At 47.2% G+C, this 233,287-nt stretch overlaps 1 long non-coding RNA gene across 6 annotated transcripts; it reads right to left on the bottom strand.

Moving 5' to 3' along the window:
* Positions 1-81,659: 81,659 nt before the first annotated feature.
* On the bottom strand, positions 81,660-189,705 carry LOC133255668 (uncharacterized). Of its 6 annotated transcripts, XR_009739001.1 has the most exons (13): positions 187,121-189,705; positions 179,390-179,583; positions 174,834-174,956; positions 167,846-168,000; positions 152,679-152,773; positions 151,855-152,080; positions 150,807-150,996; positions 113,994-114,085; positions 112,572-112,658; positions 111,752-111,818; positions 87,074-87,207; positions 86,271-86,431; positions 81,660-86,170 (listed from the first exon to the last, which is right to left on the bottom strand). It is a non-coding gene; the product is annotated as an uncharacterized LOC133255668 (long non-coding RNA). The 6 variants fall into 6 exon arrangements; XR_009739000.1 differs by lacking the exon at positions 187,121-189,705 and having other exon boundaries at positions 179,390-180,100; XR_009739002.1 differs by lacking the exon at positions 187,121-189,705 and having other exon boundaries at positions 86,271-86,397; positions 179,390-180,100.
* Between the last annotated feature and the right edge of the window lie 43,582 nt (positions 189,706-233,287).

Genomic DNA, 233,287 nt, shown 5'->3' with positions numbered 1-233,287 from the left:
CTTCCAAGGGGGAGGGGAGGCGGGAGGGAAGTTGGGAGTTTGGGGTTAGCAGATGCAAACTATTATATATGTGCTGTATAAACAACAAGGTCCTACCGTATAGCACAGGGAACTATATTCAACATTCTATGATAAACCATCATGGAATGGAAAAGGATACATGAGATAGATAGATATATATCTGAATCACTCTGCTATACAACAGAAATTAAACATAACATTGTAAATAAAATCCACTTGCGAGCTTTAAATGCTTTTAATATATATGTTAAAAGCAAAAAAAAAAAAAAAGTCATCCCAGACAGTTGAACAATGCGAGTGTGCTTAATGCCATAGAACTGTACACTTAAAATTCATTGAAATGCTAATTAAGACTTTAAAAAAATAAAAATGTACAATTTTCTTAAAAGTCACAACTTCAGTGATATATGTATTTTCTGTGACCATTCAGAAGATAGAGATCATCAAGCAAAAATATAAAATAATTTGTTGTTCCCCTATTCAGATATGTCATTTTAATGCATATCTCTCTGGGGTTGTTTTCATACATATGTTCTGATGGTTATTTACTAAAGATTGGAACCTACTGTATTTCTATACATGTAGATTTGTAACTTACTCTTTTCACTCACTAAATTATAAAACTTCCACATCATTAAAAATAAAAACAGAGCAAGAGAAAGTCATTGTAAGTAGGAGGACTGGCATGAACAGAGGCATGGAGGAACGACAGCGTGAAAAGCAAGCCTGAAAAAAGTGAGGAGTCCAGAGTAGCAGGAGCACAAATTACAAAGAAGAATGTAATGAGAAGAAAACCTGGATAGGTCACTTGGACCTGGAGACTAGAGGGCCTTAAAGGAAAAAAAAAAAAATTATGCAGGAAACTCTGGCCTAAAGCAGATACTACACTTTATCACAAAACTTAGCTGAGGCTCCTGGTAGCCAACGCAACAAGAGAAATACAGTGAAAACCCCTGGTGGTCCAGTGGTTAAGAATCAGGCTTGCAAGGCAGGGGACACAGGTTCCCTTAGATCCCTGGTCAGGGAACTAAGATCCCACAAGCTGCGGAGCAACTAAGCCTACCCTAACTAGAGAGGCCCTGCGTCACAATGAAAGATCCCATACAACGCAACTAAGACCCATCAGAGCCAAATGAGTATTTTTTAGAGAGAGAGAGAGAAATGCAAAAAGGAAAAGAGGTTTCCATATACAAAGGAGTGAGGAGCACAAGGTCTGGTAGTAATAGTTGTGTTGCTTTGGCAAATTAGTTCACTTCTTTGTGAGTCATCCCTCTCCTTACAAAACAGGCCAAATAGCAGTGCCTACCTCATATGATCGTTGTGAGAAATTAAATGGACTAATTTACACCTGTGAAGGGCTCAGAGCCTTCCACGTTGTCAACTCCCAATACAAGTTAGAAATCATTTTCATCAATACTTTTTCCTGGCTGAATTCTAAGATGAATGTATCTTGAGATTTCCTCATGCAAAGAGCTACAAGCGACCTAAGGGCTAGTATTTGCAGTGAAAATGGGACAGTAACCCTGGCTGCCTTCTCAGTGAGCCTGTGTCTGACATCTCCTGGAAAGATGCCAAGGGCTCTGAGCGAGCCGGTGCTCCCATCCAGGCACAAGCTTCCTGACCGCCTGACCTGAGCCAGGAAAGGAAGGATTTTCACTCCCTTCCCGCCTGCCCTCTCTCCCCCTGTTGAGGTCATCCTCTTAGCCTGGCTTTCTGCCCAAGTCGTTTCCTGTTTCCTAAACATTTATCTCCTGCACATTCATGGTTTTTTCTCGTATCATCCCTCTGCCTGGAATACTTCTTCCTTCCAGAATCCTCCTGGCAAATGCCTGCCTGTCCTTTAAAACTCACTTCCTGTCTCTGGCATTCCCTGACTCTGCGAGTCTCCCTCTGCTCCTGGAGGACTCTGCACCACACTCTCTTCAGAGATGAGTGATGGTGACAAAGACGGTGGTGATGGCGGTGACGAAGATGGCAATAGCTTACCGTTATCACCCTCTTCTTATGGTCTAGGCACTATGTTAAGTGCTTTCCAAGCATTGTTTCAGTTTAATTTTTACAACCCTATACAGGAGTTGCTATTTGCACCCCCATTTGATAGAAAAGGGCTTCCCTGGTGGCTCAGATGGTAAAGCGTCTGCCTGCAGTGCGGGAGACCCGGGTTCGATCTCTGGATTGGGAAGATCCCCTGGAGAAGGAAATGACAACCCACTCCAGTACTCTTGCCTGGAAAATCCCATGGACTGAGGAGCCTGGTGGGCTACAGTCCATGGGGTCACAAAGAGTCGGACACGACTGAGCGACTTCACTTTCACTTTGATAGAAAAGGAAACTGAGGCAGAGAATAACTTGCTCGAGCCACACAACTGGAAGCGAAAGAGCTGGGATATGTACACAGGGAACCTGTTTTCAGAACCCACACCCACAATTGTTATGCCAAACCACTTCCCTGTATTATTATTTCCATTTTTATTGCATTTAATTTATTGTTACAGTTATTAAAAATTGATGATCGATGTGTTCCTTTGTCCTTGTACCCTCAGGGCCTGGCACCAGGGTGGACACCCAGGAGCACTGAAGGAAAAAACCTGCCACTGTTCACTCTGGCAGTTCAGTTCAGTTTGAACGAATCAAAGCTCAGTTCAAAGGCCTCGTCCTCACTGCTGGACCCCCTGACCAACCCCAACCAGATTTGAGAGCTCCTTTCATTGAGCCCCTTTTATGTCTTTATGCTTCTCCAGTGGCAGACACTTTTAGTACTGCAATGCACACATGTGTATACACACACACACACACACACACACACACACACACTGAGGATTCTTCCAGAGGGTGCAAGAGCAGCTGCCATATGATGAAGCCCTACTGCTCATCAGCACGCTGGTGACTTACATACCTCAACTCATTGATGCCTCTCTCAATTTAATGAGGCTGTATCCCACTTCAAAGACAAGGAAAGCAAGGTTTGGAGCTGGTAAGGGACCAAGGAACCATGCCAGGGTTTGACTCCATCACCCTCTGGCTCCAAAACCCATTTATTCCTCCTTTACATTCTCCTCATCCAGTCTCCCACATCCCTGAATTTCCCACCCCTACAACCTTGGGCAGGCTTCCCTGGTGGCTCAGAGGTTAAAGCGTCTGCCTGCAACGTGGGAGACCTGGGTTCAGTCTCTGGGTTGGGAAGATTCCCTGGAGAAGGAAATGGCAACCCACTCCAGTATTCTTGCCTGGAGAGTCCCATGGACGGAGGAGCCTGGTGGGTACAGTCCATGGGGTTCCAAAGAGTCGGACACGACTGAGCAACTTTACTTACAACCTTTGGCACACAGTAGGCCTGCAATAAATATTTGCTCAATTGAACTGGATTATGGTGTGGGTGGTCCAAGAAAAATGTGCCACAACTCAGGCATTTCAAGTGAAATGCATAGTTTCCAAACCCAAGCTTGGAGGAGCCCGCTATTTTTGGATGGCCTTGCACAAATGTTGTGTGGGCTTCCTTTCTGCTACTAAATGTCACTGCATTAGTCTCCTAGTTTCATTCTCCTGCCTGGGCTGGGGAGGATTATGCAACCAGAGTCTAGGAATGAGTCATTGCTGGCTCAGCTGCCAAAGTGTCCACAATTGCCATGATATGCTACAGTCGTTCTTTTTTTCTTTCCAGGCTATTTGTGGGTGGTTTTGTTTAACTTTTACAGTCTTTTCTTTCTTTCTTTTCTTCTGATTTTGCATCTCTATGTCTTTTGCTTTGAGGGTATGAGTGACGGGATACTGAAGGTCTTCAAAACGATGACCACCCTGTGTCGGCCATTATAAGTTCATCTACTTTCTGTAAAATCTACATGGGGAAGAAAAATCCCTCTGGGGATGATATTATGAGGAGCTGACCTGTGAGAAAGACGGGCACTCTTTTCCGGGTTCACAGGGCTTTCCTTCCACTGGGTCAGCTGCCACCACCACCCCTCCCCTGCAAGCCTGCTGGGAAACAAGCAGAATCAGAGATGAGCCTCCCAAACTACAACTGTGCCCTTCACATTCCTTACACAAGCCTGTTTCCTGGATGTGTTGAGGCTGGTTGTTTACTTACGGTAAGGACCCAGTGGCCTTGAGCCAGGGAAGGCCTGGGGGCAGCCCCCAGCCCTCATTGGATGTACAGGGCAGACCCAGATGCAGTGGGATACGCAGGAGGGCAAGGCCCAATGGTCAAGATGACTGGGTCATCTTGGGTCAAGATGGGTATGTGGCACCTTCTGTGTGCCAGACACAGTGCTGGGATATCTGATAGCATGGGTGATCTGATACCCAGTTGTATCAGTTCAGTCCAGTCGCTCAGTCGTGTCCGACTCCTTGCAACCCCATGAACCTCAGCACGCCAGGCCTCCCCGTCCATCACCAACTCCTGGAGTCCACCCAAACTCACGTCCATCGAGTTGGTGATGCCATCCAACCATCTCATCCTCTGTCATCCCCTTCTCCTCCTGCCTCAATCTTTCCCAGCATCAGGGTTTTTCAAATGAGTCAGCTCTTCTCATCAAGTGGCCGAAGTATTGGAGTTTCAGCTTCAACATCAGTCCTTCCGAAGAACACCCAGGACTGATCTCCTTTAGGATGGACTGGTTGGATCTCCTTGCAGTCCAAGGGACTCTCAGGAGTCTTCTCCAACACCATAGTTCAAAAGCATCAATTCTTCAGTGCTCAACTTTCTTTATAGTCCAACTCTCACATCCATACATAACCACTGGAAAAACCATAGCCTTGACTAGACGGACCTTTGCTGACAAAATAAGGTCTCTGCTTTTGAATATGCTATCTAGGTTAGTCATAACCTTCCTTCCAAGGAGTGTGCTTCCTTATATAGGCTGATGGATCTGCGAACCAAGGCAAGGTTGAACCTGGAGGTGAAACCAGCAGATCCACATATGAGTGGTGGGGAAGATGGAAACAGGAGCTGGAACTTGCCTAGGTGAATAACAGCTAGCAGCAGTGCTCAGCCCAATGCTGAAATGAAGACCATCCGGCATGAGGAACATAGGATCAAGAAGACTCATCAGGAACTTCTTAGTTACTACAGTGCTCGCCATATGTGCAATACTTGATTGTTTCCAGAGCACTCTCTGTACATGCTCTCAAATGATGCCATAGAGCAGGTCCAGATCCCCCCAGCAATCCACATGCAGGAAGAGTCAGCCCTGTCTGCCCCTTTCCCAGCTCTCAGGCAGGAGCAAAGGTTTACACACTAGAGAGGAAAGAGCCCTGGCTGAGAAGGAAGAGTTCACCCAGACTTAGAGAATGAATTTATGGTTGTTAGCAGGGAAGAATGGAGAGAGTTAGGGATTAACATGTACACAGTGAAATATTTAAAATGAAAAACCAATGAGGTCCTCCAGTATAGCACAGGGAACTCTGCTGAACGTTATGTGGCAACCTGGATGGGAGGGGAGTATGGGGGGGCGGGCTGGATACATGGTATGTAGTCAAGGCTATGGTTTTTCCAGTAGTCATGTATGGATACGAGAGTTGGACCATAAAGAAGGCTGAGTGCCGAAGAACTGATGCTTTCAAATTGTGGTGTTGGAGAAGACTCTTGACAGTCCCTTGGACAGCAAGAAGATCAAACCAGTCAATCCTAAAGGAAATCAACCCTGAGTATTCATTGGAAGGACTGATGCTGAAGCTGTAATACTTTGGTCACCTGATGTGAAGAGCCAACTCATTGGAAAAGACCCTGATGTTGGCAAAGATTGAAGGCAAGAGGAGAAGGGGGTGACAGAGGATGAGATGGTTGGATGGCATCACTGAATCAATGGACATGAGTTTGAGAAAACTCTGGGAGGTAGTAAGGGACAGGAAAGCCTGGCGTGCTGCAGTCCATGAGGTACAAAGAGGCGGGCATGACTTAGCGCCTGACCAACAGCAGCAATATGTATGACCGAGTCCTTTTGCTGTCCACCTGAAACTACCATAACTCTTAATCAGCTATGCTCCAGTATAAAATAAGTTAAAAATAAAAAAAGAAGGAAGAAGAATCCAGCTTAGAATCCTGGCTGCTCATGCTATGCACATGTGGGCAATTTTCTTAACCTTTCAGTCTCCTCTTATTTTCTTAACCTTTCAGTCTCCTCACCTTTAAGATGAGACTTAATATGGCAACCCACTCCAGTATTCCTGCCTGGAAAATTCCATGGACAGAGGAGCCTGGCAGGCTACAATCCATGGGGTCGCAAGGAGTCAGCCACCACTGAGTGACTGAGAACATCAGCATATTCTGTGATCTAAAATGGTTGCTTCCTTTTGTATTCCTACCAGAAGAGTTTGGGACTTTCAGTTCTTCTATATCCTTGCCAATATGTTTAGTCTTCTTAAACTTTTGACCTTTCAAATACATGTGTAGCATTAAGAAGAAAAGATGGGACTAATAACACAACTGAGAAAAGATCACCCAATGAGGCGGCTCATAAAGTGGGTGGTGTCATGCCTCTCCTTGACACTCTCCACGGGCTTCTCGTCTCAGTCGGAGAAAAATCCCAAGGGCTCACACTGCCCAGGAGGTCCTGTGTGGTCTGCCCCACCCTCCCACTGCTCCTTGGCCCTGACCTTCCACCCTGCCCTGCTCCACCCTTGGTTTTCCAAACACATCTGGCTTCACTCCCCATCCCCACCTCAGGGGGGCTTCCCTGATAGCTCAGTTGGTAAAGAATCTGCCTGAATACAGGAGACCCTGGTTCGATTCCTGGATCAGGAAGATCCCCTGGAGAAGGGATAGGCTACCCACTTCAGTATTCTTGGGTTTCCCTTGTGGCTCAGCTGGTAAAAAAAATCCGCCTTTAATGTGGGAGACCTGCGTTGGGAAGATCCCCTGGAGAAGGGACAGGCTACCCACTCCAGTATTCTTGCCTGGAGAATTCCATGGACTGTGTATAGCCCATGGGGTCGCAAAGCCCACGGACATGACTGAGCGACTTTCACTTTTCCAGCTCAGAGCCTTTGCACTGGCTGTTTGTATTGCCTGGAGCACTCTTTGCCCAGTTATCTATCTGTAGAGAATCCTCTCACCAATCAGGTCTTTGTTCAAACATCAGCATCTCAGTGAGGCCTTTCAAGATCTCCCCAAAAGGTATCATCTCTTCCCAACATACTCTGTCTCCTCTCTCCACTAAAATATTAGCTCCACGAGGGTAGGACTTCTTCTATTTTATTCTCTGTTGTAACCCCAGTGCCTGTAGAATGCTTAGGAGCACAGAGAAGATGCACCATAAATATTCTCTGAATGAATGAAGTAGTAAATGAATAAAGCGGTCTTTAGTACTGTTATCCTACAGTTTAAAGAGCCAGCCTAAGTTCTAGCATCCTGACCCCACTAAGGCCAATGTCTTGGGACCTTCAAAACCATGATCTCATGGAGGAAACTGAAACCACTTCTCTCTCCCAGCTAGTCTGAAACCCCAGTCTGATAAAACAGAGCATCAGTTTATCATGTAGCGGATGACTGCATCTTTAACATCACACTAATGGTTTGCTTGTGAGAAAATGGGCACTTAGCCTGTTATCAGAATCAAATGAGGTGAGAGAAGCTTCTTCAAATGCCCATTTCCCTAAAAAGAAGAAGAATCAGTTTGCAAGAAAAACACCAGTTTTTTTATGATCAGTCCTGCGCCCTCCTGTCTGTCTGTCCAATAGAGGAGCAGGTTTGGAGAAGGACTATGTGTCAGTCCCTAAACTTGACTGGCAAGCATTTGAGAGCTGCAGCCAGCGGGGAGAATGCTGGCTGACCCTCCGACCATGAGCGTCCCAGGAGTTGGTTCCTCTGGGGATCCTTTTTAAAGCTGATTGTTCCCAAAGCAATAGCGCATTTTAATCTCTTCCTTTTGAAGACAGATCCTTTTCCTTAAAAGGAAAGTCTAGCTAATCTTTCCATGAAAGTATTGGTTTGCCTTTTATATAAATTCTAGATTTTTTAAATATTCTTTTTTTCTCCTTGCCTCCACTACCAACCCTTATCCTTGAATACTTAAGGCCTGTTGTGTGGGGGAGGGAGAGAATTATATTTAACCAATATATTTCACAATTTTATATACATAAAAATAAGCTGGATGTATTTCTAATTCACAGATTTGGGAATCTCTTTTCATTCTCACAATCTTCCACCACTGCTACCATTGTTTTTTCAGTGTTTAGAAGATTCCAGGAATAGGTCAGGTATACCTGCAAACTAGTATGACAGGAAGGTACTACTCCCCAGTGTCTGCTAGTGCCTCGCTGGACAGAAAGTCACCTGAGGCCCCTCAGACAGCCAGCAGCAATCCTGGGGTGAGCAGAGGCCACAGTGCCAGCCAGAGAGTGGGCAGGGAGCCCAGATCTGGGCCCCCAGCAAAGGCGGAGTCAGAGCAGCCTGGGACTCTGCCAGGTGGGGACCGGCAGCTTTGGGATCTGAGTCTGCAGAGGCTGACAGGGAAGCAAGCCCCGGAAGGTGAGGCGCTAAGTCCATCAGGTGGATGACCAGGCTCCTTGCCCCTCCAAGTCTCAGAGACATGTCTCAGCAAGCTGACCCTAGGAAGGGCACTGTGCCTTTGTCAAAGGCCAAGGTGACATGGAAATTCCTGATTCCATCACATGTGATAACAAGATGCAAATGTTACTATATCTGAATGGACTAGCATCCACACTGGTTTGAAAAGCTACGAAATTAAGGCCCAGATCATCCCCCCAAATATCAACAGTAAAAATCAACCTTTCCTGAATGTTTTACTGTACAACAAGCATGGTTCTAAGTGCTTTATGCAAGTTAGATCATTTAGTTTTTACAACAACCCTATTGGTAAATATGGATATTATACCCATTTTATTTTTATTCTTTTGGCTGCCCTTCACAGCTTGCAGGATCTTAGTTCCCAGACCAAAGGTTGAACCGGGGCCATGGCAGCCGAAGTGCCAAGTCCTAACCCCTGGACCGCCAGTGAGCTCCCTATTATACTCATTTTAAAGTTGAGGAAACTGAGACAGCCGGAAGGCAGATAGGTTGCTCCAGGTGGAGCCGGCAGTTGAGCCAAGCAGTCTGACTTGAAGCTTTCTCAGCCTTGGCACCATTGACATGTTGCGACAGAGACTTCTGGTAATTTTCTGTCAAGGGGGGCTGTCCTGTGCATTGGAGAGGTTTAGCAGCAACCCAGGCCCCTCGATATCAGGGGCACCTCCACCCTCACCCAAGGTGTGACCAACCTAAGTGTCTTCAGGCATTGTGAGACTTCCCTCCCTGTTAAGAACCACTGCTCCATAGCCAGGGCTGTTCACTGCAAAGCACCGCCTACCAGAGCAAACTGGATGGCTCCGGATGTGGAATTGGAGATTCATCTAGGAGGGATGCTGGAGGTGGTTACTCACACCAGGGCTCCCAGGGGAATCCTCACAAGGGTCCTTGGCTTTCGGTTTAAAAAGTCGCATTTATCAGGTCATCTAGAATCGGTTGGTCTCAGGGAAACAATCCCTGAGCAGCTTGCAAGCCAGCTGGACAAACCAATTCTTACTCGTGTATCACGGGGGAGGGGGCAGATGGGGACGCTGGCTGGCAGATCACACAGGACAGTCACTTGGGCAGGGGACTGAATTCTAGAGCAGCAGGGGAGCTTGCAGGAGGGGCTGGGTTTCCTCGCTGTGCTGTTTCTTCACGCTGTTTCTTTGCTCTGTGGAATGCATCATGGAGGGCTTACCTGCTTCCTGCCTTGTGAGGCAGGTGAGTCTCCTGGCCAGGCTGGCCCAAGGCAGAGCAGGACTGTCTGTCCCTACTCCTAGTCTGTTCCTCCACCACACACTGCCCTGTGAGCTCCCTGCAGGCCTCCCCTCATAGATGGAACAACACAGGTAATTAGTGACAGACAGAGCAAGGACAGACATCCCGGGTCTCTGCATCGCTCTTTCCCATGCCCACTGCTGGGTCCTCCCAGAATGTTGGAGAAAGGGGTCTCCAGAAGCTGGGCTTCACCTCCCTTCAGGGTCTAATCATACACATTGTTTGTTTGTTTGTTTTTGTTTTGATGTGGACCATGTTTAAAGTCTTGATTGAATTTGTTACAATATTGCTTCTGTTTTATGACTTGGTTTTTTGACCACGAGGCATGTGGGATCTTAGCTCCCTGATCAGGGATTGTACCCACTCTGCCTGCTTTGGAAGAAGCCTTAACTGCTGAGGAAGTTTCAGATCACACATATTTATTGAGGTCCTACAGTGGACCCAACTCTGCCCCGCCCTGTGACAGATGCCAAGGGGTACAATTAGCAAACCCTGGCCTCAAGGAGGTGAATGTGGTTATGAGCTGAACAGAAGCCAAGCAGTTCATCTACAGATAAAATGAGAAAAGGAAGGGAGAGAAGGAGGTACCATGGGTAGCCCCCCAGGTGGTTTTGGAGCTTGGAACACAGGTGGAAGGACAGGGTGCGGGAGGAGGTGATGACTCCATTTGAGACCTGCTGATGTGCAGGCCCCAGGGGATACCTGGGGGATACCCAGGTGGCCAGGTCAGAAGCTTCAGAAGAATTCCGGACCTGAGATGAAGAGTTTAGAGATGGAGAAGGACTGAGCTGCAGGAGTAGGTGAGGAGGCACAGGGAGGGTGTATAGAAGAAGGCAGGCTCTGAGAGAGACGATGCTGCAGGGATGATGGAGAAGGGGTAGCTGGAGACGAAGGGAAAAAGCCCAGGGCGGGCAGTGACCCCAAAGCTGGAGTGTCCTGCCAGGAGGCTGGTGAGGTGAGGATGGAAGAGGGCAAACTGTCATTAGCGACCAGGAGGCACTCAGGACCTCATCAAGAGCAAGTGTAGGTGGGGCTGGGGCAGAAGCCAGAGAAGGGAGTGGGAGGTGAGTGCAGAGTCCCCCTTCAGGAAGCTTCACTGTGTGGATCTATTCAATATACAGTCGTATGCATCTGTTAATCTCAAACTCCACATTTATCCCTCTACAATCATTTTCCCTTCAGTAACCGTAAGTCTGCTTTTCAGGTCTGTTTTCTATTTCTGTTTTGTAAATAAGTTCACTTCTATCATTTTTTTAGATTCCACATATAAGTGATGGCATGTGGTATTTGTCTTTCTGTACCTGACTTATTTCACTTAGTATGATAAACTTTAGGCCCACGCATGTTGCTGCAAATGGCATTATTTCATTCTTTTTAATGGCTAAGTGATATCCCATTGTATATATACCATATCTTCTTTAGCCATTCATCTGTTGATGGACATTTAGGTTGCTTCCATGTCTTGGCTACTGTAGATAGTGCTGCCATGAACACTGGGGGGTGTATGTATCTTTTTGAATTAGAGTTTTCATCTTTTTCAGATATATGCCCGGGAGTGGGCCTGCTGGATCATATGGTAGCTCTATCTTTAGGAGTTCAAGATTAACAGATACACACTACTATACATAAAATAGATAAACAAAGGAACTACTACCTAGCACAGGGAATTAGAATCAATATCTTATAATAACCTATAATGGAAAAGAATCTGAAAAATTATATGTATATATTTTTATATATATAACTGAATCACTTTACTGTATACCAGAAACAAATACAACATTGTAAATCAACTAAACCTCAATTTTTAAAAATAAAAAAAAATTTTTTTAAAGAAGCTTTGCTGTACAAGAGAGTTGAGAGGGCGAAGCTTGAGGGAAAGGTGGACTCTCACTTTCAAATTCCTGCCACTTGACCATCAGAGGAACTTGAAGACGGGGAAGCCCCGAGATAGTTCCCCACACAGCTGCCAGAGGCTGCTTCCTCCAGCGGTTAATTCCACTTCCTCTGCTACCAGATCCACTGCTACTGCAGCTCTCCTTCCAGCCATGGCTTTTCTGACTTGGCATAGACCTCTCACCCTGGCCTGGCCTTCAAGCGCACAGTGGAGAGGCAGCTCAAACTAGGCCATGAACGAAAGATGCCCTGGGGTTCTCAGCGTGCTCGCATGACTTCAGACCCCAAAACACATGGACTCTAAGTTGGAACATTTTTGCCAACACCTTGTGCAAAGAATCTCAAATTTTTCCCATGAAGGACCCCTATTGGCACATGGAAAGAGGTCCTACCCCAGGTGTTAGGGGTCAAAGTGGAACACAGAAAAACAGCCACAAGCCAAGAGTTTCTCTAGTTTTTCTAAAGCCTTATAGTTAAAAATCCACATGGCTTCGCATGCTCCTCTGTGATACACTTGTGTGTTCTGGAGTTTTAAAGTCCCAGTCTATGTTAAACTGCCACTCAAGGAAGACGTGCCAGCTTTGTCCCACTGCAGCCCCAGTTACAATGGTATCCCATAGCTAAGTCGGGCTTCCCTGGTGGCTCAGATGGTAAAGCATCTGTCCGCAATGCGGGAGACCTGGGTTTGATCCCTGGGTTGGGAAGATCCCCTGGAGAAGGAAATGGCAACCCACTCCAGTATTCTTGCCTGGGAAATCCCATGGACAGAGGAGCCTGGTGGGCTACAGTCCATGGGGCCCCAGAGAGCAACTTCACTTTCACTTAGTCCCGTTCACAGTCGCAGTCTGACCCCTCTGCCTCCAGCTACCTATATCTGCATGAATACACACACAATTTCACAGCTGAGGAGAGTGGGGCTCAGAGAGGGGAGGTCACATGCCCAAGGTCACATTGCAAGCACATAAACTAGAATCGAGGTCCATCGACTCCCTAGTCAGTGTTCCTTTTACCCAACTCTGTTGCCAAGGGAAGTGAGGATGGCAGAGCTTTCTTGGGCGAATCTTGGATTCCACACTGAATTTTGACAGATGAAATTAGAAATGGAGAGCAGGAAGTTTAGAGTAGAAAATAAGTAACTTAATCATCTGGGCTCCACAACGAGGTTCTGATGCTATTAAGGCTTGACACTACTAGAATTAATAGCCATGTCCCAGGGAGGGTTTGACAGACTTCAAAAAGATCTTTCTGCTCCAAATTCTCTCATCCCTTCTGGTGTGGAAAGATATGAAAACCACCTTTCAGTTAAGCATCATGTTTTCCCCCTAGGTCATTCTTTGGGGTTGAACTGTACACCCCCAAAATCCATATGCTGAAGTCCAAATCCCCAGTACCTCAGAATGTGACCCTATCCAGAGATGGAGACCTTGCAGAGGTAATCATTAAAATGAGGTCTTTGAGGGTGGGCAGTAGTCTGATATGACTGGTGTCCTAATAAAAGGAGATCTGGACATAGATACACACAGAGAGAAGACTAGGTGAAGAGATACAGAGGAAAGACAGCCAACCACACACCAAGCAAAGAGGCCTGGGACAATCCTTCCCTCCCAGCCCCCAGAACCAACTCTGCTGATACTTGGGTTTCGGACTTCTAGCCTCTAGAACTATGGGACAATTCACTTTTGTTGTGAAAATTAATGCAGTCACCTTTGCAGAGGCTTGAGATCCTGGGAAGGAATGCACAGCTGGATTCACACAGCAGAAAAGTGTGCTGCTCTTTTAGCAAAGGGAGCCTCTGTTTTTGAACTGGCCCCTTTACTAGGTGCCCCCACATGGCATCTCCTTTCCTCTCCACTGGAGAGAGAATAATAATAAAAATTGTTGCTCGTCTTTACTGAGCATTTATTATGTACCAGGAAGTTTTAAATGCTTTACATTTAATACCCACTACCAGGGGGTCTTCCCTGGTGGCTCAGATGATAACGTGTCTGCCTACAATGCAGGAGACCTGGGTTCGATTCCTGTGTCCGGAAGATCCTCTGGAGAAGGAAATGGCAACCCACTCCAGTACTCTTGCCTGGAAAGTCCCATGGACAGAGGAGCTTGGTAAGCTACAGTCCATGGGGTCGCAGAGCTGGACACAACTGAGTGATTTTCTTCTTTCTTCTTTACCAGGGGGGTCTGAGGGAGTATTATTCCCATTTTATAGATGAGGCAGTTGAGTACCAATGAAGTCAAGTGTCTAGTCCAAGGCACTGAGCTAGCAGTAAGCAGTTGGACCAGAAATAGAATCTACTGTTCACCCACCTTTCTATCTACTCTCAGGGTGAATGAGTTTTCCTGGGCTTTCCTCCTGAGTGATGGATGGGGAGCCGACCCCAGTCAATGCTTCTGAAGAGAGGAGGGAGGCCTCCTGGTGCCTGAAGCTCTGCACCTTCTGACCTGCCCACGGCCCCTCCTCAGGCCCCCTGCAGGTCTGAGGGGCTTGGCCAGAGTCTGGGCTGACGTCAGCCGGCTGGAAATTCCTCTGCCCAACGATCAAGGCTAGTAGAACAAAAGCTCCCACAGCAGGAAAAAAACTTCCTGCTCAGCTCCTAGTGAGAGGGCTCGGGTTTCAGCCACACAGCCGGTGAAGTCATCCGTCATGGGCCAGAGGCTGAGGTGCTCCTGAGGGCACAGAGCAGCTGGGCGGAAGGCCTCTCCAATCTTCCCTTCCAGGCTGGCCTCAGGGAAGCCATTTCTCATCTTCAACCTCAGCCAGTCCTTACATCCCCAACCATACATTTTGCTCCTGGGGAAACTGAGGCCCAATGAGAGGTGAAGTCAGTAACAAGAGGTAATGCTTTCAGTAACGAGAGGTGAAGTCAGGGGTTCCATGTAATTCCACAAATTAGACTTCGGGGGGAAGACCTGAACCCAGCCCTTGATCCCTCCTAGAATTCCTAAGAGGAGCTGAACTCCTGGTCCTAAGGATACCACTAAGCACAGGGAGAAAGAAAGGTCCTCCAACAAAGACCGGGTGGAAAGGAGACAAATTCCAAAGACACCTCCCCCAACCCCGCACCGCCCGCTTGCCTCAGCCATCCATCTGGCCCTCCTGGATCACTGAGGGCTGGGTGGGAGAACATTCACTTACTCACTCATTCATTCATTTAGCATCTCAGGTACCCACCAGGTGTGTGGGCCAAATGTTGAGCTGTGGGTAGGGTCAGCCTGGGCCCCATGCGTGACCAGCTAACTTACGAGCCAGCTCAGTCAGGTGGGGTCTGAGATCAAAGCAAAGGGAAGCAGTCACCGAGAAAATGAACACAAAGCAGCCAGAGACATGAAAGATATTATCATTATCAGTAATTCCTCGCAGTTAAGCACCAGCTATGACCAGGGCCAGGTGTCACAGCGCTGCGTCCATGCCCTGGCTGTACACAGGCCACTTTCTGTGGAATTTCATTTAATTTCACAACCACCCTATGAGGCTGTGGAGTAGACTCCAGGATCCACAGGCCCCTCTTTCTTTGGGACTTGGACCCCTTCCCCAGCCGTATGAGCGAGTCCCTGAGGCTATGTTTGTATTGATTGGCCCAGGCCCACTGTCACAGAAGATCGGACTGAGAGTGGACACATGACCCAAGCTGTGATGATCAGATTCTTCGAGAGGTTTGGAATTAGAATGTCACATTAACCAAGGCTTACAGGAATCAGGTCTTGGAGGAGAGAGAACCAACAATGCAGCAGGTATGCTGGGAGCTATAGTGTGGTTGGTGGTGCTTCCTACCCTCTGGTCCCCAGATTCTCCTACATCCTTATAACATATTCTGGCTTTGCATAAGCTGGCTTGAGTTGGTTTCTGTCACTTGCATCCAAGGAGTCTTAAGCAGACAGTGAGTTTCATGATGGCAAAGACCAGGTCTTGTTCACCAGAGTGTCCTCACAATGGGGCACAGAAAAAGTGCTCATTAAATACTGGTTGAATTAATGAAAAGTGAAGGTTCAGAAAATTTCATTGATTTGGACCCAGGTCACATAGTAAGTAACAGCTGGGATTTGAACTGGGTTTTTCAGCCTCAGAGCATCCGTTTTTCTCTATTATACCACGGCCTTTTACAAATTGGTTTTGAAATCAAGGCCATCAGAGGGGAGTGGATCAGAAAGGTTAGAAAGTCTGACTTTGAGACTTTCCTCGTGGTCCAGAGGTTCAGAATCCACCTTCCAAAGCTGGAGATGTGGATTCAATCCTTGGGTGGGGAACTAAGATCCCATTTGCCTCAGGGCAACTAAGCCCGCGCTCTGCAAGTACTGAGCCCACGTGCTCTAGAGCCCACAAGCTGCAAGGAAAGATCATTCATGCCACAGTGAAGATCCCAAGTGCCACAGCTAGGACCCAATGCAGCCAAATAAATAAATGTGACAAAAAGTCTGACTTTTCTTTTATAGATGGGAAACTGGGGTCCACGGAAGTGGGTGGCTGAAGTCTCTTGATTACTATACAGCCTTCTAACTGAGCCTGGGTTCTATCCATGTGTGTGTGATACAGCGTGTTGGTTGTTGGGACACTGAAGCACTTTTATTTGCTGTTTAATCGCTAAGTTGTGTCCTACTCTTTTGCAAACCCATGGACTATCGCCCACCAGGCTCTTCTGTCCATGGGACTTTCCAGGCAAGAATACTGAAGTGGGTTACCATTTCATCCACCAGGGGATCCTCCCAACCTAGGGAATGAACCCATGTCTCCTGCACTGGCGGGTGGATTCTGTACCACTGAGCCACCTGGGGAGCCCAAAGTACTTTTATACCTGTCGGTGAATACAAGCTGCTGGAGGCCCTAGACCTCCCACCCTCTCCTCAGCCCTTGCCTTTGGAAGCCCGGGGCCTCTAGTAGCCCACGTGATGCTTAACCCCAGCAGGGGTCTGCCGGTGCACTGTCGGTACTTATGCTGGTCTGTGTGTTAAACATTTTCAGTATCGACCCTCTACCCACATAGGGCAATCTGAGGAATTCTGGTCACTGTCTCTGCATTAAAGACAGCCCTCTCTCCCGTCTCCCATCACAGCTGAAATTCTATCATGCAGAGTTTTCATGTATCCATTCATTCTTGCATTCCACAAATATTTACTGAGTGCTGTTTCGGTGCCAGCTTTCAGTCTCCAGGAGTTCTTGCTCCCCAAGTGGGAAGGGGGGGAATGCAAATAGTCCTGAGGAGGGAGAAATCTGAAGTCTTTATGGCCCCTGTGTCATGGGGAAGGTTTGGCAGTGGTCTGAGATCACCCACCAGGCTGGCTAAACTACTGGAAAAAGGCCAGTAGTAAACGGGGGAACCAAAAAAGCAAGCAAGAATGGGAGAGTAAACACAGAAACAACCAATTGCATTTGCAGCATACAAGGAGGCTTTGTGGCACATCAAAACACCAAATTTTATGGCTTGGTGCTGTTATTCTGATTCATGTATTTGGGGCCATCTGAAATCTTAATCTAGTCTAACTGGCAGGTAGCTGAGAGCAAACTCCATGACCATAGATAGGGGCTGGACTGAAGTTCTAGGGGGAGAAGTGAGGAATTAAGGATGGATTAAGGATTTCTGCATGCCAAGCCCCATCTTATCTACTTTCTTATGCAATATGTCATTCCCCTAAAGCCAGACTAAGCAGATTTTGTTACTCCATTTTACAGATGGAAGAAACTGAGATTCAATATTCCTAAGTGATTTTCACAATGTGACATCACTAATAATTAATGGAGGACTTGCCTAGTGGTCTAGTGGTTAAGAATCTGCCTGCCAATTCAGGGGCCACTGGTTTGATCCTGATCCAGGAACCAAGGTTCCGCATGCCGTGGGGGCAATTAAGGCCATATACCACAATGACCAAGCCCGCGTTCCTCTGTAAGAGAAACTGCTGCAACTAGAGAGCAGCCCGTTTGCTTCAACTAGAGAAAGCTGGCGTACAACAACAAAGAGCCTGTGTGCCACAGTGAAGACCCGGTAAAGCCAAAATTAATCCATCAATACTCATAATTAACGGAACTGAGATTTGCACCTGGATCTGGCATTTAGTAAATAGCTGTTGAATGAATGATCTTTTTGGCTCCAGAGTCCATGCCCTTTCTACCACAACTGAGAGAACTCGCTGGGAAAGGCACCCCATCTATAGATAATAACTGTAACCTGTATACAATTTTTACCATGTGCCAGGCACTGTTCCAAGCTCCTTATACATACATTGGCTTCTCTGGTGGCTCAGTGTTAAAGAATCCACTTGCCAATGCAGAAGACTTGGGTTCGATCCCTGGGTGGGGAAGATCCCCTAGAGAAGGAAATGGCAACCTACTGCAGTATTCTTGCCTGGGAAATCCCATGGACAGAGGAGCCTGGTGGGCTACTGTCCATGGGGTCACAAAAGAGTCAGACATGACTTAGTGACTAAACAACAACAAAACCTCATTTGACAGATGAGGAAACCAAGGCACAGAGAGGTGAAGTCACTCGTGGAAGGTTTCAGAAGTGGCCCATGGATGAGTTGGTGTTACAGCAACGTGGCTGCAGAGTCCCTGCCCTGAAGGTCTCTATACTATCTGGCCTGTTTCCTGGCTCTACCAACACAGGGTTTTGCCACTGTATTTTGATTAGTTTGATAAGCATGTGCTGATAGCTCATAGCTGATTGTTTGCATTTCTCTCATTTCTGGTAGAGTTATGTACTTTTTCATGTTTTGATTTACCATCTGTACTTCCTGTGTAAACTGTGTGCTCATCTCTTTTGTTGCTTACTGACTGGAATCTGGGCACTGATTTAACTTTTTGTGAAAAAGCAAAAATTAATATATTTTAGATGTATCAGTGGTTTATCTTTTCCAGGCTATTTTCCTCTTGCAATTAATTGTCTATATTTTCTTTAATAAAACATTCCTATTTTTTAACTTGAAAATCTTTGTTGTCATCAGTGATGGGTTCTCTTCCAATATGATAAATGTGGGATTATACCTTCTTGTCTTTATGGATTGTTTTTCAGATGTGCACAAAATGTAGTCTGCACTTTATTTCAGAAAATAGTATAAGGTATAACTTTACTCTGTATTAATTATAGTTCTTTCCCACACATTTATTATATGGCAAATATTTTCTTCACTGTTGGATTATTTCTAGTTTTACTATATACTGAATTAATTTTGGATCGTTTAATTCCTTCCACTGATATTTTTTTCCCATTGTTACCATATGGTTCGGATTATTGTCTCTTTGTAATATGTTATGAAATCTGGTAAGTTAAATTTACTATCATACCCTTTAAAAAGAGGCTTCAGTCCTTTTAACCATTTAATGTCGGTAACTGAACATCACTATTCATTTCTCAGTTCAGTTGCTCAGTCATGTCCGATTCTTTGTGACCCCATGGACTGCAGCATACCAGGCCTCCCTGTCCATCACCAACTCCCAGAGTTTACCCAAACTCATGTCCATTGAGTCGGTGATGCCATCCAACAATCTCATCCTCTGTCGTCCCCTTCTCCTCCCACCTTCAATCTTTCCCAGCATCAGGGTCTTTTCCAATGAGTTGGCTCTTAGCATCAGGTGGCCAAAGTATTGGAGTTTCAACTTCAACTCCTTCCAGTGAACACTCAGGACTGACCTCCTTTAGGATGGACTGGTTGGATATCCTTGCAGTCCAAGGGACTCTCAAGGGTCTTCTCCAACACCACAGGTCAAAAGCATCAATTTTTTGGCACTCAGCTTTCTTCACAGTCCAACTCTCACATCCATACATGACTACTGGAAAAACCATAGCCTTGACTAGACACACCTTTGTTGGCAAAGTAATGTCTCTTCTTTTTAATATGTTGTCTAGGTCTCAAGCTCTTGTAAATTACCCTTTGGGAGTGTTAATAGGTAGTGCACTAAATCTATATAGAAATTCAAGGAAAAGTGTCGCCTTCCTATTTTTAATCTTCTAGCCTGGTATGGGTGGGCTTACCATTGATCTTGCTCTATTTCTCCCAACAAAGTTCTACAACTTTCTTTGAAAAAAATCATATGACTTGAAGTAAATTCATGTTCAAGTACTGAATAAATGAATGGAACACCCTTTCCTGTGTAGGCCTGATATATGGGCCAGAATGGGAGCTCTCAGCTCAGGGGAAGCTGTCAGTGACTAGGAAACTGGGCACACACGCTGGAGTGTGACAAGGGCCTGGGCAGCTGCTGGCAGTTCGAGGAAGGCTCCCTGGGGCTGGGGCTGGGGCTGGGGGAGATCCTGTGGGAGTCCTCAAAGTGGGAAGCATCCACAGGAGAGTATGACCACGTGAGCAGGCATGGCCTGTCACAGAGGACCCATGCAGGAGGCAGGAGTGGGGAACCGGAGGGCTTTTGATCCAGGCCTCAGATGTAGACTTCCTTAATTAAAAATTTCTTTTTTCAAAGCTACTTATTTATTTCGGGTTGTACTGGGTCTCTTGCTGTGGACGGGTTTTCTCTAGCTACAGCAGCAGGGGCTGCTCTGTGCTGTGGTGCCCAGGCTTCTCCCTGTGGTGGCTTCTCTTGTGGAGCATGGGTGTGAAGTAGTTACGGCGCATGGGCTTAGGATCTTCCCAGACCAGGGATTGAACCTGTGTCCCCTGCCCTGGCAGGCGAATTCTTAACCACTGTACCACCAGAAAAGTCCAGTTGTAGGCTCCTAACATTAGCTCCAAATGAGATTATTTTTGAGACATCACTGGCTAAGGGAATGACATCCTCGGAATTTCTGTTAGGTGGGCTGCCGTCTATGGGGTCGCACAGGGTCGGACACGACTGAAGTGACCTAGCAGCAGCGGCAGCAGAATGGTCTTTGGTATTTCAAAGCTTCCTTTGGGGGAGGCAGGAGTCTGAGACCTCTGTTGAGTGCCAACTATATGTACCAAAACCTGTGCCTGAAGCCCTAATCTTGCTGTCTTATTTAATCCTCTCGACAGCCTGATGAGGTAATAATCATTATACCCATTTTGAGATGAAGAAACTAAAGCTATAAGAGGTTAAGGATGAAGCCCAAAGGCACACAACTAGTAAGTTTCAATCTGCCATTAAACTTGGTGTTGCCTTCAAAGCCCACGTTCTTTCCATTCACCATTTTGCTTTTCCAGTGCAAGGTCTCTGCGAGTTACTCTGTCACCTGGAAAGGAGTGAAACATGAGTAGATCCCAAGACACAGCCAGCTCATTCATTTCTCCAACAAATGTTTGTCAAGCATCAGTTATGCACTCCACTTCTCCCAGGGTGAAATCACCCTCTCCATGGTTTGAACCACCAACATGCTGAAGTACCTCACTCAGACTTCTAAACTTTACACTTAAACAGCCAGCTTCCTGTTGGTAAACCCAGCAGGATGTCTCACATCTCAGCAAGTCATTTCTGACCATTTCTCCTTCATCTCCCCAAACTATGTTCTCCTATGTTCTGGCTCAGTGACTGATGCTACCATCTGTCTAACTTCTTGTTCGTTCCTGATACCCAATTTTTCACCAACACTTATTTATTTTCTTCCAAATTATGTCTGAATCTGTGTCTTCCTTTCTGTCTCAGCAACTACCCTCTTGGGTTAAATCCTGACCATTTGGTGTGAGTCCTTCCCTGGCTACATCTCCCAGAGCCAGAATGCTCTGGAGTCCCTAGTATGTTTCAGGTGGACCTTCCCATTCCATGACTCCAAAACCTTCCAAAGTGGAGAATTGCAAATTCAACTTAAGTGTGAAATCTCTGAATTGGACTTCATGCCAGCCATATCAATCATTAAACCTGCTCTTTAAGCCCTTTTCAAGGGGAACTGGCCTACTATTGCTACCTGCTCAAAGAGCAATTGTGTTTTGGGCCATGCCAGCTGATTGAACCAGTGTTAGCCATCTGGCCCAAAGGCAGCTGGTTGGTGGGCTGGCCAGCAATGCATGACATGGTCTGGTGTAAAAGAAGCATGAAGTTAATCAGATTCTCTCTAGAAACTGTGAGCAAAGAAATATTGAGAGGACAAGGCAGTGAGCAGTGGAGACTGAAGCAGAGTTGGGGCTGGAAAAGCCATGATGAGCGCCTGTGGGATGCAGGGTACACACAAGAGGAGGCAGCCAGTGAGTGCAGAGAAATGGATAGAGTAGCAGAGTACAAGAGCCACAAAAAGGATGCTGAGCAGCATACATAGGGTTCTGCAACTTGACGACTTCTAGCTTTAGGAAAAATTCTCCATATTGTCCTGACTTTTTTATTTTGCTCTAGGTCAGTAAGGATCACAATGGAATGTGGAGGGGTCTCCCAGCCTGGCTTACATCAAACAAGCCCTCTTTCTGACTGGGGTCTCTAGAGAGGCAGCAGAAGTCTTGCAGAGCTAGAGAAACAGCTTCAGATCTTCCCCCTGGGGAATCCAAGACAATAGGAACTGCCGACTTTTTTCCACTAAAAGATCACCACACGTGGCAAGGCACGGATGCTCCACTTCAATATTTAGACTTTGATGCTGTGGAAGTCAGCCGTGTTTGTTATTCTGGGGGTTGGTGTTTGGAGAAGCACATTGTCTCCACGGTGATGCCTGGTGCTGAAAGTTGTTCCATTGTCTCAAAACCCTGCCGGCATGAGATCACAAGGCTGGGCCAACATGTGCTTTTTCTGAATAGGCCCCAGGAGGTTGGGCTGATTTAATTCCCCAAGGGAAGCTGGTTTCCTAACTCCAGGGGGTCAGGGTAGGGCCCAGGTGCCCGACCAGTGCCCTGAGACTGTGGGCACATTCATATTGGTGTCTGGAAAAGGGGTTCACAGCATGGGCTCTGAAATCAGGCCTCCTGAAATTATAAACTGGCTCCATCACTTACCAGCTGTGTGACCTTGGATAAGTCAATCTCTCTGCGCCTCTGTCTCATCTATAAAATCAGGCTAATAATAGTATACACTTTATAGTGTTTTATCATAATTAAATAATGTATTAGGTTGATCTATATGAAACTGTAAAAATTTTTCTTGGTCAAAAATGGTTTCTCCTCATGCAGTTGTGATTAGCATGTAGCAAGTGTTTAATAGATGCTAGTTAAAAGTGTAAAAAAATAGAATTAACATTTATTTTTGTTTCAGCCCTTATCTTACAATGAGTACCAGTCATTTCTGACTAGGCCCTGCCCAGACTGGTACAGAGAGGGTGGTGGTACTGATGCCCACTCTGTATTGGAGGCACCAGGAAACTGTGGGTTTCTCAGCGCTGGGTCGAATTCTGCCACGAGTAGCTGTGTGGCTTCCTCTCCGAGCTTCTTCCTCTGACAAAATCTATACTATTGGACAAATTCATAAAGCTCTCTTCTAGCTCTGATTCCCCGATGCTAAGTGTTCTTAGACCATAGCAAATCTCTCTCTCCTTTCCACTTTTCACCTCTTTGTGTCACTGGTTTGGCACTTGCAAATTAACAGCTCAAGGACCCACTCTCACATTGGCCCCTGGGTCTTTGCTATGTCTAAACACCTTGGGAGAGCCTCTATAGCCTCTGACAATATATTAAGGCTATAGTTTTCTTTTGTCACCCAAATTATAATTTAGGCCACATTCAGCTTTGCTGTAAAAAGTACAGCTTTTTCACTTCTCCTTCCCTAAATATTGGGGAGGCCAAAAAGTTCAGGTTTTTCCATTACATCTTATAATAACTCACTTACTTGTCACAGTCTCTATGGACAGAGGAGCCTAGGGGACTATAGCCATAGGGTCACAAAGAGTCAGACCTGCCTGAAGTGACTTAGCCTGCACTCCCACATATATCAGGCATGCATCTTGGTGGCTACATGTGTTAAGCCAATTAAACCCCACAGCAAGTCTCTGCTGGATGTACCATGATCCCCATCTTACTGCTGAGGAAAATCAAGGGGCAAAGACAAATATCATGTCCCAGTGTCAGGTAGCCAGTAAGTGGCAGAACTAGGATTTAAACCATGTTCTCAGCCACAAACTCTACTCTCTTGGCAGTTCCTGTAAATTCTTAGCATTCCATACATCCCTCTTGGCGTCACCTGTCACCTCGTCCAGAATCTTGTCCCACTCGTGACATTTCTGGTGAGTCACACATTTCTGGTGAGTCTTTAGAGGTACAGTGTGACAGAATAGTACTTTCAGGCACCACCTTTGACCTTCCTGAAGGGTTAACAGAGGGTTTCATGGTCATATCTCCCTTCAGCTTCAGATTTTAAAATTTATTTTTTATTTTATTTTTATTTAGCTGTACCAGGTCTTAGTTGCAGTATGTAGGATCTAATTCCCTGACCAGGGTTTAAACCCAGGCATCCTGCACAGGGAGTGTGGAGTCTTGACTGTTGGGCCACCAGGGAAATCCCTCAGCTTCATCTTTAGACCATGATTTCCCGAGAGATTCCTGGATCTTTGCTCAGAATTTATTTCTTAAAAAATTTTAACATAATTTCCTATCTGGAGAGGTGGGGATCTTCATAAACAGCAAGTCCTATCTCTCCTGTTTAAAAAGTCTTTCCTTTAGCTTATCTCTCTCCTCTAGCATTTTGCTAAAAGCAGCAAGAAACCAGGCGGCACCTTCAACAATCTGGGTGGAAATCTCCTTAGCCCAAATACCCAGTTCACTATGATCATTTTCTACTTTCCAAATAAACTTCAGGTGAAAGTGTTGCTACGCTTTCTCCAACTAGATGTCAAGAATCTACCCTTCCTGATCCCTCTACACTGTTGGTGGGAATGTAAGCTGGTATAGCCACTATGGAAAACAGTATGGAGTTTGTTCAGAAAACTAAAAATAGAATTACACTATGAGCCAGCAATCTTACTCCTGGGCATATATCCAAACTAAACTATAACTCAAAAAGATACATGCAGCCCAATGTTCATAGCAGCGCTATTCACAATAGCCAAGACACGGAAGCGATCTAAATGTCCATCAACAGATGAATGGATAAAGACGTAAGATATACACACAGTGGAATACTACTCAGCCGTAAGAAAGAACAAAACAATGCTATATGCAGCCACATTGATGCAACTAGAGATTATCATACTATACTAAGTGAAGTAAGTCAGAAAAACAAATACCGTATCACCTATGTGTGGAATCTAAAATATAACAAAAATGAACCTATTTATGAAACAGCAACAGACTCACGGACATAGCGAACAGACTTGTGGTTGCCAAGAGGGAGGGGTGGAGTGGGAGGTTGGGGTTAGCAGATGTAAGCTATTACATATAGGATGGATAAACAGCAAGGTGCCGCTGTATAGTACAGAGATCTATATTCACTATCCCATGATAAACCATAATATAAAAGAACATATTAAAAGAATGTGTATATACACATATATGTGTATATATGTGTGTCTGTATGTATAATTGAATCACTTTGCTGTACATCAGAAATTAATACAACATTGTAAATTCAACTATACTTCAATAAAAAAATTGGTCAATTATAAAGTATTAGTCAACTATAAAAGTATCAGTCAAAATAATGAAAGGAAGCACATATTTGTGCTGAGCCGTTTTATCAGCCTGCTCCCTACCAGCAGAATTCTAGGAGTGCAAAAACTTCTTTTCATTTTTTTACTGTCTCTGTCCCTTTCAGCCTGAACTGGCAGTATTTTTGCTGATATAATTCTTTAAAAATGGTGTGTTATCCAAAATAAGAAATACTTAGGGATACATTTGACAAAAGCTGTGCAAGACTTAATGCCAAAAACTGAGAGAAATTAAAGACAACTAAAATAAGTGGAGATACATACAGCTCCTCAGAGATCAGAAGACTCAGCATCATTAGGTGTGAATTTCCTGAAGCTGATCTACAGGTTCAATGCCATTCTAGTTAAAACCTCAGTCGGACAATGGAGAAACAGACATAGAGAATAGACTGATGGACATGAGGAGAGGGGAGGAGAGGGTGAGATGTATGGAGAGACTAACGTGGACACTTACATTACCATATGCAAAATGGATAGCCAGAGAGCCAATGGGAATTTGCTGTATGGCTCAGGAAACTCAAACAGGGGCTCTGTATCAACCTAGAGGGGTGGGATGGGGAGGGAGATGGGAGGGAGCTGTAAAAGGGAGGGGATATATGTATACCTATGTGATTCATGTTGAGGCTTGACAGAAAACAGCAAAATTCTGTAAAGCAATTATCCTTCAATAAAAAATAAATAAATTTTTTAAAATTACTAATCAATTAAGACAGAAAATGAGAAAGAAGGAAAACTCTACTATAAAAAGATACAAACCTTCAATTAATCACACTAGAAAATATGGTTTAAATAGAAATAACTTCTGCTTTCAGGTATTAAATGTTGTTAGACCAATATTTGAAAACTGTATTTAAAATTTACTCTCTCTTAATGAGAATTCCACTATTGGAAATGAATTCAATGAAAATAAGCCAAAAAAGGGAAACATTTTCTATTCAAAGTTGCTCAGAGAATGGGAATTTATAATTTAAAGTGGAAATTTTAAATGTGTTCATGTAGCATAATGGGAAAAATTATAAGAAAGCTACTGTGCATTTATTAAGAATATAAAAATGTATTTCTGTGGCATATTTATTAATATATAGACAATAAATAATATTTGTTCCATTTATGTATTAAGGGAGGAAAATGGCAGGATGAGAAACTTCAAAACACTGAAAGTGAAAGTCATGTCCAACTCTTTGCAACCCCATGGACTATACAGTCCTTGGAATTCTCCAGGCCAGAAAACTGGAGTGGGTAGCCTTTCCCTTCTCTAGGGGATCTTCCCACCCCAAGGATCAAACCCAGGTCTCCTGCATTGCAGGCAGATTAGTTACCAGCTGAGCTATGGGGCAAGCCCAGAACACTCACACCTCACTAAATCAATGACAAAGCTGGCAAAACTTTTCCAGCTCAATTTCTTTCAGAACTCTGGAATCTAATAAAATACAAGAAGTAGGGAACTGTTTCATGAAGAAATAAGTGGCTAAATTTTGGTAAGAAACATTTGTTTCATTCAAAGTGAGCAGAAATAGGATGCAAAAATTTTTTTTTATTTTATTGAAGTATAGTTGATTTACAATGTGTTAGTTTCAGGCATACAGCACAGTGATTTGTTTTGGGTTTTTTATTTTTTTGCAGTTTATATTCCATCATAGGTTATTACAAGATATTAGGTATAATTCCCTATGCTATGCAGTGAATTCTTGTTGCTTATTTATTTTATATAGTTTGTATCTGTTAACTACACACTCTTAAATTGTTCTTCCTCACCTCCCTTTCCCCTTTGGTAACCAAAATTTGTTTGTCTATGAATCTGTTTTTGTTTTGTATATAGATTCATTTGTATTATTTTTTTAGAATCCACATATAAGAAATATCATACAGCAAAAAAAAAAAAAAAAAAAAACTCAGTTGGCTTTTTTGTAGGAAATGATAAACTGATTCTAAGACATACCTATGATAGCCTGAACAAGTTCATAAAAGAAAAAGTTGTTGAAATTATATTAGTTAATTTCCAAATATATAAAGTTATAGTACTCAAGACAGTATGGTATTGGTGTCAAGACAAATAGCTCATTGCAACAGAACAGAGAACCCAAAAATAGACTCACACGTATATGTGGTACATTGATTTTTCAAACAGTCCTATGAAGACATAATTCACACATCATATAATGTACCCACTTAAAGTATATAATTCAGTAGTTTTCAGTGTATTCACAGTTGTGTAACCATCACCGCAATCTATTTAGAGAGTATTTTCATTCCCCCCTAGAAGAAATTCCATACCCATTAGCTGTCATTCCCTATTCTCCTCCACAAACACTCAATGCCACTAAGCAACCACGAATCTATTTCCCAGCTCCATAGATTTGCCTGTTCGGCATCTGATATACGCAAAGTCATATAATATGTGATCTTTTGTGACTGACTTCTTTCATTTAATGCTTTCAAGGTTCATCCATATTGCTGCATGTATCAGCACTTCATTCCTTTTTATTGCCCAATAACATTACATTGCATGGATATACCCATTTTACTTATCTCTTCATCACTGGTGGACATGTGGACGGTTTCCACTTTGAAGGATATTATGAATAATGCTATTAACATTCATGTACGACATTTTATGCTTTCATTTCTCTTGGGTCTAAACCTAGGAATAGAATTACTGAGTCATATGATAACTCTGTGTTTAACCTGTTGAGAAACTGCCAAACCGTTTTTGAAAGCAGTTGCCTCATTTGACACTTCCACTAGGAGTGCACGAGAGCTCTTTCTCCACTTCACCTGCGCTTGTTATTGTCCATCTTTTTATACTGTGGTCATTCTAGTGGGTGTGAAGCGGTATCTTATTGCATCTTGACTTTCATTTCCTTAATGACTAATGATACTATTGCCTAGCCAAAAGTAATGAGGATTTATTGCTATGTTGTCTTCTAGGAGATTTAAAAGTTTTTGTTTTTCCATATAAGTGTATGTTCCAATTTCAGTTGTTGTATATGTATGAAGTAGAGTTCCAACTTTATTCTTTTGCTCCTGGATATTTACTTGTCCCAGTACCATATTTAAAAAAAACACCCAACCCTATTCTTTCCCCAGGTCAATTGATTTTTGACAACAATGTCAAAGCAATTCAGTGAGGAAAGGATATTTTCAACAAGTAGTGCTGGAACAACTGAATATCCATAAAAAAAAAAAAAAAAAAAGGATCCTTGACCCTTACTTCATACCAAATACAAAACCTGACTCTAAATGGGTCATAAACCTAAATGTAAGAGCTAGAACTATAGAACTTCTATAAAACAGAGGAAAAAAATCTTGGTGACTGACCGTGGGCTAAAAAAGCACAGATGATAAAAGTAAAAATTGATCAATCTCATTAAAAATTTTAAAATTTCTCTCCAAATGATCATGTTATAAAGTTATAAAAGGTAAACTATAGACTGGGAGAAAATATTTGCAAAATATACCTGATAAAGGACTATTCAGAATATATAAATATCTCTTATAATTCAATATTAAAAATAGCTCAATTTTTAAAGTGGCAAAAATCTGAACAGACACATAGTTACACAGAGATATCAAATAAGTATCATTAATCAGTAGAGAAATGTATATCCAAATTACAGTGAGATACTACTACAAATCCTTTCAGTTCAGTTCAGTTGCTCAGTTGTGTCTGACTCTTTTCAACCCCATGGACTACAGCACGCCAGGCCTCCCTGTCCATTACCAACTTCCAGAGTTTACTCAAACTCATGTCCATTGAGTTGGTGATGCCATCCAACCATCTCATCTTCTGTTGTCCCCTTCTCTACCCGCCCTCAATCTTTCCCAGCATCAGGGTCTTTTCCAATGAGTCAGCTCTTCGCATCAGGTGGCCTAAGTATTGGAGTTTCAGCTTCAGCATCAGTCCTTCCAATGAATATTCAGGACTGATCTCCTTTAGGATGGACTGGTTTGATCTCCTTGCAGTCCAAGGGACTCTCAAGAGTCTTCTCCAACACCACAGTTCAAAAGCATCAATTCTTTGGCGCTCAGCTTTCTTCACAGTCCAACTCTCACATCCATGCATGACTACTGGAAAAACCATAGCCTTGACTAGATGGACCTTTGTTGGCAAAGTAATGTCTCTGCTTTTGAATATGCTGTTTAGGTTGGTCATAACTTTTCTTCCAAGGAGTAAGCGTCTTTTAATTTCATGGCTGAAGTCACCATCTGCAGTGATTTTGGAGCCCAGAAAAATAAAGTCTGACACTGTTTCCCCATCTATTTGCCATGAAGCAATGGGAACAGATGCCATGATCTTCATTTTCTGAATGTTGAACTTTAAGGCAACTTTTTCACTCTCCACTTTCACTTTCATCAAGAGGCTTTTTAGTTCTTCTTCACTTTCTGCCATAAGGGTGGTGTCATCTGCATATCTGAGGTTATTGATATTTCTCCCAGCAATCTTGATTCCAGCTTGTGCTTCTTCCAGCCCAGCGTTTCTCATGATGTACTCTGCATAGAAGTTAAATAAGCAGGGTGACAGTATACAGCCTTGACGTACTCCTTTTCCTATTTGGAACCAGTCTGTTGTTCCATGTCCAGTTCTGACTGTTGCTTCCTGACCTGCATATAGGTTTCTCAAGAGGCAGGTCAGGTGGTCTGGTATTCCCATCTCTTTCAGAATTTTCCACAGTTTATTGTGATCCACACAGTCAAAGGCTTTGGCATAGTCAATAAAGCACACCCTTTAGATTGGCTAAAATTAAAAGACTGACCACACCACATGTTGGCAAAAATGTGGAACATCTATATTCCACTAACACTCATACACTGTTGGTAGGAAGGTAATATGGTAAAGCACTCTAGAAGTTTAACAGTTCCTCAAAGAGTAAATACAACTATAAACATTTATACACCAATAATTTACATAACCTAGAAGAAATGGATAAATTCCTAGAAACATACAACCTACCATGACTGAATCATGAAGAAACAGAAAATTTGAACAGACCAATAATGAGTAAGGAGGTTGAATCAGCAGTCAAAAACCTCCCAACAGAGAAAAATTTAGGACCAGACAACTTTTTTGGTGAATTCTACCAAACATTTAAAGAAGAGTTAATGCCAATTTCCAAACTGTCAAAAAATTTAAAATGTGGAAGAACTTTCTTTTTATGAGATCATTACTATTACACCCAAACCAGACAAGGACACTATAAGGAAAGAAAATTACAGGCTGATATCCCTTATGAACATAGATGGAAAAATACTCAACAAAATACTAACAAAAGAAACTAAATATTACATTAAAAAAATAATATACCATGATCAAATGGGATTTATCCCTGAGATGCAGGGATGGTTCAACAGATACAAATCAATAGATGTGATAAATCACATTAATAGAATAAAGAATAAAAATCAAGATCATTGCAATAGATGGAGAAAAAGCATTTGACAAATTCAACATTCTTTTATAAAAAAAATTCTCAAGAAATTAGGTATAGAAGGAATGTACCTCAACATATTAAATGACATAATATGACATAAATGACATAATATGACAAGCCCATGATGAACATCATAGTGGTGAAAAGCTAAAAGCTTTTCTTATAAGATCAGGAACAAGACAAGGAAGGTCATTCTCGCCACTTCTATTTAACACAATGTTGGAAGTCCTAGTCAGAGCAATTTGGCAAGAGAAAGAAAGAAAAGACATTCAAACTGGAAAGGAAGAAGTAAATTTTTCTCTTTTTGCAGATGACATATTATATATATATGGAAAACCCTGAAGACTCCACCAAGAAAAATGTTGTGCTTAGTCACTTAGCCGTTCTCGACTCTTTGCAACCCCATGGACTGTAGCCCGCCAGGCTCCTCTGTTCATGGGACTCTCCAGGCAAGAATACTGGAATGGGTTGCCATGCCCTCCTCCAGGGAATCTTCCCGACCCAGGGATCGAACCCAAGTCTCCTGCATTGCAGGTGGATTCTTTACCATCTGAGCCTCCAGGGAAGCCCAATAATTTAATAATGAAATCAGTAAAGTTACAATAAGTGAATTCAGTAAAGTTACAGGATATAAACTTATTGCCAAACTCAGACATAAATTGAAGAAAGTAGGGAAAAGCGCTAGACCACTCAGGTATGACCTAAATTAAATCCCTTATGCTTATACAGTGGAAGTGACAAACAGATTCAGGGGATTAGATCTGATAGACACGTGCATGAAGAACTACGGACAGATGTTCGTGACACTGTACAGGAGGCGGTGATCAAGATCATCCCCAAGAAAAAGAAATGCAGTAAGGCAAAATGGTTGTCTGAGGAGGCCTTACAAATAGTTGAGAAAAGAAGAGAAGTGAAAGGCAAAGGAGAAAAGGAAAGATATACCCATTTCAATGCAGAGTTCCAAAGAATAGAAAGGAGAGATAAGAAAGCCTTCCTCAGTGATCAATTCAAAAAAATAGAGGAAGACAGTAAAATGGGAAAGACTAGAGATCTCTTCAAGAAAATTAGAGATACCAAGGGAACATTTCATGCAAAGATGGGCACACTAAAGGACAGAAAAGGTATGGACCTAACAGAAGCAGAAGACATTAAGAAGAGGTGGCAAGAATACACAGAAGAACTATACAAAAAAGATCATAATGACCCAGATAACCATGATGGTGTGATCACTCACCTAGAGACAGACATCCTGGAATGTGAAGTCAAGTGGGCCTTAGGAAGCAAACAAAGCTAGTGGAGGTGATGGAATTCCAGTTGAGCTATTTCAAATCCTAAAAGATGATGCTGAGAAAGTGCTGCACTCAATATGCCAGCAAATTTGGAAAACTCAGCAGTGGCCACAGGACTAGAAAAGGTCAGTTTTCATTCCAATCCCAAAGAAAGGCAATGCCAAAGAATGTTCAAACTACCACACAATTGCACTCATCTCACATGCTAGCAAAGTAATGCTCAAAATTCTCCAAGTGAGGCTCCAACATGAGGCTTCGTACATGAACCGAGAAATTCCACATGTCCAAGCTGGATTTAGAAAATCCAGAGGAACCAGAGATCAAATTGCCAACATCTGCTGGATCACTGAAAAAACAAGAGTTCCAGAAAAACATCTATTTCTGCTTTATTGACTACACCAAAGCCTTTGACTGTGTGGATCACAATAAACTGTGGAAAATTCTGAAAGAGATGGGAATACCAGACCACCTGACCTGCCTCTTGAGAAACCTATATGCAGGTCAGGAAGCAACAGTCAGAACTGGACATGGAACAACAGACTGGTTCCAAATAGGAAAAGGAGTACGTCAAGGCTGTATATTGTCACCCTGCTTATTCAACTTCTATGCAGAGTACATCATGAGAAACGCTGGGCTGAAAGAAGCACAAGCTGGAATCAAGATTGCTGGGAGAAATATCAATAACCTCAGATATGCAGATGACACCACCCTTATGGCAGAAAGTGAAGAAGAACTAAAAAGCCTCTTGATGAAAGTGAAAGTGGAGAGTGAAAAAGTTGGCTTAAAGCTCAACATTCAGAAAATGAAGATCATGGCATCCAGTCCCACCACTTCATGGGAAATAGATGGGGAAACAGTGGAAACAGTGTCAGACTTTATTTTTCTGGGCTCCAAAATCACTGCAGATGGTCATTGCAGCCATAAAATTAAAAGATGCTTACTCCTTGGAAGGAAAGTTATGACCAACCTAGACAGCATATTGAAAAGCAGAGACATTACTTTGCCAACAAAGGTCCATCTAGTCAAGGCTATGGTTTTTCCAGTGGTCATGTAAGGATGTGAGAGTTGGACTGTGAAGAAAGCTGAGCGCTGAAGAATTGATGCTTTTGAACTGTGATGTTGGAGAAGACTCTTGAGAGTCCCTCGGACTGCAAGGAGATCCAACTAGTCCATCCTAAAGGAGATCAGTCCTGGATGTTCATTGGAAGGACGGATGTTGAAGTTGAAACTCCAATACTTAGGCCACCTGATGCGAAGAGCTGACTCATTGGAAAAGACCCTGATGCTGGGAAAGGTTGATGTCAGGAGAAGGGGACTACAGAGGATGAGATGGTTGGATGGCATCACCGACTCGATGGACGTGAGTTTGGGTGGACTCCAGGAGTTGGTGATGGACAGGGAGGCCTGGCGTGCTGCAGTTCATGGAGTCACAAAGAGTCAGACACAACTGAGTGACTGAACTGAACTGAATAGGGAAGTTTATAGCAATACAATCCTACCTCAAGAAACAAGAAAAGCATCAAATAGCCTAACTTTACACCTAAAGCAACTGGAAAAAGAAGAACAACAACAACAAAAAAATCCCAAAATTAGTAGAAGGAAATAAATCATAAAGATCTGAGTAGAAATAAATGAAAAAGAAATGAAAGAAACAATAGTAAACAGTAATAAAACTAAAAGCTGCTTCTTTGAGAAGATAAACAAAATTGACAAACATTTGGCCTGACTCATCAAGAAAATACAATGGGGCAAAGACAGCCTCTTCAATAAATGGTGCTGGGAAAACTAGACAGCTACATGTAAAAGATGAAACTAGAACACTTCCTAACACCATACACAAAGATAAACTCAAAATGGATTAAAGACCTGAATGTAAGTCCAGAAACTATAAAACTCTTAGAGAAAAACATAGGCAGAACACTCAATGACATAAACCAAAGCAAGGTCCTCTATGATCCACCTCGTAGAATAATGGAAATAAAAACAAAAGTAAACAAGTGGGACCTGATTAAACTCAAAAGCTTTTGCACAGCAAAGGAAACTATAGGCAAGGTGAAAAGACAACCCTCGGAATGCGAGAAATTAATAGGAAATGAAACAACTGACAAAGGATTAATTTCCAAAATATACAAGCAGCTCATACAACTCAATATCAGAAAAACAACCCAATCAAAAAGTGGGGAAAGACCTAAACAGACATTTCTCCAAAGAAGACATACAGATGGCTAACAAACACATGAAAAGATGCTCAACATCACTCATTGTTAGAGAAATGCAAATCAAAACTACAATGAGCTATCACCTCACATCTGTCAGAATGGCCCTCATCAAAAAGTCTACAAACAATAAATGCTGGAGAGGGTGTGGAGAAAAGGGAATACTCTTGCACTGTTGGTGAGAATGTAAATTGATACAGCCACTATGGAAGACGGTATGGAGATTCCTTAAAAAACTAGGAATAAAACCACCATATGACCCAACAACCCCACTCCTAGGCATATACCCTGAGGAAACCAAAATTGAAAAAGACACATGTATCCCATTGTTCACTGCAGCACTATTTACAATAGCTAGAACATGGAAGCAACCTAGGTGCTCATCAACAGATGAATGGATAGAGAAGTTGTGGTACATATACACAATGGAGTATTACTCAGCCATAAAAAGGAACACCTTTGAGTCAGTTATAATAAGATGGATTAACCTAGAACCTATTATACAGAGTGAAGTGAGTCAGAAAGAGAATGATAAATATCGTATTCTAACGCATATATACAGGATCTGGAAAAATGACACTAAAGAATTTACTTACAAGGCAGCAATGGAGAAACAGACATAGAGAATAGACTGATGGACATGGGAAGAGAGGAGGAGAGGGTGAGATGTATGGAGTGACTAACATGGAAACTTACATTACCATATGTAAAATAGATAGCCGATGGGAATTTGCTGTATGGCTCAGGAAACTCAAACAGGGGCTCTGTATCAACCTAGGAGACTAGGGTGGGGAGGGAGATTCGAGGGAAGTTCAAAAGGGAGCTGATATATGTATACTTATGGCTGATTCAGGTTGAGGTTTGACAGAAAACAACAAAATTCTGTAAAGCAATTATCCTTCAATAAAAAAATAAATTAAAAAAGAAATACTGGAAAAAAAAAAAAAAAAAGCAGAGACATTACTTTGCCAGCAAAGGTCTGTCTAGTCAAAGCTATGGTTTTTCCAGAAGTCATGTATGGATGTGAGAGTTGGACCATAAGGAAAGCTGAGCATAAGGAAAATCGATGCTCTTGAACTGTGGTGTTGGAGAAGACTCTTGAGAATCCCTTGGAGTGCAAGGAGATCAAACCCGTCAATCCTCAAGGAAATCAGTCCTGAATATTCATTGGAAGGACTGATGCTGAAGCTGAAACTCCAATACTTTGGCCACCTGATGCGAAGAGCTGACTCATTGGAAAAGACACTAATGCTGGCAAAGATTGAAGGCAGGAGGAGAAGGGGACTACAGAGGATGAGATGGTTGGATGGCATCACTGACTCAATGACATGAGTTTGAGCAAGCTCCAGGAGTTGGTGATGGACAGGGAAGCCTGGCATGCTGCAGTCCATGGGGTCACAAAGAGTTGAACATGACTGAGCGACTGAACTGAACTAACAGGATATAAAATCAAAATTCATTTTTATATACTAATTAAAGTGAAAGTGAAATTCACTCAGTCGTGTCTGATTCTTTGCGACTCCATGAACTAAACAGTCCATGCAGTTCTCCAGGCCAGAATACTGGAGTGGTTAGCCTTTTTCTTCTCTAGAGGATCTTCCCAACCCAGGGATCAAACCCCAGTCTCCTGCATTGCAGGCAGATTCTTGACCAGCTGAGCCACAAGGGAAGGCCATATACTAATTAAGGAACAATACAAAAAAGAAATTAAGAAAATAGAAACAGAAAACAATCCTGTTGACAATAGCATCAACAATACTTTACAATAAATTTAACCAAGGAGGTAAGGTATCTATACCTGAAAACCATAGAACTTTTAAAAAAGAAACTAAAGACAAAAATAAATTATAAGATTCCCATGTTCATGGATTAGAAAAATGAATATAGTTAGAATGTTCATATTACCCAAAGCAATCTATAGAATCAATGTAATACAAACATAATTCTAATGGCATTTTCCCACAAAAAAATATAAAAAAAAATCTTAAAATTGATATGGAACCACCAAAGATTGTGAATAGCCATAGCAATCTTGAGCAAAAAGAACAAAGTTGAAGGCATCATACTACCTGATTTCAAAATATAACACAACACGATAGTAATCAAAACACATGAAAAGAGATACATAGACCAGTGGAACATACTACAGACCCCAGAAATAAATCTGTGGTCAGCTGGCATTGACAAAGATGCCAAGAGCACACAATGAGGAAAGGACAGTTCTTTAAGAAAGAACTGTAGGGTGTTGGGAAAGCCGGCCATCCATGTGCAAAAGAATGAAATTGTTCCCTATTTTATCCCATCTCACTCCATATACAAAAATCAACTCAAAATGTAATACATACTTAAATGTAAGTCCTGAAATATTAAAACTACTAGAAGGAAACATAGGGAAAGCTTTTTGATGTTGGCCTGGGCAGATTTTTGGGGGGATATGACCCAAAAACAGAGGCAACAAAAGCAAAAATAGAGAAGTGGGATCTCATCAAACTAATAACCTGCAGTACAGAAAATGAAAGAACCAATAAAGTGAAAAGACAACCTACAGAAGGGGAGAAAACATTTGTAAACCATATGTCAGATAAGAGGTTAATATTTAAGATATATAAGGAACTCAATCAACTCAACAGCAAGAAATAAATGTCCTGGTTTTAAAATGGGCAAAGAACCTGAATACACATTTCTCAAAAGAAGGTATCCAAATATCCAGCAGGTATATGAAAAGATGTTCAACATCACTAATCATTAGGGAAATGAAAACCAAAACTATAGTGAGGTATCACCTCTCTACTATTAGAATGGCCATTATCAAAAAATAAATGTTTGTGAGGGTGTGGAGAAAAGGGAACGCTCATACATTGTTGATGGGAATCTAAATGATGAAAAACACTATGGGAGGTCTCCCCCCAAAAAAATTAAAAATAGAACTAATATTATGATCCAGCAATCCCACCTCTGAGTACATACCAAAAGAAAGTGAAGCCAGAAACTTGAAGCGCTATGCATTCTCATATTCATTGTAGCATCACTCACAATATCCAAGATAGGGAATCAATCTAAGTGTGAACCAACAGATGAATGGATAAAGATTACACACACACACACGCTCACACACACTCACACACAGGGATATCATTCAGCTTTTTCGGTCATTTGTGACAACATGGATGAACCTGGGAGACATTATATTAAGTGAAACATTAGCATAGAAAGACAAACACTGCAAGATCTCACTTATATACTGAATTTAAGAGTCAAACTCATAGACACAGATGGTAGAACAGTGGGCAGGGAAGTAGGGGAAATGGGGATATGTTGGTCAAAGTATACAAAGTTACAGTTATGTCATGAAAAATTCAAGAGAGCTAATGTACAGCATGATGATGACTATAGTTAATAATAATGTCTTAAATACTGGAAATTTGCCCAAAAAGTAGGTTTTAGGTACTCTGCTGCTGCTAAGTCGCTTCAGTCGTATCCGACTCTGTGCGACCCCACAGACGGCAGCCCACCAGGCTCCCCCATCCCTGGGATTCTCAAGGCAAGAACACTGGAGTGGGTTGCCATTTCCTTCTCCAATGCATGAAAGTGAAAAGTGAAAGGGAAGTCGCTCAGTCGTGTCCAACTCTGTGCGACCCCATGGACTGCAGCCCACCAGGCTCCTCCGTCCATGGGATTTTCCAGGCAAGAGTACTGGAGTGGGGTGCCATTGCCTTCTCCAATGCATGAAAGTGAAAAGTGAAAGTGAAGTCGCTCAGTCGTGTCCGACTCTTAGCGACCCCATGGACCGCAGCCTACCAGGCTCCTCTGTCCATGGGATTTTCTAGGCAAAAGTACTGGAGTGGGGTGCCATTGCTTTCTCCGTTAGGTACTCTAGTCACAACAAAAAAAAGGTAATTATGTAATGAGATGATATGTTAACTAGCTTGACTGCAGAGCCAGCCGTCGGCAGGGCCCCCGAGCCAGGCGCCCCGACCGGACCCAGCGCGCGGGATGGCGAGGAGGTGGACATGGACTGAGGGCGCTCAGCCGGGGAGGCGCTCAGCCGGCCGGCGCCCGCTCGCTTAGGCTCTGGCTCACACAGCAAAATCAGGTGATCGGCTTTGAAACACTGCTCTTTCCTCTTTCTTCCGTTTCCTTCCTTTTATTTTTATTATTATTATTTTTTTTTTTTAAGAAAAACGCTGTTATCAGTTCGGACGTAGGCAGCAACCCAGGACTGGGGGGTTGAGACCCTCCTCCTCTCAAGGGAGCACAAAAAAAGAAAAAAAAAAAAAAAAAAAAGCCCCTCCCCTACAGAACCCACAACGAGAATCCTCAGCCTCGTAAAATGCAAAAATGTCTAAGAATATTTATATATGTACCATTTTTTATAAATAAAGCTGGTCAAACGCAAAAAAAAAAATAATAATCGTTTTGGTATGTACATATATACCATCCTGTGTTCACAGCAGCACTGCTCACATGGAAGTAACCTAAATGTCTACAGACAGATGAATGGATAAAAAAGATGAGGTATATATGCACAAGGGAATAGTACTAAGCCATAAAAAAGAACAAAATAATGTCATTTGCAGCAACATGGATTTAGAGATTATCATACTAAGGGAAGTAAGTCAGAAAGAGAAAGACAAATATCATATAATATCACTTATATGTGCTGGAGGAGGGCATGGCAATCCACTCCAGTATTCTGGCCTGGAGAATCCCATGGGCAGAGGAGGCTGGCAGGCTACAGTCCATTGGTCACACAGAGTTGGTCATGGCTGAAACAACTTAGCATGCCTGCACGCACTTATATGTGGAATCTAGAATACGGCACAGATGAATTTATCTACAAAACAAAAGCAGACTCACAGACATAAAGAACAGACTTGTGGTTGCCCAGGGGGAGAGGATTGGGGTGGGAGAAAGACTGGGAGCTTGGGATTAGCAGATGCAAGCTATTATCCATAGGATGGATAGATAACAAGGTCCTACTGTATAGCATAGGCAACTGTATTCTATATCTTGTGATAAACCATAATGGAAAAGAACACGAAAAGAATATATATATATACATATGTGTGTATAACGAAGAAGGCAATGGCACCCCACTCCAGTACTTTTGCCTAGAAAATCCTATGGATGGAGGGGCCTGGTGGGCTGCAGTCCATGGGGTCGCCAGAGTTGGACACGACTGAGCGACTTCACTTTCACTTTTCACTTTCATGCATTGGAGGAGGAAATGGCAACCCACTCCAGTGTTCTTGCCTGGAGAATCCCAGGGACGAGGAAGCCTGGTGGGCCGAAGTCCATGGGGTCGCACAGAGTCGGACACGACTGAATCGACTTAGCAGCAGCAGCAGCAGCATGTGTGTATAACCGAATCACTTTGCTGTACAGCAAAAATTAACACAGCATTGGAAATCAGCTATAATTCAATAGTTTTAAAAATATGTATATGTTTATCAAGTCATCATGCTATACACGTTAAATATATACAATTGTTATTTTTAAATAAAATAACAACTGGTTCACAGTAAACTGGGGAAAATAAACATTAAACACACATCCAGGCTTCCCTGGTGGCTCAGCGGTAAAGAATCCACCTGCCAATGCAGGAGATACGGGTTTGATCCTTGGTTCAGGAAGATCCCACATGCCACGGAGCAATTAAGCCAATGCGCCAAAACCGTTGAGCCTGCTAAAGCCAGGGAGCCGCAGCTAACTGAGCCCTTGTGCCGTGCCAGCGTGTTGCAACTAGTGAAAACCTGCATGCCCTACAGGCCATGCTCCCCAACAAGAGAAGCCCGAGAACTGCAACCAGAGGGTAGCCCCCTGCTCACCACAACTAGAGAAACCCCAAGCAGCAGCAAAGACCCAGCGGAGCCAGAAATAAACAGGTAACATTAAGAGTTAGACACACACCTGCCATACAGTACATCTCACCTACTCCTATGTACTTACCCGAGGGAAACAGAACACATGTCCACACACAAAATATTACGAACATTAGGTATAATCATGGGATCTATTTTAATAGTAGTTAATAGGCTGTTCTAAAGCAACGCTATTTATTAGGCTTTTGTGCTTTGATGGAGCCTCAGCTTAACATGGCCATTTCATTCAGCCTGTGATTGTAGATGAAACTCACAGAATACATTAAAGTATTATTTGAGCAAAAACAATATAACTACACTAAGAGGAATCAAAATGAAATGGAAAATTCAATCATGATCCACTTTTTCTGACAAATCAACTCATTTATTTTCCCTTGTTCCCATCTGGTACTTGTCTGCATGCATAAAACATTTTTACATAGTTGTAAAACTGCAATTTTGCATTCAGCTTTTGAAAAGCAATTGTAATATTGAAAACTGTTTTCCATATTGCTACTTAGTCTTCACAATTGTTTTCAAATGACCGTGTTGTTTATTTTGTGGGTCTACTATTCTATGACATTTCTCATACAGATGGACATCTACATGTCTTTTAAAAATGTTCTACTAAGAAAAAATGTGGTAATATCTTCATGTATAAAAAGTGTTCTCTCTGTTTGATTACTTCTTTGGGATAAATTCCTACAAGTGACATTATTGGATCAAAACATGAACATTTCCATAGTTCTTAAAATATATTGTTAAATGGATTTCCATTCATTCATTCACCAAATATTTATTGAGCACTTTCTTCTGATCAGACACTGATTAATCACTGGGGATGCAATAGTGAAGAAGAACATACAATCTACACTCATGAGTCCTACCCTCTAGTTAGGGAGACAGACTTGATCAGGTTATCACACAGATGAATAAAATTATAACCATGCTAAGCATTACTAAAGAGAGAGACATGAAGCTATAAAAGTATTTTATGGTAGAGTCCTACTTTGCTTGGTGGTTAATGGAAGGATTTCCTAAGGGAAAAATGATTGATTTGGGGAGTAAGGATGACTAGGAGCTAATTTGAATGAAAGAGAAGAAAGAACATTCTAGACAGAGAGAGTAGCATGTACAAATGCCTTTTGGCAGACCTAAGGAAACCACAAAGGCTTGAGCTCAAATAACTGGGAGAGCCTGAGGCAAGACCAGGCAGGGCCTGTGAGCCATCAGAAAGGTGTTGGTATTTATCCTGAGAGCCTGGGACCCCTGAACTGGGTGTGGACTCTGAAACACTCACGTTGGGTGTAGTACATAGGGGGAAGGACTTTGAGAAGGGATGGTGGTACCAACAAGCAGCTGTTGTGGTGGTCAAGCTGAAGGATGACAATTGCTTAGATAATGTGAATAGGGAGAGTAATGGAGTTTAAGTGGACACATTTAGGGAATATTGTGGAGGTAGGATTGACAAGACTTGATAGTTGATTTAAGATGTGCGGGGAAGAGGAAGGAGAAGGGTATCTGAGGGGCAACTGCTCGATTTCTGGTGTTAGGAATAGGATGAATGGCAGTGTGGTGCCCTTCACAGATCCAAAAAAAAATGAAAGAGGACCAGTATTAGGTGACATTATACATAAGGAGTTCAAGGTGTTTTTGAGAGAAGTAAGAGGATCTGTCAAGTGAGCAGCTGGACCGTGGGTCTGAGACTCAGAACAGAGTTTGGTTTACAGCCATGAACTTATGAGTCATCCACACACAGATGGTGACTAAAGCCACAGGTATGGATGAGCTTGCCCAAAGAGAAAGGTTGAGGGTGAGCAAAGTCTAGACCAGGTAAGTGGGGAACTTTCACTTTCAGATGGAGGGAGACAGCTGGCTAAGGAGACTGAAGGGAACATGGGCGGAAAGCCAGGAGGACATGATGTCACGGAAGCCAAGGGAAGAGGGGTAGAAGAAGGGGAGAGTGGTCACCAGTGTCAAACGATGCCAAAAGGTCCTAGCAAATGACTCGCAATCAATGGCAACCTTGGCAAGACCTGTAATGATGGAGGGAAAAACAGCCTGGATAAATGAATGGGAAATAAGGACACAGAGAGAGCATGTCCACGCAGACCTTTCTAGAAGCAAGGCTGAGACAAGGGCCTGGGAGAGTAGCTGGAGGAAGTGGGGTGGAAGCCTGAGGTACGGTTTTTATTTATGTGTTTTATTTTCATAAGGAGGGCTTGTGTGTATGTTGAACACTGGTCAGAAAACTTGGTCACTAGCAAGAGAATGAATTTCAAGGCAGAAGTGACAAGGGACAATAAGGTCCCTGAGCAGATCGGAGAGGATGAGGTTGGAAACACAGGTGAGGGCACTGACACTGGGCAGGAGAAGGGACAGCTCTTCTCCTGTAAGAGGGCTGTACTCATTCATACAACATCCAACAAAGACTTGGTAGGGTCCAGCATTTGGTTTAATGCTCTGCTGCTGCTGTCTTAAAATTATTAATAATTTTTGAACCAGAGACCGTGCATTTTCAGTTTGTACTGAGCCCTGAAGATCTTGCAGCTGGTCACGCCTCCCACCATGTGGGAGGCACTCCTTTCCCCCAGAACTCACCAGGATGAAGCAGAACCATCTGAACCTTTTGGCCATGACTGTTCATTTAATCAGTGGAAATGTGCACCTCAGTGGTTTCAATTTGCATTTCTTTGATTACTGGCCAGGTTGACTGTGTTTCCTCATGTTTGTTTACTAACCATACTTCCTTTTGTGTGAACTGCCTGTGTCCTTGGCCCATTTATGACGTTTTTAAATGCCAAAACCCAGTTTCCTCTGTGGGAATAAATCTCCAATTTATCAAAATGCATGGAGAGAGTTTCCTGCAGAAGCAGTATGGGCTTTCAAGAAGGCAGGCCCAGGTCAGGAATAAAGCTCCTTCGTATTGTTAGAATCCCACTGGTTTATGTACACAGTGGTCTTTCAACCAAGTACTTTCCCATCTAGGGTCTCCCTTCACCTTCTGAGGCAGGAACTCACCATCCTGTGTTTTGCCTAGGCTCTTCCTCCTGCCTGGAAGGCGCCTTTCCCCTTGACTTCCCATGACCAGAGCCATAGCGTTCTATCCATGCTGATCCAGTCAAGTATGTATATATCACATTTTATTGTAATTGTTGATTTCACATCTGTTTCCCATTCTAGGCCATGAGCTCCTTCCTGCTGTAGACCGTATCTTCTTTCTCACTTTCCCTCTCTCTTTTTTCACTCTTTCTGTCCTCATCCTCCATGCCTCACAGAGTGTGTACACACACCAGGCACTCAGCTTCTGTTGACAAGTGAATGGAAGCAACCAATGAATGGTTTGTATATGAAGCTCTCTGGACTACTTGCATCTCCTCCTCTGCAACTCTTTCACCCTTGACCACATCTGAGCAGCGTGTTCTGCCTGGGATACCAGCTTTCAGGAGTGAGAGTCCCTGAAAACAAGGCCCTAAGAGAACAAGGGAACTGCGACTCTGTCATCAAGTATGTGAAAGGCTGCAGGTTCCTCATCCTCATGGAGGGGCAGGTGGGTGGGACACCAGGGCTAAGTTTCCTCTGGGCACACCAGGGCTAAGGTGTGATCAAATACAGCTAGGCCACTAGCTGTGTGATCAGGGCAAGGGGCTTAATTTGCAAGTTTCTGTATCCATCAGAAAGGACTAGCTTTCCAGGGTGTTGGGAGAATGAAATAAGATGAAATGTGAAAGCTCACAGCCAAGTGCATGGTGCATACTAGGTACTCATTCATTCCAAGTTGGTTTAGAAAATTGCCCTGTAGGGCTTCCCTGGTGGTTCAGTGGTAAATAATCTGCCTGTTAATGCAGGAGACGTGGGGTCGATCCATGGTTCAGAAAGATCTCATATGCTGCAGAGCAACTAGTCCCTGAGCCACAACTATTGAGCCTGTCCTCTAGGGCCAAGGAACCGTAACTACTGAGCCCATGTGCTGCAAGTACTGAAGCCCACGCACCCAAGAGCCCATGCTCCCCAACAACAGAAGCCCCTGCAATGAGAAGCCTGAGTGCTGCAATGAAGAGTAGCTTGTGGTCTCGGCAAGAGAAAAGCCTGCAAAGCAATGAAGACCCAGCACAGCCAAAAGAAAGAAAATCATCCTGTAAATACCTTTAGTTAGCACTGAAATCAATGAATGGAATATGCAAGAAAAGAAAGATTTCAGCTAGAACTTTCCAACAGGCAAGGCTGTTGATGGAAGGAGCTCCATGGAGGAAAGTGAGTTCCCTGTCAATAGAGATATGAACATAAAGACTAGAATATTATGGGAGGAGGGGCGGGTTCAGGCATCACAACACAGGTTGGACTAAGTGACCCGTAGGCTCCCATCCAAAGTTGAGGAGTTTGGATTCTGTGACTGATAACTGGAAAGTCCAATGTAGCAGACATCTGTTGGGTGCCACCAAAACATCTGTTTTCCTCTTTTCCTTTCCCAAAAGATCTCCGGCCTCCTCACTAAGCCCATCAGTTTATCTTATTCCCCAGCCACAGAAAAGAAACTGGTTCAGAAACAGGCATTTCAGGCCAAGAAGATACAAGGAGGTGTTTGCTTAAGGCTCTGGAAAAGAACGGTCCCCTCTTATTTATAGGAGCTACCAAACAAAGCTGGGGCGGGGGGTGGGAGACAGAGAGACAAGGCTTAGGATAGGGTTGTCTGATAAAATATAAGACACCCTGAGGAATTTGAATTTCAGATAAACAACAAATAATTTTTAGTATAAATAGGTCCCAAATGTTGCATGAGACATATTTATACTAAAAAAAAAATTCATTGTTAATCTGAAATTCAAATTTCAGTAGACAGCCTGTAGTTCTTTCTTGCTAATTCAGACAACCCAATGATTCCATGGAAGGCAGAGAAGAGAGACAGAAAGAAACTGGATTCTTAGTGCCATATTTGAACCACTGGATGAAGCTTTGTCTGAACCTCACACTTCTAAAATTTCCAGGTACAAAAATCAATATGTTCTTTCTGTTGTTTAACTAGATTTGCATCTAGTTGTTGGTTCCTCAGAACCTTCCTTAACCTCATAGATTGATCAGAAGCTGAAAGCTTTGATCTTATTGGCAAGCAGATCTCCTTAGGAGAAGGCTTGCTTTGCACCCTATGGTTAGTCTGGTTAACCCTAGTCAGGAACCTCTGTGTGGTTCCATCCCTTCTTATGATGTTAATTTTATGTCTCAGCTTGACCAGGCCACGGGGTGCCAGATATTTGGTTAAACATTATTCTGTTGAGGGTATTTCCAGATGCGATTACCATTTGAATGAGTACAACTTGTAAAGCCCTCCTCAACGTGTGTGGACCTCATCCAATCCCTGGGAGACCCGAATAGAACAAAAAGGCAGACTAAGGGAGAATTCGCTCTCTCTGCCTGTATTTAAGTAGGACTATACAATGGAATGTTACTTAGCCATAAAAAGGAATGCATTTGAGTCTGTTCTATTAAGATGGATGAACCTAGAGCATGTTATACAGAGTGAAGTAAGTCAAAAAGAGAAAAACAAATACCATATATTAATGCATACATATGCAATCTAGAAAAATGGTACTGATGAACCTACCTGCAGGGCAGCAATGGAGATGCAGACACAGAGAACAAACTTGTAGACACAGTGAGGGAAGGAGAGGCTGGGACGAATGGAGAGAGTAGCATGGAAACAGAAGGGGCCGACAGAGGATGAGATGGTTGGCTGGCATCACCGACTCTATGGACATGAGTCTGAGTAAGCTCCAGGAGTCGGTGATGGACAGGGAAACCTGGCGGGCTGCAGTCCACGGGGTTGCAAAGACGGAGCGGCTGAACTGAATGTAGAATAGACAGCCAGTGGGAATTGGCTGTATGACTCAGGCAACTCAAACTGGTGCTCTTTCATACAGATGGCTAACAAACACATGAAAAGATGCTCAACATCACTCATTATCAGAGAAATGCAACTCAAAACCACAATGAGGTACCATCTCACGCTGATCAGAATGGCTGCTATCAAAAAGTCTGTTGCTGCTACTGCTGCTAAGTCGCTTCAGTCGTGTCCAACTCTGTGCGACCCCATAGACGGCAGCCCACCAGGCTCCCCCATCCCTGGGATTCTCCAGCCAAGAACACTGGAGTGGGTTGCCATTTCCTTCTCCAATACATGAAGGTGAAAAGTGAAAGTGAAGTTGCTCAGTCGTGTCCAACTCTTCTCGACCCCATGGACTGCAGCCTACCAGGCTCCTCCATCCATGGGATTTTCCAGGCAAGAGTACTGGAGTGGGGTGCCACTGCCTTCTCCGATCAAAAAGTCTACAAACAATAAATGCTGGAGAGGGTGTGGAGAAAAGGGAACCCTCTCCACTTTTACACTGTTGGTGCAAACGAAAACTACTACAGCCGCTATGGAGAACAGTGTGGAGATTCCTTAAAAAACTGGAAACAGAACTGCCATACGACCCAGTAATCCCACTGGTGGGCATATATACTGAGGAAACCAGAATTGAAAGAGACACCAATGTTCATCACAGCACTGTTTACAATAGTCAGGACATGGAAGCAACCTAGATGTTCATCAGCAGATGAATAGATAAAAAAGCTGTGGTACATATACACAATGGAATATTGCTCAGCTATTAAAAAGAACACATTTAAATCAGTTCTAATGAGGTGGATGAAACTGGAGCCTATTATACAGAGTGAAGTAAGCCAGAAAGAAAAGTACCAATATAGTATATTAACGCATACATATGGAATTTAGAAAGATGGTAATGATGACCCTATATGTGAGACAGCAAAAGAAACACAGATATAAAGAACAGACTTTTGGACTCCGTGGGAGAAGGCAAGGGTGGGATAATTTGAGAGAACAGCATTGAAACATGTATATTACCATATGTGAAATAGATCACCAGTCCAAGTTTGATGCATGAACCAGGACACTCAAAGCCAGTGCGCTGGACAAACCAGAGGGATGGGATGGGGAGGGAGGTGGAAGGGGGGTTTGGGATGGGGGACACATGTACACCCATGGCTGATTCATGTCAATGTGTGGCAAAAACCACCACAATATTGTAAAGTAATTAGCCTCCAATTAAAATAAATAAGTTCATTTAAAAAAACAAAACTGGTGCTCTGTGATAACCTAGAGGGGCGAGATGGGGTGAGAGGTAGGAGGAAGGTTCAAGTGGTGGGGTACATAGGCTCATTCATATAGATGTATGGCAGGAACCAACATAATATCGTAAAGCAATTATCTTCTTAAAAATTTATTTTTAATCCTCTTAAAAATGTATTTTTAATTGGAGGATAATTGCTTTACAATATTGTGATTGGTTTCTACTATATATACATATATATATTTTTTTTTTTTTAAGTGTGACATTGATCTTCTCCTGCCTTTGAACTCAAACTCATGCTTATACCACTGGCTCTCTCTCAGTTCTCAAACCTTTTAGACTGGAAGTATACCATGGGATTTCCAGGGTCTCCAGCTTGCTGACTGCAGATCATGGGATTTCTCAGCTTCCATACCGCATGAACCAATTCCTTATTATACATATGTATAGTTGTATATGTATATCAGTGTGTATATATCTATGTAAGCTATATGTTTATGAAGTGAGTGAAGTGAAAGTGAAAGTTGCTCAGTTGTGTCTGACTCTTTGTGACCCCCATGGACTATACAGTCCATGGAATTCTCCAGTCCAGAATACTGGAGTGGGTAGCTGTTCCCTTCTCTAGGGGATCTTCCCAACCCAGGGATCCAACCCAGGTCTCCCACACTGCAGGCGGATTCTTTACCAGCTAAGCCACCAGGGAAGCCCAAGAATACTGGAGTGGGTAGCCTATCCCTTTTCCAGCGGATCTTCCCAACTCAGAATCAAACCAGGGTCTCCTTCACTGCAGGCAGATCCTTTACCAGCTAGCTACCAGGCATACACATGGATGTTCTGTATCTACATGTAATGACATAGTGCTAAGTTGCTTCAGTCGTGTCCGACTCTTTATGATCCCATGGACTATAGCTCGCCAGGCTCCTCTGTCCACGGGATTCCCCAGGCAAGAATACTGGAGTGGGTTGCCATTTCCTTCTCCAGGGGATGTTCCCAACCCAGGAACCTGCGTCTCCTACATTGGCAGGCAGGTTCTTTACCACTAGCGCCACCTGGGAAGCCCAGGTATATCACATAGTCAAAGTATACGTTATATATATCTACATGAATATGTTGTATAAACATATGTATGTAGGGACTTCCCCGGGGTTACAGTGGCTAAGACTCTAAGCTCCCAATGCAGGAAGCCCCAGGTTTGATCCCTGGTTAGGGAACTAGATCCCGGGTGCTTCAACTATAAGATTCCACATGCCACACCAAAGATTAGAGATCCCAGGTGTTGCAACTAAGACCCATAACAGCCAAAGAAATAAGAAACAAGAAGACCATCTGCATATAGATATCTATAACATGTATATTCTATTAGCTCTGTTTAACTGGAGAATTCAGATTAATCCACTTCTCTATTCAGACCAACATCCCTGCAGACCCTCGCTAGGTTAACTCTGTCTTTATTTTTAGGACAGACCTTTACGAGAAGCACAGTTCTGTCTTCAGCGTCCTCTCCTCCCTCCCGAGCGGTCTGAGTGGATGCCAGCTCCCTCCGAGAAGTTGCGAAGCCGTTACAAGCCGGTGGGTGCTGCAGCCTCGGCCCTGCACACAGACTGCCCAGTGTCTGCCTGGCTCCAGGGCAGGAGAGAGCTGCCTTGGGACCGACAGAAAACTGACCAGCTTGTTTATCTTTGGGACCAGAAGAAACCAGCTCCTTTTCATTCTCAATGGCCAGGCTTGGAAATCCAGCTTGCCAGAAGCCGTCCTTTGGGGAGACTCTGGCCAGGGCATTAAAGAGGCAGGACTTTGCTGGAAATTGTGCTCGCTGGCCAAGGCCAGGTGGAAAGATCAATCTGGGTTTTATGAATTAGTCCCTTCATTTTTCTGGGTCTGCTTTTCCTCATCTGGAAAACAGATTGGACCATGAGGCTGCACACTGGGTACCAGTCAGGGCCCAGGGGGATAACAGGGGATCCCAGTGACCAAGCCCTGGGCTTGAGGCAGGGGTTGGGGCCAGGGCAGGAGGTATAAGCCAGGGGTGAGGCAGACCCAACTACAAGAGCAATGGCTGCAACCTTCAAATCATCTCAACTCATGGGAACAAGCTAGGCTCAACCACACTGCTTTCAATAGCCCCTGTGACCCACCCCCCTTTATGTCTGACCTTACTTTGCCTGACTCCTAACCCTCAACTCCATTTACACCCCACAGAGGTTGCACTTCATATGCAGGCACCACGGTCACAACATCCTGCCTTCTTCAAGGACGTCGATGGAGAGCTACTCCTTCAGCCCTTCCTGCTTTGGTCCTCCTCAGGTAGGAGAGACCCTACGCTGGTGTATTAGTAAGACACTGCTGCTGTAGAAAATAGGCCCCAACATATAATAGTTAAACACAAAGGAAGTTTATTTCATGTCTCATCTAACAGTTCAGGGCGGTTCTAATTGGAGTTCAAGGGTGGTGAGTGGGGACGGGGCCATCCTCCAGGCAGTCAGAGACTTCGGCTGGTGGCAGCTATGTCATCTTTAAAGCAGCTTCCAAATTCATGCTGGGGGATCACCATCAGACAACCCAGGGAAAGAGTATAGAAGAGTTTTATTGGTCAGATCTGGAAAGAAGACACACGTATCACTTGGCATTGATTACAGCTATGCTGCATGGCCTCACCCAGCTACAAGGATGGAGTCTGCTGTGAGCCCAGGAAGACGAGGAAACAGGTTGGGTGAAGAGCCGGCTGGTCTCTGCCATGCCCGACTTCAGCCCTTTAGGATCTTTGCAACCTGGGCTCGTGGCTCAAGCTGGCTTGGATGCTGGGCCCAGCCCAGAGTTCCTGAAAGGCCTCCCTCTGGGAATGGGAGTGGATTGGGATTTCGGGAAGAGTTGTTTCTATCTCAGGTGGATTAAGTGGCAGGATGTGGCACCACTGCCATCACCTTCTCCAAACATCATCATTTACCACATGCCTTCCAGGCCCAAGGAATTGAGTGTCCCCTGCAGGGAGGAGAGCAGTGAGGACGAGCTCACTGGTGAACTCATCGGAACCTCAGGAGGTGTTTCTCAGCCCCATGACTCTGACCTCTCTACGGAAACCAGTGTGTGGGTGTATGTGAAGATGATCACACAAAACAATCACAATAATGTGGAAGTATTATCCCCATTTCACAGATGAGAAAACTGAGGGTCAGGGAAACCAACTTTTGTAGGTGCAAATTGTAAGCCAGGGTTTGAAAACAGGTCATCTGACTTCACGTTCTGTATTTCTCTCCCTGTATCATGCTTCTTCCTTCCTTCTCTCACTCATGTGTCTTTAAGTCTATTCAAATGCCACCTCCCCATGAAGCCTATTGCTTCTGTCTGAATCTCCATTGGCCTTCCTCTCTGTCTCTTCTAAGTCAACCTTGTGTTAGGATATTTTGTGCATATCATGTTCCTCTGTAAGCCTCTTGAGGGCAAAGACTACATCAATTTCACCTCTGAATCTCTCCCTCCTGAATTTATATACATAGGTACACACACACACAAATATCCATTCAGTGAATGAATACTTTAGTCACAGAATTCTTTAATCCGGTTAAATGGAAAATCTAAGCCAACTATGAAAGAAAGATCAAAGGACGATTTATAGTAAACCACACACTCGCTCCTGTATTTTTTCTTCACACCCTGTTCCCTTCTCTCATATCCTGGTTTTCCCAGGCGGGCTTCCATGGGGCTTGGCTCATTCACTCTGGCTAGAGAATTTCCTAACATTCTGTTTATTAGTAGTAATAGCAGTAGAACTATTACTATGAATAGCTGAGATTTACAGAACCTCTAAATGTCATCTTCCTTGAGTGCAGAGACTGTGGAGCCCCTTGGCCCTGGCTCAGGTCTGGCCCACTCAATATTTTCTTTTGTTTTAATTGAAGTATAGTTGATTTACAATGTTTCAGTTACATAGAAAAGTAATTCAGTTTCATATACATATATATATTCTTTTTCAGATTCTTGTCTATTATTACAAGATATTGAATACAGTCCCCTGTGCTATACAGTAGGCCCTTGCTGTCTACCTATTTATATATACATATACTTCCAATAGGGCTGCCCAGGTGGCTCAGTAGGTAAAGAATCTGCCTGCAAATGCAGGTGATTCCAGTTCAGTCCCTGGGTGGGGAAAATCCCCTGGAAGAGGGCATGGCAAACCACTCCACTATTCTTGCCTAGAAAATCCCATGGAGAGAGGAGCCTGGCAGGCCACAGTCCATAGGATCACAAAGAGTCGGACACAACTGAAGTGACTGAGCATGCACGCACACATACTTTCAATATGTGGGGTCTTTTGGATAAATAGGCCTGTTTATTGCCAGGCATTTGCATCAGACTCTCTAAATACATTAACTTTCAAAACTACCCAGCAAAGCAACTATATGCAAATAAAATGGACAACTTGGAAGAAATGGACAAATTCTTAGAAAAGTACAACTTTCCAAAATTGAACCAGGAAGAAATAGAAAATCTTAACAGACCCATCACAAGCACAGAAATTGAAACTGTAATCAGAACTCTTCCAACAAACAAAAGCCCAGGACCAGACGCTTCACAGCTGAATTCTACCAAAAATTTAGATAAGAGCTAACACCTATCCTACTCAAACTCTTCCAGAAAATTGCAGAGGAAGATAAACTTCCAAACTCATTTTATGAGGCCACCATCACCCTAATACCAAAACCTGACAAAGATGCCACAAAAAAAGAAAACTACAGGCCAATATCACTGATGAACATAGATGCAAAAATCCTTAACAAAATTCTAGCAAACAGAATCCAACAACATATTAAAAAGATCATACATCATGACCAAGTGGGCTTTATCTCAGGGATGCAAGGATTCTTCAATATTCACAAATCAATCAACGTAATACACCACATTAACAAATTGAAATATAAAAATCATATGATCATCTCAGTCGATGCAGAGAAAGCCTTTGACAAAATTCAATATCTATTTATGATAAAACCCTCCAGAAAGCAGGAATAGAGGAACATACCTCAACATAATAAAAGCTATATATGACAAACACTCGGCAAACATTATCCTCAATGGTGAAAAATTGAAAGCATTTCCCCTAAAGTCAGGAACAAGACAAGGGTGCCCACTTTCACCAGTACTATTCAACATAGTTTTGGAGGTTTTGGACACAGCAATCAGAGCAGAAAAAGAAATAAAAGGAATCCAGATTGGAAAAAAAGAAGTAAAACTCTCACTCTTTGCAGATGACATGATCCTCTACATAGAAAACCCTAAAGACTTCACCAGAAAATTACTAGAGCTAATCAATGAATATAGTAAAGTTGCAGGATATAAAATTAACACACAGAAATCCCTTGCATTCCTATACACTAACAATGAGAAATCAGAAAGAGAAATTAAGGAAACAATTCCATTCACCATTGCAACGAAAAGAATAAAATATTTAGGAATATATCTACCTAAAGAAACAAAAGACCTATATATAGAAAACTATAAAACACTGGTGAAAGAAATCAAAGAGGACACAAATAGATGGAGAAATATACCATGTTCATGGATCGGAAGAATCAATATAGTGAAAATGAGGATACTACCCAAAGCAATAGATTCAATGAAATCCCTATCAAGCTACCAATGGTACTTTTCAGAGAACTAGAACAAATAATTTCACAATTTATATGGAAATACAAAAAACCTCAAATAGCCAAAGCAATCTTGAGAAAAGAATGGAACTGGAGGAATCAACCTGCCTGACTTCAGGCTCTACTACAAAGCCACAGTCATCAAGACAGTATGGTACTGGCACAAAGACAGAAATATAGATCAATGCAATAAAATAGAAAGCCCAGAGATAAATCCACACACCTATGGACACCTTATCTTTGACAAAGGAGGCAAGAATATACAAGGAGAAAAGACAATCTCTTTAACAAGTGGTGCTGGGAAAACTGGTCAACCACTAGTAAAAGAATGAAACTGGAACAGTTGCTAAAACCATACACAAAAATAAACTCAAAATGGATTAAAGATCTAAATGTAAGACCAGAAACTATTAAACTCCTAGAGGAAAACATAGGCAAAACACTCTCCAACATACATCACAGCAGGATCCTCTATGACCCACCTCCCAGAATATTGGAAATAAAAGCAAAAATAAACAAATGGGACCTAGTTAAAATTAAAAGCTTCTGCACAACAAAGGAAACTATAAGCAAGGTGAAAAGACAGCCTTCAGAATGGGAGAAAATAATAGCAAATGAAGCAACTGACAAACAACTAATCTCAAAAATATACAATCAACTCCTACAGCTCAATTCCAGAAAAATAAAAGACCCAATCAAAAAGTGGGCCAAAGAACTAAACAGACATTTCTCCAAAGAAGACATACAGATGGCTAACAAACACATGAAAAGATATCATTATTTGAGAAATGCAAATCAGAACCACAATGAGGTACCATCTCACGCTGGTCAGAATGGCTGCTATCCAAAAGTCTACAAGCAATAAGTTTTGTGCTGGAGAGGGTGTGGAGAAAAGGGAACCCCCTGACACTGTTGGTGGGAATGCAAACTAGTACAGCCACTACAAATAACAGTGTGGAGAGTCCTTAAAAAACTGGAAAATAGAACTGCCATACAACCCAGCAATCCCACTGCTGGGCATACACACTGAGGAAACCAGAATCGAAAGAGACACGTGTACCCCAATGTTCATCACAGCACTGTTTATAATAGACAGAACATGGAAGCAACCTAGATGTCCATCAGCAGATGAATGGATGAGAAAGCTGTGGTACATATACACAATGGAATATTACTCAACCATTAAGAAGAATACATTTGAATCCATCCTAATGAGGTGGATGAAACTGGAGCCTATTATACAGAGTGAAGTAAGCCAGAAAGAAAAACACCAATACAGTATACTAATGCATATATATGGAATTTAGAAAGACGGTAATGATAACCCTGTATGCGAGACAGCAGTAGAGACACAGATGTATTGAACAGTCTTTTGGACTCTGTGGGAGAGGGCGAGGGCAGGATGATATGGGAGAATGGCACTGAAACATGTAAAATATCATATGTGAAATGAATTGCCAGTCCAGGTTTGATGCAGGATACAGGATGCTCGGGGCTGGTGCACTGGGATGACCCAAAAGGATGGGATGGGGAAGGAGGTGGGAGAGGGCTTCAGGATGGGGAACACATGTACACTCATGGCGGATTCAAGTCAATGTATGGCAAAACCAATATCATAAAGTAAAATAAATTAATTAATTTTTTAAAAAACCTACACAGCAAGGAAATGATTATAATCATTATTTTACAGATGAGGAAACTGAGGTTCAGTGAGGTTAAGTCCTTTTTGCCCCACATCACATAGTTAGGACGCCAGTCAAGGATCATCTGACTCCAGGGACACCCTTTGCCTCCTGGGCCCCTTTGCTGACTACATCCCAGTCTCTCTCTTTCCTTTACCTACTCACTCACTCAGGAAATATTTCTGAGCGTCTATTACACGGGAGATACCAGACCGGGATGCATAGTGCAGACATACTTTTTGCCCTAAAGGAACACATGGTGCAGTGGCCAAGGTAGACATTCAGCAAGTGAAGGCACACAGACCCACCGTCAAGGACAGCAAGTGCCACAGGGGAAGAGGAGAATGCCGTGAGGGGCTTCATCGGCTCGGATGGTCAGAGAAAGTCTCTCTAAGATCTAGACTTGATGAAAGAGCCTAGTGAGGAGAAGGTGTTCCAGGCAGTGAGAACAGTGCCGGGGTAGCCGCGAAACAGGAAAGTTGTGGGTTCAGAGAGAAGGCCAGTGCGGCACACCATGGCACAGAGGACTCTGGGTAAAGATGAGCTGTGAGCAAGGACAGAGGTCAGGGTCATTGGCTGGGGATCCTGGGTGGTTTTCTGAGGAGCCGGAGTGCAGGGGAGGACCAGGGAAGAGCTTTAAGCCAGGGAACTCTGTGTGTGCAGTGAGGAGGCTGGATGAGACCAGAGTGGAAAGAGGAAGGAGGCTATCGTAGTAATCCAGTAGAGAGAAAGGTGATTTGACCAGGGAGAGGTAATGAAGGTGGAGAGGAAGTGGCAGACAGACAATGGAATCAAGAGGGCTCCAGGACTGGAGTCTTGGCAGAGGAGTCAGAATTTCCATATAAGCCTGGGGGTGGGGGTGGGGTGGCTGAATCCAGTCTATACAACCAGGGAAGCCCTGTACTAGATTTTCCAAAAACTCCTGATGAGGTGGCTCAAGTTTATACAATCAAACCAAGGCAGCTGAGCCCTCAGTTCGAGCCTCTGTGATAGAAGCGTACTCGAGTGAGTGCTGGTCCTCCCTGTAAAGGTGTGATTGTTACCGAGTAAAGGCCTGACTCTGAGATGGGTAGGGTCTCCATGTCTCATCAGAGGAAAAGGCAGATCAGTGGCTCTGCCCCACAGACTGCCTGCTGGCTCAGGATGAGCTGGACCAGGATGAAGGGTTGGAAGGAGGTATTTTTATCCTGGCCCCAGGGAGGGGTTCAGATATACAGGCAAAGTGACCCTGGGTCAGGAAGCAGGCTGTGCCTGTGATGTGGAGATAAGCAGTGAGTTAGGGGAGAGAAAGCCCAGCCCAGGGGTCACTGGCTAAACAGAGTTAAGAGTTTGCTCAACAGAACCCAAGGAGTTGAGACTGTTTTCCTGATTCATTTTTCAGCTTGAGAAATGTTTAAGTGTTTTCTCTCTACCTTCTTTTCCATAAATTCCCCACTGGATACCCCAAATGCCGGTCATATTTGGGGGAAGACTCGTTAGGAATGTCTTCATTTAGTTTCTGAGTTTAGCCAAGCCCATTGCGTTTGCCCAGCTGCTGGGTGAGATTGACTTTCTGTGGCTGGGTCGTGCCTGGGTTCCAGCTCAGTGAACATGATGGGAGGTCTTCAGCTAACGTCTGTCTTCAATCTCCCTCTCATCTCCTGACCACTACACAGCCCCCCGACTCTGGCTGCACCCATGGCCCAGCTCTGGGTGGGACACATTCCCTGCCAGACCCCTCCCCAGCCCTGCCCTGTCCTGCCCTAGCCTCCTGCCAGGGAAGGGGCTTGGACACCCATCACCCTCTCTGAGTCCTCCCCGGTCAAGAAGGCAGGTCCTGCCAGCCCACGCCCTCGCTCCTGAGGAAGCCAGGCCCTCTGAGCAAACCTGTGATGGGCCACATGGTTCCCTCTCCTTTAAAAATAAGCATTCCCTGTGGCTCGAGTTGGCCTTCACCCTAGCAAGGTGAGTCCCTTCCAAAAACCTATGTCAGAGCATCCTTTGTAACACTTGGGGAAGAGTGAAGGTGGAAAAAAAGGCTTCTATTTATCCGGATGTTTGACATCCAGAGAAGGAATATTATTGTTTCTCCCGTCAAATACTGGGGCTCCATTGAAAAATATTTTCAAGCTGCCAGACTGAAGTCCTGCGCCTTTGTGAACCTCAGCCAATACACGCAGTCCAGTGCTGGATCCAGGCCTGTTTCTCCCAGGCAGCCACATTCCTGTCTGGTGTCCTGAACAGGGCACATCTGGTCTTGGTCCCAGAGGCAACTGCTGTGAACTTCTCCTATCCTATCAGTGGACAGAGTTAAGAAAAATCTCTCCCAGTCACTATGGGGAGCCAGGGGCTGCCAGAGAAAGGATGGAGTCATGCCAAAGCAGGGCTGTGCCCTGGAGGTTACAGAAATGATGTGGCTGAAGTCTCCTTCCGACCAGTCAGCCAGCATCCTCTCAGATGTAGGAGAAGCCTGTCTAGGATGGAGCACACAAAGTTCACCTGGTCTCTTCCTCTGCTGTTCTACATTCAGAACACTGGTTTTTTTGGGGGGTGGGAGGGTTCTTTTTTCTATACTATAAATGCAATGCACAGTCCCAAAAACAAGTTTAGAAAATATAGACAAGAAAAAGGGGGAAATGAAATTCAACCAACTTTCCATTTCCTTGAGATAATAATAAATAAATCTATTGTACTTTATATAATTCAAGCATTACTTTTATGCATGATATATAGCTTTTAAAAAATACTCAAATGAAATCATCCAGCATATATTATTTTATAACTTGCCTTTTTCACTTAATAGTGTATCATGAATATCTATTTAATAAGTACACCTCTAACCATGCGGGTTCGATCCCTGGATCAGGAAAATCCCCTAGAGAAGGAAAGGGCAACCCACTCCAATATTCTTGTCTGAGAAATCCCATGGACAGAGGAGCCTGGTGGGCCACAGTCCAGGGGGGTTGCAAAGTGTCGGACACAACTTAGTGACTAAACAACAGCAACAGAAGATTAATAGCTATAGAGTATTTTATTCAACTGATATATAGTAATTTTGTAAACAATTCTCAACAGATATTTAGGTAGTCTCTAATTTCTTATTACTATGCGCTTACTCCTTGGAAGGAAAGTTATGACCAACCTAGATAGCATATTCAAAAGCAGAGACATTACTTTGCCAACAAAGGTCCATCTAGTCAAAGCTATGGTTTTTCCTGTGGTCATGTATGGATGTGAGAGTTGGACTGTGAAGAAGGCTGAGCGCTGAAGAATTGATGCTTTTGAACTATGGTGTTGGAGAAGGCTCTTGAGAGTCCCTTGGACTGCAAGGAGATCCAACCAGTCCATTCTGAAGGAGATCAGCCCTGGGATTTCTTTGGAGGGAATGATGCTGAAGCTGAAACTCCAGTACTTTGGCCACCTCATGCGCAGAGCTGACTCATTGGAAAAGACTCTGATGCTGGGAGGGATTGGGGGCAGGAGGAGAAGGGGACAACAGAGGATGAGATGGCTGGATGGCATCACTGACTCGATGGACTTGAGTCTGGGTGAACTCCGGTAGTTGGTGATGGACAGGGAGGCCTGGCGTGCTGCGATTCATGGGGTTGCAAAAAGTCGGACACGACTGAGCAACTGAACTGAACTGAACTGATGAGCATCACTATGATGAACATCCACACAGCTGAATCTTTGGGAGGACCTATAGCTATTTGTTAAGAGTGATGACAATATACTATAGCAGTGAGAACAAGCCAAGAAGAGAGTGATAATCATAGCTACCATATTTTTAGTGTTCACTCTACTTTATCTGAAAACAGACATGTAGCTTACCCAATCTACACAACTGTACATGTCAAAGGCAAAATGAGTACCCAGGTTTGTCTGACTCCAGGTCCAGATTTCCAAATAGTATCCCCCCTGTCTTGCCAGTTTGATGCTTTAGAATGATGGAGAACATGGTAAGACCAGCTACTTCTCTGAGCAAAAGCCTATGGATGCACTTCATTAGCTGTGAAATGAGTTTCCTGGTCAGAAGCAGTGCTCTGTGAAATACCATGATAGTAAATAAGATATTTGGTAAGTCTGCGGATAGGGGCAGAAACATTGCGGGCAGGGAAGACAAACCCATATCCAGAATATTCATATCTCCCGAGAAGAAGAAAAAGAAGTACTCCCAAGATGGAAGCATTTCAGCATAACTGATCTGCCACCGGGCGTTTGGCTGGTCTCTCCAAGTAGTGGTACCATATTCAGAGCTGTGTTGGCCTCTGCTCTTGTAGGTAGTGTGGGTATTCAGAAGTGACTACAACCAGATTGGTCTTGGCGAGTGAAAGCCCATTTGCTAGGTCAATGCAAAATCTCCATCCATGCTGTCATGGCTATTTTGTTTATGAGCCGTTGACATACACAGAATGGGTCAACCTGATAATTAAGATTATTCTGTGCTGAGATTGCTTTTTGATGAGCACTCACTTGGCTTTCAGATATCTTCACTTCTGAGCCCACTTGGAGAGGCCCACTCAAATATCTCTTTCTCAGACATTCTTGTCATCAAATTTCCAACTGTATTCTTTCCAAGTCCCTGACCAAACCATTAGCCATATCCATGAATGAACATAGATCCAAATCCCTAGCCATCTTTCCCTCCAGGCAAGATAAACATCCAGGTGTCCTGCTCAAGGGGCTTTCCTGATGGCTTGCTGCTGCTGCTGCTGCTGCTGCTAAGTCACTTCAGTCGTGTCCGACTCTGTGCGACCCCATAGACGGCAGCCCACCAGGCTCCCCGTCCCTGGGATTCTCCAGGCAAGAATACTGGAGTGAGTTGCCATTTCCTTCTGCAATGCATGAAAGTGAAAAGTGAAAGTGAAGTCGCTCAGTCATGTCCGACTCTTAGCGACCCCATGGACTGAAGCCTACCAGGCTCCTCCATCCATGGGATATTCCAGGCAAGAGTACTGGAGTGGGGTGCCATTGCCTTCTCCGTCTGATGGCTTAGTGGTAAAGAATTCACCTGCCAATAAAGGAGATGTGGGTTTGATCCCTGGGTTGGGAAGATCCCCTGGAGAAGGGAATGGCAACCCACTCCTGTATTCTTGCCTGGAGACTCTCAGGGACAGAGGACAGAGGATGTCCCTTCACCACTGTCCTTCAGGGAATCCCTGTGTGGAGCTATAGTGCTAGAGAGCTGCCACCAGGAAGCTGAGAACAGCTCTTCCATCTCTTACCCATGGACCTCTCTCCACATGCCCTCACATCGGAATTCCTAATGAGCTCCCTAATGGCAATTATAATACAAGAGTAGAATGTGTCCAAACCCTTCAGATTTGTACCTGGGAACAGCCGCTCAATGACCCAGACCTTGGGCTGCTCTCTCAGCTTCATCTTGGTGGACTTAAGGCAGAGACCCTGTCTACTGACCTCTTTTATCTAAGAGTGAGCTCTTTTTTCATTACGGATGTTCCCCGAGGGTGGCAGGGACAAATCTAGCTCCCAGTCCTGATAGGATCGAGTTTCCAGCAGCCAGAGCACTCAGCAGAAAGCCCAGGTCCCTTTTCACATATTTTTGTCACTAGGTCACAGAGCTTTATGCAAATCAAGCTAATCAAGAGGAAGAGTCACAACTAAGATGTCCCTAAGTTCCAGGGTAGAGTTGTTTTGGTTAGTGTAGCTTAGGAAGTTGTTAGAATATTTCTTATTCTCTCAGTTCTATGCACAAATCCCACCCATCCGCCTCTTTATCAATTCTGGAACTGAGGTATGTCTTAGTGCTTGCATTTATTGTAGGTTCCCTGAATCCCCGAGGGAAAAAACAAGGCTATTATATCAAAGCTGACTATTTTCAGTCAAATTAGTTCTTGGCATTGAGGTATTAGGGAACATGATAGACAAAGCCATGGGAATGGGTGACATTACATAAGGTTAAGATGTGGCAGTAGGAAAGAAACAGAACTAGTAGATAAGATAAAATAAAAAATTAGTGGTATTCTTATATCAGTTAACAATTACATGCTTACTGTGTGCTTGGTATTGTTTTAAAGGCTTTGCAAACATTAAGTACTTTAATTCTGATTATAACCTTGTGAGCTAGACTTTGCTATCAGCAGCAGCATCCCATTTTACGGATGATGGAATTGAGGAAACCTGCTCAGATCATAGAGACAGGACCTCAACTCTGACAGTTCTGGCTCCAAAGTCCTCTCCCAGCTTCCCACCTCAGGGTTAGGCACTTAATCAGGCATTTTCCAGCACCAAACTGGGTACTTTGGACTTATCTATCAGAGTTTTGGTTGCAAGTAATAGAAACTGACCTCTTTCTTTAAGAAGCAAAGGGATGTATGTAGAGGCTATTTAGCAGCTCTAAGCCCATGAGGAGAAATGTTGACAACACGCCAACCCCTGATCACTCTCACTCCAAGAAAAGAGGGATATCTGGACATTTATGTGTCCTGGTCAGATGCACCACCTCTGATATGTTCTTGCCAAAATAATGAGCCCAAATCTGATCAAACTTCTGACATAACGACAGATTTCCCAGAAGTGCAGAGGCCAGAGGACATGTCAAATAAAACTATGAAACAGCAATCAGCCAAGACCAGAACGTAGAAAATTCTCTAGGAAAACTGACCCTAACTCTTCAGGAAATAAGAGGCACAACCCCCACCCCCAACATACACACACCCAAAAAAAGGAGGGAAAACCTTTACAGATGGAAATCCATTAAACAGCATGTTAGCCAAATACGATGGGTGAATATTGTTTGGATCCTGACTTGAATAAACCAACCATAGAGATATTTTTTAGACAATTAGGGAAGATGAAATATGGCCCAGGTATTAAATGATACTGAAGAATCACTATCAGTGGTGTAGGTTGGCATAGTGGTAATATAGCTATTTGTGTGATTTTCAAGGCTGTATCTGTTAGAGACATGTACTGAAGTATTTATGATTGAAATGATAGGATGTCTGGAAGTTGCTTTAAAATAAATTACGTAGATCCTCCGCTCTAAAGAAGAGGGCTCACAGCTCCCCACTGTTTATGTGTGCGCTGCACATATAGACTTTCTTCCAAAGAGTACACTGTGGAAGGGGTGGGTGGGGAAATGAATGACTCTCCAGTGGAGAAACCTCCCTAGCACTGCCTCAGCCAGGTGGTCAAGGCCAACATCAACTACAGTAAATCACGTTGATGGTATGGAGCAACGAAAACAGCACTTTACCTATGCCACCTTCCTGAAACCCATCACCCCAGTCTAATCGTGAGAAAAACAGTAGACAAATCCCAGCAAGGGGACCTCCTGCAGTCTGCCTGACCAGTACCCCTCAAAACTGTCACGGTCATCACAAACAAGGGCACTCTGTGAAAGAAAAATAGTTTCTCTACTCACAATACTCTTGACACAAAGTGCGGATTTTCCACACGGAGAAATTCTCCAATTTTCTGTGGACACCGACTGTGTGGACTACAATTTAACTCAATTCTGACATTAACTACCTGGAGTTAATGCAGGCCCTGCATTTTAAGGGCTCAGTCCCACAAGACTGCCCCTACTTCCAACGTTAACCACAAGTGATGGGTGTCCAGGTGACCTGCAGTTCTGTCTGACTTGGCTACAAATCAGGGATTCCCATGATCCTCTCCCCATCATCAATAATTTGCTATAATGGCTCACAGAATTGGAGGAACACTTAAATTTACTGGTGCCCTTTCAAGGAACAGCAGGAACATAGGATAAAGTCCAGAAGGGTCCCCAAAGCAGGTATTTCTATCCTTCCCCGTGCAGACATCCAAGTCCAGAGATGTGTTTACCAACCTGGAAGCTCTTTGAACACCAAGCCTGGCTCTTGGGAGGCATTCATTCAAGACTGAAGGGATGAGAGGCTGTGACTGTAAATGATCTTGCCTCTTAGGGTGAAGGTGATGAAATCCTGGAGTTGTAAAGCCAGGGTTCCAGCACTGACTCTCCCACTGGCTGTGTGCCTTTCAGGAAATCATTGTCCTTCTCTGAGCCTGCCCTCCCCTCCTGTTGCAATAAAGGAGGTGGCGGCCCAAATGGGTTCTTATCTTACCATTCCTCAGTCAAGGTCAACATCACTGCCTGGACAAAGAGTCCAGTGAAGCAGGTCATGCTGCCAGGAAGACTGGCTCACAGCTGGCCTGGTGACTCCCCACGCCAACCCTGCCCTCGCCACCGCTAGAAGGCAGGCAGGTGCCTGCCACACACACTGGCGATGGGACCTTCGGAAGGGCCTTGAGGGAAGATGGAAAGGTTGTTCACCTATCCCCCAAGGACTTTCCCTGCTCTGGAGTCTTTGGTCATAACTGAGGCCACCTGTGAAGGTCTCAGTCACAGATGTCCTGGGTCGGGGACCCCTAGAGAGAAAGTCCAGAAGGAAGCGCCAGGTCACAGCACTGCTCACTCAGGACCTAGGGTCTGCCCCAGCCTGGCCCCTCCTGGCCCAGGCGCTGGCTCTGTGGGAGCGCAGGAGAGCCAGGTTGGATGACATACACTTCCTTCCAGGGGGAGGGAGCCTCAGAGAGGAGCGAATCCCAGAACATAAATCAAATGGGGTGTAAAATTGTTCTGAGCCATGCTTCGTAAAGCTGCTGCAACATGTCTTTAGTAGCAGCCCCAGAGCCAGGGAGACACACAGGCAGGCACCTGGTGGGCGGGTAGGGTGGCAATTAGTCCAGAAGTGATGATGCAGGGGCTCACAGCTCGTCTTGGGGGGCACTGTTGACCCACTCCTGACCCCCTCTGGTGGGACAGGAGGAAGGGAGCTGAGGGGCAGGTGCTGAAGGTTGGCTTGTCCTTACCAGCCCTTCCTCTTTAAATTCTCTGAGAATTTCATTGTGGGCACACCCACCTACAGCTTAATCTACAGAGGGGCCAAGGGCCCAGGAAGGGCCATCAGCAAGCCATCAGCTATTTCAGACATGGCCAGGGCCCAGGGAGCCCAGTATGCTGCTAGGCTGAGGTCAGCAGTCAGCTAATTCCCCCGTGATCTGGCATCTTGGCCAGAGGCACAGGCAGGAGCATGCTTGAGTGATTTGGGACCTGTCGGTGACCCCAGACTTTGATTTTGAAGATGCGTAGCTTCTTTTGTTTGCTCTTTTGCCAAGTTAATATACTTTTTTAAACCCTACAATCTGATATCAGTACTATGTAGTCATGTTAATAGCAAGGAAAAAAATTACAATCAGCATAATCACTTTCCTAAATTTGCTATATCATCTCAATTTTTCTCATTTGAGTAGCAGAGGTCAGTGTTATGCAAGATGTTATGAAGACCATTAACAAAATGAAAGATGGCCTACTGAATGGGAGAAAATATTTGCAAATGATATGACCAATAAGGGGTTAATATTCAAAATATGTACATAGTTCATACAACCCATCATCAAAAAAAAACAAACAACTTCATTGAGAAAATGGGCAGAAGACCTGAACATTTTTCCAAAGAGAACATGCGGAAGGCAAATAGGCACATGAGAAGATGCTCAACATTGATAATCATCAGCGAAATGCAAATCAAAACCACAGTGAGTTATCATCTCACCTCTGTCAGAATGCTGACCATCAAAAAGAACACAAACAACAAACCGTGAGGCTGTGGGGAAGAGGGAACCCTTGCACACCGTTGGTGGGAATGAAAACTGGTGCAGCCACTGCGGAACACAGTATGGAGGTTCCTCAAAGAACTAAAAAGAGAACTACCATATAGCCCAGCAATTCCACTCCTGGGTATATATTTAAAAAAAACAAACAAACCCTGAAAACACTAATTTGAAAAGATACATGCACCCCAATGTCCATAGCAGTATTGCTTAAAATTGCCAAGATACTGAAACAACCCGTGTTCATCAACAGATGAATGAATAAAGATGTGACATATATATATATGTAATATATATATATACACACACACAATGGAATACTACTCAACCATAAAAATGAAAAAAATGTTGCCATTTGCAACAACATAGGTAGACTTGGGGGGTATTATGCTATTACTATGAATAAATTGGACAAAAATAAACACTTATATATCACTTATGTGTGGAATTTAAAAAATACGACAAACTAGTGAATATAACAAAAGAGAAAGACTTAGATATAGAGAAAAAACTAGGGGTTACCAGTGAGTGGAAGAAAGAAGGGAGGGAAAAATAAAAGGGTAGGGGACTAAGAAACAAAATATTTTGTATAGAGGAAGCTACAAGAATATACTGCACAACATAGGGAATATACCCAGTATTTTAGAATAACTATAAATGGAGTATAACTTAAAAATTGTGAATTACTATGTTGTACACCTGTAACTTCTATTGTATATCAGCTACATTTCAGATTAAAAAAAAAAGATGTTATGAAGGCTCAACATGTGTGAAAGAAAACGGAAGGAGAGCAGGCAGAGAGCAGGCAACCGCAGTGCAGGTCTGATGATGAAGGCTCGGCCAGTACCCATCAGACTGTCCCAGGTGGACCCATATGGCTGGTCTTTATGCCCCCAGCTTGCTCCGCTCCTGGCTGCAACCTGCCCCTGAGGAGGATGTGACCTTGAACCGGGCAAGTCTCTGCAGCTGAGACCAGTTGAAGGCGCTGACAGTTGGAGACCATCTGACCACTGGCCCTACTCCTGGCAGCAACCTGGACGGGGAAGTGGATGGTCACCTCTGAGTCTACCAGAATAGTTAGTTTTCAGCACTTAGACATCTCTTGAATTCTGCAACTACCTTGGAAACACAGGCAGAGTGGAAGTACTTACCTGACTTCACAGATGGGTAAACTGAGGCCACACATGGAGTGAGACAGTGCTGAGCAGGTCCTCTAAGCCAGGCCTTCAGAGTCCTCCTCCAGTGCCTCTGTGACCAAGAGCAAGGACTCAATGAAAAGAATAACTGTTACTGAAAATGCTAACAATTGTATTACCAATCTACCACTGGGTGAATGGCCAGGCGCTGTGCCATAAATTTTGTGTATTAGTTTGTTTAAACTTCCCCACCCCATGAGCTGACTTCTAGTATTATCCTCATTTTGTAGACCGTAAACTGAGTCTCAGAGAGGTGAGGACTCTTGCCCAAGGTCACTCAGCTAGTAAAGCAGGGTCAGAGACTCAGATCCAGGTCCATCAGCTTCCAGAGCCTACAGAGACTGTGCTCCCAAACCAGGGTGATATGATCCCATTGCCCACCAGGTAAGGGTTGAGAGCTGCATGTTCATGCTCCAGGTGTGGGCAGGCCGGATGGAAGAGCCCTAGAGACAGATATCACTTAATGCGGGAGGCCTGCTCCGACTGGGGGATGGAGCAGCCTCTGGTCCCAGTGATGTGGCCTGATGCAAGTTCCTCCTACTTAAGGCCTCTGGGGAAAATAAGGGTCTAGCCCATGTGCGTTCTTTTTTTTTTTTTTTTTTAAGGAATAAACTCTTTTTTTTAAACTTTATTTTGTATTTGAGTATAGCTGATTAATAAACAATGTTGTGACGGTTTCAGATGAACAGCAAAGGGACTCATCTGTACATATAAATGTATCCATTCTCCCCCAAGCTCCACTCCCATCCAGGCTGCCACACAACACTAAGCAGAGTTCCATGTACTACACAGTAGGTCTTTGTTGGTTATCCATTTTAAATACAGCAGTGTGTACATGTCCATCCCAAACTCCCTCACTACCCCTTCCCACTATCCTTCCCCTCGACAACTATAAGCTCATTCTCAAAGTCTGTGAATCTGTTTCTGATAATCTTTCCTTAAGAAATAATCTTATTTATTTATGGTTTGCATCTTCACTACTGTGTGGGCTTTTCCCTATTTGTGGTGCACAGGCTTCCCACTGTGGTGGTGTCTCTCGTTGGGGAGCACAGGCTCTATAGTGCGTGGGCTCAGTGGCTGCGGCTCTGCTCGAGTGCACAGGCTCAATATCAATTGTCGTGGCGCACAGACTTAGTTACTCTGCAGCATGCGGGATCTTCCCGGGCCAGGGATCAAACTCATGTCTCCTGCATTGGCAGGCAGATTCTTCACCACTGAGCCACCAGGGAAGCCCCCGGCCCCCATGTGCATTCTGGAAGATCTTCCCTAGATCTCCTGACCATCTGGGTTTCTACATGGGACTCATTTCTGGAGCCGCCCATGGCTTTGTAGGCTTCTTAGGAAAACCCTTGTATGGCCCAGCCCCTCCCTGTCCTTAGGCTGACCTGGACTATGAGCATCATGTCTGGTTTGGGGCAGCAAGTGAGGCTCTCAGCTCTACCATCTCCATCACACTTGTTTACAAAGCACAACTGGTCCTGGGCCTTGTGAACCCTGCCTCCCCCAGACCCCCTTACTCTTGGGCTCTGATGAACCCTTAGGTCTGGGAAGATACAAGGAGAGGGTGGGGGAGAGGAAGCAGGGAGCCGGATGTGCGCGTGTTAAGGGGGAAGGGAGGGCCCTAAAGGGACTCCGCGTTCCTCAGGGAACCTCCTCCAAGAAATTCCATGCTCCAGCAAGAACCCATAAAAATCAAAGATGTGCTTCCATATGCAATAATTTATCCACAACAAGTGATGAAAACTTCCCTCCCATTAATCACTGGGCAAGAGGCTAATTGATTTACAGGCGTGTGGTCTGTGCAGTGCTCTGGAGGGTTACGTGTGGCGTGACTGTGGATGTGACATCATCCACTCTCCAGCTCGGCCTTCCAGGCCCTCCCACCTCCACCTGCCTACCCATGTCCCCACAACTCCTCCCACTGCACATCAACCTCTAATATGTTCCTAAAGCTGCTTGCGTTGTTGAAAATCCAGGGCCAGAGGTTATGACCATGACAGACAGTCATGGTCTGCTACTTCAGACCTGTCACAACAGACTTAAACCACCTCTAACCAATCCAAGCAGGTTCCAGCTAATTCTGACTCTGACATGATCAGGATGAAAACTGGTTCTAATATGATCTGATGGGATCACACCAATGGAGACCTTTTAAAGTAGGTACTGGCTAAAGCTGGGGCTTCCCAGGTGGCGCTAGTGGTAAAGAACCCACCTGCCAATGCAGGAAATGTAAGAGACTTGGGTTCAATTCCTGGGTCAGAAAGATCCCCTGGAGGAGGGCATAGCGACCCACTCCAGTATTCTTGCCTGGAGAATCCCATGGACAGAGGAACTTGGCTGGCTATAGTCCATACGGTTGCAAAGAGCACCCACTGGCTAAATCTAACTAGATCAAATCACTGCTGTCCAGATCAAAGCAACGCTGACTGGTCTCACTGAGTCCAGACAGGGTTCAGCTCCGCCTGCTTCTTCTGCTTTAAAGCTGTTCTCAATGCAACAGCCTCTCCCTTGGCCTCCTCTAGGAAGGTGTGACCCTGCTCACTGTCCTTGAATGAAAAGAGGTTGGCTTTGTCTTCTGAGATCATTTAGCAAGGGAGGCTGTTATTTTATTAATAACCCTATTTAGGGACTTCCCTGGTGGTCCAGTGGTTGAGAATTCACCTTGCCAGGCAGGGGATGTGGGTACAATCCTTGGACAGGGAACTAAGATCCCAAATGCCATGCCACGGGGTCACTAAGCCCAGGCACCACAGTTTGCTGAGCCCATTCACCAAAACTAGCAAGTCCATGCACCACAACAAAAGATTCTGCATGCTGCAACTAAGACCCGAAGCAACCAGATAAATAATATTTTTTTAAAAGAACACTGTTTATAGTTTGCTGGGTGCCTTTGCACACATTGGTTACATGATCCCCACGAGCAGTGTCCCAGCCAGAGGGTCATATTCTGTGCCCACTGGGTCTGTAGAAGGGCTGAGATGTAGACTTGAATCTCAACCTCCCCCCACTTGGCTTTGTGGCTTCAGTTTCCCTTCTTTGAACCTTAGTCTCGCCCTCTATAAAATGGCATAATTACAATGCCTACTATTGTGATGGTAAAGATTGAGAAAGGTAATCAAGGTCAAAGCACTTTAAACAATGTTGCAACCCACAACAAGTGCACAGTAATTATTAGCTCTTTTTAAAAATTATGATGATTCTTGTTGTTTCTGTATAATTACTATGGTCATCATGCAAACAGAAAACCATCTGGATTCCTCCCACCTTCAGTCTCACTGGAACCCTAACCCCGTCGGGGCCACGGCCTCCGGCCTCCTCTCTTGGAGGGCTCACATGAAGTTAAGAGAATTGATTTCCACGATGTTCTTCCCTCTGCCCTGCCAGGTGAAACCCCAGGCTGTCCTGGGATGTGTTTTCCAATACTGCTCCCAGGAATTCATCACTTCTAAATTGCCTGCTGACAACTGGCGAGGTTTCCTCTTTACTGAGCACTTCTACGGTTGGGTGAACTCCCCTAGAGCCTGGGAAATGGAGTGAGCTGGAAGAGTGCACAGAGACAAAGACCCCGCATGGGGAATAGGCTTTGAGGGGCCTCTCCTTGGGCTGAGGGCCCTGAGCTGAAGACCCGGGTCCTGGGTGCCCCTGCCTCTTTCCAGACCTCTGTGTGGGGACAGAGGACTGGCTGAGGGCATAGGGTCCTTTGGGGACCCCGGAGAGCTGGTCTTTGGGCCTCTTGACCCTGCTTTGATGGTGGTGGTGGGTGGGGGTGTAGGGGTAAGAGCAGTAGAGTGCAGAAGGCACCTCAGCCCAGGAAGACGGCATCAGGGCACCCCCCGCCTTTATGCACAGTTACTAAACACTCAAAAACTAACAATTTATATAAATTAGTGTTTGTTGAGGCTTCACTATGTTCCAAGCACTTTCATGCATCTGCCACTTACTCTCACCCTGACCCCACGGAAGAGGTGCTGTTCTCATAGCCTCTCACACAGCAAGACAGGGCTCAGGAAAGGGAGGTCTAACCCGCCCCCATCCTGGGACTTCAGGCCCATTGTAAAATGATAAAGGCAGCAGCTGGTTGCTCTGTTGCTCACCTGAACCCACCTGACACTCCTGCGGGGCGGGGGCCTTGCCCAGGGAGGCCCGTGGCCTGTGCTCCGGACCTGGTCTGGACAGGATGTAGCTGTCAGGGCAGAGTGACCAGGATGTGAGCACAGCCACTGAAGATGGTGGTGGGACACGGCTCAGACTCCGTTCAAATCCCTGGTAGAGAAGGAGCTCAGAGACCACCCCCACAGCAGCACTGGGGCGCTGACGTCACTCGCATGCCGCCTCTGCTGGAAAGCTCACCACTTCCCATCGCAGCCCTGACCCCATGGGCAGTTCCAGCCCCTAGAGCTGCATCTAATAGTCACTGCAGCTGCAGGCCCAAAGCCCGGGCCTCTCAGGAAAAGGGATAGGAAGGAGGAGCAGGATTTATTAAGCGTCCTTTTCACTTCACACATGGTGCACAGCAATGGGGGCGACCATCTCATTTAATTCTCACAGCAACCCCATGAAGTAAGAGCTCTTGCTGGCCCCGTTTTGTTTTTTTTTTTCCTAGATTAAAAAAACACTTTAGGTACACTAGTTTACCATCTTCAACATTTTAAAATGTACAATTCTGTGGTGTCCAGAGCATTCACATTGCTGTGCATCAGATCTCTAAAATTCTTTAATCTCGCAAAACTGAAATTCTGTGGCTGTTAAACACCCACCCCCTGTCCCCTCCCCCAGCCCCTGGAAACCACGGCTGTACTCTGTCTCTGCACGTGCCACCTCCAGGCACCTCATGTAAGTGGAATCATACTTTGTCTTCTGTGATTCCCTGCTACGTCACTTCAGTCGTGTCCGACTCTGTGCGACCCCATAGACAGCACAGCCCACCAGGCTCCCCCGTCCCTGGGATTCTCCAGGCAAGAACACTGGAGTGGGTTGCCATTTCCTTCTCCAATGCACGAAAGTGAAAAGTGAAAGTGAAGTTGCTCAGTCGTGTCCGACTCTTAGCGACCCCATGGACTGAAGCCTACCAGGCTCCTCCATCCATGGGATATTCCAGGCAAGAGTACTGGAGTGGGGTGCCATTGCCTTCTCCATGTGATTCCCTAGCACCATTTTAATACAGAGATGGAAGCCAGGGAGACTAAGCCACTTACCTACAGTCAGCAGCTTCTCCGAGACACAGCCAGGGCCTGAGCGCAGGCCACCTCTGTCCGTCCACACAGGCCCATGCCGCCCTTCTGACTGAACCAGGCCTCTTGAGCCACCCCTGCTCAGGTGGAGCAGCCTCACAGGTGAGGCCAATTGTGGGGAAGCCTGGGTCCAGGCCTAGGCACACCTCAAGGAGAGTTTGATTTTTATTATCACTCCCTTGGATTTGGCATGCAGGTATTGAGTCCGTGGAGGCTGGGGGAGGGTCCTAACCTTCGTCAGCTGTGCCTTGAGGCCTGACCTGCTCTCCAGGCCCTTTTCCTCAGGAGACGGCGCCAGGGTTAGACAGCCTCTCAGAAAAGAGCATCCAGACACTTATACTCCTGAATCTCCACTAACTGCCGGACGCTTGTTGTTCATTCTGAGGGACAGATCTTTGTGAGTACCTATCCGTCAGCATGTCTAGGTCCAGAACAGTCAGATTCAGAAAGATATCCTGGCTTCAAAGACCTCCCTGAACTAGGAGGGGCGGGTGTCACCTGAGCAGGCAAGGTGAGGGGGCTGGATGAACACTCCAGGAGAGGCATGGTTATAAAGGACTAAGGGAGTCTGTGGACAGAGATCATTTCCAAGGGGGGGCAGGAGGCAATCAGGGAGGCCTTCCTGGAGGAGGTGGTACTGCACTGAGAGAATCCAGACAGGGGCATGGGGAGGGAATGGAAGGGTAGTCCAAATGGTGAAATAGCCTGAGCATAAGCACAGAGGCCTGTGAGTGTCTCGTCCCCTCAATTAGGGCAGAGATGAGGTCCACGATGTGTGCCAGGAAGTGTTCAGTGAGTAAGCACAGAGAATGAGTTCCTGGAGAGGGGGAAGAAGAGGGGAGACCCTTATCCCTGCTTGGCCTGTCTTCCTCTTCTCCCTGCCTACCCCATCAGGGTGCAAAGGCAATCTCCCTTCAGAGCCAAAGCTGCCCCTCACATGCCGGTAGCCCTCCCTAGGGGGAAAGAACCGCCAAGGACACCGAGCGCCCCAGTGGCCCCCTAGCACTCTGCACATAACAGGTCTCAGAAAACATCTGCTGGGACTTCCCTGGTGGTGCAGTGGACAGGAATCCACCTGCTAAAGCAGCGGACACAGGTTCAATCCCTGGTTTAGGAAGATCCCACATGACACGGGGCGAAAAACCCCTGCACCCACACTACTGAGCCTGCACTCTAGAGCCCGTGACCCCCCTCCAGTGAGAAGCCCACGCACTGCAACTCCTGAGCTCACGTGCCACGTCTCCCGAAGCCCGCATGCCTAGAGCCCATGTTCTGCAACGAGAAGCCACCACGATGAGAAGCCCCTGCACCGCATTGAAGAGGAGCCCCCACTTGCCCCAACTGGAGAAAGTTCATGAGCACCAATGATGGCCCAGCACAGCCATAAATAAATAAATAAGTTTTTTAAAAAAAGAAAGAAAATGCCTTCCGCATGACTTCTGTTTGGACGGAAGGGGGACAGACCAGGTGCTACTCCTGTTTGTTGCAGAGTGCTGGCTGTGAGTCACCTGGAATTTCCTACGTGAGTCAGAAGGTGGAGGCAGGGGCAGGGATAGGCCTGTGGAAAGAGAATAAGGGAAAAAAACAAACAAACGATGCACTAGAGTATAGAGGAGGCAGAGAGCACCCCCTATTGTGGGGAATCATGATGTCAGCAAAGAGGCGGAAGCATTAACTAAGGTGACCTTAGTTAATGACAGAAAAGGCTTTGAGAAGTTGATATGGAGAGAAGGGGAAGGCAGGCACACCAGGTGGAGGGAGCCACATGGGCAAAGGCTCAGGTGGGATAGTGTGGGCCACGTGGGGAAAACATATGTTCACCTTGGCTGAGACCTAAGGGGAGTGCAGAGGAGTTTGGAAATCGAGTTTGGAGATGATTAGAAGGGCAAGATCATGGACACTCTGGAGGGGACTGTCTTGGGAAGGTTGCAGAAGACTTTCAGAAGTCCTCGAGCTGAGAAATTCAGGAAGAGCATGCTGGCAAGTTGCCACAACATACTGGAGCCCGGAGAGAAGACCTGTAAAGGGAGTCCTTTCAGAGGCAACAAGAGACAGAGCTCCCTCGTGTTGCAGGAAGCAGAGAAGGAAGAGAGATCAATGAACAGAAACACAGGACTTCTAGTCTATCTTCCTGCTCTTCAGATGGGAAAACTGACAAGAATTGCCCCAGGTCACCCAGCTGTGTAGGTAATTGACCTGCCTCCACTGCATCAGGAGTGGCGATCATCAATTGATTGGTAGCGACTACTTGAAGAGCTGTGTAGAGAAAGACTCTGAACTGCAAAGAGTGATGTGATTGATTAATGATGTCTGCCATGAGCAAGGGACTAGCGGAGTGAGGCCTAAGAGCAGGGGGTCTGTTATCTATGTACTCTTTAAGTCCCAGAGTGAATAGTTCTGCCCTCCCAGCAGCAGGCATCAGCAAGATCATGTGTACAAAAACATTCTGAAGATTGTTGAGACCGAATAAGTGGGAGGGGTTGTTCCTATGGTTATGCATGCCTCTCTTAGTCACCCTGATGCTGGTGCCAGAAAAAACACACAGCCCCCCGATATCCTCGACAGCTTTCACCCACCAAATGTCCCCAGCATGTTGACTTGCTTGTTGACTAAGGCAGGCTTAGTCACAGGTGGCTGCACAGGGGCTGAGTTTGGGGAGCATATGGAGAGATGACATATTCAATAACCACAGGCCAAGGGCACCATGAGTCACCCAGCTCCCTGGCACATGGAACTGAGGGCAGAGTCCCTTTTGTGATCGGCAAGGGCCTGACCCTGTTAGGATGTGCAGCCAAGTTAACTATTTATGCCACACCTTGTCAGATTCCAGCTTCAGCTCATTATGGGCTTCACTCTGTCCCTAAATTCCAGTGTCAGGATGATTAGAGGCTCATCCTCCTGTTTGTTCGTCTGATAAGGTGTGATGTCAGATTACCTGCTCATTTGCTCCCAGAACAGTGGACCCTGAGGCCTAGAGAAGTCTGTTCCTGTTGGGTGGACTCCAGAGGGATTTTCTCTTCATGGGGGTTTTGTAGAGAAAGCCTGGTGAAGCATAGACTAGATTCAGACTCACAGGATTGTGACCCTGGCTCTGCCACTCACTGCTTGTGGCACTGTGGGTACATCACTTAATCTCCCTGTGACTCAGTTTCCTCATCTATGAAATGGGGATAAAATCATCTGCTCTGCCTAGTTCCCTTGGAAGAGCAAGATTTAACTCTGAAATAAACTTATGTTCTTAAAGGATTGCCACATTTGGAAAGGACTTTCATATTTCAGCTTTCTAGGGCTCCTGTGGGGTAGGCAGGGTGAGTGCTTGTACGACCCCCATTTTACAGATGAAGAAACTGAGGCCCAAAGTCACATGGCCAGTTAGTGGTGAAGCCTGCACCTAACTCCAGGTCCTATTCTCTGTTCATGATGATACCAGAAGGAGGAGAGACATCAAGGTGTTTGAAAGGGGCACTGCAGAAAAAAACAGGGCCACAAGAATGAGATATAGAACAAAATGCAAGCTCCTGGCCACGGCCCTGGCTGGGGGAGAAGTGGGGAGGCCCTATCTGAGCCCTCCGGGCCAGATGCTAGGACTGCTGCACGCTCTGGCCTCTGCAGCCACCACCGTCCTGCTGGGGGCCCTGCCCATCTTCCACCACCCAGCGATTCCTGCAATCTGCCCTGTGTCCTCACATGCCCTCTCTTGTCCACACGTGGCCCATCTCTGTGCTCTCACTTCTGGTTCTCCAGCCACAAACACTTTCCCTTGGCCCATCTTTGATTCCGTGGGAGCCTCCCTTCCTCCCAGAGGGACTACTGTGGGGGGTTCGGGGCTGGAAGCAGGAACCCTCTCATCCCTAGCTCCACACTCATCCCTCTTATCAATTTACCACGTACATGTCTGGTCTGGTGATGCTCAGACACCTGGCGCCTGCCACAGGGCTAGTCAGGAAAGGTTTGTCCAACTGAACTGAATTGAGTATATCGCTCCCCTCCCTGGGCCTCGGCCTCTACCCCTGTGGAGTGGGGTTCTTGGCAGTTGCTGTGCCAACTCCCCAGCCAGCATCTAACTGAGCGTATGGAGACTCGAGAGCTTTCAGACTGACAAGTAAGTAAAGTCGGGGATGCTTCCCCATGCACTGGCCCCGCTTAGTTCTCACCTTTCAGTTCAGTTCAGTCGCTCAGTCGTGTCTGACTCTTTGAGATCCCATGAATCGCAGCACGCCAGGCCTCCCTGTCCATCACCAACTCCCGGAGTTCACTCAGACTCAAGTCCATCGAGTCAGCGATGCCATCCAGCCATCTCATCCTCTGTTGTCCCCTTCTCCTCCTGCCCCCATTCCCTCCCAGCATTAGAGTCTTTTCCAATGAGTCAGCTCTTCGCATGAGGTGGCCAAAGTACTGGAGTTTCAGCTTCAGCATCATTCCTTCCAAAGAACACTCAGGACTGATCTCCTTTAGAAGGGACTGGTTGGATCTCCTTGCAGTCCAAGGGACTCTCAAGAGTCTTCTCCAACACCACAATTCAAAAGCATCAATTCTTTGGTGCTCAGCTTTCTTCACAGTCCGACTCTCACATCCATACATGACCACAGGAAAAACCATAGCCTTGACTAGATGAACCTTTGTTGGCAAAGTAATGTCCCTGCTTTTGAATATGCTGTCTAGGTTGGTCATAACTTTCCTTCCAAGGAGTAAGCGTCTTTTAATTTCATGGCTGCGGTCACCATCTGTAGGGATTTTGGAGCCCAGAAAAATAAAGTCTGACACTGTTTCCACTGTTTCCCCATCTATTTCCCATGAAGTGATGGGACCGGATGCCATGATCTTCATTTTCTGAATGTTGAGCTTTAAGCCAACTTTTTCACTCTCCACTTTCACTTTCATCAAGAGGCTCTTTAGTTCCTCTTCACTTTCTGCCATAAGGGTGGTGTCATCTGCATATCTGAGGTTATTGATATTTCTCCTGGCAATCTTGATTCCAGCTTGTGCTTCTTCCAGCCCAGCCTTTCTCATGATGTACTCTGCATGTAAGTTAAATAAGCAGGGTGACAATATACAGCCTTGACGTACTCCTTTTCCTATTTGGAACCAGTCTGTTGTTCCATGTCCAGTTCTAACTGTTGCTTCCTGACCTGTATACAGGTTTCTCAAGAGGCAGGTCAGGTGGTCTGGTATTCCCATCTCTTTCAGAATTTTCCACAGTTTATTGTGATCCACACAGTCAAAGGCTTTGGTGTAGTCAATAAAGCAGAAATAGATGTTTTTCTGGAACTCTTGCTTTTTCCATGATCCAGCGGATGTTGGCAATTTGATTTCTGGTTCCTCTGTCTTTCCTGAAACCAGCTTGAACATCTGGAAGTTCACGGTTCACATATTGCTGAAGCCTGGCTTGGGGAATTTTGAGCATTACTTTCCTAGCGTGTGAGATGAGTGCAATTGTGCAGTAGTTTGAGCATTCTTTGGCATTGCCCTTCTTTGGGATTGGAATGAAAACTGACCTTTTCCAGTCCTCTCACCTTTTAATTCTCCCCAAAACCCAATGTCCCCAGGGGGCACCACTCTTTAACTGGGTGGTAGGTTTTCTCCCCCATGGCTAGTCAGAGAGTTTCTGGGGACAGAGACCTGGGGTGTTAGCCTCAGTGGCTCCTGCATAAAGAGCCTTCCCGAGGTCACACGTGGCCAGATGCCCATTAGCTACAGAAGCCTCTGGGCTTCCCTGTATAGGCATTTTGACCTGGGCCTGGAACCCTTCAGAAAGTATATGCAAAATGTGGGGTAGAGGTGTACAGAGGCTCATGACTTCCCAGAAAGGAGGCCCACAGAACTCGCTGGAGTATCCAAGGGGGCCAGCACCCTCAAAGTGCCAGAACTACTTCTATGACCTCATGTCACTGTCACATGAGCTGGTTCCCTGTGTCTAAGACCCCAACCAGACTCCCTGTCTTCATATGAGCACTGGCCCCAGGCCTGCCCCACAGTACTGGCTCAATACACTGAATTGGCATACTTTGCTTCTTGTAGCTGGATATGGAATAGGCTGCCTGAATCATATGCTCCCCCTTAGCTCTCCTTGAGTCAGCAAGGAGATCACATTTTTGAGTACTTGCTGAGTGCCAGGCAGAGCCTGTGCACACTCACATACATTGCTAAATAATCCTCATAACACTGCGAGGTGTATCAGTCAGGGAAGCTAGGTTATGCGGCAGTAACAAGGAGCCCCTAGCCTGTCCGCGGCCTATACCAGGTTTGTTGCTCACTTTCGACTCTGCAGTTTGGCAGGTTGCTCCAGTTCACTCTTGCTCTCACTCCGTGACTCAGACCGATACAGCAACCACTACTGGAAATACTACCAACCGTGGCAGCAGAGGCAGAAGGCTCTGGAAGGCCTTGTATCAGTGATCGTACAATCAAGCTCAGAAGGCACACACATCATTTTAGCTGACAAATCATCAAGGAGGCGGAGAGACGTCAAAGCGGTTGAAAGGGGCACGGCAGAAAAAACAGGGCCACAAGAATGAGACTCTTACATTAGATACATGGCCCCACTCAAGCTCACAGGTGCTGAAAAACATCTGGAAGCAGGAGAAAAGCTCTCATCACCCCCATCTTACATTTGTAGGCATGGCCATTAGAAGTCTCAAGGGTATGCGAGGGAGCCTCGGGGCTGGAAGCTAATGCACTCAGGCCACTGCAAAGCCGGGCCTGTTCTTTGGCATCATCCTGCCCTTGAGAGGGGTTGCCCAGGGTTCAGGAACAGTCTGAAACTGGTTGAAGAATCTTTAGGGCATAGGATGGGATCAACAGGTCCTTGGGGTTGACACCCTCGTACGGGTACTCTAATTTGTGGAGTGCTGAATGAATGATGGGTGGCAAGATGTCACAGGCGCCCTCTTGGCCAAATCCTTTGCAGGAAGGACAAATCTGTCTATCAGAGGTGTACTGAGCTTCTCCTGGGTGTCCAGCTAAAGTCTCACAGAACAGTGGGGGAGCTGAGGTGGAAACAGATGATGACCTAAATGTCAGTCCGTTGTAGGGGCGAGGAAGGGGAGTGAGTCATCATGGCAGGTTAGACACTCATGTCTCTTTCTGCTGCCCTTTCAGTCCTCACCACAAAAACCAGAAAGGATGACTTTAAAAAAAAAATATACAAAGATTAGAAGGACAGGAGGAAAAAAAACAGTGGCCACAAAACACTGGAAGATAGAAATCCAAGAAAATGGAACGGTAACAGAAGTGGGGAAAGCCAGGCGCCAACACAGCTTGCACGGCAGAATCTCTAGGAGGCTTAGGATCTGGAGGCTCTGGAAGCCCTGGAGAAACAGAGAAAAGAGGGCCAACATAGGAGAACTGATGGCAAGTCTGAGAAAAAGACGGACCCAGCTTCTCTGTCTCCACATCGGAACAGCTGGGTTATTTTCTTGAAGAGGTAACATCAGAGGGTCTCTTAATAGTGCATGCTAAGTTGCTTCAGTTGTGGATGACTGTTTGTGACCCCGTGGACGGTAGCCTGCCAGGCTTCTCTGCCCATGGGATTCTCCAGGCAAGAATATTAGAGTGGGTTGCCATTTCCTGCTCCAGGGGATCTTCCCCACCCAGGGATCCAACCCACCGCTCTTATTTCCTGCATGGCAGGTGGGTTCTTTACCTCTAGCGCCACCTGGTGAGCACCAGCAAGAGGGGAGGGCAGGGTACTCACCACGTGCTGTAGAACTGAGAGAGTGTATCCTGTGATGCCAACATCCCCCACCCTAGCCCTCAGCTCCCCTTAGCCCTGGAGCCCTGGCAGCCAGGCTTCCCCTTCCAGGAAGAGACTGGAAAAGTCTTTTCTGCAGAATCTAAGCTGCTGAAGAAGAGTGGCTTAAAGGTCCAGACATCAGGAGTTCCCCAACCAAATGACCCAGTGGCTCACCCACAGGGATTCTCATATTTGATGAGCTCTCAGAGCCTCCAGTAAGCTGGTCAATTCCTTACCATGACACGTGAGTCTGTGGCCGGGGATTCTCAGACACTAAAGAGAGTCCCTGACTTGAAAGACCTCTCTCTACTAAACAAACAAAAATTGAAGGAATCAGACTCTGAGGTTAGAAGAAACTGCAAAACAAGCAAAAGCTATCATTACTACCCTCTGAAATAAAATATACAAGATGAGATTATAATCATGAAACAAAAACAGGATATTGTAAAAGAGAACAGTCAATTAGATATCAAAGTAGCTCTTCCTCCTTACCCCTCTCCTCTGCCCCTCCTCAGTAGTTCAAAGGCCATCAGGTGGAGCTGCGGAACAGGTGTCTCCTTGGGGTCGGGGACAGGGGTAGCCCAGAGAGAGAGGTGAGCCTGAGTGGTGTGAGGGTGGTGGCTGCACAGAGTGCCAAAGACCACGTGAGGTGAGAGGGGTGCCCCCATGGAGGGGCAGCCTGGTGAGCAGGGGAGGACAGCATTCTGTGGAGGAAGGTGGCTGCAGGGGCCTGCAGAGGGGTGCCAAGGCCTGGGTGGGATGAGGGGTCACTGGTGGCAGGAGGTGGCAGAGGGGGGAGACTGGTTACATAGAGAAGAATATTAAAGATAATGGGAGTAGTTTCCTCACCATCAGAAAAGGGAGTTACAACTATGAAAAGGGAGAGCACTAGATGAAATTGTGCTGGTGAGTAGAATGGGAAGTTTCAGATTAAACTCACAGACGGATGGGTGGATGGATAGATAGATGGATGAATGTACGCAGGTGTATATTGACATAACATGTAGAAATACACACATATTCCCTACCGTGGTACAGGACAGCTGTTCCCTACCATAGCTCCAGCCATGGAAAGGGCCTGGGAGCAGCAGCATTCCAATGGCCACAAGTACACCCAGCACCCAGGTCTTGGCTTCTGAATACCATTCTCCACTTTGGGACCCAGTGCTCCTTGGAGAGATGAACTGGGTCTGAGAAAGTACCAGATGAGCCTGAACCATCTTGTGGTGCTAGAGAGCAAGGAAGCGCCTGAGAATGATGGGGACCTGCCGGAAGGACACACGGGCCACCCTGCAGGGACTCCCACTAGGCCAATCTGTGACAATTTCAGTACCAATTTATATAATGTTGGCAACAGATTATAACCCACTGAGTAGAATAACAAACACTGACTCCATACTCATGTAAATAAATGAATAGGGCTTCCCCAGTGGCTCAGTGGTGGAGGGTTCCCTGCCAAAGCAGGAGACTTGGGTTTGATCCCTGATCTGGGAGGAAGCCACATGCTGTGGAGCAACTAAGCCCCTGCACCACAACTGCAGAGCCTGCGCTCTAGAGTCTGGGAGCTGCAGCTATGGAAGCCCGTGCACCCTAGAGCCCGTGAGCCCTTGTCTGCAACCAGAGAAGCCTCTGCAAGGAGAAGCCCTCTCACTGCAACTAGGGAGTAGCCCCCAGTTTCCACAACTGGAGAAAAGCTTGCACAGTAACGAAGACCCAGCACAGCCAAAATAAATAAATAAAATTATTTAAAATAATAATAGAATTGAACAGTCCAGTTACAAGATATCAAAGTATCTCCCCCAAAATACTTGCCAATTACAGATGGCAAAAGAATAATACTGCAGTGGAGAAGTCTTGCAGACACCATCCTAATCAAGGAATCAAAGTGAATGTCATCATGAATTAGACAAATTGAATCCTATCCCATCCTCCTACCTGGTAGGAGGCAATGAGAAGATAGCATCGTAGACGAGTGCTATGGAATTCCTGCCAAAGACGCAGGACCTGAATCTAGTCATGGGAAACATTAGACAACCCCTGATGGAGGGACATCCTCTAGAAGCCTGGCGGTCCTAAAAGTCAAAGAAATAGGAGAGACTTGACAACTAATTGCAAGCATGCTCCTGTTCTGAATATTTTGCTACGAAGAATGCCATGGCAAGACATGAAAGGCGGCTGCAGATTAGGTGGTAGCAATGTTTCTGTGTTAATTTTCTGATTTTGATGGCTATAGTGTGGTTAGAGTATGTCTTTGTTTGTAGGAAATACACACTCAGACTTCGCTGGCAGTCCTGTGGTTAAGACTTCACCTTCCAATGCAGGGGGTGCATGTTCGATCCCTGGCTCGGGAACTAAGATCCCACATGCCTCAGCAGCCAAAAACTCAAAACATAAAACAGAAGCGGTATTGTAACGAATTCAATAGACTTTAAAATGCAGCCCACATAAAAAAAAAAAGTCTTTAAAAAGAATTTGATGGACTTAGGGAATCATTTCAGCAACTTATTCTTAATGGTTCAGGGGGAAAATGACTTTTTAAAAAATATTTGCAACTTTGGTTTATATAGGACATTGCTTCAAAATGAAAAATATTAAAAGCGAAAACAAACAAGTAACAAAAAGTGATAGGCCTTTCTTGGCTCAGTAGCTGTGGGAGAACGGTTTAAGGCAGCTCTTCGTTGGTGCGAGGGCGCCCTCTTGTGGTTTTTGTAGTACAATGCGGCACCTGAGCACCAGGTTGGGTCTGGGATTTTGCTACTGTTTCCCAGATTTAGATGTCCTCAAAGGTCGTCTTATTCGGTCCCCTGTCTCAGGCCATTGTTTCTCTTTATCTAAACCATAAAAATACCTGTGTCCTCTGTCTTCAAAGTTCCAGAAGTGTCCTTTTCTGGCCCTAATGCTGGAAACTGCCCTTAGGATTGGACTCCTTGAAGGTTCTCTGGACAGATAGGGAGCGGAAAACCGGTATGATGAGGTGCTGGACCTGTGACAAAGGCTGTAGAGGCTGGAGCCTAGATGGAAGGCCCGAAGCTGCCCCTAACGGTCTGCTTGGCCTTGGGGTCATCACTTCCCTACTCCCAAGTTCATTTTGTTTCTGCGTTGGAGACCAGAAACTTGCCCAGATTTTCACAGGAGCTAATGAGATAAAAAAAATAGATCCCAGTTTCCACTTAATGGGTGACCCACATGTCCAAGGCTGTCTAGAAAAAGCCTGATTTACACCTGATGCCTGGCATTGTCACTAATGACCTTTCTTTCTCCTTCTCTCTCTCACACACACACACCACACACTCAAGCATCTCAGTTTGAATGATAAATCATTTGGTCACTACCAAGTATAGATAATCTATCAAGTGGATGATAAATTTTATGGCCACAAGACACCTGTGGGCTCACTTTTAGTGGGTTTTCCAAAGCCTTCAGGTTTCTGAACCTTTGTGGTTTCTTCTCACCCCTTCCCCTGGGTGTGATGTTTATAGGAACAACAGGTACACACTCACTCTTACCATCACAGAAAGCAAATCCTGGTCTGAGCTAAGCCCATCTTAAGTGGCTGGGCACCGGCTAGCCGGGAACTGGCTCCTTTGCCAGAAAGCAGGAGTCCGGGCAGGTAGGTGGGCCCCAGGGGCCTTGGAAGTTTAGGTTACATGTCATCTATTGAAAAAAGTTAGTATCGTACTTTTGTGATGGAAGAAAGTGATAGCATCTCTCACCATCTCCCCAGGAAGGAGAGTTCACGACTTTGAGTCCCAGGGTCGGGAAAAGGAAGGCAGAGTTACAGCCTCTGTATGTTTCAGGGGCTGTCTTCAGGTTTGGTCCATCCAAGGGGTGGACCTGGCTTTTCCCAGGGGGAGCAGGGAAAGAGCCTTGGGGCTACACTGCCTTGAGGATCAGAGAGGCAGTAACCCAGTACATTTGTAAGGCCTCCTCAGACAACCATTTTGCCTTTTTGCATTTCTTTTTCTTCGGGACGGTCTTGGTCACTGCCTAGTGTATAATGTCACAAACCTCAATCTATAGTTCTTCAGGCACTCTGTCCCATCACTTCTGGTCCCATCACTTCACAGCAAAGAGATGGGGAAACAATGGAGACAGTGAGGGACTTTATTTTGGGGGCTCCAAAATCACTGCAGATGGTGACTGCAGCCATGAAATTAAAAGATGCTTGCTCCTTGGAAGAAAAGCTATGACCAACCTAGACAGCATATTAAAAGAACAGAGACATTATTTTGCCAACAAAGGTCCATCTGGTCAAAGCTATGGTTTTTACAATAGTCATGTATGAATGTGAGTTGGACCATAAAGAAAGCTGAGCATTGAAGAATTGATGCTTTTGAACGGTGATGTTGAAGAAGACTCTTGAGAGTCCCTTGATCAGAGAAACACAGATCAAAACCACAATGAGGTAGCATCTCACGCTGGTCAGAATGGCTGCTATCCAAAAGTCTATAAGCAATAAATGCTGGAGAGGGTGTGGAGAAAAGGGAACCCTCTTACACTGTTGGTGGGAATGCAAACTAGTACAGCCACTATGGAGAACAGTGTGGAGATTCCTTAAAAAACTGGAAATAGAATGGCCATACGACCCAGCGATCCCACTGCTGGGCATACACACCGAGGAAACCAGAATTGAAAGAGACACGTGTACCCCAATGTTCATTGCAGCACTGTTTATAATAGCCAGGACATGGAAGCAACCTGGATGACTGTCAGCAGATGAATGGATAAGAAAGCTGTGGTACATTTACACAATGGAGTATTACTCAGCCATTAAAAAGAATACATTTGAATCAGTTCTAATGAGGTGGATGAAACTGGAGCCTATTATACAGAATGAAGTAAGCCAGAAAGAAAAACACCAATACAGTATGCTGCTGCTGCTGCTAAGTCGCTTCAGTCGTGTCCGACTCTGTGCGACCCCATAGACGGCAGCCCACCATGCTCCCCCGTCCCTGGGATTCTCCAGGCAAGAACATGGAGTGGGTTGCCATTTCCTTCTCCAATGCATGAAAGTAAAAATTGAAAGGGAAGTCACTCAGTCATGTCTGATTCTTAGCGACCCCATGGACTGCAGCCTACCAGGCTCCTCCGTCCATGGGATTTTCCAAGCAAGAGTACTGGAGTGGGGTGCCATCGCCTTCTCTGCCAATACAGTATACTAATGAATATATATGGAATTTAAAAAGATGGTAATGATAACTCTGTATGCAAGACAGCAAAAGAGACACAGATGTTTAGAACAGTCTTTTGGACTCTGTGGGAGAGGGCGAGGGTGGGATGATATGGGAGAATGGCATTGAAACGTGTATAATATCATATGTGAAACAGATCGCCAGTCCAGGTTCGATGCATGATACAGGATGCTTGGGGCTGGTGCACTGGGATGACCCAGAGGGATGGGATGAGGAGGGGGGTTCAGGATGGGGAGCACGTGTACACCTGTGGTGGATTCATGTTGATGTATGGCAAAACCAATACAATATTGTAAAGTAATTAGCCTCCAATTAAAATAAATAAATTTATATTAAAAAATAAAATAAAAATAAAATTCTATAATTTTCTGAAACAGAAAAAAAAAAATAAAAGGTCCCTTGGACTGCAAGGAAACCAAACCAGTCCATCCTAAAGGAAATCAGTCCTGAATATTCATTGGAAGGACTGATGCTGAAGAGGAAGCTCCAATACTTTGGCCACCTGATGTGAAGAGCCGACTCATTGGAAAAGACGCTGATGCTGGGAAAGATTGAAGGAGAAGGGGACGACAGAGGATGAGATGGTTGGATGGCATCACCGACTTGATAGACAGGAGTTTGAGCAAGCTCCAGGAGTTGGTGATGAACAGGGAGGCCTGGCGTGCTGCAGTCCATGGGGTCGCAGAGTCAGACATGACTGAGCGACTGAATTGAACTGAACCCAGTACATAGAGAATGGGGGGTGCCTCTCCATGGAAGAGGTGGGTGCCTCTTCCACTGGGAAAGGAGAGGAGGGATTTGTAAAAGGTGGTGTCCTATGCCTGCTCCGCATGTGGGCAGGGCCTTGATGGGCTGGTAGTGGGAGTCAGGGGGCTGGACAGGGTCTTCAGCAGCTGTGAGTGCCGCCAGCCCCATGCAGCAGGGGACAGAGAAGAAAGACCGCAGGGTCATCTGCAGAGCAGGGGGCAGAGACAAAGTCAACAGCCAGAGCCCAGACGACAGGCCAGACCCTACTCTCCTTCCCCACACACCATATGATCAGACGTCCTATAGCATCTACGAAAGGGGTGGAAAATAGGGCGCTACAGAAATACACAAAATTGGCCTTTATAAACAGGTTTAGGAGGCATGTAGATTCAGGTTGAGCTTCATTTAGGAAAACAAAGAACTGAGAGGTTTCTGGACCCCAAGTGTAGAGGAGGCCTCAGAGCAGCCACAGACACCAAATGGGCTCCTCTGAAAGGGGCCAGGCCCTAGGAGCTGGGGGTGGGGTACAGCAGATATTTGAAGTTAAAGCTTCATTTTTCTTTATTTTTTTTAAATGTACATTCAGGATGTAGATTTTTAAAATGTACATTCGAATGTACATTCAGGTGAAAAGGGCATACGTTTTAGAAAAACAAGTAATATGAATGTTCACACGAGGGGTAATCTCACTGATCATTTAAGGGGCACCTTCCACAACCAGGAGCTTTAGAACGCGCTCTCAAACCCTCACAGACACCCTGTAGAGAATCACCACCATCCGAAACATCAACGCGGCAACAGTGGCACGGGATGGAGGACTCGGCTGAGCTCCCACAGGCGGGTCAGTGACGGGCTGTGATAGCCTGTTTGCATTCTGGCCACTACACCCCACGGTCTCTCTGGGAGGAGCCACAGGTCAGCTCTGCCCCTCAGTCTCCCTGTACATCCTTAACACTTGGGTTCAAGCCTGCGGGGAGACTGGCGAAGTGGGGCCATGGAGAGAGAGCACGGGGAGAGGTCTGAGGAGGCTGCTGCCCTGCCACGGTGCTGGGTGGTGGCCTGGGGACAGCTGGAGGTTGCAGCGATCAGGAAGACAGGCTGGACGTGGGACAGGAGGGGAGTCAGGACACGCTGGGGCCAGTGGCAGACTTCCACATGTCTGGCACAACCCCCAACTCTGGACTTCACTTCCATCTTGCAAATCTTACTATTCAAATCCGGCAGGGAAGCATCTTCTGGGAAGGGCAGTTCTGAGCTTTAGAGGGGAGCGGGGGTGCCAGGTTGACACCCCAACCCCAAGCAGTGACTTGAGGGCCTCGCCTCAGGGGTTGCTGACGTGGGGAAGTTGGTCTGGCAGCTGCGGGTCTTTGGGAACCATCTCTCGCTGCCCAGCCCTCACACATGAGACATGGATGCGTGGGCAGCCTGCAGGCCCGTCCTGCCCAGGGTCTGGGGCCAAAGCAGATGGCCCAGGGTGAGTGGTGATGGTGGCTGGGCCTCTGGCTCTAACATCCAGAGGGAAGAGAGGCTGGGGTGGGGCTCCAGAAAAGGTCCTTCTCCCACCGGTTCCCTGTCTTCTCTGCTGTTGGCCTTCCTGAAGGGCCCTCCATGCTGCACAGGAGGCCACAGAGCCTTCCCTCCTGGGTGGGGCTGCGGGACACAGCAGGGGAGGTCCCGGGAGAGCTGGCCGTGCCTGGGGACAGGCTCCGGGGGCCTGATTGTTGTTCAGTCGCTCAGTCATGTCAGACTCTTTGCAACCCCATGGAATGCAGCACGCCAGGCCTCCCTGTTTATCACCAGCTCCCAGAGCCTGCTCAAACTCATTTCCATTGAGTCAGTGATGACATCCAACCATCTTGTCCTCTGTCATCCCCTTCTCCTCCTGCCTTCAATCTTTCCCAGCATCAGGGACTTTTCCAATGAGTCGGCTCTTTGTACCAGGTGGCCAAAGTATCAAAGCTTCATCTACAGCATCAGTCAGTCCTTCCAATGAATAATCAGGGTTGATTCCTTTTAGGATTCACTGGGTGTCTGCTTCCTCAGAGCTGGGTCTGCTCCCTCGGCCTCCTTCATTCTCTTCCTGGGAAGAAAACAAAGTCCATCACCCCTCTCCCCTGTCAATCCCTCCCTGCCCCAAACATGAGACTTTTCCCTTGAAAATAACCAACTGGGAAACATACCTTTATCAGAAGGCCCAAGTGGGCAGCCCTGAGCAGAAAGTGCTGGGGCAAGAGTCAGGATCGAAGGTGAGCCCAGCCCCCACTGCTGGGTGGTCAGGAACCTGCAGGCTCCGACTTGGGTTTCCACCTGTGATGAGTGAGAGGGCGGCTGCCTCGTCCGGCTGCGGGCAGAACGGGGGCAACAGGGAGAGCCCAGCTCCCAGCAGTGATGAGCATGTGGTACACACACCATAGAGCACCAGGGAGCATTACAGAGAGAAAACACACGCAGGGCTGGGGGCCTGGCGGAGACGGTGAGGATGGAAAGGCCTCCCGTGGGAAGAGTGCGGCCGGGTCTCTGTGCAGGCCCTGCAGGGGTGAAGACACAGAGCCATGGGAAGGTGCTCTGGGCGGGTGGAGGTGCGGGTCTGGGGGCCTTGGAGTTGTGAGTGAAGGGAAGGCAGCTGTTAGCAGTTAGCACACCGTAATTGTTCAAGAGAGAGCAAAGTGCTTGGCTCTGGAGCGGGGAGAGGGCGCCTAAAGACAAGGAAAGGTCTCAAGAGAGAAGCAGGATGACAAAGGACAGTGGGAGTGGCTCACCAGTATCGCGCAAGCCATCAATTTCACACACTCATGGTTTGCTTCCCGGTCTTCCTTACAGCCCGGTGAAGCAAATCTTAACAGCTCCTCCCCTTCATTTTCAAGCCCATACATTGCAAAGCCCTCTTTTTTCAGAGGAGGAAACCGAGGTTCTGAGGGGCAGTGATTTCCCCAAGGCTCCCCAAGACAGCATCAAAACTCCACCCCACATCTGTGGCTCATACCTTGTGACCCAGGGAACCCAGCTGGACAAAGGCCGGGAGCTGCAGCGAGCCCTGCAGGCTTGGGCGACAAGGTGTCCAAGTGGCCTGGAGTGGAGGTCTGCCCCAGAGAGCCCCCTGGGGGCCCAGTGGTGACCCTGGAGGAAGATGGAGAGGTGGGCTGGGAGGCGAGGCAGACCCACGGCAGAATGAAACTGCCAAAGCCACCCTGCCTGACTTACTGCCCCAAAGTGCTCAGTGTATATAGCCTTCTGGAGTCGGGGTGGCGACAGAGGTCCATGGGGCCTGGTGGACAGGGCTCAGCTCAGACGTGCCTCTGACACTGGGTGAGGCTTCTCTGCACCAGACCTTTTCACACACCTCCATTTCCCCAAGAGGACATTCTATTCTCTACTTAATAGTTCAGAACACAGAGGCCCTGAGAAGTGAAGTCACTTGCCCAGGACCTCAAAAGAAAATGGTAGAACTATTCCACAAGCCAGGATCTTCTGTCTCTAATGCCAGTTTCTTTCAGAAATATGATCCACTGTTAATGAGAACTGCTGATGACGGAGCAGGAACCAAGAATACTGCAGGCGCTTACCTGGACTACCTTTAATCTATATGGCCCTCCCTCACCTTATGGAGTAGGAATCTCTGGCTCAGACACAGCATTCAACCCAGATCTTCCTCAACTCCAAAGCCCAAATCATTTTCTCTATAGCTTGTTTCCCGAAGTGTATTCCATGGGGCGTTCATTGGTGTCGCAGAAAGGGTGGGGACAGGGGATGTTGGTGAACAGATATTTTGGGAAGCACTGAGTTAGACAACCACCTTTAAGGCTTCTTGGAGGTTTAATAATCTATTGTTTTTAATCTCTGAAAGTGGAAACTGGTGTGCTCACACTTAATTGGCCCACAGTCTCCTTTTACCGTAAAACAATGCATTAGTTAAGAATGTGCAGAACTGCAGGCAGAGAAACGGCCCCTCAGTAGCAGCCAGGAACCAGCAGAGATGGGCAGTCCAGAGCTGATGTAGTGGCTCAGACGTGGCCCTGGGACCCAGGCTCCTTCTAGCCTCCCGCTCTGCCATCCCCCACAGGTATCTTCCACCTCCATGGTGGCAAAACGACTGCAGCCCTTTCAGACAGCACAGTTACGTTCCAGGCAGGAAGAGGCAAAGACAAGAGGGGAGCAGAACCTTTATATCCCAGAAGCTCCCTCAGCAGACTTCTGCTACATCTCATCTGCCAGAAGCATGTCACACGAGCACCCTAGCTGCAAGACAGCCTGGAAGGCTGAGTAATTTTAAGAGCCAATTATCACCCAGAAAGAATTGTAGGTCTCTGGGTAAGGAGGAATGGAAGAGCGGATACAATAAAACTCCTGGAGTTGGTGTCCCACAGAAATGCTTTGGAAAATGATGCTCTCCCTTCATGCCATCACCTCTTATTTTTCTGCCCGATGACAGGCAACTCATTCTTCAAAGCCTACAATGGCCCCTCTGCAACCAAGGCTCTCAGATTCCTCCATCTCCCACCCCTGCCCCTCGCTCCCTGGCAGATGAGGTGGCCCTGATCAGTCCGCTGTGGGCTGTGCTAGGGTGAGGAGCAGGAATGTCCTCTGGATGGACTGCCTACCCATCCGCTGCTAGAGGGCAAGGACATGACCCATTCCTATCTGTGTCTACCAAGGCCTGGCACAAATGTCCAAAACGAGCCTGAGTGGCTTTCAAAAGGAGAAAGTGGTTCAGGATGCTTTGCTTGGTTAGGAGAAGCAGGTACCGATCTAAGCTGCCAAACTCAGAAAGGCAGGCATCATGATAAGGATCCTGGGGGGCTGCTGGGAACTGAGGGCAGGGGTGTGGTCAGGGCTCAGGAAGGCATGCTGTCCATCCGGAAGGGCAGCGGCACCCCAGGCAGCCTGCTCCACGTGCGCTGCTTCATCCACATGCCCGGAGCCCAGCCTTTTCTGCTTTTCCGTCCAGGGAACAGACATGAGATGCTACACTTCCGCTCCAGTGAGATCAGCTCCAGAGGCAAGCTGATCCTGTCAGCCTCATTGCTAAATTGGGGGAGAGACTCTGATTGGTCCAGCTTGGGTCAGGTGTCACTCTGGTCCAATCAATTGTGCCCCTCAGCAGCTGGGGGGAGGGAGGTGAGCCTCATGTAATGCATGGATGGAAGGGACAATAAAGGCAGATATCTCAAGATGTGATTACCTGACTTTAGGGTATAACAGGGGTCAGCAAATTATGACCCAGGCACTAAATCCAGCCTGCCAGCATTTGTATAAATCAAATGTTATTAGAACATAGCTATGCTCATTCACAGGGCTTCCCAGGTGGCACTAGTGGTAAAGAAACCGCCTGCCAATGCAGGAGATGTAAGAGACTCAGGTTCGATCCCTGGGTGGGGAAGATCCCCTGGAGGAGGGCACGGCAACCCACTCCAGTATTCTTGCCTGGAGAATCCCATGGATAGAGGAGCCTGGCGGGCTACAGTCCATGGGATCACAAAGAGTCGGACACGACTGCAGCGACTTAGCACGCATGTATGCATGCTCGTTCACTGATGTACTGTCCGTGGCTGTTTTTGTGATAGACCGCAGAGTAGAAGAGTTGTGCCATGGACTGTGTGGCCTGCAAAGCCAAATATTGACTATGTGGTCCGCGCAAAACAAGTTTGTCAACAACAACCCAGCACCCCGATTACAGGGAGGAGCTTGTCTGTCTAGGAGCTTGAGGGCAAATTGAGGGCAAGGATGTGCCATTCGGATCTGCATCCCCAAAGGCCACAGCACAGGTAGCTGGTTGAGCTAAAGAAGTAAGGAAGGGAAGGAGGAAGGAAAGGAGGGAGGGAGAGGGGGAAGAGCGAAGGCAGAGGCGGTGCCCTTGCTGGTTCCCAGGCCTCTCCCCGGAGCAGAGCGGCGGGATGCTGGGGAAGGGGTTTCTCCCTCTCCGTTCGCTCAGCCCGCATCTGCTCCTAATTGAGGCGCAGTGGTACAAGCCTGATTGGGAATAGCAGGTGCCAGGACGTGGTGAACATTAGGGAATAGTCACTTGGCGGGCTCTGGAGCTGCCAAAACGAAAGTGTGCCGATGGGCCAGATGTGCGCTCATTACCATCCGCTCTTCCTCAGCAGCGTTTTAAGGGAACATTTGTTTGTGGAGGGAACACAGCTGTTCCCTGGGAAATGGGTTTCCCTCTTTGGGCAGAGGAGTCGGGGAGGGGCTGCGGGGGTGGGGGGACACTGGAGCCGTCTAGGGGACCTGGCAGCTGCAGACTCTCCGTCTGGTCAAGGGCAGGGGTTCGAGAGGACAGTGCCCACTGTGACCTCCACGCTCGTGTGAAAGGGAATGTTAGCCCCATTTCTCAGAGGAGGAAGCAGAGGCCGAGGGAGGCCACGTGACCTCCGCCAAGGCCAAAGAGCCCATAAATGATGATCCCCGAAAGCAGGCTGTCTCCAGCAGGACCACTGCCCTCACACAGGCCCGGCTCCAGCTTCTCAGTAACATTTGCAGCAAAGCATCTCTAGTCTCAGTCTCAGAATCTCCATTTCCCAGCCTGTGTGTGTTTCTGCCCCAGCAACACGTTGCCAATCTCCTGTCTCTCTGTCTCCAACTCCCCGTCCCTGGACCTCTGTGTTTTCCACTTGATTTCACCTGTCTCTTTCTCCGCCCTTCCCTGGCGTCTGCGGGTGAGTGACTCTTGTCTGCTTGGTTCTTCCCGTCCATCTCTCTCCCTGCTTCTCCCTCTCCATCGCCTTCCTGATGCCCGAGCTACCTTGATAACATCTGCAACATCTCGGGCCTGAGGCCAGGTCTGTGTGATGTGGCCTCCCTGGGGTTGTTTGACTATAACTCTGTCTCTCTCTTTCTGGCACCTATTTCTGTGTGTTTTCAGAGTAGCGGTTTTCAAGTTGTGTATCATGACTGTTGGTCACAAAATCAATGAATTAGACTGTGACCAGCAATTAAATAAGCAGACAAAAAAAAAAAAAAAGAATAGCTGAATGTGTTCACATAGTATCCTATGAACTGTTTCAGTTTTCTACATGACTGGGGTCCAATGTAAAATGTTTTTACTATGAGATTTGACAAAACATTTGAAAACTGTTTGTACTGAGTGGAGATACTTTGGCTGCAAGTGCAAAAATCTCTGACTCAAACAAGCTCAACAAGATTTATTAGCACCACTCCAAGAAGTCCAAGGGCAAGACCAGGCCCAGTTAATCACTGCCAGACAACAGCATCAGGAGTCAGGTCCTTTCCTTTCTCCCTTTGCCCTAGGCCATCCTCAGCGAGCCAGCTCACTGTCATCGTGGTCACAAGGTGGCTACTTGGCCCCCGTCCACTCCTGACAGATTCATAAGAGAATGAGGGACTGTCCGCTCCCATTGTTGTTGTTTGGTCGCTAAGTCACGTCCAACTCTTTGCAACCCTATGGACTGTAGCCCTCCAGGGTCCTCTGTCCATGGGGTTTCTCAGGTGAGAATACCGGAGTGGGTTGCCATTCCCTGCTCCAGGGGATCTTCCCGGATCAGGCAGGGAACCTGCATCTCCCGCAGTGGCAGGCAGATTCTTTACTGCCGAGCCCACCAGGGAAGCCCTGGCTAGTCCCATACATCTCTTTTATAGAAGTCAAGAAACCTTTCACATCTCATTGGTCAGGACCGGGTCACATGCCCACCTCTTAACCAATCACAGGCAAAAGAGACAAGGCTCACAGTGAGTGGCTTAGATGACTCAAGAGGGAGTCTCTTCCCTTTACAGAGGAGGGTAGACACCAGAGGCCTTGGGTCTTCTCCCACCAGCAAGAAGTGGGAGAAGCCTATGGGCTGGGCTGTCATGAACATCTGCCTCAGCCTCTCCCTGTCCCCTCTGCCTGGGTGCCAGCCTCAGTTTCCCTCCTGGTCCTGAGGGGAGGCCATGGGAAGTGCAGGGTACCATTCAGAATCTCTGTGTTTGTTTTCTAGGCCTGCTAAAACAAACCTGCTGGCTTAACACAACAGAAATGGATTCTCCCACAGTTCTGGAGGCCAGAAGCCCAAAGCCAAGGTGTCTCCCAGGGCACACTCCCCCTGAGCAATCTAGGGGAGAAGCTTTCTTCACTCTCCCTCCATCCAGTGGCTCCAGCTGTTCCTTGACTTGCAGCCACATCCCTCCTGTCTCTGTCCGCACATGCCCTTCTCCTCTCCATCCCCTTCCCCCAACCTCACCGTCTCTGTGTGTCTCTTACAAGGACACTTGGCTTGTATTTAGGATCCACCTGGGTAGTCCGGGATGACCTCAGCTTACTCCAGGATGATCCTTAATTACATCTGCAAAGATCATTTTTCTCTAATCAGGTCCATTGACAGTTCCTGGATGTGGGCATATCTTTGGGGGGCCACTCTTCAGGCCACTACAGGGGCTCTGCTCACCTCACCCCAGCCCAGCCCCAGGTTCAGGACCCAGAGTCGTGGACACCCTCCCACAGATCCCTATGGGGCCTGACTTCTGAACTGCAGCATCCTTATCTGCCAAACAGAGACCTGAAGGGGTAAGTAACGGCACACACACACACACACACACAAAAACAAAAAACCTAGCAAATATCAGGAAATAACACGATTTCCTAATCCTTCTTGTCCCTTAAGAGAAAAAGCAGGTTGACATTCCCACGCATTTTCCAGGGAACTAAGGCCTTTTCAGAAGAGGGGCTGAGGCAGAGGGGCCTGGTGAGCTATTAAAAAAACACCCCCATGTCCCCTGTGAAGGTTACAGGACCCTATTCCCTCCCTTGCACTTCCTTTAGTCAATCTCAAAAATGAGATTTCTAGAAAGCCCCTCTGATAAGACTGCACCTGTTACCTAGGACGGGCTATTCTGGCCCCCCCATAGCTATGGTAATTTAAGAGTAACTGCCCCTCAACCTTGCCTGAGGCCTCACAGCTCCCCAAAGACCCTCCTACATTGGACTCTGGCAACAGTCCTCATGGTTCAAGTAAAGTGACTGAAGTATGTTCATTTGTTCCTTCAACCGACATTGACTGAGCACTAACTTTGTACCCATCAGACTCTGTTGCAGGCAGGCCTGGGGATTCATCAGTGAACAAGACAAACACCTCTGCCCTCACAGAGCTGACGTGTTGCAGAGAGATTAAGTAATTCACCCAAGGCCACGTGGAGCTAAACGACTAGACTGGACCCAGAACTGGGTCCCCAGGCTGTTCACACTGAACCCATCGGCCAGCGGTCTTCTGGGAAAACCTCTGGGAGCCATGGGATAAAAACAGCAATGTTGAGATGATGTGTCACAAAGAATTTGGCTGCCCTCTGACCCCTGTCCCTGGGAGGTAATCCTAACCCCCTTGGAGTTTCCAGTGACGGGGTCTCTCCTCCCCAGTGATGGGATGTCTCCATTATTCACAGAGGGACCCTCAGACCACACCTGCTTAGTTTATGCTAATGAGATGATTCACGATTGTTCTCCCTGTATTTATGCCAATGAAATGGCTCAGGGTTGGGGCTGACTAGATCAGAACAACCAAGCCTGTGATTGGAGGATTGAGGCTTTGCGTCTGTGATGTCAGCCTGATCTAGTGGGGTGGTGCGGCATGGAGATGGAGCTCAATCACATAGCCAGTGGTTTGACCAATAGTGACGCCTGGATAAAAACTCTGGACACGAAGCTCAGTGAACTGCCCTGCTTGGCAGTACGCTCTGAGTTTGTGGCCCTTCCACGCACAGGGTAACGCATCCCAGAGGAGCACAGCAGTTCTGCCTCTGGAACCCTCCCAGACCTCACCTGTGTGTCTCTCCCTTTGGCTTGCTCAGATTTGTAAACTTTTGCTATAATAAAATTAAAATTATCAAAAAAAAAAAAGAAAAGAAAACCACTTAACAACTCCATGAGGTATCTAGGGTAATCAAATGCATAGAGGCAGAGCTGACCAGGGCCTGGGTCAAAGGGAGGAATGAGGAGTTAGTTTTTAATAGGTACAGAGTTTGAGTCTTGCAACATGAAAAGAATTCTAGAGATGGACTGCATAACAATGCAAATGTACTTTACTACACTGTACATTTAAAAACAGTTACAGGGACTTCCCTGGTGGTACAGTAGTTAAGAATATGCCTTCCCATGCAGGGGACTTTTGTTCGATCTCTGGTCAAGGAACTAAGCTCCCACATGCCACAGTGCTCCAACTACCGCGTGACAACTAGAGAAAAGCCTGTGCATCACAACGGCAAGACCCAGCACGCTGCAACTGAGACCTGACGCATCCAAAAATAATAATTAATTAATTTTAAAAATCTGGTTATGATGCTAACTTCTAGGGTATGTATGTTAGTCGCTCAGTTGTGTTCAATTCTTTGTGACCCCATGGACTATAGCTCACCAGGCTCCTCTGTCCATGGAATTCTCCAGGCAAGGATACTGGAGTGGGTTGCCATGCCCTTCTCCAGGGGATCTATCCAACCCAGGGATGGAACCCAGGTCTCCCGCATTGCAGGCAGATTCTTTATCATTCTTTACCATTCTTATCATTCTTTACCAGGGAAGCTCCTGGGTATGTGTATCTTACCACAAAAAAAAAAAAAAAACCTGTAATCATAAATACAGCACTTTTCTGAGCTCTTTCTATGTGAGTCTTCCTATCAAATTATCAACCTGAGGGTGGTCATAGGAACTCCTGAATTTGTAGCCAGCTGGTCGGAGTAAGGGGGGCCCTGGGAACCCTTGAACTTCCGCTGGTGTCTGGAGTGAGAGCCTTGTCAAGGACTGTGCTCTCATCTGTGAACTGTGGCCCAACTCCAGGCGCATGGCGAAGGGAGGTAGAGAGCGGGAGCCGGCTGGTGGATCAAGCGGCTTTTGGAGTCCTGTCCAGCCCCGAGTCTCTGCGATTCCTCCATAAAGACCCCCAGCCCCCAAGCACCTTCCCCCTATACTGCCTGTTCCATTCACTCATCCCTTGACTCTCTCCTCTTTGTGTCCTTTTCAGAGTGTGTTTGTGTGTCCGTCCATTCCCCATCAAAGCTGTGAGCTCCTCTGGGCCTGGATCTATCTACTCTTCTGTCGGTTCCAACACCAAACGGTTTCTCTGTGGGTGAACTGAATAGCCTTCCTCTTTCCGGTCTGAAGCTCTGGTTCACGGGGCCCCTGTGGTGGGGGTGGGGCACTCACTGCTGCAGTTCCATCTTAAGCGTTTGCTTCCTTGACTTGGTGCTGGATTGTTTTTCGAGGCACCTCTAGTGGTCGAGCTTCTCTGTTCGCTCAGACGGTAAAGAATCCGCCTGCAATGCAGGAGACCCCAGTTTGATCCCTGGATCGGGAAGATCCACTGGAGAAGGGAATGACTACCCACTCTAGTATTCTTGCCTGGAGAATCCCATGCACAGAGGACGCTGGTGGGCTACAGTCTATGGGGGTTACAAAGAGTCAGCCACGACTAAGCAACTAACACTTTCACTTCACCGCTAGTGGTCGAGCACAGGAAGAGGAGGGGAGTTTTTGGCTGTAACACACTTGCACCCCAAGCTCACCACCCCTACCTCCAGTCCTGAGGTCACTGGAAGAGAGCAGATCCTTCTTCCAGAGGATGACCTCGTTCCCCTGGGGACATGGACTGTTTAATCAGAACACCTTCAGTCGAAACGCTCATTCGTTTATGGGGAATACAGGCACAGGCTTTTAAAGACATGCCATAAGTTTAACAGTTATTGGATTTTTCAACTTGTTTACAAAAGCAATATTGTTAAATAGCCAACGGCCAGGCCCAGTTGTTTTTCCTCCTGTGCCTTCTGACAACAGGAAAGTGTATTATCCCCCCCAGCTGGCTCCCGGGAGGGATGGGGAACAGCATTCCATTTTGCTGTCTGTTTAATTATCCATTCAGCCAGGCTTACACTAAAGCACTTCCTCATTTGTTCACAGCCAGATCCGCTCTGGAATCAACAAAGAGCTCCTTCCCCATTCCACAGCCCCTGCAGCAGCTCCTGCAAGCAGCTTCACTCAGAGAAAATGCCAGCCTCCTAAGAACCTGTCCCTTTGGAACAATGGATCCAAAAGGGCATGCAGGTAGTCTGGGTGACCTTGACACTTGACTTCACATCCCTGGGTCAAAGGCTCCTCCTTGCTCAGAGAAAGAATATTGCTTTGGAAAAGAATTTTTAAAGCAGGCTGCTGGAGAGGTTTTAAAAATAAAGCTTGCCATGACGTGCCTTTTCAAATTCTGATTTAGAGGGCCTGGGTCTTCAAATTTTGGATTTTAAAGCCTCTCAGATGATTCTGGTAAACTAAGCCAGATTTAGAGGCTTTTGGACTGGAAAATCTCAGCCTGCCTTTGACCCTGAGGTTCTGTGATGTTCTGTCCCAGTGGAGGGGAGGGTGGGAGACTGGGCCTTCCTTCTGCTCTTCACATCAGACCAAGTAGGAGCTCCACGGTCATTTAGCTGGCTGAGCTGGACGAAGCTCACACCTGCTGAAAAGTCATCTTGGGGAAACAGCCAGGTAGACGGGGCTCCACAAGCCTCAAGTAGCTAGAAGTAAACTGAGTAGTGCCTGTAAGCTGATGCGAGAGTTCTGTGAATGATCTTATAGTGGAACACCTGCACTAGCCCAACAGGTGTCTGAAGGGCCTGGGAAAATGTATCCCTGTCCAACTTGCATTGGGAAAGTGCCTCCTGATAGGTGCACTCCACACCCAAGGCTGACTTTGGCTACAGATGCAGAGAGGAGTTTAAGGGGCAGAGAGCTGGAGGTGGGGGCCCGCCCCCACTCCAAGTCCCCATCCTCCCACTCCCCTCCTCCTAGCAGTGCCAATTTGTCCCCAGAGAAGTCTCAGATTCAAACTTCCCCATCCATCCCATCTAGAGTGGTCAGAGTGCAAACAACCTCAATGGCAGTCACACTCAAACTAAGGCTCAACCTCTCTATGGCACTTAATGTATAACACACTTGCCATCCATCATCTCCCTCCATCCTCGCAACACCTCTGTAAGGGCAGGACCATTTGACAGTCCAGGGGCTGGATGGTCAAAGACAGGACTGAATGACTTGAAAAAGGTCAGAGGGCTGCCAAGTGGAGGAGCCAGAATCTACCTACCCTCAGACCTTCTAATTCGAAGTCCAGAGCCCACAGGCCTCCTTAGTAGCATACACTTTCTTGGCTTTCGTCTTTCTCAGGGTGCTTCCATACATGTGACTCTGTTTGACTAATTATAGTAAGCTTCGAAAGTTTTAGATCCTCAGCTGCCAATGGAGGAAACTGAAGGTCCAAGAAGTTAAAGGGACCACACAGCTGTACCTTATAACCCAGGAGCCGTAAGAAGGAAAGGTGGGGGATTTACCTGACAGTCCAGTGATTATGACTCCATGTTCTCAGTGAAGAGGGTCCAGCTTTGATCCCTGGTCAGGTAACTAGATCTCGCCTGCCGCAACTAAAGATCTGAGTGCCCACCTGAGACCCAGTGCAGCCAAATAATTTTTTTAAAAAAGAAGAAGAGGTGTAAAGCTGGCTATGGGAGGTAGGTAGCAAAAGTAAAGTTTTGAATTGCACTGTAGCTCTTACAAGCTGTGACCCTGGGCAAGTTACTTACATTTTGTCATCAGTGTTCAGGGATAATTCTTAAAACATAAAATAACCACTTTAATACAAATGTAAACATGGACAAACGTCAAAAAGATTTTATTTACCTAATTAATGAGGGAAGCAGAAAGGTGTTAAATACTGGTTCAAAGGAGAATTCAAAGACCTTACAAACCTAAAGCAATCTGAAATGAATTTATAAGCAGTTGCAAAACTGGTCAATATCCTCGGGGCAATAGTCATTTGCATTCCAACAGGCAAAATTTATTTGCATCTCTGGACAAGAATTATTTGCAGTATTATCAGTTTGCTACAACTTCTAGAGTTGTAAAAAATGCCCAAAGACGATAAAATGAACAGATCACCCAGAAAGGAGCCTTGCAAGGCATCAAGCAATCTTTCTTGGCTCATTACAAAGACTTTCACAATTTCTTCCTAACCTCGTTAAATGCAGATGATCCATAGGGCTGTTGGGAGGATTACGTGAGGTGGTGTGTTTCCTGCCTGAGGCATGGTAGGTTTCCCTTCCCCGCCTATGGCAAGGATCTTCCTTCTAGGGTGGCTTCTTCCTGATTACCCAAGTCTAGGGGCTTTCTCGCTCTACTGAGTCTGGCAGAGGAAAGGGACTGGGACTTAATGTCACCTCGACTCAGGATCTGGTCCTGGCCCTACCACATCCTCGGGCAAGTCATTTCTTTGCTCCTTCCATCTCAGTTAACCAGCAGTAAGAGCAAGGAGTTGGACAAGATGACCTCAAAATTTAGTTCAATAAATCTTGGTTTCACACTGACTCATACAGCACAGCCAGAAATGTAGATTTCCTGAGACCAATTCACGGGATAGTTGCTAGACACAGACTTTGGAAGCACACAGATAGATGTCTGAGTCCCAGTTCAGCTCCTACTACCTGTGTGACCTTGAGTAAGCAGCGTCACATCTCTGAGCCTACATTGCTCATCTGTCAGGTGAGGCTATAACAAAGGCTCCAGAGTTTACCCTGAAGATGAAGATGGATAACATGTTACGTGCTCCCACATAGTCAATGCTAGATGTCAGTTTCCATTCTCCACTTCCCTATACCAAGTGGGCTCTGCTTTGGGTCACAGAGTCAGAGATCCCTTGTCTCTGCCCGTGGTCACTCAGTAGGTCCGTGAACAAGCCCTCACTGGGTTTGCTTCTAGCCAAGCATTGCAAGATCGATTACACTTGACTCCTGTACTCAGGCATTTTTCTCTTGCCATGGATCTGGGCTGAGGACATGGCTAACAACAGAAAACTCAGTCCCTAAATGGGGTGGGCAATGGGCTGGGAGAGGTCCCAGGAGGTAGAGCTCACTTTGGCAGTGGTAGGCTTCCAGGAGGAGGTGAACCTTGAGTGGGCACTGCAAGATTCAGACGCAAGAAGGAGCTTCAAGGCACAGGGGCCACTCAAAGACTCTTTGGCCATCACCTCCCCAGGGACCTGCCTCTCCTGCTGCACCATGAACTGCATGAGAAGCACTGTAAAGAACGCACTTTTTACCCACAGTGCCTGGCACACGGGAGCTGCTGCACAGTATCTGAAAAATGAATGAGGCAGTACCTAGAGCCCACATCCATGTATAGATTGGTGGTTCTCAACAGGGTGATACTGCCCCAGGGCCACCAGGCAATGTCTGGAGACATTTTTGGTTGTCACATCTGGGGTAGAAGGCTAAGAAGAGGCTACTGGCATCTGAAAGCCAGGGATGCTGCTAATTTACCTCTGGTTCACAGGACAGCCCCCACGCAAAGGTTTGTTCAGCCCCAAATGCTAAGAGTGTCAAGGCTGAGAAACCTTGGTACAGAGGAACAGTAAGTAGATAGGATCACAATACTCCCAGGGGATGTTTGGGGCCAGGGAGCACTGACAGTGTTTACTAAAGAAATCGAGACCCAACGGGGATGAAGTGTCTTTCTGTGGATGACACCACAAGTTAGCAATAGCCTGAAAATATGAGGGGAACCACTGACTGAAACCGCCCTCCCTGGCCAGACTCTACAGTAGCCACCTGCATGAGTTATCTTACAACAGGAGCTCCTGGTAAGAAACATAGAACTAACAAGCCACCACCGAGCAGAAGAAATCGGGAAAAGTCAAAAGGAGAGAGGAGACTCCAGTCCATATGTCCTACCAACCTCCCAGAATCCTCCTCTCTGGAAGCCATCTTGGCTGAGTGACGCTCTTGCCACCGGGAAGGACCCTGAGTCAGAGCGCTTGGCCAGAGACAACCTGGAAACTAACTCCATTACCGTGAAACACAAGACTATGACCACATGGCAAAGCTGCTCTGCTGGGTCCCCTTACTCTGCGGCTCTTCACCCAGGTGCCCCTTCCCAATAGAGTCCCTTGCTTTATCAGCATGTGTGTCTCCTCAGATAATTCATGTCCAAGTGTTAGACAAGAGCCACACTTGGGCCCTGGAAGGGGTCCCTCTTCCTGCAGCAAAAAGAGAGGCCAATCTTTGGACGCATCACCTGGGGCTCTCTGTCAGCACACCCCTCACAGCCCCTTCACCCCTTTGTCATGTCTCAAAGTCCTCTTTGCCCCACCTCTCCTACACAGCTTAATAAGACTGCTTCAGTAGCAGTGTCTTGAAATACACCAAATGGTTCGGGTCTTGGAGGCTTTGAACATGTCACTAACAGCACAACTCTGAATCCTTGTCCCAGGCCTGCGTTCATGGCATCATTCCCACACAAGAATTAACTTTATAAAAATTTAAATGTTAATAAATGTTGAGTCATGTATGAATCTGAGAGTTGGACTATAAAGAAAGCTGATCACAGAAGAATTGATGCTTTTGAACTGTGGTGTTGGAGAAGACCCCTGAGAGTCCCTTGGACTGCAAGGAGATCAAACCAGTCAATCCTAAAGAAGATCAGTCCTGAATATTCATTGGAAGGACTGATGCTGAAGCTGAAACTCCAATCCTTTGGCCACCTGATGTGAAGAACTGACTCATTTGAAAAGATCCTGATGCTGGGAAAGATTGAAGGTGGGAGGAGAAGGGGACGACAGAGGATGAGATGGTTGGATGGCATCACCGACTCAATGGACATGAGTTTGAGCAAGCTCCAGGAGTTGGTGATAGACAGGGAAGCCTGGCACGCTGCAGTCCATGGGGTTGCAAAGAGTTGGACATGACTGAGTGACTGAACTGAACTGAAAGTGAGCCACAGTGAGCTGGTAATAAGATACCTTGGGATGTCCATCATGCTGGATTTCCAGACAGTTAAACTGGTTAACGCGTTTCCCTTTGACCTGTGGGTCAATCTTGGTGACTATCGGGGACAGGGCGGCCACACTGTTATACGTTACAGCTTAAATGCCTCACTGAATGCCACTGAGGTCCTGCTCTCCAGGTGAGAGCCTGATTCATAGACGGTGGAGTGAAGGAAACAGATGACTCTGTACCCACCGTCTGAGCTGCCTGGCAGGTGTCACTCTCTCTTACACCCTCTCCCTCGCACGCAGAGCCCCCCAAACAAGTAGTTACAGACATGCAAGTGAAAGTAATTTACATAAATATCTTCTACTGTCGTTGTTTAGTCCCTCAGTTGTTTCCAACTCTTTGCAACCCCATGAAATGTAGCCCTCCAGGCTCCTCTGTCCATGGGATTTCCCAGGCAAGAATACTGGAGTGGGTTGCCATTTCCTTCTCCAGTACCTCCTATTATTAATGCATATTAATGCATTAATTCCCATAATCAATTATTTCCTGTAATTTGTGGGCATGAGGAAAATCCTTGCCTCCTCTCTCCATGGGGAGTTTCATTTGAGAAGCCACAAGCAGTTGGCCTGGCCCAGTGAGGGAGTGCTCAGAGTGGGAGAGTGGGATGGTCACTGTGCAGGACGTGTGCAGCAGATAACTGACGCAGGTGGTCCCTCCCTCAGGGGCAGGGATGAGGGGCAGAGCTCACGAGCATCATGAAAACCTGGCCTGGGCAGCACCTCTGTGAAATGAGATCCAGCTCCCCTTTCAGTGTCCTTGTCTGTTCAGTGGGGCTAATAACTAGCCTTTCACCCATCATCTCTTCCTTCCTGGTGTGTACAGACTCCAGACAGGGCCTAGGGACTATCACTGCAGAAGAGGAATGGAGAGGGAACAAGGACAGCCAGGCCGCAGAGAACGGCTGTGAGCTGGGTAAAGTCAGGTGGGAATATCATTCAACGGGGACAGAAGCCCAGGTCCAGGCCCCACTGGGGAATCCACGGCCTTCCCCTCTGGCCCCCGACACCCACGACTGGCCATCCCCCGACCCGGCAGTAACCGAGGCCAGACTTCCCCCTGAGGTCCCTGCCTCCTGGATGTCCTGTCCTCCTGGATCTGAAGCATCCTTCACACCTCACATACTCCTCTGCCATCTGCACGTTCCCTGCTTCCTCCTTACGGCTGTTCATGGAAAACGAAAAGATTTCCCACAATGCTGCAACTAAAGATCCTGTATGCCACAACTAAAACCCAGAGCAGCCAAGTACATGAAATAAGTTTAAAGAAAAAGAAGTGAAAGCAGGAGCTCAGATATTTACGCACCCACACTCACTGCAGCATTACTCACATTAGCCAAAGGGTGGAAATGAATGGATACACAAAATGTAGTATATATATATACACACAACAGAATATCGTTCCGCCTTGTATGTGCTACAACATGAATGGAACTTGAAGACATAAGTGAAATAAGACACAAAAAGGCAAATACCTATAGATATGAGGTATATAGAATAGTCAAATACATAAAGACAAAAGTATAATACGGGCTTCGCTGGTGGTCCAGTGGTTAAGAATCTGCCTGCCAACGCCGAGAACATGCGTTCAGTCCCTGGTCTGGAGACATCCCACTTGCCGAGAGGCCGCTAAGTCCACGCGCCACGACTACTGAGCCGGCTCACCTAGACCCCGGGCTCCGCAGCAAGAGAAGCCACCGCGATGAGAAGCCTGTGGGTGGCAACCAGGGAGCAGCCGCTACCCACTGCAACTAAAGGAACACCCTGTGCAGCAACAAAGACCAAAAAGAAAAGTGTAATGTAGGATGCCAGGGGCTAGAAGGGGACAGGGATGGGAGTCACTGTTTGGTGGGCACAGAGCTTCAATCTGGGAAGATGAATTCTGAAGACAGATGGTGGTTATGGTTGCGCAATGGGGCTATACGTCACTGAACTGTATACTTAAAAGCGGTTAAAACAATAAATTGTATGTTATGCACATTTTACCACAGTTAAAAAAAAAAAACTGAAGAAAAAAAAACAAACCTAAGCTTTGAACTCCTTGTGGTCAGGGCCTCCCTTTTTTCCTTCTTTGGACTCTGTTCAGTTATAACAACAAAGGCCATGCCTGTGTGGAGAAAAGGGGAAGAGAAGAGAAGGGCCTCTCTGGGTCAGCGGCCCACCAGGCTTGGAGACAGGAGCTGTGGGTCCATTTGGTTCCCTGCCCCCACAGCACGCATCTCCCACAGACCCTTTTTCCAGACCTGCAGCCCTGGCTCCACCCTCTCCTGGCCTGAAGCAGGTGCTGTAGCCACACACCCCATGCCTCCAGGTACCCTACCAGACCTTGCCCGCTCCATTCCTGCTGACCTGGAAGGCCACATCACTCACCATTCCCCTTTGTCCCCTTGCGTTCAAATCACATCCAAAAACATTGTTCCCATTAAATCACATCCAAAAATATTGTTCCCAGTTGTGCCATATTCTCCCCATTTCCATGTGCCTTTGCAAGGACCGTAACTTTTGTCTGGAAAGTTCTGTCTTACTTGCTACCTGATAAAGCCCACCTCATCCTTCATGTCTCAGTTCATACCCCACCTGCTGTCTGAGGCCCAGCACCCTGCTCAGCACCTAACATCCAAACCTGTGATTGCCAGCATCGCCCACTGGATGGTGGGATGATGGAGCAGTCCGTGCTGATTGTACCCATCTTCCCCTTCCCCCACTCTCCATTTTCTTTCTTGCTTAGAGCCCAACTTTTGTTCAGCTGCTCCTTTTCTGCCTGGCCATCTCAGTGAGAGCAACTGGCATCGCAGTGCAGCTCCAGGGAGATGAAGCCTGATTGGCTTACACCAATCACAGTATTCTATTCCTCTCTCTGGTATTGGCTGAGATGGGGTCATGTGATATAATTCTGGCCAAGGAAATATGAGGGGAAGTTTGCCTCTGCTTAAAAACACATGGGAAGGGGACAAAAGGAAAAAGGTACTCTTCTGCCTCTGGGAATGCTCATCAGTACTTGTCAACTGGCATTGCTTCAGCCACCCTGTCACCCTGAGGAGTGATATCACCTACATATTGGGGGTGGGAAGGCAGAAAGATTTGTTATCAGGCAGGGTCCTGGCAGGAGGTGGGAATCATACCAGTTATGTTAGGGAGAATTTATGGTGAATAATTGCTCACTAGGTGTAGAAGATGTTAATCAGGTAACAGAAAGGGTAAAAAGAAAGGTAGCCAGATACTAGTTTTAGGGTTGAGAGAACATAGGAAAGAGGCTGGAATCAGTAACACTTAGAGGAGGGGTGCGTGGCGCTGAAATGCCGACCTCTGGGAAGGGGCTGCTGCATGGCTGGTGCAGGTGTCTCTGAGCTCAAAGGACAAGTCCACTGGGGCCTGGACCCAGCTTCTGAAGAGAAGATGCAATGATGCTGTGTCTGTGAGAGTGGGAAGAACAGCAATTCATTCAGCCTTCCAAGGAATGGCCTCTGTGTGGTGAAGAGACCAAGACGGAGGGAAGCTGGCAGGAGCAGGAAGCCCTCGGGAAGGTATTAACAGCCCCAAGGGCTCCCTCTAGTGTCCCCTATTGACCGACACTGGCAGGGAGCAGCTGGCAAAGCAGAAGTGGGGCTGGTGGCCTTCAACTTGTGTCATAAAGCAGAAGGTGGGTTAGGACCTGAGACAACAGCCTAAGAACGGATACAAATGGAGAGTGCCTGCATCCTGGACAACAGCTCTACAACACTGCCATGAAAAACCAGGGTGCTGCCCTTCCTCAGATTTCCTGTCATGAGAGAAAATAACATCCTCTCCAGGTCCTATAACTGACCCGACATCTGTACAGCCACAGTCCTGTCTTAGCTGTGTTCCCCCACGGGGCCTAGCGTGGGGCCCCACTGTTTGGAGACTGATGAGGTTGATCTAAAGCACCCTCCTGTCCCTGGACCCTCTGTGGCCTCCATGAGATGGGTCGGGGTGCTGACTTCCATGGAGTTGCTCTTCAGCGGTGTATTGATTTCCTAGGGTTGTTGTAAGAAATGAACTCAAACCTAGTGGCCTAAGACACCAGACACTTACTCTCTCACAGTTGCGGAGGCCAGTCTGAGATCAAGGTGTCAGCAGGGCCACGGTCCCTCTGAAGGTCCTAGGGGAGAACCTGCCTTGTCTCTTCCAGCCCTGGTGGCCCAGTGGTTTCTTGGCTTGTGGCAGTATGCCTCCAGTCTCTGCCATGTCTTCTCCTGGCCTTCTCTTCTGTGTCTCTGATGTCTGTTCTGTCTCTCTTTGGATCTAGGGCCCACCTCCATCTCAACCCCCACCTTAATCACACTTCTGAAGGTATTCTAGTAGCTAAGTCTTCCGACTCTTTGCGACCCCATGGCCTCTAGCCCCCCAGGCTCCTCTGTCCTTGACATTTCCCAGGCAAGGATACTAGAGTAGTTGCCATTTCCTCCTCCAGGGGATCTTCCTGATCCAGGGATCAAATCCCTGTCTCCTGCATGGTAGGTGGATTCTTTATCACTAAGTCACCTGGAAAGCCCAATTACACTTCTACAAAGACCCTATTTCTGAAGAGGTCACATTCTGGGTCCTAGGTGGACACGAATTTGGGGAGGACACCATTTAACACTCTAAGTGGCAACATCCAGATCCAGAGAGGAAAGCTGGAGTTGGAATAGTGGGTGCCTTGCCCGGCACAAGGAGCCCTTGTGACACCAACTGTCACCTGTGGGGCAATCTCAACACTTCAGCCCCTGGAACCACCCAGGCCCTGAAGGTCAGCAGTCACTGATAGACCCTCTCAGGAGGTTACATGATGGCCCCTTGCATTCCACCTACGGGTTGCTGGTAAGGTCTGTCTGTCAAAGCACACGCTGTAAATAAAGCCTTTTCCATCTGGGGACTGGTGGTAAAGCAAAGGGGAAAGGAAAAAAAAAATTAAACAAATAAAGGCAAATTCTTCATCATCCACAAAACAATACGCAAAAACCAGGGCATTCCTCTGGACCATCGATAAATAATCCAGACCACAAAAATAATACATTAGATGGCTTGTGTAATGGTAGCATGTGAAAGACTGTGGAACTTTCTAAAATTAATTTTCTTCATTTTGGTTTATTAAAATTGCACTCATCTATCTCCCCTGTTAAATATTTTATTTTTTCATATTAATGGCTGCAATTTCAGCTTGTGCCTGTTTCTGTCATTAACACTGTACAAACTTAATATCATTAGTAGTTTTTCCCTTAATTATGTGACTAGAGAAGAAAAACATCAAAGTTTCCGTGAAATTGGAATAGTATATCTAAATTGCCTCATGTTTATTTTAACATTAACAGTAAATGAAGCTAATGGGCTTTTATATTATTAAAAGCACTCATTTGTGTCCTGCCTGTTCTAATATATAACAAAGCTTTAAAAGATGTTAAATAATTAGTTATTTAATAGGGACGGGTGGAATAGATCAAGCGAAAGGAAAAGTTGAGGGTAACCGACGCACACAGTTGAGGGGTCTCTCCCTCTTAGGTCTTTCGGATGGGATTCCCTCACCACAGGTTCCCTGTCCCCACTGTTACTGTGAGAGCTCTAATTTATATCGACCCTAGAGAGTTGAAGCAACAAAATCTATTGTTGCAGCCTTGCAGAGGACACATGTGTGGGGGGCAATAATGTTCTCAATTACTTCTGGGCAACTTCCATTCATAATTCAATACCTGCAAAGGCCCACGTTAGGCTGGGGCACGGGAGGCCCTCTGCAGGAGGGAGCACGTAGCTGCTGCTGCAGGCCAGCTCCTCTCTCACTGCCTCCTGGAAGCAGGGTCCTTGGCTTTAGAGGACACTGATGGATGGACGCACTGCTCTGCATCAAGAGCCCAGTGAGACCTGGCCTGTGGGTCTAAAAGAGGGGACAGACTGTTGTCACTCTCCTGCTCAAAAACCTGCAAGGACTGCCTTGGCCTGCTCAGTCAAGGCCAAGCTCCTCGCTTGGCGCTTGAGGCCCCACCTGCCCGACCCAAGCTCCTGCTCTTTCCAACATCTGTTCTCTGTTCTGTCCAGCTCTTCCCCCGACCCCAGGCCCAGAACGTCCCAAGTTGTCCCATCTCCTTGCCTTTGGTCATGCCATTTGTCCTTGCCTGAACCCACGTTTGTCCTTCCACCTCTATTCAAATACTAATCATTCCTAAGGATTCAACTTCAGATCTGGGCTTTCCTGGTGGTCCAGTGATTCAGAATCCACCTTGCCATGTAGGGTACACCACTCGGATCCCTGGTCCGGGAAGATCCCACGTGCCTCAGGGGAACTAAACGCATATGCCTAGAGCCCACGCTCTAGAGAAGCCACGGCAATGAGAAGCCCACCACAGCTACAGAGTAGGCCCCACCCCCACAACTAGAGACAGGCTGCAAGCAACCATGAAGACCCAGCACAGCCAGTAAACAAAGAAATGAATGAATAAAATTCAAATTCCAGATCCTCCATTAGTCCTCTCCTAGTCCCTCTGTCTCACGAACCCCTAGAGCAGGGGTTTTCAAACTTGAGTATGTATCAGAATAACCAAGGGGGCTTGTTACAACACAGATTGACAGATCGCTGGGCCCCACCCCTAGGGTGTTTGATTCCATAGGTCTGAGTGTGGTCTGAGAATCTGAATTTCTAATAAGTTCCCAGGTGATGCTGACAGTCTGGGGACCACACTTTGAGAACTACTAGAACATATGCAGCCATTCCAGACCGTCAGTCACTGTGCTTGCACTGGCTTGGAAGGTTCTCTCATAGTAGCTCGTGGCCAAGACTTCTCTCCTCAAGTAGACAGCAGGTTCTTTGAAGGCAGGGACTCTGAGCTGCTCCTCTATATCCCTGGAGACAGCACTAGCTCAAGGATGGGCTCATGGTGTGTGAGCCAATGACTCAGATGAACAGATTGACTAGCTGCCATAAATTTCATTCAATCCTTGATAAAATCTCCATTTTATAGGTGAGGAAGCTGGGGCTTAGAGAGATGAATTAAGTCACTAAAGGTCATATAACTGTTAAGTGACAGATAAGATTTGATCTCAGGTTCATTTCCAGAGTCCTGGCCAGTGCTTCTTACTCAAGTGATTTCAGACACAGGACTTGGGAGGATAGGAAACTGGCTGCTTTCGTCACTTCGACACTAAGGATTGTAGGTTTGAGAGATCCTTTAGTCTAGGGCGGAGTACACATGGCAAACCAGCTGCTACTCTCCTCCAGCCAACTAATGTACTCAGTCACCCTGACATAAATGCGAGTCTCAGCATCCTTCACACTGCACCAACTGATTGACATTTCTATGGCAGGATGAAATATATTTGCCATTCATAACCTAGTCCAATTTCTCCACCATGCTGGTGAGACCCAGAGAGGAAATGCAGCTTGGCTACCCTGCATATCAGTGGTGTGTGTTAGTTATCTCTTGTTGTGTAACAAATCATCCTCAAACTCAACAGCAGACATTTATTGACGCGTAGTTTCTGTGTGACATGAATTTGAGAACAACTCAGATGGTTAGTTCTGGCTCAGGGTCTCCTATGTGCTTGCAATCAGGATATTGGCAAAACATGAGGTTTGGAATGAAAAGATCTGTGCTTACTTCTGTCAGGTACCATAAAGGCAGTACTGATCCAAGACAGTGAATTAAGTTCATGGCTATAGTTATTCTGACAGGAGAAGGCAATGGCAACCCACAGAGTCGGACACGACTGAAGCGACTTAGCAGCAGCAGCAGCATAGTTATTCTGACCATTCAGGTAATACAAACTTGGGCTGCAAATCTACTTTTCAAGAATGGCTCTTTCCGCTCCTGCCCTGCCCAGAATCAAGGCAACTTTTCTTACTGTCCCTGGGTGTGCAAGGGGTGAGGCAGTCTTCCTCTGGTTCACACTTCCCCTGAGGGTTTCCCGTTGGAGTCCAATCTTTATGAGGAAGGACATCCTATCAGATTCACCACCTTTGCTGGCCCTGGGCTTTACCTTCTTTCCCCAAATACCCTCGGTCATGTCAAGACTGAAACTCAAGTTTGCTTGTTGGGCAAATACCCACAGGGTACAAGGAGCTTCGGTGCTCTCACAGTTTTTGGCCTTGTAGCTTCTTACCATCTTGTCAGCCTTTAATGCTGTTAAGAAAATAGTTTTCATTTTATTCAACATTTCTAGTTGTTTCTACCATGAACATTGGTCTAAATAACCCAGCCTGCCACATTACTAGCAATAGAATCTGCTATGTGCTTTTCCCACAACTCTAGATTAGTTTGTTTTCTCAATTAAAGTGACCAAAACAAGAAGTGGAATGGTTCAGTCCAGTGGGTGGTGAGGTGATGGGGTGGTGGCTGTTGTGCAAAAAATCCTCCTAAAGATGGTGAGGGTTCCTTACCCACTGAACATGAGCCTGGTCCATGCACCTGAGTAATTGGTCTGTGTTCCCAAGGTAGGACGGTCTTGATCATCCAAACCTCCCAAGGTCTTTGGAAGCTTTTAAGCAGGATGATGACACAATCGCATGTCACTCCAGGAAAGATGGCTGTGTCTGTTCTTTGCTGACAAAGGTCCATATAGTCGAAGCTATGATTTTTCCAGTAGTCACGTACAGATGTAAGAGTTGGACCATAAAGAAGGCTGAGCGCTGAAGAATTGATACTTTGGAGTTGTGGGGCTAAAGAAGACTCTTGAGAGTCCCTTGGACAGCAAAGAGACCAAACCAGTAAATCATAAAGGAGATCAACCCTGAATATTCTTTGGAAGGACTGATGCTGAAGTTGAAGCTCCAATACTTTGGCCACCTGATGCAAAGAGCTGACTCATTTGAAAAGCCCCTGATGCTGGGAAAGATTGAGGGTGGGAGGAGAAGGGGGCGATAGAGGATGAGATGGTTGGATGGCATCACCAGTTCAATGAACATGAGTCTAAGCAAACTCTGGTGAGATACTAAAGGACAGGGAAGACTGGCGTGCTGCAATCTATGGGGTCACAAAGAGTCAGACATGACTTGGTGACTAAACAACAACAATAATTGTTTGAAGAAGGGTTAGAGACAAAATAGCATTGGATGGAGAGGTCTTGAGGCTGTTATGGTGGTCAAGGTGAAATATAGTGACAGGTTGGACTGGGGTCAAGAAGGGAGAAAGAAGTAAAAGACTGACTGATATCAGGAGGTACCATCGACAAGCATCACACTGTTGACATGTGATCCTGGACTCGACATAACTGAAAATCGCAGGTGTAAGAGGCACAGCTCTTCTTAAGGCTCAGCGGACGTGAATGGCGACTTGATTCCAATGAACCAGCCCTGTCACCACATTGAGAACTGTGGCCTGGGGAGAGTTGATTGTGAGACTCCCTGGATAAAGGATCTGAAGTGTCTTCCTTAAGTGGCCATGCCAGATGGACAACCACAAAGACAGTGGCGGGGTGGGGGGTTGGGGGGTGCTGGTGCAAGGCATCCAACCATCTCTAAGTGTGGGTTGGACCCTTCAAACTCATCATCTATTCATCTTGCTTCCTGGTGTAAACACCTATCCTCAGGCAAAGAGGATTGCAAAAAGGGAGTATGAGGAGCGAAAATGAAGAATAAAGTCACATAATAAAGGAAGGATAAGAGAATCACCAAAGGTCAAAGTTGAGAATAAGATGACGAATATTCTTAAAAACAAATAAGAGAAATCAGGATCTGAAAATATTGAGTTTATGCATAATAAAATCAACTGGATTAAAAAACAATACTAGAACCTCAGATATAAAATGCCAAAAATCTAAAAGTGAGAGTGATTCACTAGAACAACTGAAAGAGTGGCTCCAACTCAAAAAGTTAAAAGCGATAATAAATTAATTGCTTAAAGTGCAGGAAATGGGAGGATTGATAAATGGGGTCCAAATGGGAATGCGGGATAAGGAAAAATGAGATAATAAAATAGGAAAATCCCGTTAATGTCGGGCCTTCGAGCTCCTGGGGACAGTGAGTGTGCCTGGTCAGGAGGGCGCCTGCTCCTCTGCCCTCAAACCCTCCCAGTGCAGCAGGCAGAGGGGCACAGGGGGTGCTGTGAGCTGGCGGAAGGAGCCCCAGTCTGGGAGTCAGGGGACTGGGTCCCAGTGGGGTCTGATGGCGTCCCTGCAGGGCCCGAGCTAATTTCCCGACCAGTCCTCAGTCTCCGCAGCTACAGGAGAAGAGCACTGACTTGATAGGCATGGGGTTCCTTCTGTTGCGCTGTCTGGGCTGGCAAATGGGTGCAGCAGCAAGAAGGAGACCGAGGAGCTTGGTTTCCTGGCTTCTTAGGGGAAGCACTGATCTGGAGGCTGAAGACCTGGGTGTGAGTCTCTAGGGTTCTAGAGCACAGCAGAAAGCAGAAAACAAGGGCTGGGGACTTCCCTGGTGAACCAGTGGCTAAGACTCCTCACTCCCAGTGGAGGGTGCCAGGTCCAACCCCTGGTCAGGAAACTAGATCCCACAGGCCACAACTAAGAGTTCTCAGGGCACAGCCAGAAGATTTCCCACAATGCTGCAGCTAAAATTCCGCGTGCCGCAACTAAGACCCAGTGAGCCAAATGAAGAAATAAATAACATATTTTAGAAGAAAGCAAGCAAGCACTGTTCAACAGGCAGCAAGGGGAGGTGGGGGTTGCCACCTCCCAAGTCCCCAGACCACAACCATCCATGTAAGTCACCCCGCCCATGAGGAAACCCAGCCACACCCTGCAGCCACGTCAGTATCCCAGAGCAGGGCTTCTTCAGCTTTTCACCATCTCTCTGGTTCCCTGGCACTCAGCTGCTTGAAGGCAGGAGCTTGCCTTATGTAGGACTTTATCTCAGCCCCAACTCCAGGCCCCAGCATGAATCTTACTGAGACCCTCATCACTGTACATGTGAGGGATGAAGAAAATAAAAATGGGAATTCTACCTCTTGTCAGTGCTTGGTAGGTGCCATTGCTTCATCTGCACGGGGTCATTTAATCCTCACAACAGCCCTGTAGGGTAAGTTCAGTTCAGTCACTCAGTCGTGTCCGACTTTGCGACCCCATGAATCGCAGCACGCCAGGCCTCACTGTCCATCACCAACTCCCGGAGTTCACTCAGACTCACATCCATCGAGTCAGTGATGCCATCCAGCCATCTCATCCTCTGTCATCCCCTTCTCCTCCTGCCCCCAATCCCTCCCAGCATCAGAGTTTTTTCCAATGAGTCAGCTCTTCGCATGAGGTGGCCAAAGTACTGGAGTTTCAGCTTTAGCATCATTCCTTCAAAAGGAAGGTAAGGACTATTATTATCCCAAGGTGGATAAACTAAGGTTCAGAGGCTGAAATCATTCGCCCAATGTTGCCCAACCAGGAAAGAGCTGAGGTGGGATTTAGATTCAGGTATTCTGACTTCAAAATGGCGAGATTCATCATTCTGCTATGAGGCGAATGAAAGGAAACGACCCTGGACCCCAAAGTCCACTGGTATAGGTTTGTTTCAGGTGGCTCAGTGGTTAAGAATCCACCAGCCAATGCAGGAGACTCAGGTTCGATCCCTGGGTCAGGAAGATCCCCTGGAGAAGGAAATGGCAGCCCACTCCAGTATTCTTGCCTGGAGGATCCCCATGGACAGAGGAGCCTGGTGGGCTACAGTCCATGGGGTCACAAAGAGTCAGACATGACTGAGCATGCAGCATAGGTATGTTTGAGGCCTCAGAATGAGGCAGCCATGGTGTGGTGAGGGGACAGATGGGGTGCTCTTACCTTATTGTTGGGGTGGGAACCCAGCTCTCCAATGCTCTGGCTTATCCTTCTGGGTCTCCTCTGCTTTGGTGCTGGGGCAAAGGGAATCTGCAACAGAACAGAACAGCCTCTTCAGGATAAAACCCAAGGAAGAAACAGCCAAGGGACTAGTGTCCCTGGCAAAGGGAGGTGGAAATTTCCCTGTGGGGAAGGAGCCTAGGGCCCGGAGGCCTGGATAGCCCCTTAGGAGGCCTTGTCCACTCGCAGTTCATTCTTCTCTCCGTCTTCTTCCCAGGGGCTGTGAGACACGGCTCTGATGCGTCTGCCCCCCGCCTGTAGCTGACTCCCAGCACTTAGGACACACTTCTGCCGCCCACTCCCCACTCCACCCCCTCCCCTGGGCCTCCACCAGACCCAGACAATGTCTGCATCTTTACGATTCTGTGGTTCAGTCTCAATCCTGGCCGGTGGAGTCAATGGGCAGACCAAGTTCCCTCAGTGTTTAAGGGCAAACATCCAGTGGAGGCTGCTGCTCCTGCCTTGGAACTGTCCCCTCAGAAGCGGATGAGGCCTCTTCAGCCTCCATCCTATAACGATGTGGACCTGACCCCTCCTCCCCACGGGCTCCTGGAGACAACTGAGTTCTCTGCTCTTCCATGAACTTTCCTGTCTGCCTCCTCTGAAGGGTCACACCTTGCTCCTCCACTAGGGAGGCTCCCACCACTCCTCACGGGCCCCCAGGTGGTGGGCTGCAACAGCCCCCTGTGAGGGCCCAGCTCTCTTCTCTCCCTCAAAGTGTTTCCAGTTCTCTCAGCTGCAACCTCTGACCTGGAGAGGCCTCTGAGGTCAAGCCAGTTCTGCTTCTGGGGAGACACAGGAAGCCCCTTCTCAAGGAGGGAGGCTGAGCCCCCAAGGGAAATGGTGCCCTGGCCCCACTACCCATCCATTTATGCAATGAACAGTCACTGGGGGCTGCTCGGTGTCAGGTGCCGGGTGGACTCTCGGAGGGAGCCAGGAGACAGGGCTCTTCCCCTGTGGACGTGTGGTATGGGGGTAGCCAACACACAGAGCAATCACAGGCTGCGTGGTCAGGGCTGGGGCTAAATCACCCCTCCTTCCTCAGCCTCAGGTCCTCATCTATAAAATGGGCACACCACCATTCACTCCCGGAGTGGGTGGGATGGTTGAATGAGACAACACGTAGAAAATCTCCCCCATGGTAACGCGTGTGTGCAGCATTTTCTGCGCTGCAGGTTGAGTTGTAAATGTGGGCTGCCAAGAATTTAGTGTCATGAACAATTTCTTTTACAAAGGAAATAGAATAAAAACATTACGTGCATCCTCTGAATTAAGAGTATTATTTTGTAAAAATTCTACTTTAGTTATTAGTGTGTGTATATATACTGGGTCATTTTTTTTCAAAGAAGGTTGAAGGCCACTGACCTGGTAATCAGAGCAGGGCTTTGGGGTCATCTCATTCCACCACTTATGACACCATGTGACACAGCTGCATATCTCTTCACCTCCAAGCCTCCCTGCAATTGAGAAGAACGATGAGACAGCACACGTGAACACGCTGCTCAGAACAGGCACCCAGGACATCACAGGGCCTCCAAATGTGGTTGCCTCTTCTGTATGTTAGCATTGTGTAGATCGCATATCAAGACCCCCAGGTCAGGGGCTGATTATCTCTGACTAAAAACATGACAAGTAAAAAGGAAGCTGTGGTGAGGTGGTGGTGGTTTAGTTGCTAAGTCATATCTGACTCTTGCAATCCCATGAACTGTAGCCCACCAGGCTCCTCTGTCCATGGGATTCTCCAGGCAAAAATACTGGAGTTGGTTGCCATGCCCTCCTCCAGGGGATCCTCCCAACCCAGGAATTGAACCCAGGTCTCCTGAATTACAGGTAGATTCTTTACCATCTGAGCCACTAGGGAAGTTGGAGTGGTTTGCCATTTCCTTCTCCAGGGTATCTTCCTGACCAGGGATCAAACCCAGGTCTCCTGCACTGCAGACAGATTCTTTACAGACTGAGCTACCAGGGAAGCCCTAAAAAGGAAGCTACTATTGTTATTGTTGTTTTTTCTATATCAACAACTAACATTTTCAGGCATTTGTGTGCCAGGTACCAACCTCATTTAACCCTCACGGCAGCTGGGCAAGGTAAATTGTATCATTATCCCCATTTTACAGCTGACAAAACTGAGGTAATGGGAGGTTGAGACTTATAGAGCTTGTCTAGCCGACTCTCACTCCTGCCCCCACACCAGCCACGCTCCCTACCTTGATTCAGAGTCTCCTCTGCCCCCAAGGTCCCCAGTGGCTCCAGTTTTGAGCCTCCTGGGCCCCAGCTGCCCTGTCTGCAGGTGCCCTGCCTGGCCTCCCTGGCCCGGTAATTTCACGCATTTGCCCGACCTCATGCTACCACACTCCAGCTGTTTCTTGTTTCAAAGCCCCACTCCTCAGCACCTTCTGCACTTGCTAGCACCCAGGCAGCTGGTTACAGGAGTGGGGAGTGGGGAGCAGGATGCAACCCGATCTTCAGGGCCAGAGCCAGGCCTGGAGGCTATGACCCTGCAGCTCTCAGCTCCAGTCCGGAGTGGCCAGGAGAACAGGACTCTACCAAGGTCTAAGAAAGCACCTGCAAAGGAAGTCCTCCCCACGGGAGCCCCAGCTCAGGAGCTGAGCCCTGAGCCGGAAGTGGAGAACCAGCACCCAGCCTGAGGGTGGGCCCGAGGTGCCACTGTCGCTGAAGCAGGCAGCACGGGCTGGGTACCAGCGTGGTGTCAGCCGCCAGCTCTTACCACATCGATCATCCAGTCCTTAAGACATATTAAAATGGATTTAAAAAGACATTTTGCATTTTCTCTCCTTAACACCCACATTATTGCCACACATCGGCTTTTGTTTTAATTAAAATCGGTTTTGAAATCCTCCATGAAACTTCAGTGGGATTGTTAAAGGCAGCAATTTCCTTATCGGCAGCGCGTCCCCACAACATACTGTAATAGTTATTTTGCAACAAAGCACAAGTCTTATTAATTTAGCTCAATCAAATCAGCACCACGTTAATTTATGGGGCTGTAAAAATCTGGCAGTGCCGCTCTAGATCAAGGAACTTAGGGCAGGCAACACACCAAGTGGGATGTTTATTTTGTACAATGGTCCCTAACTGCATTTCTGTGATTTAAAAGCTTTCTGAGGCGTGCGATGATAATATTACATGCATATAGAATTGTGTGTTTGCTACGCCTCATTACTCCCCGCAGAGACCCAAAATCATTTGGTATTCAACTCCTACCTAAAATATTTCCTTTTACATACAAATATTTTTTCTGCTTTAAATGGCATCTCTATGTTAAAAAAATTTTTTTCCGGGGCTGTGAAGCAGGATCGTTTCCTACGTGGGATTCTATTTTGGTCCAGTGTTGATCTTTAGTGGTGATTACTAAGTGGGGAGCTGGTTTTTCCTCCTCCTTCCCCTCTGGCCATGCCCTCCAAATTTGAAGCAGGTGAAGGTCTCCCTGGGATTGATTTTGCATTTTCTGCCCGCCCCCGCCCCGTCTTGTTTCCTGGTTTACTTTTATTGATGTCTACTTCAGCAACTAGGAATGTTTCTTTCTAACTCACATCTTAATAGCAAAGCCCACAGTAACAATTATGATTTGCCAGGAGATGCAGTGTAGCAGCCAGTGGGGGATTTGCAAGGCTGTGTGGGATGGGGAATTGCAGCAGTTGTGGGCTAGAAATGGGGCGATGGAGGCTCAGAGAGGGCAAGTGACCTGCCCAAAGTCACACAGCAAGTAAGGATGAGCACTGGCCTCTGGGACTCAACCCCAAACCTCTGAGTTTCAATTTTCCCATTAGAATAAAGACGTACGAATTGGAAGGAGGTCACTCATTTGAAGGGCGTAGCACAGGGCCTGGGAACAGAGTGGGGCCTTAGCAATGTTAGGGTATAACTGTATTGTCCTTCCTCCACAAGGGCTGGTCCTGTCTTTCAAGTGCCCGACTCTGGATTGCAGAGCTGGGTGATGCTCAGATGCAAGCTAAGGGCAACTGACATCTCATATACTTATGTCTACAGAGCTTCTCCTGTGTACAAAGATGCTTCCACCTGCTCCAGGGGGAGCACACACCTGCTCTGAGGATACAGACTAAGTGCTAAAATACAATGTTAGCTGATGGACTCAGGACAACCTGTCAACTTGACAGACAGCTGTGAAACCTTATTTAATGGAGGAGAAAACCAAGACTGGCAGAGTTTGGATGACCACTCTCAGGTAAGGCAACTGATGGCCAAGAAGAGAGTCCAACCCAGGGCTGCTGACTCCAAGGTCAGTGCCCTTTCTTGCACACTGACTGCCTTGGGCTCCTTGGCTGGTCCATAGGTGGCTGAGGCTTGGGCAGGAAACATGCTTTCTATCTGTGGTATAAACAGCTGCTGATATGACAGCATTTGAAAGGCACCCCTGGTTCCCCTTCTGACTGTGGCCAAGGCTTAGAGAGAATCATCCTCTAGGTTAAGTCTGGCCTTTTCACCACATAGGTATTTATGTACTTGAACTGTATGGGCCACGTCATCCACCAAGTTTCTTTCTCTGTCCGTTAGTGAGCATGAGTTTCTGGTTAGTCTAGACAGCAGGGGAGCTCCTAGTCCCTGGCAGGGGCCTTTGTGTTGGGGGCGGAGACTCTGTCATGTGACTCCCAGATGCAATCGTATCTTTAGTGACAATGACATGGGGAACTCACTGCCTTCAGTGACAGTCCACACATTGACTGGACAAAGCTCTGGTTTGAAACTGACCTTTCCTGGTAGAACCCAAACCAACATTGTCAGTAAAGCATCAACAAAGTGAAAAAAGTGAATGTGTTAGTCGCTCAGTCGTATCTGATCCTATGCAGCCCTATGCCAGGCTCCTCTGTCCATGGAATTCTCCAGGCAAGAACACTGGGGTGGGTTGCCAGTTGCCTTCTTCAGGGGATCTTCCCAACCCAGAGACTGAATCCAAGTCTCCCACGTTGCAGGCAGATTCTTTACCATCTGAGCCACCAGAAGAGCCCAAGAATACTGGAGTGGGTTGCCATTGCCATCTTCAGGGGATCTTCCTGACTCAGGGATCGAACCCAGGTCTCCCGCATCACAGGCAGATTACCATCTGAGCCACCAGGGAAGCTCCCACTTACAAGTGGCCAGGCATGCTCTCTGATCTGCCCAATTCTAAGAGCTTCCAGGGTCACCTGGAGAGGGAGGATGTGATAGCCATGCCAAGTGCCAACCTATTAATACGTAAGCTGGTGAAGGCCAAGAGAGCTATCTCTGTGGACCTGGGCAGGCAAGGCCCCAGGTCCCAGAGGGCCAGACAGCGGAGGTGAAGTTACAGGACAGGAAAAGATGGGGCGGGGCTTCCAGGCCCAGGGTAGATGCATGTGCTGTGTGCGTGGCCCCACAGCCTCCGGGGAGTAATGAAGCCAGAAAAGTCACAGCCAAGGGGCGGGGTTCTGGGCTAATCCAAACCCTTTGGTTACGTTCCAGGAAAAGACCATTAAGAAGGCGAGATGTGAGCTGAGAGGGCCTGTGGGATGAAGCTTCAGAGCACGCATCATGACTGGGCGGTGACGTCAAGACAGATAGCCTCACTGTCAGCTTAACTCAACAAGTACTTCGGAAAACCTGCTACATGCCCAGCTCCAGGCGGGCTCAGGAGAGCAGCGGAAGGTGTTCTCCATTCAGACCCTGTCCTCCCGGGGCAGCCGCTGGTTGAGAGTCTGCGGACTCCGGGGCCCACTTCATCCTGCTGAGCGAGTCGGTTCCCATTTCCTGCCCAGTTTGGTTTCTCTGTCTGTGCTGCTCTGTTGGGGGTGGGCCCTGGACGAAATGTAAATGCTCATAGAGTAGGCTGCTCTTTGGACATCCTAGCTCAACCTCTGCAAACAAGTGCTAAGCAGGTCCTGTGCTTGAACCAGTCTGCGAGGCACCGCACAAAAGAGGCAGCAACTTGGTTGCTTTCAAAATGGCTTCTCTTGGGACTTCCCTGGTGACCCAGTGGTTAAGACGCTACCCTTCCAATTAAGGGGGCACGGGTTCAATCCCTGGTCAGGGAACTAAGATCCCACATGCTACATAGCCAAAATAAATAAATTTAAATTAAAAATAAATGTTAAAAAAAATGGCTTCTCTCAGATGAAGCACAGTGAGATCATAGTGTCTTTGTGTGAATTTGAAGAAGGCACCCCCTTGGCATATACATGGCTCCATAGGTCCCCAGATTGGCACAGGGACCACAGGAGGACGTCAGCCTTTACAGCCTCATGGGCTGAGCACACTTGTGCAATAAACAACTTGAACAACTATAGTTAGTGGCTTTGCCCCAGACCCCAGTCAAGTGGCCAAAACCTCCAGACCTTAGGACTTTCCAGGTGGTCCAGTGATTAGGACTCTGTGCTTCCAAAGCAGGGGCCACAGATGTGATCCCTGGCTGGGGAACTAAGATCCCACATACTGTACGGCTTAGCCAAAAAAAAAAAAAAAAAAAAAACCCAGATCTTTGCAGTCATTATTGGTGAAAAGTTCCAGGCTTAGGCTCCCCCTAGACATATGAATTGCCCCAGATCTAAGCCAGGACTCCCCCCAAAAGAGGAAGAAAGCTGTGCTCTAGTAGAGTCCCACCACCCAGACCAACTCGCTCAGAAACTCAGCATCACTACACTACCTCCCCCGTCATTCCTTCATTCCTTTCACGGAGGGACAGGTGGACACGGCCAGGAGGAGAGGACAAACCCCCAAAGCCCCTTCCTGCAGTCAGGGCCAAACCTTCACCTTCTTCTTGCTGCTCTTTAAGAAGCTTTCTAAAGAAGAGGAACCTCCCGCGGTAGCAGATGGCGGATAAGTAGGAATGGTAAATAGTTTTAATTACTGCATAATGTAAGTGAGACAATAAAGGGGAGACAGTGGAAGCAAGCTGCTGCCGCCGAGGCCCTGAAACTGTTGTGGGGCCCAATTTGTCTGGCATGTGCTGTTCCTAGTCTTGGGAGGGCTTTAAAGAGAACGCCGAAAATATTAATTGCCCGCCTCACTGGCCCATCCATCTTCACAACCGAGTAACACGCTTTTTTAATTTCAGGGGAATCGTTTTCAAATGGGAATCATGCAAATGAGTATTTTAGCTATTCATTTGTTTTACTGCGAGCGCTTTGTGAGCAAATGGCCTACAGCTTGCAATGAATTAAAGACATGGGCACTGGAGACCGATTTTTAATACAAAGTCTTGACTCGGAGACGACCCCGACCAGCAGCACAGAAAATGTTGGCATAGCAACTTTGGGCATTTTCATGCAAATTGGCTTCTATATAGATGATACGAATGCAATGTTTTCCTTCAACTAATCATCATAAAATTAGTTTCACTATATTTAAATGCCTCCACTTAATGCATTATATCCATATGCATGAAATTGCCTCTGCTAATGCAGTACATAAAATGCCAAAGATACAATGAATAGCCAAATTGCAAGCAGTTATGTTATCTCCCATAAAAACAACTCCCCTCCCCCTTCTTTTTTTTTTTGTGAGTGTGGGTGTTATTGAGTATGTGGGTGCCAAAGGCATCTATCACAAACTGCTATTAACCCACAGACTCATACACACACACATCCCAAAGTCCTCTACAGTTAAGTAATGTTAAGGCTGTAACAAAATTTAACAAAAGCCAGACAAGGTCGGGACTGGGCAACCTCCCCTCATTCAGAGCCGGTCGTCAGATGAGATAGTGACGAGCACTTGCCCTGTTTTGGCATTAGCTCCAGGACGGGGCAGTGCCCCTCCCGCTCCTTCCCCATATGTATTGAATTGGGGGACTGAGAGGTATGTGTCTGAGCTCATCTGGAGAAGACCAGTTGGACCAAGAATTCAACTGGAAATAATCAAAGATGGAGCCCTTTTTGGTGAGAACAGTCCCAGAAGGCTGGCCATGGTAGGTTAGAGAGATGAAAACTCAGGAGGAACATGATCAAAGTCAGTAACTGAGACAAGATTGGTGCGGAAGGCAGGTAGGGAATGTCCGGGGAACCCTTACACTCTGGGTGCTGTGCTTGGCACTCGACACGCGCCATGCCATGCCATCTTAACTACAGTGAAGGGACTGAAGATACCAGTGTGCTCATCGCTGGCCTTGGCAACTCTGAAATGTGTCTCACTAAAACTGAGGAACACATCTGAGGTTATATGACCGGTAAGCGCCAGAAGGATTCAAACTCAGGTTTCTCCAATCCCAAGGCTGCCTTTCCTCTATGTCAGGCTGCCCTCTGCACGACACGTGGAGTAACGGCGGGACTGGGCTCTCTTGTTTGCTTTTTTTTTGCTCCAAGGGGAGCTGTCCTCAGAGACAGGGCAGGCTCTGGGAGGGAAGATGATAGTCTTGTGAGTCTTCTCTTCAACACTGAGGCTTGATTCTCCTTCTGTTTCTGATGAGACCTCAGCCTGGACCCCAAATTCCCCAAGGTCAAGAGGATAAGGCTGCACATGGACAGTGGGCATCACCCTCCAACTCACTAACTGGGCCCCTACCCCTTTCAATCCACTGAGAAAGTCAGGGTTCTTCTCCATTCCAGCCTTGGTGGATTTGAAATTTGGCTTAAATATGTGGGTGCTAGGCGAGTCCAGGGTAGGGGTTACCAGGGAAGGAAGCAAGAGGTGAATTTGGAAAAACACAAGCCCTTCCTTCCCACCTGGTGATAAAGTTCCACCTCAGGAATTCTCCAATTCTCATTTGTTGGGGGACTCTGTGTTTGGCTTAAGTTGGGGTGGCATTTCCTCACACACAAAAAAACATGAGGTGTGGTAGAAACAGTATGATGGTTTCTCAAAAATTTGAAAACAGAACTGCCACGTGATGCAGCAGTTTCACTTCTGGTTATATTAATATCTGAAAGAACTGAACGCAGATACTTGCATGCCCGTGTTCACAGCTCACTGCTCACAATGGCCAAAAGGCGGAAACAACCCGAGTGTCCATCAAGGGATGAGTGGGCAAACAAGATGGGGTGTATCCATACAGTGGAATATTATTCAGCCTCAAAAAGGGAGGAAACTCTGGCACAAATTATAACATAAATGCACCTTGGAGACTTTGTGACTGTAAGCCAGTCACACAAACACACACACACACACACACACTGTATGATTCCACTTATATGATGTACCTAGAACAGTCAAAATCATGGAGATGTAAAGTAGAATGGCGGTCACCAGGGGTGGGGAAGAAGGGGGAATGGGGAGTTAGCATTTAATAGTTACTGAAGTTCACTCTGGGAAGATGAGTAAAGTTCTGAAGTGATAATGGTTGCACACAATGTGAATGTGCTTAAAATTACTGACTATACACTCAAAAATGGTTAAAGGAGTAAATCTTATGTCGTATGTGTTTTACTCAATTAAGAAAAAAAATTTTTTTAATGTATGAAGCAGGAAGACATCTTCCCCCAAACCCTAAGCATGTCACAGAATTCAGGGGCTAAACTCTTTTGAGCCGCTTGAGAAAGAAGTGAGGACAGCTCTTCCTGATCACTCAGGATTGCCCACATCTTGTGAAGCACTTCTGTGTTCAATACAGGCTTGTTGAATTAAATTAAGTTAAATTAAATTAAATGGTAAAGTGAGGGAGATCCTTAAGAGTAACAGGATTAACTGAGGTCTAAGGCACGTCAGGAACTCCTCCAATCTCATTAAGTTGGTCCACTTTCCTTTCCTTCTAATTCTCTCCCTCTTGTCTTCTGTCTTGTCTGGACAACCCCCTCCATCTATCCCCAACACACATAAATATGCCTATTATGTGTCTTTCCATTGGTCTTTTCTGTTTCCCCTCCACAAGCGATTTCTCACCACCTGGAATTGTTCATAACAACTGTGACTTTACAAACACTAAAGTAAGTTGGCACGCTTGCTTGTAAATGGAATCTTTTATCCTTTGCATTTATCCTTACCAACGCTTACCCAAAACACTGGTCCTAACCCGAAACACGGGTCTTGTGATTCCAATAGCAGCCACCAGGTGGCATGTTTTGGAAAAACCCAGTTCAGTTCAGCTCAGTTCAGTCGCTCAGTCGTGTCCGACTCTTTGCGACCCCATGAATCGCAGCACGCCAGGGCTCCCGGAGTTCACTCAGACTCATGTCCATTAAGTCAGTGATGCCATCCAGCCGTCTCATCCTCTATCGTCCCCTCCCAACCGCTTATCAATAAGGCAAATACCGCCTCTGGTGGCTGTAGTGAGATTTGCAAGCAAGGTGGCTAGGTGGCAATCAACCAGAACTTGAGGAGGCACGTCTGTACTTGAAAGCCAGCTCCTCTCCGTGACTGCAAAGGGAACTGCTCCCGAAGATGACCCCACATCGGGTTGCTATCACGTTCCCTCTGGTACCATTAGCTCCCAGGTAACGGGAGCTCCAGCTCAACAGGGCTGCATGAGGTCTTCTTGTGTGTACCCTGCACACAAGAGTTCTAGCAGTCCTGGATGGGCGGGATTCCGAGTTGAGATCAAATGTTCCAGCTCATTCTGTTTCTACTATCTTTTCCCAGTTTCGGTTTTTAAATCCTGCTCCCATGGAAAACCTCTTGTGGTTTTGTTCTTTGGAAATTTCACCTTGATGTAGCTTCCTTGTCTTCCATGTCTTCACTTCCTCCTGCTGCCCATGGGGGAAGCTGGGTTTCAGCTGCACTAGAAATCCTGTCATCCCTGATCTGCAAAGCTGTTGCTTCCCTTTGTAGAACTTCCTTTTACAACTGATAGCATTCCTCTAGTTTACAAGCAGTTAGGAAAAAAAAAGAAAAAGAATTGGCGACCACTAGAAATTAATGGACATTCACTAGGAAAAGCCCTGCCAAGCTCACCGGATTTCCCTTCTGATGGGATGCTTTGCAAATAACGTATTTTGATTTCTACAAAACATTTTGTAAGTCTCTCTTGTTAGGCTTTGAACAAAATGGAAAGAGGGAGCAAGATGAAGATTTAGATATGCAGATTCACAGCTGGTTAATCAACCCCACACAAAGAATATGGAGCAACTGATTGGAAGGAGGTCTCTAGTGAAATCTTTATCTCTGCTCTATTCTGCATTTTACTGCCTTGAATGAAGACTCTTCAAAGCAGACTTTCCACATTTCCAAGGCATTGCAGAAGCGGTGACAAATATAGTTTGGAAAAAATATTTAATAGGCTATGAAAAATAGACTGGATGCATTACAGTGACATTTAACAGACAAAAATATATAAAGTCTTCCATTTAAATTTAACCTGTCAGTTGGAGAAGCATAAGATGGGAAATACTTAGTTTGACAACAGGGGCTTTCCTGGTGGCTCAGTTGGTAAAGAATCCACCTGCAATGCGGGAGACCTGGGTTCCATCCCTGGGTTGAGAAGATGCCCTGGAGGAGAGCATGGCAACCCACACCAGTATTCTTGCCTGGAGAATCCCCATGGACAGAGGAGCCTGGCAGGTTACAGTCCATGGGGTCTCAAAGAGTCGGACACAACAGAGTGACTTTCACTTTCACTTCACATTTCCTGTTGATGTTCTCCGTGGTTTCAATAATACACAGATTCTTTACTAAAGATGGGGTGTAGCTGCTAAGAGAACTAGTGCCAACTTAGGTGGGATCCATGCAAGTGTGGTAAACACGGTGATGGTGCCAGGCCCACTACGGACTCGGGTGAGTGACCAGGACGGTCGGGATGCTCCAGTCATTTGACATGAGTAAGCTTCTAGACTGAGCTTCAGAAGGAAACCAGGACAGAGCTAGTCCCTGATGGGCAACTGTGAGGGGAAAGACCACATTCGTTTTACGTTCACACCTGCAGTATCTGGGCTTCCCAGGTGGCACAGAGGTAAAGAATCCGCCTGCCAATGCAGGAGAAGCAAGAGACGTGGATTCCATCCCTGGGCTGGGAAGCCACTCCGGTACTCCAGCCTGGGGAATCCCATGGACAGAGGAGCCTGGTGGGCTACAGTCTACGGGGTCGCAACGAGTCAGACACGACTGAGCACATAACCTAATAACTAACGATATCCACTACTGCCTCCTTCACAAGGTCATTGTGAGGATTTAAAAAAATGGAAAAGTAAAAAACCTGGCACATAATAAAGGCTCCCCGCAAACTGTGCAGAAAGAATGAATTTTCCCTGAACACCTGTCATACACCCACTGCTTTCCATGGATAATGAACACACCTCTGTCCATAAATTCTGCTCTTTCTTCACAGGCAGAGCCTCCCCTCCTCTTTGAGAAAACCTCCCTGACTACACCAAGCCATCATTGTCCTTGCTTCTTCTGGTTCCCCCACTCACTGTTCCATACCCTGTTCCCTGACTCCCCTAGGAACTGGGGGGCACCCACAGGGACGGCCATCTGGTCTGACCCTCACTGATTGATACCCTGGTGCCATGAGCTGGCAGAGAAGGCAACGGCAACCCACTCCAGTGTTCTTGCCTCGAGAATCCCAGGGACGGGGAGCCTGGTGGGCTGCCGTCTATGGGGTCACACAGGGTCGGACACGACTGAAGCGACTTAGCAGCAGCTATGAGCTGGACTGGGCAGAGTCGGGTCAGGAACAGGATCCTGACTGGGGACTCGGGAGACCAGGACTCCAGCCCGGGCAGCTAGAGAATTGGGCAATTCCAGTCTCCTCTCCAGGGCTCATGGAAGGTTCTCCAGATTGTCCTTCACACACGGGGATTCTCTGTAAAACTTTGACTCCATGGTGTTCTCAGTAACTAGAGGTAAAGACGAATCCTTGACGGAAGAGGGTGCCTATGTGGATCCATTTTACCTTCCAAGGAAGACTCGGGTGCTTGGAGAGAGTGACATGCTTCCCCCTTCCACCATATTTGTCCACGGGCTTCCTTAACCAATGAAGAGATTCAGCTCTTCACATCCCTTCAGGGTGCACTGATGGTCCGTGTCAGAAGCACTTCCTCTGACACTCCTTGAATCTCCTGCTGGTTTTCTCAGAAGCACCGAGCCATTAAGTCTCTAATCTCTGGGGACCTTGGGGAGCTCCTTCCCCCCTCATTTTCTTCATTTATAAAATGAAAGGAGGTGCTCCAAGGCTCCGATCAAAAACAATGTCAGAACTACTCTTTCAGAGCAGGCCTACCCCCAGTAACTGAGGCAAGGATATCAAAACAGGATCTGAGGGTTAGTAAACAAAGCTTATTAATGAACCCTCAAACAATTATTCTTCCAATCTCAATCAAGAGACCCAAATAATCTGGTGTCTCAATTTGCTCTAGCAATTTCCTTGAATTTCTGTCGTTGATTAGTTCAGGCAGCCAGTTAATGGGGTCTGGCACACCAAACCCATTATTTTGTTTTCTTTGAGGCAGGCTCCATCTTGGAAATCTGAACCAGAAGGCAATGGCTTTTGATGTACTGTCAACAGGAAAGCCAGTCCTCACACAATGTCGTCACTGCCTGGGACCCCTCAAGGACAATGACATGGAGAGTGAGGATGAAGAAGGACGCGAGAGAGGGTGCCCAGCCACCACTGGGTATGGATGGGGTGGGTATCCCATGAGGCAGGTCTGGCAGCTGCAGAGTCCAGGAGCAAGATGGTTGGGATCCAGGGTGTCCAGCAGTCGATAATAGGAATTCACACTGGGTTCTAAGAGGCTGAGCCTGAGAAGAAGCGGAAATCCTAATTCCAGAGACCAAGTTGACTTGCTTTCACAGGAGCTGGTACAAGGTCACAGCCTGACTGGCTCAGAGTAGGTCCATTCACTCAACAATGTTTTTTAAATATTTATTTACTTTATTTATTTGGCTGCACCAGGTCTTGGTTGCCACATATGGGATCTAGTTCCCCGACCAGAGATCGAACCCCAGGCTCCCTGCATTGGGAGTGTGGCGTCTTAGCAGCTGGATCACCGAGGAAGGCCCCATTCAACAATATTGATTGAGGACCTACTATGTACCAATCACTGTTCTAGGCACTGGGGATAGTGCCATGACACAAGGCAGAAGAACCTGGCCTGCACAGAACTAATGCCAATGGGGGAGGCAAAAACAAATAATTACATAATATAATGTCAGGTAATGATTGATAAGGGCCATTAAAAAATAGTGCAGGACAAAGGAAAAGAGAGTGATGGGAGATCGGGTGGTCGGGGAAGGCTTCTCTGAGGAGGCTACAGGAAGCAAGGACCTAAATGAAGCAGGGAGTGAGCCACGTGAATATCAAATGAATTTCACCAAAAGCTTCTCTTGTCGCTGTGGGTGATGGAGCTGCATTCAAGACTGAGCATCGGGTTTCCCTGGTGTCTCAGTGGTAAAGAATCTGCCTGCCAATGCAGAGAACATGAGTTCGATCCCTGGTCTGGGAAGATCCCACATGCCATGGAGCAACGAAGCCTGTGAATCACAACTACTCAGGCTGTGCTCCAGAGCCTGGGAACTGCAACTACTGAAGCCTGCATGCCCTGGAGCCCATATTCTGCAAAACAGAAGTCACCGCAATGAGAAGTCCACACACTACAGCTAGAGAGTAGCCCCCGCTCATCGCAATTGGAGAAAAGCCCATGCAGCAATGAAGACCCAGCACAGCCAAAAATTTAAGAAGAAAAAGAGTGACTGTCAGGAAGTCTCACTAATCCTGGCTTGGGCAGAGAGCATTAATTTCAACTCATCAGAAAAGGGATGTAGCAGGCAGCCCAGGAGTGGAACGGAGGGTTAAGGTGGCCTAGGGATCCAGACTCCTCTTGTCTTTCTGCTCTGCCATTGTTAGCACACGGCTCTTGTCCTCAAGGTCATGGAGCAGCTGTTCACCTCCAGACACAGAAAGCCAGTTCAAGACATGAAAGGGGAAGGGAAACAGGCAAAGAAAAGGCCAAAGGGCCATCAGCTGGGCCTGTCCCCTTTAGCCCCACCCAATGACTTCTGGGTCTTGATGGCCAGAACTGGGTCACGTGGTCACCTCTGCACTAGTCGCTGGGGGAGGGAAGGGGTTGTGTGTGGGGACTGGGTCAGCCAGTCAACACCATCCACCCTGGGTCACGTTATTCAGTTCAGTTCAGTTCAGTCGCTCAGTCCTGTCCAACTCTTCGCGACCCCATGAATCGCAGCACGCCAGGCCTCCCTGTCCATCACCAACTCCCGGAGTTCACCCAGACTCAAGTCCATCGAGTCAGTGATGCCATCCAGCCATCTCATCCTCTGTCATCCCCTTCTCCTCCTGCCCCCAATCCCTCCCAGTATCAAAGTCTTTTCCAATGAGTCAACTCTTCACATGAGGTGGCCAAAGTACTGGAGTTTCAGCTTTAGCATCTTTTCTTCCAAAGAAATCCCAGGGCTGATCTCCTTCAGAATGGACTGGTTGGATCTCCTTGCAGTCCAAGGGACTCTCCAGAGTCTTCTCCAACACCACAATTCAAAAGCATCAATTTTCAGCGCTCAGCCTTCTTCACAGTCCAACTCTCACATCCATACATGACCACAGGAAAAACCATAGCCTTGACTAGATGAACCTTTGTTGGCAAAGTAACGTCTCTGCTTTTGAATATGCTATCTAGGTTGGTCATAACTTTCCTTCCAAGGAGTAAGCGTCTTTTAATTCCATGGCTGCAGTCACCATCTGTAGTGATTTTGGAGCCCAGAAAATAAAGTCTGACACTGTTTCCACTGTTTCCCCATCTATTTCCCATGAAGTGGTGAGACCGGATGCCATGATCTTCGTTTTCTGAATGTTGAGCTTTAAGCCAACTTTTTTACTCTCCTCTTTCACTTTCATCAAGAGGCTCTTTAGTTCCTCTTCACTTTCTGCCATAAGGGTGGTGTCATCTGCATATCTGAGGTTATTGATATTTCTCCCGGCAATCTTGATTCCAGCTTGTGTTTCTTCCAGTCCAGGCTTTCTCATGATGTACTCTGCATATAAGTTAAATAAGCAGGGTGACAATATACAGCCTTGACGTACTCCTTTTCCAATTTGGAACCAGTCTGTTGTTCCATGTCCAGTTCTAACTGTTGCTTCCTGACCTGCATACAAATTTCTCAAGAGGCAGATCCGGTGGTCTGGTATTCCCATGTCATTCAGAATTTTCCACAGTTTATTGTGATCCACACAGTCAAAGGCTTTGGCATAGTCAATAAAACAGAAATAGATGTTTTTCTGGAACTCTCTTGCTTTTTCCATGATCCAGCAGATGTTGGCAGTTTGATCTCTGGTTCCTCTGCCTTTTCTAAAACCAGCTTGAATATCAGGACGTTCACGGTTCACATATTGCTGAAGCCTGGCTTGGAGAATTTTGAGCATTACTTTACTAGCGTGTGAGATGAGTGCAATTGTGCAGTAGTTTGAGCATTCTTTGGCATTGCCTTTCTTTGGGATTGGAATGAAAACCGACCTTTTCCAGTCCTGTGGCCACTGCTGAGTTTTCCAAATTTGCTGGCATATTGAGTGCAGCACTTTCACAGCATCATCTTTCAGGATTTGAAAGAACTCAACTGGAATTCCATCACCTCCACTAGCTTTGTTCATAGTGATGCTTTCTAAGGCCCACTTGACTTCACATTCCAGGATGTCTGGCTCTAGGTCAGTGATCACACCATCGTGATTATCTTGGTCGTGAAGATTTTTTTGTACAGTTCTTCTGTGTATTCTTGCCATCTCTTCTTAATATCTTCTGCTTCTGTTAGGTCCATACCATTTCTGTCCTTTATCAAGCCCACCTTTGCATGAAATGTTCCCTTGGTATCTCTGATTTTCTTGAAGAGATCTCTAGTCTTTCCCATTCTGTTGTTTTCCTCTATTTCTTTGCATTGATCGCTGAAGAAAGCTTTCTTATCTTTCCTTGATATTCTTTGGAACTCTGCATTCAGATGCTTATATCTTTCCTTTTCTCCTTTGCTTTTCGCTTCTCTTCTTTTCACAGCTATTTGTAAGGCCTCCCCAGACAGCCATTTTGCTTTGGGGCCTCCCATTGTAGAGGATGGCTTTGCAATGGCTTTCACCCTGGATCATCCTTTTTTTTTTTTTTTTTAATGTGGACCATTTGCAAAGTCTTTATTCAATTTGTTACCATATTGCTTCTGTTTTACATTTTGACTTTCTGGCCATGAGGCATGTGGTATCTTAGCTCCCTGACCAGGAATCAAACCCATAACCCCCTGCATTGGAAGGCAAAGTCCTAACCACTGGACTGCCAGGGAAGTCCCAACCTGGGTCATCTTAAAGGCTCTCCTCTCCTCTGATGAGTAGAAAAGCCCTGGAGGGAATCAGGAAACTGAGTTCCAGCTCTGCCACTAAGCGGCTGGGTGACATCAGGCCAGTTGCTTCTGGTCTCTGGGTTTTACTGTAGCCATCATGAGGCTGCTCTTGGCTTTAATGGTCTAGGGTGCCAAGTGATACCCGTGTCTCAGACACCTATAAAGTCTGCCACTTAGAGGTCCTAAGAACCCAGCTGAGACCTGGAATAGCACACAGAATGACCATTTTACCAAATAAAACTCAAACTCTGAGGAACAACCCAGCTGACAGGGCTGGGACTAGGGTCAGGAGACTGAGGCCCTAGCCTCTGGGAATACAATTTAAGGAGGCATCGAAAACCATAATAAACGTGATATATAATATTTTAAGGCAATATTTTAAAAAGTCAAAATCAATGCAAAAAAAGTCCATTAATGAACAAAATCTCAACTTTTCTTTTTTTTTTTTTGCTGTCCCATGTGGCATACAGGATCTTAGTTCCCTAGCCAGGGATCGAACACATGCCCCCGCTGCAGTGCAAACACGGAATCTTAACCACTGACCCACCAGGAAAGTCCCCCAAATCTCAAAATTTTAATGAAAGACAACAGTATTATTGATTGTCTCCTTGGCTCCAGACTCTGAAATGGCTCAAGATGGCACAACATTGATATTAACCCCATCTTTATTTAAACTGTGTAATTTCATTTATCCTTTTTTTTTTGCATTCTTTTTGATTATTTAAAAGATATACTGCATTAAAATGATTGAATATTTGGACACCCATTTAAATTTTCTACCCAATGAAAAGGCCTCACCCACCCTACCCTGGTCCCAGCCCTGCCCCTGGAGGCCTTAAGCAAGACTTGCTGGACAACAGCCAGCCTGTCCAGCCAGGCATTTACCACGTCTGGGGACTTGGGGGTCATACGGCACACATGTGTAATTTTTAGCCTTTTGCCATGAGGTGTTTGGATTAAAGGCCCTGGTATTTCTTTAATAAGAAAACCCGGCTGTAGCCATTAAAAATTTAGTCCCACAAATTAGTAGCTCCTCTCTGAGGTGCTGTATTTATTTAATCATAGTAAATTTGGGCCAAATCCTCTCCTGGGGCTTCCAACACCTGCCTCCATACCCCTAAGGAGTTTGTCTCTAGGACCACGCTATTCGCGCAAAATCCCCCTGCCTTCTAGCTCCCCTGGCCCACTGGCGCACAGGGAGATAAAACACCTTAGCCTCATTACTCAGATGGCTAATTGCAAACTGATTTAATTAAAGTATACAGATATTTCCCCAAGTTAGTTACATTTCATATAACTCCATTAGGAGTAATTGGCTGGAATGAGGCGCTGCAGAGATGGAGGCTGGCCAGGTGGGTGGGGAACCAGAACCCCCTTGGTTAGTGGGAGTCTTGCTGCTGCGTCATTTCAATCACACACATTGAACTGCTCACGGTCAGGGTCAGGAACCTGATATTCAAGCCCACTCCAACACTTGGGAATTCTGGGACCTGGAGCAGTCACCTCACTTAGCTGAGCCTCAGGTTCTTCCTCTGTAAAATGGGAATAACAGAAATTCCCACCTCAACGATTGATAGCAGACTTCATGGAACCAGCCTGGAAAGCCTTCAGCATAGTGCATTGCACATAGTTAATGCTCGATAAATAATAATAACCTTAGTATTCATGAACAGGTGTGGCTACAGAGTGAAGCAGCAGAAACAGTGGAAGAAGCATCTGTTGCCAAGTCAGAAACTTTGGGGTCTGGTTTCAGGCATGCCCCTAGCTTTCTGCACAATATTGGGCAACTTCCTTCCATCCCTGGGCCTTAGTTTACTCCGATGGCAAATAGGGGAAGGAGGCAAAGACTGAGGTTTACCACCGTAAATCCATTCTCCCCTTCTTCCTGGCTAGCACAGCCCTGATTGGAGCAGCAAAGTACTATATCCACCCTTTCCCTTATAGCTAGGGCTAGTCCGTGACAAATTCTGGTTAATGAGATGAAAGCCAAAGTTGCTTTCTTCTTGGATGGCAGTCTTCCTCTCCCAGGATATCTCCTTTAAAAAGGAGTTGACTCAGCTGGCAAGCACCCTTTCCACCCCTCTCCTCCCCACCTCGAATGTGCCCTGGATGGCTGGAACTCCAGCAGCCATCTTGCAACCATGAGGTAACCTTAAGAGGAGAAGCCACTTGCAGAGCAGAAAGAAAGATGCGACTTCTAGATAATGCAACTAAAGATAAAGCAAGTCCATTGTGGAGTTGCTGCCCCAGCCCTAACCACCCTGGTGGTTCATAGCACATGAGAAAAAAAAAACAAGGCTTATCTTTTGTTTTGCTTTTATTTTTGCTAACTCTTAGCTTTGAGGGATCATGGTTACTTGCTGCCAAAGTCTATTCCTCACCTAACACAGGGTTTCTTTCTCTCTCAGAATGTTAAAAGCTTGATCTTAGCAGGTGAGAACTGCCTGCTCACCCCCTTTCTGCACCAAGAGGGGCCCCTCAGACTGAAACAATGACTCCAGTCCCAGTCTGCTTACCCAGTTCAGGATCTCCACTACAGAGCCAAGAACCCCATATTTCTAGCCTGTAAGTCTCAAAATCTGAGGAGATAAGTAATAACCCCTTCTCACAGAGAGATAGGCCCTAGTCTACACACTTCTCAAGCTCCTGTGCAGCCAGTCCATTTGCTGATTGTAGCCTGGGGAAGAGGTTTATTTATGACAGCTCTGGCGTAGTGGAAAATGCAAGGATTTGCTGCCAAAATACCTGGTTTAAATCCCTGTTCTTGTCCCTCACTTGTTTGACTGTTATAGACTGAATCTTTGAGTCTCCCCAAAATTCATATGTTAAAGCCTAACGGTCAATGTTTTGGTGTTAGAAGGTGGGGCCTTTGGGAGGTATTTAGGGCAGAGTTCTCATAAATGAGATGAGTGGCCTTAGGCAAGAGGCCTCCAGCCCCTTCTGCCGTGTGAGGTTACAGTGAAAAGACAGCCTCCTGTGAGGAAGTGGGCTCTTATCAAACGCCTAATTTGCACCTTGACCTTGAACTTTCCATCCTCCAGAACTGTGAGATATGAATTTCTGTTGTTTATAAGCCACCCAGTCTATGGCATTTTGTTATGGCATCCCAAATGGACCTTTGGAAAGTCTCTAAGTCTCTCTAGACACTGGTTTTTTTCATCTGTAAAGTGAGTATAACAATACTACTACTACTATATCCATTCTATAGGAGGGGAGGGGAGGAAATGAGACGGACGTGAAATGCACTGTGAGTCAAAAGTGCAGTACAGTAAATCCCCTATATACGAATGAGTTCCATTCCGAGAGTGCGTTCATAAGTCGAAAAAGTTAGCCTAGATACCCAACACAAATGGCTATATAGTACTGTACTATAATAGATTTATAATGCTTTGCACACAAATAATACATACAAAACACAAAAAATAAAGGAAACATTTTTAATCTTATAGTACAGTACCCTAAAAAGTATAGTAGTACAGTAATAACAGCTGGTGCTTCTTAGCAATACCAGCTATATCACTGCTGCTTTTATTCCTGTTTCTGGACGTTCTGGGCTTGAAAAACGGATGCTGTACTCTATACAGTGCACGCACGCACGCTACGTCGCTTCAGTCGTGTCTGACGCTTTGCGACCCCATGGACTGTAGCCCACCAGACTCCTCTATCCATGGGATTCTCCAGGCAAGAATGCTGCAGTGGGTTGCCATGCCCACCTTCAGGGGATCTTCTCAACCCAGGGATCAAACCCAAGTCTCTTGTGTCTCCTGCATTGGCAGGTGGGTTCTTTGCCACTAGCAAAGAACTCTATTCAGTACTATAGAGTAAAGTACACAAAAGCACAAACACTTGTTAAGGATGCACTCACAGGCCAAATGTATGCCAGACATGTGAACTAATTTACCCGATTGGACATGCAAATGCACATTTGCATCTTTGAAACTTTGCAACTTGAAGCTTTGTATGTAGGGGACTTACTATACACTTATCAGGAGTTGTGATGATTTTCAGAGACCATTTTTTTAGCCATCCTGCAAGTCTTTCTTGAGCTCCTTCTCTGAGGCCAGCCCTAGTAGGCACACTGAGGGGAATGCCGAAAAAGCACAAGCCAGTGTCCTCCATTTCACAGAGGAAACGGAGGCTCAGAGAGGGTAAGTCGCTTGCCTAAGGCCACACAGCTAAAGAGTGGAGGTGCCGGGAATTGAGCCCAACTGAGTCCAAAGACCATGGCCTCACAACACAGAGGTCAAGACTGTGGCCAAATCCAGCCACCACCTGACTTTATAAGTAAAGTCTTATTGGACTACAGACACACTCATTTGTTTACACCTTGTATAATGCTGCTTTTGCATCATAGAGACAGAGTCGGGTAGTTGCAATAGGACTTGCATGACTTGCAAACCTTAAAATATTTACTACCTGGCCCTTTATGGAAAGTTTTCTGGAACCTGATTTTAGCATCCAGTCTATTTGCCCATCATCTCGTCATCACTGAACAACTCTTGCATGCCTGACATCGCCGGGTGCTGGTGATTCAGAGACAAATTACTTGTGGACTCAGCTGCTTCCCAGGTTAGCAGTGAGGCTGGCCCCATTTCACAGATGAGGAGACTGAGGTCTAGAACCACTGAGCTTCCCCAGAGAGCCAGGAGATTTGAGGCTGAAATGGATCAAACTCTAGTCTGGCTCTTCATGCTGACCCACTCCACCATGTGGGCACTCCACGGGCCTCATGGGAAGGGCTCACACACACACATTAGAACCCAACAAGAGGAAAGGGGTGGGGAGTGTGGGGAAAATTGATCTCACTCTCCCTATCTCTTTCAATCCCCTCCACCAATCCTCACATGTTGGAAGGCCACAGGAGGTGACAGCACCTCGTTTGGGAAGGAAAATAATGATACTAATGCCCACTAGTTCATTGACAGTTACCAAGTACTGTGTGCTAAGCACAGCGGACACTTTTCTTCATTTAATCTTACAGCGACACTGACAAGTGAGTGTTATAATCCCCCTGCCCCATTTTCTAGCTGGGGAAATGGAGACCACAGGGATCAAAGGACTCATCCAAGGTCACAATGGTCACAGAACTAGGAAGAGGTAGGACCAGAATTAGAAGCCAGGTCTGTCTGCTTCTGAGGTCCAGACAGGACATCCTGCCTCTGCCCTCTTTATGTTCAGGGTTTAGGGTCGGGGGACAGAGAGAATGGCTTTGCTTACTTGGAAAATTTTTATGTAAGTGGGAAAGTTTGTTCCTGGGGCTCTCAGTCATACTGTTTGGGGGCTCTGGGCCTCAACCATGCACCCTCCTGTCTCCCTCTGTCTCTCCTAGGTCACTTCTGTACCCCGGGAGGCAATGACCAATAACAAGACCCCTCCCCACCCCAGGAACAACTGCTCTTTAAAGTGATTTAAACTGCAAAGGTAGCTGGTTTCCAGGGTGGAAATTGAGGCCTCTGCTGGCCAGGCACAGAGGACAAAGCTTTCCTAGGTCCATGAAGAAACACCCCAGAGAATACACTCTCTGCGCCATCTTACAAGACAGGGATCAGGCTTAAAGGCACAGGAAGGCAGCAGTGGTGTTGGGAGTGAGGCTCCTGGTTTCGCTCTGCCTCTAAGGCCTTGGCCAAGTCCTTCCAGTTCTCTGAAACAAGAGGGGGGACTTCCATAGTGGCCCAGAGGTTAAGATTCTGTGCTTCCAATGCAGGGGACGCAGGTTCAACTCCTGGCCAGGGAACTAAGACCCCACATGCCCAGGTGGTGTGGCCAAAAACAACAAATAAAACAAGAGGGTTTTGGAGTTACTGAGTGCTTGCATCTCAGATTGTTTGGACTACCAGCAACGAGGGGTGGGGACAGAAGTTGGGATTCAAAGCTGTCACAGGTGGATGTGTTTGGAGGGGAGCAGACTCCCAGGAGATAACTTGGCCTCTTGGGACCTATCGTCACTCACCTGGGTCTTCATCATCCTAGCCAAGCATACTCTCTCCCCTCCCTGAGTCCCCACACTTGGGCCTTCCTTCTCACTCCTGCATCAAGACAATCAGGGGTAGCTCAGGATTTCCCTGGTGGCCCAGTGGTTAAGAATCTGCCTGCCAATGCAGGGGACACAGGTTAGGTCCCTGCTCAGGAAGATCCCACATGCCACAGGGCAACGAAGCCCATGCGCCACAGCTACTGAGCCTGTGCCCTAGAGACTGTGCTCTGCAGCAAGAGAAGCCACCACCATGAGAAGCCACCACCATGAGAAGCCAATTAGAGAGTGGCCCTCGCTCTCCACGACTAGAGAAACCCTGCAGACAGCAATGAAGACCCAGTGCAGCCAAAACTAAATAAAAATACAATTTTTTTTTTAAAAAGAGGTAGCTCAGGAGAATCCCCAGGAATTCTCACGATCCTGGTCCTCTGCCTCTCTCCTCCTTCTCCATCCTCAGAAATCACCCCTACTGGGCAGCCAGGCTGGGTGCCAGCCCTGTGCACCACACAGGATACTTGAACCCACTGCCCCCCATCCCTCGAGTACCAGATGCTCCACCATGCTCACCGCCCAAACCCCCAAAGCCCTCCGCAGTCCTCTGCCTCCACCCACCCCGCTGGTGTGTTTACTTAAGGCTGAATTCTATATCTGGAAGTTCATTAATTTTTTTGTGGGTGCCAAAATGTGGATCATTTGTGCTTATCCTCAACTAAATAAGTCAGGTCATAAGAGGTAATGCCATGGGTAGTGGAATGTAAACAAACACATTCTACCTCAATAAACATGCTAATTTCCAGCTATAATATTCACAAGTAAAAGATCCATCACGCCGACCCTATTTGGCAAAGGCAGCGGGCCTCATCCGTCAACGAGGGAGGCCCCCGCCAGTTCTCTGCGGGAGGGAAATAGTACAACTTAACTTGCTTGATGACGCCCTCGGGGAGAAACATGAGCCTCATAAATGAGCCTGGAAATGTGATAAAAGGATAATCTTGCATAAATGAGCCTATATCATCATTACCTGCACCGACCAAGGCCAGACGCGGGCTTTGAGGGATGGAGTCAGATGGCACATAAATGAAGGCCGAGGAGGCTGCACGCCAGGCCAGCGGGGACGCCCCATCCTCACCATGTCCCACGGGCCACCCTCGCCCAAGGCTGCCACCCAGCACGCGGGCGAGGCCGAGCGGAGGCTGCAGCCCTGTCTGGGGCTCAGGGTGCAGCCGTGGGAAGAACAAGGATAGCCCAGGCCTCTCGCCTGAATACGAGAGCATCCTTGGCCAAAATGCCATCGGAAGGGGTCCAGGCCCTTTCACTGCCTTATAGAAACACCAAGGCATCAACCTAGGTTATTTACTCAATAATACTGATTGGTCACCTAGTAAATGCCAGGGCACTGAGACAGACACTTGGAAAATCAAAATAAGATGAAGCCTTTGCTTTGAAGAATTCACACCAACTTCCCTGGTGTGAATTGCAAAGTGGCTAAGAATCCACTTTGCAACGCAGGGGACTCCCTGGTTGGGGGAAATAAAATCCCATATGTGGGCAACTAAGCCCATGCAGTACAACTACTGAGCTTGTGCGCCTTCTGGACCACGCACCGCAGCTAGAGAGTCCGTGCATCGCCGCTAAGACCTGACGCAGCCAATAAATAAATACTTTTTTTAAAAAAGAATTTACAGTGGGCTCAGGGAGACAAAGCAATTCCTCACAGCCTGCTTGGTCTGCAGTCAAGTGCAGAGGGTACACTGAGGATGGGAAGACCCCGTGGGCCTGGGTCTGCAGGGGAAGGTCAGGGCCACCGGTGCATAAAGGGCAGTGGGGCACCAGGCGAGGTGAGTGGTCATGAGCCAGGATCCATCGTCTCCCTGCGGCCCCCCTCAGGCCCCTCCCCATGCCCAGAGCTCCCAGGGATGCTGGCCCTGCCCCCACCCAGGGGTGTGCATCTCTTTCCTTGCCTGTGAGTCCTTTTAACAAATGACAAAGATGGGGGACAGGTGCACAGAACCTGTACATTGTTTTGGAAAGCTCTGGTGGAGATCTTGATGCTCCCTCCTGATCCTTTCCCTCCCTTCCCCCACCCAGAACCCTGCGGGTGCCCCCCCCCTCCTCCACAGAGAATTGCCTTTGGCCAAAGAGGAGCCACCTCACTTGGGAGGTCACCCCCACCTGCCCCTCTGACATCAGACTACATGACTCAGGGGTAGAGACTGGCCCCCTTGACCGAAAGGGTTGAGTGTCACACTCTGAGGTGCAGTTCCCACTCCAGAGCTCCCTGAGGGCCAGGCTGAGGCTGGACTCCAGCTAGCCCACACTCTTGGTGCCCCATCCTGCTCCCCCACTCCCTTCTCCCATGAGCACAACCCCTAATTAGCAGGGTGTGTCCAAACAACCGCATCAAAACAAGGACAGAAGAGCTAACTAGACAATCCTCCGAAGAAGACATACAGGTGGCCAAAAAGCACATGAAGCGATGCTTAACATCACTAATTATCAGAGAAAAGCAAATCAAAACTACAATGAGGTACCACCCCACACCGGTCAGAATGCTGCTGCTGCTGCTGCTAAGTCACTTCAGTCGTGTCCGACTCTGTGCGACCCCATATACGGCAGCCCGCCAGGCTGCCCCGTCCCTGGGATTCTCCAGGCAAGAACACTGGAGTGGGTTGCCATTTCCTTCTCCAATGCATGAAAGTGAAAAGTGAAAGTGATGTCGCTCAGTCATGTCCGACCGGTCAGAATAGCCATCAGCAAAAAGTCTACACACAATAAATGCTGGCAAGGGTGTGGAGAGAAGGGAGCCTCTCTGCACTGCTGGTGGGAATGCATATTGGTGCAGCCACTATGGAAAACAGTATGCAAGTAAAAAACACTAAAAACAGAGCTACCAGCAAGCCCACGCCTGGGCATATATCTGAAGAAAACTCAATTCAAAAAGATACATGCACCCCAGTGTTCATACTAGCACTATTTACAATAGCCAGGACGTGGAAGTAGCCCAAATGTCCATCGACAGATGAATGGATAAGGAAGATGTGGTGTGTGTTCACACACACACACACACGCAATGGAATATTCCTCAGCCATACAAAGAACGAAACAATGCCACTTGCTGCATCATGGATAAGCCTACAGTTTATCACACTATGTGCAGTAAATCAGACAGGGAAAGATAAATATATGATATCCCTCATATGTAATCTGATTTTTGAATATTGATATAAATGAACTCATTTACAAAACAGAAACAGACTTAAACAGATATCAAAACCAAACATGATTACCAACGGGGAAACACAGAGGGGAGTGATAAATAAGGAATATGTATATGAACATATACACACTACTATACACAGGATCAATAACCAACAAGGATTTGGAACACAAGCACAAGGGACGTTGCTCAGTATTCTATGATAACCTATATAAGAAAAGGATCTAAAAAAGAATGAACGTACGTACGTGCTATGCTCAGTCGCTCAGTCGTGTCTGCCTCTTTGCAGCCCCGTGGACTGTAGCCTGCCAGGCTTGTCTGCCCATACGTGTATAACTAAATCACTTAGCTGTATATGTGAAACTAACATGACATTGTAAATGAACTATACTCCAATAAAACTAAAAAAAGACTTGAAATGATTGCCCTAAGTGGATAAAAATATCTGTGTATTGTGGGCAATGCATTTTCCTACACCCACACAGATGTATACAACATATTTCCTATAGCCATTTACCAACATTTTTTCTAGCTATGAAAATAAAATGATGATAAATAATAAAAGCTCTTTCTTAAGGATGTAAAAGAAAAGCTGTGTGTGTCCAAATCCCCATCTCAGGCTCTGCTTTTAGGGAGCCCAACCTCGGCACCCCGTTTTCCCTTTCAGTACCTGGTGCTTGCGTGCTATCATCTCAAAAGCAGACTCGGAAACAGGCCCTCAAAGCACAGTGTGGAGGAGGCAATACCCCTGTTATGACTAAAGTGCTGGGGGTGGGAGCTCAGAGACAGCGGATAAACATGCCTCAGGGAGTCAGAGAGGGCTTCTCAGGACAGGGTGGGTGAATGGGAAGGGTGTTCTTGGCAAAGGGAACAGTACGCCCTTGGATTTCCAGAGCACTTTCAAGTATCCCATCACAGCAAATAGAACCAGGCAGGTAGAGTGGGAAGAGCTTGCTTTAGAAGCCCCCAGAACCACCACCAGGGTCAAGGGTGGCCAGCCCTCTTCCTATAGCAAACGCTTGTTGTAGGAATGGGTGAATATACGTAAACCAGTGAGCAAAATCACTGAGACTATTTCTCCTGTGGACAGCATTTTACCTACCTGCCATTTCCCAAGTGGTGCCAGCTCCCTCCCTAGACCAGAAATTCCTTTATAACAGGGACTGGGCTTAGGTATCGGGGTGTCACCACAAAGCCCATTTCTGCTCTTTGTACAGAACTGATGCTTAAGAAATACTTGTTCCATGGCCTTGAGGGGAGAAGGGGGTGTTTAGATGGATCAAGACCTCCATTCATTCACCAAACAACTTTGTGATGAGATTGTAAAATCAGTGACCAAGAACAAGGAAGAGAGGAAAGTGCTGTGCACCTACTGTGTGCAGGAATTACACTAGGTGCTTTCCTGTGCTGCCCTTTAAACCTCATGATAGGGACTTCCCTGGTGGTCCAGTGGTTAAGAATCCGCCTTCCAATGCAGGGGACTGGGGTTCGATCCCTGATCTGGGAACTAAGATCCCACACCCCGCGGGGAAACTAAGGCTGTGCATCCTACCTAGAGAGCCCACATGCCACAACGAAGACCCAGCACAGCCAAAATCTATAAATTTTAAAAATAAATAAACCTCACCATAACCTGAGATGGTTATTATTACTGCCATTTTACAGATGATGAAACTCCAAAGGGAGGAGATGTGCCGTTGACACGTAGGTGTATCTAGGTCCACATTCTGTGATCTTTCCACCCTCTCTCCCTTCCTTCAACCCCAGGGGAGGATATTTTAAAATCAAAGTTACAGAGGCCTGGAATAGGTTAACCAGATCTCTCTGGAGGCAGAAAATCTGGAAGTCCTCCAGGGATCCCTTTCAGCAGAGAACCCTCTGATTCACGCTGTCCAGGCCCAAGCAGCCCTGGTGGGCAGGAGATTCCCCTCCCAGGCCGAGGCCAGCTCTCCTGTGGCCCATCCACAACCGTGCCTGTAACAGAGAAAGCCATGCTTCCAGGGATTGGAGGATCCAGAACCTACTTTAGGGTTAATGTGCTGAAGGAGGGGTGGAAAAAAAAAGTATAAATGCTGTTGAAAAACTGAGCTGAGGAGCTCCTGGGAAACCTGAGCCGTTCAAGTCTTAGTCAAAAGTGCTGGCTGAGAAACTGTTGGTCCTTGCCAAGCCCAGCGAATGGAAGCTTGCACATTCCCGGGGCTGCGTGTTTCAAATACTTTCCGTGGTTTCACCAGTGGAGGGCCAGGAGAGAAGAATCTGTCATTACCAACTTGGGTCTGCAAAACAGCTTGGCCGGCGGGGAGCTGTGAAATCGCAGGAGGCGGGAAACCTGACTCAGAGCTTCAGGGATGCGAGAATGTGCAGCTGGGAGGGGGCACCCTGACCCCTAACCTCAGACTTGCAGTTGGGCGGGTTTGGGGAGGCGAGGGTGTCCTGCAGGGGTTGGGGGGGCATGAAACGTGATCCCTGGGCTCATGATGGTCCTACTCATGATGTGTCTTGCCGGCTCGCACAGTGACCACCCCTTCCTTTGGGGTAACAGCTTATGTGACTTTCTATCTGTTCTTCAGCAGTCCAGACTGCTGTTGAGCCCCTAGGTGCCACGCATCCTGCTGAACATCTAATACGATGAGCCTAGGATGTTAGCATGCTGGCATCCCATGACAATTTTTCAAACTGGGAACTGAGAGTCATAAAGACATAAGCATCACCCCGTTCTACACAAATGACCCAAACTTCAGCTCATCCTTTGTGTACAAAGGACCTACCACGTGCAGAGACGGGGATGCAAAGACGGAGAGAAGGTCTTTTTCTGAGAGGGGCTTTTTCAGAGACGGGCTCCAAAGTTTCATAGATTTAAACCAATCGATGTTTTTCAAGGTACTGCTGTATCTGCCACCAAAGTTTTCTTATTAAACCATGTGAAGGAAGAGGGGCAAGGATGAGTCACAGACCTGACCACAGGGAGGTGGTGGAGGGAGGGATGTGTGGCAGAAAGCACCCTCGGTCCAGCCTAACTCACAGTGGGATCCAGGACGTCACTTCAGTCCCTTTAGGTCTTGGTTTCTGCAGAACACACTGTCCACATGAGTGTTGTCCTGCTGTGCGCCATGGCCATCATGTCAGTGGCTTCTTCTTGCAGCCTCTGCCACTCTCTGCCCGAAGGCCCCCTCTGGCTGCAGAAGGATGCAGCATCGACGGGTGGGGCAGGTCAGGAGTGCAGGAGCAGCCCTCTACAAGAGACAGGAGTGGGGGATAAAGAGCCCACGTCCCATCCCCTTCACCAGGACAACTCTGCAGGTGTGCGTTACTGGAGCCCTGACTACCCACAGGATCCTCTGCTCATCAAGCACCCCGTGTTCTCTCCTTCCCTTCCCCCTCTTACGACCCCACTGGTGCTTCCTGAGATCACCTCCCAAATAACCTGTGTGCATGTGTGTGCTCAGTCTTGCCCAACTCTGCGACCCATGGACTGCAGCCCGCCAGGCTCCTCTGTCCACGGGATTCTCCAGGCACGATACTGGAGTGGGTTGCTGTGCCCTCCTCCCCCTACCTGCACTCAAATCCCACTTGGTGCTCCACTTCTTGGGGGGAGCCAAACTGAACACTTTTCCTTGTCTGAAAGGAGGAATCCAGGCCAGAAGGGGCTTTGGCCATTATTCGTGACAACCCCATTATTGCATAGCAGGAGGGATCGAGGCCCACAAAGGGGAGCCGCTGTCTCCCTAGTGATGACCTTCCCACTTCGTCCCCAGGTCTCAGGAGAGCAGCCGTGACACATCCAACTAGACCCGCCTCTAGCCGGGAGCAAGGCTCAGGAGGTCAGGCCCAGCGCCCAGGGGCAGTCGGGCACCAAGGTGGGGAGCCCCTGGGTTACGAGTTCCCTGGTGGCCACGGCCCTAAGTGACCCCTTGGAAGCCCTGAGCACAGGGGTCCTGCAGAACTACAGAAGCGAGTGGGCCACAGCCTGAGGGCCTCGGCCCCTCCCTCAGCACCTTGACCAGGTGGCCCCCTCATCGCCCCAGGCCCCTCTCCTCCACTCCACATCACACACAGAGGTGAAACCACACAAGAGGCCCTCAGTTTGCCTGCCTCGAGCCCCAACACGTGCCGCCCCCTCTAGTGAGACGGTGCTCCCCTCCCTCCCCCACAGCCAACTCCTCCTCCACCTTCAAAGAGCTCAGGCTTCTCCAGGCTTCTTCTTCCTCGACATCCGCCACGCTCTCCCACCAGGAGTCACCCCCTCCACGGGGGGTCTGGGACACTCTCCAGTACTGCACCTCTCCAGCGCCTTGTCCCTGGGGAACCACTATGACAAGTCTGCACTATGTCTTCCCCATAGCTCTCTGAGGGCAAGGTTTGGGCTTTTGTACCTTTTTAAAAAATTTATTGGGCTGCCCTGGGTCTTAGTTGCAATGTGCAGGCTAAGTTCCCTGACCAGGGATGAAACCCCGGCCCCCTACATTGGAAGCGTGGAGTCTCAACTACTGGACCAAGAGGGAAGTCCCCTCATGTACCTTTTTTTATCCTCAGATGCTGGCTTTCATGGCTCTAGAATGTTTGCTGAGTGACAAGTGTAGGAAAATCATTTGAAACAGGTAGAAACCCCAGAACCATTGTCCTTCCCCATCTTTGATGTTTCTTTTTCCTCGGTTGGCCATAGAAACATTGGAGCCAAAGAGAAGCTCTTATAGAGCAGGGAGAAGGTTGCTGGGGGTGGGGGGGTTGGTGAGAGAGGCCAGTCAGGCCCCGTGGGAGGAGGAGGGAGCAGGAGGGGCTGGGCAGGCAGTGGGTCCTGGGCTTAACCTGCAGGGAGCCTGATGGAGAGACCAAGACCAGGAGTCTGGGGCCCCACACCAGAACCTCAGAGAGCCATTCTGCCACATCACACAGCTCCATGGCAAGAGGTCACTTCAAGAGAGTGACCCTGTGATAGGTGCCTTCCTGGGACAATTTCTAGAAGTGTGGTGGTTTTCAAAGCTTTTCTAGCTATGGAATCCAAACAAAATCCCATCTAGATGTCCAACATGTAAATATTGTCCCAGTTGAACTGGGGGAACACATGGGTAGAATTGCCAGTCCTCCCAGCGACCCCTTATCCTGAGGCAAACCATTCTGAGAGTCCCCCAGGGCTCCACAGAGTTGTTTTGAAACCACTGGCCAAGTTGCAGGAGCTGGATTATGTCAGGACCCAGGTTCTCATCCCACTCTGCTATTTCAGGCTGTGTGACTCTGGACAAGTTACCTCACCTCTCTGGGCATAGGTGTCTTCATCCCCACAATGGAGAAGATAACATCTGTCTCACAGGGTTGCTGAGAGGCTCAAAGGGTAACCAGGGAAGTTTTGCACCTTACTGTGGTCACACATAAAATTTGTTGTCAGGAGGCCCAGAAGGACATGAGAAATTGTGTGTCATCTTGAAAAAGGAGCTCTGAGAGGGGTTAGGTCCTGGGCTGCAGAGCAGACACATGGCTAGGAGACTTGTGGTTGCCTTTCTTTCTGGGGTTTCAGGCCGTACGTGCTCACGAGGCATCCCTTCGCCCCAGACCTCATTACCCAGCCAGCTGGGGCTCTTGCATCGTCATTGTTTCTCTTCCCTGGCTGTGGAGCTGAGACACGTGAGCATGGAAAATTCTTCCCCTCACTGCTCCACCAGTCAAACCCCAGCAAACCTTAGTCCCAGCCCGGGACCGTGGACCCCTAAAGGGAAATGGAGGCAGAGCGTTCTGGCTCCAGGAATAAGCTAATGGAACCTTGTTAATTACTATGTAAATTACTTTAATAGCCTGGATCCCCTTCAGACAATTGTTTGGGGGCTTAAGGCCCTGGACTGGGAAGATGGGGTCTCCGTTGAGGGGAAAGAGCAGCCTTTCCTTGGCCCAAGACCCTCTTGTATGGTTTCCCACAGGGCAGAACAGATGCACAGATGGGCAACTGGAGGAAAAGATGGGTTCACACCTGCCCCTGGACGGTGGGATCCTGAACGTGACACTGAGATGGAGGAACCGACGCCATCCTTGAAGGCGGGAACTGGAAAGGACCTCAGATGGTCTCTAGTGTACCCTCACCCCCTTATTGCATCCAGGAGAAACAGAAGCCCAGAACAGGTGAGTGACTTGTCCAAAATCACACAGCAAGGCGACTGGACAGGCAAGGACTAGTCTCCTATCTCCAGCTCATGCAAGCATGCTCACTCAGTCATGTCCGACTCTGCGACGCTGTGGACTGTAGCCCCCCAAGGCTCCTCTATCCATGAGATTTCCCAGCCAAGAACACTGGAGTGGGTTGCCATTTCCTCCTCCAGGGGATCTTCCTGACCCAGGGATCGAACTCACATCTCCAGCATCTTCTGAATTGGCAGGCAGATTCTTTACCACTGTGCCACCTGGGAACTCCAATATTTTTATTTATTTATTTGACTGCACCAGATCTTAATCGCAACACACAAGATGGAGTTCCCTGACCAGGGATTGAACCCCAGATCCCTGCACTGGAAGCACGGAGTCTTAGATACTGGGCCACCAGGGAAGTCCCCATCTACCCCAGTGGTTCTCAAACAGGCACCTGTGGGATGAGCTGGACCCAGGGGTCCTGTCTAAAACATCATATAGTGAGACTTTCCCAGGGCACAAGAAAATAATTCAAAGGTAGGCATTTTACTACTGCCAGGTTTATAATAAATAGCTAATGAGAGTCTGCTGATGGCACAGGGAGCTCTGTGGTGACCTGGACGGGTGGGATGGGGTGGTGGGAGGGAAGTCCAAGACGCAGGAGTGTATGTATACATACGGTTGATTCACTTCAATATACAACAGAAACTAACACAGCAGTGTAAGGCAACTATACTAATTTAAAAAGAGAGAAACGGTTTCTTGATTTTAAGTTCAATGTCTCTTTTAAAAAAGATATACTATCCTGCAGACATGATATATAGTTATATTTTCTTCTACAGATGTGCCTTTGTATTATGGAACTGAGCATGTAAAAATGTCCTATTAAGGATACCACGACCTTTATGATCCTCTAACCAGAGGGAAAACCTCAGTGCTGAAGCAATATTTTTATCTCAATTTTCCAGATGCGGGAAGAGAGGCAGAGAGATGCTAACAGACTTGCCTTAAGACTTCTGACTGATCTCTGCTCTTTCCGCCACTCCACTTACTAGAAGTTTGTGTAAACAAGGAGTGAACAGGGTCTGGGAAAGCAGTGGGGAATCGTGAGGATAATAATACTATGGGGCTGGGGCCAGGGTGCTGAGCTCATAAAGAAGGCGTGTAAGTATTTAACAGGCTTCTCCTGGCTGCTCGGGGCACAGGCTCCTCTCTGCAGCACAGGCTGAGTTTCAGCAGGTCTGCTGGCAAGATGAGGGTGGGACTGGAGTGGTTTTACTCTAATTTTGAAACTTTAATTAATCTCTCCATCCGAAACTTTATTATCTTTCTTTTCCTACCCCTTCAAGATTGAAGAATATCAAAGAGAAGAGGGGACTGAAACCTGAGCAGCACCCTTCAGGGCCCTCCTGGGTTCAAAAGCCCCTTCCGTGTCCCACTCCATGTTTGTAGAATTAGACTTTAGTCTCTTAGGCTTCCCTGAGTTCCAAAGAGCAGACTCAAGGAGTTAACTATTAGGACAACAGAATCACAGGCCCCCTAGTTCCTCCTGAAGGGATATAGACAACAATCTGATTCATATCTGTGTTCTATAGAAACTAAGACCCCCACCCAGGTGGAGGATGGTAACTTCATGCTGACCACAAGCCCTAGACCCTAGACTGGTTCGAACCAGTAGACTGTGATTCCTGTAACCTCACCCCAACCAATCAGAAGAAGGCCCACGTGCTGATCATGCATCCTAAGAACCCCACCCCTCACACCGTCTTTAAAAACCCTAGCCTGAAAGCCATGGAGGAGTCTGGGTCTTCAGAGCATGAGCTGCCCATTCTCCTGGCTTGGCGCCTGGCAAATAAACCACTTCACTGCAAGCACCTGCGGTCAGAGTTCAGCTTTCCGCACCTCAGGCATGCAAGCCCCTGCTCAGTAACAGCTCTGTGGTCACTAACTGTGACCTCGGCAGGTGGCATCACCTGCCTGAGTCTTGTTCCTTCATCTGAAAAATGAGGACAAGGATACTTACCTCACAGGATGGCTGAAAGAATGAAAGGAGATGGTGCTACGCACTTGGTACACAAAGCCATCACTCGCCTTCTCCCTCTTTCCGTCTAACATACAGATATACATATTTTTGGTGGCTCGGACGGTAAAGAATCTGCCTGTAATGTGAGAGACCCAGGTTGGATCCCTGGGTCAGGAAGATCCCCTGGAGAAGGGAATGGCAACCCACTACAGAATTCTTACCTGGGAAATCCCATGAACAGAGGAGCCTGGTGGGCTACAGTCCATGGGGTTGTAGGACACGATTGAGAGATTAACAATTTTAAATTAGGGTCAGGTGTGCCGCCTTGGGGTGGGTCACTGTGTTCCTGAAAGACCACCACAGCTCCCCCAGGCCAAGTGCCATCCTCGTGCCCTCACTAGAGGCCCTGAGTGCCCAGAAAGGCTCTCCCAGAGCCTCCCTCTGGGGTACTGCAGTCCCAGCTCCCTCTGCCAGCTCCAGTGCTCCCCTCGGTGCTTTTGCCACCCCACTTCCATTTGGGAAGCCTTCAGTTGCCTCCAGAGCCAGCTGTCCTTGTCCTCATCGCCTCTGAGAGGACACAGGCGGCCCCTCCTCCCCTCTCTCCACAGCCTCAGACGGCTGCTTGAGCATCACCTCAGCCAGGTTCTGTGTACTCCAGGAAGCTACTGGAAGGAACAGCAGGGCTGTCTTAACCTTGGGCTCTGCCCCTAGAAATGAGACAACATCACTGTTTCCACCACAAACACGGGAGGGGAGAGGCAGCAGGGACTATTAATGTTTGTGATCCAGATAAAGACACAGATATGATGTTCTGTATAGACAGTGCCAGGCTCCCTTTCGGGTATCTGACGAGCTGTGTCCCCTACTATGACTGCCATCTCCTCCTCCCTTGCTCACGTCAGGGGACATTTCTATGGAGAAACCCCTTCGCACCCCACCCCCAGCCAAGCAAGGCTCCAAGTCCCTCACCCCAGCACTTCCAGAGGGGCAGCTGTTTCTTGCTCACCTCCTATCTCTGCACACTGGGTTGCGCTGTGAGAAGGGAGGAGCCACGTCTTTTGGCTACAGGTCAGTCAGTTCAGTTGCTCAGTCATGTCTGACTCTTTGTAACCCCATGGTCCGCAGCATGCCAGGCCTCCCTGTCCATCACCAACTCCCAGAGCTTACTCAAACTCATGTCCATCGAGTTGGTGATGCCATCCAACCATCTCATCCTCTGTCATCCCCTTCTCCTGCCTTCAATCTTTCCCAGCATAAGGATCTTTTCAAATAAGTTAATTCTTAGCATCAGGTGGCCAAAGTATTGGAGTTTCAGCCTCAGTATCGGTCCTTCCAATGAATATTCAGGACTGATTTCCTTTAGGATGGACTGGTTGGATCTCCTTGCAATCAAAGGGACTCTCAAGAATCTTCTCCAACACCACAGTTCAAAAGTATCAATTCTTCGGCACTCAGCTTTCTTTATAGTCCAACTGTCACATCCATACATGACCACTGGAAAAACCATAGCTTTGACTAGAGGCTACAGGTAACAGAATCCAACTAAAGCTACTTAATCAGGAAATGGAATCTGCTGGAAGGCCATGAACACAGTTTAAGAGGGGTCCACAGAGCTGCAGCTGGCTTTAGGATGGGCTGCAACCAGACACGGCTCCCCCACTGGGCTTCCCCTTCATCTTTCAGCCCTGCTTCCTTCTCCTCTCTCTGAAGGATTTTATAATGAAAGTTCATTCTCACCCCCCTAACATGAGAGATCTACTGTTTCCAAAGTGAGAAACTGACAGTCCACTGTGCACAGTTTAAAAGTAAGTGGTCAAGTGGATAGGAATCTGCCTGCCAATGCAGGGAACATGGGTTCAGTCCCTGGTCTTAGAAAATCCCACATGCCTTGGAGCAACTAGCCTGTGTTGCTAGTTGCCACAACTACTGAGCCCGTGGGCCTAGAGCCTGTGCTCTGCAAAAAAGAAGCCACTCCAATGAGAAGCCTGTGCAATGCAACCAGAGAAAGCTCAAGCAAAGGAGCAATGAAGACCCAGCACAGCCAAAAACAAATAAATAATTTTTTAAAGTGATATTTTTAAAAAGGTGGTCAAAAGCTGCTAAGATAACCACAGGTCCTCCCATTAAATCCTTCCCCAGGCAGAGGTTATAAAAGTGTAGGAGTCCTTACCAGCATAATGAGAAATGCTAACAGTTACCACTGATGGCACACTTATCACGGGCCAGGCCACCATGCTTAACACTGTATGTGGATAATCCCCTCAAACCTTGTAGCAGATATCTGTGCATGCGTGGGTGCTAAGTAGCTTCAGTCGTGTCCGACTCTTTGCAACCCCATGGACTGTAGCCCACCAGGCTCCTCTGTCCATGGGATTCTCCAGGCAAGAATACTGGAGTGGGTTACCATTTCCTGCTCCAGGGGATCTTCCCAACCCAGGGATCAAACCGGAGTCCCTTATGTCTCCTACATTAGCAGGTCGGTTCTTTACCACTAGCACCCCCCGGGAAACCCCACCAGATATCTGAGACAGGCTCTACTTTTATCTCCATTTTACAGATGAGAAAAATTGAGGATTAATAACTCCCTGGTAAGTTTCAGGCTCTGAAGCCCTGAGATGCGCTGTGTCATGTCAGCCTGTGGGTGTGGTGCACAGTATTTCTATGTGTGTTACGCACTTAGAATCAATCCATCTGCCAGTGTTGACATGTGTGCACATACATATGTGCCCTCAGGGGTGCTATGCACACACGCACACGTGTGGCCAGCGCACACGTGCAGTGGGAGACTGTGGAGGGAAGCACCCCCACTGGGTTTGGCTGGTTCGCACCCCAAGGAGTGCTGGTGAAACTTCACTCACCCACCACTCTTCGGTGACCATTTTTCTTAATGAAAAATTCAGCAAATACGAATGACTGTCAAGCTCCGGGGAGGTCTGCGTGCTTGGCGGCTTTAGCAGATGAAGCCCCAGGGAGACAAGCAGGCTCACGGCATTCATTGGTCCCACCCTCATCAGGGGGCTCCCGGAAGCCACCATTCAGGGAAAAATATGAGGCTTCGAAAGACACAGGAGACCTCAGCAGCTGCCTTCCCTTGGCCTTTCCCTCCCACTAAGCAGGCTCCCCAACCCTTGTCTCCAGCCCCCCTCTTCCATGCTACCGCCAGAACTACCTTCAGAAAATGCATTTCATCCCCCTCATGGGCCCACTCCACAAACCTCCATAGTTCCCTATCACCCTGAACATAAAACTCATCTGCAAACCCAGCTTTCCTCCACCACCTGGCCTCAACCAGCTTTTCCAGAAAACCCTTCCAGGTAGGTGCCATGGCCAGTACCAGGTTGAGGGGCAAGATGTCCAGAGCACAAAATTTATGGAGGCCCTCACTCTTGGGGTCCAGCTCATCCCTCTCACTGGCCATCCTCGGCCACCCCAGCACAGGAGCAGGCATACCCACGGGCTGCTCAGGCTGAACTAACGGTACGACAGGAAAATCCAACAAAGCCTTGCAGTGCCAGCTCAGTGCAGGGCTTCCCTGGGCATCCTGTCACCTGGCCTCAGAGAAGCCCCACTGTGAAAGCAGGTACCTCCCTGCCCTGAGTCTGAGGCGCTAAAGCCACAGGACCAGTGCACAACAAACAACAATCTTTAAGATTCCCTGGGGTGAGGACCTACCATGGGGAAGCTGCTGGAGGCCTGTCACCTTGTTAACACTCGCGATGATCCAGGGCAGGTGGTGCTGCCCTCCATCCTCCTTGCTCATGGATCACGGATTTGCCAAAGCTCCTGCTCAATGAAATGTACTTTGTAGTGTGGAGAAAAGGGACCGCTCCCGCACTGTTGGTAGGAATGTAAATTGATACAGCTACAATGGAAAACAGTATGGAGATTCCTTAAAAAACTAGGAATAAAAGCACCATATGACCCAGCAACCACACTCCTAGGCATATATGCTGAGCAAACCAAAATTGAAAAGACAAATGTATCCCATTATTCATTACAGCACTATTTACAATAGCTAGAACATGGAAGCAACCTAGATCTCCATCAACAGATGAATGGATAAAGAAGCTGTGGTACATATACACAATGGAATATTACGCAGCCATAAGAAAGGAACACGTATGAGTCAATTCTAATGAGGTGGATGAACCTAGAGCCTATTATACAGAGTGAAGTAAGTCAGAAAGAGAAAGATAAATATCATATACTAGTGCACATACATGGTACTGAAGAATTTATTTGCAGGACCCACTCCAGTGTTCTTGCCTGGAGAATCCCAGGGATGGCAGAGCCTGGTGGGCTGCCATCTATGGGGTCACACAGAGTCAGACACGACTGAAGTGACTTAGCAGCAGCAGCAGTGGAGAAACAGACATAGAGAATAGACACAGGGAGAGAGGAGGAGAGGGTGAGATGTGTGGAGAGGCTAACATGGAAACTTACATTCCCATATGTAAAATAGATAGCCAACAGGAATTTGCTGTATGTCTCCAGAAACCCAAACAAGGGCTCTGTATCAACCTATAGGGGTGGGATGGGGAGGGAGATGCGAGGGAGGTTCGAAAGGGAGGCAATATATGTATACCTATGGCTGATTCATGTTGAGGTTTGACAGAAAAAAAAAACAAAATTCTATAAGCAATTATCCCTCAATTAAAAAATAAATATTTACAAATAAAAGAGGGGGAAAAAGAAATATATAACCCCCATCAATGCTTACCACGCCTTCAGGGTCGCTGGTGGACATTCGAAGAGTGGCCCCACATGCAAATTCCCAGCTGAAGTCCAGCAAGCCGACCGATGCTCCACCCTCCTGTTTCAGCTCACACTGTTAACATGTCCTTTCCATGATCCATCTAGTGCAGGGCTCTTCACAATTTTGTGCTTTTTGTGAGTGATTTAGCTCTTTCAAATGGCCCCAAACATCGTGCTGAAGTGCTCTCTAACTGCAAGAAAGTTGTGATGTGCATTACAGAGAAAACAGGTGTGTTAGAGCAGTTGCGTCAATTTTGAATGAACAATATATATCAAGCAATGTATCTGAGCAGAAATACACATAAAACAAGGTTAAGTTTGATCAACTGAAAAAAATGTGATCAGAGGCTCACAAAAGGCTTCCCAGGTGACTCAGTGGTAAAGAATCCATCTCCCAATGCAGGAGATGCAGGTTCAATCCCTGGGGCAGGAAGATCCCCTGGAGAAGGGAATGGCAACCTGCTCCAGTATTTTTGCCTGGAAAATCTCATGGACAGAGGAGCCCGGCAGTCTATAGTCCATAGTGTTGCAAAGAGTCAGATACAGCTAAGCGATTGAGCGCGCGCGCGCACACGCACACGCACACGCGCACACACACACACACACACACACACGCTAATTCAGTGTTCCAAGCGACTGAGCGCGCACGCACACACACACACACACACACGCTAATTCAGTGTTCCAAGCTACTTTACAGAACATGACTACCCCGAATAACAAGAATCAGCTGTGTTTTCACTCCTTGTTGGTAAAGAAACTAGGGCCTAGACAAGCTAAGTCACTCACCTGGGCTTGCACAGCCAGTGAGTTGCAGCTCACTCTGAGAGGAGTCAGAAACAAGCCCTCTGCTCTTTTATGAGGTGGAGGTAAATGCTGGTGACCTGGGACATAAGTGAGGGAGCAGACGCAGATTTGTCATTAAATGGTATTAGCTAGTTTCTTTCAATCTTTATGACTGGATATAAGTGAAAGCCTGGGCTTGGTGTGCATCAGTCCTCAACACCTCTCAAATTCTCCTGATAAACCACCGTTTTTAACACAGAGAGAGCAGCCATCAGGTCCAGAGCCTCCAGCAGGTAGAATGGTCTAGCTGGAAGTGGGTAACAATTATTTTTATACTGGCTTTCAAATACAATTCTTGCCATAAATAATGGGTCATTATAATAGTTTTAACACTCCACAAAGCGATAGAAAGTTTCTTTTCAGATAGATTTCATTAAGTAAATATTTAAATATTTAAGGAGTGTAAATATTTAAAGAAAAATGTTAACAATTGTAAGGAAAACTCCAGAGGTGGCATGTAGTGGTATGTGGATGAGTCAAAAATCAGGAAGGTGATTTGTGAATGACTGATGTTCTGGGGGGGCTGGCAAAATTCTGTTTCCTGATCTGGATGCTGACTATAAAAGGTTTATTAAAACATTTAATGGTTTATACCACAGTGGCTTACCACTAACAAACTATTTATTCTATAGTTCTGGAAGTCAGAAGTCCACGATGGGTTGGTAGGGCTCTGTCCTTTGAAGAATGCTATAAGAGAATCTGCTTCCTTGTCCTTCCCATTTTCCAGAATGGGAATGCCTGCCCTCTTTGGCTTGCAGCCTCTTCCTCCATCTCCAAAGCCAACCGAAAAACCTCTCTCCTGTCTCCTTCTTTCCTCTATAAGGACCCTGTGGCTATGTTAGGTCCATTTGGGTAACGCAGGACCACCTTCCCATCTCAGGATCCCTAACCACATATCCAGAGTCCCTTTCTGCCAGGTAAGTAAGGTACTCACAGGTTCTGCAGTGGGGATGTGAACATCGTTGGGGGCCATTATTCTTCCTACCACACGTGGAAGGACGTTTAGGGAGGAGGGATGTGCACGTGTGGGTGTGTGCAGAGTCTGTGGAGCTGGGCACTTGGTAACTAAGGCTCCTCCATGCACACAGCATTCCAGCACAGTCAAGTGTGCAGCTGCCATCTGCCACTGTCCCCTCAAAGCCTCCCTCTGCAGCCTAGCTGCAGCCAGCAAGGTCACCTTTCCCTCCCAGCTGAGACCAGGGAAGACTGGAGGGTTGGGGAGCCCCGTGCTGGGGAGCTGAGCAGTGGATGGCCCAGGTGGGAGGGTGGCCCCAGCCCACCCTCAGCGGTCACTCTGTTCAATTGTTCCTTAAAGGGTTCCTGCAGCAAACCCACGGCAGGTTCATTGTCTGAATTCACGGGGAATCATTCGGTCACAATTCTGGATACCACAAGTCTCCCCCATCCTAGTTTAGCTGGGTTTGGGGTTTTACAAAGTGCTGATCCATCTGCCCTCCTGATTGCATCATGTACTTTCAAAACTGGGATTCCCTGGGACTTCCCTGATGGTCCAGTGGTTAAGAACTGTAAAAAAGAAGTTGTTAACACACTTCATGGCCTCTTTTCTCTATAAATTACAATATTCTTAATAAGAATATAGTTGGTTGCTTTTTTTTTTTTTCTGCAGAGGTACCTGATAAGCTTAGAGAAGATTCTGCTAAATGGAGGATATTTTCAATTCTAATTTATTTAGGTGGGAATGATTAACTATTTCAGCCCCAACATTTTCACAGATAGTGTATTTCCACTTAGAATACATTTAACAAATGTTATGCAAAGATAAAACCCTCATATAAGTTGACTTTATAATTCTTTTTAATATTTTGCCAGTTATAAATGCTGCAAAACCATAAACTTCTGTCTTCTCTTCAATCCAAGTACAAAATATAAATTTTCTCAATTTAAGTAGGAAATCCATCAAAAGAGTCTTCCCACAAATGAAGGCATTCTAAAGAAAAATTTGAGAATCTCTAAATTAAATCTTGGCCACCATTCATGCTCTAGTTACTTAATTTGTTCAGCAACTCCCTTGCTTTTGAGAGATATGTGAAAATGTTTTCCAGTGTGAAATAACTGAAATTTGATGAAAGCTTTGCTTACAGTACCTTAAATTTGATAAAAGTTAAAGTTTATTTTGGCAGGCTTGTTGAACACTCTGACTAAAGGTTTTCAATTGCTTTTGAACAAAATTTAGAGGATTCATTTACAAAATGTTCAATTCCATTGTAAACACTTAAAATGATTTACAAAGTAATTCTTCAAAGGCTCAAACAGTTGAAAAATTTGACTGATGACAGGCAGCAAATGAGAAAACATACTGCTTTGCAAGGCTCTGCCTAGTAATGCGGGAACCTGAGGCAGAAAGAAAATCGATAATACAGATCCTATCTGTAAAATTTGGATATTTTACTTATCATGGTTTTTGCATTAATTTTTATTTTTAAAATGCATGTAGAAAAGTGCTATTTGTCTCGATTATTGAGTTTTTTGCTACCCCTTAAACTTTGTTCTGTGCTTCAGTCACTGCAGTCGTGTCCAACTCTTTGTTGGTAACCCTGTGGACCGTAACCCGCCAGGCTCCTCTGTCCACGGGATTCTCCAGGCAAGAATACTGGAGTGGGTTGCCATGCCCTCCTCCTGGGGATCTTCCCAACCCAGGGGTTGACGCCGCCTCTCTTATGTCTCTTATGCACTGGAAGGCAGGTTCTTCACCGCTAGAGGCACCTGGGAAGCCCCCCTTAAACTTTGTACCTCTCCTTTCCTAGTCCTGGCCCTGTGATCAGATTGAAATACGTCTTATATTAAATACCCATGCCAAAAAAGTATTGTAGTGTAATTACTCTTTATGTATGCATATGTACATACAAATGACTACAGTTTCCACTTCAATTGATATTCCATCACAGCTTGTTTTATCCCAAGTTTCAATTATATTTGTACCACACCGATTCCAAGTTCATTTCTGCTCCATGAATTTCCTAATTGGATATGAATATTGTTTTTACCATGCTGCTGTGTTCTACTAAAATTTATATTCATCCTTGCAAGCACAAAGAATTCTGTCTTTGATGCTGAACTTTTTAAATGAATGTGCAAGAATATTTACAACAATGTCAGATGTTTCACGCTCCCCAGAACGAACTCTCAAAAGCTCAACTTTTATTCTATTATTGAAATCTACTGAATTTCTATAGGAAGTGCTTGAGGACCTTGATTTAAAACAACTGAGGGCTGGTATGTTTGTTGCAAGCAGCTGAGGCCCTCCAGCTCTGAAGGAGAGGGTTGGTGGTGGGGATGACCGTACCAGGAGCCAGGAGGGAAGTCCATGAAGATCTGAGTTGGAGTGCCCTGGTCCAAACTGCTGAGAGACCACAGGAATCCAGGACAAGACCTGGCCCCCAGTGCTCCAGTGTCTACGTCTTTGTTCTGCTCCCACCTGCAAGTTCTTTCCATACAGTTGGGCCAGGGAATCTGAATGGCTAGACAATCTTTTGAGTAAGACATGAATGGTTGACCCTCCTGTGAACTGGCTGCTCCTGGGTTAGGTGCCAAGCTTGAGTCCAATCAGCTGAGACCAGGGCAAAGGGTGGCACAAGGTAACCCAGGACAGAATGAGGTTACCTGGGGGCACGGGACATTTTCCTTAGGAGGGGTTGTGACGATGGACTTAGTGGGCACGGACTGGGGGCCCTGGCCCAGCCAGCACTTACTGCCGCGAGGCCTCAGTGACTCCTCCTCCAGGCAGCTCTTTCTTCTCTCCCCTGATTGCCCATCTGACATTTATGCCCTCAGCTCTGTTACTGGAAGCTGCTCTCCATGTCCATTCAGCCAGATATCTAAAAAAATGTCCTTCCTAGTGATCGCTCTTAACTACTCTGAGACAGACAACATTCCCAAAAGTACCCAGAGGAAGCTGCCAGCCTCTGCCTATGTGGTCTTGGAACCCCCTCAGGATCCTAACAGTGAAAATTAATGAAGTCCTTGTGGAGCATTTCCCAGCCTCCCTTGCACCCTTGCCATGGGGACCCGTGTGACACAGTCAGTGCCATGTGAGGGCAGATGTTGCACAAGACTTCCAGGAAAGTCCCTTAAAGGGGGCAGTCTCAACACAGATCCTGCAAGTATTTTGTAAGATTTATACCTAATTATTTCATTTTGGGGGTACTGTTGTAAGTACAGTTTTTTGTTTTTTGGTTTTTTGTAAGTACAGTTTTTTAAATGTCAGTTTCCAATTGTTCACTGCTGGTATGTAAAAATATGATTGATTTTTTGTGGGCTGATCTTGTATCCTGCAGCATTGCTAAAATCTCTTACAAGCACTAGATGTTTTTGTAGATTCCTTGGGATTTTCTGCATAGAAATGTCATCTGCCAATATAATAGTTTTATTTCTTCCTTTCCAACCTGTCTGCCTTCTGTTTTCTTGTTTTGACTTAAGGTACTGACTAGGTGTTTCAGGACAAGGTTAAATAGGAATGATGAGAACGAATATTCTTGTCTTGCTCCTGAAGCATTCAGTCTTTACCACTGGGTATGATACAGGTTGTTTTGTATATGCCCTTTATCAGTTTAAGGAAGTCTCCCGTTCCTAGTTTATGAGAGCTTTTGTGGATGTTATAAAAGTACTTTATGGATGCTCATGACTGGATGTTGAATTTAATTTAATGTTTTTTCTGAATGATAGGCTCATGTGGTTCTTCATCTTTGGACTGTTAACATAGTAAATTACATTGATTGATCTTCAATGCCTTGCATTCCTGAGATAAGACCCACTTATTTTTTACATTATTGCTGGATTCAATTAGGAAACATTTTGTCGAGGATTTCTGTATCTATGTTGAGGGATACTGACCTGTAGTTTTCTTTTTCTTGTATTGTCTTTGTCTGGTTTTGGCATCAAAATAAAGTTAGTCTCAAAAATTGAGTTGGGGGCTTCCCTGGTGGCTCAGTGGTAAAGCATCTGCCTGCCAGTGCAGGAAACATGGGTTCAATCCTTGGTCTGGGAAGATCCCATATGCCACAGGCAACTAAGCTCATACTGCGCAACTACTGAGCCTGTGCTCGAGAGCCCTGAAGCCGCAGCTATTAAAGCCTGTGTGCTCTGGAGCCTGTCTCTGCAAGAGAAGCCACTGCAGTTAGCAGCCCGTACACTGTAACCAGAGAGTAGCCCGTGCCCTTTGCAGTTAGAGAAAAGGTTGTGCAGCAGTGAAGATCCAGCACAGCCAAAAATTAGTGAATTACTAATAATAAAGAACATAGCATATTGGTTGTTTAAAAAATGAGTTGGGAAGTATTCCCCTTTCATATGTTTTCTGGAAGATAGCATATGTGAAAAGATCAGTTTAATGTCTTCTTTAATCACTTGGTAGAATTTGCCAGTGAAATCTGGTTCTGGAGTTTATTTTTCAGATGGCATTCAACTATAAATTCAGTTTCTTTAATAAATATAGGACTATTCATGTTACCTCTTTCTTCTTGGATGAGTTTTTCGTAGTGTGTGACTTTCAAGGATGTCACTCATTTCATCTAAGTTGTCTATTCTGTAGAGTTGTTTGTATTATTATTTGCTTATTACCATTTTAATGCATGTGAGGTCTATTGTGATAATTCATCTTTCATTCCTGATACTGGTAATATATGTTTTCCTAGTCGGTCGACCTAAAGTTTGATCAATTTTATTCAGTTTTTCAAAGAGCAAGTTTTTGTTACACTGATCTTTCTCTATTGTTCTGTTGACCATTTCACTAAATTCTGCTCTTCATTATTTCCTTCCTTCTGCTTGCTTTAGGTTTATATTTCTCTTAGTTTAGTTTCTGAAGGTGAACGCTTAGATATTTGAGAAATATAATCATTTAATACTATCAATTTTCCTCTAAGCAATGCTTAAACTGCATTTCACAAATTTTGGTATGTTTTATTTTCATTCAGCTCAGAAAATTTTCTAATTTCCCACGAGACTTTCTTTTTGACCCACGAGTTATTTAAAAGTGTGTTAAGTTCCAAGTTTTAGAGATTTTCCAGTTATTGTTCTGCTATAAATTTCTAGTTTAATTTCATTTTAATCAAATAACATACTTGGTATGATTTCAATATCCATTTGTTAAGACTTGTTTTATGACCCAAGATACAGTCTTTCTTAGTGGAGATTCTTTGCACACTTGGAAAGACTATTTTCAGCTGGATTTTGATGGAATGGTCTATAAACCTCAATTAAATCCAGCTGATTTATGGCTCAGTTCTTCTATATCCTTGCCATTTTCTATTTATCTGCTCTATTAATTACTGAGAGAGGAAAGCTGAAGTTTCCAAATTTCCGTTTGGAGTTTCCATTTCTCCTTTCAGCTTGATCAATTTTTCCTTCATGCATTTTGGAGTCCTGTTATCATATGCATGCACATTTAGGATTTCTGTGTCCTCCTGGTGAACTGGCCTCTTTATTGTCATGTAATGTGTCTCTTTATCCCTAGTAATTTGCTTTGCTTTGAAGCCCATTTTGATATTAATATAGCCACTCCAGCTTTCTTTTGCTTGGTGTTTCCATGGTATATCTCAATATTTTTAAGAGCTTTATTGAAATATATTTCACATATCATATAGTTACCCATTTAAAGAATATTGTTCAGTGGTTTTTAGTACACATATTTCAATCTTTTAACCCATCTATATCATAATTATATACAGCATATTGTATCTTTTTAAATCCATTTTGATCATTTCACTAATTGGTATGTTTAGTCCATTTCGATTTAATGGTATTATTGATATGTTTGGACCTAGTTCTGTTGTTTAATTATTTTATTTTTTGTTCGCTCTGTTTTTGTGTTCATCTGTCTCCCCTTTCCTTCTTTCCTTGGTTAAACTGTTTTTTGTATTTCATTTTAGTTTATTTCTTGTATTTTTACTGTATTCTTAAATTTTTTTGTGATTGCAATATACATACTTAACTTTTTATTGTCTACTTAGAAGACAATAGGAAGAAATACTTTATTTACCACCTTAAATCGAATGTAGAAATCTCACCGCCATAGAAGTCTCTTTACCCTCCTTCCTTTATAACTCATATAATAGATCTACACGGAAAACTTCCACTACCAGTGTCATAGTTTTTGCTTTCAACTGTTGATCATATTTCAGATAACTCAAGAGAAAGTGCACAGTCTATTTACCCCGATAGTTCTCATTTCTGCCATTCATCCTTCACTCCTGATGCTCCAGGTTTCCCTGTGGCATCACCTCCCCTTCCACCTGAAGAACTGCCTTTAGTGTCTATTTCAGAACAGGTGTGATGGCAACAAAGACTCAATTTTCCTTCATCTCAGGATATTTTTATGTTCATTCCTAAAGGATGTTTTCACTGGATAAGCTGGGTTAGTGGTTCATCTCTTTCAGCACTTCAAAGATGATACAAATGGACTTATTTACAAAACTGAAATAGACTCACAGACACAGAAAACAAATTTATGGCTACCAAAGGGGATAGCGGGGTAGGGGGAAAGAGATACATTAGGAGTCTGGGATTAACATGTACACACTACAATATGTAAAATAGGTAAACAGCAAGGACCTACTGTACAGCACAGGGAACTATACTTAATTTCTTATGATAACCTATTACGGAAAAGTATCTGAAAAATAATATACACACACGTACAACTGAATCGCTTTGCTACACACTTGAAAGTACTACACTGTAAATTAACTATGCCTCAATTTTTAAAAACGGTTGTTTTACTTCCTTTTTGTCCATACGGTTTCTGATAAGATATCAACAGTCAAATAAATGGGCTGCTATCGATAATGTGCTTTTCTCTCTAATTTCAAGATATTTTTCTTTGTTTTTAAAGAACTTTGATTTTCATATATCTAGGAGGTGATTTCTTTGAGTTTACCCTGTTTGAGATTTGTTGAGTTTCTTAAACCTAAACATTTGCAAAATATTCAGCAAGTATTTTTCAATTATTACTTCCTGAACTGCACTCTTTCTCCACTCTTTCTAGGACTGAAAAATGACATGAATGTTTGACTTTTTGGTATTGTTCCATAGGTTCTTGTGGTCCATGCATCTTGGAGAAGACTCTTGAGAGTCCCTTGGACTGCAAGGAGATCAAACCAGTCCATCCTAAAGGAAATCAGGGCTGAATATTCATTGGAAGGACTGATGCTGAAGCTCCAATACTTGGCCTCCTGATGAGCAGAACTGACTCAATGGGAAAGACACTGATGCGGGAAAAGACAAAAGGCAGGAGGAGAAGGGGACAACAGAGGATGAGATGATTGGATGGCATCACGGACTCGATGGACGTGAGTTTGAGTGAGCTCCGGGAGTTGGTGATGGACAGGGAGGCCAGACATGCTGCAGTCCATGGGGTCGCAACGATTCGGACACAACTGAGCGACTGAACTGAACTGAACATAGGTTCCTGAGACTCTGTTCAATTTTTTCAATCTTTTTTCTCGTTGTTCAGATTGAACAATTTCTATTGATATATCTTCAAGATCACTAACTTTTCTGTCATCTCTATTCTGCTGCTATTGAGCCCATCTAGTTATTTTATTTTTTAAAGTTTACTTAAGTATAGTTGACTTATAATGTTAATTCATGGAGAAGGAAATGGCAACCCTCTCCAGTACTCTTGCCTGGAGAATCCCTTGGACAGAGGAGCCTGGTGAGCTACAGTCCATGGGGTCGCAAGAGTCGGATACGACTGAGCAACTGACACACACACACAATTGAGATCCTTGATGGTGCAAGGGCACACTTTCTCTACTCTTCCATCTCCTGCAGGAAGCAGGATGGGGCAGGCAGCACCTGGGAGGCAGGGTGACTCCCCCACCCCCATCCCTTCTGGAAGTCTAGGGGCCTCAATGCCTGCAACAGCTGGCCTTGGGCAAATAAAAGACTAAGTTGTTTAAAAAAAAAAAAATGTTAATTCATGCTGTATAGCAAAGTGACCTAGTTATACATATATTTTTTTCATATTCTTTTCCATTATGGTTTATCACAGGATATTGAATATACTTTCCAGTGCTGTAGAGCAAGACCTTGTTGCTTATCTATATGTAACAGTTTGAATCTGCTAACCCCAAATCCCATTCTTACCCTCTCCTCTCTCCCTCCCCCTCGGCAACTACAAGCCTGTGAGTCAGCTTCTGTTTTGTAGCTATGTTTGTTTGTGTCGTATTTTAGATTTCATGTATAAGTGATAGCACAATGGTATTTCTCTTTCTCTTTCTCACTTCACTTAGGATGATAATCTTTAGGCCCATCCATCCAGTTATTTAAAATTTTTGGTCATTGAATTTTTCAGTCCTGTAATTTCCATTTGGCTCCTCTTCGTATCTTCTATTTCTTTGTTGAGACGGTCTATCTTTTCACTCAAGAGTGCTCGCCCTTCCTTCTGTAATTTTTATTATTTTTGGTTGTGCCCAGTTTTCATTGCTGCATGTGGGCTTTCTCTATTTGTAGTGAGCAGGGGCCACTCCTCATTGCGGAACACAGGCTCTAGGAGCCCGGGCTTCAATTGTTGCAGCACTGGGGCTCAGCAGTTGCTGCACACAGGCCCAGCTGCTCTACGGGCTTGTGGTATCTTTCCAGACCAGGGATCAAACCTGTGTCCCCTGCATTGGCAGGCAGATTCATATCCACTGTACCACCAGGGACGTCCCCCTTACTTCTTATAGTAGATACTTTAAAGTCTTTGTGTGATAATTTCAACATCTGTCTTTTCTCAGGGTTCATATTTATTGATTGCCTTTTAACTGAGAATTGAAATTTTTCTCATTCTATATATCCTAAGTCATTTTAGATTGTATTCTGGACATTTTACATATCATGTTATGTGACTCTGGGTTTTGTTTATTAAGGAGAATGTTGATACACATATACATATATATGTATGTGTATATATATTATATAAAATATATAATATTTATAACATATAATATAAATATATATTGTAATATTATATACATATAATTGATCTAGACTAGATTCCGGCCATATGTTTCAACCCCCTTTCTGGGCTCTGCTTCCAATATTGGTTGAGTTTTCCAAGCCTTTTGCAGTGTTGCTCAAGTGTGTCCTACATGTGCAACATCAGTGACCCGTCTGGGACCTGGGTGGCAGTCTGCCCCGTGGTTCAGTTCTCAAAACCTTTCACATTCTGTTGAGGATCATTTCCACGCATCCACAGTTTGGAGGTGATCCCAGAAGTTCATACACAAAGTTACAGGGTCACTATCTTGTGCTCTCTTCTCTCAATCACCCAACACTTTCTAAATCCGTGGGGGCTTCCTTCCTCATCCCCCAGCCAGAAATCTGGGACTTTAGGTTCCCAGTTCTGCTATGTACTATAACGGCATCTGTGTCTGGGGCGAAGCAATGGGAGGACAGAGAGTAGGGGTGGCGGGAAGCAAAAACAGTTTGCCCGAGGTCTTCCCTGATGGCTCAGTCGGTAAAGAATCCACCTGCAATGCAGGAGACCCCGGTTCGATTCCTGGGTCTGGAAGATCCCCTGGAGAAGGGATAGGCTACCCACTCCAGCATTCTTGGGCTTCCCTGGCAGCTCAGCTGGTAAAGAACCCATCTGCAGTGCGGGAGACCTGGGTTTGATCCCTGGGTTGGGAAGATCCTCTGGTGCAGGGAAAGGCTACCCACTCCAGTATTCTGGCCTGGAGAATCCCATGGACTGTATAGTCCGTGGGGTCACAAAGAGTCGGACACGACTGAGCGGCTTTCACTTTCACTCCTTTCACTTGTGTTCACAGGTCTTCTGGTAGAGAGAAGGTTTTCCTTCTCTCAGAATTTTAGGTACCCTTCTGACTGATGGTGTCGTCACCATTGCCACTACCACCATTGCAAGACTGCCTGGAGGCTAGGATGGGAGACCTTGGGAGAAAAACGAAAAAAAACAAACAGGAAAACTCTCCCTCATATCCTTAGGAGGCCCTTTCCTACTCCTCTGGCCAGAAAGAGAGCTCTGTCTTGAAGCTCTTCTGTCTGTACCTGGTACACCCTTCCAGTCTGCCTCTGAGTGCAGGCCAGGCAACACTGGAGGGAAGAAAAATGAGATACTCACCCCCGTTCACCTGTACTTCAAACTCTTGTTTCCTTCTCTAATCTATTGGATACCAATTACCTTGGGACTTCCCTTTGGTCCAGTGGCTAAGACTCTGCACTCCTAATGCTTGGGGCCTGGGGATTGATCCCTGGTCAGGAAACTAGATCCCACATGCTGCAACTAAGACCCGGTATGGCCCAATAAAATAAATATTTGGGGCTTTCCTGGTGGCTCAGACGGTAAAGAATCTGCCTACAATGTGGGAGACCTGAGTTTGATCTCTGGGTTGGGAAGATCCCCTGGAGAAGGAAATGGCAACCCACTCCAGTATTCTTGCCTGGAGAACCCCCAAGGACAGAGGAGCCTGGTGGGCTACAGTCCATGGGGTCGCAGAGTCGGGCACGACTGAGTGACTTTCACTTTTTTCACTTACCTTTTAAGTCCTCAAATAGTTGGTCCATACATTCTATCCAGGGCTTATAACTGCATTCCATAGGAGACAGGTAGAGTATATTTACTCCATCTTTCCCGGGACTAGTCTGCCATCCATTGGGTTTCTTTTAAAAATGTATTTTATCCAGTTATAGTTGATTTACAATGTTGTAGTAAACATTGGGTTTTAATTTCAATTATATCTGTCACTTCTAGAGGTTCTATTTGGTTCTTTTTCAGATTCATCTGATCGCTTTTGCTACTCCCATTCTTTGGTCATAGATTCAATCATGTCTAATTTCTTTAGCAAACTACACATAATTACTTCATACTTTGTAACAGATAATTCTAATATCTTCGGTTGTTGTTGGTCTGATTCAGCAGTGTTGTTTCTGCTGACTCTCATTTCATGTAGCTTCTATTTAATGACTTTTTTAGTATGACCTTCTGTTCCTCAGAAGTTTATCTGTGTGAATTCTTTGAAGCCTAGATTTAAAACGTGTTCTCCAGGGAGCATTTGCAATTACTTCGTCAGGCATCTGGGGAACACTTTAAAATGCATGTTTTTAGTTAGTTTTTTTGGAGGAGGGGAGCACAGGGAGCAAGATGGGCAGCGTGATGCTGGCGCCATACACCCTTGAAACTGGTCTTGTCCTGGAGACTCTCAGGGAAGACTCTTCTTTCCTCTGCTCCAACCCCAGTGAAGACAGAGGCAGACAAATCTCTGTGGATATCATTTTTCCTAGTTTTCTAGCCCTTTGGGATCCTAGGTTTATGGAGGAGCTTGCTTTCTCACTTTGGTTAAGTCCCAAGAATTATCTTCTTTTCCCTAAGCCATGTAGCCTGTTAAAGCCAGACTTTGCGTCACCAGAGACAGGCAGATACATTGGCTCCAAAACCTCTGTGGATTCAAGATTTCCTGATACTTCTGAACTTTGACATTTCCCTTATTTTCTGTCATCTAAGGAGATCAGTCCTGGGTGTTCTTTGGAAGGATTGATGCTAAAGCTGAAACTCCAATACTTTGGCCACCTCATGTGAAGAGTTGACTTATTGGAAAAGACTCTGATGCTGGGAGGGATTGGGGGCAGGAGGAGAAGGGGACAACAGAGGATGAGATGGCTGGATGGCATCACCGACTTGATGGACATGAGTTTGGGTGAACTCTGGGAGTTGGTGATGGACAGGGAGGCCTGGCATACTGCAATTCATGGGGTCGTGAAGAGTCGGACACGACTGAGCAACTGAACTGAACTGAAGCTATGTCTTTGAAAAGTATTTAAAAAAATTTTTTGAGCATTTTAGGTGTTATATCCCAGGGAATTTCTCTATATACAGCTATTGGAAATGACATCTTTGACTTCTGATAGGGGAATTCCCCCAGATCACAGCTATTTTAGTAGTTAATGAACTTGGTTTTATTTCTCCCAGCTAGTTTCATATTTATTACTGATTATATTTTTTTCTCCCTCTCCCTGGCTTGGTCAACTTTCTCTTTATTCCTTATGTCAAATTGCTTCACCACCGTCATCATTTGCTTATTCAGAACTTCTACTCTGCTTTTCAGTTTTGCTGCTGGTTTTGCCCGTTTACTTCTCCCCTGGCCTTTTAAAGGAGCTCTTTTGTATATGGCTGCACTGGGTCTCCATCGCTAAGCCCAGGCCTTTCTCTAGTTGCTGCTGGTGGGGGCTACTCTCCACTTGCAGTGCGTGGGCTTCTCATGCAGTGGCTCTAGGAGCACAGGCTCTCGGGCTCACGGGCTTCGGTAGTTACGGCACACAGGCTTAGCTGCCCTGTGACATGTGGAACTGTCCCAGAGCAGGAATGAAGCCTGTGTCCCCTGCATTGGCAAGTGGATTCTTAACCACTGGACCACCAGCGAAGTCCTAGAAGATCTTCAGAACACTTTTATTCTCTACTCTCCGAAACATCCTCTCCTTTCCAAGGATTTGCTAATAGTTTAGACCAATGATGTCCAAAAGAATTTTCTGCAATATTGGAAATGTTCTATACCCAATGTCCAGTACAGCAGCTACTACCCATGTGTGGCCATGAAACACGTGAAAAGTGGCTAGTGCAACTGAAGAACTGAATATTTGATTGTATTTAATTTTAATGAATTTAAATGTAAAAAGCCACCCCACTGGACACTGCAGACGATTTCATTTCTGACTTAGTAAGTTTTCCCTTATAGAATGGCTTTGTTTCAAGAATTCCTACTTTAAAAATTACAAATTATTATCACATCATCATCCATTTAGATTTAGCTACATGTAGTCATTTCTTCTTATACATCAAATATTCCTTATATATTTTTTCATCCTGTATCTTGAAATCTGTCTTCTAACCCCAGTTTCATCTGGTATGAGTATTTTGTTCAGTCTTTTTTTTTTTTTTTTTTCAGATTTTTTTTTTAATGTGGCCATTTTTAAAGTCTTTGTTGAATTTGTTACAATATTGCTACTGGTTTTTTCGTTATTTTTGGCCATGAAGCATGTGGGATCTGAGCTCCCTGACCAGGGGTCGAACCCACACTCTCTTCATTGGAAGGCAAAGCCCTAACCACTGGACCAGCAGGGGAGTCCTTGTTCAGTCTTCATGTGCCCCCAGAATTAATGGCATCTTGACTGGGGCAAAGACATGAATCACAAATCTTTACCCTGGTAATCTGTGGGAGTTTTGTGGCCCAGCCTTACAGATGTAAAGACTGATGTTGGTTTATCTTTGCAAGCCACCTCTTCTCACCTGTACGAACCTGTATCACACCCCCTTTATCCTTGGGTGGCAGGTACAAAGACTACAAACCAAGGTACATGATAAACAGAACTTTCTTTATCTAACTGAATTGTATTTCTATTTTGAGCCCTCATGTCACTTGGATGGAAGAACGGTCATCTTAGTCAAGACTACATCTCAGTTCTTGAGTTGGGGTGGTAATTATGCGGTGCTGAGGCAGAGGAGGGGGAACACAAGGCAGATTCAGTTCTTGGGGACCTGCCTTGCTGTCCTCACCCAAGAGGTCTGGACATCAGACACTGGTGTCTGTGGACCATACATGGCCTCCCTCTGGGCCTCCCTCAGCCTCTCCGGGTCCTCCCACCTACTGTACCTCACCTATACCACACTCCTGTGCCTATCAGATGCATGCTGCTAGGTCCACACCTCTCCAGGCTGTGGAAATATTCGTGGGCACACAGAGGCCTTCCGCTGCTCCTGGGAGCTCTGTGAGGACACATCAGGCCCACCTGCCTGGGCATACCCACCGAGTGACTTCTGCTTCCACTCCAGCACCTGTCATGGCACAAGGAGGTCCAGGCCCCTCCCAGCTCCTCATCTGCCCCAGAGGCCAAGGCCTTTCCATGCTTGGACTCCCCAGACCTAACTGAGATATCTGTCTTCTCTTCTCACTTCTCCTGTGAGTCTCCTCCCTCCCCAGCTCATGGAATCTTTATTTAGTGTGGGGGGCCACACAGGGATTGAGCGGCAAAGACTGGATTGATATCCAGATGTCCAGACATCCAAGACAGGCTCTTCTCAAGCCTGCAGTGAGCCTTCACAAAGAAGGATGCAGCCTGCCCTGTGCAGGAGTGCCTGAGAACCCCTCAGGGACAGGACTTACCTGCCAGGAAGGAAGTACTCCATAAACACTGGACAAGGTTGAGGCCACCCAGGCAAGAGGTCTGCAGCACAACATCACTCTTCTTGTATGGTTGAATCCCCACTGTGGGCCTGACTCCATCACTGCTTGACTCATTAGCCAGGGAGCTGTGAGGACTGGAGCCAGGAAAGAGGAGAGGATAAGAGATGAGTGAGTGTACCCCAGCTGGTACATAGCACATTGCCTTTTCAAAAACTTTTTATTTTGTATTGGTATAGCTGGCTAACAATGTTGTGATGGTTTCAGGTGAACAGCGAAGGGATTCAACCATACACATATATACATGTATCCACTCTCCCCCAAACCCCTCTCCCATCCAGGCTGCCACACATAACACTGAGCAGAGTTCCATGTGTTATACATTAGGTTCTTGTTGGCTATCTATTTTAAATATAGCAGTCTCACATTACCATTTGAAGAATCAAAGAGAGAGATTCTTCTTCATCCCCATTTTGTAGATGGGAAAATTGAGGCTTCACAAGATTGAGTAACTTTCCCAAGGTCACAGAGCAAGTAACTGGAGAAACTGGATTCAAGTCAGCTTGAACACTGAGCCCCAAACCTCCATACCACACAGTCTCTTCCCCACCAGCTCATGATGACACCCACTGGGCAGATGAGGGAACTGAGGCCAGAGGAGAGAAGCAACTTGCTCAAGAGAGTAGAAGAGCTGGACCCAAACCCAAGACTACATGCAGGGCTGTTTAACCTCAGTGCTCCCTGCCTACTTGGGGTCCCAAGCTAACAGGAAGACAGATCCCCAAGTTCCTGTCCTGGGGATTGGCCATCAGGTAGGCATAGAGCCTTTCAAGTCCAGCTCCTGGCCCCGTGGAGCCACCAGCTGTGTCACACTGACACAGTCAGCAAGAGAATGCCACCAACACCCTGCACTCCCTCACCTGCCCTGCCAGTGCGCTTGAACCACGATAGGCACCTACAGTTCAGAAAGCAGGCTCCAAGGCCCTGCTGAAATGGCATGTGGCTCCACCCCTTGGCCATAGCTGATTGGACCAGAAGAAGACACCCGACCCGGGTTGGGCCAATCAGCTTCTCTCCTGGGTTTCCAGCGGCCCCAATTCACCTTCCTTCCAGCTGCGGCTCCTGGGGCCATCCTCCAGGCCAGGCTGGGGACAGGAGCATCAGGGAACCAGTACAGTGGCCATGACAAGGGTCCTTTCAGATTTCTACCTGGGGAACATAACTGGCCGACGGCTTCAGCAGCTCCACTCTGGGCCTTAAAGACCATTTTACACGTAGGAAAACTGAGGCTCAGAGAAGAGGATGATGTGGTCAAGGGGAGGGAAGACCACCTCAACAGCTGGACATGAGCAGACGGCTCTCAAACTTCAGTTCGATAGTCAGTAGTATTAAAACTGAGAGAGAGGGACCCCCTGCAGCCCAGCACACACAGCTTTCCAGCACACCCAGTGGGCCAGCAGGTGCCAATGTGTGTCAAGCCCACGACCTGTTCCCCCTAAAACCCAGATGCAGGGAATTCCCTTCTCCTGGGACCCAGGCATCACTATCCCTTCAGCCCCAGAGCCACGCCCCCTGTTGGACAATCCCAGTTCTGGGGCTCTTCCCACACACAGAGGCCTGAGGCAGACTGGAATACTACCAGAAAGGGATAGTTATACAGACATTATGTCTGTGCTTTATTATCCAGGAATTCATCAGGCACCTACTATGTGCAAGACAGTGACAGCAGAACATTCCAGGAACTGCCAGGATTTGGAGGTACCTGGAAATCAGAGACTGAGCATTCATACTCAGAGTTCTGTGACCTTGAGCAAGTTACTCAGCCTCTCTGATCCTCTGTTTCCTCATCTACAAATGGATTATATGAGAATCTCATGTTAGCGCAACAAACCGACAAAAGCAGACTTCCACAGTTAATCAGGAAGATTAGTGCCAGGGGGCTTCCCTGGTGGCTCAGTCAGTAACAAATCTGCCTGCAATGTGGGAGACCCAGCTTTAATCCCTGGGTCAAGAAGATCCTCCAGAGAAGGGAATGGCTACCATTCCGGTATTCTTGCCTGGAGAATTCCATGGACAGAGGAGCCTAGTAGACTACAGTCCATAGTGTCACAAAGAGTCAGACACGACTGAGGAACGAACACCGTGGGCTTCCCTGGTGGTTCAGACAGTAAAGAATCTGCCTGCAGTGGCTCCAGTTATGACTTCTGTCCTTGAAGGAAAGAGCTGGGCACTGACATGGATCTGATGCTTTATTCTGGGTACCCAGACACGAGCCTCCCACACACAGCTCAGCAGCTAGAGCCTGTGCGCTGGGCAGCCATCTGCCTTCTGAAGGGCAGGGCCAACAGGAGTCTGGCCCAAGGCTAGCATCTTTCTCCTCGACCACCAGACCTCCTTCCACAAGAGAAGACTCTTTGGGCTAAAGCCAAGCGCTCAGAGGAGATGCAAGACAGGATGGGAGTCAGGGCTCTGCAGCTTGTATGCCAGTGGGGAAGGTTCAGTGTTTAGAAGGACTCAGATAAGGAGCAGACATGGAATCAATCCTATAGGAGGAGCTACTCAACTGGACATCTTCAACCCGAGTTACCTAGATAAACACTAATTGTCTGTATACCAGGAGACAGATGTAGTTACTGGGGAGTTCAGTGGAAAGAGAGCTCAGACCCAAGTGGAAAAACCCAGGAGGTCTTCCTAGAGGAGGTTGCATTTAGCCAAGTCTTGAAAGATGGTGTGGTGACTAAGGGTGACTAAGACACTCTGGGGGGAAGAACCAGCATGAGCAGAGACTAGGAGATGGGAATGGGGCAGGTAGCTTGCCTGCAGTGGGGCAGGAAAGAAGGACAAGAGTGGAACATGGGGCCATAGGTAACAAGCAGGGATCAGCTTCTGAAGGCCCTAAATGCCCTTGCTCAGGAGTTTGATATCTACTTGTTCTGCAGAGGAACAAGGATGAGATTTTGAGCACAGGAGTAATGTTCTCAATGTGTAAGAGTGAGATAGATGCCCCAAGGCATTCTGCAATCCTAGGTGTCCCCAGCAGATGCCAGTAAGTTTTTGCCAGCTTTTGCATTTCCTTTAAATGGTCTCACCTCTCTCTCTGCATTTTCATCAGAGATCTAGTAAAGCTCTGAACTGAATGTATCATGAGCCTGTCACACATCCCGTGTATCATTCCAATACAAAGGGACACTTACACACACACATAAACCCACTCGGAGGGCCATGCAGGTTGCCAAGTCCATTTCTGGGCTGCATGGCCAATATTGGCCACCAGAGGGCGCCTCCAGCATCCCAGTAAAGAAAGCGCCCAGACTGGGCTTAAGAACCCACCCCAGGCAGAAGGGTCGTAGAAGCCAACAAGTTCACCTTCCTCATCTTACATGTAAGGAAACGGAGGCTTAGAGAGCAGGGTGATGTGGTCAAGGCGAGGGAGGAGGGAGTGGGTACCTCAGCAGCTGGACCTGAGCAGATGGCTCATAAACTTCCATTTGAAAGTCAACAGGAGGACTTCCCTGATGGTCCAGGGGCTAAGACTCCTGTTCCCAATTCAGGGGGCCCGGGATGGATCCCTGGTCAGGGAACTAGACCCGACATGCTGCTACTAAGAGTTTGCATGCCACAACTAAGGATCCTGTGTGGCGCAAATAAGACCTGGTGCAGCCAAACAAATATTAACAGGAAGCAAAGCAAGAAAGTCAACAGGATTAAGACTGAGAAAGAGATATCCCCCTGGCCAGCACACACCACCACTACTCCAGGAAGGAGTAAAATAGGGACAAGAACTGCAGCCAAACCAAGCCCTTGGCTTCCTGGACTGAGTCTATGTCATTCTCCTAAGAGTCATTCACTGATTTGTTCTTTCTTCACTCGCTCCCTCATCAGGTATCAGACATGTCAGGGGAGACAGACAGATGATCGGTTCCATTTCTGACTCCCACTGAGTGCAGATTGGGAGGGGCTGAGGGCCTGAGCAGGCAGGACTCAGGAAGGGTTGTCACTGTACGGCAGGAGAAAGGTCAGGAGGCAGAAGGGACAGCCCGGGAAAGGACTGGCTGGGATCAGCCCAAGGTTCTGGCTCGGGTGTCACAAGGACCCACTCAGGGCCACTCTGTTCACAACTGCTGCATCCCCAGAATCTGGTGGCTTGAGACTGATGGATGAATGAATGAGCAAATGAGGCCAGTGACCAAGTGAAGAAAATACCTGAACCTTTATCACAGACAAGGGATTGCTGTTCAGTCACTCTGTCACGTCCAACTCTTTGTGACCCCGTGGACTGCAGCATGCCAGGCTCTCCTGCCTTTCACTATCTCCCGAGTTTGCTCAAACTCATGTCCATTGAGTCGATGATGCCATCCAACCATCTCATCCTCCTGCCCTCAGTGTTTCCCAGCATCAGGGTCTTTTCAAGGGATTGTGTGTGTGTGTTGCTCAGTCCAGCTCTTTGCGATCCCATGGACTGTAGCCCACCAGGCTTCTCTGTCCATGGAATTCACCAGGCAAGAATACTGGAGTGGATTGGCGTTCCCTTCTCCAGAGGATCTTCCCAACCTAGGGATCGAACTCTGGTCTCCTGCATTGCAGGCAGATTCTTTACCATTTGAGCTACAGGGAAGTCCTATAATTAATTTATATGAATTTATAAATTTCAAGGGATTAATGTCTATTATTTATAAAGAGCCTCTAAAAGTAGAAAAGGAATAAACCAACAACCTCCTAGAAAAATGGGCTAAAAATATTGCCAGACAGTTCACAGAAAAAGAAATCCAAATGGCCCTTAGTCATATGAAACGATGATCAACCTCAATCAAGCAAAAGAAATGCAAATCAAAATGACTCAGAGATACCATTTCCTACCTATCCGACTGGCAAAAATTCGAAAGTTTGGCAACACATTCTGCTCTGGAAGCTATGGGGAAACAAGCCCTGTGCAGCTGATGGGAACGCAAAATGGTACAATCTGTTTGCAGGGGAACTGGGCAAAAGCTAGCAAAATCACCATTTATGTTCAAGCTGTGACTTGGGAATTCCACTGCTGGGAATACACTCCAACTGGTATGCCGAAAGATGGAAGTACAAGGCTTTTTACTACAACTCTATTTGTAACAGCAAAGGGCTGGAAAGAAGGAAAATGTCCATAAGCAGGGGGCTGTGGTTATCAACACAGAGGAGGCCTCTGATGATAAAGAACAGAGGAGCTCTCAACAGGCCACTGTGGGAGATACTGCAGGGCAAGATGTAAGGTGAATCACACAAGGTAGGGGAGAGTGTGGCTGTGTACTCACACTTAACTAACAAAAGAAGGGAGGGATGTGAATATATGTGTATATTGAAGTATTTTATATACATATACACACATATGTGTGTACACGTATATAAATCAATGGAAGGATAAAGCTCAGATATGCAGATGACACCACACTTATGGCAGAAAGCGAAGAGGAACTAAAGAGCCTTTTGATGAAAGTGAAAGAGGAGAGTGAAAAAGCTGGTTTAAAACGCAACATCCAAAAAACGAAGATCATGGCATCCGGTCCCACCACTTCATGGCAAATAGATGGGGAAACAATGGAAACAGTGAGAAACTGTATTTTCTTGGGCTCCAAAATCACTGCAGATGGTGACTGCAGCCATGAAATTAAAAGACTCTTGCTCCTTGGAAGAAAAACTATGACAAACCTAGATAGCATATTAAAAAGCAGAGACATTACTTTGTTGACAAAGGTCCATCTAGTCAAAGCTATAGTTTTTCCAGTAGTCATGTATGAATGTGAGAGTTGGACCATAAAGAAAGCCGAGTGCCGAAGAATTGATGCTTTTGAACTGCGGTGTTGGAGAAGACTCTTGAGAGTACCTTGGACTGCAAGGAGATCAAACCAGTCAATCCTAAAGGAAATCAGTCCTGAATATTCATTAGAAGGACTGATGCTGAAGCTGAAGCTCCAATACTTTGGCTACCTGATGCAAAGAGGTGATGTATTGGAAAAGATCCTGATGATGGAAAAGATTGAAGGCAGGAGAAGAAGGAGACGACAGAGGATGAGATGGTTGGATGGCATCACTGACTTGATGGACGTAAGTTTGAGCAAGCTCTGGGAGTTAGTAAAGGACAGGGAAGCCTGGCGTGCTGCAGTCCATGGGTCACAGAGAGTCAGATACGACTGAGCAACTGAACTGAACCTAACTGAAGGATAAAGCATAATTTTTTTCAAATTAATAATTAGAGGAAGGGGGAATGGGATGAGGAGGGCACAAATGAAAGTTATACCTTTGTAAATATATTCTGTATCATAGACTTTGTAACTATAGATAAAATTTTAAATAAATTCATAAAAGATGAAAGTAAAATGAAGCAAATAAATATATACATTGAATTAGTGACATAACCACAAAGAGAAGAACTATCCCAAGTGACTTCCTAGCAAAGTAATTTAAAGACATGTGAACCAATCACAATGTGAAGACCTTATTTGCTTTCTGATTCAAACACCTAAGTTGCAAAAAAAAAAAAAAAAATTAAGTATGACATTCAGGAGACAATCAGAAAAATGCGAGCCCTGACTGGCTATATATTAACTGGGATAATGGCATGTTTTAGATGTGATAATGGTACCATGGAAAGGTAACACTGAATATTTATGAATAAAATGGTATGACATCTGGGATTTGCTTCAAAAATAATTGGGTCATGGTGGGTGGGGTGAGGAAACACGATCCAAGGCTGATAAGGAGGTAGTTGCTGAAGGCTGCTGATGAGTAAGTGGAGGTTCAGTAAAGTACTGTTCTTTCTACTTTCTTAGATGTTGGAAATTTTCCTAATGAAACATTAAAAAAAACAACAACCTGGCACTTGGTCAGGATGTGGAACAACTGAAACCTGAACATTACTAGCGGTAGTGTATAGTCTGGGAGCTTCTTATGACAAACTTAATCCACATAGGATCCAACAGTCCCACTTCTGGATACTTACCTAGAGAAATGGAAACTTCAGTTCAGTCAGCTCAGTTCAGTTCAGTCTCTCAGTCGTGTCCAACTCTCTGCGACTTACATTTTCCCAAAAGAGAGATGCTTTCAGTTAGGAACAGAATTCCTGCTGGCATTTGTTCAAGATGTTCAAGTTAGAGTTTAGACTTGAGAAGGTTATTATTATTTTGAAAATAGTACAGCCATTCCAGATAACAGTTTGGCAGATTCCTATAACGCTAAACATACACTTACGACTCAGTACTCCCACTTCGAGGTATCGTCCCCAGAAAAATAAAAATTCCTTTTTGCACAAAAACCTACACATGAACGTTTGCATCGGCATTATTCGTAATTGCCAAATATGGGACACAATCCAAATGCTCATTAACCGATGAGTAGATGCATAAATCGCCTGTGTGCTCTGTCGCTTCAGTCGTGTCTGATTCTTTATGACTCCATGGACTGTAGCCCGCCAGGCTCCTCTGTCCATGGGGTTTTCCAGGCAGGAACACTGGAGTGGGTTGTCATTTCCTTCTCCAAAGGATCTTCCCAATCCAGGGATCAAACCTGAATCTTCTGCATCTCTTACATCTCAGGCTGATTCTTTACTGCCGAGCCACTGAGGAAGCCCCAATAAATTACCTACACATATACAACTCTGAATCTATACAATTCATACGGAAATAAAACTCACTGGGCAATAAAAAAGGAACCAAGTAGAAATACACGGAAGAACTCAAATGACTCTCGTAAGCTTTTATGCTGAGTAAAAGGAGCCAGATTCAAAAGGTTGCCTGCTGCGTGATTCCATTTACATGGCATTCTGGAAAAGGCAAAACTATAGGGACAAAAAATAGATCAGGGGCTGGGAGGAGGAGGAAGTGCTGGTGACAAAGGGGCAGGAAGGAAATACTGATGGAAATATTCAATAGCTTGATTATGGTGGTGTTTACACCACTGTTGAACATTTGTCAAACCTCACACAATAAAAAGGGATGAGTTTACAATATGTAAATTGTACCTCAGTAAATTCTGCCCCCAACAAACAAAAACCTGGCACTTGGTAGATGATCAGTTGAATGTTGATTGAAAGTCGGATGGATGAGTGGGCAAAGAGAGCCCAGAAAGAAGAGTGGGTGAGAGCAGGAGTGTGCCTGTGTGAGGGGCTGGGGGGCCTATGGGAGCCCTGAGCGGGGTGACCAGGGGCAGCGAGACATCCCGGGTGGAGGCCCCAAGACCACAGGGACTCGGACATCAGCTGACCTCTACTCTCCCTCCCTCTCTGGACCCTGCCCCTCCCCACAGTGAATGCCGAGTCCTCAGCTACTGCCTCCAGGAACAGTAGCTTCAACCCAAACACGCTCACTCTTGGGAGGACTCAGTCTCGCTGAGGCCTAAGTCCAAGTTCCCCTGGGTTCTGAGATAGGCGGGTACACAGAGCCAACCCAAAGCTGCCTCCCCACCGGGTCTTTCCCGTCCTCCCTATGTCCTGCCTGAACCTCAGGAAACAGAGGCTCCATCCTTCTACTAGACATGCAGTGCTCCCCACAGGCTTGGTGGTGAGCAGAGCCCAGAGCCACCTCTCCCCACTCACTGCCATCATCATTGCTCCACAGGGGCCTTGACCCGGGGCTTGGGGACTCTGGGGGAGACGATGTGCCTTCCCTGAAAGACTGTTAGTGTAATCTGATTGGAGGACACAGATCTCTCCCACAAAGAGCTCTCAGGTTGATGGAAACCCAGACACGCTTTTGTGATTCTCACGCTTGACAGCCTCCCTAGTTTAAGCCTGTACCAAATCCTAGTTTCTGAAAGATGGAGTTACAAAAGGCAAATGTGCTTTGACTATTGTTGAACATGGGGAGCAAGGAGGGACACGGTGGGTCCAAACTTTTGAGGAGAAGGTCCAGATGTGGTAACCGTGGGAGGTGTTGACTTAAAGGGGAAAGAAAACTTTGCAGAAAGTTTTGCAGGGTGAGTCGATGTTGTTGAAAGGCTGTAGGGGGAGCTAGAAGAACGTAAGCATCTGTGGGCAGCTCTAGGGAGTAACTCAAGCTTTGGGGAACTTTCAGGAAGTTTCGAAACACAATGTCCCTGGAGCCATGTGTGGCACTTCACCTATAAAGACCAATCATCATACCTTCTCCCACAATTATTAGAAAGATCAAGCGTTCCTACCTAGGTGAAACTAAGACAAAGGAGTTGTTTGGGGAAGAAAACAAAAGGCTGCCAGAAGCCAGGACAGCCAAATGGCACTGGGTTAGGTGTTTTGAGCCAGTTTCTTGCAGTGTAGTGGATGGAGTGCAGGGAGTCAGAGAACTCTGGTCTCAGTCCTGTCTCCACCAGAGTGGGGCTGTGTGGCTTCAGGCAGGTCACTGCTCCTCTCTGGGCATCAGTTTCCACATCTGTAAAATGGGCGTAATACCTCACTCAGTTGCTGTGAGGATGAAATGAGAGAAACATGTTGGTGTATCCGGTGTCCATGAAGCCCAGCCCTGGACAGGGCTTGGGGAACGAAGGTGATTGGAATAGGAAGGTCAGTCAGCCTCCCAGCGTCACCCTGAGGAGGCTAAGAGGAGCACAGGCTTTAGGAGGTTCTGAGGTGGCAGAGTGGCTAGAATCTGGGTCGCACTGGTGAAACTCGGCCTACTGAGGAGGGCTCTGCCTGGGGGTGGGACCTCAAAAACCATGGGGGCACCTGGGCAGCACGCTGAGCATTTGGCCTTAGACTCAAGTCCTGGTTGTACTGCCCACAAACCAGGGGATCCCAGTCGGGTGTCTATGTCTCTGCCCCTCACTTTCCTCTTCTGGAAAGCGGGGATACTCTGCCTGCCACAGAGTTCAGAGTGTGGGTGGCTGGGTCCAAGGTTAGCACGTTCCCAGCAGCCTGCGCCCAAGTTTACCTTTGCCCCTCAACTCCCCTCATCTGGGGGACTTAGAGGAAGCCGAATCTGAGAGGACGGGAGAAGGCAGAAGCCCTGCACGACCAGACCCTGAGAGGGGAAGGAACCCCTGCAGGGTCTCCCAGCACACTGGAGATAAGCCCGGGGGCTTCCTGGAGGGGGTGGCCTTCTGCGAGCAAAAAGCCTCCCTGAACTTTCAAGGGGTTCTGACGTCTGAATCTGTGTCCCTGTCTGTCTCTCACCCTGTGACTTCCCGGCGCTTCCCTCACATTCACCAGGGGTGCCTGCCTTTCCTCAGTTTGCGGGGAGCGACCATCTGTGAGGGCCTTGGGAACCTCAGCTGCAGACACAGCACCGTCCTGTTCTCAAGAGATCAGAGAGAGGGGAGGCTTCGGGCTGCTGTGAGGTCTGGGGAGCAGGCAGGAACTTCCAAAAGTGAGTCCATGCCAGCGTCCCCAGGCCCCAGCCTGAGGAGCATTGCTCTAGGAATGCGCGCAGACGGGAGGGCGGGAGACAGGAGGCCTGAGGAGGAAAGCACGAGAAAGCTTAGAGAGATGGTCCTACGACCAGGGAACTGACTGCTGAGCCATGGATTTCATGAGGTCAGGGGCCTCCTCTCTCTTAATAGCTTGAGGTCTGGGGGCAAATTCCTAGTAGTTCCTGCTTCAAAATATACCCAGGCCTTATCTTTCAGTGATATAATATACTGACATATTTATGGATGAAATAACATGATATCTGGGATTTGTTTCAAAATAATCCAGTTGTCAAGAGGGGTGAAAAGTCTGTATGAAACAAAATTGGCTGTGAGCTGATGATGGTTAAAGTGGGTGATGGGGCCATGGGAGCTCCTTGCATAATCCTTGCTACTTCTGTATGTGTTTGACATTTTCCATGACAAAAAGTTCCTACATCCAGAATCAGCCATTTTTCTCTAGCTCCAAAATCACTGCCCCGCAGCCAGCCGTTGCATGGATGCAATCTCCTCACAGGCCAGCCTGCTTTGGTCAGGCCCCTCCAGCCTATTCTCAACACCACCAGCAGAGGGAGCCTGTTACAATGTGAGGTCCCTGCTCAAACCCTCCTGTGGCCCCATCTCACTCAGAGAACCCCGGCCTCTGAGTCCACACTCCATCTCACCGCTGCTGCCTCTCCAGCTCCTCTCCAGCCACACTGGCCTCTCTTCAGCCTCCCACAGTCTCCTTCATGACCCCGAGGGCCCTATGTGCTAAGGGAGACTGGAGGGAAGGTCTGACTTAACCAGACTTCAGAGAGGATCCTAGGTGGCACAGTGGTGAAGAATCTGCCTGCCAATGCAGGAGATGAAAGTTTGATCCCTGGGTTAGGCAGATCCTCTGGAAGAGGAAATGGCAACCCACTCCATTATTCTTGCCTGGGAAATTCCATGGACAGAGAAGCCTGGTGGGCTACAGTCAGTCCACGGGGTTACAAAGAGTCGGGGACGACGGAGCACAGGGCCCAGTACATGCAGACACTCAGAGAGCATTCACCCACGACACTCAAACATTATAAAATTGCACAGGACACAATTATACATTTTAAAAAGTATTTGTTGTTATCTGAAATTCAAATCCAACTGGGCATCCTGTATTATATCAGGCAACCCTATCTGTAACAGACTATGAGCTAGTCCTACCAAGAGAATCATGTTGTCTTCTTAATGTCTCCAATGCTCAGCACACAAAGGTGCCCCCTCCTAGCAGACAGTTGCAGAAAAGCACCCTCTGGGCTGATGCAGCTCATGGCCAGTTGCAAGGTTTCAGGTCCATTTACTTCAGTGGCAAGGTGTCCTTTTGCAGTGCCCAACCTGCCCAACCATACATGGCAGCCCTGCAGGAAGCCAGAGCAACAGGTGATTCCAGAAGGAAAGCAATTGAAACTGGCCTCCCAGAAATTTCTCTCCCCCAAAATGGGTAGGGACCAGGAGGGAGTGACAATGCCAAGGCCTATTCTGGCAGCCCCCTCTGAGCGCTTTTGGATTCGAGCCCATCTGGGATGGATCTGAACTTTTGTCTTGCCCCATGGTGGTGGGTAGAGGAGGGCCCAATGCCAGACGCCAGCTGCCCCCGTGGCTGGAGGGTGCCCACTTGGAACCATTCCAAGTAAACATTTGACCAGCTCAGCCCCGGCCATCATCCCACGCCAACACTTGGCCCTTGTTCCTGGACAGGCCGCCCTGTGTCCTGTCCTTTGTGGCTGACATTTTCAGCCGGGCCCTGCAGGGGCTGGGGTGACCTGGTGCCCCATCCCCATTCTGCAGACAGGCTCCAGGGAGGTGGTCCCTGCGGCAGTGGGGACTTGGCGGAGGAGTCCCAGCAGACGGGCCGTCGCCAAGCCAGCCACCCCCCCCCCCCGAATACCCCACGTGGGCCCCAGGGCTGCACAGTCCACAGTCTAACAGTGGAGCCATGGGGCCGCCAGCTGACTCGGCTGCTTTGTTCCAGCCCTGGAGTGGTCTGAGGGTGGCTGAGGACCGTGGCTCTTTCTCTGCTGAGAAGCCACAGATAACGCCGGCGACAGAGCCTGATAAAGCGTCTGTCAGAGGCTCCCTCCCAGACAGGCCCTGCTGTTCCCGCCAGCCCCAAGGGCCCCTGCAGCCCAAGCCTGTCTCCAGAGGTCCACCCCTCCCTGGGATCTCAGCTTTTCTCTTCTAGAGGCTGAAGAACAGGCTAGCAGACCTCTCCCCACCCATATCTTCAGTTTGGCTCTCAGAAGTTCCTGAGGCCTCTGGGCCCAAGAGCAGAATAAACCAATCCTGTGATTTACTCTCATGAAGAGAATGTCAAGGCATGTGCCTCTCTCGGTGGAATTCTAGACTGTGACTCCCAGGGAGTTAGGGGGATGGTGGAGTGGAGGGCCTGGGATCTCTTCCTAGAGCCTCTCAAATGGCATTCCAAGTCACCTCTTTCAATATCACAAAACCCCACTCTATGCTGGGGTCTAGGATGACACAGCAACCAGAAAGACACGACCACAGAAGCTTCCAGGAAGAGGGTGCTGGAAGATCTACCCCAGCCAGACCTGACCCAGGCCGGCACCCCAGGTCTACAGAGGGCCCTGGCCTGCAGTAGGAGGTATGTGAGCGATCCTAGCCAGCCCTGGGCTCCCCTGGGTGAGCTTCAGTGCCCAAGGGCTAGAGAACTGAGACCTAAGTCTTGGATCTGGTGGAGGAGAACGGGCCCTGCCCTGGGGATCAGAAGACACCGTAACCAAGGCCCTGAGAACAGGCTTCTCTGAAGGCGGCCCTCGCCTCATCCTGAGCCTGGCAGGTGAGCAGGTACAGGCTGCAAGCACTCTCAGAGAAGAGGCCCCCACAGGAGGGGCCCTGCTCCTGCACGGGGACACTGGGCTCCCAGTTTAACTGAAGAGAGTGTGGGGTTCTGGGTGGGGCTACCTGCACTGTGCTGACTGATCTGAATAAGGCCCTTACACATGGTAGACAGTGGAGGCTGGAAACCCCAGCCTGAAAGCCAGTCTCTGCTCTGCTTCTCCTCTCTGAGTGACCCAGGGCAGACCTTTGGCTCTCTCCAAGGGGTGAGCTACAGGTCCTCCAAGGCCTCCCAGGGAAAGGAGTCCCAAGGGAGAGTCCCTGTCCAAGGGCCAGCGTGCCCAGAGGGAGAGGCCTGGGCTGCCTCCACTCCCCCGGAGGAGGACTGCCTCTCCAGTTTTGCCTGCTGGGAGTCCAGTGGAGGGTAGGAACCCAGGTTTTCTGCATCTTGGACCAAGGCGCTGCCTTTTCTGGATGCAGGGACCTCCCCCGCCCCGGCCCCAACAGCTTCACAGGGGCCTCTGGTTTATAAAGGAAGAACCCGAGTTTCGGCGTGTTTGGATTGCAAGAGAGTCCTCCTGTCTTTCCCCACCTTCAGCAGCTCCCTCTGAAACCCCTGCAACCACACAGGCTCAGCCCAGGTGACCCTCTACCCGCACGCGTGCACGCACACACACACACACACACACCCTCCCTGCATCACCCCCTCCACCCCCACACACACACCCTCCCTGCATCACCCCCTCCCTACACACACACACACACAGACACATATACACACCCTCCCTGCATCACCCCCTCCCCAACACACACACCTTTCCTGCATCACCCCCTCCCTATACACACACACACTCACATCCCTGTGCACCAGAATGAGCCCTTCCCTCCCTGGCATCAACATGCCTGCTTTGGCAGTCTTTCCTCACGCATTCATTTATTCTTCCCTCAAACATCTACTGTCTCACGTGTGTGCCAGGCACCGGGGCCCAGCAGTGAACGAGACAGCCCTAGCTCCTGTCCTGGAGGAGCTCAGAGAGCTGAAGGGCTGGGTTCACCCTCCACAGTACCTGGCAGAGAAGCCCCTGTCATGTCAGGTATTTCCCTGGTTACAACTATGGCTGCCCTCCCTCTTCAGATCAAGGGGAACACAACCCCCAGCCATGCCCCCTTGGGCATAAGGGAAAAGCTTGGCTGGCAACCCAAGCCCTGAGCCTCTCATTCTCCCACCCACCCACGGCCTTGATTGCTCTGCTGCAAACTTCCTGTGCGCTTTGGAGACACCACTCCCCTCTCTGGGACCGGGACAGTGACTTTGGAACAGGCTGAAGTGGCACAGCGGTCTCCAGCCAGTTGGTCCTGGGGCATTTTGGATGCGGGTCAATGAGAGGTGGGAGTGGGGCTCTGCCCCTCCACTGCACGGTGGGCCTGGGGTCCTCAAGGCTCTCTCTGAGGAAACTTGCCCATCTACACATAGAAGCGTCACTCTCAATGCCATCTCACTGGCCCCCCACCAGGAAAGCCGAGTGCTCCCCACTTCAGGGTCCTCGTTGCACACCAGGCTGGGGAATCTGAGCACCACAGTGAATTACCACATTTAAGATGAAGCAAATCTATGAGAAAAAAAGACCCAGTCCCCTTTCATCCCTCATTTCTAACAGCATCATCTGATCCTAGCTAAGGCTTGGTCTATGGCAGGACATCAGGCTTCCCCAGTGCCTCATCCGTAAAGAATCCACCTGCCAATGCAGAAGATGTGGGTTCAATCCCTAGGCCAGGAAGATCCCCTAGAGGAGGGCATGGCAACCCACTCCAGTGTTCTTGCTGGGGAACTCCCACGAACAGAGAAGCCTGGCTGGCTATGGTCCATAGGGTTGCAAAGAGCTGGACACAAGCAACTGACCACCACCCCCACCACAGCAGAACGTCAGTGCTGGAAGGCAGTCCTTGCCTGTCAGAGTGGTGCTGGGAAGCAGAGAATGTCCCCAGGTGCCAGTTCTGATACAGGCACAACTACATTCTCCATCTCCTTTACTCTTCACCAGCTTTCCAGGTGGTATACTTTTTACCTTTTAATTGAAATATACATAGGACGACACACATGAATCTCAAGTCGTTCATGGAGCTCAAGTTCAATGAACTTTGACATGCATATAAACCCACATGATGGGACTTCCCTGGTAGTCCAGTGGTTAAGAATCTACCTGCCAACGCACAGGACACCGGTTCAATCCCTGGGCCGCAAAGATCCCACGTGCCACAGGGCAACGAAGCCCGTACGCCACAACTGCGGAAGCCAGGGCTCCCAGAACCCATGCTCTGCCCCAACCATAGCGAGAAGCCCTAGCGCCACAGCCAGCGAGTAGCCTCTGCTGGCTGCAACTAGAGAAAGCCCGCACGCAGTCATGGAGACCCAAGGCGGCCCCCAAAACAAAAACCTATGTGACAACCAGACCAAGACAAACAAGTTCCAACACGCCGGAGGTTCCCCTCAAGCCCCCTTTCAGTCCACAACCCCCAAAGACAACCACTATGACAGCCTCTCTCACCATAGATCAGCTTTACCTGTCCTTGAACTTCTTACTAATGGAATAACTTACTCTTTACACCTGGCTTCTTTCACTCAACAGCATGTCAGTATCGTTCATATTGCTGCATCTGTCTGTCCATGGTTTCTTTATGTCGCTGTCCTTCCTTCTGCTGATGGACGCCAGAGTTGATTCCATTTCAGGGCTATTGTAACCAGCTCCCAGGATCACCCTGCCCTGTGCCTTTTGGGCAGGCACATTCACCTCTCTTGGTGGCACAGTACCAAGGAGCACCCCCACTGGGTCAGGGGGTGGGTGAACACTTAGCTTTCATAGCTATTTAGGCAGTGTGTATGTTTAGGACCATTTTACAGACACAGAAGCCAAGGTTCAGAGAGTTTAACTCACTCACCAGGCTCACACAATCACTAAGTCATGGAGCCTAGTCTGGAATCCAGAGATTTCAGACTCCAAACTCCTTTTAATCCTGCTTTGTAGAACAGGTGAAGGGGGTGCAAGGGTGGAGAGAGCCAAAAGAGAGGGGAAGCAAAGGGGCAGCTCAGACAGCCTGCTCTGTAATCAGCTCCTGGGATGTCCGGGCTGCGCTGGGAGGGCACAGCTGCAATTCCAGACAGACACAGAAGAAATGCGGCAACTCAGAGCCAGAAAGAATGCAGTCCGGTCCCCTCACCCTTCCCCAACCCCACTCACTCCAGCCACACGGCCTTCCTTGATGTGCCCTGAGAATGCCAGCCGGGCTCCTGCCTCACTGGCCTTCCTGCCTTCAGCTCCCACCTTCAGAACTGCTCCTGCCTCGGACAGCCACGTGGCACCTCCCCCACGTCTTTGGGGCCTCTGCTTCATTTCCCAATCAAAAAGAGCACCCCATCCCTCACTGACCCCTCACCTTTCACCTCCATCTGCCCTAATATTTTTGTGCACATTTGTGAATTGCCTGTCCCCTACCCTAGAATGTGACCTCCAGAGGCCCAAGAGTCACAGTCTCGTTTACTGTTCTACCTTGACTATGCGGAGCAGAGGCCGGCACTTGATAGGCCCTGAGCGAATGAACGAAGGAATGAAAAGCAACCACTTGGAGCAGCTGGTGGCAAAACCACAGGCCAGGAGGGGCTCGTTGTCAGAGCCAGCTGCCGTGTTTACGTTCTGAGATAAAGCTCCCACGGGCCACAACAGCAGTCAAGAGCCACTGGGCAGGGTGCGGTGATGCCCACGCTGACCATGGTTGCCTCCAGGCACTGTGGGACTCAGCCATCACAGCTGGCTCTCGGTGGAGCCGGAAGGACAAGGGTACCAGTGTGCACCTGGGTACCTGCTGGACTGACCCTTCAAGATAGGGAATTTAGGATTCCTGGGTAAGAAGAGGAAGCAATGGCCACAGATCTCCCCAAATGACTTTTCCCTTAGGGAGTCTGAAAGATTATCTTCAAAACAGATGGGCCTGGGAATGATGTGATGGGTCCACGAAAATTCCCACCTCCTTCCACCCCTTTCTGGAATACATTCTCCATTCCTCACTGCCCCTTGCTGGTCTGGGAAGCCTCTGCTAATGCATATCACCACCCTGGGCCTCAGTTTCTTCCTTCTGTAAAAGGGGTGGAATTTGTCCATGATGTACAGTGAAGAAAACAACTCTGGATCAAACGTCTGCTGGTATGAGTTCTCATACCTCAGGACTGCTGTGTTCTCTAGCCAGCTCTTGCCCCCTCTGGGCTTCAGATTCCCACATGTCAAATAAGAGAATGTAGCAGAACGATCTCCAAAGACTGAAATCTTCCCTCAGGTATGACTGAGCTTCTGTTCTTCCCAAAGGAAGGACAAATTTATACAGGGATATAGGGAGAGGGAGCCACAGGAAGAGGGTGATGACATCAAATACAAACTTTGCCAATGCCATAGCTTTGCTCTGACCTAGACTTGTTGGAGGTTTCCTCTCTGAACCCCACTGAATATCCAAGGCCTGGGTAGGCTTTGGATAATATGGGTGGGGGAGCTGTGGGTGGCTTCTCTCTCTGCAAATAAGGCTCTGAGTCTCAGAAGGTGACCAACACCAGACCACAGCTAGGCACTGTCCCCAAGAGTTTGCCCACGTCGTTCACAGTTTTACCACATCTCCCCATTACCACCAAGACCAAGAAAAGACCAGCCCAAGTCAGAGAAAGACCCAATTTTCAGATGAAGAAAACTGAGGTTTTTCTAGGGATCCCACAGATCATTCATTCAAGCACATAGGTACGCCCAAGTCTGGGCTTGCCACATGTCAGGGTTACCTCACTGACCCCACATACAAGCCTATAAAGAACACATCATTTTTTTCCTCATTTGACAGATGGAAGAACTACCGCTCAGAGAGGTTAAGTGACTTATGTAAAGTCACACAGCTGTGAGTAGTGGGGCCAGGATTTAAAACTAGATCTGTTGGACTCCAGATCTGTTCTTTATGCTTCCTGCCTGCGGACTGAGGGACAAAAAGGGAGTGATTTTATGCTTCGGGAGCCCAGGAACCTGAGAGGTGGATTCTGCCAACAAGGAGCGAGTAGGGGAGTCTGGGCCTTTGCACCTGCTGTTTGCTTTATCCAAAAAGCCTTCCCCTAGATAAGTGCCTCCCTCTTCACTCAGATCTCAGCTCAAAGGGCACTTGCACACGAAGACATTCGTTCTAGGACCACTGAGCCTAAACAGAACCATTCTTCTTACTCTCTGAAGCCCATTATAGTAGCACCTGTCACTACCTGAAGGATTACCTTATCTGATGTGAATATCCATGTATTATTTACTTGTTGTTTGTCTCCACTGAGAATGTAAGATTTTGTCCCTCTTACTCATCACTATAACCCCAAAGCCTAAGACACACTTGGCCCAGGGTAGGAGTTCAATTCCTATTAGTTGAGGGAAGGCTCTGAGAGACCGAGTGCCTTGTCCCCTAATAATCGAAAGACAGTGGAGCAGCTCATATCTGCTACGCGGAGAGAAGAGGGTGGAACCGCGCACCTCACAGCCATCCCTAGTTGTTAACCCATTTCACAGATGGGGGAACTGAGGCTCCCTCCAGCATCAAGGGCCCACAGATGACACACGGCAAATGAAGCAGTCCATCGGGGTGGGAATGCACGACCCCATGAGTCTGGCCGCGAGCCCAGTGTTCCTTGTAAGAGTTGGGGTTAGCGACCAGAAAGGGAAGGGGTGGTAACACCCCGCCCCCACACACAAGCGCACACTCTGGGTTGCGCTGTGCGCCACGGGGCCCTGGCCTCGCGCCGGGGCCGCACCCAGGGCCTAGCCGCCCGAATTCCTCCCCTCCCGCCCCCGCGCCGGCGCCTCCCGCCACCCCCTGGGGCCCGAGCGCAGCCCCTGCGATCCCCATCCTTCCCCTTCCCGGGGCCGGCCGGGTGGCGGACGGTGAGGACGCGCCAGCCCAGCCGGGATGCTCACTCGTGCCCCCCAGGCTCCCCCTGCCTGCCCGCCCCGGGCCCCCAGACTCCGGGCGCCCGCAGGCCCCGCGGGTCAGCGGGAACCGGCAATTTCCCGGCCGCCCGCCCCGCCGCCCGCTCTGTACTTAGGCTGATGACGGGTTCCCGCGGCCCTGGTGGCGGGGCGGGCGGCGGGTTCAGGGCGGGCGAAGCCGGCCCAGCCGGTCCCGTGCTCGGCTCTCAGGCGGCCGCCGGGCCTGTGTCATCCACCAGGAATTTCTGTTTTCCCCTCCGCGGGGCTGGAAGAAAAAACAATAATTAGGTCACTGGGCAGGCGGCAGAGAGGGTGTGGGACAGGCCAGTGGCGCCCTGTTGGGCAGGGAAAGGGTCTGGGAGGACGACGGGGCGGAGAGGCCCCCGCAGCGCTCCCTGCCCCCTTCCTGCCCTCCCCAGGATGCTGGCGGATGCAGGCAAAGGAATCCCTCACCATGGCCACAGTTCCCTCATGGGCCAGCTCATTCCATGAGCGCGTAGTGGGCACCCCTTGTCCGCCAATTTCTGTGCTAGGCGCCGGGGACCTAGCATTAAACAGAAGAGAAGGAAGAACTTGGTAGGAAAGACCCACAAGCCGTCATGCAGAAATGTACAATCATCGCACCCGTGGGGAGGCCGGGGCCATGGGTTCCAGAATCCCCGCTGTTACAGAAATCCAGAGGTGCTTAAGTGCCTTATTTAAGGTAGGATAGTATTTACATGTAACAAACCGGAATCTTCCGGTATTGTTGTTTAGTCATTAAGTCCTGTCTCTTTTGCCACCCCATGGACTGTAGCCAGCCAGGCTCCTCTGTCCATGGGATTTCCCAGGCAAGAATACTGGAGCCGGTTGCCATTTCCTCCTCCATTCTCCTGTATACTTTAAGTCATGTCTAGATTATAGTACCTAATACAATGCTGAGTAAATGACATGTAAATAGTTGTAAATATAATGTAAATACTATGTAAATAGTTGCCCAGCCAGCAGCAAATTCAAGTTTTGCTTTTTAGAACTTTCTGGATTTTTCTTCCCAAATACTTTCCATCCAGGGTTGATTGAATTGCAGATGGAGACGCCACAGATAGGAGGAGGGCTGACTGTATAGTGGGAGGCATGCTGCACAGAACAGAGGAGTTTCAGGGTATTCTGCTTGCCCAGAGAGGAGGTGGGTGGGTAGTTAGGGAAGGCTTCCCTGAGGGAGTGGCACTTGCATAGAGGTTTGAAAGAGGAATGAGGATTGGCCAGGCCAAGTGGAGCTGGTGACAGGAAGGGTAGGGTGGTGGAAGGAACAGCATGTCCAAAGGCTTGGAGGTAAGAGGCAGTGCATGTTATAAGAACTGGGAGTACAGAAGGAGAATCAATGAATGTTTCATTTTGAATGTGAAACTAATGAAAGACACATATTTTGGGTCTCATGAGGCCCATAAACATAAGCCAGCTATGTTATCTGATGCTCAACTGAAGATAAAGCCACCTTTCCCTACACTGGAGGAAACCTGTTTTGGGCTTTTCTCACTGAGAAGTTCTAGGTCTGGATACTGTTCAGTTCAGTTCAGTCGCTCAGTCGTGTCCGACTCTTTGCGACCCCATGAATCGCAGCACGCCAGGCCTCCCTGTCCATCACCAACTCCCGGAGTTCACTCAGGCTCATGTCCATCGAGTCAGTGATGCCATCCAGCCTCTGTCGTCCCCTTCTCCTTCTGCCCTCAATCCCTCCCAGCATCAGAGTCTTTTCCAATGAGTCAGCTCTTCGCATGAGGTGGCCAAAGTACTGGAGTTTCAGCTTCAGCATCATTCCTTCCAAAGAAATCCCAGGGCTGATTTCCTTCAGAATGGACTGACTGGATCTCCTTGCAGTCCAAGGGACTCTCCAGAGTCTTCTCCAACACCACAGTTCAAAAGCATCAATTCTTCGGCACTCAGCCTTCTTCACAGTCCAACTCTCACATCCATACATGACCACAGGAAAAACCATAGCCTTGACTAGATGAACCTTTGTTGGCAAAGTAATGTCTCTGCTTTTGAATATGCTATCTAGGTTGGTCATAACTTTCCTTTCAAGGAGTAAGCGTCTTTTAATTTCATGGCTACAGTCACCATCTGCAGTGATTTTGGAGCCCCAAAAATAAAATCTGACACTCTTTCCCCATCTATTTCCCATGAAGTGATGGGATCGGATGACTGTACCTATGGGCATTTAAGGAATTTTCCAGGGTCATTTGTACTTAGCACATCTCACACCTTTCACTCTGACCTTTAGGACAAGTCCCTGGAAAAGACAGGATGCCAGAGCAACTCTGTCTGGCTGTAGAGTTCACGATATGTGTGAGAAGACTAGAGAGGTGGTCAGGATTAGATCATAAAGGGTCTTAGGGGCCATGGTAGGAGGGTTAGATGTTACCTTAAGGGAAGTTGGGAGCAATGGTTTGGGAGGGGAGCAAAGAAGGGTGGGAGGGGACTTCCCTGGTGGACCAATGGCTAAGACTCTGTGTTCCCAAAGCAGGGGGCCGGGGACCAATCCCTGGTCAGGGAACTAGACCCTACATGCTGCAACTAAGAGTTCACATGCTGCAACTAAGACTGAGCACAGCCAAATACAGAAATAAAAATTAATATTTTTTAAAAACAGGGTGGGAGGGGATGATGTGATTTCTGAACACTTATAGCTGATAATATCCACCATTTATTTATCTCCTATTAGGTGTACAGGGCTAAGTGTTTCATGCACATCATCTCACTAAGCTTGATGAGAATCTTATGAGAATGTTATTTAGCCATTTTGTAGAAGAGGAAGGAGGCCAGGGAAGTCATTTGCCCTGGGTCACCTGCTACTAAGGGGCAGAACCAGAGCAGAAATGTGTTAGGCCCTGTTCTGGGAGCTGTGGGACAAAAGAGGGAATCTCTGGCCCTACTCTTAAGGAACTTGTAGTCTGCTGGGGGACATGTGCGTGTGATGGATGAGAGCCATGGCAGAATACAGTTGACTTCTCTCTCCTATGATGACCTAGGGGTAGATTGTCTAGGACTGGAATGGTGATACTAGTCCATGAGCTTGCCCAGGCACCCAGGCCCCTTCCACCTTGCTGCTCTGATATGTTGATGTGTCCAAGTTGGCTCCCCCCGCAACTTGGGTGGAGGGGGAAGGAGGGAGGGAGCATGTCCTTTCCCCTTAGGGAACATCACTGCTACATCTTCATCTGTATCTATATCTCTGCAGCTGTATCTGTATTTGAATCCACATCCACATATGAATGTATATCTGTAAAAACAGATCCACCAATTAGCTAATATTCAAGGCATCAGCTTTCAAGATAGACATTTTAGGGACGTCCCTGGTGGTCCAGTGGCTAATACTCTGCACTCTCAATGGACGGGACCTGATCCCACATACCACAACAAAGGTCTGGTGCAGCCAAATAAATAAGTATTTTAAAATCAAATAAAGATGATAGGTAGATAGAAACTTTAGTGCCCCAAAGATAAAATACAGTAATGGATAAAATCAGCCCCTAGTGGCAAAACATGGAAACAGAAAACATTACAGCTGAGAGAACGATCTCACTTCCTATCGACATCCTACTGGTAGTTTCCTTAACACAACTATTCCCGAACAAAATAAAATACTTTTGGTATGGTTTTTATAAAAAGAAATTACCTTTTTCCAAAAATGTTACCTTATAAAATCCTGGAATGTCATATGCATCTATGGGTGTTACGGGTCAGAAATAGCTGCAAAGATGAACAAGAGAGGGCACGGCCCTCTGTGGTTCTTTCAACCCACACCCCACTCCCTCAGAAGAAATGGGGCCCAGATAGGCACTCAGGATGTGGCAAACTGCCCTTGGTCTATGCTTATGGGGACCCATCAGGAGAGTGATATGGGAGACATGCTAAAGCACTGGTTCTCAAAGTGTGGCCCTCCACCAGCCATATCAGCACCACTTGAAACTTGTCAGAAATTCACATTCTCGGCCCCACCCAGGCCTACAGAACCAGAAACTCAGAGTAGGGTCCAGCTGTCTGGGTTTTCACAAGCCCTCCAGATGATTCTGAGGCAAACTAAAGTTTGAGAACCACTGGCCTAGGGCCCAGCACACGGGGCTGAGAGTTGGAAAACCTTGGTTCTAATCCTGGACCTGGCAGTCCCAAGGGTCTGTGACCCTTGGGCAAGCCAGTTTCTGTGGGTCAGGAGGCTGGGCCGAGTCTAGCTGGCCCTCTGCCTCCTGGTTCCTCACAGGCTGCAGTCATCTGAGCTCACCTGGGGAATGCGTCTGCAACCAAGCTCACTGATGGGCTTGTTGGCAGGAGTTGGCGCCTCATGTGTAGCTGGACTGCAGACCTCAGTTCCTTGCTGGCCTTGCTCGTCCCTCTGGCTATTGACCAGAGCCCAGCTGCATGGGCCTCTCTGTTGGGCAGCTCACAACATGGCAACTGGCTTCCCACAGAGAGAGCAAAAGTGTGTCTCAGATGAAAGGCGTGATCCTTTTGTAACCTCATATCAGAAGTGACGTTCCATCACTTTGCTGCCTTTGGTTTGTCAGAAGCCTTCCCTGTGGCTAGCCCACATGGAAGGAGAGGGGATTTTACAGGGGCATTAGTACCAGGAGGCAGGGGTCATCTTAGAAGCCCCTACCACATCTAAGAGTCCCTTGGACAGCAAGGAGATCAAACCAGTCAATCCAAAGAAATCAACCCTGAATATTCATTGCAAGGACTGACGCTGAAGCTCCAATACTTTGGCCACCTGATGTGAAGAGCTGACTCACTAGAAAAGACCCTGATGCTGGGAAAGATTGAGGGAAGGAGAAGGGGATGACAGAGGATGAGACGGCTGGATGGCATCACCAGCTTGATGGACATGAGTTTGAGCAAACTCCGAGTGATAGTGAAAAGAAGGTGTGCTGCAGTCTACGGGATCTCAAAGAATCGGACACAACTGAATGACTGAACAGCAACACATCTGCAAAAACTTGTTCCAAGCAAGCCCCAAGATGGAGGGAACCCCAACCCTGGGAGAAGCCTGAGAAGTGTGCCTGGTGGTGGTGGGGTGGTGTGCCTGACGACCCTGATTTTTATCTTCACTATGGGGCCTATCTGATGGTGGGGGGTATTTGCAGCCGGCAGGAGCTGCATTCCAGGGCTGGGTACTTAACATTCCAGAGGAGCTCTCAGCTAATTACTGCCTTGCCCAGCCCAGTCCTGGACCACCCGGCTCCCCTGAGCTCCCAGGGCTTGGCCAGAGGACTCTGGTGGCTTTGTTCTTGGGTCACACTGAGAGGCCCAGAGATGGGCCAGACTAAACCAGGGTTACACAGCACTGAGTCAGCAGTCACAGTGGGGCTGGAGCCCAGGCCCTTTCACCCACAGCGTGCGGGCCAGGGGCAGAGGCAGCAGGAGTCTCGGGGCTGAGCCTCTGGCGGGGCGGGGGAAGGTAAACTAAAGCAGAATGCCCAAATGACTGCTCTGAGCCTCCTCTGTTTCCTCACTATAAAAAGGGGAATTTTCCCAAGATCTTATAACATGTGACAAACACTCTCTCCTTGATCAAACTTCAGACAGGCTCCTCTTTTCAAGTAGGTCTTGTCTTTGGGTCTTGTCTTTGGCTTGCCCCGCCCAGGGGGAGGGTGGAGAATCCCCCACCCTCGATACCTGACCACCTTGCCTGCTTTAAGCAGGTGTCCTGTTAAGTTGGTTTAGTAAGAATCGCCCCTACCCTTGATGGCTCCTCTTAGTCATTTTCCATCCACTGACCCCTCATCCTCTTGTTGGCTCTAAGCCTCGCTGTGTTTGCTGTATCTACAGTTGAGCCTGATCTCTCCCTGCTATTGTGAAGTCTTAACATCTATCGCAATAGTCCTGAATAAAGCCTTCCTTCCTTATTGTTTTAACCATTTTAACAAATGGTAGAATAACTTTCTTTTAAACATGTGCTTACACGATAAGTCACTTCAATCATATCCGACTCTCAGCAACCCCATGGACTGTAGCCCACCAGGCTCCTCTGTCCATGGAATTCTCCAGGCAAGGATACTGGAGTGGGTAGCCATTCTCTTCTCCAGGGGATATTCCAGACCCAGAGATCGAACCGGCATCTCCTGCAGCTCCTGCATTGCAGGTGGATTCTTTACCACTGAGCCACCAAGGAAGCACATTCCTTTAACCATGCATCCTGTGATACCCAAGTTCCAATCCCTTCCCTGTGCAAAGGGGTCCCAGGAGGCATGACATTCTCACTGCTCCTCAGGTAATGAAAGGGGAGCATGGGCTTGGAGTAGGCAGTCCTTTGCCCAACACAGGAACGAGCAAAGGGCTTGGGCAGCAGGTGGTCTTGGGCCCGAGAAAGGCCAGTGGGGCCAGAATCCTCTAAACACCCTCCCCTCCTTCTCCTGCTCTCCTACTTGGGCCCACTCAGCCCTGAGGCCTTTGGAGCAAAGGGGCCTTGGTGAGCAAGATGGCAAGAAGGAGGCCTCTGATATGGGGGTAAGAGGATCACTGGCAGAGACAGGCACTGGGTAGGGCCCTGAGGGCTGAGTATGACTCTGCATGCGAAAAGTGGAGGCAGGGCATTTCTGTGGAAGAGGGTGGCACGAGACGCTGCAGGGCCCAGAGGACGGGACTCCAGTATGTGAGAGATGCCTGTGGCGCTGAGGATTCTGGGAGGCTACTGCCCTTCTCTGCTGCCATGCAGCTCACAGTCTGGGTCCTCTAGCAAGAGCCACAAGCAAGAGACCAGACGCCTCCTCCACCCAGGGGCAACGCCCACCTGCTTCTCTTTTTCCTCAGCACCCAACTCCTAGGATTTTCTCAGGCTCCCTCAGACAGAGCGTGCTCTACTATAAATCTAAATCATGTAATTTGTTACACCTAGGTTCACATATGCAAGGCACAAACTCAAGAACTCTCCCTCCCTCCCCATCCTCCCAGCCCCGCTTCCCCTCTTCCTGAGGCAATCTTTGCTACTACAAGGACACACGCTTTTATTCTTACATGCTTTTTATTCTTACACGAATAAGAAGTAGTTCACTGCATTCACTTCCTGTTACATCTGGAATTATTCCATACCAATCCAAGTCATTCTTTTGATACCTGCATAAGTATTCTATTACTTGAACATACCAATGTGTATTTTTAACTAGTCTCCAAGGGGGCTTCCCTGGTCATCCAGTGACTAAGACTCCACACTCCCAATGCAGAGGGCCGAGGTTTGGTCTTTGACCAGGGAACTAGATCCCACAAGCTGCAATTAAGAGTTCACGTGTCACAACAAAGATCAAAGTTCCCACATGCCGCAACTAAAAAATATCCTGCATGCCACAACTAAAGATCCCATGTGCTCTAAGACCCCATGCAGCCTCTCCCTCTCCCTCTCTCCCTCTCCCTCTCTCCCTCTCCAAATAGCACCCGATTCATAGATTCATACTGGCACCTAACCCTTGGGCAATAAACACATGCAGATTGTCTACTATGGCTCAGGATATGTTACAGACACGGGTGATTGCAACCTGTTCCCTGTGAATTGGAGCTCCCAGGCTCATGGAGGTGATCAACTGACCTTAGCATCACAGAGTGGGATAACAGCCCAAGAGCCATTCCAGGAAACCATGCTTCTTTCTTGGGCTGGGAGAGAGGTAGGCCTTTGAGCACATGTGTGGGCATTCTTTAAAAGATAAGTGGGATTTTACTGACTGGAAAGGGCAGGATGGCTTTCTAAGCCAAGAGAACTATGCAAGCAGATTGGAGGAGGAAGATAACCCATGTGTGTCTGTAATAAGGAGGGCCCAGGGCGAGTGGGCAGAGGCTGTTAGGAGCGTGAGTCTGGAGAAGGCTTGAATCTCAGGGAGATGGCTGTTTCCTGACTCCTGTTGTTCTCCCAGAGCCTCCCCTATGGGGAGGGGTAGGAGAAAGGGGGCTCAGGGGAGGGATTGGAGAGGCAACCCTAGGCAAGATGGAGTAGTGGCTTGTCAGGACTGAGATCCACCCAGTGCTGAGCATTATATTTAATTCAGTTTTGCTACACAGACTTTATCTCTGAACCATTGAAGAGTTAGTTACAGACAGCATGGTATATTCATCATGGTATTCTTCCTCTAAGTATTTCAGCAAATCTCTCTTTTGAATAAGGATGTTTCCCTGTAACATCCTTATACAGTGATGACACTCAGGAAATTTAACATTGTTATACTATCATCTAATGTCCTCTCTATATGCAAATTTGTTCAACTGTCTCAATAATGCCCTTCGTAGCGTCCCCATCCTACTCACAACCCAATCAAGGATCACCTTTCTCATCCCCTTTAATCTAGAATAGTTTTCCAGACTTTTTCTTTCTTCCCTTCTTTCATCCAACTGGCACGTTTTGAAAATCCAGTTCAGGTGCCTTGCTGCATGTCACACAATTTGATGTGTCTGACGTTTCCTCAAGACTGGATCCAGGAACCTCGGTGCTGTGTGCTTCTCAGGTGGGTTTGCCCCGTTACTGGTGGTATTAAATTCTATCACTGCTGGGGTCCACCAGGTTTTTCCACTGTAATAAGTCAAGCGCTTAATGTTCAATTCCACTTCATCGTGTAGATGAATAGCCTAAAGCTCAAGATGTCAAGTGACCTGCCTCCATCTCTCCCACACACACACACAGCTAAAAATGAACGAGGGCTAGGATGCAAGCCCTATTTGACTCTTAAACACTGCACTATGCTGCCTCTCCACAAGTAATACCTGATGATGATAGAAAAATTAGAAACCACAGAAAAGCTAAAATTCAGAAAAAACCCACTAGGATTCTGCTACCTGGAGATCACTTTTGTTAACTTTGTGGGTGTTTTTCTAGATTTGCACTCACGTGAATACACACATATCAATATGGACTTATTTTCCCCAAAAGGGGATCATCTTGTTGTCTAAGCTGCTGTTTTCATTCAACACCATACAATCTGAGTAGGGAACACATGTGGCTATGTTTATCATCTGTTCGGCCTGTCAGCAGCCCCCTCAAGGATGCCCCAGAAGTGACAGAAACTCAACATGGCTTTTAGGACCTGGAGAGGGAGAGGACTCGGGGGATGGGCTTGCCCAGAGGGTGGCTCTCAGGATGCTTGGCTACAAGGACCCTAAGAGGACAGCGGGCAGAGGGTCAGGAACACAGATGCCAGCCTTGCAGCTCCATGCACTGGGCAGCCTGGGTGTCTTCCCTTAGCTGGGTCTCCTTCCAGTCACTCAAGGTCACAGCACAACCCTGTTTATGCTCCCAGCACCTCCTGGATGTCATGAGGGCAAAACTCAGGCCAAGGTGTCACCCGGTGAGGTGGGCAGGGCCCTGCACACGGGGAGTAGAGACCCGGGCTCTGGTCTCAGCTCTGTTACTGACCTCAGAGTGACCTTGGACAAGTTCCGTTCCTCTGCTTTCCTCATTGATTCACTCCACAACCTGTTCTGCATGATTGGCCAGGAGCAGGCTGGGTGCTGGGGACTCAAGGTGACTAAAATCCATAGGGAAAGAGCTGAGCTGGAGTCGAGAGGGTTCAGGTGTGAGGGCCTGAGGCTTCTACAGCTCAAGGGCTGTTTGAAGAATAAGAATACCAAATTAGGAATATAGTATTGGTTACAGAGGGCTTTCCCGATGGCTCCGTGGTAAAGAATCTGCCTGCAATGCTGGAGACACAGGAGGCCTGTGTTCAATCTCTGGGTGGGGAGGATCCCCTGGAGGAGGAAATGGCTCCAGTATTCCATTCCAGTCTTCTTGCCTGGGAAATCCCATGGAAAGAGGAGCCTGGCAGGCTACAGTCCATGGTGTCACAAAAGAGTCAGACATGACTGAGTGACTTGAGCGTTGGTTACAGAGTCTTGGAAGGGCTGCTGTGAGTGAGGGGCTCTGAAGCGGATATTCCTTTAGCTCTGGGTAAATTCACCTCCGGCAAAGGGACTCCAGACAGAGGAAAGCCCAGAGGCCACAGGCACTGGCTCCTCCACCACTGCCCTTGGGCTCCACTCTACCTGGGCAAACATGGAAAACAGTCATGGGCTGGACCATGAGCCTTTTCTGCTCTGGACTTAAGTGAGGATGCCTTTCCTTTTACTTAGAATTCTTTATCTAGGGAACTTCCCTGGTGGTCCAGTGATTGTTCATTTGGAAGGATATCTGTTACCTACGGATAGATAGATATAGATAGATGGATATAAAATACATCATGTGATCTCACTTAACTTTGAAAACTATACATACATAGAATTCAAATGAGCAAATTTTCAAGATTTTTTTAAGGGAAGGGACAGCTGGTCTCTGTCTCTCTCCGCCTGTCTGCACCCAGCCAGGCTCATCCCTGAGAGTGCTCCCTGAGTCTCCTGAAGGAGCTGCCAAGTGCTATTTCTTCCAGAATTTACTGGGTTCTCACAGCCCAGGCAGTGCTGGGTCTTCTCTCTCTGTCTCCAAGGACAAGCACCACCCCCTTCCCCACCTGGGGTGAGGGCAGGGGCCGAGCTTATCCCAGGTATCAGCTTTGTCCTGCATGAGTCTTCGGCAGAGGAACCCAGCCAAGGGTTCTGAGTGGGGGCCATGACAAAATGAGTATCAGGGAGAACAGAAGACGATTAGAGCCACAGGAAAAGGCCTCCTAGAGGGGGTGACTTAGGTCTTGCGGGGGGGGACCATCTGCCCGAGGCTGGTCAGCCCGTGACTCAGAGGTGGGGCTCAAAGCCGTGGCAGGACATGATGGCAGCATCCTCATCCAGCCTAGACTGGGGGCTCGGCCAGGCCCTGGCTGAGTTCCCTCAGGAGGCCACCTCTAGCCCAGTACTGAAAATTTAAACCCCCACTAGCTTGACTGTTTTTCAAGATGTACAAACCTACTTAGTGGAACAGAGAATCACAGGCTCCGTACAAGGCTCAACAGAACCCCCAGGCCAGTGGCTTTTGATTGCAACCCCTTCTAGCAGGGAAGGGAAGTGCACAGGAAGACTCCTACTCAGCCTCTAGAATCAGCCAGCCCAGATTCATTCCTGTCAGCTGTGTGACCCTGGACACATTGCTGAGCCTCTCTGGGCCTCAATGTTCTCATCTGCCAAATGGAAACAATACATTACCTACCATATAAAGTCATTATAAGGACACAGTGAAACAACGCAGCTGGCTCAGTAAGTGGCAGTCATGGAAAAATAGGTCTTATTGTGCTTTTCTTCATATCAGTTGGGATTATTTTAGTAGCAGCACAAACTTGCCTAAACTAGCAAGTCCTGTAGCTAGCAAGGATTTCCCTGGTGGGTCCAGTGGTTAGAATCCACCTGCCAATGGAGAGGACACAGGTTCAATCCCTGGTCTGGGAAGATTCCACATACTACAGGGCAACTAAGCCCATGAGCTGCAACTCACACCATGGGTTCTGAGCTTTAGAACCCATGCTCTGCAACAAGAGCGGCCACCACAATGAGAAGCCCGCGCACAGCAACTGCAGAGTAGCCCCCACTTGCCGCAACTAGAGAAAGGCCCGCATGCAGCAACAAAGACCCAGAGCAGCCAGAATTAAAATAAATATTAAAAAAATACAACTAGCTACAACAAGAAAAGGAAGATATTGGGGGAGGGGCGTGGAAGTTACAGAAAGGTGCCTGGGGTACCCTCTGGAATCCTCGACCAGGACCCAGTGGGTCTCAGGAAAGGGTGCCATCAGGGCTCCAGCCCAGCAGGGCTCCCCTCCTCTTACCTTGCTGCTCTCCTCTGTCCCTTCGTCTTCCTTGCAGCCCCTGGCTCTGTCCACCATTCCAACCAGTAGCAGAAAGCCCAGCAGTCAATAGCTCCTGGCCTCTAGATGCGAAGACAGCCAGCCTCAGCTGAAGTCTTTTGGTTCTGATTCCAAATTCTTTGCACAAATCAGAGATTGGCTCAGCCTGGGTCAGGTGATCCCCACCTGGGGAGAGTCAATATGGCCAATCCTGTAGGAAACCTGGGGCCGATGATGATGGGGAGCAGCTTCCCGCAAGGGGACAACACCAGGCAAAGAGAACAACGGTCATCTCTTGCCTGTTCTGGGTTCCTCCCCTCTGGTCAGACCCAGGACTCTCACCCCACCTCCATCACAGAAGCAAAGCAGATGGGCACTGCTCTCTTCCACGCTGGGCTGATTTTATTGGTTTGTAAAAAAAAATAAAAGCCTCCCTATCCCCTAATACATTACAGAGCAGACACTGGTGATTGGGAATCCAGATCACAAAGTCTCCAGTCTTCAGTCCTGCCTTTCAGGGCCAGTGCTTTGAGTAGGGGGGTATATAAAAACACTTCCTTTGAGCTGATTAGGCACACGCTCTCCAGTATGAAAGAGACTGCATGCCACCCCCTAAGCCACTGTCCTAGTCCCTGTGGGCGTGTGAGTGATGAGTCCTCGCTGGGTGAGTATTCCCTCTAGCACTGGGGTTTTCTAGCCACCAGGTCTCCTCTGCCTGAGTCTCCAGGCTCATGGAATATGGCCAGGTAGTGAGGCCTGGTCTGCGGCTCACGTTTACATTCCAGACTTTGACCCAAGGCTTTCTGGAGCCAGAGGCTATGAAAGGCTGGGAGTTGAGGGCACGGGTGCAGAGGTGGTCCAAGGCGGCTGCCTGAGAAGCTAAGGTTCCAAATGGGTCCTGGAGACCAGGAAATCCTGCTTTGTTGAAACCCTGTGCCTGTGAGAGGTCCTTCGTTCAGAAATCTCCATGGTAACAGGCACTGTGCGCAGCACCTGAGCTCTCACACCGGTCCTTCCATCATCTGGAACCCTCAGCATGCCCTTGAGAAGCAGCCAGCCAGCCACTTTACAGATGGGGAAACAGAGGCTTCCAGCAACCCAGCATGTCCAGGGCAGAACTGGAGTTCCACACCAAGGCCTGTGCTGGGTACATCTCCCACTCTTTGCCTCCAGGCCCAGAGGGGGCTCAGGGTAGGGCCCGTGCTTCCCTTTCCCCACTCCCAGATCCCATCCTCTCTGGCGTCCAGTCTTCTTCCACAGCACGGACCCCATGGCCCCAGTCTACCGCGACCAGCACTTCTGTGAGACATGACTGGGGGGTCCACAGGCTCTCCTCCCCCAAGCACCCAGCCCATCAGGCCTCAGGCCCCCAGGACCAGCAGGGACAGCTCTCCTCAACGGCCCCCTAAGTGCCTTAAGAGCCACCTCCTGGCCTTGGTTTACAGCATTCCCTGGCCTGGGGCCCCTTTCAGCCACCCGGCCCAGCTGTCTGGGCTCAGGTCCTTCTCCCTGAGGCCCCACCACTCACAACTCTGTCTCTTCAGTGACCACAAGCTCCTCTGGGCATCGCAGTTTCTCCCGTGGAGGCACTGGGTAGGAGGGAGCCTCCAGAGCAACAGGAGAGCTGGGAGTGAGACGTGTCTGCCTGGCGAGAAGCTGGTCTAAAGGCAAGTCCATGGAAGCAGCCAGGTTGAAGCAGTGAGAGCCTCAGGAGAGAAGGAGGAAGATCCTGGAAGATCTTGTGGCGGCAGAACCAGCCACGTGTTTCATGTACACAGACCTCTGCATATGCTGTTCCTTCTAGTGGGAGTCCTTTCCTGTCATCTGTCCTCTATGTGGCAAACTTGGCCAGTTGTGACCTCCAGTGTCTATTCCTCAAGCCTCCTTAGAAATGGAACCCCCGAGTGTTAGCTAGCTGGGCATATGGCCACCCAAAATAAAGAACATGTTTCTCAGCCTCCCTTGCAGTTAGCTGGGCCATGGGATTGAGCCTTGACAATGGCTTCTAAGTGCACTGTACAACTTCCAGGAGTGTCCTTAAAAACACGGCTGCTGGAGCTCTGGCAGCCACCTTGTACCAGGAGTCACGTGAAGGCTTGAGGACAAGCATGTGGAACAAGAAAATAGGAAGAACCTGGGTGCCTTTCACCATGGAGAAACTTATGAGCCCTGGGCCTCCCACCACCAGATTTCAACTTGAGTCAGACACAAGCTTCTATCATGTTTGAGTCACTGTTATTTTTGTGTTTGTTTTCATTTAGGGCCAGGTGTAAACTTAATCGATACAGCCAGAAAACTCCTTTAAAACTTTTTAAAACCCAGCTCAATTGTCACCTTCCTCAGGAAGACTTCCTAAATCCAAGATAAAATAAACCCCTCCCAGATATGACCATATTCTTATTTTTACTTTTATCCTTCTGTATTATAACTTTCCTGTTTAGATGTCAGCTATACATCTCCAGAACACTGAAATATCCAGCTCAGAGCCCTGCAACCTAGTAATACTAATAGTACTGAAACAATAGATGATATTTATTGAGGGCTTTCAATGAGTCAAGCACTATTTTCAGAGTTTATGTATATTATCTCATTTAATCCTCACAGGAACTCTATGGGATAGGCACGAGTATTAACCTCACTATAAAATGAAGATGAAAAAACCAAGGCACAGAGAGAATAAGTAAATTGCCCAAGGTCACACAGCTAGAAACTGGTAGAGATTGGACTTAAATCCAGGAGTCTGACTGCAGAGTTCAAGTTCTTAGCTTGTCATTCTTATCATAGGAACTCTGTTAGCTTGTGATAGGCATGCCTTGAAGTGGGATGTGGGGGAACCATACAACTCCCCTCACCTTCATTAAAATGAGGAAAACAGGAGGAGCCCTCGCCATCTGCCTGGGAACCATGGCAACCAGGGCTCAGGGCTCTGGAGGGGGTTAGAGGTCCCAGGGACTTACGGAACCCAAGCATCCACAAGGCCACCTGTTTCCGTTATCTCTGCCATGTAACAAACCAGCCCAGAACTTAGTGGCTTGAAATAACTGCTTTACGAGTTCTAAGGGTCCGTAGGTCAACTGGGGGTATCTCCTGCTTCCTGTGGCGTCAGCCTGGTGATTTCAGCTGGGATCTCAGCCACGAGGCCTCCCTCTCAGGCCGGTGCTGGGGCACCTCAGCTCCGCTCCACGTGGCCTCTCTTCCCACATGGCTCCTGACACTCTTGTCTGCTCAGGTTGCCATGCAAGGCCGCTGGACTCCGAAACACAGAGAGGGGGCTTCCCTGGCTGTTCAGCGGTCAGGACTTCACCTTCCAATGCAGCGGGTGCAGGTTCAATCCCTGGTAGGGAAGCTAAGATCCCACATGCTTCACAGCCAAAACACCAAAACATAAAACAGAAGCAATATTGTTTAAAAATTCAATAAAGACTTTAAAAAAATGGTCCATAACAAAATATTCTTTAAAAATTTTTTTTGAAAAGAGAGAGAGAAAGCAGAAGGCTTAGGCCATTGAAGGCTAGAGCTGGAACTGGAGAGTTACTTCTACTGTGTCCCCATACCATCCCTCTGGGTCGTCCCAGTGCACCAGCCCCAAGCATCCAGCATCGTGCATTGAACCTGGACTGGCATCTCGTTTCATACTGTGTTCTCTTTTCAAAGAAAGTCATAGGGGCAGTCGAGGGGAGGGAAAACAGGTCCTCCTCCTGCTGGGAGAAGCACAGTATGTATTCAGTAGGGAGAAATTCTTGGCAACTGCCTTTGGAGAGAAGGTACCATCCTACCTCACAAAATTTCAGGAAGGAGTCCCAGAAGGACGTGGCACTTGGACAGAAAGCCTGGGTCCCATGCTGCCTGGCCCCCATCTTGCTCTGCAACCCTGGGAGGATCGCTACACTTCTCTGAGCCTCTACGGCTCAGGGATACCAGCATCCCAAGGTGCAGTGAGGATTCAAGGCAGCGGGGGCTAGGGAAGCTCTGGGAGGGGACAGGGCTCCCCAGCGTCGTGCCCTCAGTCCATGATGACGCGGTTTGGCCCGCAGGTAGTCTCAGACTCCAGAGGTCATGGCCTCCCCAGCTGCAAAGGCCTGTCCTAGAGGAGCCTCAGAACCGAGTCCCTTGACTTTAATGCTGGGAAAGGCTCTGGGGCGATGCAAGTTCTGATTATCCTTTCTCTAGGGAAGGACTGTTGGGAGTCAGTCCCGGGTTCCACGTAGAGAATGAGCAAGAGCCCTACTGAGAGAAGGTCAGGATCAGGGCAGGGAGGTGGGGGACACAAAGGGTGGACCAGATACAGAGGACCTGGCAACAGAGGGGCAGAACAGCTATCAAGCTCCCTGTCTGAGTTTGAGCTGCTGTAACAAAGAATCATAGACGGCACGCCTTCAAAACAACAGAAGTAAACTACGTCTCAGGGTTCTGGAGGGTGGAAGATCAGGGTGCCGGCGAGACTGGGTTCCAGTGACAGCTTTCTTCAGGGTTACAGATGGCCAGCTTCCTGTCGTGTCCCCACATGGCAGAAAGAGAGCAAGAGAATTCTCTGGGGTCTCTTTTAAAAGTCACCAATCTCATTCGTGAAGGCTCACCCCGCCTGACCTAATCACCTCCCAAGGCTCCACCTCCTGATACGATCACATTGTGGGGTGAGGATTTCAACGTATGACTTTTAGGGGGCGCTGCATCAGGTCTCAGTTGCGGTACACAGTATCTTCACTGTGTCCTGCAGGGTCTTTCACTGAGAGGCACAAACTCTCCAGTTGTGATGCGCGGGCTCAGTAGTTGCAGACAGGGCTTAGTTGCCCTACGGCATGTGGGATCTTAGTTCCCCAACCAGGGATCGAACTGGCATCCCCTGCATTGTAAGGCAGATTAACCCACTGGACCATCATGGAAGTCCTTCAACATGTGAATTTCGAGGGGACACAAACATTCAATCCGCTGTACTCCCTCACAATTTGTCAGCCTTCCATGGCTCCCTGTTGCCCACTTAGAGACCGTGGCACTCAGGATTTGCCACCACTGGGCTCCTTGATGGAGCAGTCCAGGCTCACTTCCCACATTGCCCAACATGTACTGGCCACACTGGGTGGCTGACTTGCCCTTCCCCAAACACGCCTTATAACTGTACACCTTGTGCCTATGTCTGCTTTATCTGCCTATGACACCGTCTTACTTCTTGGAGATTCACTCATACTCTTCTATGACTCATGCCCTGACCTCTAGGCTCAGAATTAACTATTCTGCTCCTGCTTCGTGCAGACTCCAGCAGAGCCCTTAGCACCGGCATCTACAGCCACACGGGCTGCATACACATCTGCATCTGTCGCGGACTGCCTCGTAATGCCACGCAACAAACAACCCGGAGCCTCAGTGGCAAACACTCTCTTACCTCATGAGTTGGTTCATTCAGTTAGCTCCGCTGATTCTGGCTGGGGTCAGCTGCTGACCTACCATGGCCTTGGCTGTGATGATGGGCCACATGCCTTAGTCACTCAGCAAGCTAGCTGGCATGTTCTCATGACCATGGCAGAAGAGGAAACTGCAAGTGCTTTGTCAAGCCTCTGCACCACATGGGCTAACATCCTATCAGCCAAAGCAAGTCAAAGAACTGAGCCCAGCATCAAAGACTGGGCAGAACATTCCATCCTGGGGTGGAGGGCATTGCAGACTTACTGGGTAGAAGAGGTGGATACAGGGAGGGGTGAAGAACTGTGGGACTATGAATACAATTAATCTTCCACAATGTCTGTCTCTACAACTAAATCACGTGTTCATTCCTTGAGGGATGATTTCTCTTCACTGGGCTAAAAATTCTGTCCTAGGTTGATTGGACATTGGAAGGAGAAGGACCGGAGAACTCAGCCATTCCTATCTGTGACCTTGAAAAACACTTTTTACTCTGGCCAAAGTCTCAGTCTCCTCATTTGCAGAAAAAGGAAGAAGGAAGCCTGCCCTCCTAGGGCACAGAATGAAAGGAACAATTGAGATTTGGGCTCTGCTCAGTTTCCCCTTCTGTAAATGGAGGTAGTGATGGCTCCCATCCCATAGGGATGTGGCAAGGATCCCGTGAGTCAATATCAAGGGCTTAGGGCCCTGCCAGGCTTGCAGCAAGTCCTGGCCTTCAGGAGGAGTTGGTCTTTGCTGTGAACTTGGCAATAGCCCATCTCTTTCTTCCTGGTTCCTGGTAAGTGTTGTAATCTTTGTACTAATGCATCCAGCTATTTGATCTCTTTTTAAGGATTTTATTGATGTGGACCATTTTTAAAAGTCTTTACTGAATTTGTTAAAATATTGCTTCTGTTTTATGTTTTTTTGGTTTTGTGGTCACAAGGCCTGTGGGATCTTAACTCCCCAACCAGGGATCAAACCTGTACCCTCTGCATTGGAAGGCGAAGTCTTAACGACTGGACCGCCAGGGAAGCCCCCCGGCTATCTGTTTAAGGTCTTGCCCCCCAAGTATAGTGGGAGCCCCATGAGGGCCAGCACCACACTCTGTGCTGTATCCCAGCGCAGGACACAGAGAGAGTGCCCGAGAAGTGTTTGTGGGATAAGTAAGCTGCATGAATGCAGAGATGGATGCGAACGAGGATGAGGAAGGGCACGGTTGGGCAAGGGTAGAAACATCTGCAGTACTGGGCCCAGGTGGCCTATTTCAAAGCCCATTAACAAATACAATCTCTTTCCTTCCACAAATATTAGATTTACTGAGAATCTGCCCCACCCACTTCCAGACCCCATGCCAGGGGTTGTACCTTCTCCTAGGAGTTGGCCCCTGAGGAGAGCTGACTGCTCTGCATTCCTGCTCCTTGGTGCCCTGAAGCCTGAGGTCTCTCCACCCAACCAGACCCACTGACCACTCTCCCTATCCTTCACAACACCTGGCCAGGGAACTGATGTGCCTGCTGCTCCCATTTCATAGAGGAGGAAACTGAGGTTACTAAGTGATCTAGCAGGTCAACTCTGCACCACACAGAAAAAGCCAGACTAAAGCAGCCCAGATGAGTGGACCCTGAGCAGAACCAAAGCTGAGGGACCCAGGGCCCTGCCTGAGCTTCCACCCCTGGAGAGAAAGAACCTGAGGAAGGGCCAGCAGAGACGGCCTCAGCCCTGGTTTCTGCCCATAAGGGTCATGACTGCAGAGCAGCAGCAGCATTCAAAGTGCCCGCCCTTGACTGTCACTCCAGCTGGGAGGTGCTACTCTCAGGCCAGCCGACTGGACGCCTCAGCCTGACCACTCCACCCCCAGGGGGTGTCTCCATTATTTTTGTTGACCACATTGCTGACGAACAGTTATGATGATCTTGGATTATTAGATATGGGATATGAGGATTTAATCTATGTCATCTGAGGGTAACACCAACCTGCCTCTGTGAGCCTCTGCTGGGACCTTTCATGCGTATTGAAGAGCCTCCCACCCCCACCCCAGGGTGAGGCTCAGTATTTCTACTGGGAAATGAGAATCTGAGGCTGGAGATACTAAATTATTAGCCAAGGACTTCCCTGGTGGTCCAGTGATTTAGACTCTGTGCTTCCACTGCAGGGGGCGCAGGTTCTATCTCTGGTTGGGGAACTAAGATCCTACATGCCTTGAGGCTAAAAAGAGAAAAAGGAAAAAAGAAAACAAAATTATTGGTCCAAAGTTACCCAACTAGGCAGTGGCAGAAGCTGGAATATCTTAACTGGCAGTGACTTTGAAATCATCTCTCACTAATTCGTGCAGACATAGTTGCTTGTTCTGCCCTGGGGGAGGGGATACGGAGGTCATTCCCTTTCAGTGGAATTTTTCTCTCCTCAATGATTTGTGTGGCAAACACAAAGCTTTCAAAATGTGCAATCCACTGGGGCGGGGGAGATAGAATGGTTCCCTGGTGGACGTCCAGCTCTCATTCGGGGCTCAAGGCTCCGCTCTAAGGGGCCCTGGCCTTTGCTCCATCCCCTGGTATCAGGCAGCCTGCCACTCTGAGGTCACACCAGGATCTGCCCCGAGTGCCCTGGACTTCACCTCCCTGGGGTCCCAGACACCGTCCTAAGTGTCCTCTGAGGCTAGCAACCTCCAACTCGTCTCTCATGCTCTGAGGCCGGTTGCGTCTCTTCTCCCAGGGAGATCATATGTGCTCACGTAATGGAGCTGTGGTTTCCACTCCAGACTCTGATGCCAAACTCCACGGGGTTTCAAATATCCCCAAGGCCTTGGAGGAGGAAGGCCGCTGAGCATGGCTGAGGAAAGGGCTGCATCTGGTCTGCGTTACCCAGTAGCCGCCACTGCCTCGAACCCTGTCTGGGAGCTGGGCCGGATGGGGCGGGAGCCAACAAGAGAGGGCTCAGCTCCCTGCCAGCCTCCCTCCAGCTGCCCCAGCCCTTCCCTTGAGACTGCAGAGCTAAGAAGGCCCCTCCTGACATTTAGGCTAGATGTCCCATCCAGGAGGGTGGCGGCTGAGGTCCGAGGTGGTAAGGGCAGCTTCGTGGCAGGACTGTGAGACATTCATGGCTTCTGATCAAATCAAGAGTTCTTTCCACTGCCCTGCAGTCTCTTCATCTGACCCTCATGCTGCCTCAGAATAGCATAGACAGGACTTCCCTGATGGTCCAATGGTTGGGAATCCATCTGCCAATCCAAGAGACATGGGTTTGATCCCTGGTCCTGGAGGATTCCATATGCCACAGGGCAACTAAGCCTGTGCCCCACAACTACTGAGCCAAAAATAAATTAAATAATAAGCAAATAAATTAAAAAAAAAAAAAAAAGATGGCATAGACAGGCAGCTACTGGTGGCCAGCCCAGGGGGAAGCAGAAAGGGGTGCTAGGGCTTCATGTGACTGCAACACAAGATGAGGAGAACACCAGTGCTGCAAGAAGTGGTTCACAGGGGTGTGAGAGCCCTAAGCCAAGAGCAGGATGAAGGGTTCTCAAAACACATGCCTTTTGACTTGCAAAAGCTCCCCCCACCCAGGCTGTGGACTGCGTTCAGCCCACACTGCCCGAGCTCCTGGCCCAGCCTGGTCCTCTCTCCCACTGGGCCCCCGCGTCCTCCCACTGGGTTCTCACAACAGCCCCATCTCCTGGAGGCGGGGACTGGGGCCTCCCCTCTCTGAGCACAGACTCTCTGCTGGGCTGGAGCGGGGGGAGCCTGGCTACTCAGTCCAGCGGCTTCTCTCCTCCTCTGAGCCTAAGCAGGGCAGCGGGGCCTCCCTCCTGGGGTGGGCTGGATCTGCTGCCCAGAGCCCCCCCAGAGCTTTGTCCTGGGGCTCCACCCAGGGTCCAGCTGGGCGAGGGGCAGAGAACAGAATGGTTATGACCTGATCTTGTTTGTGTGCTCGTGCTTGGGCCCCTGAGAAGACTTCAGCACAAAGTTTCATGTAAATAAGAAAGAAAGGAGGTGGATTTTTGGAACTGAGTTTCCTCCTATCTCCCTATCCACATGCCAATGACCTAATGACTTAACCTTTTCTAAGTAGGAAAAATGTAAGTCGTGCTAGAAAAATGCAAACACTGCTTATTCTTTATCCTTACTTTCTGGCAAAAAGAAAAAAAAAGGAAGGAAGGAAGAAAAAGAGTAAGGAATAAGCAGGGGAGGGAGGGAGGGAAGGAGGAAAAAAACAAATAAAAATTCCCCCAATTCATGAGAGTATAGATTAGAGAACAGGGGATCAGGAAATCTTGATACTGCACGGTTCAGATAGCATCTCAGGAACACAGAGTGAAGTGGGTTTCCTGCTCCACCACAGAATCTTTAAGAAAATGAAGTCCTCCAGGCACACAGCCCAGCCTAAAGTTAATTCTCTAAACCTTTGGTTATATATTTTAAAATTTTCCCCCATTATGCTTCTGAAACAAAATTTAAAATATTGGGAAAACTGGAAGTCAATGGCCAATATTCATACTATCCTAAGGCAATTAAACACACACACATATACTCAATCACACACACTCAATGCTCCCATACACAATCATACATGGGTAATTCTATGTATATCTTTTTTCACTTTGCTGAAAACTCACATTTAAATCCCGGCTCTGAACACCTCACTTTAGCCCTCTGTGCTTCAGTTTCCTCATCTGAAAAAGAAGACCGGCAGTCCCACAAAGAGCATAGGAGACAATGTGTATGGAACATCTGGCGGCTCACTGACGATCACTGTTAATATTGCTGATGTCTGCAGGCCCCCTCAGGAGCTCTGGGGTACCCAGAGAGCTCCCATACCCTTATTTATCCCACAGCCACTTAGAAGGTATGTGTGTTAGGCCGGGCCCTGTGACAAGGGCCCAGAAACAGACGCGGCCAGGGCTTGCCCTCAGTCCAGAGCTCAGTCCAGGAAAATGGGCAGATACTGACACAGGAAAACTTGGGTGGTGAGAGCGGTGCTCATCATCATCATGCAGCCGGTGCTGTGGGACTCTGCACAGAGGGTGCTACAGCCGTAGGTTCAGGAGAGAAGAGGGAGTGTGTAAAACCGGCATGTGGGAGGGCACCGCAGCAGAGGAAACAGAAAATACAAAGACCCCAAGGCTCCAGAGAGCACGGCCCATCCTGGGATTAGCCAGCCTTCAACTCCGGCTAGAGGAGCAGATGCTGACAAGAAACGGGATGCCAGGAGGCTGAGTCTTGAATGACACTTGAGGAGATCTGGGGTTCATCCTTCCACCAACAAGAATGCTTTCAGCTATAAGGAGCAGAAAACAGTGATGCAACTGGCTTAGCAAATAGGAGATGTGAGCTCCCCTGTGTCAAGAAAATGGGAGGAAGCCCATCTTGGGTTAGTAAATTCAGCAGCTCATCCACATCTTCAGGGTCTCCATTAATTCCTGCCTTTGCTCTGCCATCTTCTGTGTCAGAATTGTCTCCTCATGGACCTAAAGTCGTTGCCATCATTCCAACATCACATGCAGACACCACAATGTTCAGAAGTGGAAGAGGGGCCACGGTATATTCCATGGGTCTCTCTCTCTCTTCTGTCTTTCTCTCTCTCATTCTCTCCTTTTTACAATCAAGGAACTCCTTCCAGAATTCCCCAAAATTCCCTCCACCTCTAACAGGCCAGAAGACATCTTATGTGTATCCCTGAAACAATCTCTTGCAGGAGAGGTGAGCCACCATGGGTGGCTCCCCTGGAGCTGGCCTTTCCTGAAGCTGCAGTGGTGGGACAGGTGGTTAGAGGAACAGAGCAGCTGCTGAGACGGCAAGGGAGAAATGCCTGGGTGGATGTGGTCGAGGCAGCGAGAGGTATCTGCTGAAGTCCTGAAAGCATTGAGGACTCATTAATAACCACTCTGTGCCTCAGTTTCCTCAACTCTAAAATGGAGATAATAGTTTCTAACTCACAGGTTTACTTGCAAAGATAAAATTGCATATCCCCTGTTAGGTCCACACAGCAGTGCCTGACGCACATTCATCAATCAGTAAGAATCCATCCCTTATCGTCGCTAAATTATCCTTCTTTCTAATCAAAAGTCTCATTCTCCAAGTTCAGTGAGGTCCCAGGATGGAAGCAAATCTAGCAGTGTGACAACTGGGAGGTTTCCTGGGCCTCGGTTTCCTCATCTCTATGTCAAAATGACTGGGCCAAGTGACTTCTGCACCCTGACCGTCTCTGGGGTCCATGATCCAATCTAGCCTGCTCACCATGCCTCAAGCACACTGCTTTAGCCACCCTCCAAGCCTCACTCAGGCTGTGTTCTCAGCTTGGAATGGACCCCCAGCTTTGGGACATCTCCAAACGCTCCATCTGGGGAACTCTTCCCATCTTGTGTCCCTGAATTCAGCTGAGCTGAGTCAGCCTCACATTGTACCCCAACCAGTCAGAAGCCCATGCACCTGCTCCCTGAGGGGGTGTGGAATGAATTAGGAGATTAGGATGAATTAGGAGAGTCCAAGGGACTCTCAAGAGTCTTCTCCAACACCACAGTTCAAAAGCATCAATTCTTCGGCGCTCAATTTTCTTTATGGTCCAACTCTCACATCCATACATGACCACTAGAAAAACCATAGCTTTAACTAGACGCACCTTTGTTGGTAAAGTAATGTCTCTGATTTTAATATGTTCTCTAGGTTGGTCATAGTGTTTCTTCCAATAAGTAAGCATCTTTTAATTTCATAGCTAGAGTCACCATCTGCAGTGATTTTGGAGCCCCCCAAAATAAAGTCTGTCACTGTTTCCATTGTTTCCCCATCTATTTGCCATGAAGTGATGGGACCAGATACCATGATCTTAGTTTTTTGAATGTTGAGTTTTAAGCCAGCTTTTTCCCTCTCTTTCACTTTCATCAAGAGGCTCTTTAGTTCTTCTTCACTTTCTGCCATAAGGGTGGTGTCATCTGAGTATCTGAGGCCATTGATATTTCTCCCAGCAATCTTGATTCCAGCTTGTGCTTCATCCAGCCTGGCATTTCGCATGATGTAATCTGCATATAAGTTAAAGAAGCAGGGTGACGATGTACAGCCTTGACGTACTCCTTTTCCAATTTGGAACCAGTCTGTTGTTCTATGTCCAGTTCTAACTGTTGTTTCTTGACCTGCATACAGATTTCTCAGGAGGCAGGTAAGGTGGTCTGGTATTCCCATCTCTTTAAGAATTTTCCACAGTTTGTTGTGATCCACACAGTCTCCTGAAAGATGAACTCCCCAGGTCAGTAGGTGCCCAATATGCTACTGGAGATCAGTGGTGAAATAACTCCAGAAAAAATGAAGAGACGGAGCCAAAACAAAAACAACCCCAGTTGTGGATGTGACTGGTGATGTAAGCAAAGTTCAGTGCTGTAAAGAACAATATTGCATAAGAACCTGGAATGTTAGGTCCATGAATCAGGGTAAATTGGAAGTGGTCAAACAGGAGATGGCAAAAGAGAACATTGACATTTTAGGAATCAGTGAACTAAAATGGACTGGAATGGGCGAATTTAATTCAGATGACCATTATATCTACTACTGTGGGCAAGAATTCCTTAGAAGAAATGGAGTAGCCCTCCTAGTTAAGAGTCCAAAATGCAGTACTTGGGTGCAATTTCAAAAACAACAGAATGATCTCTGTTTCCAAGGCAAACCATTCAAGAGCACAGTAATCCAAGCCTATGCCCCAACCAGTAATGCTGAGGAAGTTGAAGTTGAACGATTCTATGAAGATCTACAAGGCCTTCTAGAACTAACACCCAAAAAAGATGTCCTTTTCATCATAGGGGACTGGAATGCAAAAGTAGGAATTTGGCCTTGGAGTACAGAATGAAGCAGGGCAAAGGCTAACAGAGTTTTGCCAAGAGAATGCAGTGGTCAGAGCAAACACCTTCTTCCAACAACACAAGAAAAGACTCCACACATGGACATCACCAGATAGTCAATACCAAAATCAGATTGATTACATTCTTTGCAGTCAAAGATGGAGAAGCTCTATATAGTCAGCAAAAACAAGACCAGGAGCTGACTATGGCTCAGATCATGAACTCCTTATTGAAAATTCAGACTTACATTGAGGAAAGTAGAGAAAACCACTAGACCATTCAGGTATGACTTAAATCAAATCCCTTATGATATATAGTGGGAGTAACAAATATATTCAAGGGATTAGATCTGATAGACAGAGTGCCTGAAGAACTATGGACAGAGGTTCGTGACATTGTACAAGAGGCAGCAATCAAGACCATCCCCAAGAAAAAGAAATGCAAAAAGGCAAAATGGTTGTCTGAGGAGGCCTTACAAATAGCTGAGAAAAGAGGAGAAGCTAAAGGCAAAAGAGAAAAGGAAAGATAGTCCCATTTGAATGCAGAGTTCCAAATTAAGGAGAGATAAGAAAGCCTTTCTCAGTGATCAATGCAAAGAAATAGAGGAAAACAATAGAATGAGAAAGATTAGAGATCTCCTCAAGAAAATTAGAGTTACCAAGGGAACATCTCATGCAAAGATGGGCACAATAAATGACAGAAATGGTATGGACCTAACAGAAGCAGAAGATATTAAGAAGAGGTGGCAAGAATACACAGAAGAACTATACAAAAAAGATCTTCATGACCCAGATAATCACAATGGTATGATCACTCACCTAGAGCCAGACATCCTGGAAAGTGAAGTCAGGTGGGCCTTAGGAAGCATCACTACGAACAAAGCTAGTGGAGGTGATGGAATTCCAGTTGAGCTATTTCAAATCCTAAAAGATGCTGCTGTGAAAGTGCTGCACTCAACATGTCAGCAAATTTGGAAAACTCAGCAGTGGCCACAGGACTGGAAAAGGTCAGTTTTCATTCCAATCCCAAAGAAAGGCAATGCCAGAGAATGTTCAAACTCAATGCACTATGGTGACCTAAATAGGAAGGAAATCGAAAAAAGAGTGGATGTATGTACACATATGACTGATTCACTTTGCTGTACAGCAAGAGACTAACACAACACTCTAAAGTAACTATACTCCAGTGGAAATTAACAAAAACAAAATGGGCTTCTTATAGACAACAGATAGTTGAGTCGCATTTAGTTATGCCTCTGATAGTCTCTGTTTTTTATTGGTATATTTATACCATTCATATTTAAGGTAATTACTACTGTAATTGGATTAATATGTGCCATGTTTATAATTGTTTTCTATTTGTTACACTTGTTTCTTTTTTTAATCTTCCTCTTCTTCTCTTGCTTCATCTGGTTTTATATGATTCCATTTCTCCCTGCTCTTAGCACATCAATTAAAATTTCTTTTAAAAAACCCTTTTAGTTGCTGCCCTAGAGTTTACAATATACATTTACAACTAATCTATAGTTATAATCTATAGTCTATATAATCTATAGATTAGAATTTATAGTCTACTTTCAATAACTATATTGCTTCATGATCCCTTATAGTAGGGTATTTCCAATTTTTCTTCCTATCCCTTATAACATTGCTGGTATTTATTTCACTTATCCATATACTATAATCACCCGATACTTATATTGCTCGGTTTTTGCTATTATTTTTGCTATTTTTACTTTGAACAGTTGTCTATTAGATCAATTGACAATAAGAAAATAAAAGATTTCTACCTTCATTATTCCTTCTCTGATATTCTTCCTTTGCTTATGCAGATCTGAGTTTCTTACCTATTTTCCTCCTCTCTGAAGAACTTCTTTTCACATACCTTGGAGGGCGGGCCTGCTGGTGACAAATTCCCTCAGTTTTTGTTTCTTTGAGAAATTTTACTTTTCTCTCTTGAAGTATAATTTTTCTGAATACCAAATTCCAGGTTGATGCCTTTTTTTTCTTTCAATACTTTAAAATCTCCACTCCATTCCCTTCTTGTTTGCATGGTTTCCTGATGTAATTCTTACCTTTACCCACCTGTGGATAAAGTGTATTTTCCCTCTGGTTTCTTTTGGGATTTTATCTTTCTCTTTGGTTTTCTGCAGTTTGAACAAGGTTTGCTTAGGTATAGATACTTTTATATTTTGCTTACTTGGTATTCCCCAAGCTTACTAGATCTATGATTTCGTGTCTGACATTAATTTTGGAAAATTCCCAACCATTACTACTTCAAAAATTTCTCTTCTTTTCTTTCTTCTCCTTCTGGTGTTCCCTTTATGCATAAGTAAGTGAGTGAAGTCGCTCAATCATGTTGCGATCCCATGGACTGTAGCCTACCAGGTTCCTCCCTCCATGGGATTCTCCAGGCAAGAGTACTGGAGTGGGTTGCCATTTTCTTCTCCAGGGGATCTTCCCAACCCAGGGATCAAACCCGGGTCTCCTGTCGTGTCCGACTCTTTGCGACCCCATGGACTGTAGCCTACGAGGTTCCTCCCTCCATGGGATTCTCCAGGCAAGAGGGATCTTCCCGACCCAGGGATCGAACCCGGGTCTCCCGCATTCCAGGCAGAGGCTTTAACCTCTGAGCCACCAGGGAAGTTATATGCATATGTTACACCTTTTGTAATTGTCCCACCCGCCGCCACCGCCAAGTCGCTTCAGTCGTGTCCAACTCTGTGCGACCCCATGGACTGCAGCCTACCAGGCTTCTCCGTCCCTGGGATTCTCCAGACAAGAACACCGGAGTGGGTTGCCATTTCCTTCTCCAATTGTCCCACAGTTTTTGTTTTTTTTCTATTCTTTTTTCTGTTTGCATTTCAGTTTGGGGAGTTTATAAGGACATATCTTCATGTTCAGTGATTCTTGCCTTGGCCATGTCCAGTCTACTGATGAGCCCATCAAAGAGTTTCTTTATTTTGGTACAATGGTTTTCATTTCTCAGATTTCCTTTGGATATTTTCTTAGAATTTCCACCTCTTTGTTTACATTCTCCATGTAGTCTTGCATGTTATTTACTTTTTTCCATTGGAATACTAACCAAAGTCATCAATATTTTAAAACCTCTATCTGATTACTTCCATAACTCTTTGTGATATCTGAGTCTGGTTCTAACACTTGCCTGTCTCTTTAGACTGTTTTCTCTTGTCTTCTTGTATGCCATTTAATTTTTTGTTGAAAACCAGATATGATATATCAGGTTATAGGAACTTAGGTAATGAGGCTTTTAGTGTAGGGCTTTATGTTAATTTGGTTAGGAGCTGACCTGTGTGTGTTTTCCTCCCCTGTTATCTTTGAGCTTCCCTAAGAACTCCTTCTTAAAAAGAGGCTGTGTCTTGCAGCTTTTTCAGTTGTAATCAGTTATAATACTGATGATCTGTTATATTAGCAGTAAGATGTTGGAGAGGGGAAACAGACTATATTCTTATCACTAAATCTCTGATTTTCAGTCGATCTGAGTCCCTGGGCTGCGACCTTTTTAAGTATATCTTAGCCTTTATTTCTCCTCTTAAATGAGACAGTAAGGCTAAAGAGGGCTGCAATTATTTAACTGCCCTTCCTCTAGGTCAGACAAGGCTCTGGTAATGTATGTTTCTCCTGAGGGGTAGGCCTTTGTCACGGCATATTTTAAAGTGTTTATTTCCCCTGCCCAAAAGAGGGTATTTTTCTCTGATCTTTTCCACGTGAACCTGGAAGCGTTTGGGGTGGGACAAACTGGGAAACTAGGATAGGCACTATACATTTACACTGCTGCTGCTGCTGCTGCTGAGTCGCTTCAGTCGTGTCCGACTCTGTGCAGCCCCATAGACGGCAGCCCACCAGGCTCCCCTGTCCCTGGGATTCTCCAGGCAAGAACACGGGAGTGGGTTGCCATTTCCTTCTCCAATGCATCAAAGTGAAAAGTGAAAGTGAAGTCGCTCAGTCGTATCCAACTCTTCGCGACCCCATGGACTGCAGCCTACCAGGCTCCTCTGTCCATGGGATTTTCCAGGCAAGAGTACTGGAGTGGGGTGCCATTGCCTTCTCCTACATATACACTACTATGTATAAAATAGATAACTAATGAGAACCTACTGGTTAGCACAGGGAACCCTGCTCAATGATCTGTGCTAACCTAAATGGGAAGGAAATCTGAAAAAGAGTGGAGATAAGTATATGTATAACTGATTCACTTTGCTGTACAGCAGAAACTAACACACCATTGTAAAGCAACTATATTCCAATAAAAATTAATTTTAAAAAAGGAAAGAAATATGGGCAGATGATCTAGATAGACATTTCTCCAAAGAAGATGTATAGATGGTCAAACAATCATGAAAAGATACTCAACGTTGGTAATTATTAGAGAAATGCAAATGAAAACTGCAATGAGATACCCCTTCACACAGATGAGAAAGGCCATCATTAAAAAGTCTACAAATGGAGAAAAAGGGAACCCTCCTACACTGTTGGTGGGAATGTAAGTTGGTGCCGCCACTGTGGAAAACAGTATGTAGGTTCCTCAGAAACTAAAACAAGAATCACCATATGACCCAGCAATCCCACACCTAGGCATATATCCGGACAAATTTATAATCAGAAAGATATATGCACCCCAATGCTCAGAGCAGCACTGTTCACAATAGCCAAGATATGCAACCAACCTAAAATGCCCATCAACCAATGAAGGGATAAAGAAGATGTGGCACATATACACAAATGGAATACTATTCAGCCACAAAAAAGAAGGAAATAATGCCATTTGTAGCAACATGGATGAATCCAGAGATTATCATACTAAGTGAAGTAAGTTAGAGAAAGACAAATACCATATAATATCACTTAAGGCAGAATATAAAATACATGCAAATGCACTTATCTACAAAGAAACAGACTCACAAACAGAAAACAACGTATGGTTGCCGGGGGGGAGGAGCTTGGGGAGGGGCGGAGTGGAAGGTTGGAGCTGGCAGATGCAAACCATTATACATAGAATGGATAAACAGCAAGGTCCTACCGTAAGCACAGGGAACTGCAGTATATTCTATATCCTGTGATAAACTATAAACGAGAAGGGCATTAAAAAGGACATACATATGTATATGTGTGTATAACTGAATCACTTTGCTGTACAGCAGAACTTAAACTTGTAAATCAGCAATATTTCAACAAAATTTTAAAAATAAAAAAAATCTTGAAAAAGGGATATGAAAAATATATATACATATATATGTATCTATGTAACTGAATCACTTTGCCATACACTACCAACTAACACAACATTGTAAATCAACTATACTTCAATTTACATTTTTTTTAATTAAAAACATTACCATTCAAGTGTTCGTAATAGTTACTGGCTTTGGCGGCTTCTGCTTAGGTAAGCTGATCTTAGCTGTGATCCTCTATATTCACCTGTCTCTCCAGATTTTAGAGCCGCAGTCTGCCCTGGGACCTCAATTCTCTGATGGATCTACAAGTTGTTGACTTTCAGTTTGTTCAGCTTTTTCCTGCTGTGAGGATGAGAGGGACATCTTCCAACTCCTTTTATACATGCGTGTTGAAACCAGAAGCCCCACTATTGGGGTCTTAACACATCTGCCAAAGGCCTGCCTTCCAGTCAAGGCACACAGGGCAACTGTGGTGGGATGGGGTGCAAAGCCAGGAGCAGCTAACCTCCGTGCAGGTCCACACAGAAGACCCACTCTGGGACCGGCCTGGTGGTCTAGGGTTTAAGAATCCGCCTGCCAATGCAGGGGACACAGGCCCCATCCCTGGACTGAGAAGATTCCACATGCCACGGGGCAACTGGGCCCATGTGCCACAGCTACCGAGCCTGCACTCTACAGCCTGTGCTCTGCAACAGGAGAAGCCACTGCAGTGGGAAGCCCGCACACTGCAGGTAGAAAGGAGCCTTGGCTTGCCACAACTAGAGAAAGCTGGCATACAGCAACGAAGTCCCAGAGCAGTCAAAAATTCATTAATTTAAGAAAAAAAAAAAAAGAAGAAGACTCTCCCTGCTCCTTGCAAGAGCGAGGTACCACCAGGGGAAACTGAGATTCTGATGAAAGAGCCTAGAACCACATTCCTAGGACCCATCTGCTTCCCAATCCTCTGCCAGTTCTGACCTTCTGGATCCCTCTGTCTCCTCGAGGGACTGGCTTGAGCTGTAGTAGAGGCAGAAGCATGGGGTCATGAGGGCAGGCTGGCCAAGAACACCCCCTCCAGCTCTAGCTCCATCCTTCACTAACTGGGGCCTTGGGTTGGTCACTGCACTTCTGGGGCCTCACAAGTCAGTCCCACCTTCTTTATATCCCACCCCAGCCCAAGGGCCAGCCAAAGGAGGGAGGGAAGGCAGGCTGAAAGCAAGTAGCTAATGTTTGTGTAGTGATGTGCCAGGCGCCGTTCCTAGTACCTGATGTGTATTCATAGATTTAACCTGCACAACAAAAATGTATGATCCATGAAATATTGTTACCCTATTCCCTGGTGGTTCAGACGGTAAAAGCACCTGTTTGCAATGCAGGAAACCCAGGTTAGATTCCTGGGTCGGGAAGATCCCCTGGAGGAGGAAATGGCAACCCACTCCAGTACTCTTGCCTGGAAAATTCCATGGATGGAGGCACCTTGTAGGCTATAGTCCATGGGGTCGCAAAGAGTTGGACACGACTGAGTGACTTCACTTTCACTTTATTTCATGGAAAAGGAAAACAAAGGAACTAGAAGTTTGCAACAATAATCAGAGTAAGTGGTGAAGTCTGGGTTTGAACGCAGAGTGCATATTCTTCCTGGGTGGCTCAGCAGTAAAGAATCCATCAGCCAATACAGGAGACATGGGAGACGTGGGTTTGATTCCTGGGTCAGGAAGATCCCCCAGAAGAGGAAATGGCAACCCGCTTTAGTATTCTTGCCTGGAAAATTCCATGGACAGAGGAGCTTGAGGGGCTACAGTCCTTGGGGTCACAAAGAGTCAGACAGCACTGAGCACACACACATGCATGTTCTAGGAGGAAAGGGTGAAGGAGTTAAGACCCTCAACTCTGGGAAGAGGGCTCATCAGAGGGAGAGTCCCTCCCACTGTATTAGTTTGCCTGTGGGTTTTAAGGGCTGGAGGCTCCCTCCAGGGTCTTCAGGGGATGCTTGTGCTAACAGGGGAGCTGAGACCATGGGAGCTGGGCTGAGGCTGGTGCAGATCCCAGATCCTGTTACCCTGTCCCTCTATGTGGCAGGACAAGGCTGGGGGACATGTCTGTGTGCCTCACCCCGCTTCTCCAACCTGAATGTGCACACAAACCAGAAGGATGTTATTAAAATGCAGATTTGGATTCAGCAGGTCTGGGGCAAGGCCCTAGATTTCGAATTTCTAACCGTCTCCTGGGTAATGTTGATCCCTGCTGGCCCAGGGACCACATTTGGAGAAACAAGACACTACAGGACCCTGCCTCTCAGGCTCCACCTGCCTGATCCCTCCCAGTTCTGGAATGAGAGCTCTCTCCACCACCACCTCTCAGGAGGCAGCATAGTCTCTGAAGGGCATTTAAGAAAAGTTACACAGGGAAAGGTCAGCCTCGTAAACCCACTCCAGTATTCTTGCCTGGAAAATCCCATGGACAGAGGGGCCTGGGGGGCTACATCCATGGGGTCACAAAGAGTTGGATAGGACTCTGTAAACCAGTTAATCAATATGGGCCAAATCTGAGTTGAGTCCAGGATCTCCCATCACCTACAAGGTCCCAGAACACTGGCTTCTGGCTAAAAAGCAGTACTTATGGCACCTGTAAGATGGAGAAATGATCACAGAAGATGATGTCACGGGGTTGACGTGGGGAGTGAATGAGCAAGCATGCGTCAAGCGGTTAGCCTGGGGTCTGGCACACAGAAGGCGCTCCTTAAGCATTACCTCTTAATTTGGTCAATAAATAACCAGCAGATGTGGGTTTGAAGCTGACTTGGAGAAAATGAAGTGCAGCGGTCCTCAAACCTGAGCGCACATCGGAGTCGCCTAGGAGGGCTTGTTAAACCTCAGCTCTCTGGCCTCTACCCACAGCGTTTCTGATCTACCAGGGCTGGGGTGGGGGCCTGAGACTCTGCATTTCTGACCAGTCCCCAGGTGATGCAGTGCCACTGATCCAGGGACCAATTTGGAAACCCTCTGACCTAGGGGAACTCCTGTGCCTACCCCAAAAGGAGTAGTTTGGAGGCCAGGCCAGAGGCAGTGCCAGGGCAGTCACACCAGGAGGGGTATCTTTCCAGCAGCCGGGGCTCCAAGGACACCAGAGTGGGGCTCGTCAGGGGCCTGAGGCCCCTCCGCAGGCCTCTCCTCCAGGCCGGTTCCCTCCTGCCTGGCCCGGCGCCCTGGCCCTCAGAAGGCCCCTCCACCCAGCTTTGTTTGCATTCCTGGAGCCTGCGTCAGCTTGGGCAGTGGGCATGTCTATGCGGGCAGGCCTGGCGCAGTCCTGACGGCTGGCCCTGCTCCCCAGGCCTCCTGGGCAGGCGCTGCAGTGGCCACGCAGGGCTCACTTAGCAGGCCTGGTGACTCACGCTTCCTCCCGGATTCCGGGAAATGCTTTCCTCCTGTTGCTGCTGCTGCTTTTTTTCTTGTTTAATGAGAAGTTCTCTGCAGACTTCCATGGCAACCTCAGGATGGAGAGGCAGGGGGAGAAGGTGGACAAATCCATTCCCAAGAGGGGCCCCAAGAATTCCCATCACACACACACATACACCCTTGCCAGCCCTGGCCGGAGCCCCCAACCCACCATGGAGCTCTGGTCCAGGAGGGCTAGCCCCAGAAATGCTTGCTTTTATTAAAAAGGAATGGCCTCACAAAGGCACAACTGTAGGAAAGGTTGTAATTTGCCCAAATAAAACTTAATTTGATCCATGAAATAGCTGTGGTTTATTGTGTAATAGACGTGCTATGTGTTTCAGTTTAATAGAAGCCAATATAATAGGGGGCCAGCCGGGGCCTCCAGAGGTCAGCCTCTTTCCCACTACGCACAGTAGGGCCACACAGCCCGCCCTGATGGCGAGACCCTCCACCGGGAGCCGATGGAGAAGGGCTGGCCACAGACTCCTGGCCCAGACCACAGAGGCCCGCGGGAGAGACAGCCCAGGGACAGAAGAGCAAGAGCACTTGAAGGAAAAGAAAAAAAAAGAAGAAACGAAAACCACCCTTTTTCCAAAGCAAGACTGTAAGTGTGAGTCTGAGGAGGGGGCTGTAGGGACTGAGTCACTTTCCTGTCCCCTGCTGGAGTGGGAGGGCCCCTTCCAGAGGCTGTGGGAGAAAGAAGGATTGGTCTGTCAGCTGGCACGGGTAGGGAAGGGAGCCTCTAGGACGGTCCCTGGGGAGTAGGTAGCTGGCTCGGCCTCCAGAGCCTCCGTATGCAGGGTCAGGGCGGAGGAGGTTCAGGCTGTGGGGGGAGACCCAGTGTGGGGGCGCTGAGTGGCTCACGTGGGTATGGCGGGGCCCCAGAGATGGTCCAGGCAGCATTCCCTGCCCCTGGCAATCCTGAGAGCCCAGACTGACGGCCAGAGGGAGTAAATAAGCTGGGTGGTGGGTGCTCAGTCGCTCAGTCGTGTCTGACTCTTTGCAACCCCGTGGACTTCAGCCCACAAGGCTCCTCTGTCCGTGGAACTTTCCAGGCAAGAATACTAGAGTGGGTTGCCATTTCCTCCTCTAGGGGATATTCCCGACCCAGGGATCGAACCCGCCTCTCCTGCATCTCCTGCATTGGCAAGCAGATTGTTTACCTCTGAGCCACCTGGGGAGTATAGTAAATAAGCCACACAGGGTCAAATAGCCAGGGAGCAGCTCAGCTGGGTCTCAGTCCATAAACCCTGATGACACACTGGTGCTGGGTCTGGGACAGAGACCAGTAGATGGTGTGCCAAAGTGGTCTTCCAGATACCAGGAGTATTGGCCAGCTGACAGAGACCAATAGAGAAGGGGAAGGGACGTGGGTGGAAGGAGCAGGGTCTCACATTTGTCTGCCATTCTCTGTGAGCTCGGCATTGCTCTCAGCAAGTCATGTGCATTATCTCACTTAATCCTCTTGACGGTTCTATATAGTAGGTAATATGTGTGCTCAGTCGCTCAGTCATGTCCAACTCTTTGTTACCACAAGGGCTGTAGCCTACCAGGCTCCTCTGTCCATGAGATTCTCCAGGCAAGAACATGGAGTGGGTTGCCAGGCTCTCCTCCAGGAAATCTTCCCGACCCAGGGATCGAACTCACATCTCTTGAGTCTCTTGTGTTGGCAGGCAAGTTCTTTACTACTAGCGCCATCTAGGAAGCCCAAATATACTAGATATTGGTGGTTCCATTTTTCAGATGAAGAAATTGAGGCCAGGGTGGCTTGTCCTAAATCATAGTTACCCATGGACCCTCTACTGCCTCCTGTGGGTGAAGACAGCATCCAGTTACCAGCTCCCCCTGCCCCACCCCATTCCCTAGTCCTTTCTGGCCCCTGGGTCTAGGTTGTTCCTGATTGATTCTCCCCACGAGTGCTTCCCTAAAAAAGGCCTTTATTTGGCTCAGTTTGACCTTCGACAAACCTCTGAGCCTCAGTTTTCTCCAACCAGTCCATTCTGAAGGAGATCAGCCTTGGGATTTCTTTGGAAGGAATGATGCTAAAGCTGAAACTTTGGCCACCTCATGCGAAGAGTTGACTCACTGGAAAAGACTCTGATGCTGGGAGGGATTGGGGGCAGGAGGAGAAGGGGATGACAGAGGATGAGATGGCTGGATGGCATCACTGACTCGATGGACGTGAGTCTGGGTGAACTCCGGGAGTTAGTGATGGACAGGGAGGCCTGGCATGCTGCGATTCATGGGGTCGCAAAGAGTCAGACACGACTGAGCGACTGAACTGAACTGAACTGAACAATTACACATACCCCACAAAGGCTGTTGTGGAGATTAAATGAGATATCATGTAAAAAGCACCTGAGCCATGATTTCGCCTTCAGAAGATATTCCTTAAGTCCATCCATTTCAAACAACTCCATTGAGAATACTATATGCCAGGTAAATTCTGGACATTAGTTTAGGAGGAAGAAACACCTAGATTTGAATTCCAGCTCTGCCATTTACTTGCTGAGTATCTGGAGGTTACTTTACCTCCCTCAGTTTCACCATCTGCAAATTGGACATAACATTACCTATTTCACAGGGATGATGGGATAATTAAATGAGATTATAGATGGCACATAATAGATAGTGCTTAATAAATAACAGTTACTTCCCCCTCATCATCCACATTATTATTCTCTTTCTAAACTCTCTTTTATGGCATGGCCTCCAGTGTGTAGCAACAACGTGTCTAATGCAATGTTGCCCCCTAACCCTGCTTGACCTGTGTCCCCTCTCCCTCAAAGGTGTCTCAGTCTATCTGTGAACTAGGGTTTTGGTGCTGAGGCTCACAGAACCGTCGGTATCCCAAGCACCCCAGAAACCCATCACACATGAACCTAATGACTGAGAGAATGGAAAGCAGTTTCCCTGGAAGCATGGTCTTCTGTTCTTCCAAGGAAATGTCCTTTTTTTGCCAACCCCACTGTTGAGCTGAGAAGGGCGGGTCTGTGCGGCATCCAGAGGGACAGCAGCCTCATTGATCAGGGTGGGGTCTTCCAGGGAGAGCAGCCGAAAAGTCTTCTCTGAAAGCCAAGTGAGAGAGGAAATGTGCCCCATCACCTCTCTGGGAACTGCGGGCATGCGCCTCTCTTCCCCTCCTACCCTGCTAACTCCCACCTGGACCTGACAGATGGCAGCAAGGCCAGGGAGCCCAGTTAGAAAGCTGTGCTGTGGCCTGGCCACCTAAAGCCACAGTGTGGGGCTTATACGAGATTGGAGCCATCGAGACTGTGGCTCAGCTGTGTGTGAGTGTGTGTGTGTGTGTGTGTACACTTTTCCCTTTATGTCTTGTGAAGTTTTCCCAGGACTTTGCAGAGGTACTATAGAGGTCAAGGGAGATAGTTGAGAGGTGAAGTACACTATACAAATGTAAGGTTCAGACTTCCCTGGCAGTCCAGTGGTTAAGACTCTGCCCTTCCAATGTAGGGGGTGCGGGTTCCAGCCCTGGTCTGGGAACTAAGATCCCACATGCCATGGGGCACCGCCAAAAAATGGGGGTAAAAATGTAAATTTCATTTATTGTCATTTAATACAAACTTCAACTAAGCAGAATACTGGCAGATAAAAATGTTTAATTAAGACTAAACACCAAATCCCTTGTGGTTCAATGTTTATAGTGGAGAGTCTGGTTTTATAATTATAATTTATAATAAAGTTTAATATAATATAATAAAGATAATGCATGCTCATTGTAGAAAATTTAAAAAACATGGGAAAGTATTTTTTAAAAAACAAATGCTAAAACTACCCCTAACTCCACAACCCAGAAATATTCACTGGATATATTTTATATACATGTTTATGCATTAATATCACAATATTGATATATATGTGTCAGGGATGGAATTTCAGTGCTTACTGTATTATTTATGTACATATGGAAATGAAGTACTTTACATATGTATAGATTTATCACTAGGTTTTTTTTTCCCCATTTGTCATTATATCATAAATTTTCCAAATAATTGAAAAGATTCTAAAACATGATATTTTTCTTTATAACACATGCTGATGGTAGGATAAATAGTTCAGAAAAATAGAAATTGGAAAGAAAAAACTCCCCCAGCTCACTTTGATCTTCCCTCCCATTTTCTCAGGCACAATTGCCATAACAATTAAACATAAAAAAAAAATTAAACGTGAGTTTTAAAAGCTGCATAAAATTTTGTCACATAGATGTGCCATCATTTCTGTAATTCCTTATATTAGACAGTTAGACTTTTAAAATTTTTACTGCCATACCAAATGAATATTTCTCAGGAAAAATCCCCAGAGGCAGAACTGCTGGCACAGAGGGCATAACATTTTTAAGGCTTTTGATCCATACTGAGAAACTGATTTCCTGAAAACTGCTCCCCCGCCCCGTTTGTTGGCCCATCAGCACAGAAGTACATTCATCTTATTTACCTCACTCCATCTCAGCCCCGTTGAGGGCTATTTTTTTTATAGTCTGGCCAAGGTGATAAGTGAAAAATAACATCTTGCAGTTTCAATTGAGGTTTTATTTTCTAAAGAAGTTAAACATATTTTTAGACACTTACTTTCAAATATAAACATAAACTTAGTCACATTTTTTCCCCTTCATCAATTTTCTTTTCATGTCCACTGTGCATTTTTTTTTTCCTATTGAGGTTCTTAATTTTTTTCTTTTTGATTTGCCAGGGCTCTTTACATATGTGTTGTTATTTTAATTCTATTTATGGGATGTTTTGATATACAGAAGTTTCCAATCTCAAGCACACAAACATATACATACATCTTTTTCTTTATAATTTCTTCCATGACTGCTGGTGCTTAGAGACCCTTCCCATCCAGAGATTAAAATCATGAACATTTTATTCTAGTTATTTCATGGTTTGTTTTCACATTTTGCAGTCTCAGCCATCTGGAATCTGTTCTGCTCTTTAGTGAGAGCTGAAGGTGGAGCCATTGTCTCTCCTCCCCACTACACTCGTCCATCTCCTTGGTTTCCTAGGCACCACTCATAAAGCAAAACCTCCTTTCTAGAAGTGAAAGTGAGTCGCTCACTTATGTCTGACTCTGTGATCCTATGGACTATAGCCCACCAGGTTCCTCTGTCCATGGAAATCTCCAGGCAAGAACACTGGAGTAGCCTTTCCCTTCTCCAGGGGATCTTCCTGACCCAAGAATCGAACTCATGTCTCCTGCAATGCAGGCAGATTGTTTACTGTCTGAGTCACCAGGGAAGTCCTTTCTAGGAGATTCCGCAAAGTGTAGCAGCCACAGACACTGTGCCATCACCACCTGAAGACGCCCCCAGCCTTCCAGTAATACCTTCTGTACACAAAAGCACTCAACAAATAGGTGACCCAAGGGCGCCTGGATGGGAGAAGACAATCCTCACCATGCCATTTATAACACATGTGCTTATCTCCTAATGTGTTAAGTACTTTTAAGATATTCCAAACTTTAAAGGAAAGGAGTTTGACAATGAAGCACCAGAGTGGGTGAAAGGCATCTAGAAAAGGGAACGGCATAAGCAGGGGCTTGGAGGGACCTCCCTGGTGACCCAGTGGCTAAGTCTTCCAATGCAGGGGGCTGGGGGGTTCGAGGTCTGGTCAGGGAACTAGATCCCACACATGCCGCAACTAAAGATCCTGTGTGCCACAACTAAGACCCAGTGCAGCCAAATAATACATAATAAATATTTTTTCAAAAATTAGCAAAGGTTTGGAGTCACAAATCAGTTTGGCCTATTTAGGGAACATGGTTGGTTCAGACTTGGGAGGGTGAGGGGACTGAGAAGGGCCTGATACATCCCGTAAGGGGCTTGGACTTTGATGGGCAGCCAAAGGATAGCTTTTTGCAGAGGAACAACTTACTAAGCTGCATTTTAGGAAGATCCATCTGGGCGCAGCATAGAGAGGGGAACAAACAGAGTTCCTAGAGGCTGGTGGAGGGATCCACTACGAGAGGGTGATGGTGATGCCACAGAAAGATCGTGTGATGGAGCCAAGGTGGTCCCGGGCTGCCCCTTCTAAGCCTGGAAGTCTGTCCTCGAACAAGCGAGCACTGGACTCCACTCACTGTGAGACACCACCCACCGGGGAGGATTCTGAGCCCCTTTGCCCTGGTCCCAGTCTCGGTGTGCTTGGCTGCTCTGGGGCTGAAAGTCTAGGATACAAAAACCTCGGAGCCCAAAGGCCAGCAGATTTTGAAGCAGGAGTGATCTCAGTCGAACCCTAGCTCTATGCCTTATTTCCTGTGAGACTTCAGGCAAAGCACTGAGCTCTTGCTAGCCTCATTCTTCCATATCTATAAAAGAGGACAGCCATATCTGTAGAAAGGGCTAGCATGAGAGTCCAGTGTGAGTATTCCGTTAGTGGGAGGGGGACTCAGTCTATGTCAGTACCATACCACTGCCCTAAAGGTTAAGTCTCCTGCTTAACCCAAAGGAGTGGCCAGGTTTAAGGGCCAGGAAGGCAGGTGGTATCGGAGCGGACAAACAACAGTTGATAAAAGAACCCTGGGCCAGTGTGTGTGTCTGACTGGCCCTCTCTGCTCTGCTGTCTTTCCCTCCCAGCCCTCTGTTGCTGGTGCCGCTGCTGTTGCTGTTTAGCCCCTTCAGTCAAGTCTGACTCTGTGCGACCCCGTGAACTGTGGCCCACCAGGCTCCTCTGTCCGTGGAATTCTCCAGGCAAGAACACTGGAGTGGGTAGCCATTTCCTCCTCCAGGGGATCGTCCTGATCTAGGGATTGAATCCAGGTCTCCTGTCTTGCAGGCGGATTCTTTACCACTGAGCCACCAGGGAAGTCCTCCCAGCCCTCTATCAAGCCCTTATTCTCTTCTAGGTCATGTCTCAGACCACATCAGTGCTTGCAACAGTTCCCATCTTGTTTTCCAAAACACTTTCCTGCTTCCAAGTTCATTTATTCCTTGCAACCACTCTGTGAAAACAAGTATTAGACCCATTTCATAGATAAAGAAACTGAGACCACTCCCTTGTAGAGAGAAGGTGGTAGGAAGCCCTTTGGCTGCTTTATGCTTCCCCAGCCTTCTCAGCCTCCCAACCATGGTGTTCAGAGTTAGGGCACTGGCTGAGAGGCATGAAATTCTATAAGCCAGGGTCTTCGAGGTTCATGAAAGCATCCCAGCACCTTAGATGAGGGAAAGCTAATGAGCACTGGAATAAGAGTCAGGCAGACTCAGTCACAACCCAGCACCACCACGTGGCTGTGTGACCTTCAGGCAATCACTTCACCTCTCAGAGTTTTTGCTTCTCATCTATAAAACAGGCATCATCCCACAGATGCTAAAGCACTGCTGGGAGCGTGAAGCAAGAGAGCTGATGGTATCAGTTACTTACTGCTGTGTAACAAACTCCACTGTTTTTAGAAAGACTATCTCCCCAAACTAGTCAGTCCAACCCGTCCTATTTGTCAACACCATCAGTTCCACCAGATGCCTGAGTGATGGGAGCTGGGTGAGGCAGACATTCCAAGGTGCTGACAGGTGTTCTGCATGGGAGGTGCAGGAATAGGGGATATCTCATGCTGTTTCCCATAACTTCTTGGTTTGCGAAGGTTAAGAGAAATAGTGATCAAATCATGGTCAGTGGTATTTGGTGGTAGATAGCTAATCCAGCAGTGCATTTAAGGCATGCGCACCAATGTGGCAGCTGCACGGGGTGCTGCCCATTGTGAAGAAGGTCCTGATAGGCAAGGTGTTCCCTTCCCAGGTGCTGGGTTGCTGCTTTTCCTCCACTGCCACAAAAGCTGTGTGTTCTCTCCCAGTATCTATCTTTTCCACACTCACCCTTTACTTGTACCCAAACCTTTCACCCAGAAGGGCCAGGTACACTGAGTGGCAAGGGACTTTAATAAAAACTAACGAGAACTCCATCGGAATCTCCTTTTGGTCAGACTACCAAGCATAGGGTGCATTCACTAGGCTGGCCATTCAGGGAAACTAAGTCGTTGGCCCAGGAATGGTTAGGGCAGAATCTCCATAAATCCACTCCCCAACCCTTTTCATCCTGGTTATTACCCAGGAGGTGACCCAGAGTTGGGTGATCCCTTTCTGGGGACAGTCACAATCAACAACCAAGCTGCCTTATTCAGGTGTGTGGACCAAGAAGAGGGGAGGGAGAGAAAGTTGGGAATGTTGACCCAACCTAGACCATCCCTGTGAACAGCAGGGAGCAGGGACGGTCATGAACACTTTGACCAGCAGCCCATTGTCAAGTGTCTTCTGCAGTAAGTTTGCACCGTTGTTAAACTGCAAATGGCCCTGAATGTGAAAACATGACCCAGATCAGCTTCGGGGCCAAAATGCTGTGGCTGGAATTGGCTGATCTGACTGCCAGTGACAACATAACTTAAAAATGTGTCAACAGCATGGAAGCATACATCCACAGCCCCAAGACGGGGTCAGAGGTCTGAAGCAGTCAATCTCCCATAAGCAGCCACGGTTCATGCTTACAGGTCAACTTTGGGCAGCAGTCTCAGGCTTGGCGGACTGTGTAGAAACATGCCATCCTTTCCTTGCTCTGGTCTCTGAGGGTAGTCATGTCTGGTAGGGGATAGGTTCAGGCAGCTACAGGGGGCAGGCTGGCTAGGGCAGGCATGCCAGTCAGTCTCATAAGAGAACAGACCATTTCCAACAGGTGTCTGCAAGAATGACCAACAAAGTTCAATCAGCAGCCTCAATTAGTGGCAACAGTTTATGACCCTATAGAGAGGTGTCTTTTGGAGAAGGCAATGGCACCCCACTCCAGTACTCTTGCCTGGAAAATCCCATGGATGGAGGAGCCTGGTAGACTGCAGTTCATGGGGTCGCTAAGAGTCGGATACGACTGAGCGACTTCACTTTCACTTTTCACTTTCATGCATTGGAGAAGGAAATGGCAACCCACTCCAGTGTTCTTGCCTGGAGAATCCCAGGGACGGGGGAGCCTGGTGGGCTGTCGTCTATGGGGTTGCACAGAGTCAGACACGACTGAAGTGACCTAGCAGCAGCAGAGAGGTGTCTTTAATTTGCCAGTTTGTAGTTCTCCTAGTGACAAATTAAACAGCCAGGTCATTGGTTAGATCCAAGAGACAACAAAACTATAACAAACTCCATCAAGAGGACTGTTGGCTGGAGCTATGAGAACAGTCATTCTGCCCACTGAGCACAGTGGCTGTGCCCATTCGCAGAGCTGGCACACTGATGCAGAGTAGATGCCGCCGCCCAGTGGACCCCATCAGGACAAACCCAACCTGCAGTAGTAAGAGCCCCGATACCAGTCCATTCTCCACCTATGGTTTCCCCCGGGAAATTTCCCCAAGAAAGTCAAAATTACCTTAGAGCAGCCAGGACCCACTTATAGACTCCCGACTGTCACCTCTGCCTGGATCTAAAGTCAGTAGGACACACTGGATGAGGGGGTGAGTCATCATTCTTCCCTAAGGAGCGTGACTGTCCCACCCTCTTGTCTCAAGCGAACCAGCTGAAGTTCTAAGGATCCCTCGGTTTCCTGTCCATGTCAGTGGTGAATTTCTCTCCTTTCTCAGTGTAAGTACCCATCTCCATAACTGCTATCTAAAAGGCAAGAACAACCTCCATCCCCCAGGAGAAATTCTAGTGAGAAACTCTCTTCAATAAAAGGCAATAAAATATAGGGACATCTATTGCTCAGAGGGTAAAGCATCTGCTTGCATTGCGGGAGACCTGGGTTCGATCCCTGGGTCAGGAAGATCCCCTGGAGAAGGCAATGGCACCCCACTCCAGTATTCTTGCCTGGAAAATCCCATGGACGGAGAAGCCTGGTAGGCTACAGTCCATGGGGTCGCAGAGTCGGACAGGACTGAGCGACTTCACTTCACTTTATTGCCCGATTGGCCATAAATCTTGATCAATATATTTGCTACTGAGTTCCATGGACTTCCTCAAAATTCCATTAACTGGCTTGTAAGACCCTCCTCTTTCCTTATCCAGAAAGCCATGTCTCTCTCAAGATCCCTCCTGCATCACTGTCAAAGTCTATGAAAGGATCTGAGACTTTACCCAATTTGTAAGACAATAAGTTAGCTTGCCCTGTTTCCTGGATGCTGACAGAAGACGAGAGACTCCTGGTTCAGAGACGACGGATTTCCAGTACTCAGGGCACTGCTGGCAGCATGTCTGCATTGGTTTTCTTGTGGTGCAAAGAGGGGCGAGTGACAACTTCACACCCAGTAGAGTGCTTTATAGGAGCAGAATCCTAAGCTTGGGAACCCAAATCTTTTATAAGGGTTAGTTAAATGCCCGTCCTTTGCACCAGAGGGAGACACTATCTCTAAGGCTCTTGGTTGTCGTATATCCTTGAAGAAAGAGTCTGGAATACAAGCAGTCTGTGCCTTTGCTGCCAAGATTCTTAGAGAGTCCCATGGAGAATTATCTCCCCACACTACAAGCTTTCTCATTTGGTCCCTACGTGATAGAGGATATCATTCTCATTTTATGTATGAGAAAACCACAGCCCAGAGGAAACACATGAAAAGTTCAGAGAGAGTGGAAAATGGTGGAGCCAGGATTCAAACATCAAAGCTTTCCACTTCTCTGCAAAACCGGCCCAAATTCCTCAGCAACTGCAGTTCAGACAGAAGGCTTGACCAAGAAGGTGGCAAAATCTCTCATTCAGAGATGGTTTTCATGGCTCTTCTCACCCTAACCATGACAAATTCCAGAACAGACTTACCTCAAAGGCCTTTGGCTTATCCTGGTCACTTGGGAGCCCACTCCTGAGGTTTAGAAATTGTCCCAGGGGATGTTTGATGACATCGCCTGCTTAAGCTAGGGCCAGGCCGGCCAGAGCCCTCCCTGAGTGGAAGACCCCTGGGACTCTACAGCCTCAGACTTGGATAGAATGGGATCCCAAATATGCAGACTAATTCTGCATATTTGTTTAAAAATCTTTGTGTGGCTCAAGCTGTTTCTTCCTCCCTGCAAGTTGTGGCAGGGACACCCCTCAGCACAGCCAGGGCCTGGCAGAGACCTGGGCTGTGCGCCCAGATGGGGCCAAGGGGCCCAAGGGTCAGACCTCAGCCCCGGAGCCCCAGAGTGCGGAGAGCTTGGGAGCCAGCCGAGGCCTGTCACCAAGGCGCCACTCGGCTTTCTGGGGATCCGATGTGGTTTTTGACGTGTATTGACATTATATGTTGGGCAGCACAAAGCTGGGGATTCTTAAAGAGTCAAAAGAGCTGTCATGAGGGCCAGGAATGGCAAGCATCGTCGCTCCACGGGTGGACGAGGAGAGCGAAGTGGGAACGAGGTGGGGGTAGGGTTGCCACTTCCGAAGGATCTGCTTCCAGTACACATGCTCAGAAAGCACCAAAATGCTGCCCATTTTAGACAATTTAAGGAGCTTAGCCAACATTCTATGGCCAACAGAGAAGATCTTTTTCCCCCCTTTTCTACAAAAACTCATGAATAGATGTGTTTGGTTCGCAGTGTTAAGGAAAGCCGACTTGGACCGCATGCATGTATGCAGTGTTGTTTATATGCATGTTTTCCTAGGCATTCCTAAAGCCCCATTTTGTTCATTGCTCAAAGATGAGAACTAGAAAGTGAAACTACAATCAATAAACATTCCCAATTAATGTGCTGGTTCAAGCAAAACCGACCCCCAAAAGCTGGCAATAAATATAGTATTTTAAAAATTCAACAAATGCTAAATGGGACTATAAGCAGGTCCTATTCTAACCGCTTCACAAATAGAAACCCATTTAATTTCATCTTCCTAACCATCCTAGAAGGTGTCCATGCTAACAAATGAGGAAACTGAGGCACAGAATCCTTAAATAACTTATCCGAAGTCACTTAGCTGGAGGCAGAGCTGGGCCTGGAGCCCCGGGAGTCGCCTCCAAAGCTTGTGAGCTCAGTCAAGTTCAGAAGTGCACCATTCATTCGAAGGATGAGGGGGGTGGGGGTGGGTAGGTAGGAACACCAGCTCTGGAACCAGAGATCTGGGTGGGAATCTTCCATCTGATACTTACTAGCTATGTGACCCTGCTTAACTTCCCTGAGCCTCATCTATAAATCAGGGATAAGGATTAAATGAGATAATACAAAGTGCCTAGTATAGAACACTCAGATGGTAAAGAATCTGCCTGCAACGCGGAGACCCAGGTTTGACCCCTGGGTGGGGAAGATCCCCCGAAGAAGGGAATGGCAACCCACTCCAGTATTCTTGCCTGGAGAATTCCATGGACAGAGGAGCCTGGAAGGCTATAGTCCATGGTGTCACAAAGAGTCAGATATGACAGAGTGACTAACACTTTAGTATATATTAATAACAAGTCCCTTAATAAATGAAAACTGTTATGGTTATTGCTAAACAAAGTAAGGGTTCTATTACTAGCAAGCGCCCCAGCTCCTCTCAGCAGATCCAATATGAAAGCCCACCCTAGGGCTTCCCTGGGTGGCTCAGTGGTAAAGAATCCACCTGCCAAAGCAGGAGACAGGTTCGATCCCTTGTCCAGGAAGACCCCACGTGCTCTGGAGCAACCGAGCCCGTGTATTACAGCTACTGAGCCTGTGCTCTAGAGCCTGGGCTCTGTGAGAAGAGAAGCCACTGCAATGAGAAGCTGGCACACCACAAAGAAGAGTAGCCCCTGCTCACTGCAACTAGAGAAAAGCTGGCACAGCAAAAAAGTCCCAGCACGGCCGAAGATCAACAAATATATGAAATTTTTAAAAGAGAAAGTCCACCTTAGGTTTTGGGGTGGG

The sequence above is a fragment of the Bos javanicus genome, chromosome 10 (assembly GCF_032452875.1).
Source record: "Bos javanicus breed banteng chromosome 10, ARS-OSU_banteng_1.0, whole genome shotgun sequence".
In the NCBI taxonomy this organism is placed as follows: Eukaryota; Metazoa; Chordata; class Mammalia; order Artiodactyla; family Bovidae; genus Bos; species Bos javanicus.
This window is presented reverse-complemented; position numbering and strand designations above follow the sequence as displayed.